At 43.3% G+C, this 262,093-nt stretch overlaps 4 protein-coding genes across 6 annotated transcripts; 3 read left to right on the top strand and 1 right to left on the bottom strand.

Annotated features, from left to right (window-relative positions):
- Positions 1 to 30,627: 30,627 nt before the first annotated feature.
- Positions 30,628 to 199,886, top strand: IGF1R (insulin like growth factor 1 receptor). Of its 3 annotated transcripts, none has more exons than XM_058033172.1 (21): positions 30,628 to 31,013; positions 60,390 to 60,935; positions 157,039 to 157,351; positions 159,800 to 159,945; positions 161,373 to 161,517; positions 164,829 to 165,043; positions 167,019 to 167,145; positions 168,378 to 168,616; positions 169,067 to 169,234; positions 169,402 to 169,606; positions 173,763 to 174,049; positions 175,434 to 175,570; positions 175,870 to 176,029; positions 177,039 to 177,141; positions 178,446 to 178,516; positions 179,786 to 180,015; positions 180,268 to 180,378; positions 181,008 to 181,167; positions 183,279 to 183,408; positions 187,005 to 187,139; positions 192,424 to 199,886. In XM_058033172.1, the coding sequence occupies exons 1-21, from the start codon at positions 30,920 to 30,922 to the stop codon at positions 192,788 to 192,790; spliced, it is 4,089 nt and encodes a 1,362-aa protein (XP_057889155.1). In that variant the 5' UTR covers positions 30,628 to 30,919; the 3' UTR covers positions 192,791 to 199,886. The 3 variants fall into 3 exon arrangements, with proteins under 3 accessions (XP_057889155.1, XP_057889154.1, XP_057889156.1); XM_058033171.1 differs by having other exon boundaries at positions 177,036 to 177,141; XM_058033173.1 differs by lacking the exons at positions 187,005 to 187,139; positions 192,424 to 199,886 and having other exon boundaries at positions 177,036 to 177,141; positions 183,279 to 183,412.
- Positions 199,887 to 201,341: 1,455 nt separating this feature from the next.
- PGPEP1L (pyroglutamyl-peptidase I like) lies at positions 201,342 to 211,377 on the bottom strand. The gene is made up of 5 exons (XM_058033588.1): positions 211,272 to 211,377; positions 208,603 to 208,655; positions 203,180 to 203,296; positions 202,489 to 202,718; positions 201,342 to 201,567 (listed from the first exon to the last, which is right to left on the bottom strand). The coding sequence occupies exons 1-5, from the start codon at positions 211,360 to 211,362 to the stop codon at positions 201,378 to 201,380; spliced, it is 681 nt and encodes a 226-aa protein (XP_057889571.1). The 5' UTR covers positions 211,363 to 211,377; the 3' UTR covers positions 201,342 to 201,377.
- Positions 211,378 to 215,454: 4,077 nt separating this feature from the next.
- On the top strand, positions 215,455 to 254,970 carry LOC131089006 (protein FAM169B-like). The gene is made up of 9 exons (XM_058033501.1): positions 215,455 to 215,501; positions 227,310 to 227,443; positions 230,124 to 230,223; positions 236,241 to 236,326; positions 237,854 to 238,028; positions 244,651 to 244,833; positions 247,174 to 247,302; positions 249,919 to 249,989; positions 254,648 to 254,970. The coding sequence occupies exons 1-9, from the start codon at positions 215,468 to 215,470 to the stop codon at positions 254,867 to 254,869; spliced, it is 1,134 nt and encodes a 377-aa protein (XP_057889484.1). The 5' UTR covers positions 215,455 to 215,467; the 3' UTR covers positions 254,870 to 254,970.
- On the top strand, positions 250,954 to 253,023 carry LOC131089005 (crooked neck-like protein 1). The gene has a single exon (XM_058033500.1). The coding sequence runs from the start codon at positions 250,954 to 250,956 to the stop codon at positions 253,012 to 253,014; it is 2,061 nt and encodes a 686-aa protein (XP_057889483.1). The 3' UTR covers positions 253,015 to 253,023.
- Positions 254,971 to 262,093: the final 7,123 nt, after the last annotated feature.

The raw sequence follows: 262,093 nt of genomic DNA, 5'->3' as shown, positions 1-262,093 counted from the left end.
CTGCAAGACAGCTCTTCCCTGCTAATTAACATTTAAAAATCTTCCTCTCTCACCCTGCCCCCGTGACACAGGGGCTGCTATCGCCCAGGTTGTTCCTTGAAATAATTCATCACTTGGGAAACATCAGAGACTCATTGTAATCCCACAGACCTGGCCTAAAACCAGAGCTGTCCTCCTGCATTCCATACCGTGGTCTCTGCAAGGACTGGCTCGGGATGTCAACCAGATTTGATTCTCAGAAAACATCTTTCCAAACTGTGTGTGTCTGATTTTGCAAGCAGGATTTTGTTTTGCACGTCAGTAAATAGCCTGAGCAATGGAAACACTCTGTGTGACCTGTGAAAAATCACTGAATACATGTGTGTTTCTACCTCTCTGTGGCAATTTCACCCATTTTTGTAGCTGGGGAGAGAAACTGCCCTTTGCTTTGCATATTTGCAGTGCTTAGTACAAGGGTCTAATTCCTCAAAGCTTTTCTCTTGTCCTAAAAACACATCAAATGTAATTTAGCTACATCTCCAGCTCCCATAGGGGAGCAGAAGAACCTGGGGGACAAAGGCATTGCTGAGTCTCCATTTCCATGGGCTGTGCTGGGCTGTCAGGTCATGCTGGGCATTGCAAAAGGGCCCCCAAACCCCCTGGGCATCAACATCAGAGGGATGGTGCTCACCCTGTCCCCATCCTGGCTACAAACCTGCACTACCAGGGAAAACCCAAACTCTCACCTCTCATATCCAGCCTCAAACCACAGTGGCAAATGCTCCTGTTCTCTCTGCTCATGGACTCTTGCAGCAGCAATGAACTTTGGAGGTCTTAACAGTTCTGGTCCTGCCTCCTTTTCCTTCCAGTGATATTCCCAGTGCCAGATGGAGAGCAGATTGGTTTTCAGTGTAACTCAGCCATTACCCACCAACTGCCCCTGCCACAGAGCTGGTTGTGCTCAGGCTTTATGCAAACACCTCTGAGGCTTTTATCAGGGATTTTGTAGTTGAACCTGTGCTTCATTTAGCCAGGGAAGAGAAAACAACAGAGTGGATCCCCACAGCACTGGCTCAGCCTCGGAAGGTGGAGGAAAAGTATGAAATCAATGACTGTCAATGTCTCTGGTTTAAAGCAGCAGTTCCCAAGCTCACTTTGCTCAGGGACTATTGACATGACAGCAGGAGTGCTCTGGGGTTTGCTCCAGTTCCTGCAGCTCTGTTGATTTGCCATGGGATGTGATGGGGGATCCGCAGGACCACGCACAGCTCTGACAGAGCAGAGTGTCTGTGCCACAGCCTGTGCCAAGGGTGGGCAAATGCCACCCCAGGAGCAGGCCTGGCAGGGGAGCTTCCCTTGTTTTTATGTTCTTCAGCCTGGTTTTGGTCTTGTGGTGCTGCCCTGCAGCAAGAGCCCTTGAAGGCTGTTGGAAATAATCTCATAAATAGAGCAGCACCCTCTGGGAACATCTGCCTGGCTCCCCTCAGGCACAGAAGTCCCACAGCTGCTTTTATGGGAGGTGTTGCTCCAACCAACAACCCTCTCCATGAAGAAGGATCTTGCATCTACGTGTGCTGTACAGGAGCCAAAATCTGGACTCTCCCACCAGGAGCTGCCTCTCGCTCTCCGTAGAGCACAGGAGAGCCAAGTTTAATGCAAACCAGCTGCACCTGAGAAGATCCTGCTCCTGATATGTGATGTGAAGGGCCAAGCCTTGATGATTACTTGGAAACGTGAGCCTCGGAGAAAGAGTCACAGTTTTGGGAGCGGGTGATGACAGAACGGTAAATTACATAATGTCCCATAAAGGGAGCCCGCTCCTAGCCCAATTACCCGTCCCAGCAGCCCCATGCAGTTGATTGCAGCGTTATATAAAGGGCTTTTCATTAGTCAGAGAGTCACAAAGGGAGCTCTTTCCACGTCCTCCTTAGGATTACTTAACCATCACTCTGGACAAGACCAGCAGAGCATTATTGGGATGTGTCAGAACAATACCCACCAACCTTTCCTCAAGCACGTCCGCCCCATCCTCCCGCAGAGGGTACAGGGACGCGGTGGTGGCTTCGAGGCAGGGTTACCCACACACCGTGTCCTGGGCTGGAGGGAGGCCTGCTGTGCCTCTGCCAGGCATCTCCAGCTTGGAGCACCTGGGCCTCTGGTGTGGGCTGAGCAGGGCAGTGAAACCCACCCAGCACCCAAAATGAGCCCCCGGAGCATTGGTGGGCTGGTGGAGCTCCTCTGCTGCCACAGCCAAACAAATGCAGCGGCAGCACTGTGCAGACATCCCTCCCTCGCTCCTGCAAGCCAGGGATTGACAGGCTTTTCCAATTTCCCCTGACCTGGAGTCCATAATAAAGATGCAGAGCGCTTGTGACAGCAGCGCTGGGTTGGTGATGTCTCACCTCAGTGGAGGATGTGGCCAGGGAAGCAGGTCCTGGTCACGTCCTCATCGCTGCCTGCTGCTGTGACCTTCCCCAAGCTGCCCAATATAGCTCGGCCGCGTTTCCCTCTCCCCGTGGCAGAGATAATAACAGTTCCTGGGTGTTGCAGAACTCATTCATTCCCATTTGTTTCTGGTATCTCAGATTATCAAAGAGCAGTCAGGAGGAAGACTGGCAAAGAACAAGCTCTTATTCACTTGTCAGTTAGAAACAGTAACCTATTTTAGACTAAAAACGGGGGGGGAAAAATAATCCTGATAGAGGTTGTTCCTTGGCTTTTCCTGCCGCTCAATTTAAAATCTCCCCCAGCCTCCACCCTGCCATGGCTGGGGTGAAATGTTGACCATTTCACAGAGCACCAAATTGGTGTCTTCCCTCCCCTGGCAGGAATGACAATGCAAACAAAAATAGATAATGCATTTAAAAAATCTCCAGTGGATCGTCATGGCGATAAATAATTGTAGCATGTTGCCATAGTAACTCTGGCTGTAATAAAGAGAGGCCTATCTGCAGCTTAGCTAAATTTAGTTGTTCCAAACTATTAAAAATATTTTCAAATACTCTGGTAACTCTTTTTAACATTTTCTGGGGTTGGAAGCAAGACTTAATCTTCATTCATGCCTTTGTGTTGTCTCCATATTCCAAATACACTTCATCACTGAAATAATCAATGCCATCCAATTAAAAAGTTGTTAAACTGAGGAAATTGCTGAGGATCTTTCTGTTTCCCACCTCTTGGAGTCTTTTCACCTGGAAGTGTAAAATCTGTCTATGGAAGATTCTATGGAAGATTCCCATTTTTTCCAGGCCTGGTGGGAGCCCAGGATCCAGCCCCAGCCTGTACTGGTGGGCACTGGGAGATGAGAGGGGAAAGAGCTGTGTGTGGGTTTTTTGGGGGGAATGGATTTGGGGGCCTGAGCCCTCAGCTAACACAGAGCAGTGTGGGGATGCTGTGCAGAACAGATGGGATCTCTCCAGTCCCAGACTGGACTGGGTGTAACTTTCCCAGTTACTTGTCTTGTTTCAAACAAAGCCACATCTAATGACATTTAAACACTGCTCAAAAGTCCCAAATCCCTCCCTGCCTCCCTCAGTTCACTGCCTGTTTGAACTGGCAGTTACATCCTGTCTGGAAACCTCTACCAAATGGGCTTTATTTTCCCAGAAGGAAGCCTTAACACCTGTAATTCCTGATTTTTTTCAGGCTTTGACATAAATTGGTCTCTTCCAGCTATGTCCCTCTGGGAGGAGGAATGGTAGCACACTGGTGGGGGGTATTCAATTAATTCATTTTCTTGGTGGTGCTCCCTTTGGGCTGAAAAACCCCAAGTTTCCCCTCAGCCCCGTGGTTCTGCTCCTCCTCAGCAGGAAGGAGCTTCACACTGTCCCTGGGGACAGGGTTTCCAGGTTGCCATCTCTCAAAGGCACTTTCTGCCGGTCTGATTCCCTCCTTGGCTTCACATTTCTGAGCTTATCTGGCTCCACAAGAGCAAAGCTCCCAGAACCAGAGCCTTTAATGCTCAATAAAGGGGCTGTGGTTCCCCAAACCCCCTGGGAGCCATGGCTGCAGGGATGGGGCCTCCTGCCCACCTCCCCCAGGACCCTCTGCTGCTGCTGCCTGCAGACTCAGCCTGCTGGAGGTGTCTGGGATTTCTCCATTCCCCAAGGAAAGGTTTGCAGCTGCACTAATGTGGGTTTCTCCTGCAGAAGGTGAATTTAAGCCTCGTGTCTGGGATGGCTGCAAGGCAGCAGGGGAGTCTGTGCCATGGGCTGGGCTCTGTCCTGCAAGCCCTGGCAGCAGCAGCAGATCTCCCTCGTTTTGGTGGGACCTGCCCAGGACACCTCTCTGTCCATCCCAGGAAGGTTAAAGTCAGCTCTTGCTGTCTTGCTTGAATTTTATAAGCCACAGAGCAAGAGAATCCCAGAATGGTTTGTGTTAGAAGGGACCTCAAAGCTCATCTCTAACCCCCTGTCACAGGCAGGGACGCCTTCCCCTGCACCAGGGTGTTCAAAGCCTCATCCATCCTTGAAACACGTTAAAGTCCTCTTGCACAAGCAAAGCCACGTTTCTAAAAGGCACTTTGCAGTGCTCTAGAATCCTCTGAAAAGAAACAAAAGCAAGTCACTCCATTGTTTCCTTACTGACAAGAGACTGCAGCCTATGGCTCAAAAGCAACACTGCATAAAAACAGGATGAGCAGCTCCGTAGGCAGAAATACTTAAATTCCAAATAACCGCATGATTTAGGAAAAAAAGAAACTATGCATGCCTGCTTGCCCCGATGCAAAACCAGGGGAAAGCATTTGGAGTGCTCTTAACACATCAGTGCCTGTAATTATGGAAGTTTTCTTCCCTGAGTGCCCTAAAAACCCACTGGAGTCAAGGAGAGGGCAGGAAGGGCAGCCCCAGCTCCAGGCAGGGAGCAGAGCAGGTGATCACAGCCCCAGAGCTTTGCTCAGGTTTATCCTGGACTTTTGGTAGGGCCCTGGGGAAAATCCCGTGCCCTGCACTGCTGCTGAGCTGCAGGAGGAGGGGAATGCGTTTATTTCCCTCTCACCCTGCGGGGTCAGGGCACCAGGGCTGGGCTGGGCTTTGTTCATCACCAGCCCCGGCTCCAGCCAAGCCTGTAAGGGACAGTCAGTGACAGCTCTTGGTCCTGCTGTCCTGGGCTGTGCAGCAGCATCCTCCTCCCCAGCAGGACCTGCTGCCCTCAGGCTCTGTTGCCATGGCTGGGATGTGTCTCTGAGCACTTGGAATTAATAAATGGCCGCATTTGCTGCTGCCCCAGCGCTCCTGGGGCTGGAGCCTGCAGCCCTCGGCAGAGGTTGCTCATTCCCCCGTGCCCACAGCCCTGGGGAGGCTCCCTGGCAGTGCAGGCTCGGCCCTCCCTCCCAGCCTCTGTGCTATCACTGCATCCCCCTGTCCTTCCTCTCCTGCCATCGTGTGCAGTGACACCCAGCAGTGACATCCCAGCAGTGACACCCCAACAGTGACACCCCCAACAATGACACCCAGCAGTGACACCCCAGCAATGACACCCCAGCAATGACATCCTGGGAGTGACACCCCAACAATGACACCCAGCAGTGACACCCCAGCAGTGACACCCCAGCAATGACATCCTGGGGTGACACCCCAACAATGACACCCCAGCAGTGACACCCCAACAGTGACACCCCAGCAGTGACCCCCCAACAATGACACCCAGCAGTGACACCCCAGCAGTGACACCCCAGCAATGACATCCTGGGGTGACACCCCAACAGTGACACCCCCAACAATGACACCCAGCAGTGACACCCCAACAGGGACACCCCAGCAATGACACCCCAGCAGTGACACCCCAACAGTGACACCCCAGCAGTGACACCCCAGCAGTGACACCCCAACAGTGACACCCAGCAGTGACACCCCAACAATGACACCCAGCAGTGACACCCCAACAGTGACACCCAGCAGTGACACCCAGCAGTGACACCCCAACAGTGACACCCCAGCAATGACATCCTGGGGTGACACCCCAACAGTGACACCCCAGCAGTGACACCCCAACAATGACACCCAGCAGTGACACCCCAACAGTGACACCCCAACAGTGACACCCCAGCAGTGACACCCAGCAGTGACACCCCAACAGTGACACCCCAGCAATGACATCCCACCCTCCCCTGGCACTGCCAGGAGCTCCCAGGGAGGACCCCAAACCCCCTGGGAGGGAGCAGGAGGGGATGCTCTGCCTTTTCCGTGGGACAAAGTCAAATTTTGGGGACAAACTGACACACAGGGATGTACAGGCTGTGCCCAGGGCAGGACAGGACAATCTGCTGCTGCAGGACACTGGGGGTGACCATGGAGCCACCAGCACTGGGGACAGGACCAAGGCTGGGGCTGCCCCTGCCCAGTGCCCTTATTTCCATGAAAAACCATGGAGAAGGCAGCATAATCCTGCCTCATTCATGCTCTGTTGTGACTGATATTTTGGATACCAGCTCTAAATTAGGTTTTAAAAATAGAGCAGTGGTCTTTTTTTTGTCTTTTTCTTTTTTTTTTTTTTTTTCTTGTTCTAAACAGAAATTGTTCTCTCATGGAAACATTTAACCTCAGATGGGACCTCATCAAATTTTTGCTGTGTTTATTATAGCCTGTGAAATAGGAATGAGCATCACTGAGAGAACTCCAAGTGATTAGGGAGCTGTGATGGGGCAGCTGGAAAAGTCTTGGCTGTTTGGACAAAGAACTGAAAGTTCTGATATCGTCCTGATCTTTATTTGAGTGATCTCAACCCCTGAGGTGTAGAATATTGGCTCAGAAAGCTCTGGGAATTGTCCCTTCTCATGGAATTTTATTGTTTCTGACCCTGGTCGTGGCTGCAATCAGGAAACACAAGAGTCAATGGGAAAAATGCATAGCAGGTAGAAAAGTTACTAATTTGCTTGCAAAAAAATTTTTAAAAATTAAAAGCTTTAGGTTTACACTTTTTTTTTCAAGTTATTAAAAGATTCGTTTATGAAGTGTGTTGGAATTCATATTTCCCTTTTTGATGCAACCCCAAATAATATATTTATTATTATATAATATAAATATTTATTGATTATAATATATACTGACTATATTAAGTACATATAAAATATATCATGTTAAATTGAATGTGTGTCCCTCCCAGCTCAGGATATTCTGTGACTCTGTGAATATGGACAATATATAAAATACATAAAATAAAACCACAGTGAGAAAAAGTTGCCTGATCCTACAGGATGTATAGTTTTGTTTTCCTTTCATTTGAGCCAGTAGTTTTGATATTAAAAAATAAAATCAAAATAATACTTTAAGCAAATCTTACCAAGCAGTTCCTGAAAACCACCGTGACTTGATCAGGTTGGAGAATTCAGGGATTCTCTTTCGGCTCTGCTCTCCCACTCCTGGGACGCTGCAGCACTTTCAGAGCTGGGCTTTCCAGACTTTATTCTGAGAATCATCGAACCAGGGGCTCCTTTAGCTGGGAAAGACCTCTCAGATCTTGAATGCCAGTGACCATAACCCTAACCAAGGCTGATGGGGCTGTGCAAGGACAGCACTCAGGTTTCAGAGGGGAGGAAAGGAAGTTTTTAGTTTTTTTTTTTAATTTTTAAGACACTTTCAACTTAAAGAAATTTTTCAGACTCCTCACTTACAAATCAATTTATGCCATTGGGGAAAAGAGGGGTGTATTAATAAAACTATATAAAGTTTGCCACTTTTAAATATTCCTTTAATTTTTTTGAAGTGGAACAGGCACAGACCTGCTCTGGGGGTAGGACAGACCCTGCCACCACGAGAGCCACCACAACTCATATTTTGGTTCCTGCTTGTTCCACGTGTCCCAAATCAGAGATTTTGACCCTGGTTACCCACGGAGGGACACAGAGTCTGCCTCCTTTGGAAACAGCCCAGCAGCACCCAGGGGAAGGTCCCAGGAGCTGGATGGAAATTTGGAGGCTGCAAACAGCAGGGAGGGAGGTTTGAAAAATAAAGGGGTGCAAATTCCAGGGAGTAAATCAGAGAAAATAAAGTTTCCAGTTGGATTGCTGTTAGGAAAAGCTGCATTTCAGTGCTCCTCACAGTGATTTTACACAAACACGGCTCCACTGGGCGCAGCACTTACACCTGATTTACTCTCGTAGTAGGAGGTGAAATTGGATCTATCTCAAGGCAAAGCCTGATCCCTGTTTTCAGATAAATCCCTGTTACACTCAGAGGAAAACTAACTTTGTGAACAATCCATGATTTTCACAAAGCCTCTGCAGAAGCCTGTTGGAAAATGTAATAGGTTTAATTTCACTTACTGGATATTCCCTGAAAAATCCTAAATTGGAAACCTCCAGGATTTTTCTAAAGGAAACAAAGAAATAAAAAATATCCTGTTAGTCTGAAAAAGCAAAAAAAGAATGATCAGTACAGTTCTTGGGTCAATTGACTGGGTACATTCTTTGTAAAGTGGTTTCTGTCTAGAAATTGATTGTAGTGTTTGTAGGTTTTACATTAAGTCTGTGCTTAAAACAATAAACTTTTTAAAAGAAAATATTGAAATAAGTTACTATTATTAAAAATGTTAAAATGGTTACAATTAGTGCCTCTTCATGAAATGAACACATAAATATTTCCATTGAAAATGGCAAAAGTGTCCTGAAGCATAAATGAAATATGGCAAATAAAAGACCAATTATATCGGTCTCTTTCCACTGGAATTTTCCTACATTTACATATGGTACTTTTGGGGTAGAAATAATGTAACTTAATTTCAGCAATGCATAAAAAAAAATTAATTTTGCTTGTGGGCAAGGTGTTTTAATATGAAAATAACTAAATAAAATTATGTTGGGGTTTTTTTTCAAGCAAGACAATAAAACGGTTGAATAATCAAAGAGCTACATATGATGAAAACAGAGATAATTCTGTGGGACATCCTTATTATTAGTTATGTTATTTAAGAATTCTATTGCTTTTTAGGTGCCCAGCATTTAATTTTTGAGTGATATGCTCTCTGCTTAGCTAAACAGAGATTAATTTATATTCTGCAATAAAATGTTATCTACTATCTTGGGGTTTTTTTATTGTCTATTTAAAACCACCCAGAGATGTGAAATCGCTCAGTGTCTCCTGTTCATTTTACACAGTATATAATTTAAAATACATTCAGGGGCTGAGCTGTCTTTGTAGGTTCCCAAATACCCAACACCCATGATTACTCTGAAGTAATAATAATAATAATAATAAAAAATTGCCATTAAGCCATCTGGATGCCAGAATCATCCTGTGAAGGAAATAATTCTCCCCACTCGTGGGGGGGGAGCAGCTTTTGGGGTGACAGCACCCCTGGTTCCCTGGGGCAGTCTCCAGTCTCTTTTTCCTCTTGGCATCTTGACTCTCCATCCCAGTAATCCCATTTTTGACTCCCCATCCCAAGAATCCCATTTTTGACTCTCCATCCCAATAATCCCATTTTTCCTGGATCTCCCCTATGGTTCCTCGCAGGCTCAGCAGGACCAAGGAGCTGCTGCTGCCTCTGCAGGGAGTGGGGAAGGACAGCAGAGCTTTCAGTTCAGACAGAAAAGGGTTAATGACGAGACGTGTGTGCTTGATCTTCCTGGCCTCAGAGCCAAAAAAATATTGAAAAGTAAAAAGAAACAGGTTTATGAGCAATTACAGAACCACAGAATTGGTGGAGATCATCAAGTCCAACCATGAAATGCCTCTCAGAGGTACCAGGTCCCCCTGGCCAAACCAGGTGAGCACATTTTGAGAAGGGCATGAAGGCTGCAAGAACAAAATGTAAAGCACCCACACGGTGTGTGGCTGGTCTGTGCTCTGTTAAAATTGTAAGTTTAATTTTCTGAGCATCTCAGGCTGCAGAGCTGAGCGGTGCACTGAGGGGCAGAGCTGGGAGAGCAGCTTGGAGAGCCCGGGGATGGTGCTCAGGAACAGCCGCCTCCAGCCCAGCCTCCTCCCATCCACACCAGAGCGCATCCAGGGTGGCTCCGAACGGGCCCTGCACCTCCGGGCTCCTGGAAACCTGCCAGCATCTGCCCTGATGTCAGAAAGTGTGAGCGCTCCATCACAAAAACAACAGAATCATTGAATCATTAGAGTGATTCAAAGACCTTCAAATCATCAATTCCAGCCTTCAGCCTGGTGCAGGAAGTGATCCAGCCAAAGGAAAATGCAAAAAGAGAGAATGGTGTTTAGATTTTTTTTTTTTTTCTCTCCTCTCAGTCTGGTGCAGAAAACTTTAAGAACCAAACTCGGAGTCACTCCTGGAGAGTTCCAGACGAGAGGAGCTCTGGGTTGTACCGAGCTCCGGCTGATGCCATCGGCAGGGAGGTGAGGAGGAGCACGGGGAGCAGCTGCTCCCTGCAGCCAGTGATAATCAGCGATAAATGCAGTGCTGCCGATCCCCACTCTCATCGGGAGGATCTGCCCAGCCGGGGAGGCTCAGCTGCACACACAGGGGCTGCCAGGCCGGTACTCACCAGGCAGGACTGACGGCCCAGGGCTCAAACATTGCATTGGTGGCGCTTTAATGAAGCAGGAGAGGAGGCTGGAGCTGCCCCGGGCTCTCCCTGGATGTGCCAAGCGCTGGAGCATTTGCTGACTCGGGGCTGGGGAAGGTGGAGGCACCCAAGGAGCTTCATTGACTCATGATATTTTCCAGCCCGGCTTGTTTGTTTTCATTGTGCGCACAGGTCCTGTTTACCTGGATCAAAGATGGCAAAATCAACAACAACACTGTGCAGACAGGGACTTGCAAAATTCCTACTGAAGGCATGACTGTGCCCAGACCTGCAGCTCCTGCTCTTCCCCCCATGCTCTCCTTCTGCCATCACCCATCCTCTGTTCCTGCCTCACCCAGCCTGGGCTGAGCCCTGCCTGCCAGCCCCCAGCCTCCAGTTGTTTTTCCCAAGGGTGGCACAATGAAATCCAAATTTCCCTGGCAGGACCAGCAGCAGGAGATGGGAGGAAGGAGGTGCACAGGCATTGCAAGCTCCTGCTGCCCTGCTCGTGCTGTACCTGCTCCTCTCACCCCTCTGGATTTTCAGCCCTGCAGCAGCTCCTCCTTGTCATGGTTTATGGAATGAGGCCACTGGGGTGTATTCCCCACACAGCTGGCAGCCTGACCTCCCTGCACTGGGGTCTGCTCAGCTTTTGGGGATCAGGGAGAAGCAGAAAATGAGTTAGGACAGTCCTGGAGTTCTGAGCTCACAGTTGGTCCTGAGCAAGTTCCTGCACGGCCCCAGAGCACAAACCTTTCCTTCACCACCCAGATTAGGATCTTCTGTCTGCTCCAGCCTCTGGAAAGCTTCTGCTCATGCACTCCTTGGAGGAGCCATCCCAGACACCCAGGGCATGGGGTAACAGCAGAATTAAAAGTGGAGAGTTATGCAAAATCCTCCTGCAGCTCATGGCTGTGATGCAATGCTGCAGTCTCGAGCAGCTCTTGCACAGATTTGTGCAGTGCTTGCAATCCCAAGGACCCAACCTTGGGCAGCCTGAGCAGCTCCGAGCAGCTCTGCCAGCCCTCAGAGGGGAGACAGAAGGAAAGAAACGTAATTTTTTTTTTTAATTCTTTGCTCCCTAGGCCCATTTTAATTGTTTAAATTTAAAGGCTGACAATAATTTAGTTCAGGTTCCTTCTGTCCAGGTGAAATCCGTGGCAGCTTCTCCATCTGATCACAAGGATGGTTTTGTATGGGAAAGGCACTGGGGAAAGTTTGCTCATGCTGAGAAAGATGTTGTCAAGGGGATGCCCACTGTGCTCCTGTCTCAAGACTTCACAACTCCAAATAATTCACATCACACACCTTTTATTTTGTTTCCCCTCAGCATCCCAGCTTGGAAGATTTTTTTAATAATCAAAGCAAAACAAAGGGACCAAGGCAGAGCCCGCTGGCCTCAGCACCCAGGGCAGAGCACTCGGCTGCAATAAATGGGTATAAGATAAGCAGCATCTCTTTGCAGAGGAGCACAGCTGGGTCCTCGGAGTTTTTCCTTCTCTTCGCTCGGGATGAATGAGTTTCCCTGAGAGGCTCCAGGTTCCCCCGGCAGAGTCCGCCCCGTGTCTTGGCGCAAACCCCCGCCCTATGTCATGGGCAAAGTATGCGGCGCCCCAAAACCCGGAGCGGATCTAGCCCGTGGGATCGGGACCGGCGGGAGCAGCTGGGGCACTCCTGGGGCAGGGACCAGGGGAAGCCACCCAGGAGCATCCCAGAATTCCAGTATTCCAGCATCCCAGTGTCCCAGTGCCCCAGCATCCAGCATCCCAGCACCCCAGCATCCCAGCATCCCAGCACCCCAGCATCCCAGCACCCCAGCATCCCAGTATCCAGCACCCCAGCACCCCAGCATCCCAGCACCCCAGCATCCCAGTATCCAGCATCCCAGCACCCCAGCATCCCAGCATCCCAGCGTCCCAGTATCCAGCATCCCAGACTCCCAACATCCCAGTATCCCAGCGCCCCAGCACCCCAGCGCCCCGCTCCGCACCGCCTCCCGCAGCCCCCGAGCACCGGCTCGGCCCGGGCTGGGGGTGCCCCAGCGCTCGGGGCTGACACTCTCAGACGGACAGAAAGACAGACAGACAGACACACACAGGAGCAAAATGCTTTCCGTGCCTCCCCCATGGGATGTGGGTGGTCCCGGGGCAGGAATGCAGGAATGCGAGCGGCGGGACCCGCGGAGCCCCGCGCTGGGATGGGACTGACCCCGGAGCATCCCGGCTACAGCGCGCCTTCCGCACGCTTCTGACCAAATTCATCTCTCCCAAAGCCAACATCCCCAAAATCACAACAGAGAGGTGTTTTGGGGTGTTTTTTTTGTTTTTTTTTTTTTTGTTTATTTTTTTACTTTTTTTTTTTTTTTTTTTTTTTTTTTTTTTTTTTTTTTACCTCCACACTAACAAAACAAGACGGAAAGAACAAAGCGTGGCGAAGCCCCCCCGGTGCCTCCCCACGACACAGATTTCCATCTCTGAGTCAGATCTCTGCAGCTCCCTGCATATGGTCCGCATGAGATGCAGTTCCTGGCTAGTGACTCACTCAACGCCGATAGAACGGAGCCGTTTGGAGCGAACATCCCCAATTTTGCCATCTGGGGCTCGGCGGGATGCGGGACACACGGACACACGGACACACGGACACACGGACAGAGCCCGGGCCGGTCCAGCCCGAGCCGGCCCCTCCTGGGATGAGCCGGGAGCGGCTCCGCCGGATCCTCTCCCATTCCTTTAAGAGTTTCCCAAAATCGCCTTTCTGCCTGATTTTTGCTGCGGTCAAAACTGATGTCTAGGGTTACAAAAATTGAAAGAGATAAGAAGAACGAGTTTATCTCTGTCTTTGCAGGTTGTTTACTTGGTTCATTCGATATCACTTTGCGGAGAGGGTGTTTGGTTTCAGTGTTTCCACTGTGCGGTCACTCGGGGAGTTTCCTTTTGTTCTTCCTCTGGGTTTTTTTTCATAGTGATGTAAAGAGAGTGAGAGGGAAAAGCCTTTCAAACCCTGTGGTTAAAGCCACAAAAACTGGCAGGTGGACTCACACATGTCAAGTCACAGAAACCAAATCCAATCAGCTACTCATTAATAAAAGAACAATTTATTGTGGAATTGATTAAATTTCCAGTGGACATTATGCTAGATGAGCTCATGGTCAGATCTGTGGTGTCAGGTTTGCATGACATTTAGACTGCATTTTAATTTTTTTGGGGGGTTAGTTTTGAAATTTTTAAGTCACTTTAAATACATGCAATTCAGCTCTCCTTATAAAAGAAAAATAACCATGGTAGGGAAAATTGCTGAAATCATACATCTAGAATTTTTCACAAAGCTGGTCATCAGAAACCTCACAGAAACTCATCTCTTGATTTTGTGGGCTGTGCTGGGTCCCTGCACTTCTTGCCTTTGTACACTCAAGAATTCCAAATTCAAAACCTGGAAATAATGCTCTGTAACTGAGCAAACAGACTGCAAAAAGTCTCAGGAATCCCAGAATTAATTCATGCAGCTATCTTTAACCTCTCTTCTTTTTATTTAAAAGAGTAATATGAGATCCAAAGCCATTTAATTAATTGGAAATTGTTACACTTAAGCATGTACAAAGGAGGGATCAAAAGAGATGCTACAGCCATTAAATAATCAAATAGCAATACCATTAAGTAAGTGATTAGTGTGTGCAATAAATGGCCAGACTGTGCTAATGAGATTTCCCATATATCCTAAATCAGGTCTGATCCTTTGCACAGGAAAGATCACCTCGTGTATTGATTCTCTGTTGAGGGGTGAGAGCATTTCCTTTCCTTTTCCAGGATATCTCCCACATGTACAACATCTCCTGTCCAGCCTCAAGTCCCAGCATTTGTATTCTCAGCAGAAAGACTTCCAGAATGTTCCTGGAAATTCTGACTGAGGAGAAACTCTGGATTCTTTTTTCCTGAGAGCACTGAGGGATGAAGCACCACCATCCTCCCTGATGGAATGAACGGTGGGCAGGTGATTCCTGAAAAACAGAACATCCTCACTCCCCTGATGGCTCTTCCACAGCCAAATGGAGGAAAACCCACAGGAATAACAGGCGCTGACAATAAGCAGGTATGATAGGTTAGGATAAAGGAATATAAAAAGAAAAAAAGATGAGAAGCACAGGATGGTTTTGACCATAAGGTGTGTAGAAGAATTCATGGCAGTGCTGGGAGAGGATGCTTCAAACTGTGCCCAGATGAGATGATCCTGAATCCTCCTCAGAGCTGAATCTCTGTGCTTGTGCCCCCCTGGGCTGCAGCAGCACCTCGGGGTGCCTGGCTCCCCTACAGGAAAGGGCACTGCAGAGCCCAGGACCAGGGAAATAAAGTTTAGAGAGTGTGGGCAAGGACAGGAGAAGTGGCTTGGCTCAGGTTGCCAAACAGGTCAAAAAGGAGCTCAGCAGCAAACCCCAGGACTTGGGAATCCTCCTCTGGAGATGGTTCCTTGTACCACATTGCTTCACATAAGCAGCCCCACATACAGAGGCAATTTTTCATAAAAAGAACCTGGAGTCCACGATAATGCAGGTGCAGCTGTTGGGATTTTGGGCAAAACTACATCTTTTGTGCTAACCAGTAAAAAAGCCCTCAGGAAAAGAGATTCAAAAGTAACCCAACTCCTTTTACAAGAGATTTCCTGATCTTGCCTGCTTACAGTCTGCCACCCTGGCTCTGGAAAAGTTAATCCAGGCTATGCACATTCCTGGGAGTGGATCCCACCAGACAATGTAACACTCTAATTAGTACCAAGGCAACTGTTTACAAGTCTGTTCCAAATGCCTCCCTTGCGTTTGCACCCTCCTACCACACCAGCAATATTTAGTAGAAGTGTCCTAGGTAAAGCTCTCCTGGGGCTTATTCACATGTCAGTCAGCTCAGCACAAGAATGCTGGGAAAATGGATGAAAACAAAAGAGGATGAGTTTCTGCCTTCCTTGGGAAGCAGCAGGTTTGTCAGGAGAAGGTTTTGGATGCACCAGTGAACGTTCTCTAGCAGAGGCTCTCAGAAATAAAGCAGGATCCCATCGTGGGGAGGGCTGCCCTGAAGCCTGGATTCAGTGCCCAGGCTGCATTCCCAGTGAATATTCACTGGTGGGATGGAAGCTTTTGCATCCCCGTGCCACCAGCCCCTTCCTGCCACGGTTGCTGGAGGAGGATGGGAAGGCACAGCCACCCTCACTCATGTTTCCTCCACAGCCATGATGCATCAGCTTTTCTTGCTTTGGAAGTGGGTTCTGCTGAGCTGGGGCTGACACACAGCAGAGGATGGGATGTCTGGGCTGCCTGAGGGACACTGGGAGTGCTCCTGTCACTGCAAGGAGGAGGTGGTGAGGGACGGGGAGACAGGAAAATGCTGCTCTGGGAGGCTCGGGGTGTGATGGATGAGGCTCTGCTGTGGCTGCCTGCAATACTCTCCTTTTCATCCACCTCACACCATATGCTCTTGGCAAAATAGCTGTGATATAAAGGAATCACTTCACTTCCATTGAAATGCAGCTGCGTTAGACTACTCAGCTGTAATCAATGGGAGAAAAATACCCGGTGCCTTTTAAGCTGTAAGGGGAATTTACAGAAGCATAATGAAATTATTCAGTGTGAATTCAGCTGGGCTGCGAGTATGGGTAAAACCTTCCTCTTCCAAATCAAGAAGCAAAACTTTACCCAGAAGTTACTTTGCTTTTTTGTGATCACCAGAAGGAAAATGACACTAAAAGGTCACGGATATTTCTGAGCTGATATGACTAGGTCTGACTCAGACCAGTGGAAATTACAGGATATTGTCTTGGAGGGCTCTTGTGAGTTAATATAAAGTTTCCTGGAATGATTTACAAATCTGAATTGCACAAAGGGATACAATGAAGGGAAATGGGGAAACTCAGGTTACACAAAGCGTTGCAGAACATTTGTGAAAGTCATTTTCTAACAGTCATGAGTAAAGAGTGGATGTCTACGAGTTCCTGGCACTTTGTACACTGCTAAGTACTTATTTACCCTAATATGTAACATTTCATTATTAAAATAAGTAGTTTCACCTCTCAAGTTTGTTTTGTTCAGTTTTTTTTTTTTAAGGAGCTTTCTTGAGTGTGTTTCCTATTGAACCAGCTTGTGCTTCATAGTCAGGCTGGTGCATTCCTTTAGAAAAGAGGCTTGGATTAGAACTGCAGGCTCGCCTTGAAAATAAGTTGACCTTCAAACACTTGTTTGGGTAAGGCATGGAATAGCTGAGGAGGTAATGGAGGGCTGGAAGAAAAGCCTGGTTGGTAGAATCTTCAAGGGACAACTGAATAATGATCCTAACATCTGGCTTGCCACTCTAATGCAAACAGCATGACAATAAAACCTGCCATGAGGTTTTTACAATGGAATATCCAGGAAGATCATCAGACAGGTGACTCCAGTGGGTGTCTGATGGGTTTTGCCAGCTGGGGAGCTCCTCTCCCCTGCAGCACAGAGGGGTTTGTGATTGTGCAGGTGTGGAGGGTGGGCAGCAGTCCCAGCCAGGGGCACCAGCAGTGGGAAATGAGTTTATGTCTCTGTGCATGGGAAAGGAAGGAGCAGGGGGTGCTTCTCTCCAGGACCAGAACATGAGGAGTACAGGGGACATCTAAAGTGACAATTCTTGGCTCAGAGTGAGTGTGAATGGCAGCAGAGGTTGGCAATGATGGGGCAGGATGCCATGGTGGGGCAGGGCTGGCAGGTTACACTAAGCTGCACTTTTCCCCAGCATGTCTGCAATTATTTTATTTTGTTTTCCTTCCCACTTGAGGCCCCTGAGCTCAGCTCAGGCTCTGGCCCCTGAAAGCTGCTGTTGGGCTGTACCAGCGAGGTTTCACTGGGAGGAACTGGGCTCGTGGAGTTTCCTGTGGCTGAAATGGCCTCCAAGTCTCCTGCTACCTCCTGTGGATTTGGGAAGGTGTATCCCAGCTGTTCACTCAATCTCTACAGAGGACTTGTGTGTGTTTTCTTCTCCTTTTCTAATCACTCAAATTCAAATAGCAGTCAGATAATAGCTGTAAAATATTAACCTGTTATACAACACATTGAGTGGCAGACAGTCCTGGTATGAAGGGAATTTCTTCAGTGTTGCACACTGGTGAGAAATGCCAGGCTTACAATTAGGAGGAAAAAAAGACTGAAAGAATGGAGTAACACAGCTGGATATTCCCCTTCTTATTTAGAAGTAGGCAGCTAACATTGGACTATTCAGGATTCTGGCATTACTGCAGAAAAGCCCTAATTAATATGCATGGAAGTTTTTTCATGGGTTTGTGGTGACAAATTTATATAAGTTTATCTAGAAGATTTCTAAAACTAATAGCATTTGTCGTATGAATATTATACAATTAATGTCTAGCTGAAATACCAGCAGTCTACTATTAATTTTAACATAAGAATGGAAACGTTAACATTATCTGAATTCCAATTAGTGTGGGAAGGAGCAAAATACCACTAATGGGGAAAAAACCTGGTCTCTACTATTCCCTTCTGTCCTGTGCTCACTGCTCAGGTGCTGGGACATTTCTGATGCTGGGGAGTTGTTTCAAGGCTCTGGGAACTCAAAATGAAAAAGATTTTCTGAGCAAGATGCTCTCAATTTGAAAATGTGATGACATTTGGTGTATCACAGACTTAATTTGTGTTAGCCCTGCATATGTGACAGTTTATTACCAGCACCCAAATTTTCCAAAGTGGCAAGGCATTGTACAAACACTGTTCCTGTCATTTTCCACTGCTGTTCACATACCTCTTACTGATGGCAAATAAGGGATGCATTGCAGTCACAGTGCTGCTTCTTGCTCAGTCATCCTTCCAAAAAAAAAAAAAAATCTGGGAAAAAGAGTAATTTAACCCCTCCTTTTCCTAAGTGCAGGAGCATCCCATAAAACCACACAGGCAATGCAAGCTGAGCTTGATCCTACCCACCAACAGTGACCTCAGGAACCTTCTCCAGCTGATTTTTGGAGGGATTCCTTAGTTTTGGGTGTTTCTAGATTGGTTTCGGGTTTTGGTTTCTCTTTTTTTTGGTGAGTCCTTCCACAGGAATGTAATGTGGAAAATATTTCAGGCACACCAGCCTGTGATCAGCTGCTAAGGCTTGTGTAGTGCCAGGAGGCTGCTCTAGGCATGATGCTCCTGTGACTCCTGTAGAGAGGCAGAGGAAAGTAAAGCCCAAAGGCAAGGCAGTTTTTAACCTTAATTTCCAGCTATTTTCAGAGAGCAGATGGGAAGATGGAGACAAGTTCTGCTCTCTGGACCCTCACAAGAATCCGGAGGCTGCAGCAGTGCCAAATGCCAGAGCTGAGAAGAGCATCATCCATGTTAAGTTGAGTGAGGAGAGGGTTGTAATGTAGCTCAGATCTTGATTATTCCCTTGCAGGAACAAGGACAAGCTGATTTTGAGGAGTGGTCTCATTGGGGAAGATGGAAAATAAGTTCTCAAAATGTTGATTTGATCAGGGGTGTTGGGTACACACTGTGGGATGTGCCACTATGGAGGTGGCCTTGAGTCCTGGCTTGGGGTTAAAGTGTGGAGGAGAGCTTGTTCTTAGAGAAAAAACCTGGATGGTTGCCATGAGCAAAGAAAACTTATTCTCCCTTTGAAAGTGTCTCTGCTACTGCAATGTAGGTCATCCCTAGCAGCAAATAAGCCAAATCCCCATCTTCGGCTACACCTGCACCACTGCAGAAAGCTCCCCCTCAGCCTCCCTGACAGCACTGCAATCCTGAGCAGCTCTGCCCAGCTCCCCCTGGAGAGGATGACACTGATCCTGGGGACTGGCAGTGATGGAAATCACCCCTGCTGTGCCAGAATCCAGGGGCAGCAGCACTGCTCGATATCTGATATTGACAGTGTGATCTGAAGAGGCCCCTGCCGCGTTTGGGCTCTGAAGTTATACAGCACCTATGGGCTGCTAAACACATAAAAACCCATAAAAACCTCATATTACCCTCTAAGATCTTGATTGTCTTCAGTTTACTGTGCCTGCTCCACAGTGCTGGGCTTTACAAGGGACAATATTCCAGCACGTGGGATAAAACTCCTGTATCATCACTGCAGCCAGAGTGGCTCGTGCTGTGCCCCGTGGGGACATGGAGAAACCAGGAGGTTTCAGTGTTTAAATGCCAGGATGAATACCTGGGGTCCAGGAGGAAAAAGGTGACTATATAGACCTGTTCTTGTTCTGCAGGAGCAATGACACCCCCCAGCCCCAAAAGCTGATATTCTTCAAAGCCTTTTCCTGAGGTGTTTCAGACTTGGAAAAATCAGAAAATGCTTTTCACAGTAATACATGAAATACTTTTCTCCCCATTTCAGACTCTGCACAAATATTTCTAGTGAGGAAAATTTTTGGTTTGAACTGATGCAGGATGATGTTTAGGACCATGAGCAGAAAGTTTGAAAGGCTCCTTTTACAGACCACATCTCCTAGCATTGCCTGCTCGATCTTCTGACTCAGAAATCTCACAATTTTTTTCCCTGGGCATTTTGTTCATGGTTCCTCTGGGTTTGTTGAAGAAGTTGATATTTCTTTAACACATTTTATGAGTTATATGGTGTATTTGAGGCGCATGATGCACCAAGTGGCAATGCTGAGTTACAGTCCTGCCCTCTGGCTCCTGGGAGGAAAGTGCTTTGTAGAAATCCTTTCTCCTGCTCTCCAAACCTTTGCCTTGATTTCCCCTCAACACACTGGACAGGGGGGCAACTTCCACACATTTGCTCATGGCCCTTGAACTACAGAGCTAATGTGCTACACCAGAAATCTGCTCTGAGGGGTCTACCTATAAATGACAATAATCTGGATTAAAAGCAATTTAGAAGATCCCACAATTATAGCATGGTTTTATAGCTGCTACTGGGAGTATTTGGGGTGAAGGAAAAGCCACCACCTAGAAAGAAAATGAAGGGAGAAAACACCTTGAATCTCCCTAGCACCCCTGCCATGCATCTCTCTCTGATGGAACTGCCCTGCTGCCTCCTCAGGAAAATTCCTGCAGGTTTGCTTGTTGGAAAGTGAAAATAACATTTCATAAACGTCCACGGGCAGATTTCTGCCAGCTAGAAGCCTACGAGAGGATTTTTCAAAAGCTTGTTTGACAGTGAGTGTGGTGGCACTAAATGATGGGAGGAACATTTTGACAACTGCGCTCGAGCAGGTGAGGACGTGGCCTCGTCTCGGTTATTTCTATCTGCATTGAGAAGGTGGAGAAAGTAGCCAGGCATCCTCCTATCTCACTCAGCAGTTTATCTCGAATTTACATAAACTAATCTATGCCAAACTCCTGTGAGAACAGCCCTGCCTGATAAGAACCTGCCCCTACGATGATGGACATCCCCCTGAAAAATCTGCTCTCACCAGATTTCGCTGACGAATCGGAATCTCATGCCTTAACCCACACATCATTTTGCCTGGAGATTATAATGCTATTTTAATTTTTCTACACTTGCTGTTGCAAATACTACAAAATGCAAATCCTCTGGTATGAAGATACAGTTATGTAAGACCTCATTCAAAGGGTCTTATTTAAGAATGTACTTAAGCATATGTTCAGTTTCAGCGACACATCCCAAAATGTGAGGGTCTTAAAAATGCACCTGAGAGTTTTCCCTTCCCTCACAGGGATTTAAATAAAATGTTATCTGGTGCTATTTTCGTCTGTAGGATGACTTAGCAGAAAGAACATTTCTTCAGACAAAATCATGCTCCTTTTCAGGAGAGATTCTTTCTGAAATTATTTGCATTAGAAGGTTTTTACAGTGATGTTTAAAATTCATTGCATAAGAAATACTGTGTCATGATGAAAAAAAAAATAGACAAAATGAATTCTGCCTTTTAAGCCTCAGTTAAAAAAGAAAAGGGATTTCTTGGACAGACCATCTTTAGACAAGGGGAAGTGTGAGTACAAGAAGAACGTGTCAGATGCTCACACTGGGGCACAATGGCAAAAGCAGCCCTGAAAGACTGGCAGGTATTTTTTTCTGTATAGTCTGTTGAAAAGACAGACTGATTCCTTTCCTAGGGACAGCACAGAAGTGTATTAAGCTTTGCTTCATTCCCAGCACTCAGTGAAGAGAGTTTTTGGGAAAGGTGCCAGATACTATGGACCAAGTTCAGCTCCAGCCCAAGCAGACAGAATTCCCACTGAAATCAATGGGGGTTGCACCTGCTGACTTTGGAGTTGAATATGGCCCAATATGTGGATACTATAAAGGTCCTGTTTCCAAAGTTTCTTCTGGCTTGTTTTGTGGGAATGCAGACCTGGCGCCAGGAACGTCAGAAGACCAATAAATTCACTATGGGAACTTCCAGACAAATGACGACTCTCCCGCACAAAACAAATCCAGAAGCTCACACGATGCTGAAGGACAAATTGTCAGTGTTCCCCCAGTTCATTTGCATGAACACCAGTTCCAGAAAGGCTGTGAGAGAAGAAAATGGGGAGTGTGTGGCTGGGAGAGATACGAGGGGAAATGCTTTGATTTGTTAGTCCAAATTATTTGGATAAATATTTAAATGATCCCAAATGTTTGTTAACTTGCAGGAAAAGTGGTCCTAAGTCACTAAGGAGGGAATATTATATTTATACAAACTATTTGATGGCTGGTCCCAAGAGCTGCTATTCTACATCTTCCCAGTTTGGATGGGATTTAAGCTGTGACTGTCTCCAGGGGCAGAATAAAAGTCCAGACAGGCTAGAGGAGTCCATCCAGAAAAAAAAAGCAGTAGCTTGAATGTATCCACGTGGCACTGAATACAGAGGAGTTAACAAAGGCATTATGTAAAGGAGCCAGTTTGTCTCTGTTGGGGTTATAATTGGCTGGTAACTGGGATTTAAACAAGTGAGATTCAAAGTCCATTTTTTGAGTAATTGCTGTATAATGGCACCAGTCTCCTCGGAAAGCACACGTGTTCTTGGCAAGTGGTTTGGAGGTAGTGGAAGCACAGGAAGAGAAAGTTAAGAGCTCAACACAAGAAACAATCTTGGAGGCCCTGCATTACAAAACTAGTCAGTTTTAATTCTTTCAAAATTCTAAATAAAACCAGCGTTTGATTCAAAGCCTGTATTCTGATTTAGTCTAAAGTTTGAAAGCATTTAAAGTTCATATTTCTAGTTCATTTCCTTGATACACAAAGCAAGAACTTTCTGTATTTGAGTAATTTATTTAAATGCAGTAGTTTTCTAAACAAGGTGTGGAGAAGGAGACACTTCATTTCATGGGCATTGTGCTCACTCTGAACACTCACACATGGAAAAAGGCAATGAGTGCTCAGGTGCTGATCTGATGGAAACCCATCTTTCAAAGGAATATTGTAACTTCTTGTAGTTGGCATGTCCTGGAAAAAAAAAACTGTTTTAAGATTTCTTTTCCAAGCTGCTTATGATTAACAACTTTCTTTCCACGTCCTCCATCTCCAGCCCAATATTCTTCCTTCTTCTACCACTAAACCCATATGAGTCATCCCTTTTAAAATCCATGGTGGTCACACAGAGCACTCACACACACATACAGAGCAAATTAGGGGAAAATTGATGTCAAGACCTATCAAGTATGAAGGGCCTTTTAAAACCAGCCTTCAGAATGTGCTAATATTTACACATTCCCAAACCACCTGGAAATATGTTCCAACAGCTTTAAAGCATTTGCAATATGATTTAGAAGTATATGCAGCCATTCAGGGTTGCACATTAATTTACCCTAAAATCCAATTTGATCCAATCCATAATTTGATGTCTTTGAAAAAATACCTGCCCAGCCCTGGATTTTATAGGAAGTCAAAAATCTTATTTCAGCCAAGAAGGAGTCAGGGTTTTTTTCTTGAACAATTTTCAGAAACTTTTTTTTTTTTTTTCCTTTTTATGCTGGAGATACAATTTATTAGTCTTAAGGCTGTGCTTTTTCATAATGTTTTTAATAAATGTTTTGTTTCTTCTTGTAAATGTGAGATAGTTTGGAGTTCCTTAGATTTGAAGGAGTTTTGATGATAGCACGTAATTGAAGTGATGGAAATGTGGATAAATAAAACCGTGTATTTTTGTATATACTGTGCTTTTATAATGTTTAGGTCCTTTTATTCTGTATAGAACTCTATCAAATATTTGATATAAATTAATACCTACAGCCTATAATGCCATTATTTAATCCTACTTAATCCCCTGTTTACTTTATTTTGGGTTCCATTTATATGTTCTCCCAAACTAGAACAAATAATCTTAACTTTCATATATTCAGCTCCATCTGGAGTCAGCTGCAAATGTAGAGACAAACAAGAATTTTTTTTTGAAATCTGTCATAAATAAATTATTGTATATGTAAGGTTTAAAAAAAAAATTGCTCCCCCCAAAAAATAGAAGCAGGTTGGGCTCTTTTAATTCTCCTGCAGGTAACAGGAGTGAGCTTAAAGTCACTGGAGTAAATTCTGCACCTGTGTTGCCTTCTTCATAGCAGCAATAATTATTCTCCTTACAAATGAACTGTGACATTTAATTGCCTATAAACACATTATAAGATCTAGTGATGATGTTACTAATCAATTGGAAAATGCAGCAAGTTTCTTGCAGGTATTGATAGGAGCACGTCCCTCTCACTGCTGTGGGTCAGCACCACTTCATCCCTGGGCCTGGTTCACAGAATCCTGGAATGGTTTGGGTTGGAAGGGGCTTTAAACATCATCTCTTTCCAGCCCCTTTGCCATGGGCTGTGATACCTTCTGCTAGACCAGGTTGCTTCATGTTCCATGTATGTCCACATTTAAGATGTGAAAATCCAAAGTGGTCAATGCAAATATCACCTAATACAGTAGGGACAAACCCTTGCTGCACAGGACATGGGGTAAAAATCAGATCCCTCTCCTCGTAAGCTTGGTGAAATCCTTGCTGGTGATGCTAAAGTTCACACACACGTTGCTTTGAAAGAGTTAATAATACAAGATTAATAGCTGTTATAAGCACGTTGCAGACATTGGGAGTTTGTGCTATAAAATGTAATAAGCACACCAACAGATGGCCTGGTGGATGCTCATAAGCCACGGTTACAAGCACGCAATTGACCTGTTGGACTCTGCACCAATCTCCACAACTGACTGGCCACGTCTCCCCACACCTCCCAGGCACTCATTAACTCTTTGTAAACTATTTACACACACACCATTAATATGCAGCGTGATCACCTCAACACTGCCTGCAACAGGAGCAGGATAGAGCCCTAATTACTTGCAACAGTTTATTAATTCAATCCATTAACAGGAGGCAGGTTCTGACAGCCGGAGTGGGGAGCCAGCAGGCGCTGGGAGCAGCTGGTCCCCTGCACCTCTGGCTCACTCTGCTCACCTTTGAGGTGCCTTTTGTCACAGATTTCTCACTCCCAGAAGCACAGGAGGGGACGCAGGCACAGGGTCTGGTAGGGAAGGGGTTTGGCTGCTGCTGTGCTGTGCCACAAAGGCTCAGAGTGGTTGCAGAGTGCACTGACAGCCCTTTAAAACCCTGTCAAAAAGGCACAAACATCAGCATAATTTATCGGTGGCTATTTTAGGCAGGTGCACGGAAACTCTAAATATATGGCATTCACCGCTTGCTGCAGTTGCTATGGATATGATATCTCAGGCCTGTAACTAGGGTTATAAATGCTGTTGTGTGCTTATTATTGTTGTTGTTATTAAAACATGAATTTTATAGTTATTCCTACTCAGCTGCTGCCCTTAAATCATCCATGTAACTGCATATCCCTGGTTTGAAGGAGGGATGTGTATGGAAAGAGGTAATAAACAGTACCCTTTCTTCCTTCTGCTTTTTCTTTGCTCCAGAAGGGAACAATCTTCAGCTCCTGCTTGCAGTAGTTTTAGGGCCAGGAGAAATAGAAATCACTCAGAGCCAAAGAAATATCCTTCATTTGGGTCTATCTGATTAGCTCTTTGGTAGTTAAATCTTTCACACATCAAACGTGTCCAATTGCTGGAGGTTTTTTTCCCCTTCTCTTTGTCCTAAGAGGTTGTTCTGCAGCTGCAGGATTCTGCACAGCCCTCTCAATGTTACAATGAGATGTTCACTTCAACCCATTCCTGCAGGTCTGAAAAGAGAGGGTGGTCAGAAGCCAGAGAGGTTCTACAGACAGAGGAGTTAATAATGCCAACCTGCCCAGCCAGCATCCATCTGAGGTGCGCTGTGCTTCTGTCCCTGTGCAGGGAGGAGACTGAGCATCCTCCTGCAGTCGGGAGCCTGTGAAGGTCATTGGTACAGGGTGTGACTCAAGACAGAGCAAAAACTGGCAAAAAGTGAAAAACGTGGTAGAAAGGGGCAACCCACATTTTGCGTGGCTTGTTATGAGTCCATAAAATGCTGTTTATAAGGGGAGATTTGGAAAGGGGAAAGAGTGAATTCCCAGAAAGAAGGATTTCTGTTTGTCTTTCAGGTGTACAAAACCCACTCAGCCGGGCTGTGTAAAAGATTTATCACTCACCAGGCACATTTCCCACCTGGAGCTCTTACCTGCCCCCACCTCCCCACAGGGAGAATGTTCACCCTGGAGCAGAGGCTGAGCAAGGTGAGCTGGCAGCACCAGCAGCCCCTGGAGCTGCCGTGGGCGCTCTCAGCTGCTGGCCCATGGCAAGGGCCATGCCAGGAACTGCAGAGACCCTCCAAAAAGCAGCCCCTGGAGCAGACACAGGCAGTGCTCTGTGATGGCTGACCTTCATCCCGGGGAGCTGACATGGCTGGAGAAGGCAGGAGAATAAATTTCAGCACTCCCTTCTGCCGGTAATACAAAATGTTCAGATGCATAAAGGTTATGACAAGCGAGCGTCTGGTAAAGAGGTCAGGCTGCCCTGAAAGTGCTGCAGAAGCCAAAATAAAGTCTAGCCAGGCCTATAAGGAGTCCGAGCACTGAGGCAGGGGAGTGAGTGAGGCCTCTTCCTCCCCAGTGGTGGCCCCAGAAAGCAGTGGTGAGGCTGCTGTTAAAACAAAAGTATGGCTGAGCATGAGGATATTTGCCTTGGGCAGATATATGTTTTGAGAGACTGGGGTCAGTGGCTGTTTTAACCACGTTGTTTCATCCCCACTGCCACATTTCCTGAGTTTTCCACTTAAGTGGCATTTTAAACAGGACACAGGTATGCTGGTGGCATTCAGCATCACGCTCTAGACGGTAAAATGTGTGTGTGTAACCAGGTGTTTCTTTCTGCCCATCTATCCCAGGGACCACAAAGCAGCAGTGGACAAAGGGGGAGCACAAAGTGCAAACAGAGAGGAGGAATGATTGTAGAACCAACAGGACAGAGAAGAGGAGCCATCATTTTATGATTTCATCATGAAGCACATTGTTATGAAAACTCACTTAAATTTGTCCAAATTATAACTTTAATTTTGCACATGGTACAGGTACAGTGTGCTTGAGGTTTTCATCACCAAGGATATGACCATGGTGTGGTTGCACAGGTTGAACAATCCTGATTTAAATATCTCCACTGAAAAGACCAGGACCCTCCTGGAGAAAGATGCCAATGTACAGGAGCCAGATCTGATTAACAAGGTTCACTAAAGCTGAGCATGTGCAAATTTATGGCTAGCACTGGAAGCTGCTGAACATGGGAAGCATGAGGAAAGCTGGACATTGCGCACAGCTCTCCTCTAAAGAGGTCGAGAGAACAGAGCTATGGGCAGCTGGGCATTCACAGAAAAAGGGATTCCTCCTTCATACCTCCACAGAATAAAAGGTAAAGACATCCTGGCAGAATACAGCCAGATAATTACAAATTATGAATTTCACCTCAGCAGCTCAGGAGGATGGAGAGCACTGCAAACGCCTCCTGTTCAACAATGTGCAGTTAATTTTTTTTAACTTTTTAAAAGAATCCAACAGATTCCAGAAACAAACTACATTACAACACCTACAGGACTGTGCTTATGTGAGACTGGAAACTCTTTGGGGGCACAGCATTTCTTTCTGCTTTATGCCTGTACATCACCCAGTACAACAGGCTTGTCCATGACGCACCCTATTTGCCAAAGTAAGAAAGAAAGGCTATTTGACAAAAATAAAAGTTCTTTATGACAGCAGAATGATGAAGGACAGACATGCAGTTCCCACTTCAGCTCTGCCTTTACACAACAATACATTAATTGGTAAATAAGACATTACAATTTATGCTGCATCAATGCCATGACACACACAGAAAGGACACTTGTTCTGCTCAGAACCAGCGCCCGTAGCAGCCACAGCTGTACCCAGCAGCAGTAAAAATTTATGGCACATGAAGATCTCTCTGGTTCAATTTGAGGACATGAGAGCCTGTGTGTGGTTGATAAAATCTATGGTAGACACACACATGGCAGTCCAGGATGGTTTCAGGTGAAAATGCCTGATTTTCCCACAGGGAATCTCGGGAGGGTTGCTGCACACAGTTTTGAGTTATTCTTGAATTACTGACAGAATTCTGCATAGGTGTGCTCGTGTGGTGATCCTGGCCCTGTTGTACTCAGTGATGATCTTCCCTTCAATTTCTGTGACACAGAATAGAACCTTTCCATCTTTCCTAAGGGGTACGAGTTGATGAGTAACTCAGACCACAGGACCATTCTCACAAGGCAAACAGTAGAAGAATGGATGGAAAAACTACAAGAAGAAAAACATGTACAGTACAAGGTTGTTGGAAATTATGGGGTAGCGTCACCGAAGGATATTGTAATACAAGACGCTCAAGAAGAATTCAGGTTTAAATGTAAAAACTTAATTTTGACATTTGCATTAATAATGTGACATTTGCAAATTTCTTAATGTACTTCTTAAAGAAAAACAAAAACCAACCAGCCTAGAATATAGCTAATGCTCGCAGATGTCTGCTTTCTTATACTCTAGCATCATTTTGCTATCTCCCCATGCCAAAGTATTGCAACAAATCTGTGATTACTCAGGACACCCATATGCCGCGCAGCATGGCTACTACGAGCTCCGGTGAAACAGCGGGAACACGGCCCACGTCTTCCGATTCCGAAAAGCCAAAACCTCTCCTGCTTCAACTCAGCCCAAGTCCCCTCATTTGGGGCCAGGTGTCCAATGTCATTGAGGGATACGAGCGAACAGCTGAGAAACGGAGTGACAATGTTGGAGCGTTGGGTGGGGACGGTGAGCGCGCAAGGGGAGGATGGTGAGTGTGCATGGGGATGTGTCCCACCATGGCTTGTCCCCTGCACTGGGCCAAGCCTTGGCATCCCTGTCCCTCGCTCCTGACCCACATCCCGGGGAGCAGCACCCCGGGGTCGTCCCTTGGCCCTGCTCTCAGTATGAAACACAGGAGCAGCTTCCATTAAATGCCGTAAACAAATAAACATGCCGTGTAAAAATCACAGCTACGGATTTCTCCTTCCTCCTAACTCTATCCCTGCCTTTTTCATATGTTTTAATTAATTAATTAATTAATTACTTAATTAATTTGTCAGGAACACAGCAGCATTTCCACTGGCAAGGCTCGCTCGTGGGCCGTCCCGCCGCCCTGCAGGGTGCTCGCTGCACATCCACCACCAGCTCTCCTTCTCCCGTTAGGGAAGGCCGGGGCAGAGGCAGGAGCAGCGGCGGCTCCGCAGCATCCCGAGGTGCAGCATCTTCCCGCTTCCGCTCCGCTCCGGGTTTTTCTCGGCGCTCGCTCGCGCCGCCGCCGCCTCCGCGCGCGCCGCCGGCGCCGCCGCCTGGGCGAGGGGAGCCCGCGGGGGGGGGGGGGGGGGGGGGGGGCAGCGGGAGCGCGCGCGGAAGGGAAGGGAAGGGAAGGGAAGGGAAGGGAAGGGAAGGGAAGGGAAGGGAAGGGAAGGGAAGGGAAGGGAAGGGGGGCCCGAGCCCCGTCCCCGCGCGGCCGCAGAGCGGAGAAGCGCCGGCGGAGCGACGCCGAGCTCTTGTTTACCAGCGCTCACTCTTCGTCGTGCCCAGGGAGGCAGCGCGGAGGAGAAGGAGGAGGAGGATTGGGGGGGAGGGGGGGGGGGGCAGACGCGGCAGCAGAGCGCTGCGAACCCTGCTGCAAGCGAGCGGCGAATTAATCGGGAGGAGCAGCAGAGCAGCAGACCCTTCCCCCCGTCTCCCTCCCCGCCCCGTTCACTCCCCGGAGGAATTACAGACCCTTCGCAACAAGCTCCTGGGGTTTGACCTTCAGCAAACCGGATCGCCTTGCTCGCCCCCCGCAGCCCCCCCGCTCACGCTCACACTCACACTCACACTCACACACACACACACACACACACACCTCTCCCGGATCCCCCTCCCCCTGCCTTGGGCTGGGCAGCGCCGGGGGAAGGTTCGCAGCGCGCGCGCACCCAGAGGAGGAGGGAAAAGAGGAGGAAAGGGAGGAAAGGAAAAAAAAAAAAAAAAAAAAGGAAAAGGATTTACAAATTCGCTGGGTGGTTTTTGTTGTTGTTGTTGTTGTCGTCGTCCTCCTCCCCCCCGCCCCCGCCGCGATGGCAAGGCGGCTCGGAGGGATGCGAAGAGGAGAGCTGCGGGGGGAGGAGGCGGGGTGCTGAGCGCTCCGCTCGCCCCGCTGCTGCTGCTGCTGCTGCCGCTGCTGCTGCTTTGTGTGTGTGTCCTGGATTCGGCTTTTTTTTCCTTTTTTTTTCTTTTTTTTTTTTTTTTTTTTTTTTTTTGGAGAAGGAGCTTGTGGCAGCCGCGCCGAGGAGAGGAAGAGGAGGAGTAGGGGGGAAGCCTTTTTAATTCATTTTCGACCCAAATTCTGCATTTCGAGCCTCTGCAGGCAGCCGGACTCGTGGTGGCGGCGGCGGTGTTGTTGTGGGTGGTGGTTGTGCGTGGGGTGTTCCCCCCACCCTCCCTGGCGGAGCGGGGAGCGGAGCCGCGGGGATCCCGCCGGGGCAGCCCCGTCCCCGCGCGGGGGGACGGCGGAGCTGTTGTTGTTTTGTAATAGGATTGTCTGGGTCGCGCCCCCCCCCTTCCCCTCCCTCCGCGGCCCTCCCAGTTTTTGTGTCTCTGTGTGTGTGCGTGTGTGCGGTGTTTGAAAATGGAGGTTGAAGATGCCGACTGCCAGCCCCGATGTGCCTCGTGTTTGCGGCTCCTGTGCACGATGTACCACCGCAGCCAGCGCTGAGGGGAGACGGCGGCGCCCCCCGCCCGCCGCCCCGAGCCCGCCCCGCCGCCCCGGAGACAGCGTCGCCCCGGGGCTTCCATGCCTTGTTGTTGTTGCCGTTAATACATCGTGAATATCTGTGTATTTTTGGTGTGCTTGCTCCGGAAGATCAACACCCAGGGACCTCAACAACCCTCCGGTTTGCCGCTCCGAAGGGTCGTGGTTTTTTTTTTTTTTTCCTTCATTTCTTGAGGCAACGTGGATTTATTTACCCTGCCCCGCTGCTCCTCCGCCGCTCGTTATTTTTAGAGGACGGGGAGAGGAAAGAAAGCGAACAATTTTGGACTTCTTTTTGCTTTGTTTTGTTTTCGGAAAGGGGGATTTTGTCCAATTAAAGAAAGAGGAATGAAGTCTGGCGCTGGAGGAGGGTCCCTCGCCGTCGTCTGGGGGTTCCTGCTCGTCTTCGCCGCACTTTGTCTGTGGCCAACAAATGGGGAAAGTGAGTACAGTGCGTGCCCGGGGATGCGGCAGGGACCCCGCGGTGAGGGAGCCCCCGAGTGAGGGGCTGCTGGGGAGGGGGCGAGGGCGGCGGCTGCCTATGTGTGTGCTTGGGGGGGTGTGAGGGGGTCCCTGTGTTTGTGTGTGTGGGGGGTGTTATTCTGTGAATGTGCGCGTGTGTGTTTATGTGGGTGTTGTGCGTGTATGTGAGGGGGGGTCCCTGTATGAATGTGTGTGAGTGGGCTGGTGATGGGGGGCCTCGCTGCGTGTGTGGATGCGTGAGGGGCTCCCTGTGTTTGGGTGTGTGTGTGAGGGGGCTGCCGAAGGGGTTCCCTGTGTGTGTGAGGGGGTTCCCTGTGCGAGGGGCTCCCTCTCCGTGTGTGTGTGTGCGTGAGGGGCTTCCCTGCGTGTCTGGGCTGTGTGCGAGGGGCTCCCTGTCCTTGGGGGGGTTGTGAGGGCTCCCTGTTCGTACCGGGCTCCGTGTGAGGGGCTCCCTGCCAGTGGCTCTGAGGGGGGCTCCCGCCGTTTCCCGCCGCGGTGCCGAGCGGGTCTCGCCCCTATCCGCGGGGCTCTGCGTGTTTTCCTCCTGTTACGCGTCTGCTCCTCGAGCACGTTTAACAACCCGGGGCTGCGCGTCTCCCTGCCTGCCATGCCCGCCTTCCTTCCTGGGAGGCGGCTGCCTGCTTGTACACTCGGGTCGGCAGCGCCGCAGCCCCGAGCCCGGCGGAGGGGGCCGTGCCCCTCCTTTGTGTCCCCCCCGAGCGCGGGGCAGCGCTCAGACGCCGCAGCCAGGGCTGCGAGCTGCGTAGTAAACACTCGCAGGGCTGGGAAGGACTCCGCTCGCTTTCCCCGCATGGAAAGAGCTTGATCTCTGTCAATATTTAGAGGCTGTATGCAATAACCTGCCGTAGTGAGTGAGGAATTCCTGGAAATGAACGCCTTGCCTTTTATTGCCGCTTTACCGCCGAGGAGGGGTTCCACTCGCTGTGCGCCGGGTGCGGAATTACGGCGGCATCCCGCAATCTAAAGGTCACAGGCTGCCGTTAATTAAAAAAAAAAAAAAAAAAAAAAAAAAAGAATGAATTCGCACATTGACGCTTTACGTTTGCGGTTAAATATAAACGTTTGATGGCCGAACGGGCTGCGGTCTTAGGGGTGATGCATTTTTGTGAGCGGCCGTGTTGCACGCAGCGCCGGGGCTGGAGCAGCGTGCGAGCCGCTTCCCCGGGAACACCGGGAGAACGCGGATCGGGATCGCGGTGCGGGGCCCGGCTCCCTCCTGCCGCGGATCCTCGGCCCATCCCCGCGGCCGCCCGCCTCGCTCGGGAGCTGCCAGAGCCCCGACTTTGTTTTTGTGCGTTTCCAACCTGTGATTGTGTTGCAGTGCCCGCCCCTCTCGGGCGCAGGGGGAATCGAGGGGGCAGGGAGGGCTGCGCTGCCATTGATTACACTGCAATCATCGCCGGATTAATCCCGGGGCTGATCGGTTTTCTCCTGGTATGTCGGGCTCACGCTGGATTGAGGATCCCTTGCATGAAATTAGCCTTCCCTTGTTTCCTGGAGTATCTCTGTAGACGGAGAGATGGTAAATGTGCCTTTGAGCCCAACCATTTTAAACAGTGCTCCCTCTCCTTCAGCGTCTGCAGAAGCAGGGATGTTCCTGTACTGCATCCTGATGCTTTAATTTCTTCTGCCGTGTGTTTTTCAATGCACTTCTGGAGCTGTTGTTGTGTGCCTCTCCCTTTCAGAAAGATACGCGTTGTTGGAGGGAAGGAACGAGGAGATCAAATTTCTCCATTTTAAATGTAAAGGGAAAGAATTCAGGAGGCAGGAGGGCTTTTCTAAAAGTAGTGGTTTCAGATTGAAAAGAAAGGGAAGTTCTTTGGATGCACTGGCAGTGAGGCTAAGCACACAAAAAAAGATAAGTGAGCAAGAAGCACATAGATGGAGCCTGTAATGCATGTTGAGTAATAATTATGTTTCGTTAGGCAGTAAATGCCTGTTAACTCCTTTCAAATTAAGGCCCAGTTTAGGCTTTTGGGCCATCCAGGGCTGGAGAGCTGCAATCTTACCTCCATGAGCTGAACTTTTTGGCTAGAGCTGTTTTCAAGAGGGAAGATTAATCTTTAAGTTTAAAAACAAAACCCCCGTGCCCTTCTTCAGGGAAGGGCTTACAAAGGATCCAGTAGCGTGGAGAAACAGAGCAGGGGGAGGAGGAGATTTGGTGCATTCTTAAACTGCTAGGATACACACTCAGAATTGTTTTCCTTGTCTTACCTGGTACAAAGTACCTTGAAATAAAAATGCTCACCCAGCTCTGGCAATGAGCTAATGCAGGAAGAGTATGTTAGGATTTTAGGTTCTAGTCCTCTGAAGTGTTTGTGGTTACCACTTACCTAAAATGAACATCCTGAATGAAATATCTTCTGAAGAAGATGCAGGCATTTAAATATGGGAAGATATGCTGAAAAACTTGTCTTAGCTGAATACTGCCTCTAATCGATTGTCTTTGTAGTTTACAGTTTAATAGCTTTTGTTTTCACGAGTTATTGCTGAAAGAATTTTGCTGTTAGGGGGAAAAATGATCTCCAGAGCAGATGTATTACATCTCTTCATATTCTTCTCTCTCCCCACAATAGTGGAAGGAAGATTAATCTTAATTTTTATTTGTTTTTCATATATACTGTGTCATAGCTAAAAGGCACTTCCATTTTCGGTCAAACAAGCAAGGCATTCCTAAATAGGAATACAAAGGAGTTACAACTGGAGGGGAGAGACCCATCCCTTTAATGCTAAATTATATAAAATGTGTGTGTAGTTATGTGACAGAAACCTCTTTAAAATGCAGGTAACTTCAGTGGAGAGCTTCTGATTCAGAAAAAGTCATTTAAAAATGCCAGGAATTCCCTGAGATTGTGTTAGAACGGCACAAAAATGGAAATGAGAAGACCTTTCATTAAGCTGGAGTTTGTGGTGCTGTACCCGTGCGTTTGATGTGTAAAGCTACAACTGATGAAGGCTGTTTGATGCTGGGGGTGGGTTTAGGATGAGGCATAAACACGGCGTTTTCTTCCTTTTCTCCCTAGAGCATAGTGGGGGTTTTGATTTTCAGCCTTCCGTGTATTTACAGAGGGAATGTCTAGGAGGGAAAGGGTTAAACACTTAGAAGGGAAATAATAGTTTTAGGTGTGATAATACTTCAGATTGATGGATATCTTGATGGGTCTGCTCATGTTAGCGCTGAGCTTTTGTTTGTCTATGCAGGCTGGATGTTGTGCTCCTGATAATGAGCAGTAGCTCTTGCTGATGCTTAATCTCTCTCCCAGGTTGCTTAGTAAAGCCCTCATGACCTGCTGAGTGCCGGCGTTACACACACCTCGCTTTTGCATCAGCGTTTTCCCCTACACCCAGTGGTTAGGGAGCGTTGGTAGCTGGGAGTTGGGTCATTCCTGCTCTAATTGAGGCTGAATTGAGGGGAAAATGCCAGAGCCAGCGAGGAATTGGCATCAGGGGGTGCAGCAGAAAGGGGAGTGAGGGTGCCTGGAGCCCGGGGCAGGGAGAGCGAGCCAGGCAGAACTTGGACCATTTCTTGATTGTCTTGGGTTGGACTTCTGGTTTGCAAACCAGAACTGGAGCAAAGGCTTGTGTGAGTCAGAAACTGAGAGGGTTAGGAAATGGAAGGGACTTAGCTAATATCAGGCAAAATGTGTTGAACGTGAGGAAGCAGAGGATGGGTGTGGAAAAAGGGTGTGTTGGAAGTTTCAGTGTTGAACCAGCATTCGAGGGAGGAACACTGGGGGGTTTTGTGTGTGTAAAGTGAAGAAAATTTAACTTAGTTTTTATGTTCTGAGAAGTGAGGGAAGAAAAGGACTGCCGAGAGCAAGAAGACAGATCAATTAGATTGACTTCAGCCCCACAGAAGACATGATTTATTTGGTTTAATAGGGAAATTGCTCAGATATGATCAACTACTGTGTTAATTTTCGTGTCAGCTTTTCCCTGATGTGTTTTTCCTCCAAACTAATTCTAGGGTATAGTTAAAGCACACACCAGTGATGCTGAAATTGTTTTCATCTTGAAAGATACACACAAAATCTAATGTTAAAGAGCATCCACGTGATGATTTTTGAATCTGTTTTCATTGGTAAATAATTAATTTCTATCAGTATGTGTTACCATGGGAAAAGTTGTTTCAAATCCTTTTTAATTTTCTGCTAAACTGGCAATTTACTAAGGAGATCTTGGAGGAGAATTTTTTTTTAAGCATCTAACATTTAAAATTAAAATCAATTTCAGGGCTGAAACTATTAGCTTTAAAGGATAATTTCAGTTCATGTTTAACTAATGCCTTTTCTCTTCCCCAGTAATTTTTGTTTTCTTTTTACTCTGAGGTAGATTTTACCAGTGATCACTGGAACGATTATCTCAGTGAGAGCAGAAGCGGCAGTTTTGTTAAATGATTAATTATATTGTGTGTGTATTCCATCTGTGTGAATTGTGAGCTACCGCAAACTTCATTGTAGAGAAGTTTGTTTATGGTCCTGAACTTTGAGAGAGAGAGAGGCAATAACACATGCAGGAAACCTGTTTTTCTCACACTGGATGTTAACTTTGTGATCCCACACAGCAAACAACTTATCTAGCTCATCATCTGTAATGACTCTAAAGTTCATAACTTAAAAAATGTGCTGAATTAAATTATTTTTAAGAAGTTAATGTATTTATCTGAATTATCTGTAGTAAAATTAATGAAATCATGAGCATTATTGTACTTGAAAAGCTGATGGCAACTGAAAAAATTCCTGGAACTTTGGTTTATGAAATTAAATACATTCTTACTTGGATCTCAGGGTAAAGCTTTCACATTTGGAAATGCTTTCGGATGTTATCAAGTAGCAGCTGTTTTTTATTTATGTGTGATTGCGTACATAGGAATGGGTAAACTGCAGTTTATTATTGAAAACCATTGTGGATGCTAAATTTAAAAAAAGCTGCAGTTTAAGTAATTGTCTTGGGAGTCTCATAATTAAAGTTGTTGCAGATTTGTAGTTGCAGTTTAATTTGGATCTTCCTGACAGAGCTGAGCTTTTAAGGTTTCTGGGCTTTGGTGCTAATGGAACGTGCTGCTTTTAAGAGTTTGTGTGCAAAAAGACTTTGGGAATGCAGTGATGTGTTTGAAAGGTAGAAATACTGTTTTAGTATTTTGATCTATTTGACATGTATAATTTTTCTATCACTGTAAATTGTATAGACAGCTTCTTTGTGTAGGTTAGTTGGATTAGTTTTTATGATTTATGAAAGCCACTTTAAAAAGAATAGTTTCATTTTTTTTTTTATTGTACAAAAGCAGAACTCAACAAACAGCAGTTGATGAAGACACATTGGTGGTTGGTAGCCAGCCTGTCTTGTGTGTGGTTTTTTTGGGCTGCTTTTTTTCCCTGTTAGCCAAGTCATGACAGGTACAATCTGGACTGATTTCTGGAGTACTATATTTGTCTTTTTTTGTGTCCAGAACTGTCTGAGAGAAACTTTGAGGACAGGCAAGCGATCAGCAGCACTCAGTGTTCATTCATATGTTTCTGTGCTCGGCCAACAGCTGTACCGAGTCCTCGAGCTCAAAGATAGGTTCTGGTTCCTTTAGACAGGACCTGTTGGTTTTGCTCATTAAATTTGATAACACTTTGACTTATTAATTAATTAAGGAGATGCATTCAGGCGAACACGGGTGTGTTGTGAAGGTTTAACTCGTCCTTATCACTGAAAGTTTTGCTTTCTAACCTTTACAAATGCAAAACACGAGCCATTCCCTTAGGATATCTTGCAAGACACCAATTAACTTCTTCAGTGTTGATATCCTCAGGAAGTTGCTGTTGTGGCACGAGATTGTTTAAAATGTGCTGAAAAGCAAAATTGTTTCTTTATTTACAGATTGATTTACATATGACTCCTAAACTTTAATGTAACAGTTTTATTTATTTATTTATTTTGAAATATCCAGACCTGTACATTTCCAGTTAGTCTGTTGCTTTCTTGGTAAACTTGATGGTATGGGCAGAAACAAACATTTGTATATTTCAGCAGCTTCCCAGAGAATTTTTTCAGTGAGGCTGTTTTCTTTGACCTATCTCAGGAGAATGGATCTTGCATCCCAATAAAGCACTAAGTTTATTCCTTCAGAGGACCAAATCCACCAGTAACTAATTGGGTAGAATATCAAATGCACACTCTTGCAGCAGCACAAAGTCATTTTAATAATAACTTAGAGCAGTAATTCCCACTATCACTGAAGTGCTGACCGGGTTGGGTTTTAAGACTTTGTTTCATTGCTGACTTAAAAAAAGCGTACATGATAGAAATAAATCTTTTAAAGCAGTAAACGGTCACACTGCAGGTGTGTGTGCTTTGCCACTATAGTTGATAAGCTCAGTGAGTGTGTCCTGCCTCGGTGAGCCCTTGTCAGTGAAGGTGTGCTGGCTGGGGCAGGTCCCCTGGCCGAAGGAGTTTGTTTGCCTGTGTTGCCAGCGAGGCACACGTTGCTGCAATAGCTCTGTGACCGGTCAGGGAATGTTATCTCCAAGCCCTTATTGGTGCCATTACATGCTGTAAAGATAGCTTTGTTTACTTGGAAGTGTGAGCATCAACTGATCAAAACACTTTCTCTTAACAGGTGGGCTTTTTTTGGAGTTCTTTGTTGAACATCCCTTCTGCCTGTGCTGGGAGCAGTGTCAGAAAATGACAGCATCAGGCAGATGCAGGAAATATTAGGAGTTTTTAATGACAGAGGCAAACTTTACACAAGTGGTTATCCCCTGCTGTTGAATTGGTGATGGGTCATTTTTACTGACTGTTTCCAGCAGCTTTGTAGTTTTTTTCCTTTAATATGAACAATTTGCAAATTCTTACACTACTCATTTAAGTGAGCTCCTTACACAATACTGTTCAAATAGCAGAGGGTTTGATTGGAGGCTGGAAAGAAGAATTTTTTGAAGTTCAGAATGCATGAAATGAATACATGCTGAAGTAGTCAAAGATCCCTTGTACTTTATCAGAGAGCAGTCTGCTTGAATGAAAGGTACTGTACCTGCTGTTAAGTTTATAAACTTGGTTTATACAGATTACTTTTTAAATTATTCATGATGCTATGTTACAAGTATATCTGACAGGTTTAAAATAAATGGCTTGATGGTAAGAGGGAGCATGCATAAATTAGAGCTGGGATAATGTGCTCTTTGAAGTATCTCTCCCATTTGTTACTACTGGAATACAGTAGGTAACTGCAGCTGAGCGTGTGATTCTCAAGTGAGAGTACATCATTATCTTCAAACTGTGGTGTAGTGGCAGTTCTTGTGTAAGACAGATGAGAGAAGCTGCAGGGAGGACCAAGGTGCTCCCTTTGTTTTTAGTTACAGACACATTTCTGCTGAAACAGGGAGGGCATTTATGGGATGAGAAGTTTAAGCACAGCAGTTGAAAGGGTCTGCTGATTGCTGTGTGTTGCTGAGGTTAGGGTGGCATTGCTTTGTTTTATTTACCCTTGTCTGTTAGCATTGCTGTGGGTTTGTAAGAGCTGTTCTAGCAAGGTGCTTGTACTTAGTGGGACCCGGTGTCTGATTTGCATGTGGATCGTGGTGCTCAGCTTGAGAAGCCTTCCAGGAAAAGTTTGCAAGAGCTGAGCCATTGTGTTTGGAGAGCGTTGTTGGTGGGGAAAGAGAATTCCAGGTCTCTTGGATGCAGAAACAGCTTCCCCAAACATAAATTGACTCAGTGCTCATTTTCCTGATTCTGTAGGCAGGCAGCTCATTATATTTGAGAAGCAAGCTCCCAAATGAATTTATGGGATAGGGGAAAAAGCCCCCATAATGACGTGTGATAGAGCAGCCATAAAAATGATTGCAGGATTTTCTGAAAGTGGAAGGTCTTCTTGTAGACAGGGATAGTTCAAACCTTAAGCCTTAGTCAAAGGAATACAGCATTTTGGAGAAAGATCTGGTGACAGCTGCCCCTGGAAACTGTCTATAACCAACTTTTTACAAGAGAGTTGGCTTGTGCTTGCAGGAAGGGCTTTATCCAGGATCTCACTGAGCTGCTTTCCTTGTTATTTCCATTGGCTTCACTTTGGAGTTGTCTCCACATTTTGACCTTCTACAAGTAGTACTTTTTACTTCCCTGCTGCTCTTCTCACATCCCCTTGGTATGTCAGTGTGAGAGCAGCCTTGAAAGGTTTGAAGAGCGCACTCTGTTCCTGTTGGGCAGGGAGTGAGGAGCCAGCCCTGCACGGTAGGAATGGACATGTGTTCACTCAGCTCAGCTGACCCCGGAGTAACACTTGGCTGAAGTGTGAAGAGTTGAAATGGCAATGGAAATTCCTTGTTTGCCCTGTCCCTGTGCTCTGCCAGGGCAGAAATTAGTTTTGTTGTGTTCTTTTTTTTCTCTTTTTTTTGATTTTTCATGTGTAGTTGGGTTGTTGTCTTCCTTAGTCAATTCAATGTGTCCCACTGGGGATTTGGTTTGTTCTCCAAAATACTGCTGGACTTACATAGCATGGGTTGCTTTTTGAAGCTTTAATGTAGTTCTACCTTTCTTTCAGCTGAGAACCAACTTTAGAGAGACTCAACAGGGTGATGAGGCAAACTTTGATTTCGGAGTTCCACTGGATAGAAGGGGGAGCCCACTGGAATTGTGATAGAGCCCAACTTCCACTACTGGATGAACTGTTACTTCTGTCTGATTGTTCTGAGCCCCAGCAGGATGAAGCAGCTTGTGTTGCAGTTAATATCATTCAGTTCATTGTGGCTGAAGCTTTTGTCGTGTTGTTTGTTTCTGAGATGGATGTCAATTTGTTGGTCCCTTGCAGACACTGTGTCTCCTGTGATGCATGGAACGAGTGAATGTCCACCTGTGCACTTTGCTCCTCTTCCTCAGACCTGAGAGATGGGAGACTGGGAAAGTTGAAGGCCAGTAGGATGTGTGACCACTTGTGTGTGCAGGAGGATGCAAAAAGTCCAAGGGTCTGTTCTTAGTCCTGTTGTTTGTGCACCTTGGATGTGGAGATTTTGTGTTATTAAGTGATGTTGGTGTTCCCTGCAGCTGTGTCCTTGGTGGAGCTGAGGTGTCTGCAGTTGTCCCTGTAGAAAAGAGTAGCAATGGGGTGTAAGAAAAGCAAGTTTGTTATTTCAAACTTGGGACTTGGCTTGGTTGGAGACTGACTTGAGCCTGCCAGGGTCCTGCCTGGGAGTGACTGAAGGTTTGTTTGTTTCTTTTTTTGTGTGACTGCTAATAAAATGTTTATATTTTTGTCACACTGGAGTAGGCTGACTACGTGGACAAATATTTTCATTTATACTGTCTCAACAAGAGACATGACATACATATCCAATGTTCACATTCTGGTGTGAGGGTCTCTTTTAAGATTCCAGCTTAGATATTCTTAGCTGGGTTGTGGTTCTGAAGGAGCAAAGGCCCTTCCAAGGCAATGCAGTTGTTGTCCTGCAGGAATCGGGCAGAGAAGTGCAGTGGAGTGTGTGTGCTGGGGTTCTGGGCTGCAGCAGAGCACACATGAAACACACATCTGTTTGTACACGGGCTGTGCAGCTCTTTGGGCAGTTCATTGTTTAAATAAACATGTTGCATTAGCTGCGAGGCTTCGGTGCCAAATGCCCACTGATGAGTTGTATGAGGGTTTTGTTGTTCCCAAGCCGCACTGAGGAACACAACAGCTTTATAATTCAACACGTTTGAGGAAGATTACAGAAAGAATTTGGGGTGGATCGAAATCAGCACTTCAAAAGCGACAGCTTTAGAGTAACTCAGCTACAGCACAGCGCAGCCCATGGAAAATCACTGTCATCTTAACAGATGCAGTGTTATTTTGGAGATTCCACTGTATAAATACATGGACTGTGGTTAAATTGTGATGGCAACAGATGCAATCTCGGTTCTCCATTCTTTCATCTCCTTAATATTTAAAAATACCCCACAAAGTGAAAAAAAAACCCCAGCCAACATCAAGGCTGAAAATATTCCTTCTGTAAATTGCTGGGGCTGTACCTTTAGGGCCTGATATCATTTTGGGTGCATCACTGTGGATGAGACTTGGAGAGTGTAAATGCTCCTCTCTGTGAGGGAGCTGCAAATGCTGCTACTCACGATTTATTGTACCATTTGCATATGAATGGAATTATTCAGCTCTACTTAAGAAATGTCAGTGAGATTGAAGTCAGAGTTGGTTAACCTGGCAAAAAGATATTTCCAGTATTTTTCATGAAAGAAAGTGGTAGTATATAGACAAGAATTACACATTCCACTGGCTAAGCCAATACTGTCTGAGGATTTTCTTGGTGTCTTTGTAGTTGATATCAGTGACTTTATTTTTAAATTTGTCTGTAATACATTGCAGTGCTGAAGGGAAAGAGAGTTGGAATGTGGGAATCAGATGCTGTATCACAATGCTGCATAGTTGTGTTCACATTTGTTTTTCTTTCCAGATTTGATTTTGTTTAAATACTGATTTGAAAAGTATAAATTCAGAGCAAGGATCTTCCTTTTAACGAAGAGCAAAATAAAGTGTAGCAAGATGTCGTTACTGGTGCATTCACCTTTATCCATCCACTAGCTGGATAGAAAAGCCTCAAGTTAAATACTGTAATTTTAAATACTGGATTTTAAAAGGAACCAGATAATTTGTGTGAGCATTGGTAGTCATGCATGCTAAAATAGGGAGTGATCACATCTCGTGCTTCAGGAGCTGCCAGTATTGAAGAAATTGTATTCCTCCTCCGGGTGTGTGTGTTTCCCTCCCCATTTGCACAGTGCAGAAAGTGCTGTCCTTGGGGGGTGGTTAAAGGCTTGGTTTCTGCAGCAGGGATGTGGCTGGGGATGCTCCTGTGGCTCTGTCATCCAGGTGACAGCACTTTCACTGGGAAGCTGCTCCTTGCCAGGCGTTCCATGACTGTGCTCTGAACACAAGTGTGAGGGTGGGGGTGTTGGCATCAGCTGACTGATAAGAGATAGTATATTGCACTAAAAATACACCAGGTCCTCACAGGCAGCTGTGAGCATTACCTGGTGTCATGTGCAGCAGGAATGAGACAGAAGTTTGAGGTGGGTTGAGCGTGGCTCGGCCTGGCTGCGAGGATGTGCTGGGATGCTCTCTGTTCATTCCAGGGGTTTCTCTTCCTTCAGGAGCAGCTGCTCACAGAAGTGTGCAGCTCTGCAGTGTTTGCTGCGTGTTGCTCCTGTGGCCACAGCCCTTGTTCGCTGCAGGACCCAAACACTGCTCTGAGCTCAGCATGACCATCCCTGCTCCCAGTGTCTCCCAGTGCCTGAGTTTGTGTTCAGTGCCCTTGCAGCTTCTCCCAGAGCTGCTGACATGGGAGGGGGTGAATCCTGTTTGATGGGGAGAAGGGGAGAGTGAAGGGGCTGAGGATGTAATTGCCATGTCACGTTTGCTGATTTTGCAGGGGGAGGGAGGGATGCTCCATTTGGGATGTCTGCACACCCTGGTTGTGTGCATTCCCCTCTGTTCTCATGGGAGTGCACTGCGAGAGGCCAGGGGGATGGGATCATGTGGCTTTGTAACCTTCTAGTGAAAATGTTTTGAATTTTGATCCAATTTGTCCTTCAAAGTCTATTTCTTCCTTAGTGTGAAGGCCTCAGAGCACTACTAGTATGTATTTTTTTTTCTTTTATTGAGATGAAGTAAATGGATTTCATAGTGACTTATAGCAGCAAGCAGGAAGAGCTCACTCTGAATACAGTTTTAATCTCATTTTGCATATTTTTAGTTGGATGTTTTTAGTGACTGACAGCTGTTAGGACTCTGATTCACAAACAGCCATTTTTGAAAGTACAGACCTTTTTGCTAGTGAATAGCAATGTGTTTCTACAAATTCATGTAAATAATTAGATGCCTTGGATGCATTGGCTCAGATCCTTAATTTTCACATTTTTAAGTGACAAAATGGCAAATGATGTATTTTCTGGTAGATTACTTCTCATTTGTGTTATTTTTTTATTTGGATGGAAAATGGAATTTTAATTGAAATGCAGAAGATCTGGGTTTTAAGACTTAATTAAAACTCCAAGTGTGAAGGAGAGGCATGATTAAAACAAAATAAACAGAGAAAATAGTTTGTCATTGTTTCTCAAAAGTTTAGAGTTCATAGATCTTGCCCACTGACTGTTTCACAGGTTTCTATGCAGGGAGTCCTTTTTAATTTGGGATTAAGAGCTTGTTGAACTGAACCACTGGAGTAAACTGAAATGAGGCACTGCAGAAGTAGTGTTGAAAGTAAAAGCTCTCTGAGCATTTCATCAAAGGGTGGCTCCAAGAGAGCGCTGTACAGCAAATTCACCAGTCCCAACTTTTTTTTTGGTGTAAATTATATGCTTACTATTTTTATTTTATTTAAATTACAGTAGGCATTTGCCCTAATATATGCTGTTACAGTTTCATGTTAGATTTGTAATTAAGTTTATTTTCAGAAGAATGCATTTAAGTGGTTTATATAAAATGATTTTCTATTTTTGTAAATGAAATAATTGTTTTTTATTGACTTTCTATTTCATGCAAATTTCGGTTTTTTTTTTTTTTATGGCTCGAAGGTTGTGTAAGCAGAAAGAAATTAATGATTTGAGAGTGTTTTCATAATAGGAAGAATAGAAGATTCGTTGTCAGTAGCTGGGGACGCTGATGGGCAGAGTTAACTCTTATTTAGACGTGTTCACATGGAGCGAGGATGGATGTTAGAGGGTGTGGTACAGTTGCTTTGTATAATAAATGTTGCCATTGATTATTTTTCCTGGTTGGGTTGAGAAAGAGACATTGTGAGTGCGTTTGGGATCTGACGCAAAACCGTCGGAATGTCGCAATCCCCAAAATTTCGCAATCCGGGGCAAATCTGATGGACAAGTGAGTGTTAATTGTGAGTGAGCCAGATTTGCTATTTTTAATTTGGCCTCGCTATCACGTCTCTTCACAGATGAATTCGAAGGCTACAGGGAGTTGAATGATGAGTCACTATTGAGTTAGTAAAATCACAATTGATCTCCATTTCCTGTTGATTCCAAAATTACTGAAGTGTGAAAGCTGAGAGTGACTGATCGCTTCTTGGAGGGGAGTTTGAGGGTGGAATGTGGAAGTGACTCTCTCTGAAGTAACTCAACGCTGCCCTGGGTGCCGGGACAGGGATGTGTGCAGTGAGAACAGGTGTGTGTGTGATGGTCTGGCCGGCTGAGTTACCTCCGAGGAATGATAATCCAAACACGCTCACCCCGCAGCCAGGTGGGGGGAAGAGATGTCTTAAGTGGCTAATGATAGAAGCTGAAGATTAAATTTTGCATTAGTCTCCTCGGTGCTGGGGTTCTTTGTCAGAAACACTGACCTGTGTCTCTGTTGCTTGGCTCAGACCATTCATTCTCCCCCGAGATCCCCGTGCTCATGCTGTGGCAGTGCCCTGCTCCTCTGCAGCGAGGCACAGGATGCAGGGGCAGCAGAGGAGTGGGACACACAACATTTTGTGTGTGTGTTGTTGTTTGCAATTACCTTCTGATGAATAGCAAATCATCTGTCATTCTTCAGCTTTGTTCTTTTCTTGTGATGGAAATGCTCTTTTGACAGATACTAATTAGAAACGCTGTGGTAAGGGCAGGTAAGATTTAAAATTTGTTTTTTTCCTTCCTAGAACTTACTGTTAGCAAAACCTTTTTTTTCCTTTGGTTAGGAACTATTAAGTCACATTACTAGACTCTGCCCACGTTGCATATGTGAGAGTAAATTCTGCTGAAAGGGGATTTGTTGGAAGAAATTAAAGGGAGGATGTACACTGTTCTGAGTTATATTGGAAGCAAGCTATAAAGAAGCCTTGAATTATCACTCCAGGAAGAGAGAACTTAGTTTAGTCCCCTGGAGGACTAAGAGCAGGTGGGAGGATGCTCCTCTGCTGCATCCCTCACAAAATTCTGATTTTAAAGAATTTTTCTGAAGGGATATTCTCAAAGGGGAAGTAATAACCTGTGTTCTACCTAACTTTTCAGATGGTCTTCGAACCATGGAAACTTGTCCTGGCTGTACACTCTGGTATACTATGTTAAAACAGAAATAAAGAACCAAGAGAAGAAGAAATACACCTTTTCCTTGGAAAGCATATACAAATTTTCCTCAATGTTGCCATAATTAGGATTGTAGAAAGCTGGGAATGGGGGGCAAAAGGGATGGCTGACCCTGCTGAGAAGAACTCAGTTTTTGAATTTGTAAACAAAACAGGAAAAAAAATCCTGCCGGCTTCCTGACAGGCAGGGTGTGTGGTTTCCAGCCAGAGGAGCTGATTCAGTTGGTCTGGCTTTTGCAAGGGAACAACGAGAGGAATAAATTGCTCTGAGAGGGTGTAAAGAACTTTCCTTTCCTCTAGAAAAAGTTGAGCAAACATGGAGCACTGAGTTGCATGGTTGAAATTTGGTGAGGCGTGGAAAGGACACTGGTTTTCAGCAGAGTATGATGTTTGTTCAGAGTGTTGTGAATTCGGGAGTAAGAGTTGCCACACTTTAAAGACACCTCTCAGTCGAGCTGAGGTTTAAAGGAGCTGCAAGGAGATCACTTTATGAGCAGTGATCTTGGCAGTTCTCAGTGCTGCTGCTTGCAGAGGATCTTCAAATACCCACAGCCACACCTTGATACCTTATATCTTGCCTTGTAGGATCTCTGTTGATATGCCCACTACAAGAACACTTTGTTAAGACCAATTAAATGTATAATATTTTTATAATACTTGTGTTTTGGAAAAATCAATATGACCAGTTTCCCTTTGAAATGACAAGATGCTTGTTGTGCTGACAGAGTAGAACGCATTAGGAAGTGATGCTTTGTATCCTCTCAAGAGTAATGTGCTCTTGTTTTCTCTTAATCAGCAGGATGTTCTCCTGTATGTCAGATGTCTTAGCTGTTTTTGTGATCTCTATCAGAGGAGAGTGAGGGGGGAAAATGTCAAAGGAACAGAACAGGTTTAAAAGCCTTATAGCAGAGAAAGCCTGCAGCCCTGCATTTCTGTTTAAGTAAAAGTGGTAATCACCACCTTAGGGTTGGACACTTCGTGTTTATGTTTTGCTTTAAACAATAAATAAAAGAACAACTTGCCCTTCAGAAGAACATAATTCATAGCCTGTTGAAATACTCTGGAGCATAGGGGATATAATTAACCCTTTTCCCTTTAGCGGGGTTGTGTTTCAGAAGCAAGATGTCTAACACATTATTTGCCAGTTCACTGAAGTAAGGATTTTTCAAGTTGATTGAAAAATCCTTCCTTCCTCCCTCCATTGCCTTCCCCTCCTTCCCTATTTTCTGAGCTGCAGTTTCCAAATTTGTAATAGGTCTAGTAGTAGTTGCCTTTAAAAAAAAACAAAAAACCACCAAAAACTTAAAAGTAGCCATTGAGAAGGAAAGCTTACTTCCCATCACTCTTGCTCAAGGCTATAGAGAATAGATCTTGGAAATTCAGGCACTTATCCAGGCTTTTCAGAGGAATTTTTAAGAGATGTTTTTGATGCAGTGAAGGAAGAGCAAAGACTTGAAAGGGCTGAAAGCACAACAAGGATTTGGCTCGGTGCATGAACAAAACCTCTTCCAGTGATCCTTGAATATTTTGCTTTACTGATCAGGTCCTGGATAGCACAAATCAATTCTTAACTATTCCCTCAGATAGTTTTGGTATGATTCAGAAAACGAGCTGAAATAAGACAGAACCTGAAATGCTTCCAACTCTTTTTTTCCCATCTTGACTCTCCTTGAAGTATGTGAATTAGTGTGAGAAAGTGTCTGTAGCTCCCACCGGGTCAAATGGAGGTTGAGATAAAAATACTCGTCTCTGTGTGTATCGTAATATTGATCGTGGTGTGGTAAATAATTCCTTGGCAGCAGGATTGCCAAGTCTGATGTTTTACACTTCATTTGTAAGTTCTGGTGCAGTCTTGCTTCTGGCTCTATGCTCAGACCTGCTTTTTGTTCTTTGATGGAGATCTGCTTCATTATTTCCTTTTGACCAGCCTTTCCTTTCTGATAAACCATCATCCTTTGGATTGGTTTAGCTGCCTGGAGCTCCCAGGGTCTGTTAGTCACAGTATTCTCTTTTTGTTGTGACATTTTAATAAATTAACAGCCTCCATGAAGACCCAGTCCTGTTTCTCCCCTCTCTGGCATGGGTGTGCACCAGTTCACACCAAAACAAAGATTGCTTCCTGGGCTCTTTCTTTGAATTTCTTTGTTTTTATCTGCTCCATTGTACACATCTTTACACTGTGTTACCCGACACAGGCAATCCTGTCACTTGGGGACCTCCTTCTTTGGGCACTCATGTTTTCCAAAGCGGACTAGGAAGTTTTCTGTTAAAGGCAGTGTGGCCCTTTCACAGATCTGGGGTGGCTCTGAGTTCAGGACTTTGTCTGTGTCCTAAATTGCTGGTTAACTGTGGAGGCAGTGAGGAGACCGAGTCCTGCTTTCTGACTCTGAGGCTGAATGAAGCTGGCATGTGGTAAAGCAAAGCACTGTCGGCTCAGATGTGTTTTCTTAACGTGGAACCAACTAGCCTTGCACAAATACCGTGGTTTTCTTTCACAACAGCGGCGCGGGGCCGGCCGAGCTGTCAGACGGGTGAGGCGAGGCCGAGGGCTGTCCATCACCTCTGCTCCCACACCAGCTCACCTTCAAGCTGGCGGCTGCAAAGGAGGGCGTTCTTGTCCAAATCCTTTTTACCTGTGCTTTTCCCCCTCCTTTTACTTAGTTTTTCTTTCCCTGGCTGGGTTTTCAGCTTGGTGTTTGGCCGTGGATGTGGCACCGTTGCCCAGTGCGGTTGTGCCACCGAACGCCCGCCCCGGCAGCACAGCTTGTGTTGGCAGGAGCTGCTTGGCTGATGGGACTTCATGTTGTTTGGGCAGGCAAATCATAGCTACAGGCAGAAGAATGCCTTTTTTGGGGCGGCTGTAGTGGCACAGTGGAGATTAGATTCTTCTTCTACCTCCCAGATTGGCAGCTGGTTTTGCTGTTGATGATGGTGGGGAAGGATGTGGGGTGCTATAATTAGTTGTGGGATTTCAGAGCTTGGAGAAACCTTCCTTGTGTCTGAAGAAAACAGTCTCGCCAGAGCTTTTTTGAATGTAATCTAGGTCCAGAGAGAGGTTTGCTTTGGTGCAGTCGTGTAGCCTAATTCTGAAGTCTTGTGAGCAGCTTCTGCCCCTGTGTCAGTTTCCTTCTCATCAGATACTCACAATTATTTTTTGGGGTGGTCCCTCTGTTTGAGGGATGGCAGCCATTGAGAACAGCTAATATTGTTTTGTCTGTCTTGCAGAATGTAAAGTGTCTGAATTGCTATCATGATAAAAAGGTTTCTGAATGCAATGAAACTAAGGAATATGTCACTTAGGTTTATATATTTAGTAGTGTATTGCAGGGTTCATGTGGTTTCTCTTGCTTCCCTTTGTCTAGTTCCTCCTTTCATCTGTTGCAGTGGTTAAAGTTCACTGTTTAATTTTTAATCAAAGTTCTCTAAGGAAAGATTTCTTACCATAGGTTAATTATAAATATATTTTCTATAATAATTTAAATATTAAATAGTGCACATTTGTTAGTACTTTACTGAAGAAACACACCTGCTCACAGGCTGAGGTTCCAGGTGTTCTAGTGCTAAACCACTTTTGACAGCAGTTGCTCACTCCACAGTTCCTCCAGGGAAGATATTTTTATTTTAATTCCATCAACCAGGTCATGGCAGTTAAGTTCTATTGCAGTTAAGAAAATTTGAGTCTGAAAACTTCAAGTGTGTTGTGTCCCCCTGCCTAAGATGAAAATTGCTTTTTGAGAGGATGAGATATTTTGAAGTAGTGATCTTTCCAAAAATGGTGCATTTCAAGAATCAGTTCAGGTTAAACCTAGAAAAGCATGTTTAGATCCACTTTTTCCTGGTGAAAGCAACAAGCTAATTCTAATGATGACTTTAAAGTTGTGTGCCTGAGATAAATCTCCTTTTGTGTACATCCCTCTCTAGATATCCATATAAAAACAAAGCAAGACCTTCACTCAGTTGTTTTTCTCTCCTTGATGTTATCCATCTTTTCTGACTCAAATTTCTTCTAATTTTTTACATTATCTTCTTCATGATCAGAACAAATAGTGAAATAGCACCAGGGAGCGGGGTACAGTCAGATTAAGTGTTTGTTCTTCATCTGTGCCTTCAGGTAGGAGAGGGTGTGTATACAAGGTAAAGGATAAAAACCAGTGATGAGGCCTGAGCTCTCCATCTTGGTCTTGCCTTGATTTGCCTTCTGGAGTAAATCTGTGCTGCTGCACATCCCAGTGAGGGGAGGTTCCTGCAGCTGGGAGTGCCCAGAGCAGCATCCAGGTTTGATACTGCTGCTTGGTTTGTCCTAGTCCCATCTCCTGCAATTTCCTGCGTCCTCTTCCCCCCCCAAAGTCTTGCAACACCCTTCTTGCAACAGTCTTCCCCCCAGTTTTGGCTGAGCAGGGGGGTGGAAGTGGTAACCCCTGATGAGGGGCTGCTGAATGAAAGGTGCCATGGATTTATCTGTGTCACCCTGTTGGACCCACTGCTTTCTCACGGGGGAGTTTGTTAGAAATGCATCAGGGTAACCTGTTGCACCCCAGGCTCTCCAGAAGCACCTACCAGAGGGTGAATAGCAATTCTCCTGCTTGCTGTGCCTTTCCAGATAAAAGTGGTTATGGTGACAGGAATTGCAGTTGCCAAGCAATAGAACTTCACAGAGCCTGGCTGGTTGAATACCCAAACTGTTCTGCTCACCAGCATTGCAGCATTGTGCATCACCCACAGTGCATCTAGGCAGTGTGTAAAACTCTGTATGAGGTTGGAAATCCATTGTCTTGGGCAGTATGTAAATGTAAAACAGACAGTATGGGCTGAAATGTCACCTTAAATGTAAGTGTGGGAAGCAGCTGAAGTAAACCACTGTTGGCTCTTCTCTTTTTAACAAGTGATATATATTTAGATTATTTTATTTTTTATTTTTACTGTTTTAAGGTTCAATCAATTGCTGATGAGAACATTTGCATAGATATGTTGAAAATCCTGTACTCAAGCTTTCCTTGTATTTTCAGAGAAATGAAACTCCTGAAGTTCTAGTGGTTGACTGTGCCTAAAGAGCTCTGGTTTCCCATGCTCAGCCTTGTTTATCTGGCAGCTTCTCACCTGTGTGCATCAAGGATGTTTTGTTTGAGGAGGGACTCACCTTGAGTGGTATCACAGAGGTGTTTGGTTCTCTTTTTCCATGGTTATTGTGCTGTGATGCCTCGGAGACAATAAATACCGTGTGAACGCTGCCCTTGTGGAACAAAGGACACTTCCCTTGCTGGGGCTGGGTTTGTGGCACTAAAAGCGAGTCAGAAGCATCCAATTCACCAGAAAAGTGAGTTCACATAGGAACTCCTCTGGTATAGCTACTTTGGTTTGCATTTGCCTTAAATTGTGTTCTGGTGCAAGTGTTTTTGGTTGATAAGGCCTGAACTATGTTACCTTGTCTCTGGCGCCAGCCCACGTGTTTTACCTTGTATTTGGAGAGGAGCGTTCTTTTTTCAGTCTGGTTAGCTCATGGCTGGAAAGCCCCACAACACCTGCATATATGTAATTTAATACCTTTAAAGCCCTTTTTGGGGATTGCAAGTTGGTCATATTTTAACTGCCTTGAGAAAGCAGGTTACAGCATGACCTATGTGATTTTTAAGCTGTGTAGCTGCCATGTGAAGGGAGGGGTGGGAGAGCTCTCTGTTCTGTTAAATGAAGTTTGATAGCATTAACGTTTTCTTCCATTCAGTTAGATCATTTTTTTTTTAGCACCATATTTTGTTGGAAATAAGGGACTAATGGAAGTCTTAGTTCAGTTTGTTAAAACAGAAACATTGCTGTGGAAGGCCAGAGAATGTGGGATTTCTGTGTTTAATTGCTTAAGAGCTGGTTAGCACAGCATAGTAGGGCCCTGTGTTGCATATTGTTAAGAGTAATTGCATCAGACTTGTAATTTTTCTGTGGATCTATGACTCACTATTAAATCCTTTGCTGACCATTATGGATGCAGTTGTATGTTATGATATTGTTTTGTCAGTTGGCTTCTAATGAAGCTGAATGATCTGGCCTGATTATCCAGCCATTTTTGGAAAATAATAATACTAAACAAATTCCCCAAAAGCTTTTAAAGAGTGACAGCTTTCCTGGATTACTGCAGGGTGGCAACCTGGCAGGCAACTAAGGGCATGGTAAAGTCTTCCTAAATGTGAGTTGCTGAGCCCAGCCACATGATGAATTTTCATTCTGGAAGAATTTGGCTGCTTATCCCAGCTACCTAAGTGTATATCCCATAGGTTTCTGTCAGCCAGTTGCTGAGTCACTTGGATGTGCAGACAAGTGTTTTAAAAACAAATAAATAAAATCATGCACACGACTATTTTTTTTTAAAGGTGGAAAGAACAGTCCCCAGGAGAGACAATTTTTGCTAAGCTCTATTGTCATCACAGATTGTGAAACATAAATTCAGTGTTATAAACAGCTTGTAATTTCAGTCTTCCATTTTTACTTTAGCAGGCATTAGACTGAAGCTGCTGGCATTGGGTTTAAACATTATTAGCACCATTAAAAAAACGTTTTACTCTCATAGTTATTGATCATAATGTGCCACCTACTCACTTGTATGTTACATATTTTGTGTAGAATGGCACGTGCTCATTTTGTGATGCTGCCAGGGAAGTGTAGGTGTGGGATGAGAAAAGGTGCAGGAGTTTGAAGTCTGTCTCCTGTGAGGAGGGGGCTCATCTTTAGTGATTTAGGCATTGCTTGCTTTCTTCTGCAGTTTTCGTTGTTGTTTGTCAATTTTCTCACGAGCTCGACCAGGCTGTGACTCTGCAGCGTTGCAGGGAATGCTCCTGGAATTGCATTCAGGTGTTTCTAGCAGCTTTCCCTTGCCTATAAATGCACAGGAGCAGCTCGCTGGGGGTTGGAGTGCTCGGTTCCAGCCACGGTGAGGTTCAAACAATGCCTTTCAGTGGTTCACACCTACAGGGCGTTAATGGGTGAGGAATTTAATGCTGAGGTTCCTCTTCCAGTTAGCAGAGACTCTTACAGCATTGCCCATAACCTGGGCTTTGCAGTTCAGGGCTGGAAGTTTGCTGCCTCTTTTCCTGGCTTTGATAGCTGGGGGTTCTGGGCTGGATGTTATCCTGCCTCCATTCCTGCGCTGTGCACCCATGGGGATGAGCAGGAATCCGTGCCAGTGAGGCACTGATGTGCTATTTCAGCAGTAGGAGGTAATGGATGTGGCTTCACAGGAGCCCCTGAGGGATGTGGTGTATCAGAGCAGCCTTGGGCAGAGAGGATTAATTTGGGGATGACTTGTCATGAGGATGCTTTCACGTGAGCTGGGCTAATTCTAGACCTCCTTGCTCTGGTGAGCTGTGTAGAGAAGGCATCAATCAGTGTTATTAAAGGGATACAGTTCATTTTGTTGGCTCCACTTTTGCTAAGCTGCTGTTCCTGTTGATACTCAAAGCAAAATGTTGGCGGAGAGAACCCAGGCGAGATGAGGGACAAGAATGTGATTTATTCTGAAATTTTATTTGTGTAAACTTATGGGGAAGTTGGAGGAAGTTCATGGAAAGCAACAATGCCAGAGATATCTTTAGCCAATGAGAGCTGAAAATTGCAAGAGCAAAAAGGCAGAGACAGTTGGAGTTTGTGATGTGGGTTGTCGCCCTTTTGTGTGTTATTTTTGTGAATGTTTTGTTCTGGTCAGCGTGGTAACACAGTGGCCCTTGGATTTGGAATATATAGTTAGTAGAGTGGCAGAAGAGAAGATTAAAGTAGGATGTGTGTATTTTTCTAAGGGCTGTGGGAGACAAGGAAAATGTGTGTGGAGAAGGGGACTCTAGTTGCCTTTTAAAGTATTTGCACCAAATTTGATTGGCCTCTTGTGACACCACTTTTTCCTTCCAAATCTGGGTGAAAATAATTCTGTAAAAGGTTGATAGGAGTGATCAGTAGTATGAGGTAAATTAATGATAATAGATTATGTTTCTCAGAAATTACAAGCTACATTGCAATATAATCTCCAGTCCTGTGAGTGTTTTGGAGATCATAGTGGTCTGGCTTTGTCCTCCAAAGCTTAACTTGTAATTAAATGAAAAAAAACCCCAAGCCCACTTTCTTGGCCTTAGATATATTATGAAGAATGTTCTCAGGACTTATATTCAAATGGAAACAGTGGGGTTTTGTTTGGGTTTGAGTATTCCCTTTCATGTTTTGAAAGCCAAAGATGGCAGCGTTGTGCTAGTGCTGGAAATACAGAAGCTGAAATTCAGTTATGGTCTTGCTTATCAAAATCTAAAATGATTGACATTTTCTGGGTCGTGGGGTGCCTTTTATCTATCCCCTCCCCACCTTGAGAGATGTAGCTTCATAAAATCTTGGTAAATGTAAAGAGGTTTATGTAGCATATTCAGTGAAGAGAAATAGTTCAGTGGGTAGGGAAGCAGCTTGAATCGTGATGTAGATTTAGTTCCCTCCTTGTTACTGGTTCTGACATCCCAAGAGGTAACACAGAAGCTGGCTTCCCTGGGAAGAGATCTAGTGATTGATGTGACACATACAGGATAGGTGAGCTTAGAGAGTACAGAAATTTTGTGGGAGGTTGTGTAAGTACATTAAAGACACTAAAATATATATCTCATTCATAGTGTCACTACGGAGGCAAAACCAAGAGCTCAGTGGGTGGTGGAATCCTGTGTTAATGTAAAGTGTCATAAGCAATCTCTCCAACCACTGATTTCTGTGAACTCCACATTTAATTTCATCTTTGCAGAGTATGCAATTAAAGAATCCTGAGACTTCAGTAGTAATTTTTTTTTTCCCTTACGTCTGCAAATGGTGCAACTGTACTGAAACTTTTCATGGGCTTGAAGGGAAATTGTGGTTGCTAAGCTGTTCCTTCTCAGACTTTCTAGCTTTGCCTTCCGTGTCATTGAAACTGCAGGAACAAAGAGGGCCTAGACCCAGGCCATGGAGTGAAGTGACTCTTTGGTCAGTGATGACTGAGTAACACTTAAAAGGGTTTTTTTAGGGCTGTATCATAGTCCTGATGGCTTCCTTAAAAGATGCATAATTTGTAGGAATAAGAGTGAAGAGATATATTAAGGTCTCAAGTTATACTTTCCCCTGTTTCTAGAGTGTATGGGCATCACATTTTCAGACCATTCCTTCTGTTTTCAGTCATGCCCTTCTGCTTCTCTTCTAAGCAATGACAGTCATACAGGATAGAGGCTTCTTATAAACCTGATGAGTGGCTTTATCTGAAGTTCAGTTCCTTCTTCCTAACATCATTCAATCTTTTAGTGTCTTCAAGGAATTGTTTCAGAGCCCTAAGTTTTTTTCCAGTGTGCCAGACAAGCCCTCCATTGAGTTGATCCAGTAGATAGTAAACATGTCAATATGCAGCCCGTGGTACATTATGCAGATCTAAATCCACTCAGTGCAATAAACATGTTTTGTTGTTGTTAGAGAGGGATGGGAACTCTGGAGATGCTTGCCTGAAAAGGGATGTGCTGCATGCTGGGAATCTGGGATGAGTGAGGGCAGCTGGACCACAGCCACGTTCAGTAGCTGTTTTGGACTCTGTCTTTATAAGGACCTGCCATAGATTAAAACTAAAAAACACATGATGAAAAGGAAGTGGCTCTGTTGGGAATAAATAACAACACTGTTCAGAAGATGTGCTGATCTCCCAGAAAGACCCACAGCTCTGAGCTGACATTACTGAGGGGTGATGTGGTCAGGCCTCTTTCATTAGAGCAGTTTGGGAGAGAGCAATGTTCTGCACTCAGTAACATCAGCTCTCTGCTAACCAGAGAGCAGCAGTAGCTGTCTGGGAAAGCCAACCTCTTCTTGGAGTAGAGTGTGCTCAGAAAAGCCATTATTGGCAAAGTGAGCTGTGGTTGTGTGAGCAAGCTACTCTCTAAAAGTAGAACCAGCCACAATTGTGTTCTTGTATTAAGCCTTGTAGTTCTTTCTTTGTGTGGGAATTCATCCAGCACTGATGGTAACACACTGTGCTTGTTACCAGCTGTGCAGAATTTCAGGGTAGATGAGAAGTTGAGCAACCTCATGCCCTCCCTTAAAAAAGGACCCTTTGGAACCTTGTGGATCACAGACTTGGCCCTCAGAATGGATGTTACAACCCCTGGACAGGAAAGCAATATGGTATTAAAACAACTTCTGCACCTTTAGTGCTTGTTTTCAGCAAGCAGTGTCAAGGGATGCTCTTTGTAAAATGGAAACACTGAAGGTGTCCTTGTTTAAGATTAACTTTGCATCTCTACTGTGAAGTAAAAAAGCCAGTTTTCACAGAAGCGAAGTCAGAAGGGGGAAAACAAAGGGAAATCAGAAATTAGAGTAAAGGTGAGCGAGAGCTGATATCGAGGTTGCTGGTGAGATGCTCATGGCAGGCTGTCCATCCTCATTCTCGTTTCAGAGATGTAAAGGACTGCTCAGGTGAACAAGTCTCTGTTGCTAGGGAAAGCCTGACCCAGCTGGGGTAGACCTGTGTTGAAAAGGCCTTAGGATTGTGAAAGGGATGTGCTGGATTGACTCAGAGCTGCCTTGGTGCTGCTTTGTCTGAGACCTTTTGGTGTTGAGTAGTGGTGGTTGCTCCATCTTTAACTTCTGGCTAGTTGAGAGGATATTGGGACTGTGCAGTGCAGCCTTCTAATATCATCCAAAAAAGTAAAGAGTCAAAGGCAAGGCTTCAGATGTCGTGGAGTGTGGCTTTTTCAAGAGAAACATACGTAGTTGTGTTTCTTTAGAACTTCTGAATGGAGCAGTACAGAACTTGTAACTACACCATGATGGAATTGCTTCTTGTAGGAGATGAATCCTTCTCTTATTGAAGCCAGTGAGCGTGTGAGCTGCCAGTGCTGCCCACGAGTGCCTTGGTATTGATAATGAATTAGCTGTGATGAATTTATGTCCAGCTGGATATAGCAAGCAGAAGTTGCAGTGTCAGGTGAATGTTGGACAGAAAGGCCTCTGCTGCTTTGTCTGTGCTAGCATGAGATTTTGCAGAAGGAAGGGAAGAGTTCCTTCCAAATACTGAAGAGCAACAGCCAAGTCCTTTCAGCAGTCACCAGTGACCTGAAGTAACTGGTGGATCTAGGAAAAGAGTGAAGAGCTGCTGTGTGGAGTAAATGACTGTTTGTAAATAGATGGTGATGAGATAGCAGGTGTTTCTCAAGGTGACAAGGCAGCTCTGCATGTCAAAATGGTTTTAATGATCCAAGGGAGCTTTGGCAAATCATAGTTAAGGTCGGGAGGAATCTGCTGGATCACCACAGTCTGTGGCACAGCTTGTTTGGAGCCTGCCCAGCCTGTCCTCAGCAGTGGTGCTCTGTGTGTGTGTGTGTGTTCACAGCCCCAGCTCTGCTCCCAGCCAGGGCACCACTTACACAGAGCCTTGCCAGGAGGCCCTGCCAGATCAAGGACCATTAATTACTCTTGTCGTATGAACCTGTTACGTGCAATCACTTTTCCTGGTAGTTCATTGACCCCATCTCAGTTACATGAGCAGGCTTGGATCTGTCCTCTGACTAGGAATGGGCTGCAGATCGTCTGGATGACTGGGCTGTGGAGTGGGTATTTCTATTGCCTTTGGAAGTTTGTATGCCCTGCAGTTTGCCCATGGGATACTCCCAGAAAAAAAGAGGACAACAGGGCTTCTTGTTGGACACCAGGCAGAGCTCAGGACTTCTGGACTAAGGAGCTGTTTCCAGGGAGGCATTTGTGTTTGCTTGGGTACAGACTACATTGCTTCTCTTCAGTATGTCACCATATTGGGGAGTTATCTTTTAAACAAATAAATACACTTGTCTTTAAAGAACAAATTTCTGACTCTGAATTAGGTACTTGGTTTAGGCCGAGTCTGATAAATGATAGGCAGTTTAAGGAAAGGCTTGGAAATCTGTAGGCAGCTGAGTGAAAACAGCATGAATCTGACTATTGGTAATTATCCTGGGTGTTTATAATCTACCCAGAACTAGCGGGGCTGGGTCATAAACAGCTGTTGCATTTTTATGTTCTGCTAGGGAGCAAAATAAATACATTATAGTTAATTTCCAGTTCTGAATTGAATGTAAAACAAAGGCAAGTTATCCTAGTCATATTAAAAAAGTTCTCTAAACTGGAATATCCAAAACTGTTAAATGGAGTATAAATGCTCTAAAGAGCATTTTCTGTGCACTTCATTGTGTCTGACAGACCAGTTTATATTGTGAGTCCATATACGCTTTCTCTCAAATGGCATCCAAAGAAAACACAGCACAGCCAGATGGAAATTGGAGTTGACTTTGAGCTCTGATTAATTTGTTTTTCATATAATCCTTTTCAAGGCAGAGAGAAAAACGTGAGAAAAAGATGATGTATTGTGGTATAATTAACTCTGGTGAACAATGTGAACTTAAAAGAAATTTCTTTTAAAAAATATCTAGTTTAATGGGAACTGATTTTTCCAAGTGTCAGGATGGCCCACGATGCTTGTCCTATTTCACATTTGTGTCTCTGCAGTTCTCATTATATGTGTAAAGTTCTGCAAAACATAACTCACTAGATGAACTAATAAGTTCTTAAATCAGCAATGTCAACAGCCACTCATCTGTGATCAATTCCTAATGTGGGACCCCACTGGACTTCATCCTTTTCCATACTTGAGGGGATGATGTTTCACAACTGAGGCAAGTGAGTGCTATGCTTTTGCCATAAAGCTCTAGAAATTTCATTGATTTATAAAAGCATTAAATATCTAAAATTAAGTAACTTTTGAGCTGAAACAAACATAAAGCTAAAAGCAATATGACTTTGAAAGGCCAGCCTCAAACAGAGACATGAACAGATATATAATGCTTTAGTTAACGGTTGCTGCCATTTCTCTTACAAATTGTTCTTTAGGGTATTGTAACTCAGCTGTTTTTAAACCCATCACTCTGGAACCTTGCCTGCAAAATGTCAGCACAAGTGCAAATTTTATTTCTTTAACAAAATAAAGGGCTTGGAGCAGTTAGGCTTTCTAAACTTTTATGGCAGGAAAATAAATTCTGCTACTTCTGCTTTGCCATAGCAGGAGCCATACTGTTCACCTAGGCCTGCCAGCAGGCAGGGAGGGAAGCCAGAAGGGTTTAATGGGGGACACTGTGTGTGTTTTAACTTGCCTTTTCAAACCAAGAGAAGCCCACTGTCAGAGTGTAAATAGCCTTTGGGCAGAGGGCACAGTCCCTAGGGTGGATGGAGGGTTCATGGCTTTAGAAGATGATTTCTGAAGTTGAAAGCAAGACGTGGTTACCAGCTGATTAAAGGAATTTAATAAAGCTTGAAGTTGTTTTTCCTAGAAGTTCAGGGGAGAACCCCTCACTTGTTCTGCACTAAGCAGTGCATCTCTTGTCAGTTTTATACCTTGGAGTTCTTTCACGTTCTCCCTCTTCCATCTGGCTTCTAAAGCTGGGTGGTGCCAACCCATTCAGCCTTTTTAATGTTTTCCTGAAGTTCAAGGCTTGACACAGATTCCAGCAGTAGAGCCCAATTATTTTGAAATCATTGTGTACAAAAATGGAAATTTCCTGTATCGGTGCTCATGGGGACCAAGCGTTCCTGGTGGTGCATTAGTCTTGGTGTTTATAATTTTTTTTGAAAGTGTAAGGAATGAACTTTCTTGCACATAGCTACTTGAGTGCAGCAAGTCACATTTAAAAGCCTTTGCTTTCAGCTTGAATCTTTACAGAAGGAAGATTAGGTAATAGTTTGTGTAGAAACATCTGTTTCCTAACAAAGATCTCGCCCTATTTTATTTTTTTATGCTGTCCCTCTAACCAGAAAGTCCTTTAGTCTTTAAAAGACTTAGAAGTCTTTAAGTCCTTGTTGGGTATTAGAGTTGCTGTGGTTTTAGCATGCTCATGCTCTGGATCATTTGTTAGCTTAAGTTATTAGCCTTAGATAAGTGTTGTGGGATGGAAGGACTGCTTTCTATTGTCAGCGCAATTTCTGAATCTCCGGACGATTTGTCTGGGTTAGAATTTAAGTTTTTTGGCTCCAGTGCTTGTTTAGGCCTTTCCCTTGTCTGAGGAAAAGATGTTTTTAAAATAATTAAGCCTAGCATGCATTAAAAGAGAACCTTTCCACAAAATTGAGTTGCTTGGTGTTTATTTGAGTTTTGGGTTGCTTAAATAAATAGCCATTTTGCTTTGTTTGCTTACAAGCAACTTAGTATCTCTAATGGGGAATCTTTTTTCTGTGTTTTCCAAAGAATACCAGCTCTGAGAGCTTTGAAGAAAAATGGCTCTCTACACTCTGTAGTTCTTTGTTTTACATCCAAGTGGATTGTATGTGTCTAAATATTACATTGTTAACACACATGTCTTCCAGTCCCTTTAATGTTGTTATTGTGATGTGTCTCTAATATGGAAAAACTTAATACATAGATTTATTAGGGAGTAATCCTTTTGGTCATTGTTTTCTTGGGAGTTCATAGAGTTCAATCTGCTGTTTTCAAGGAAAGATTCTTCACTGTGATGCTCCATGTTCTTGTAAATAAATTTATCCTGTGTTTCTTAGAACTCAAGAGACTTTTTTATGTCTTGGTGCCAAAATTAGTGAGACTTGGTTTACTGGAACATGCAAACAGGAATTCAATGCTGTAAGTCCAAGCACTTTGTTTTCTTCCCAGTCACAGAGCAGGAAGTGCTGACCAGCTTTCTGTGGATTTAGTGTTGTTGCTGACCTACTGCGAGATGAGTATTCCAAGAATTAGGGCTTGTTTGGTGTGTGACCCTGGAAAGAAAGAGTGATTTGAGGCCAAAGTTGTAATTTTCTGGGAAATGCCCTCGTTGTGTGCGTGTGTCTTAAGCGGGGTGGGGAGTGAATTAAGTAACATAATCACCAATTGATCACTTTCTGTTTTACCTGACTGGTTTGAAGGGAAGTGGCTCAAACCCTGCTCTGGACACACATTCACGATCTAGTTTGAAGGAAGGTGTGCAAATGCATTTGGTTTATCTTTGTATTCCTCAGTGCAGTGTAGCTCTTGTCATCAGCAGAAATAAACCAGCATTTCTCTGTGTGCTGCAGAGTATAGGGAGAGCTGCCATCCCTGTGCTGCTCCCAGTGCTTGGCGTGATAGGTGAAATGAAATGAAGGTTCCATGTAGGTGTAAATCAAGCACTCATTCTCAACCTAATTAAAAGTTAGAAATCTCATGGCCATCAGAATATCCTTCTTGCATTCCAGTTTCAAAAGGTTTAGGAGTGCCTTATTTACTAACTTTTCTTCCTCCTGTTGCGTTTCAGTTTGCGGGCCAAACGTCGACATTCGCAATGACATCCACGAGCTGAAGCGCCTGGAGAACTGCACGGTGATCGAGGGCTTCCTGCAGATCCTGCTCATCTCCAAAGCCGAGGATTACCGCAACTTCCGCTTCCCCAAGCTCACGGTCATCACTGACTACTTGCTGCTGTTCCGTGTGGCAGGCTTGGAAAGCCTCAGTGATCTCTTCCCCAACCTCACAGTCATTCGTGGCAGGAACCTCTTCTACAACTATGCCTTGGTCATCTTTGAAATGACGAATCTGAAAGAGATCGGGCTCCACAACCTGAGGAACATCACCCGCGGGGCCATCCGCATCGAGAAGAACTCTGACCTGTGTTACCTCTCCACAGTGGACTGGTCTCTCATCCTAGATGCAGTGTCCAATAACTACATCGTTGGGAATAAACCTCCAAAGGAATGTGGGGACTTGTGTCCGGGAACAATGGAAGAGAAGCCATTGTGTGAGAAGACATCCATTAACAATGAGTACAACTACCGCTGCTGGACCACCAACCACTGCCAGAAAAGTAAGATTTAAGGAGATATCCTGTTTTTGTTACCTCTTTTGAAGTAAATGTTTAGTTTTGTGGTTTTATTTTAAGCTCTTCAGCAACTGAAGCTTTTATTCTAGTTGTGTGTAGTTTGCATGAGTTACCCAGTTGCCACACAAATAGATTCTCCCCCTATCAGTAAAGGTTTGTCTCACTTAAATTAAAAATAAAAAGAAAACACAACAAATCTGTAACTGTAAAACAAACCCCAGCAAACTCCCTGAGTTACTTCCTCATGGGGAAGGTGGAAAGTGTAAGTATGGAACCAATGCCATTGTAGCAGAGCTGGAGGCAGCTTTACCTGCCTTGAGGACTTTGGCAGGAGGTGGCCACCGAGTGCCATCTCCTGCTGGAGTGACATTCCGTGTGTGCCAGAGCTGTTGCAGTGCGTGCTGAAGCTGTTAACTGGACTTTGTTTTTTGCTTCTCTTGGCATGCACCTCCAGACATTCCTGTAATGGTAAATCCTGTACCTAAGGACTTGTTTACTGACATTAGTTTTCACAGTACAGTCTGTAGAGTCTAGGAGTCCATGAATATCTTGACTCCCAGTGCAGTTACTCTTGCCTGGTTTGTTCTTATCTGGCAGGTTTATGTCTTTCTGATAGCAAGTATTAGCAAAAACAAAACCTGATCTCTTCTCGCTTTTTAAAAATAGAGTAAACAAACTCATAGTTTACTCAGGTAACATGATTACATGGCAGGCTTTTTGAGTTCATCCTGTAACTTTACGAAAGCTGAGCCCTGCAGTATCAGTAGGGCTTAATTACAAAGTCGTCACTGGGAGGAACAGTTCCTAAATTCCACATGCAGTCTTGACCAAAGCTGCCATAATGATAGGAAACAGCACAGTGTGAGAGGAATCAGGGCTATATTCTGGTTGCCTTCATCTGGGGATGTTGTGTTTTTCTGAAGTGGCTTGTCAGTTGCTTGTGGAGTCCTCCTGTTCAATTAGAACTGCAATTAAAGCAGCTCGTGGGGCAGTTTCAGTCAACACATGCCAAAAATACCTCTACAAAAAGGCATTTGGAGTATGTGCTTTTATCAATACTTACAGGAAATAAAGTTCGTTATTTTAAACAAAGCAAAGAAACCCCCTCAGCCTGTTACTGGGAGACTTTGTGCTTTGCCCAGGGTGAGGGGAGTGTTTCTATGAGTCCTGCAGGTCAAATTTATGTCTTCATTAACAGAGTGTAACTCTGTTGTCTACAGAGGGTGACCAAGGTGACTCCTGTGCAACCTCATTGCCCTGGGTGGTTTGAATGGATGTAACGAGAGTGTATTTAATGAGATATAATGACTTGCTTGCTTTCTGTTGAGTGCTTTGTCTATTTGGAGTAGACAAAAGTAACGTGCAAAACAACTTTTTTTGGCATCTGCGTGACTGTTAAAATAATTTGGATCCCAAATACACATGAGAAGAAACTTGTTTAAATAAAATGAGGTCATAGTTAGACTGTGATAGCAGGACTTTGAAGGCAAGGGTGTAGGTAATGGGGTTTTTTTCCATATATGCTTTCATCTCCTTTCATGGGAGATTGTGAAGAAGAAAGCAAGTATTGGAAAAGAGCCTTGAAAGGCTTGTTAAGAGCATTACAGTGTGGAAAAACAATTTGGTTTAGAGTATCTTAGGATGTACAGCATATAAAGAAATTATCAAGTCCTAATCAATAAGCAGAGTGAGAAATTTGGACCTCTTCTAATCTGTTTGTTATGATAAACCACAGATTTGAAGGAAGATGACTTTAAATTTGTAGGCCATTCATGTAAAAAGAAAACAACCCCTAAGTACTCCCGCTCTGAAGAAAAACAAGGGAGGTATAAAAGTGCAGTTGTTCCAAAGGAAGCTTTTTGTCTTCCCTGCTAGATTGCTCAGGCACTTTGGCAATGAACTCCTGATCAGGAGAGAACTCTTGCAGTGCAAAATCACACAAGACATGAAAAAGCACAGAAAGAAGGACTTTTCAGTTACTGAGTGCTTCAGTTGGCGTTTTCCACTGGTCGAGATAGAACACCTATGTTATTTTCCAGGGAATATTTTTCTAGTGCAGTATCTAATTTAACCCTGACATTCTCCTTGTGCGTCACAGTAATGTCAAGCTGAAAATGCTCTCTATCATTCAGAGTTCCTTTGTGCCTTTTTATTTTTCTTTGCTCTGGCTCTGTGGAGGAGTGTGTATTAAATCTCTCGTGTCCTTGTTTAGGTTTTATGCTGAAAGATCTGAAGTTGGTGGGTAAATGTTGTGTGGGAACACTTGGTACTTTAAGTAGCCTGGCTTCTGTTTAGTTTGCTGTTGAGTGGAAGTTGTTTTTTTCCTTCTTTTTCTTGCCCACAAACAAAGGAAGAAGCTTGTGCTTCCTTCAATATAACTTGTGCAGGAACAATGCTGAGGGAGGAAGGAGGGAAGGATATGCTGTGTCTGATTTAGAATAATCCATGGACACTACTATAAAAGAGCAAGCTACAAAGAAACTGCAACTTCTAAATTTTTCTGGGTATTTTGAAGGTTCAGTGTAAAGCGTCAGCAGCTCTCCTGCCAGTTTGGTTGCCCTGGTTTCTGTGTAGTGTACATTCCTTTACCTTCGAGTGCCCCAAGGCAGCAGCAGTACTAGTTTGCTCTCTTTGGAGCTGCAGCATGTTGTGTTGGGCTTGGCAGGCTCTCTCCTCTCCGACTTGCACCTACTTTTATGTTGGTGTATTAAATGCCAGCTGTGCCTCACTGGGGTTGCAAGGCCACATAGAAGAATCCCTGAAGATAAAAGGAGAGTACTGAAGTTGTTTGTTTGCATCAGTGCTTTGGGGCACAGGTAGAGATGGAAAAGATAAAAACTGAGTGTCCAGACATACAAATGAGACTATGGCCTTTTATGTTTTTCTTTTTTTTTTTCTGGCAGTTGTGACTGCTGGAAAGGTTTATGGAAGCTGCCTGCATCTCACTCAGCAACTGATGTGAGAACCAGAAAAACTGTTCCTGCTGTACCCCTTGCAAGACTTGTGTCTGATGACACACTAGCTCTGCCAGTCCAGTGGTCTGCTGTAAAGAAAACTTTGGTTGTTTTCTGTATTCCTCTTGCTGATGATTAACTTTTGAGGTCTGCTGCCTTAGTCACTAGGCCTTTCCAAGCCTGCAGAAACCAAATGAAAATTACACCCTTGAAAGCCTGCCTGGAAGTTCAGGATCCCTTGTCTGCCATAACCTTTGTGTTCTTTTTTCAAGCAAGTCCAGCTAAAGCTTCCTAAGACACTTCTGCTATTGCTTGAGCTGTAAGAAATGAACTGGGCAAACTATTTGGGAAAGTAAGAGCAAAACTAGCAGTGATGTGTATATAATACTATGGTGCCTTGTTGGGTTTGTCCCCCTATCTTAATTATTTGTCTTCTTTCCCCAGTTAAGCTGGAGGTGCTCAGTGTCAAATACTTGCTGAAACTTTGCCTGTCAGAAAAGACAATTGGTCTGGTTATGGGGGAGACAGGCTGTTACCTCTATGAGGAAAGGGGTGTTGGCTTCAGCTGCTGCTTCTGTGGGTCAGGATGAGAACAAATTCTCCCCCTGTGAGAGCAAATTAGAGCTCCCATATTTCCCAAAGGGGGTGGAAGAGCCATGCTTCCCATAAAAACAGTGACAGGGAGTGTCTGGAGTGTGTGGAGCTTTAAGATTAGAGTTTAGGCATTAAAAAAAGCATGTGTAAGCTGGCATTGTAGAGAGGACATGGATGAGGGCTGTAAGCATTAAGCACTTGGTTCAGGAGATGAATTTGACGTGAAACAATAGCTCATGTAGACCTCACTGCACAATACAACAGGAGAAAACTTTGAGCTTCTGAATGTGTGAAACTGAGGACCATGGAAAAGGCATGTGAGGATTTGGAGGCTGATGAAGCAGATGGCAGCTAAGCACAAAATGTTTTTAATGAAAATGTATCCTTATTCATTTTTGAATTAGTTTGACAATGGCCCGAGAAGATACAGTGTATGAGGAGCAGGAGGGAGAGAATGACAGTGAGTGGGAAGAGTGGTCCATATGTGCCTTCTACTAAAATGTTTAAACATATGGAGACAGTAACATGATGTATTCTCACAAATATTCGGAATCTGCTCCTGTTTGTTTACACGGAGCTCAGAAGATAATGCAGTTGAGTGGTGTCGTTTGACATGGCTCCATTGACTTGTACAGTGCTTACAGTGTGCACCAGCTGGGAATCTGCTCCCTGTTGATTCAGCAGAGTAGTGCTGAAAAACATGTGCTGCACTTTTTTTCCTCCCTCCTTTCTCTCCTTGTCTTCCCCTCTCTGAGGAGTGTTCACTGTATTCCTGTCCTTTAGAAATAGTGAACATACATGAACTGTGTAGGCAGCAAGAGAGGGGAAGAAGTTGGGAGCCAGAGATGATTAATCACATTATTCTTATTTTTCTTAAAATTATGTTTGCATGCTTTTTATTTTCTGTTTGCTGTGGCTTTTTTTTTTCCCCTTAAACACTGAAATATAGCAGATATTGTATATCTCAGCAGAGGACAACATGCTTTTAAGTTTTACTTTTTCAGGAAGCAAATTAGATGTGGTATGGTGCTAAGTGCTGGTCTATGTAACACTAATCCTACCTTTGTTGGTTTAAAAAAAATTAGGTGTCATATAAACCTGACCATATTTTGAATGGACAGGTTGTTTGTTGGTTGTATTTGGTTGGTATGCAAACTCTCCAGCAAATAAACATATTCTGAAAGGAATAAACAGACAAAAAAGATAATAATTGTAAAAGGCACAGTTGGTGTCACAGAGTTAGAAAAATCTGGAGTAAGTTAAAAAAAATTTGTTAGTGTTTTCCTTCTGAATGAAGTTTTTTGCTGACTTTTGCTCCCCTCCTGAGAAGTTTGCTCTCCAGCCAGAGGTTTCCCAGAATTTTTATTATGGCTGTGAGAGCATATTTAATTAGTAAGCTGGAATGGCCACAGAGCAGTTTAGGCCAATCTGCAGTTAATTACTGTAGCAGTGGTTTATATTCTGAGAAAAGGGCTAAAATTAAACAAATGTATACTTGCCATTTTTCTTTGTTCTGTTATAAAATGGCATAACCTGGCAAGAATCTTGCAGCCTGCACTAGCCACCTAAAACTGTGTGATAATGTTAAGTACTCATCGTGGCTTCCTAGTTTCTTTTGGCACAAGGATTTGTAGAAGACTGTTTGTTTTGAGAGGTCTTTAAATTTGGGAGTTTCATTTTCCAGTATGAAAAGATGATGCAGTGAGCTCAGTCCAGCGCTTTGCTACGTGTTCCAAAAAAAAAAAAAGCAAAAAGAGAAAGCAACTAACTTTTAAAAATACTTTGAAGAGATTTAGAACTTTCCCCCACATTTTGGAATAAAGAATGAAAAAAGTTTGAACTTTTTGGAAATACGGTGTGTCTTTTCTACTCACATTTGCACACACACATTGATCTTCTGAAGACATCACATTTCACACGCTTCAACTTGCTTTATTTTTGTCAGTCCAGAGGTGTGTTTATGGTCACCAGGTGATGTGCAGCTGCATTTAAGTGGCCATCCATGCTCTTGGAGAAATTTATTTTTCTTTGTGCTGTTTGAGGTGATGGGAATGGGTAATCCATGTGCTGTAGAATGAGACAGTAAACGAGGCCATATTTCAGTGGCACTACAATTCATTTTGGTGGTGTGGTGATTAAATGGATGTGCACAGTTCCTCTGAGTAGTACAAACTGTTTTACATAGAGACCATTCTAATGGATTTACTTGAATTGTCTTGTGCCAAGAAACTGTTTCACTGTCAGAAAAAGCCCCGTAGAAGTGCAGTTGGGAGGTCACTGATAGGAAATGGTAATTCCTTGGTTTTCTGGGTTGCGTGTGTTCATTCTTCAGTGGAGTTTCTCGGATGCTGCGTGGTAAAGGCTGGGGAAGGAAACAGTGCCAGTTCTTCCTTACAGGAGGATACAAAAGCATCGCCAGGTTGCACACTGTGTGCCTGACAACCTTCTAAGGGGGAGTGCTTGAAAAGAAGTCCTGGTCTAACCTCAGGTTCTGTGGAAGCTCATGGAGAAGGGAATGACTGCAGCCCAAGGGGCCTGAGGCTGTGGAGCAGAGGGGGAGAGGGACATGATGGCTGTGATCACATTCAGTGAGGATTTCTAAGATTGTGTTTATTTATTTTGAACTTAAAATGAGAAGAATAAAAGGAAGTGCTTTAAAACTTCAGTGGCATCCTAAATTTACTTTTAGAGGTACTGTGTGTCTCTTGTGTGACAGTGATGTTTCAGAAATTTAATAATCTGGTGCTAGCTCGGGTTGGAAACAGAATGCTTTTGGTTTTACTTGCAGCACTTTGCAGTTCTTAATGGTTTGTTTTCGTCCTGGAGCAGACTGAGAGTGATGCCCTGTTTAGAGAATTTTTTGGTTTACTTTCCTGTGCAGCAGTGCCACGTTAAATCTATGCAATTAAATACAAATCTAAACTTGAACCAAATCTTTCATTAACGTGCTTAAAGTGGATTTCCAGGCCCCATTGATATATATTAGACAAATATTTGTTAATAGAATAGACAATTGTATTGGATAGCTAATTAGATGTAATGTAAGGCTTTAATTTTATGATGCATTTGCAAAACAACTGGGAGCTTGGAACAGCTAGCAGTGTTATAGGGAAAATGTCAGGGAAATGTCAAGTGTAAAACTAAAAGAAAGCTGTGTTTTTGCTGTGCTCTTGCAGATGTCACAGGGACAAGGCAAACTCAGCCTGGCTTAGCATTTTCTACAGTTCTCTGTGGCTCTTCTCCATGCAGTGAGTCCAGCTTGGAGTGGGTTGTGAGTTTTCCTGGGGATTTCAGTTTTGGCAGGTAATGCTTGTGTAGATGTCAGACTGAACTTGAGCTGCAGTCTTCTTATCTTGGTGGGGGCCCCTCAAGTGATCTGTCCTCCACCTGGCCAGTTGTCCCATTTTCATGGAATGTATGGAAATACATCTTTTGTGATGGCTGATCTGCAATTAAATTTGAAATGGACTGAAGGAAAGGGAAATCCTGGATAGGAATCATGTTCTCTAAAAATTTTGTATAGGAGGAGCCATTTTCCTGTTTTCCTTCCCAAACACACATGAATGTAGGAATTAATTGACAATAAGCATTTTCATAAATTGTTTTTATGTGGCCAACAAGTTTTTTTCAGTATTTAACAGTCCTGAAGAATCCTTTGTTTAGCCTTTTCCCCCACTAATAGTGGGATTTCCTTCTCAAGTCTGTCTATGAGAATTAACTTCTAATAAAAAGATGCTGGGATAATGATATGTTAATAGAGATTGTTGAATTGCCTTTTTCTTCTGAGGTGAACTCAGCCTGGTTCAGTTGTCGGCTGTCTCTTCCTCCCCCTCCTTTGAGCGTTGGGAATGGAATGTGCATGTGCTATCAGGCGAGCGCTAAAAATGATTTAGCAACAAGTTTGCCCACCATCAAATGGGGAGAGTCTGAGGTGCCCCAGAGCCTGGCTTTTTAAAGCTGGAAACCATGTGCCATTCTCTCCGTATTTTTTTGTTTGCTGTTTCTTGCTGGGCAAAGTGAACGTGTAGTTACCTGCCCAAAGCACAGTTCTGTATGCCCGGGCTAATTATTAAGTGTATTTGTGTAGTCCTTGACAGTGTAGGCGAGAATGAGTTCAGCACATGACTCTTGGGAAAGGCTGGTGTTGTTTTTGGAATTTGTTTGCTGAGAAGGATTTGATGGGCAACTCAAAAGTTCTCAGTTGTTGCTAGTTGAAGTTCAACTTATGCTCTGAGGTGGATCAAACTTCTGCTTTGTACACCAAGTGTGACCCTCCTGATGTGCTTTTTCCTCATTGCAATATATTGGGTTTATAGGCACTTGACTGTCCCCCCTTAATGCACACTGCTCCATGGCTCTCTAGGCTCATCTTCCCCCATTAATGGCTTCTCTAACTTTTCAATCAATTATGGGGTCAATTTGTCTTAATTAGTTTTTTTTTTATTATTTTTTCCAGTTGATGTGTGAGGGATATAGATGGATGATTAAAGGTTATGGTTTTGGGAAATGATGCCATTTAGGAAGCATGTTTGAAGTGTTGGGCGCGCAGAGAAAGTCTTTTATATCAACGCAGGCCTTGGGAGGAGGAGATGTTTTTCTATGTATAGAAACTTCCCGTATAGGATAGCAAGGGAAGGTTGCAGGGGGGTTGCCTGTCTCTTTAAGTGGGTTTATAATTGGCTAGGAATTTTTGTCAGCTTAGTCACTGCAGCATTCAGCGGATGAGGGAAAAAAACCACAGGCCCCAACCGTTAGGGCCGTGGATAGGCTCTGTCATCCCAAAGGAATGCATGTGAACAAAACACTTTGTGCGGTGCAACCGTTGGCCTAAACAGTATTGCATTCTTAAAGCAGGCTCTGAGTCACATGGAGCAGATGGATTGTTTCACTAAAATGGAAGTTATGTATCACTGAATGCTCCCATCGAGCTTTCGAGTGTGATTCCAATAGGTCGGGGTGATGAAGGGGTGTAAAGGAAAAAAAAAAATAAAATTCAGCTCCTTCTTGTGTGGTTGAAATAGTTTCTGTGGTGTTGAAAAGGTAAGAAAAGTGTTGCACTTTGTTAATTACTGGGCCGGCACACCGGCCTCAAAAGTTTCTCCTTAGATTTCAAACAAGCATGGTCTTAATTCTGAGGCACTTTATTTTCATGCTGCTTAAACGAATCCAAAGAAACCTCTGTTTTGAAGGGGACAAGGAGAGGAGAAAAGCCCTCCTCTAAGCCCCAAACCTGTTGGCTCTTCTCCCAGTGCAACCAGCTGCTTTGCTCTTCCCCTCCCTGCCAGCCTTTTGCCCCACAGTCTTCTTGAAGCTGTTCTCTCTAGAGCCTGCAGTATATTGATCAGCGAGGGAGTAGCTCTGTCTCTGAGGATGCCCTATCCCTTTATTTGGTGTTATCTCTTCCCTTTGAGGGATTTGAAAGGATCTGATAGGAGCGTTTCCAGTCTCCAGCCTTCAAAGCGTGCAGGGGAGGAGTTGTGACTTCTGGCTAAACAAATTCAGAGCTGTCAAGTGGGGTGTTTTTTCTATTTTTTTTCCCCTTCCCATTTTGTGGGGAATCCTCTTTAAAGGGTGCTCTAGGATTTAGAGGAAAGCCCAGCCTCCAGTTGGTCGATATTGACAACTGCTGTCATTTGGCAGGCTGGCACTGCTAGGAGTGCAGCAAGTTTGGAGGTCTTAATCCAGTTACCACGAAGGCAGGTGTTTCGGAATTAGTGCCTCCCTGTGTTGTATTAATTGAATCTTAAATCATTACAGCACAAAGGGGAAACATTGACTAAATTCCCTTCCATCTCTGGAGCTTTCCTCATGAAGGCAGCACATGAATAGGAACTCAGAGAAGCTGGTTTACTTTGAGTGCCTGTGAAGGCTGTTTGGCGGAATCAGAATTGACTGGTCCACGTGAAGCTCTACATGCAGAACTGAAATTGCAGTGAGTCACTGTCTGCTCTGTCTTTTGTGATCTGAGAGTCTGGGATAAAGTACTGCAGTGGGTGTTACAGATAAAACCAGTATGCAAATCTCTAATTCAGAGATGAAGCCTTCTTCCTCTTCTGCTCACTGCAGTTGCTTGTCTGTGTGCATCCATTTCTCTTCTGTAGAAAAGAAATTAAAATAATCAGTAATACCTTGCACCAGGAGATGAAGAGAGTGGTGGCAGGGAAAACAAATCCCACTTCCAGCAAAGCAGCTGTAGAGAGATCTTAAATTCAAGGGCTGCTTTAGAATCAAGTGGTTTACAGGAGAATATAAGTAATTGGAATTCATCTTGCAGATGAAAAAAATCAGTCTTGCTAGGCAAAAATTTTATTATTTTCTACCTTTAGGGTGCTGCTTTGAGTGGTTAGAGTTCTCTCCACCTGTCAGATGATCTTTTTAGGAGAAAAGGTATGAGCGAGTGAGAGGGCATTTTTGGAGTGGAGAATGCACCGGAAATGTTTCAGCATGACCCTGGTGACAGTGGGAGGCCCCTGAAATCTGTGGGGATCACAGGTCCCAGCTCCAGCTTCTTGCCTGGTCTAAAAGGAACATTTTTCTCTGTGAGCCAGCATTGCTGTTTTAATCACGGCACCGTGTTAATGGTACTCAGATCAGTGTGCTGTGCCTGTCCCCTGGATTCTGGATACAGTGTCCATAGGCTTTCCAGTAGATAAATTCAACATCATGTGTGTAGTACATGAAAACTTCAAGCTGTGAAGCTTCTTGGTTTTCTTGTCTACTTATTAAATATTTATTGAAATGGTAGCTGGCCTGGGATGAGGGAGGAGGAGGAAATGTTGTTCAACAACACAGGGCTCACCTGTTACCATAAATGGTGCAAAGCTCTGTTTACATTAAGTGTGCTGTAATGGGGTTACTTCAAGGAAATTGCATAGCAAGAAGCAAAAACATTTGCTTTTCCATGCATGCTGAGTGGTCTGCATGATCTGACCTGTATGCGAGGGTGCTGCCTGGACAAAGAATGTCATGAGCAAGTGGACAGCTATTTTGCAATGTTATCCTACTCATTCTTCTAGTATCCAGGAGACACTGGAATTGGTGCAAATAAGTGGCATGCCTGGTTAAACACAATGCCCTAAAGAAGGAGTTAAAAAAACCCCAAATCTCACAGCAAAGGGAAAGGAGGTTCCCACAACAGCAGCACGTGTGGCAGTAACTTGCCGGGGTTCTTGCAAGCTGTCTTCCTTCTCAAACCTCTGCTTTTCTCTTCTTCTTCCCAATGTGTGTTTGGGAAACTGGGAGCCTTCCCGTTGCCTGCCTGGCCCTTATCTCTGTTCTCTGCAGCAGCACAGAAATGATGTGCCTGTCCAGTTCATTCTGCTGCTGCTTGGTAAACTAATGAGCAGAGGCACTGCAGCTGCCAGGAGGAATTCCTTTCCAGCAGTTTTGCGAGAAAAGTCAGCAGGATTAGGGCCTGGTTCAAACTTGATTGTTCAGCATATCTGCTATGCAAACCATTTGGGTGAGGGAGAGAGCAACCAGAGTGGCAACCAACTTTGCTTGAGGCAGAAACGAACTGTGGGAACAAGGAGGAGACTGTCTTGTTCTTTATAAACCATAGTCTGCTTAGAGCATTTTGGTGTGCTTGAATACAGACATATATGTATATATATATATATATATATATGTATTTTTTTTCTTCTCTGTAGCAACACCCTGAGTTAGTGTCTGTCCTGGCTTAGAGGAAACAATTATTTCAAAAGCCTGTCTTAATAGCTTTCTTAATCGCCTTTTGAGCTTCTCTCATGTTTTGCTGCTTGGATGTGCCTGCTCGTGCCAGATCGTGCACTGGATCTCACAGTTCTGGAGCACCTACTTAGTTATCTATCTAGGCAGGGAGTATTGAGGCACCTCCCAAGTATTTAAAAATAGAAATAAACATCTCATGCTTACTCTTCCTTCCTTGATTAAATTTATAGGGTTTGTGCTGGCCTTGTTTTGCTTTGTGTGGGTGAGTGGGTGTGTCTCGTGGATGAAAAATTAATTGCGAGAGAGCTGGAATATGTTTGGGAATATGTTTGTCCCTTAGTTTGGAAGCTGTAAGGTCTTTGGTCGTTTTGCTTTCTGGAGTCAATTTACGTGAAGGTTCAGCTTTCTGTGCTTTTGAAGTTTGTTTTGGTGGGTTTTTTTGGTTCTCAGTGGCTATCTAGTGAAATGGTGCTGCTGTGGGAGGCTGCATTCCCAGCAGAGCAGTGAGAGGTGATCTCTTGGGTAGCTTGAGCCACTTCCACGGAGCATTTGAAGTATCTGGGGAGAGACCTTGAGCTGTATTACCTGTAATTGCGGTACAGAAGGTTGATTTTGTCATTGTGCTGTTGGAAAGACAGTCTGGAAACAGGAACTTTCTAGGATATGATAGTTGAAGTGTAGTAAGTGAAATACCAGCAGAGGAAGAGTCTAGAAATGTGATTATAGTAATGTGTTCCCGAGTAGAAGTAGTTAAAGGAGGTATTCAACTCTCTTTTAATTTACTTGTTAAGTGCTTTGTTGCACTAGTAATTTCTTTTTCCATTCTTGTGAAGCAGGTGTGGTTTAACCTGCCCACATGCTGGAGTAATAAACACTTAGTGTTGTATGTAATACATGGAAAATAAGATTAGCAGAAATAATAAAAACACGGTGTTTGTGCTGCTGCAGATGTGAGAGCTGAAGGGACAGCCAGGGGCAAGTGATGAACCAGTTAAACAGGGACCAGGAACTCTGGTTTAGCAAGCCCTTCTCTTCTGAGCACAAACAGGGATACAAGTTACATTCTGATTGCAAACTTGTTTGTTTGCCTTTGCCTCCCTGCTCCCTGAGCCAAGCCGCCTTAATTATACAAGGGAATTGCTTCTCAAAACGACTTCCAGATAAATCATTATCTGTACTTGAATGACTCTTACATCTGTAGCAGTCTTGTCTCCAGGTGAGGAAAGTATTCCTGAGGGTCTGTTCTAAGTGCCTTTCCTTTGGAAAGCTTCTCTTGACGTGCTTTAGTCTGCTTCCTCGCTACCTGTTCTGTAGGACTAGGCAAGAAAGTAGTAATTGTAGAGAAAAATATTCTGGGCCAGATGGTTTGCTTTGTAGCATGGAGTATAGAGGGCTGCTTGATTTCTTACATCTTTTATTTCTGTTATTCTGGGCTGTGCCTTGGGTGGAGAAGCTCTTTGCTAGCTTGAGACACAGTGATTCAGGTATCAGCAGCTTCAGGTAAAGCCTAGACTGGGCTGTGTTTTAGAGGCCTGTCCTCATCAAGTGAACTTTAATTAAGGAAGCATCTCATATTCTCACTCTTTGGACATTCTGCCAAAATGGATTTGCAAACCAGGGCTTCTGAGTGAATGCTGGGTGTTTCTCTGTGAATGCATCACTCTCCATCCTAAGGCAATGTGGATAAAATAAAGCATCCTCCAGTTTATAGGAAGGATTTTTGTATATATCAACTTTCTGTCCCTGGCACAACTGCTGCAGTCTTGCCACTGATTTCTTATCTTGTTCCCTGCTCCTTATGTCATCAGTGTGGTTTTTTCCTATGAAGCAGTGGCGTCATACTCTAACATAATATTTGGATTCACATTTTAACAATTGACATGGGTTATCAACAATTTCTGTGAATGAGAAGGAAAAAAGGTGAGATTTGGTTTGTTAGTGACGTGCCCTGATTGATTAACAGATTTTATTTCCCTTAAGAAGTGTTGTGGTCCACAGCTCTCTCTCTGGTGGGTGGTCTGACAAATCAAATGTAAGGTGCCTGAAACCAGTAGTCCTATTTGGAAATCTAGGCCAGAGGACTTTGCCAAGTGTAAACATTGTCTCATGGTGTGAAAAACAACCAAACAATTTTGGTTCATTAATATAATTTACTTGAAGACAGACAATGTACTTGACATGGCTGTTTATACCCAGGCTTTTATGCCATTCATATATCTGATGGGTTTTTAAATTGGTTGGTTTAGAGCAGGCCAACCAGAAGTGGCTTTTATAATCCATAGTAGTAATTTCTAGATTCTGCAATTACACTGGATTTATTTATTTAAGCAGACACCTTATAATTAATCTTCCAGTTGGCTTTGACAGCAGTTTCGCTGAGTCTTTCCATTGCTTTTTTTTTCTTTTTATAAAACCTGGAAGTCAGAGAGCCTTTGATTATTGCAGCTATTTCTCTAGGTGGCTAGAAAAAAAAATTCCCCAGCTTAGCTGTGGAGTTGGGTTCCATTCCACTGCTTTTGGAGGCAGTGGTGGGCACTCCTTGTGATTTCACTGCTGTTCATGGTAGGGGCTCCAAGCTCAGTATCTGCCTCTGGCTGAGCTGCCCCGGCAGCACAGAGAGGTGGGCAGGGGGCTGCAGGTGTGTCCCAGCATGGGGCAGTGTCCTTTCCTGGACAAAGAGGAGGTGCAGGTGCCAGGCTGTTGCTGTGTCTCTGCCTGTGTGTGGATCCCCTTGGATTTTTGGGGCTTTTTTTGAGATTTTTTGTTTCAGAGCAATTCCACCCCACGTGGCTCTAATTGGGCTGGTGGAATCTCCACAGTCCTGTGTGTTCCCCAGGGTTTGTTGTTGTCAGACCTCATTTTACCCCCCACACCCTTCATCTTCTTTTGTTAATCCATCAGTTTTGGGAATGTCTGAATAGTGTTTATTACTTTTATTGTTTGGGTGGGAAAATGGCCATGGAGCTTTGATTGTTTTATGGTAAGAGAAAGGCCTTGTGGAACCCCAGGCACTTTGTTGTTTCTTTTTTTTTTTCATTTAACCCCAACAAGGAGCGCAGAAAAGTAACCAGTAATTTAATTGTAAGTGAAGAATTTCTTGCTGGTTATAGCCTAGGGACATGTTTTATTTGAATCCAAAAATCAACCAGAAAATAAATTTAATTACTTTCTAATATGTCTTGTAAAAGCATGGATCAGTCTGTGCTGCAAATGAGCTCTGGAGGTTCTGGTGAGGGAGAATGCAGACTCCAGTTTTGCTGGTAGATGAAATGCTGGATGTCAGCATTTCTCTGATAACAATGTTGTTGGGAACTGCTCTGGCACACCAGATTCCCCTGCATGCCTGTAGCTTGCTGTGGAAGTTAACTCAGGACTTCAGCTTTTGTCATGCTCCATTTGGAAAGTTTGGATTTCAGAAGGGGGAAAATAATGCTGCCTGCTTTTAGCATCTAAAACAAAATTGTAGAAAGCTGGAGCAACTGATTTTGAAGCTTGTGAAAGAAATCTTACATATCTTTCTGAAAAGAATAACGTAATTTTATCTTGTATCTTTCAAAAGCTCAATCATTAGATCATTTGTATTATTAAAATATCAACAAACAAATGATGAATGTCTTGCCTTGCTGTATTTTTATTGGGTTGTTTAATTTGGGCTTGTTCTTTTTTTTTACAATACTTTTCTGCAAGACAAAGCCATTTCTCCCAGCACATTTGACGTGTATTAAATATATTAGTTTTAGGAAGATGCTGAGCAGTGCTTCTTATGCCCTGTATTCATTCCCCTTTTCCTGTGGGCAAAAAGGAAAAGCGTTTAATTATTTACTGTGTTCCAAACAGTTTAAAAATAAATGTTTGTCGACACTTTGTGTCTTTGTCAATTTACATGCTAAGCACTGTTGATACTGATGGGAAACATGTCAGCTGAATGTTTCCTGTATACAGAAATTTATGTGGGTATGGGTTTAAAATTGTCCTGGCTAACCCTAGTAAGAGAAGTAAGGTAATATATTACTATTGTTCTCTTTGTAAAACACAGTGAAAAATCCTTAAATGGATTTTTTGTTTTCCAGTATTTTTAAATCTTTATAATCTCTTGACATGTCTGAATTTTGAAGGACTTTACCTGATGCTTTGTGCCTGTGTCTCCCTGTGTTACATCTCTGCGTGGGCAGCTCTTTAAAATGGATTTTGCATTTTAAGGTGTGAGATTAAACTTGGTTTGTGGGACAGTCACTAAAGTTGCAATGTCTCATCTGTCCCATAAGGAGGATAATCTTATTTACCATGAGTGCTGTGGTGTTTGTCAGTGGCTGCAGGTACCTTTTATCTGCAGATAAGAATTAATGAAAATCTTGTTATTAAGGGAATTTTTTGTTACTATGTCACCCCTTCTTGTGTTTCCCTCTACCAGTGATGTATAGGACTATCTATTGCATATTTCAGTTAACTGCTTCTGGGAAAGAAGTTTGTTTGGGTGAGTATGCTGGAGTTGTTCTGGAAGCACATAAAAGCAAAGCAGATTTAAATTCATCACTTGAGCATAAATACCCAACAGGACAGCTTACAGATTTTTCTTTCAGCTTCGTGCCTGGGGAGTTGAGGTGTTGTAGAGGAGGGAAAAGTACCCACGAAGGAATACCCACATCTCTATTAATTTTTAACTCCCTCATTCTTCTCTCTACTCATATATGTAAGGCAACAGCAAAATGCATGAAGTTGTTTCTTAAGTAAGGGAACAAACAGTCGGTCTAGATAATATTCTGATTATCTTGGTGGTTATCATAATAATTGCTCTGTCAGTACTGATGAAGAAGTGGCTAATGAGAATTAACTGTATGGGCTCTGGAAGGCCTGATTTTTAAGTGTTTTAAAATGCATCTCAGTGAGAGAAGCTGGTGTTACCTGTTAGCAGCATGAATGAATCACTCAAACTCTAGCTCTTTTAAGAGACTGAAAAGAAATGAAATACTTTATTTTATAATTTGTTCATGATTCACTTCTATTAGGAGCTTACCTGTTTTACTTAATTGTATCTGCATTAAGAACAAGACAAATTTCAAACCCTTTTCTCATCTCCAAGGCGAGTTTAGTTAGGCATAGAAGGAATGCAAGCACTGTGAATCTGGAATTGTGCAGTCAAGGTGAATGGGAAGGTGAAATGCATTATCTGCTGAAATGCTGGTGCAGGTGTGTCTTTGGGAACATGAACTGCTGTGCTGATATCTGTGAGAAGCCTGCAGTGTGTGTGCATCCTGACACTGCTTTTCCTCCTCGTGAGGGAGAACAGTCATTTCAAAAATAACATCTGCCATGGCAGCCTGAAAACCCATGTAAATGAACCCTCTTTTTTTAAAATTTGTAGTTGAAATGTCTCATGGGGGTTTTTTTTTTGACTTCTGTTTACAGTGGTGTGAAAACTGTTTGTCTCCTTTTAGCATCTTTCTGCAGCCAAGTTCAGTTATGGAAGAATAATGTAAATTTGGCCTAGAAAAATAGGTCAGTTCTGTACTAAGTGTGTGTGTAAGTGGTAGTTAGTGGGTAGCCTGCAGAAAGGAGCAGTGACTTTGTTTTGTTGATTGATAAACATGCCAGCCCTGGCACAGCCCTGCCTGCCTGGCTGATCTGGCCTCTCAAGGCCACTCCAGACAGCACAAAGAAAGCATCACTGCATGTGAAATGACAGCTCTGGTCACATTAGTTAGCCCAGGTATCACTCAGCAGTATATTATGTGTAAGGTTTTGGTGCATATTTATTTTCATTTTAATGGAGCAAACCAACACTGATGTGTCTTATAGTCAGCTCACGTCACCTGGAATGTTCTTTTGAGCCGTCTAGGAGCATGACTGTTCTTTGGGGCATAAAAGAAATTGGAAAGGTTTTCCTGTAATAAAATAAACCTTTAGCAAGCAGAAATTTTTCTAAGAGGGGATTTTGTTTGTTTTAAATGGAACAAGTTCCCTCAGGAATAACTGGTTTGCGGGAACAAATACAGAAATTTAAATATTGTGGTAGGAGAATGTTGGAAAGACAGAAGTTGATGTCAATTTCTGTGAATGAACCAAAAGCTCTTGCTGGAGGATCCTTTCTCAGAAGGTAAGGCATGGTTTGGAAAGGTAAAGGTCAAGTCACCCTGGGGCAGAGAGGCTTAGACCTGCACACGAGGGAGAACATCCCGATCCTCAGCAGCTTTGCCCGTGGGATAATGCTATTGAAGGGACAGATATGCTCATGTGGGGGCAAAATGAGATGCAGGACATGGAGATCTCGATGGGATACATGTGCCTGACAGGGTGGGATTGAAGGAGGATCGCGTGCTGCTTGTCTGGTAATCCATCCAGGAGCTGGTGCCTCGCCAGCTTAGTGGCAATGGCAAGGACACGACGTTCAGTGGGAGTTCCCTCCAGGAACTTGCGATGCCTGGGGGTTTTTAAACTTCAAAATCCTCCTTTGTGCATCTGCTTTATGTGTAACCACAGTCCACTAACATGAGACAGTGACATGAGTTTGTTTTTCTGACTCTTTTATCCACCTGTCACAGCTGGGGATTTACTGGAGTGTGGATGGATAGTGAGAATTTAGTTTGCTGCAGCTAGAAGAAAGATGCAGAAAACTTGAATTCTGAAGAAGCTCAAGCTTTTCAAAAAAATCCTCCAGGGAGTCATCCCTGTGAACTGCCTTGACTGAGAAGCACTGACTTGGTCGGGTTACATTGGTAGAAACAAACAAGCTTCCCCAAGCCCTCGTTACAATTGGGAATGGTTGTTTTTAGAGTCCCTGGGAGCTGGCTGGGGCACTGTCAGTGCTCTCTGTGCTGTGTTTGGATTCCCTGTAGCTGAGGTGTGTGGCTGGAGAGCACATGGCTCTTGTGTGGCTCCTGATCCTCTGTCTGAGCATCCTCCTCCAGCTCAGCGCAGAGAGACGGGAGCTGTGCTGCACAGGAGTTCAGCCAGCAGCACTTTTATCAGTCTGCTTTCATCCAGTGAACCCAAGCAACCAGAACAACAATGGGATTTTTTGTAGCTCGTAGGGGGCAAACAGTTTGCTGTGGGTGAGGAGTTGGGGTCGCTGTTCCTGGGTTGTAGCTTGGTGTTTTTGCTTGGCTCACACACACAGACTGAGCTCTTTGTCCAGGCTGCTCTGCCAAAGTCTGGGGCTGGACAGTGTTGAACTGTGACCTGCACCAGTTTACTTAGTAATCTTCCGTGTCCCTGTTTTACACTGAAGATTCTTCTGGAAATGCCCAAGGGAAAAAAGAGGGCTTGGAGGTGGCTGCTTGTTGAAAGCAGTCAAGTTGTAGTAAAACTGGGCCAATTTGAGTTACTGGCACAGTTATGTGAATTTATTCATTATATTTGGCTTGTTTTGCTTTTTAGATGAGACTTACATGAAAGGAAGGCTTCAGATAGTGAGGAAAAAATTACTATTTCAGTTGTTCCTCCTTGCTCTAAAGCAGGTAGGATGGTGTTACCATTTTCATGCATGAGCAACGTGAAAGTGGCAAATCTCTTTAGGCTACACTTGCAGAATTGTATGTAAGACTATTAAATTCCCCTCATTTCCCTGCCAAAAATAGTAAACCTTGAAAAATATGCAAAGCATTCCAAAACTCCTAAGTACCAAGTTTCTGCATTTTTAGAGCCCCATTTTAGATGCACTGTGGACTTGTTTGTGGTGTTGTCCTGCAGGCCACCCTGGGCTGCTGCCTGGTCAGGTCTACACTCAGGAGGGTCAGGACTGCTCAGTCCTGGAAGGGAGAACTTCAAAGAAAACTTAAGCCTTGGAAGAGCTTGACTGATTGGCATTAGGATTCCACTTTTAATTACTGATGCTGCAGTTTAATACTGGAGGCATTGTTGTGCTCCAAACAGTGGTTTTACAGAGTTCAGTGCAGATCTTCACTGCTTGAATCAGCACTTAGCAAAGGTGCTTTCTCTCCAGAATTACAGGAGCTGGTGTCAGTAGTTCAGAGCACACAAGTATTTGGTGTTTTTCTTGCTTTTCAATTTGATGTTGTCATCGTGGCTTTGTGGACTTAAGTGTGATGCACTATTAATCACTTTCAGAGCAGCTGCTCCCAAGAAGTGAGTGAAAACAGGATACAGATTGCAAAGCATGGTGGGATGTTTTCAAATAAAAAACTCTTAACATTATTTAGATCAGACAATCTTTTTATTAAGTATTTGAGCCCTGTGCTACAGGATGATGCTCTGAGACAAGATGGTTTTACATTTAAAAAAGGTATTATCCACATCACATAACACTCAATGATTTAATGTTAAGGAGTGTGCTTTTATGTTAGGATCTTGTTAAAATTCTGGTAGAGATTACCTTTGCATTTTGCCTGATCTGAAACCCTGAAATGCTTGATGTTAAATCTGTGAAGTTGTTTTTTTTATTTAAAGAAGTCATTGCAAATCAAGCAAGTAAAAGGAATAAAACTAGCCATGCTTACATGCATTTAAGTAGATGTGTGAAGTATTTGGATTTCATATTTGCACAAAACCAATACATTTTTTCAGACAATTAAATATTTTGCAAATTAGTCACACTTAAACTGGCAATTTTTTGAAGTAACCATAAAAGCATTTACTGAGCTAAAAAAAGTCTTTTGTTGTTTCAGCTCTAATCCACATTAATTTTTCTAATTCATCTACCCATCATTGCCTTTAAAATTTCTTGTTCTTTGAAATGCACAAATAAAGTTCATCCTTGTATTTGGGAGCAATTTTATATAAAAAAAAAATTTAAAAACCCTCAACATTGTTTTTTCAATTTTGCCACACCCACCACAAGATAAATTCCTTAATTTTGTGCCTGGTTGCAGGGTAATCACAGGGAATGGTGCTCCAGCAGCTGCGTGTGTTCAGCTGCTGTTTGTGACCACACCTACGTAAGTCAGCACTGAATGTGGATTTTTGGGATTGTGTTGGAAGTAAGAAAACTTCATCTGGGAATTATCTTTAGCTGTAACGTGCTGAATTGCTGAAAGCTGCAAGCCTCTCTTGCACACAAATCTACTCTGTAAGTACCAGTGCAGTGAGGCACAAGATTAGAAATACTAAAAAAGTAAGGCAAAGCACTTGGGGTTTGTAAGAGTGAAGATGTGTAGTGTTATGTCTCTATTTGCAGAACCATGATCTAATCTTATTTATAAGTATCAAATGAAGAAAGAAAATACGCTTTCCTTGTGTGCTCAACATCAGCATCTGCAAAAGATGGCCCTTCTTTCCTTTAAAACAAAATAATCTCCATGAAAAAGGCTGATTGGAGGCGCTCACTGATGATTTACATTCTTGCTGACATATTTCTATGCTAGGTGTAGGTTTGAAACTGAAAATACTTCAGGCCTGTGGCTGATTGCTTTGGTATGAAGTCAAGGCCATGCTTGCATCAGCACCTCCTTGCTGGAGCTGATTTTCCTCTCTGTAGCTGGGCAGGAGGACATGAGCTGGTGGTTCCCAGCGTGGGGCTGGGATGGGTTTCCCATCTGTTGTGCAGAGTGAGGCTGACACACAGAAAATCCCTCAGCTGTTACCACTGTGAAGAAAACCTTCAGGTGGTGGGGAAAGGAAAACCTGTGGAGTCAGAAATAAGTCTTGATGAGTGGGTGGGGTTTTTTACTGTGTGTGTCTGAACTTTTGAGGGGTTTTTTTGGTTGTGTTTTTTTCCTCCTTGGGTCCCAGTTTGAGTTCTAGGAATCTCACCCTAAACAGAGCCACAGGTATTGCTGATGGTGGGAGAGGAGGGGATGTTCAGAGGGCTGTAGGGTAGGGGGAACCCTGGATGGCTCTTTAGAAGGATCAGGGAATCTAAAGATTTTTTGTGGATTGCTGTAGTGGCAATGAAATCGGTGTTTTATAGGTATTAAAGGAAAAATACCTTGAAGATGCCAGTCATCAATCCCAAGCACAGCTGTGCTTTTCTTTTTCTATTTTTTTTTCCTCCCCTCCTGGTAGCATGGCTGGCTGAAATCCTTCCTTGCCCTGTAGCAGCCTCGGTGCTGGTACAATTGTTTATGGACTCGAGCAGTGACTGGGAGCAGAGAACTCCATCTGGGTTAAAAATAACTTGGTCCCAGAAAATAAACTGTATTTTTAACTTGGATCAAGTTTCCTGGTCCAGAACACTGTATAGCCCTGCAAATACTTGCAGTGACACAAGGAAGGTGCTGCCCTGGTCCTTGGGGCAACTGGGGCACTTTAAGCCAGGTTTTATGTTAAATCCCAGTTGTAATGAGCTTTGCAAAGAGACATGGGAACCATTTTCAGCTGTATCCCAAGCTTGCAGTGCAGGAATGTGTTTGGGGCCTTTTTGAGTTCTAAGTATTGTTAACAAAACAGCATTTTCTTTTTTTTTGTCAATAACCAATCAGGCCTAATTTTCAACAATAATAATAGCTGAAAAAAATTCCATCCATTTAATACTGAAGTGTTTTAGTGGAATGGCTTGGGGAGGATCTGCCATGCAACAGGAGGGAGGGATGGTAAATTCTGGAGGCTCCCAAAGTGGAGTTCTGCAGGTTCTGTCCTCCTGGCTGCTTGGTGGGCTCAGCTGCAAAGGTAGGATGGCATGGGAGGCTTGTCACATGGGGACAGAATGTCATCCCGACCTTTTAGAGACATCCAGGGGCTGCCAGGGATCCACGTGGCTCTCAGGGAGTCCTTTGGTACAAGTGTGTGCCATCCACCTGATGGGATGTGCCAGTTCACAAGTGTCTGTCTATTGTCTCCTGTCACCCTCCCTCGGTGGCCTCTTTCTCACATGTCTTCCACTGCCTAGGAAAACACATACTGAGCCATCTCCTAGTCCCAGCAGTGTCATAGAAACGACCCAGGTCTCTGGGACTTGCTTTTAGCAGGTAAAAATTGGGATATTTTGGAAGCAAAACCATTTCTTTTTTCAATTCTAGCAAAAAGCAAAGCCCTGAGTATCTTCCACATGGATAGCAATGAACATGCAGTTGCTAAGGAATGAGCCCATCCTGCTTTTCATGTGTGAAGTTTGCCAGAAGGCTCAGACTCCTTCTGCATGTGGATCTTAATTTCAGGCTTCTCCTCAGGACAGCAGCAGATTGGGTGTGGGGAGAGCAGGGTGGAGTGCACCCCGTGGGTTTGGGGATTTTGGTCTTGACCATGCAGCTGGTTGAGACAGCTGAGAGTGCCTGGGGTCAGTCTTCTGCCTGCCTGGGACTTGTTTCTGCCTGAGTATCACAATGGAGAGCTGTGAGGATCACAGCTGAGCCCTCAGTGGTTTGGGAGCAATGGATCCATGTATGATGTGGGGTTGGGGGCAAGTTGCTGTGTGGGTTGCTATGGTGGTTGTTGTCATTTTTTTTAAGAATGTGATTTAGAATTGTTAGGAAATGGAGCAAAACCACCTTTCTTTTGTTTGCTTTTCCCCCCTTCACTCCTCTAACATGGTCAATCTACTTTAATGAGGGATCCAGCAGTGGGATGCCTTGGTTCCTAATATGGCAGATACTACATCTGCTTCCTGTATGTTATCAGACATGTTTTTGGCTCTGGGCTGTAATCTGCAAAGCTCTTGTGGAACTGGCCCTGGTTATTTTAGAGGCCTTTTCAATCTGTGGTCTGGAATAACACAGTAATCGGGGGCTCCAAGTGGACAGGGTTTAAAGTGATACTATCTGGGGCCATGGGGAGCTTTCCTGGCAGCACTTAGCTGGAACTCTGTTGTGTGTGATACCAGCCTGAGCCTGGAATTCACTGGTTTTAGGGTGAGATGTGAGAAGATGGGTTTTACAGCAGGTTTATCTGTGCTGGTAGCTATGAGAATGCTCCAGGGGACCTTCTGAGAGACCTTCTCTGTGCCAGTGCCTGAAGATTATGCCTGATGTTCATCGGGATTTTATTTTTTTTACATAATTACCATGTTTTTCTATTTCTGCATTTTTTTTTTAATCTGGTAAAGAAATATCTTCTCTTTTGCTATAGTAAAAAATTACCTTTTTTTGCCTATGTCATGAGCATAAATTTAAAGAATTGCTTGTGAGAAATGCTGACTTAATCTTCTAGCTTGGGAGGTGTGTGTGATTTTCAGAGATATCCCTATTTCACACTCCCTTTGGATTTTTCTGGTGAGAAGAAATAAATTCCAATTCCTGAAATTTCTCATGTATAAAAATCCCAACTATTTGTGGATGTCTGCTGCTGAATGAAAACGTGTTGGCTATCGGATGCCGAGATGTTTGACAAAAGACTTCAGCGTGGAGGAGGTGGGGAGAATAATGTTTGTTTGAAGATCAGTGCACCCTGGAGAAGAAATTTATTATGATAGTATCAGAATAAATAAAGTCCTCCTTTGGTGTAGTTTTGTTTGTGTCTTTTTAATTAGCATGATTCCTTGGGGACTGCTGGAGATTGACCTGTGTGGGTTTATGATAAGGATGCGTAAGAAATTTTTTTGTATTTTCTTCTAAGTAGGGTTTTTTTTTCCTCTACAACTGGTGATTGTAACTTTGGTTACCAGTAACAAAGGAGAAAATTTCTTCTTAATCATTCTGTTGCAGTGGGTGGGAATTATCCCAGGTTTAGTGTCTGCTGTGAAAAGAGAAAAGGCAGTAGATGCAAGCTCGAGTTACGAGTTCCATTTCCTTTGTCCTGCATTCTGAGGTCAGCATCAGCATGCCCCGTCAGAGAAATGGGACAAGTCCCAGACCTTCTCAGTTGTGGCAGGTGTTTTATGTTAGGAGCATATTTTATGTCAGGAGTTGAGTAGAATTGGCATTGCAGGTGGAAGGTAGAGCGCTCAGATAAATGCTTATTTTAGCTTACGAGTAAAGCCAGAATCTGTGAACTCTGGGGATGTTCTGAGGGCATAGCATGCTCAGAAATGTGTGACTTTGTTTTGTGCAGCAGCTTCTTCCCCTTCATTGGCTTCAGCTGCTGATCACTGCCTTTCCCTGCTGTGCATGAACCTTATAATCTCCCCTGGAGTCACCCAGGCCTCAGAAGCTCCTTTGAGTGTTGCCAAGGCACACAAGCACAGCCCAAGGTGCCGAGCAGATCTTTGGCACCCAGCTCCCTCCTGCAGGCACAGGGGACGTGGGCAGAGCTCCCTGTGTGCCAGGCAGGAAGGTGGAGGGCACTGGCAAGGCCCTGCCTGTGCTCCTGCAGTGCCCAGTGGCACCTGCCAGCCAGGGAAGGAGCCTTGGTGCCCGTCCTGTGCTCCAGGGCTGCTTGTCCTGCCTGCTCCAGCACTGCCTTTCCTTCCCCAGCCTGCATTTGTAGGGTCAGACTGGGCACCAGTTAATCCACTGGTGTAATTTTATGAAGAATTGAAACAAATTGCTTTCCCACTCATGCGTTTTTACAGAGAGAGGAGTAGTTTGTCTCATAATTCCATGAATTATTGATTACTCTGGGCTTCCTTTCCAACTCAGATAGTGCTGCTGAGGTGGAGATGTCCCTGCTCTGCAGCATCGCTGAGATCTGGTGGCAGGGAGGGGACTTCATCAAGTTCAGTGTAAGAGTGAACCAACAGAGAGATGACAGAAGCTCTGTGAGGCCCAGGGCTACTTTAGCCCTGATAATCAGCACTCACAAGAAATGTCTGTGGTTAGCAGCAGATCTGCAGTAACACAGGTCACTGTGATTATTCTTTTACCTCGAAGAATGCAGCGTGATTGGAGAGCTCTGTAATATGTGTGTGTATTTTCATGTCCCCATCCCTGGGACTTAGACAGCAAATTAGTAAAGTTTTCTAAGGTTTCCGGTAGTTTTCTTTTTTACTTATAATAAAGAGATGGAAAAACTTTGTCATATGGTTATTGGCATCAAGTACTTTGCTTAGAAAATAGGGTGTTGCAGTTTCCCTAGACAGCAGCATTTAGAGCAGAGACACATGGGACTTTCTGTCTTGGAGTGGATGATGAGCTTGTTGTGTGTGCTGCTCTCAGCTGAAACATCATTCTACCTGTGACCTGATCCTGTGGTTTGGTTTTTTTTCCTCATTTATAAGAACTGGGCACTGCTTTCTTGCAGGACTGCCATGCCTGTAGTTGCCATTGCAGTGGCCCTTTTCTCTCCCTTACAGAAGTGCACTCAGTGTGTGCTGGTGTGGGGCTGCAGGTTGGGCACTGTGCAAATGCCTGAGTGTTGATGGAGGGGCTGTAGAAATACCCATCATGTTGCTGCTGCTCTACTCCTGCCCTTGAAAGCAAGAATGTTGGTGGAATCTTGGTTGTATTCTTTAGGTCTTGCATTCCTCAGTAAATAACAGGATTTGACTGTAAAATGCCATTTGGGGTTTGGGTAAGGAAATGCATGAGAGGCCCAAATGCAGTTGGGATGCTCTTGGTCTGTGCCTTCTGAGCAGGGAGAACAGGCTGTGGAGTCAGTTTGTGAGGCTGTACTTCAGCTCTCTGCTAAAGTGCTTGAGATTTATATTGTCTTTCCTCTGGAGAAGAAACACCCCCTGTCCTTACTCTTTTCATGCAGAATTAAAGGAGGTAAATCTGGGATTTTTATCTGCTGAGGTGGAGGCTCAGTGTTCTGCAGTGTAATGCTCTCTGTAAGAAATGCACTGAGGTTGATCCTTTCTCCTATCTGACAGTAATGAGGGGGGCTGACTCGAGGCAGGAAGCATCTTCCCATCCTTCTCTGATAATCCAGGCAGCTTGGAAAAGCTTAATCAATGCAGGCTGGTTTGCACTGTTTACTGTGTGTGGCAGAGAAGAACTGCAGCACTTATCACCCCTCCTGTTTTTCCTGTCTCTAGAAGCTTTAACTGTCACTCCTCAGGAATTCCTCATGCTGCAAATCCCCATTTCTCTGGTGTGCATGTGCTTCCTAAATGACCCTTATCTGTAGTGACAAGGCTTTAGTGACCAGTCGATCTGGATCGGGGTGGCCACTCTGTCTTATCTTGCCACATTGACTTTATTTTGAGAGCAAATTCTGCTGGTCATAAATGGAAATTACTGCAGTTCTTGCCAACTCCCTGGCAGTCTGAATCCTGCTTTAGGAGCTGGATAAGAGTTTTTAGATAAGAACACTTAAACAAAGTAGAAAAGTAAAAAAGATTTGGGCTTTTGAGACTGTGCCTTTCTGATGGTTGGATGTGGGACTGGTAAACAGCTCTGCCATTAAAGCAATGTAAATTCCAGCATATCCAGTATCCTGTGGTGGCTGTGCTGACTTAAATTGTATTAGTCAGTGCAGAGGGCACAGTCAACTGATGCTGGTGTCATTCAGGCAGCTGCCTCTGGTAGTTTTGTTCATCACTTCCTTTTAATCACACAAAATTCCAAAGGCAATGCTTTTTTTTTTTTTTTTTCTCAGTTGATTGATTTAATAGAGCAGGTAGAACCAGTGTGTACAATGTCCATCCTGTAAGGTCAGCCATTGAGGCTGTGGTGTCCTGCAGCTGGGTTGGGTGGCTGTCCCTATCACTTAAAATGAAAGAGATTCAGTGTTGAGTGGTTTTGAAAATCCAGCAGCAAAGAGCTCAGTCTGCCCTCCAGCCTACACCAGAATCTTCTGGAGAGGCAGAGGGAAAATGGAGACCACACCACTGTGGTGTTGGTGGGGTTTTTTTGTTGGAAAATGTCTGTGTTTGAGGGCTCTGGTTGCACAGAGTCAAAAGGGAGAGCGAGGCTTTGTCGGCAGCTCTTTGTCCCTGTGGATCTTTGGAGTTTTGTACAATTAGTCCCCTATCAGTGTCAAACATGTTTGAAATCTCTCCAAGGCTTATAGCTTACGTTGAAGGCACGTCAGTATTTTTCCACGTTAGAAGGATCCCTCTGATTCAAACGAGATGCATGTGTGAGGACAAAAGCTGCCTGTACCTGCCAGGCTGTCAGGTCAAGCAGATAGCAGGCAGCTCTGCCTTTCCATGCCCATGGTTTAATTTTTAACCCATTGGGGTCCAGACCCATTGTCCTCCCTTCCCAGCACAGCGTGGACATCCAGCATGTATTTGGAGGATAGAGACTTCCCTTGCTTCCTGCAATGACCTTAAAAGGCATCTCTCAAGGATTTTTGGTTTTGAAAGACATGTATCTTTCTATGAGCTAAAACCCCTATATCATGGTCATCAGGAGAGTCCTGCATGTGCTGTTACTCCATAAATGCCTTTGCAGGCCATGCATGGTAGCTCAGGACCTTCCTTAACACGTGTTGCTGGGTTGTCCTACCAGAATAAAATCTCCTGGAGCATCCCAGCAAGCAGTTGCAGACAGGAAACCTCCATCTCACTGAGGAGAGTGTTACTGGCTCTTGCAGGGACCTCAGTGATACCATTTTTCTCTATCTTAATGAAGCATTACAGTTAGTTTACATAGTGATAAATATAATAATTATTGTAGAGATGGCTGTGTGCCCAAAATGCCTAGAAAGCTGAACATGAAATCTTTTTAATGGCATCATAATGGTCTTTGTAAGTGTTACAGATTTCCTAGTGTTACATATAATAAATAATGCACATTATTTTCTGATGAACTTGTACAACTCGACAGTGTGTACACACAGAAAAGACTTCATCTTGGGAAGTTTCATTATTTCTGTGGCAACTTTTTCTGGTTAGACAGTGTTGTGCAGTGGAAATGCACAAGTTAGGCAAACTTGTTTCATTAGGCCAAAGCATGTTTGTGAAACTGGGGGAGATGAAATGGAAAAATATACCAGGCTTTGGAGAGTAAGTTCTGTGTCTCCCTCTCTTCACTAATACATTTTTATGTAATAATTTCTGATTAGTAAATAATGCATTTCAGAGAACACCCAGCCCTACCCCAGTGTGCCTTCCTTCCCTTCTCCCTCTTAAATCTCTCAAAGGAAAGAGTCTGTAGCCAGTGTGAGATGCTTGTTTGTGGATTCTGCTTCACTTGGCAAACTGTGACTCTTTTCACTTTGGGTCCTATTCCTGGCAAGGGTCAACTGTTTAACTACAGAAATCAGTAGGAAGCTGTTGGACCAAGATGCATCAGGCCAGAGAAAAGCTGTTTGTACTTTTTTTCTTTGGTTCTTCCGGCAGATTTGAATAAAAAGTATGTGGAAAAGGGTTAGGCCCTTGAATTTTTAATATTGGAGTGTATTCCTTCCTCATATTTAAAATTCTGTGCTAAGAGTGTCTGCACCACAATAATCTGTTGAAGATGAAGCATGAATTTTCAGAATTGGTGCTGAATCCTGTATGGCCCCACCTTCCCTTGTGCCTAAGGACCAGGGTTTCCTGCAGCTCCACGTTTTTAGGGTGCGTGAGTCGAGAGTTAACAGTCAAACTGTTAATGCAGAATAGAACAAAATACTGCATCCATGGCAACTACAAATGAGACAGGACTAAAATCAGTGATTTTTAAGAAATGCCATATTTGTAGTGTTCTGTGAAAAGCAAAATGGGAACAACTAATAAGATGAGAAAATATTTATATCTCTGGTGACTTTCAGAGCCATGGTTTATTACTTTGACCAATCTTGGTAATTTCAGTTTTTGCTTGTAAGGAGCACAGTGTCAAAAGCATCTGGCATTGTGATGTTGTGCAGATACTTGATGAACTCAGTATTAGGCACCTATTTTGCCTGTGATTTTGATGCTTTGGCAGGAAATAGAGTGAAAAAGAGAGGAGAGAAAAAGGGTGGATAGTGAATAAAATATATAGCCTTTTCCTTTAGGAATACAATGTACGTGGTCTGCTCTCAGTGCAAGTTTTTTGAAGTCTTCATTCCAGTGAGTTCAAGCAGAAATAAGAAGGGTCTTTTAAAATTCTAGTTTCATTAGGAATCTTGTCCAGCAGGGCCTTTCTTGCATATCCAAGTGCTTCATTTGCCATGTGGTTGTCATATTCCAGCACTGCCTTTGAACAGGGGCTTCAGGGTATGTCCCCTTACCTGTAGCTGAGGAATGGGGCTCACTTGACTTGTGTTCTAGGGCACAGCTTTTCCTTTTTGTAGGCCCAGTGCAGCCTTCTAAATATGAAGAATTTTGATATATCCTGAAGAGCACTCCACAGACCTATACTTGGATGCCCATGCTCTGTGTAGGGGGCGTTTGTTTGGAGATGATAATGTATGCAGGGTTTTTTGCATACTCAGAAAGAAATAGACATATAATATGCACACAAATATTTTTATACTGTGTGCAAGGTAATTAATCTAGTGAATCTTTTATATTTTAATTACCCTCTCTCACCCTACAGACTACCAATTTAGAGGGCTGAGCAGTTCCAGGCTAGTAGTCATCAGTCTTGCCTGATGTTATTCTGTTTGAATTGTTGCTTATGCTTCATTTCTATCCAAACCAGAGACTTCTCAGGGCAGCTCACAATGCCCAGATGCTGTTCATTTGCAGTGGTCACTATGTTGAAATAGTGTGGTGGATGTGGAGGTCTCTTGTCTTTTCCAAGGTGACTGGAAGTGCTGGTTGTGGATTCAATCCCTTTACACAGAGTGCTGCTCCAGACTGGGAGCTCTTTACTCCTCCGTGCCACTGGAAATAAATGGGTTTGCTTTGCCCTTTTGGACAACAAGCTGATGTGCTGGAAGATGTTGCCAGTACCTGTTTTTCCTAATGGTTTAAAAAGCTCATTAAATCTGCTTGCTTGGTGGAATTGCCAGTGAGCTCCTTCATACCATGTAAAGTGTTCCCTTGTTTCTCTCCTTGGGTCCTGGGCGGCTGCTGGTTGGAACAGGGAGCCTGGCAGCGAGGGTTTGGTGCCTCAGGCTGCTGCATGGCTAAAAGATGTGCTTTGAGAAGGAGACACGAAGTCTCCTTGGCTGTGGAAAGCCAATTACTGTGGGGCTGTGCAGTGTTAGAGCTAACCTTGGCTCTGTGGCGAGGGCTGAGGGCAAGTGTGCAGCTGGGAGATGCTTCCTCAGAGCTCGTGTTGGCCCAAGGAGCAGGAACAGAGGCAGCCACGGCCTCTGAAACTGCCCTGCTGAAATGCAGGAGCAATTGCACAGTGACTGGCAGTGCTGGGAGAGGAAGCAGGGAGGGAGATGTGCTTTGGTGCAGCAGCATGCAGAAAGCCAGAGGGGTCTGTGGCTCAAGCTCAGGGCTGGAGTTACCGTGTCCAGAGCTCACATTCTGGACAGACAATATACTTCCCCTGACCTCGAGTCAATCACTTAATCTGAGTAATCTTACTTTGTGGTTTGTGTTCCTGTTCAAGGTAGGAGTGATAGTGTTAGTGGCTGCTGTCTGTCTCAGGTGTGCTGGGATTAGTAGGTTAAATTTAGTTAAGACATGTCAGGCAGAAGTAGGACATAAGTGTAGCAAAAGTGCTGCTGTTACTGGGATACACCTAGGAGTAATCTTCTTGTAACACTTCCCAAGCACAAGTCTGCCTTGGACAGGGCATTTCAGAGTTTGAACTGTGGAAGGCAGAACAGTACTCCAATATTGGGTGTTTCTAAATCATACTGAGGTGGGATTATTATTGTCATGTTGTCTCTTATAACCACTAAACCCTTTTGTTCACATAAAAAATCAGTTACATGCAGCAAATGAAGCTGTCACTTTAATTCTTCCTGCAGCATGTTAAAATGATGATCGTATTCTGGGGGTCAAGTAGGTGTGTTGGTGAAAAGGATGGCAGGTTGCAGCTGAGCTGGAGGAAATTCAAGTTGTCTCAGCTTGTTCTCACTGAGATGGACTGCGCGGCCAGCTTGGATTACCTCTGCAGCTCCTGCTGTCTGGCACAGATATTGTTTCCCTCCAAAGGCTGTGCAAGTGAGGGTTAACTATCAATGGAAATTTCGGCTGCCTAAATTGGCTACTTCTGACTTGGCTAAGCAAGATAATGAGTTACTGCTCCCTGGTGTAATAATTTATTAGCTTATGGGGTTTTTAAAGGCTTTTAAAAAAGTCCTTCTTAGGAAGTAGTATGGAAGGAATTGCCAACTCTATTTATTTATTTATTTATTTATTTTTTATTTCCCCCTCACCCCCTCAGGAGAAATCCTAAACCTGCCTTGAGTGTGTAAGAGGGGTTTTTGGGGGCTTGGGTGGGAGGAGCTGCAGAAGGGGAGGGTATTGGATGTTTTGCTTCTCCCTTGGCTGAAATGCCTGAGATTGAGTAACCAGGGTATCGTCTGGCATATCTGAGGCCAGGGCTAAAGCTTACAAAAGAGCTTAAGTCATTTCAGTAAATGAATTTAGCTGTTGTCCATCTACATCGTGTGCTTGTTGAGACTTTGCTGATTCCCAGCTGTTTTCTATTGCTCCTGTGCCAGCAGTTGCTCCACCTCCTCTCAAGAGCTGGTGGAATAATTGGAGTGCTAACTTCCTCCAGGCAAAGTCTGTCAGGTTTGCCTAAACCTCCCAAGTGATGGGAAGAGCGGGGCTGGCTCAGGATTAGGAATGCTCCTGCAGCTCCTCCTTCATCTGTGCACTCGGGGTGCCAGTGGCTTCTGCCTCTGCCTTGAACTGCATTTGGAGAAGTGATTTTGATATCCTTGGGAGCATTTCTCTTTGGTGTGCACGCTGAGTTGCGCCGGTTCTAGTGCTGCAGCAGCTTGTTGGAGTAGAGGAGGAGGGAGGCTGTAGGAATGCTTTCTACAAATTGCTCAGATTTCCTGGAGGCAGGAAGGGACAAGAATGCCGTGGTAATGTTTAAATCTATGGGAAGCAGGGCCTTTGCATGTGCTCGTAGGAAGGCTGTCGATAGTAAAAGAGTAGGAGATTAAACATGTGTTTTTTCTAGAGGGTGTGAATTTCCAGAGAAGAGGAAAGATAGTTGGGTTTCTGATCTCCTTTTTTATGCTGCCTGTACCATCCAGGTTAGAGTTATCTGTCCCATCAGATCTGTAGAGGAGCATGATTGGAGCATTGTAGGCATCAGTCCATAATCTCAGCCATGATTTCTGTATTCAACTCACTCCTATAGGGTTGGTGTGATAGAGAATGCATTCAGGCTTCTTTTTCAAAGAACAAGGAAAGAGGTGATCTTTTCCCACAAATTATTTCTCAAGGGCTAAAAAGCCAATTTTTCATTTTCAGTCATTTTCTCCCTCTGATTCAGTAACAATCTTCTAGTGGAGTCTTTAAGACAGAATGTTTTTATTAACTTGGAGGTAGTCAAAGTACACAACAAAATCCCTAGAAAGTTCTTTCAGTGCTCAGATTTTCAACAAGCACAGCCTTGGGAAACTCCTAAGTATTTAGAGGATTGTTATGATTCACTTTGAAACACAGGGAAATGAGAAGCAGGGCTGAAACCTGGTCTGCAGCTCTCAATGTTCGGAGGTCTTAAGCTCTTTGTATGTAACTTTTTTGCCCGGAGTGAAGTCTCTAAGTCTGCATTCAGTTAGTGTTGGCTGGGTAATAAGGGAACATGGAATAGACTTGTCCTGATTGTAACCTGGGAGCCTGGAAGTCGTTTTAAATTGAGAAAGTGATCCAAATTTGTGCTTTTGTTTCTGAAAACAGCCATCCTTGGAGCATCTCTCTCTCCATCCCCCTGTATCAGTCATGAAATATTTCATGTTCTGCTGGGATGAGAGGGGGCATAATGCTAGAAGTATTAGTCAGAAATCTCTTGGAATACTGAACATTTTTCTGAGTACTGGAGGAAAATTTGAGAAAAATTTAACTTTTTAATACTTTTCCCCTCTCCAAACAAATCTTCCTCCCCAATCAGCTGTAATTTTAGTATCACAGGTTAAGACTCGTGGCACTGATTTCAGTGTAGCTTCTGCCACTCTGTGGACAGAGGAGCTTCTTGTGTGTCTTCATGTTTTCTTCTCCTCCTTGTTCTGGAATACTGGGATTCTGCAGTTTCTTCAGTTGTAGTAGTTGCTCAGTGGGAGTGTGAGAACTTGTGATGTAAAGCTCAGTTCTCACTTTCAAATTTCTTAGTAATTGGTACAGGAAAATAGACCACTGAGAACTGCACTCGCTGGCTGGTCAATACATGCAGTTGCAGAACTCCTCAAAATAAGAAAAAAAATCTATACATGGCATCACTCTCTTCATTCTGGCAGTCCCATTCTTGGGGCGCATCTCAGCTCTGTAAATGTTGTTACTAAATTTAAAAAAAAATACTCTTTATTAAACTTTGACTAAGTAGGGCAAAACTTTTAACAAAACTGAACCAGACTTACTGCAAAAAGCCCTTTTAAAATGAAGTGACTGAAATAATTTAAAAAGATTAATAAGCTTGATTAGTTTAATGTGAGGCAAACATCTAAAATTAGAGGCGTTTTGCATTGGTTCATGTTCTTGCATATATTTTGCTCTCACTTATGGAGGTTATGTTTTCTGAGCGGGGATTAGGAGCGTGGAACAAGTTATGGATACTTAACTTGGCAAATAAATCTGTCCACACCTTATTTTCCTTCTGGGAGATTTGCTGGGAGAGAGGTGGTATGAAAGCAAGAAAGGAAGATGTGGAGCTTGTGGGGAAGTCACAGACATGGCCAGATCACCCCCCAAAACAGAGGCTGAGCTGCTGCTGGCGCTTGTTCCTGCAGTGCTGTGTGAAACCTGGAATCCCAAAGGGGCTGCCCAGGGTGCTGGGTGTGCTGGGGGTTTCAGGTGGAGCTGCATTTCAGGCTGGATTTCAGGATGTGTGTCACCACCGGGGATGCATTTACGCAAAGCTGGGGTTCTGGGGCTCAGTGATTCAGCTTTTCCAGCTGCCAACAAAAGGTGTTGCTTTTGGAGGTGAACCCTTGCTCACTGCTACTGCGAGAGCACAAGGAGAGCCTGGCATGGCTGAGATGGTTCATGTTCAGCTGCAGGGAATAATCCAGTGGTTTTTATCCAAAGATGCTGTTTCATCAGCGTTTCTCAGCCAGAGATGCTGTATCTGAAAGCTGTTGGTGTCAGGAAGCGGGAAGAGGATTTGGGATTAAAATTACTTGCTGCCTGCTATGTGCTATAGATAGCTGTGAAATAGTGCAGTTTGTTCAGGGACAGCTTTGCTACCTGGAAATAGAAAATAATCCTGGAGGGAAGCTGTGTCCCGCCACGCAAATTTGGTAAATAAAGAAAGGAGCCTTGTCTGGAATGACAGGTGAAGCCACCCAAGTCTGTGTGCTGTCAGGGGTGTGTGAGCACAGCCCTGCTCTAAAGACAAGTGTTCTCAGTGCTTTTGTGGTTAAAATGAAATTAAAGTTCTGGATTGATTGGGGGGATCAAATAAAATTGCATGTTGGGTAAACGATCTTTAAACTTGTTTCTAATGATTTGACAGCTCCAGTGTACATAGAATAAAGGGGTTGAGACAAACCCCTCTAAGAATTAAGTACCTGTCTGCCAGTGTGCTGCCAGCAGTGACATTCTGTGGTTAACTGGGATGCTGAATAATATTTTTCCATCATTGAAACCTACTGTTTCCTTTTGAATTTATGGATGTTCTTTTTCTGGAAAAAGAGTGTTTGCTTTACCTCGTGTTCCTGATAAAGATGTGGAGTTCAAACCAGAACAGTTTATTGAAATTTATTTATGTAATGAAATATTAATTTATTTCTCCAGCGGTCAGTTGGCCAGAATCTAAACTTTGAACTGGCACTGGACTATAAAGCACTTGAAGTACTGTTGTTATAACAGGGTCACTGTCAATTTAGTTTTAGCTCTAAATTTAAGTCCTGTTTACTTAATTTTAAGAAAAGAAACAAGGCAGTGGAATAGCCTGATATGAATAAGAATGTTTTCTGTTTTAATCAAAAATGGGTGGTTTATCTCCTCATGCCTAGAAGGAGCTGCCCCAGCCCAGAGCACTGCTCTGGGATGCTTTTGGAGCTGAAAGGGGAAACTGAGAAGTGTGATCTTTTGGGGTGGATAAAGTTTCACTCCACTGAAAAGCAGGAGTAAAAAGTAGTCATGAAGCAAAGCCACAAAATGCATTTTGAGTCGATGTCAGTTGAGATGATTGATTAAAATAGGTAAATAATTACACACAAGAGTTTTTAACACTAGTATTTATGAATGCAATATTTTATAGCAGTGAGCCTTGTGAATTTTCATTGTCCTGGGATAAAGCATCCATTTGAGATAAGGAAAAAAGTAACCTAGATAATGATTAATCCAGTACTTGAAAGCATGCAACCCCTTGTTTCTGAAAGGATTAAAGCATCCCAGCTCCTCCTCACACAGTGGAGTCTGTACCTTAACAGCTGCTGAAGTGACTTGCTCAAGGTCGCAGTCCCTGGCATCGCCTGAAATAGAAGTGTGATGCCAGACTTGCTGTCCTCTGACATAACCAGCAGACACTGCTCTCCCCAAGTGCATCCTGGAGCTGGGGCTGCTCCCAGCCTGAGAGCACAGGAGGGCTCTGCAGAAGCAGACACTGAGCCTCCACCAGCCCTGGTTTGCTTTCTGCACACAGAGCGTGATCTGAGTGCAGGGAGGCAGCGTGCAGCCAGGTGAAGGCGCAGGAATTACAGGGTGTCTGCAGAGAACAGAGCTGACACTAACAGTCAGTTGGCTTCGTGCAGTGCAGCAGGGTTTTCCTTAAAAAAAAAGGCTGGAAACAAAGTAAATGTAAACAGTTAAATATTTCTGTTATCATTTTCCTTGATTTTTTGATCTATCAAGCAGGTATTCCTCAAATTCCTTCAGTTCTTGATAAATTACTTGAACAAACATAGACTTTATCAAGGATTTATTCTGGTGTCTGGTTGTCTGGTAGTCTGTCTACTGGTTTTTCTCATTATGGTGTTGCAAACCTTTTTTTCCATCTGTACTTGCCTAAAACTAAAATCTGCAACTTGAGAAATAATTTGCACCATTTGAATAGAAGAAATGGAAAAGCATTTGTTTGCAGTGCATAGATATGTTTTCCACTGGCTGCCAAAGTCAGCCTAGTCTTCAGGCATCAAAGATGCTGCTACCAGAAATTGAAAATGTTGCTAGGAGTTAAGGTTAAAGAGTAAATTCTCGTTGCTATATGGACAGCTTGTAACAGAGCTCATGAAAAGCTAATGCATGAGATGAATATAAACCTTTTTTCTTTATTTTTTCCCCCTCACTGAGTGTACAGAAGATTTGCAGTTCATTTTGGGAAGAGGATGCAGTGAGAGGAATGGAGTAGGAGGGTTTCAGCTCTGATTTTAGAGGTTCATGCTGGTGCTTCAGGCAGCTGTGACCCCTGGAGTTCTGTAAGGTTCAGGCTGTGGTTCAGAGGCTGCCGTGTGTGGATCCTGCAGCTTCCTGGGCAGCTTTTGCATCTGGAGTTTTCCCCAAGAGCTGGAGTTTGTTTTGTGGCTGGAGTAGAGGCAGATCCTTTGTCACATTTATTGAGCTATATAATGATCTCAGTGCTTGCTTCCAGGCTTGTATTGCTGGGTTACACTAATTTTCATAGACTGTCCTTTAAATTTCTTCAAATCCCAACACAGCAAGCACCAGCATAGTGTATTGTGATACTGATTCATTGCCAGGGTAGACCAAAAATGGGTGATTTCTCCAAAAACACACCCAGCTCTCAGCCTGTTTCTGTAGCAGAGCTTCTCCCTCTCTTGAAGCATCTTTGTGGCCTCCCCTGGACTTGTTCCAGCAGCTCCACGTTTTCCTGATGTTTGGGAACCCAAGGCAGCACAGCAGGTGGGAGCTCACCAGAGCAGAGGATGAAAATCCCCTTGCTCAACCTGCTGGGGATCAGCCCAGGACAGGGTTCTATTATGCACCTACACATTTTGGTTTTTCTAATTTTTTTAATCAATCAGTGATGTATGTATACACATCAATAGCAAATAATTCTGAAAATTGGCTTGAATGTTTTAAAAATAAAGGTGTTGATACAATTACTTAGCGTTTTTCAGGTTTAAACAGCAGTGCTGCAGGTCTGTTACCTGCAAAAGGCTGCTGAGGCAGTTCACTGAACTTTGTGCTTTGTTTGCTTTGTTCAGTGGTGTCTTGATTCCACCCAAAAGTCGGGTGTGAAATGCAGTGCTCTGCTTTCAGAGCAGCGAGGTTGGTTTGTTTAATTCCCAGAGCCTGGTCAGTGTCTCTGAACGTGTCAGATGCCATCTCAGCCCTTTGCCAGAGCAGCAGTTGGAGCAACAGTTGGTGCTGCTTGGAAGCATCACCTGATGGCTTTAGTCATCCCAGGGCTGTGTTTTTGTCACTGCTGCTGGAGAGGTGGCTGCAGGGCTTGCGTGGCTCAAAAGCTGTGCAGTACCTGAGCAGGGGTTTGGAGTTTTCCTTAAGGCCACAGCAGACTTGTGAAACCCACACAACAGAAAATATTAATGTTTTGTGCACTCTACTGAAAGCTTTTGCTTGCTGTTGGAATAAACTGCATCTCATGTTACCAAAAGAGATGGAAATAGACTGTAAATGTGGTATTTTCTTTTTTCCCCCTCAAGTTTAATTCCTTTGTATGTTGGCTAAGATCGTTGTTCTAATCAGTGGCAGGTTTTTGCCCTTGGCCAAATCAGCCTGTTGAGAGGGGATGGAGTGCATCCCACATGGTGAAGCCTCTTTATTGCTCCCTAGAGGGAAAGAGGCTTCAGATCTACCACCTGGACCCCTGCCCCTCGCTGCTTAGACCTCCCTTGGCTGCTGCATCTCAGCTGGCAGCCACGGCTGGCCAGGGAAGCCTTTCATTATTTCCTGGAGTACTTCCTGAAAAGTCTGTAGGGGCTCAGTGAGATAAACCTGCTCGTTTCCTCTAGGGTTTCCTGATGACTGCTCTGCAGTACAACTTTTCCTGTTTCTAAGATGGGGGAAGTTTTTCTTCCCCACCCATCTGACTGGCCACTCGCTGTTATGGCATGTTGGTTTGTCCACGCTTTAGTTTTAACTCTGTTTTACCTTTCTGTTTTTTTCCTAATCCAGACAGTTTAGGAAACATTTGAACTTCTACTATCCAGAGAAGGAGTTTTTTTGTTTGAATTTTTTCTGCCCTCAAAGCAGATTTCTGTCTGGGACCCCTCTCAGTGCTAAAAGAGTCAATGGCATTTGCACTGTTCAGCCTTTAACCTCAGTACTTTTCTAATTGTTAAAACTTACACATATTCTGTTGTATATGGTAGGTTTTCTGATAATTTGTGATCAGAGCTTTCCCCTCCGCTGAGTGAAAATAACCTCACTTTTGGTGGTCTCATTGCTGCACTTTGTGTATTGCTGACTTGTTCAAAATACAAGTTACTGCCTTAATTTGCAGATTGATAATATTGTGATCATGTATAAATGTGTATAGTATATTCTCTGTATATGTGCAGTGTTATATACAAATGAATAATGCATTTGTTCTCTAAGTATTTGGTTTCTGGCTCCTTCATTAAGAAGGTAAAAAGAGAAAAGAGGAAGAAAGTGGATAGATGCATGTTGTTCTCTGCTGGGTTTAGTTGCAGTCTGTCATCACTTTCTTATTGTCTAGTTATCATACAGTCAAGGATTTTAACTGCAACTCCCAACTGATTTATGGTAGTTATTTTTAACAATAAAAATAATTTCTGCTACTTTAAAATAGGCAAATGTAGTCAGGGAACTAAGAATGCAAATGTAAACTTTGTTTTGGATGGGAGAAGAGCCAGAACTGACTTGAAGTTAACTTGCAGTGGTAGCTCAGGTTGTAATGACATCTAAGAAACTGGAAGTGCTGTTAACTGCAATGTATTTCAGGCTTCTGAATTTCCAGAGCTTTGAAGTGAAGAATAATAAAGTGTAGCATGTGGAAAAAATTTTCAGGACAGTCAAATCTGTTATTTGCGAATAAATCTTAAAAAGAGCATCGCAGCTTACAACAGTCTAGATGGTAGTTCAAGAATGAACTACCACACCTTGCACTTTAGGAAAAGCAGACCTTTAACTGCATCTTTAGCCTAATTGGCTGCAGGAAATAACCTTACATTTTAGCTGTCTCAGACTTGATTTTCAGTTCTTTTTCCATTCTTACCCTTGCATGAGCCTGTGTTAGGAGTGCCATCCTTGCAGAGCTGGCAGTGGGCTAATTAATCCTTTTAATTTCGCTTAAGGATCATTGATGGTGCAGAGGCAACCTGAGTTTCACTACGTGTGAAGCCACACACAGGCAGTGTGTGATGAGCCAGCAGTGCTGGTACTTTGGATATGGGATCAATGTGTTTCCTACCTGTTAGGCAAGTTACTGATTCCCATCTCTTGTTGTACACAGAAGTGCCTTTGAAAGGCTGAGACCTGAGCTCGGCGTGGTTTTGGCTTTTGAAAAGCCTGAACACGTGGCTGTGCATCTTGGAGCCACTGGCTGCTGTGAACTTGTATGGCTCTGTATTAGTTCCCTTTCCTATGAGTGAGTTCTTTCTGTAGCTGAAAGGAACAGGTAGTCTGATAGTTTATATTATCTGGTGATGACACCATTTTCTCTGACTTTCTGTAGTTCAAACAAGTCCTTACTGGTACTAACTTGTGGCAGAAGAGGAGGGGAAGATGAATGCTGTAATGGCAGCTTGTCAGTTAAATTAGTTTTTTTCCCTGGTAGTATTGTATTAATTTGGGGGGGAACTTTAACTGTTTTTCATAATCTCAGCGTGGTGAGGAGCAGCAAAGCCAACAGCTGGGAGCGTCTGCTCAGTGGGGACCTGCTGCCAGAAACTGAGCTGGTAATGATGAGCAGCTCATAGTGTAATTAAGGTCATATTAACTCAAACATCTCCTCCTACCTTAAGCACAAAAATCCAGAAAGCCTGTCATGCAGGAGAACAGTCAGAAGTGGGTCTTGTTGGGTAGAGACCGCTGTAAACCCATGTGTTGAAAAACAAAGGGAAGTTCAGAGAAACCAAAGTTCATTGTAGAGGAATGTTTGATACAAACATCCTACAGTTTCAGGACAATTTCCACGTCATGTTGTGCAGATCCTTCCTCAGCATTCCATTCCTGGCATGCACCGCTCCATGCTCTGCTGGAGGATTCCTGAGAGAAGTTGGAAAGGTTTTGTTGCTTCCAAAGCTGGAGGAAGATGGTGTATTGGCTGTCCTTTAGCCTGTGCTCTGATGGGGACAGCCATCAGAGTTGGCAGGACTTGGAGATCAGGATGAGCAAGGGATGGTCCCAGAGATGGTTTGTCACAGCCTGGCAGGGTCCCATTGTGTTGCAGGGGCAAATGATGAGTTCCTCTGTGAAAATCCTCCTCGTGTAGCCCCTGAGCAGAGGGCTCTGCTGCTTACCCTTCTCTGTACAGGGAGCTAAGTGTAGCTGTAAGGAGTAGCTGTACATTTTTCAGTGGATATTAAAATCCAAGAATCCTTTAGAAGAGTAGCCAAGTGAGGTTCAAAAAGGATTTGCACCCCATACAGGAATGCTGTGCTTCTGTTGTGTTTGCTGTGTGGCTTTTAAAGCACTGCAAAGGCAAAATGCTAGGAAAACTAAGCTTCCAGTGACTTCACGAAAGTATAGAAGTATTGAATATGTGTAAGTATTGAATGAATGTGTTTGAATAACTCTGATTTGAAAGTGTGTCCTGTCCTGAGAGGCTCAGTTCTGAAGCTTGTGTCCAGCATGCAGCATTGTGGGGAATGACCAGCTGCTCTGAGGAATGAGGCTGGTGTGGCAGGGCATCAAAGCTTTGTAAGGTGCTTTTCCTCAGTCTCATCAGTAATTAAACCAACACCTGGAAATCTGTCTTTCCACTTTCCTCTTTATGAAATGGAATTGGCCATCTCGGGAGTGTTTTGAAATCTTCCACGCAGAGAACACTTAAAAGTTCTCAGAAAAAGCTGTGGACTGTGCTTCATTTGCAGTCTCAATTCCTTAGACAGGAGAGATGATGTTGTTGACTGAAATTTTTAATGCTTTGGACAACAGGTTTCTGTGGACTGTGGGGAGGGGTGTGTGTGTGTATGGTATTTTCTTGCACTTTTGGAAAACATCAGCATTTCTTTTGCATAAAGATTGATGAGTGTTTATCAGTCTTTAATGCTTGTAATGCTTCTCCCGAGTTGCTGCTTCCATGTGTACATGGAGCAGGTTCTTGCTCCTTGTTGCTGGGAATGTGGAAGTGCCTTTTCTGCTCCGGGTGCCTGACTGGGATGTTGTGCTGTCTGTGCAGCAGCTCTCCGGGCAGAGGTGGTGCTTTGCCGTACCAGAGGATTTTTCAGTGCCAGGGATGTGTTTATCCAAGTAATGCATGCATGTAAATCGGCCCGTGTTTATGATTTTTTTATTCCAGGGTGCGGTTGTAGCAGGCTGGCGCTTTCTGCGCTCCGAGTCAGGAAAACAAGCAGCAGCAGCAGGAGGGGTGCAGCAGAGGAAGGGCTGAGCAGCCCGGATGAGGGAGGGCAGCTCGGTGCCTCCTCCTCCAGCCTTTGGAGGCCCCGTGTCTGTTTTAAGCCGCTCCAAGCGTGAGGCGCCTGGAAAGGGGAGAGGAGAGGGTGGCCTGCTTCTGCCCTTTGAGGCTGTGTGTGTGGGAAGAGGAATGATATCGAGTTTGGCTTTCCACACGGCTTTTTAAACCCATAGCCTCCCCAGGCTTCCTCTGAGGATGCTTGTTTGCCTTGGGACCAGAGGTTTTACTGCTGCTTGTATCCCAGAAAGAGGTTTCTCCTGGCTCTGTTTAGAGGCAGTGCTGTTTGAGCTGGCTGTGATTGGGAGGAAGGAGGGAGTGAGTGTTGTGCCCTCTTGTTTTTCTCTTGTGCAGGAAGAAAAAAAGCTGAGGAGCCTGTCCTCCTCCTCTGAGTCAGCTGTGGTTGCCGTTTGCTGAGTAGGCGTGCGTGTTTGGAAGGGAAAAGTAGCTTCAAATTAAGTCAGCTAAATACTGTACCCAAATAAGTTTGGGGAGGTTCCCCCGCCTTGGACAGACTCTTGCTAGAGCTGACAGCTTAGAGTAAAACTGGTTTATGATAATAATTAAAACTATTGTGTGCATTGGGTAATGCTTGAAAACAGGAAAACAGGTTCCATGTCCTGGCGAGGTTTCCATTTTGGTGGCTGTTGTTACCACAGCACACTGAGGTACAAATCCATATTAGGAGTAAATATGACACCAGATTAGGATCCCTCTCCTGTAGGTGCTTCCAGATCTGGGTAGAACATCAGGGGTGAACTCTCTGCACACGTACAGTGTGCATCACACTGGGTGACTGTGGGCAATATGGAAAAAGAGGGTCTGGAAGAGGCCTTGCTAAAATTAGAAGGTAGCTGGGGAGGCAGAACTGAGCATCTTCCATCTGATGGAAGAGCAGATGAAAGGATGTCCAAGGAGGAATCTGACAGCACAAAAAAAGTAATATGGAAGTTGATAGGTAAATGTAATCATGCTGTGAAGCAGCTTTGTGACAGTATTAGAAAACTACACAGAGAGACAAATCCCTGCTGTTGTGTTTGGCCTCTGTGTCATACACAGCAAAACCATTTGTGGAGAACCTCAGTTAAGAAACAAAATAACTGATGAATGTTTGTCTTCAGCAAATGCTTTAAGACTATACTGCCCTTCAAATTTGTGAATAGTCCTGTTGATACTAGTTGAGTCCTCCAGGGAAGTGAGAACTAACTTAAGTCAGCACCAGTTCTTTCCATATGAGAATAAATGTGTGCTCTGTAAGGTGTCCTGCTTCTCCTTCCAGTATCAACTGTGGAAAGTACTGGGACACTCTTGAATTTCTAGCTGAGCCACACAGAGATGCTTTGAGATCAAGTGGTGACACCTGCAGTCCCAGTTACAGGGCTGAAATATGGGCTGGAGGTGATGAGGAGTGGACTGACAGGTGAGTGAAAAAATGGGAAGTACACGAATATCAGTGTCCACGCAGCAATAAAATGGGTGACCTGGTGCTGAGATAAAATGGAGATAAGTGAAGTTCCTGTTCCAGTGGTGACTCAAGAACTGTTCTCTGGGGTTGGGACACAGGGAATAGTTGACACTGGCTTGACTCTTGCATGTGATCTCTCCAGTGTTTTGCAGGACAGCCTGGCTCCAAGCCATACACCTCCTGATGGTGGTTGCTAGTGTAGAGGAAATGTTAATTCCTTACTTTTGTCTCCAATTGCTTTATCTTTGCTAACAGAAATAGCCTCTTCTTGTTTGGTGACAGAGATGGAAACTCATTTGTTCTGCTTGTTTTTGTATATCTTATCTTTTTTTTTTCCTGCTGGTATGAAGATAATATAATTTGTACTGGTTATTTTTTGGACAAACTGATCTGAAATGGGACGTAAATGATACTGTGTGTTTTGCCAGCACAACTGAAGTTCTAAGTATACATCCTGTTTGTCACTTTGTTTTGCTGTTTTGTGAGGACTTTGATCATGGTGAAGTTGCAGGAAAGTACGTAATGCTGTTTAAGTGGAAGAGGAATGTATAAAAGCTGTTTTACTAGTCATAAGCCAGTGTTCAGCCTATGTAAGAGACTTTGAGCTGACACCCCCAGGAAAAAAACCAGAAAAATATGTGGGCTTTCTGGCTGTCTGCAGAAGTAATGGTTTTGATATATATTAAGTACTAAGCTGTCTCCTGGAGTTTCTCATTTAAGGTGAACAAGTTATTTACATCACCTGATGTTGTCTTGGGTCTTGGTAGATTGTTGAGATCTGAGCCCAGGTTTCCTCCTGCAAGGTACTTGCAGCTTGTGGCCTCTGGTTCTGTCCCAGAAGCTCGACTTCAGCCGTGGAGTGTTGGGGTGTGTCTCGTGGCTCATGGTGTTTGGATGCAGGTGGCATGGATATTTGTGGACAAAAAGCATCTCTGCTGCTTGAGCTCATGGAGCATTGAGGTTAAGACAGGGAGCACCTCGTTTAGTTTGCCGTATTTGCTATATGAGAAGATCTGATTCACAAACAGGAGGAAGAGCTGTGGTTTATAGGCTGCAAAAACAACCCAGTGTGTTGTTTATCTGCCAAACTTGATCTGATTTTGATACAAAACAACAGGGTATTGCAGAGCTTTAAAGGATGTCATAATCCAAAGTTCAGATTGGGTTTTGGATTTTTTTTTATTGTTTTTGGATTTTTTATATACCTGAAGGGATTATTTCCCTTCTGAAGTTGTCTAGGACTATCTATCAATACCTCTGCAAAAGATGTACTTTAAGGCCATAGCCACAAAATTTAAGGGAAATTGAAGAACTTCCTTCCCCCTGGGTTGTTTCCTGGGATGCTGTGCTATGAAGCAGGCTAAAATAAATATATTATGTCTGTATATGTATTTTATATGTATATACATAAACATAAGCATGAATGCTCATGGTAGTTGGTACTTTGGAAATGTGGCCAGTGGCTCGGGGCATGTGGCCTTGTGCACTGGGAATGTGGAACTGTCCAGTGTGTGTCTTGGCCAAACAAAAAATTCCTTCTTGGCCAAACAAGCAGCTGGATGGATGCTGTCCTTTGATTTACCTGTCCTGCAGGAGGCCCAGATGATGAACACAAGAGATTGGTGTTACAGATAGTCTTCTGCCCTTGCTAGTGCTGTTTTAGTTAAATGGTTCTGCCATTGTTAATGGAAATGACACCCATAGAAAACTGGTGCTGATGTGTTTGTGCTGTCCTGCAGGGCTTGTGGGTTCAGCTCTTTTTTTGAGAGTAGAAAATCTCCAGTTATCACACCTGTGGGGAGCAACATATTCATCAAATGCCAGTGGGAATTTCTCTCCAGAAGTATGCCTTGGACAACTGGCAAAATATTTCACAAATAGTTCTTCAGGGGAGAGATGCCAGCTGTGGTTTGCTTTTGGCTCTGGTAACAGTACTGGTTCTTCAGAAGCCACACTATGGATTAAAAAACTGACTTACAGGTTTCACAGATGTGTGACAAGAGGAGATGGAACCTGAAGGGTGATGAGGGGTGGGAGCAGGGTGGACACTGCCTGCATTTTTTAAGTGCTTTCTGAGTCTTAGATGATTGATGCATGTGTGGAGTAAACTCCTTTTGGTGACTGCAGACATCCAGGTGAATTAGGTGTGCTAATGGTTACCCGGTTGGGAGTTTGGAAATTCTCTTTTGAAATGCCTGTGAGATGATGGATCAGTGCTGAGGATCTTGCACCATCTCACAGTATTCTGTGGGCACTTTTTGAAACGTTGACAGGGAAATAGTTACATATTTAATCTGTTTGATTCAAGTTTGAGCTTGTGTTAATCCAAGTCCTTTATTTTTTTTTTCTGGTCTAGAGAGAAAACTGTTTTGGTGATAAAAGATGTAGCTGGGATCTTAATTTAGTTCTGCAAGACCTTTATTTTTTCACTAGTGTAAATGTGATCCTTCCTTTCTTCCTACCCAGTGTAAAATGAAAAGCAGGAGGGCAGGCTGCCTTTTCCTGCTGGTGAGCTGGGCAGATGCCTGCTCCCGCTTGCCTGCTGTTTGGGCTGGGGCCCCTCTGGAGGGTTAGCAGAATGGAAGAGAGATATTATTTGTCATCTTTTACATTGTCAAATTATTCTAATTTTGGAATAAGAAACTGCTTTCTTAAGGGAATTACTTATCTTCTTGGAAAGTTGGCTGTAGAAGTAAGTCTGTTATTAAATGGCTTTGTAGGAAGTGGATTAAAGTCTTGATTTATTGTTCAGCAGGAGAATTGCTCATTTTTCAGCAGGAGTTTGTTTGTTTACCAGGAGAACCAGAAATAAGTAACTCAGATGGTGACAATTTCAGTAAGTTAATTTATTTTCTGATTATGAGATGAGGTCCTTGGTCAGGCCTTGGCTTCCTTCACCATCCATCATTAATTATTCAGTTTTTGGGCAATGCCTAGAAACACCTTTCTTAATATTTCTGGATCTGTGCAAGTCCTGAGCATAACAGGTGGTTCTTCACCTTCCTTCATGCATCACTTCTGTGCACATTTTCTTTCATTTTTCTTCCTTTTTTCTTTTTGAAAAAAACATTTTGGAAATTCCCCTTTGTAGCTACGAACAGTAGGATACTGTATAGCCCATGATTTATTAGTACTGATATTGTTATGGCACGTTTGAGCCTTGTTCTTCCTAATTAAAACATTCTGAAGCAATTCTTGACTTCAAATACAGGGAACACCAGAACTACCTACATTCACCTAAGCTGGGCAGGCAAAGCAAAGCGTTTTCATTGCTTTCACCAAGACTGGAGTGATGATTTCTCCTTTAATCTTGCTCGGTTCGTTTGTTTCTCTGTGCACAGTGATCCAGCTGGGCTCGATGGTGCTGATGGCTCAGCCGGGCTTGCTCTGTGGTGACAGAGATGGAAAAGCTGAAAGGAGGAAGCATTGTAACCATCATTCTATAGAATTCCAGCAAAATTTTCTATTTCTGGGTTGATTTTTTTTTTAATAGGCTGGTGCTTTTAAATAAGAGGTTCCTGTTTACTTTTAAACACAATCACAGAAAGCAGTCAGCAGTGAGCATAAATGTATGTATGTCAGCAGCGATGCTTTTCTCTGCAGCCGCCTGCGTAAGGCGAGCCGGGCCGGGCAGGGCTGGCAGGAAGGGTGCGGAGCCTCTGGAGCCTCTGCTGCCGAGCAGAGCTCCCCAGAGCCCTCCTGCTGCCCCGGTTCCCGGTGCTGGGGAGCGGGGAGAGCGGGCGCTGTGTGCGGGGGAGCAGCGCGGCGCTGGAGGCCGGGCTGTGCCCTCACAGCCGAGCCCGGCTGTGCCGCCAGCCCCAGCAGCCATTTATGAATGAGGCACCAGAAGGGGAGGAGGGACTGCCGCTACAATAGCAGCCTGCGCTGCCTTTCATTCACCCGCTGCCTTTCAGCAATACTATGTCCTGGTTTTTTAAAAAACGAGTTACATCCCTTCTTTTTTTCTCGCGGAATCTGCCGTGTGTCTCTCTTCGCCGCCATGCTGTTGCCTTCCTGCCCCCGTTCCCCTTTCCCCCTGGAGCCCACCCATACACTAAAGCTCGTGGCTCCTGGTTTTGCCTTTTTTCTACACCAACCCACCCCGTCCTTTCTGCCCTGTGGGCAGAGCTGTGTCCCCTCCGTGTCCTCGGCTCTGTGCAGCCGTGGGGCAGCTCCCTGTGCTGTGTCCCTGTGCTGTTTCCCAGCCCCTTGGCACTCCCAGCCCGCTTGCAGGGCCAGCACAAGGGGCACCGTGGCTGTGCAGAGCTCCCTCTCCTTCCTCCTCCCGGCCTCTTTAGGTAGCCCATTATTGTCGGCACTTCAGAGCCCTTTGTTGTGACTGCATTGAAGCCGGGTGACAACGGCACCCTTGCTTCCTATTCACCCAAAATGAAGAGACGGCCCATTGTCCTGAGCATAATTGAGCTTCTTTCAAAACAAACCCACAGAGAGACGGGCGGCTCAGTTGAAGCTGCTGGTTTGAGCTCTGACGGTAGAGGCAGTTTAGGGCTAGAAACTTAATTACCAACAGTAACCTTTCTAAAGCCAGGGCAGCATTGCTTTTGAATTTCAGGTGTGCAAGTTAATGTCTCTTTTTAAGATATTGACTGATTTACAAGTCATGATATTGCTGATGATGACAGCTTGCAAAACACCTGCTTCCCAAATTTAGTTTTTGTAACCCAGACCACGTCCACAAGATCTTGCAAGTTCCAGCATCAAGAATATGTCCTCAGCTAAGCCAGAAGTTTCAGAACAATTGTAAACAGCATGTGCTGGGTTGAGTTTATATTCTCTTGCAGTTTTCACTTTCTCCAGTGAAGTTCTGGTGTTGGCACTTGTTCGTTCTGTCTTTGGAAGTCTCAAAAATAATTGCCCAGAGAGGCTGTGGCTGCCCCATCCCTGCAAGTGTTCAAGGCCAGGTTGGATGGAGCAACCTGGGATAGTGGGAAGTGTCCTGCTCATGGCAAGGGGATTTGAATAAGATGAGCTTCAAGGTCCCTTCCAACCCAAACTATTCTGGGATTCCATGATAATTACTCATTTCCCACTTCATTCACATGAGTGCATCATTTTTCTGTAATCAGTCTCATCAGAACTGCCAGAAATACCCGATTTGTAAATTAATTTTCCTAGCCTAGATGGGAAGCATTGCTTCACTGCAGGTCATTACTTGGATGTAGGAGAATTGTCTCAGGGGTGGGGGAGGCAGGTTCATCCTGTTTATTTCCTGTTAATTTTAGGATTCTGAAAGAATTTTTTAACTGGGTGGGCACTTTACCTCTGCATTTACATTCCACTCCCCATGTGTGTGGGCAGGCAGAGTTGAGCAGAGCTTTGCTCACCTCCCCAAAGCAAATTCTAGCCAGACTAGTTTGCATTCTGGTGATATCAAAGTAAGCAGTGATAAACTTCTAATGATATAAAATCTGGTTCCCTCTGATCCATCTCCTTTTTAGTGTTGGCAGGTTAAGGGCCACTTTGTGACTCCTATCCATTAGTGCAGACTCCTCTCTGAAGAAAAGCCTGGAGGGATGAGTAAGCTGAGATGACTTGAGAGGCTTGTGGGCTACAAAAGGCTGGCTCACAGCAACTGGATGAGGCTTCAGGTTACTACAGAAGATGTCTGCAGATTATGTTGGTGTTTTGATCATGAGCAACACGCAGATGTTTATGGATTATAGTGCAGAAATAAGTTTTCATGTGAAGAGTTGGGTACTTGGGGCATTGTTTGGGCATAGGAGTTGCACCTTCAAGACCCAATTGATGGAAAACTTTTGAGCAGCAGAACCAGACAGACTTGGCTGTTCTTCCACCCAGACTGCACAGTCTTATTTCCACTTGTTTTTCCTGAGAGTCAACCAAACCAACATGTTGTTTGTGTGTGAGTGTAGGCTGCAGACATGTTTAGCATGACCCCACCAAAACCATGCAGGGGCATCTGCAAAATCCTACCCCAAATGTGTTGGGAAAAGTGTTTGGGACAGTTTTTCTTAAGTTTTCTATAAACAAGGAAGATACTGGAATACTTCGGGTATCTCTTCTGGAAGGACCTTGTCAGTCTCTCTCTGCAATTTCCTATCAATTATTTTGGTAGGATGCCCAACAAAGTACACACTAAAATATTTTTTGAGATTGTTGGCTTATCATGTTTAGTTCAGGAGATATCCTTGACACTGGAACTTGTGATCTCTTGTGGATCTGGCTCATTAAAAAAAAAATCACATTTTGGGAGATAGATGGTTGTGGGTTGTCGTCAGCAATATCACCACTTGTAAATTCTCACCAAGCTATTTATTTTTAAAATATATTTGGAAAAGTGCAAAGCCTGTCGGTGTGCCAGCTTTTTTAGGAGTGTGGAAGCAAGTGTAGGAAAGCGCTCATCTTGCACCACAGAAGTGAGCTCTTCCTGTGGAGGTTAAGTGAGCGGACTCTGAACCCGGCGGATCAAAGGCGGGCGCGCTTCGCCAACGAGCAACTTCAGAGTTCTGGCTCCAGGCAACGTTCAGTGGTTGCCCTCCAATTCTGAGCCCTCTGCTAATAAAACTCCTTTCTCCTTCCCTGGGCTTTACCTAGTTGCACATTAGGGACTAGGACTTGGGAAGGGAAGTGGGGAGGGATGTGTTTGTGGCTTTGCAGCTTCAGACATGTTCTTTGGGGGTTTTATGTGCTACTTAGTGAAGCTGAGCTGAAACAAAGAAGGAAAATACCTCTTAGTTTCCTCATATTAATATATTATTAAACAAACAAACCCCTAACAATTGTCAGTTATTTTTAGTATGTGGAAAATATATATTGTTTTATTTTGTGGTTATCTTTTCTTGAAATTAAATTCATTTGTTGCCAATGTTAGGCTGAAAGGAGATGGGGAAATCCCGGATTTTTTAATCTTTATACCTAGCATGAGCCAAGCCTCTGTTCTGTGCTTGTTAGGTGATTTCCATTTGAGCAGCTCGAACATAAGAAAATTAAAGATTTGAAGTGAGCCCCTGGGGTAAACTGATGGACTGTTCCCATTCTTCCAAGAGAAGCCACGTGGAGAGAGCCAAGGCTGGCTGCATGCAGAATTCTGTGTAGGTACATGGAGCTGTGACCTTGCTGCAGGTTAAAATCCTGCACAAACTACAGGCTTACAGTTTTCAGTTCACACATTTGAGAAGAAACTCTGTCCTGCTGCATCTGGTTTTAAAACATCTCTGTGATCTGCATGGGAATTCTTTTTCCTGTAGGATACACCCTTAGTGCAGTGCTTCCAGAGCAGTTGGGTGTTTTGAGCCCAAAGAACACGTTATCTCTATCTCTGCCTGTCTCACTGATTTCTTTCCTTGCAGAGCTTTTCTTGCATGACGTAAATTTGCCTTTGCTTATTTATGTCTGGGGCAGAAACTTTTTATCTGTGGTTCATGAGCAATGGGCTGATAAATAAGGTGATACTGTGTGATGTTATTACAGATTGTTCTGGGCTTTAGTTGATTCTAAGCTACTGCAGGAATTTTTTAATTGCCACTGACCTGAGCACTTTTTAAACAAATTAAAAAACAAACCCCAACCCCACCAACAAAGCAAAACATTGTCCTTCTGTGTTTTTGTGTGCTGGAATCTTTGCCTTGGAGGTAATTAAAAATGTAGCTGTTCTCCTTAATGGGATTACTACACAGCTGTATTTTTTACCAAGCGAGTCTGTGTGCAGCTGGTTGAACAGAAACACAACAAACATGAGAAATGGCTGGCGTTGTACTTAAGTTTTTAAATACATATGTGTGTTATATATTTATTTAAGAGCAGATCCTGCAGAGCAGCTTGAGCTGTACAAAGTAGCCTGGAGAGCTTTTTGAAGTGACCTTGGGAAGGGCAGGTGCAGGTTTGGCTGGTACATCTCTGTCCTCTGGCCATGCAGATGCACAGACCATGTTGTACTTGCCAAGGGAGGTGCAGCGGGGCAGGTTATTATTTGCTTGTGTGTTTTGTTTCTTTTTATTTTGTTTGGTTCTTTGTTTTGTTTCTGTTTTTTAGACTACTGTAGCATGACTCCGTGCCCCTGTGTCTCCAACAAATAAAAAAGATGGGCTTGGATGTAGGTCAGAACTGTAATTCCTTACCATTGGGGATGACTTGCTTTGAAACTGGCCCCATCTGTGATAACCTTGCAGTTTGTCCTTCTCAAATCATAACTGTGTACAGGGGACTTGACATCTCATGGCCAGAGATGAAAGTCTTTTATCATAATTTGAGCACCCTGACTTCATTGAAAGACAAAACTCCACAAAGCACACTCGGGGGAAGGGTGGTACAAAGTGCCTTGGCAGCCTTGGGTTGTACAGTTCGTGTGGTTTTTCAGTACTGTTTTAGATGTTTGCTCCTCTAAGGTGGTTTTGAAGGAGTCCTGTTTAGCAATAAATGTTTTTTTTTTCTTTTTTTTTCACCAGCAGTTCATGGCAGTTTTGTGTCCCTTGTCTCCTTCCTCCACAGTGTAAGCACATGCAGCTCCCAGCTGGGCATCTCTGCCTCTCTGTATGTTGCTATCCCTGCCATGGGGATGCAAAATACCTTCACATTTCAGTTCTCCAGGTACAGCTTCAGAGCTGTTCAGTTTCTCTTAGGTAGTAATTCTGATCTCTGGATCAAGACATGCTTTTCTCTCTTGCCTTTGCTCACAGCCATTTTTCAGGTGGCTACTGAGGTACCTCCACCTCTGGAGCTGAAAACCATGGGAGCCCAGGCATGGAAGCTGTGGGTGCCTGACCTCCTCCCTGGGTGGAATGAGACAAACAGGTTAGACAGTGTTTGTCTGCAGTGCTTTTACCAGGGCTGTGAGGCTGGGAATGTAAAGAAAAATGCAGGATCACCAACCTTTACCTTAAAGGCAATGCATTGCCTCTGAAAGGCTTGGCTTGTAGCCTGGGAAATTTAAGCAAAACAAAAAAGCAACGATTGTGGTGATAACAGAGAAGGTTATTGACCAGCAATATTGCGGTTGCTTGGCAGGACTGGGAGGCTGTCTGCTGGTTCTCAGAAAACACAGAGCTCTGAAGTGCAGCCTTGGAAAACAACAAAAAACCCAGCAAAATCCCCCAGCCAAGCAGCCCCACCACAGAAGCAGCCTTTGTTCAGCCTTGGTGTTTGCAGGTGCTGTGTTCCTGCTGCAGGCTTGCTCCCATAGATCCTGTGCGGGGTGAGGAGCCCAGGCTGGTGGCCAGGTCGTGTTCAGAGTCTCCCTTTACTGGGCTGGCCTGCTGAAACAGAGACCAGTAAATACAAAACTAAATACTATGTGTTGAGCCCTTGATGATGCTGCTGTTCATAAATAGGGAACCAAGTAACAGCACGTGGAAGTTGTCTCTGGGTTTCTTCTAACGTACTGGAGTACTGAATGTACCCTATCAAGTTATTACATGCTGCTTTCTTTCCATTGCCATCTGTTATCTCTCTTCTGGTCCTTATCTTTAACTCTGCAAATCCTCTTAGAATTTTCTTGAAAATACTGAGAGGGGAAGCTGGCTCTTAGGTAATGCTTTTATTCATAGGGTATTTGTTTTTGTTTGCACCACCCTCTTTATTTCATCCTGGTATCTTTTTATGTATTTTGATGTGCAAGACTAGTGATCTAACTTGTTGATTCCAGTAATATCATGTCATGTAATTTAAGAAGGAAGCACTAGAAATCCTAAGTTATGTAAGCTTGTCCCTCAAAGTAAAAAAGAAATAGTATTAGATGGCTTTTCAATCTGACGAACACTCAGTGTATAAGCAATTTATTTTCATACTCACAGAAGCTTTTCCTTCCCAATCTCAAATTTTAGAAACCCTGAGAGTGAGCTCCTGCCACATGTAATGCCTTATGTTTAGTGTTGTTGCAGGGATTTAGTTCACATTTGGAAGGTCAGTGTAAGTTCCCAAGGATTCTCTCTCTGTGTGATACTGATGTTCCTCTGTGTTTTAATATTCTCACACTAAAGTCTTCTGATCTAACAAATAAGGGGGAATAAGAGGAAAACAGGCAATAAGATGCTAATGATGTTTATGGCATTTGGGGTGTGAAAGCAAGGAGAGTGTATGCGAAGAGCTCTCGGTTATGTGCTTGCATTTTTTTTTTAGGATAAGAAAACTACTATCTTGAAATCCTGCAAGTCCTTATGGCTGCAGAGCTGCTTTGGAGTATGGAGAAGTTTCAAAACAGGGTAACAGAAGGATTGTTCTGTTTGTGAGGGTGGGAAAGGCCTTTCCCCCTTCTTTCTGTAACTCAGAATCCTTTGGTTTTCTCGCTCTCAAAATGAAGGCAGTCACAAGCGATAGCTGAATATGATACTGTTTGTTCCGTTTGTATAAATTCTGCTTTGAGTTGAGTTCTGGCAGCTTTGCTGAGTGGGAAGCTGATATGTTTGGCCTCTGTAATGGCTGTGTGGGCTGTCATTAGGAGGTGTTTTGCAGAAGTTGCTGTATCTTACCTTCTCACTTCGTTACAAAGCTTCAACATGCGATCTGCCCTCTCCCAGCTGGCACAGAATTTGTGGGTCTGAAGTGGTTTGGAAATCCTTGGGTTGGAAATCCTTGGGTTGCCAGGCTTGCACAGAGCAGAGCTCGTGTTGCAGTTTGGGTGGGAGCTGCTGCTGCCTTTCTGCTTTTGTACCCAGAGTGTTTTCACTAGCAAGGTACCTGCCTTGCTGTGTAATTATGGAATACTACCTTGCATTGCAAAGCAGGGTTTCCACATTCAGATGAGCCTAAGCACATGATCCTAACCTAGGATAATACTCTGTCTTGTTGTTGGAAGCAAAATGGGATGGACTGGGGAGAAAAAAAACAATGAGGGAAAGATGAAGTACCCCAGGTCACTGCATAAGGGGCTGTGCTTGATTTGGCATGTTGAAAAACTCTTTGCTTTGTTAAGTAAATGGCTCATCCTACAAGATGACAGAAATAAATTATGCCAACAAATAAGAAATTTGAAAATCAAACTAAAAAATGAAGTTACAGAGGGAAATAATTTATTTTTCTGGCAATATGTGCATGTGACTTATGGGCAAACGTCATGCAGACCCCAACACTGGTCATGTGGGTATGTAGGAGACTCTTGACAGTGTTGGCAAAGACTGCAGCACATGTAAAGAAGTCAAATGGAGTTTCTACATTCTCCAGAAAAACACAGGAGATTTCCCTCTAAATTATCTTTATGTGTGGAGGAATTTTAACTTGCATAGCCATTAAATTCTCTTCAGAGTTTAGGCAAACATTCATTGTGGAGTCCTACAAAACATCAAGGCAGAAAGGAGAAGAACAGCTAGCAGATAAGCATTGCAAATGCTGAGATACTTATCTGAATCTTTTTGGTTTAGAAATTGGCTTTGGGAATCTTGAGAGAGCCTGTTCTCACGATAAGGTGCCTTGTAAAGCCCAGGCTCCCACTAGTCAAGAATGGCACAGGTTTAGCCTTTCATTGAAAGGACTGAATCCCAGTCCTGAACTGAGGTGCTGTAAGATGTGCCTCACATCTAAATATTCCAGTTTGGCTCTCAGGATAAAAGTTTTTGGGAAGTGTGAAATTTGGTATTGGAAACAAATGTTAACTAAGTAACTGCTTCTCTTAAACTTCTTACATTTTTCATCCATGTTTTTCAAGTGTAAAACATGTGTTTTACAAAGTGTTTACAAAGTGTAGAAAAGCAGTAGGAATAGGTATAAATGTCGTTTTCTGGTGCTTGGCTCTGCTGATCCGCACAAGGTTTGGATCTCCCAAGCCCTCAGTAAACCAAAGTGTGGCTGTACCAGTGATGGACCATTCTCCCAAAATCATCCATGGTCTGAACAGAGGAATTTACTGAGCCCAGGCTGGAGATTGTCATGACAGAGGTTGGTTGTGGAATGAGTTTCTAAAGCAGTTTTGGACTAATTTGATTTATACTCAGGATTTTCACTCTCTAGTGTATACATGATGTTAGTGTGTCTCTCAAATACATTTCCATGTGTTCTAACTTTAGTCAGAACCTTCTGTTGCCTGAGAAGAGGGAAACACAGAACCACTGTAACCCAGACAAAGCTCTTACAGATATTGGAAATGTTAGTTGATGGGTGGTGGCCTAAATCACTCTGCAAATTATCAGCAATAAGTCTGGAGGTAAAAATAGGTACATGTGTGTAGAGAGGTGGGGCAAATACTTCTGACTAAAAAAAATAAAGGTGCTTCATTAATTTTATTCTTTCTTACACGCCTTAGTGAAGTTTGTTGAGTCTGTTATTTTATTTGGGAAGTGCTGGTGCCCTGAGCTGGGCAGGCAGGGGCTGAAGGGGCTCCAGAGCACGGAGGAGCCAGGGCTGCCCTGCCAGGCAGAGGTGAAGTCGCACAGCTCTGATTTGGGGCAGGGAGGGACCCTCCAGGTGTTCGGGTGTGTTCTGTGGCTGTCATGTGACCTAAAGAAATTCTCCTTTTGTAGAAAAGGAGAACATTGTTCAAATGCACTCTCGTGTCTCAAAGCACGTTTGTAAACGTGACCAGGAAAGGTCAATGATAAGGTGATTTTGCTCCATTAGCTTTTCCACATTTTCTGTGGGCCTCTTTATGCCTTAGCCTATGGAAGAACAGGCAATGTCTCCATCTCCAGATGCACCTTGGAAAGTTTTTTGACTATACATTTTCCTTCTGTATTCTGTGTGGTTCTTTTTTTCCTGCCAGTTTTGCAGCAGGTGTTTTGCATAAATTTGTCATAAATTTGGTTTACTTTCTGTGGCCAGCACCTGGCCCTTGTTTTCTGTGCACCTGACATGGTGGGTGTTTTGAAGTGTGGTTCAGATCATTTTACCTGCGCTGATGCATTTATTGACGTCTTTTTGCTGCTCTTCAAAACCCAAACAAAACAACCTGATTTATTGCAAACTTGGCACAACTACCCCTGCTCTTGCAACTGGCTGAGTGTCCTCTGCTTGTTTCTGTTGTAAAGAAGAGTCTGTTTGGTCTCACAGCTGACTTCATGCTATTATAGCTGGTTTATACAGAATAATATACTAGGTTATATATAAACAATATTACAGTAAACATGTGGCTTTGGGGAGATGACAGTGCTGAGGTGCTACAAGTACAGGCTGCTCTACCGAGGAGAATTAATGCATATTTTGGGCAGGCAGGGTTGGACGCTCCTGTTACTCTGGCTTTTCCCAGCCTGAGTACTTCCTCATGCAGGTGATAAAAAAATATATATATAATTTTTTTGAGTGTGCTTATCTCCAAGGTGGGGCAGGCACCTTCAATCATCTGTTTGGAAGAAATGTTTTGCACAGAGCCTGGGACAGGCAGAGCTGTTGCTGGTTTGGGTTCTGGGCTGGCACAGGAAAGGGGAGCAGTGTCTGCCTGGGATTGGGAGCGCTGGGGCTCCTTTGATGTTGCCAGGGCAGGTGTTTTTCCAGCTCTGAACGTGAGGGAGGAAGGTGAATCAGTCTGGGAATTACAGCTCTCACCTTTCCCAGTTGGAATGGGCGACTCTTTCAAAACCCCTTATAGGCAGGACAGGTCTTTGATTGTTTTCTTTTTAATATCCCCAGCTCAGCTCTGCCCTCAGACCTGAGACCCGGTGAGAGGCTGGGCTCCTTTGGTGACACTCGAGGGGCCAGGGGAGCAATGTGAGCCGTGCGTGCTGTCCCTGGCACCCCGAATCACTCCCCAGTGTCCCCTCCTGGGGAAAAAAAAGAGGTGCTGCTCCATCTGAGGTCTGTGGCAGGGCCAGAGGGGCTCCATAAGTTGTGTTTGTTTGCTTTTGCTGCCCGTTGTTGTGTGTGTGCAGCAGCAGGCTCCGGTGGCCGGGCCCAGCGAGGGCCAGCAGGGAAGGGAAGGGGTAGGCAGGGAGCGAGGCAAGGGAAGGAGTAGGAAGGGAGCGAGGCAAGGGAAGGAGTAGGCAGGGAGTAGGAAGGGAGCAAGGCAAGGGAAGGAGTAGGCAGGGAGTAGGCAGGGAGCAAGGCTGCCGGAGCAGGAGCGAGAGGCCCCAAGCCCTGAAAGCCGGCCTTTGTGTCCCCCTCCCCCCGGGCCCTGCCTGGGGCAAAACATTACACAATCCAGCTATTGTCTGCTTGGAAAAGTCTACAGCATCCTATTGCAATTATTTATGAAAGGAAATATTTGATGTTTTTGTGGAAGGTGGGTGGGGGAAGCTGAGTTTACCTCTCTTCTTGTTTGGAGCTTAGTATTTCATGCTTTTGTTCTTCCTGTCCAGTTGTTCCAAATTCTTTCTGAGCAGCAGAGTGTGCCCATGCCTGCAGTCTGTGCTGCAGGGAAAGTCCTGCTGTGAAAACAGCCTCCCCCCACCTCCAATTCTACAGAATTTCATTCAGTGTTATAAATAAAAGATACCCACAAACGCCTTCTGGGGATTTGGTTCATGTCCTTCACGTTTTGTCTAGTATGTTTTTTATATGTGGCAGCATTTGGAGGTGTTAGATTTTCCTTAGTTTTCCCTGGAAGTGTAGGCGTAGCGAGAGAAGGAAGGAGCTAGGGAGGATCCAGAAGCTGATCTTGATGGAGAGACTCAAAATAAATGGCATCACTTGAACCCATTTTTCTCAGCTTGAGCCCTTTCTGCAGGTGACATCGAAGGCATTGCAAGTGTAGTTTCTTGCTAATAGATGCAAACCTTTCCACATTTGCAAAAGAGAACTAAACTAGAAAATACTAAAATAAATGAATAAATGTCCAGCAGGTGTAATACCTTGCACTTTGTGCCAGTACTGTGCAAAATAAATCTCAGGGCCATTTTTTTAAAGGCTGGGTTGTCCCACGTTTGCTTAAATTGAGCTGGAGAAACTCTGTTTTAGGTAACCAGTGGTTGTTATACCATGGTTTTTAAAAGAAATCCACCTGAGACTGCTGCTCATCAGTCTTATTTCATCAGCTGGGAGCTTGCTTTCTTTTTATGTTTGGGGAGATATTTCACTGGATTTGGGACCATGCTGGCTGGCTTTGTTTCATCTATAGAAACTGTCTCATGATGCCTTGTCTTGCATGTTCTTGCCACTGGCTCGTGGTGGAAGGATCCTCTTGCAGTGGTGACCCTTCCAGTCCTCCTCTTGGAATATTTTTTGGGCTGAAACTTCTGCTTGGTTGGTTGAAGGAATGTTAGGAAGGCTCATTGAGGTCTGTGGTGGTTAGGGGGAAGAGTCTGGATACTTTCACAGTATCATAGCCAAAATCAGGGTGAGCAGAACTCAACTTCATAATTTCTTTGAGAAAGCTGGATCAGACCAGCCAGTAAACATTTTCCTTTTACCAAAAGAGCTAAAGTGCCATTTCCCTGGAAACTGGGATGGTTCCACAAAGCCATCCCTGCTCCAAGCTATGCTCAGGTGCAGTGTTGGGTGCTCTTGCTGAGTTGTGTGGAGGAAGAATGAGTGTTCTTGTGAGTGATGAGAATGCCCTTCTCTGTGCAAAAGGGATTGCTTGGGAGTTTTAGAGCATTGTAGAAAGTGTGTGATAAATGAAGAGGTTGTTACATGTCTGCAGCCTGTTTTGCTGAAGTCAGGGAAAGCTTTCTGAGCCAGAGGGCTCAGTGTGTTGCTCCAAGCATGACCTGCTCCCTTGTGATGGTAGCAGAGAGCAGATCTGACTTCCACCAGCTCTCTGTGCCTGCTGCAGAGCAGGCTGTGTTGCAGCTCTACCTGTGTTGTCCCTGATCCATGGGGACTTCACCCTGTTAACCCAGCTCCACACGTGTTGAGGAGACCAAATTCTGCATTTTCAAGTCTTTTCCCACATGGCAGGAAGAAAACTTTGATCACTGACATCATGGTCGGTGGAAAATACCCTTGTGAAATCCCATATTCCAAACCACACATGGTAAACAAAAGAAAATCTCACTCTATATTTCCTTAATTTCACCAGTGGTTTCCCCTCATCTTGTTGCTGTCTGGGAGTTGAAGCCAGAAGAGTTTTATAGCATTTTTATTTCATTTGCACATAAAAGCATTCAGTTTCCTTGGGTCTAAAGAGGGCTGAATTATTGTCCTGGTAAAACATGCCAAGGTGGGAATGTCGTGAATGAGTGTTTTAAGGTTGCTGTGGGGGGGAATGGGGGATGCACCACCACAAGGAAGCAATATATATTAAATTTAAATTAAGATGCAATCTTAAAAGTAGTTCAGGAGTTTGGGGGATTTTTTAAAAATAATACCAAACACATTGATTTAGTGTCCTGAAATACTGATGTTCTCTTAATATAGGAGAAATAGTGGCACCATAAAGTGTGAAATTGATGTAGGGTAGTGATGCTGTACGTGAATTAAGGTAGAACTTGGAGTTACGCTGGCTTGAGTTTTTACAGTGGTTTGTGGTAGTGCCTGTCATGCACAAGGAGCTTTTCTCGGTAGGCTGTGTTGGGAGAGCAGTGCAGCCTGCCTGAGCTCCACTCCTGCATGGCAAGGTGCCTGTCCATCTCCCTGGGAATGGGTCAGAGGCTCAGGCTTTGCAGGATGGCTGTCCTTCAGGGTTGTGTTCTTTCCATGGGGTGGTGTGGTTGTGGGATACACACCTCAAATGCACGCTGCTGGGAGTGAGCAGAAAATGCATTTTGTAGATGAACTCGTTTGGAGAGCATGATTGTGTTTGTTTAATTGATTTTGTGTAAATTGCTCATAACGTGTTTTTCAGATGCAGGCTCTGCAGGTGCTTTTGGATCCATGAGCAGGCGGGTGCGGTACACCGTGCCTGAGAGCAGTCACTCAAGCTTAGCATTAACTTAGGTGTTTTTGTACTTGCTGGAAACTGATCTTTTGCCTGATTGATCTGTGTTTGTGTGCACATGAATAATTCACAGATATATGCGTTTGGATATCCACACACACATCCTGGTGTGTGCTGAACAGAAAACATACTGCCTCGTAGGTACCCAGAGGCAGAGCAGCCCTTCCTTCAGTTTATTTTCCCAAAGCATTGTTGTAGACCAGATATATTTTCCTACTCCTGTATGTGCTATAAAATAATATTTTTCAAGATGGGGAAAATATCGAGTTACTTCCATTCTGTGCTTTGACAAAAATCACTTGAGAAATTAACATTCTTGTGTATCAGGTTACAGACGTCCGAGTTCAGAAGGGGCGAGCGTGTAAGGGGAAGCAGGATGTGAGCTTGGAACAAAGGCAGCCTCGTGTTGTGGAGGGGCAAACAGGGCTGATACTGCTTGGCGGGGGATCCCTTATGGGTGCTAGCAAAAGAATGGATACTGTGGATGAGCAGTCTTTGCTCTGTTTCCATACATTTTGTTAAATCCATGTGCAATTCCGCCTGTGTGATGGGTGTTGTTAACTCTGCCGTTGCGTTGCATGTGGTTCCCATTTGCCAGTCTCCAGGTCTTTTTCTGCAACAAATTTCTTAAGGATTTTGCTTTACCTCTTGCTGTAAGCCCGTGACCCCTGGTTGGCCTCCCAGCGCCATCGCATTTCCCAGCTCCAGAACCACCGGAGGGGCCCGTTCTCCAGCCCTGTTCTCCTCGGGCTGTTCGGGCTCCGAGGCGGGGACGGCGGCTCGGCCGCGCTGCCCTCGGCTCCCAGGAGCTGTGGGAGGTCCGGAGGTCCCTGAAAGGGGGAAGCTGAAATGCAAACATGAGGCTGAATAATAAAATGATGTCACTGGCAGCCAATCCGCAGGGCTGATGTCACACGCCCGGCACCACCAGCAGCCCCCTTGTCCCTTCCTCAGCACCGGGGAGCAAACCTGCTCAAGTTCATTATTTCAGAGTTAAGTGCACATAAAACACAATCCATCACTCCTGCAGTCCATGAGATTCCAGAGTTCCCCAAGACTGTAGGGCTGGGTGGGAGCTCTTCCATGGAGCACACGACAAGCAGGCAAAGCGATTTTCTTTGGAGTTTCTTTTCTTTTCCAGTGTGTGCTGGGCATGGTACATGTGTTTGCTACTTTTGATGTGTATTGTACACCATTCTTATTTCCATATTTATTTTGTGTTACACATTTAAGTCTGATTTTATATAGCAAATCCCACAGATAAGCTCTAAATTGCTCACGTTGTTTCTGTCTCTCCTATTCACTCAGCAGAGGCTGTGTTGAGCATCTTGGTGGTTCAAGCTGTTGGAGGCTGTAAGAGCTGTTTATTATTTCTGAGTGAAATTTAATAGTTTTTCAAACCAGAGAGCTGAGGCACCCTTTCTGATATTTAAAACAATGACTGTATCTACAGTTTGAGATAGATTTAAAAGAAATAAATGATTTTACTCTATGAGGTCATTGTTGATGCCAGGAAAGAAAGATCTGAGCAAACAGATCTAGAACAAAAATCTAGTTTTGCAGGACAGACAAAAGTCCTCTATTATAATTTTGTAGTACTTCCTTCTTTTATTTTTCTTAATGTTTTTCTTCAGAAGCATAATGGTGAGGAGGAGGATGGAAGGAGGAAGAAAGGCTATAAGTTCTGTTACATAGACTTCATCTGCATTTGGGATGAGAAGTAGTGTCAGGGGGCTCTAATGGTTTTAGCTTCTCTAGTCCAGGTGCTGGAATTTCTTTCCTATTGTAGTCTACACTGGATTTCCCATGACAAGAGATGTTTGATCAACTTCAAGCACAGCCATGTGACCCAGTTTGGGATGCCTGAAAGTCCTGCTGGAATGAGAGCCAAGCACAAGGGGAGGGTGGTGTTAAATGTATTTGGGATCCCTTCTGTGGGGCATGAGAAGATAAGAGGAGGTGTGCTGTGTTTATAAACTGAGAAATGGGCGTATTAAAGCAGGTGGTTCCTCCTGAGTTGGAGCTGCTGCAGGCAGGGAGTGAAGCAGAGGAGCAGCCTGAGTGTCCTGTACAAACCATTCAGATCATAACCCAAATTAGAGGTTTTTGTTTTCACAGTGCGTTATAAAAGTGATTTAATGTTTTGTAATTGTTTTCTTGGAGGGAAAAAAAGGGAAATTTATGTGAACTTCAGTTAAAGATGTAGCTACTGTAATTCATCTCTGAAGGAGCTGGAATACTTTTTAAATGCATGCAGCAGTCTAAGATAGCTGTATTATTGAGAAACCACACTGGAGCTATAAATCAAAAGACATCTCTGAATTTATTTTCTTCATTGCCAGGTGTATGGAGCATTCTACTATTAGGCCAACAGGAGAAAAGATTTAAGATTTCAGTCCTTCTCACAGTTTTATTCTTTTCTGGTAAAAAATCCTGTTGTGATGACATAAAAATAAGATGTTTCAGAAAAATAATTAAAATAACATGAGGCATTTAAGTTCATCTTGAGTGGTTTAGCAGCATTGCTGCTGAGCTTAGGAAGATGCTTCCCATATTTTACAGCTATCAATGTGTTCCAAAGCAGCAAAAGAGACTAAAATATTCCAGCTGATGGATGTCTGTTGGTGTTGGACTCTTGTATGTGCACAGAGATACAGAGTGTGGATTCCATGAAAATGGAATGAGCCAAGGGCATTGAAGAGTTTCACACGAGATCAGCAGAGGAAGATGCTCCCAGAGGAACCATCAGCACTGTGCTGTTCACACATTTCCTGTGCTCATGGCAAACTTGGGTTGGTGCTTCAGGGCTCCTGTAACAAGGGAGGTGAAGCCCAAGCAGATCCTTGTCCCCTTTAAACAGGGAAGTTACAGCTTTCTGTACGGGGCAGCCACTTGTTATAGGCCATTGTTGAAAACCAGCAAGTAATTATTTTTTCAATCTCAATTTATAGGACATCTATCATATGTGGTTTCCTAGAGGAGCATTTGTTAGTTGAAAGCAAACCCAGTAAAACTTAAGTGCTTCCATTAATAGCCTGTTTAATTCTGGAAAAGCCTTACATAGCTGAGTTGAAAACTGATGACTAGACATAAGGATCCTTTTCCTACCTGCAGCTGGCGCTCACATTATTTCCTGATGCATTAAAATGGTAAATTTTGCATTGTAACAAAAACTGAAGATGTTTGTGGGGCTGAGTTTGCCAGCAGGATGGCCACAGAATAGGTTATTTGGTAAAGTGTGATACAAAAATGCAGCAGCCTGTGTGGCCCAAGCACAGTCAGTGAGTGTAGGTGTATCCTTGTTCCTTCTCCACTTGCAAACAGGGCACAGTTGGGATTGCTTATGGGAATAGAAATAATAAACTGACATAGGAGATGACTTGTCTCTGAAGTAAACCTGGTGGAATGGTAACATGCTGAACTTGTACCGAACTGCTGAGGTCCTTTAATGCAATTTTGTGCTCCTAGGGGGGATTTGTGAGCTGTGTGAATTGGGGATGCACAGCAGTGCTCTGAGTCTGCATGAAGTTCTGGACTGGCCTTTTGGGTCCCATGTCAGGAATTTCGGAGCTATTGCTGATGTGTTTGACTTGTGCTGACGTACTTGACAGCCTGGTTCTCTTCTAGTAGTTCATTGTGGTGATTTGTGAAGGTTTCCCACTGTGGCACCAGGGCTGGGGGATGTGGTGCTAACTCAGCTGGTGGTGGAGATGACTCCAGTTTTGTCAGATGGCTTGGACATTCTTCCCTCTCCACTTCCCTTTGAGCAGCCCCTTCTTTGCCAGCAGGATACTTTGATAGAAGAACTGAGGTAGTGGTGAGATTTTTCTCCTCTTAAAACCCAGACTGGCATTTTAGAGGCTGAATAAAGGAGCTGGGGGTCGAACCGTAGGCGGTGGGTTAGAAAATGTTGGCTGGCACTGCTGGAGGAGTTGAAATCATACAGCTTCCCTTCCATCAGAGCCTTCTAGTGCATGAACTTTAATTTTATATGTCAGTTATTTGACCAAAGCTGCATTCTGAGGTTGGACTCGCTTTGAGTAAGCTGATACTAAATTTAAATTGATAGACAGAGTTACCCAGAGGGCTTGGATCTGTTTGTGCTCTTTGTTCTCTCCTTCCTCTTTGCCACTTCTGTGTTGGTGGCTGAAGTGACATCCCTGGAGATGTTTCCATGGAGCTGCCCAGCCTAAGCTCTGTGTCTCACCTGAGTGCTGCAGGATGGTTCAGCCTCCTTGGATTCCAGACAGCTGGAAAGAGCAGGATTCTGGTGTTGCACTTTGGGATTCTTGCCTGTAGAGGGATGGTGGCTGCTTTAATTCAATTTGTTTCTCTAGGAAGTAGACTGAAGAAGATTGGAGTGATTTTGTCCCAAGAGAGCATCGTCCTAGTGACTCCAGGCTGTTTTGGAACATTTTGTGGCTTTTAAACTTTATAACATGTACCAATTATAACCCAAAAGAGGGTGGCTGTATTGGCATTAGTCTATTGGAAATTTTTTCCTGGATATGATTGAGCTGGAGACCAAAAGCGTTTCAAATGGACAAGAAATGACATCAGGCCATTTACGGTCTTAGCAAGGCTCAATGAAGCTCAGTGTTGATACTCTGTTTTCACCACCCTTTTTGGTGGAAAAATAGGTGTTTCTTGTTTTAATACAAGCTTTTGGTAATTTTGCACTGTTGAAACTTTTACCATTTCATTTCTGACTGCACCTTCAGGGAAAAAGCGTCATAGCTGATACCCTTCTTCCACATCCAAATGCATTTTCGAGGTACTGAGACTATCAAAATACTGTAGAAAACCATTTAACTAGAATAAAAGTTTAGGGAAGCAGCTTTTTAATAAACTAAAAAAGCAAATGAGTGATCTGTACTCAGGATTTCCTAATTCATTTATACATGGGCCTTCATCAGCGTGATCTGCTCTGGAATGATGGATTCTCACTCTGGGATGTGAATTCTGGGTATTTTTTGGCATTGGAGCCTGTTGAGTGTGGAGTAAAATATGCTTTTATAAACTCAAATGGGAGTGTAGAATCTTGTGGCCAGTTTTGGATAGGAGATGTTCTTGTCTTGCAGAACTGTCCTGTTGCACAGTTTTTAGTAGCAGGACACAGGATGGGGCATGAGGAGAGTTTCTTGAATTAAAGGGATAAATTGTACAATCTGGCTTCCATGCAGAGTACTCACAGTGTACAAGTCCACCTCATTTATGTAAATTTACCACGAACATTTGAAATTCATGAGTGGTCACATGGTGCAGGAGTGGTTTTTTATTTGGAAATAATAATTTCAGATTTCTCTGAAATGTCACACATTACACCTTAATTTAGACAGGATCTTTTAGATCAAGTTGTGAACTGTTGAGGAAAATGAGTTATTAATGGGAACACAAAAAGGTAACACCAGTGGAGTGAGCAGTAGAGGTGAAATGTCTCTCTGGAGAGAAATGCAGCTTCTCAAGGTAGAAAAACATTTTTTTTAAAGAAGGCACTATTTCAAAGGCTGAGGGTTTTTGAAAACAATTTGGTGCCAAAAGCTTAACCTGTTTTTCATAAACACGGTTGCTGGTTGGAGCCAAAACAAACAATTAAGGTCCTTAAATGAACTGAAGTGAGGGATCATAGCTGCCCCAGCAGACTGCTAAAAATTGTTAAGTGTGGCTACATGTGAGCCAGGGAGGAGCAGGGACCTGGGCATGGGCTGGGTTTCCTGGTCACTTCTTCCTTGGTGCTGCTGTTCTTGGAGGTGTACAGGAAAGATGGGAGTGAGGAATGGAGCTGGTCATGCCCTGGCCTGGAAACCAAGGTGGCTGTAACTGATAGAGCAAAGCCAGATTGTGGGGCATGTGAGCCAAAGGTGTTCCTGAGCTGAGTGTTTTTATTCATTGTCTTTGCTCCCTCTCCTTTTTGCCTGCTGCAGCCCCTCCCTGAGGGTTTTGTTTGTGTAGCACAGTGCCTGTGTCCCAGCCTGGGCTGACACCACTGAGCTCTGGTGGAAATTGTCCCCCCTTCCATGGCCTTTGGGGCTGAGCAGCTCTCTGGGTGCTCTGAGGTGCTGGGGGAACTCGTGCCCTACAGGGGCACCAGGACAGGCAGGAGGAGCTGGATGTGTCTTCACTCGGAGCTCACAGTGGCTGCAAGATGCAATCATACAACATGTTATTTTCAGCAGTTTTAGAAGCAACCCTCCCATACCACCTTCCAGATTATTATTGTTGTTGTTATTATTATTATTATTATTATTAATTTTGTGGGATGGGTGTAGAGCATTGGGGAAGCTCTGGCATCTCTGGGGATCTTGGGCAAGGCTGCCTTCTATGATTTTGCTTTGATTTTACTTTTTAAAGTGTATTTATAAGGATCTACAGGAGAAATCCATGTGCTCTGCTTGGCTGTAGAGTTGCAGTTACTGGTTGAGAGATGCACTGCATGGTCTTCAAATGGCATCAGCTATCCAAAAAAATAGAATTTCTGGAGAGGTATCATTGTTAACTATCATAGCAATTTAATTTAATCTGTTTTTTGTACATTTCTGCTCGGGCATTAGCTCCAATCTATTCCAGAAGGCAGAGGGCTGAATTGTAAGTAAGATCACTTTCTTGTGGACAAATATTCTTATTTTGAGAGACACTGTAATGGCAACATTTCACTTCACCTGTGTGTTCCTTCTCTGGCAGGTTGGAGAAGCTGGCAGGGAGGGTTAAGCTCTAGAAATCTGTAAGAATGCAGTTTTCTCATATGTTCCTTTATAATCACAACTGTGGAAAGGACAGGCAGAGGTGAGGATTATTCACAACCATAAAATGAAATGGAGTTTGAAGTTAATTTTAAATTTACCTACATAAACAAACCACGGGTGGTACATTTTTGTTCCTCCTTTTAGCTGTGTCTGTGATGGAAGTGTCAAACGGTGCATTATTTATGAGCTGTTGTAGATGTTGGACTTCTGCGTGACAGCCTCACCTCATAAATGCCTTCATGGAGAAAGAAGAATAGCTGGTGTGTCTCATTTTCCAGTCCAACTCCACAGCCATACCCTGGCTATCCGAGGGACTGTGGGGCAGCCTTTGGCAGTCCAGAGATTTTTGCCAAGTGAACTTGCAGGAAGTACTCAGAGAGATCAGCTGGATGTGTGCTCAGTTCACTATAAACAAAATATTTGTCCTTAAGCATAAACCAAAAAGGAAACGGAGCAAAGAGATGTTAGTAATCCTCCTTACAAACTGTAAGTAATGGTGTCAGTGTTAATTCTATATTAAAAAAAAAAAATAAAATCTCTGTGAAGTGACCTGTACTACCTGTAATTGCTGGTAGTTGCAATAGCACGGCTTTTGCATTTTTAACATTTCCCCAAATTTAGGAGCTAAATCACAGCTTCAGGACCTATGTATTACTGGAGAAGTTGCTTGGAGAGAGTGGGTAAAGGGCTCTGGGATGGTGGAACAGGGACAGTCTTAAAGAGGATTTGAGCAGTGCTGCCCAAGAGCTGCACACTGCCAGTGCAGTGCAGGAATTCTGGCCTGATCCACAGGTGGGTCCTGGAGGTTCCCTTAGCTGGAGGTGGGCATGGTCCTGGTGAGCTGCAAGTTTGTGTTAAAACTCAAACCTTGAATTTATTCAGGTTCTCACCTGTGGCCTTGGACTGGGACTTCAGCTAACGTGGGAACTCTGCTGACACGCCTCTGGTGCTGGGTTCTTCTGGGGGTATATTCTTACCAAACATCAACAAGATTTTTCTTGTTGAAACCAATAGGAACTGTGCTTTTTAAAACAATCCCTATTGCAGTAGCCAAGCGATAGAACCTTTTTTACCAGTTTCAGTGAGGAGAAGTCAGATGTCAGAACTATGGAGAGCAGTGATTTACTAAAGTACTTAAAACTAAAGGAGAATAAACCTTGATTAGTGGAGATAAATCTCAAATACTTAAAGGCACTTGGGCAGAGCTTTTAACTAGCTGTTGCATGAGTAAATACTGTGCAGGCAGAAGCTGAAATTGATATCAATGTGAATGCCATGTTGGGCAGCCTCTGCAGTGCAGAATCACAAAATACCTTGCTTCTTGTCTTGTCACCCCAAACCAACAGATGTTGCCCTGGTTGCAGGGGTAGAGCTCTGTGAGAAACAGAGGAATATTGGCAGAGCACAAACAAATTCTTTAAATACTTGAACTTTTTTAGAAAGCAGCTTTGAATCTTTGTTATTGCTTTGTTGCTGAAATAAATGTTAGGCTCCTTAGCAGGCAGGAACAAATCATGAGCCTAATGCTGGACTTTGTGCAGCCATGGCTGTAGTAGATGGGGATTCTTTTCCCTCTCCAAAGGAAGGGCTTCTCTCTTTGTTTTTGGCTTTTGGCACACGTTACCAAAATATTTGCAGTGCAGTAACGTGTATTTTTTCATCTGGAAAGTGGGAAATAAAACATATTTGTTCCTATGTGTAAATACTCTTTCCCCACAAAAAACAATGTTTGCTTTGTAAATCCAGCCTGCTTCTCCCCTCTGAGTGTGAATTCCTGTGAGCTCTGTTTGGGAGAGCAGGCACATGCACTTTCAGGTTATCTCTGAAATAAAGGGGGCTCACAGCTCTCCCCTTCACGTTTGTAGGAATAGGTGAGACTTCTTAAAGGAGGGACCCTTTAAAGTGGTGGTTAAAGTGACCTTCTTAGGAAATGCCATTCATGCCAGAGCACATAACCTTCCTCCCCATCTCTTCCCCTGCATAGGAGAGTCTGTGGGATACAAAGCAGCCTGGGAAAGGCAATGCACATTCTTCTGTACAAAGGAAGCTCAGAACTTCATGGTATATACATAGGTCTCTCTGTCTTCCCCCTTAAAAATGTTTTTCTTTACCCTGTAATCAGAGAATTTTTTCCTTATTAATTTTCCTTTGGGTGGAGAGCAAAGGGGAAGATCCATTGTTGGGCTGGAAGTTGCTGCCGGGGGCGACAATTGGGCCATTGTTGGGCTGTAATTCTAGTCCGGGGGCTCCAGGGGAGGTGCAGAGGAGGAACAGGAATATGAACAAACCCAATATTAACTCTGTAATGAACTCCTGTTGTTTACCTGAGCCAGGACAGCAGAGGTTTGGTTTTGTTTTTCCTGAAGGCTGATGAAACACAGTGTTATTACCACTGGTGATGTTGTTCTCCTTTGAGCATCTGGGAGAGGGGGAAGAAGGGAACTTTTTTCCCTCCAGCTGAGGACATGCAGTTATTTTTCTAAAGCCCAAATCAAAACTGTTAGTTGAAGGCAGAAACAGGCCTCAGGAAATGCTGTTTCTTCTGGCAGCAAGAGACAAAGATCCTTGTTCTTTAGACCAGCCTTTGTATAGTTCAGAACAATAATAATTTTAAAAAAATGTCTGATAAAGAACAAGTACTTATTATCATAATGTGTTAACAGAGCTATAATTAAGATTGTTCTTGTCACTTTTTTTAATGTTCCATCTTCCTTTGGGAGTTCTTAATTGTTGAAAAAAATTAGTGTGTATTTACATTTGTCAAAAAGAGATTTGGGGACCAAATGGTTTAGAGCAGCACTGTTTGCTTTTCTGGGCTCTTACCATGAATGCAAGAGAGAAACACTGAGAAAGAAATGAAAAGATCCTGGGGATTAACTCAGGTGTTGCTCAGGCTCCATTCTGAGGAGGAAGCAGCCACTTCACCCCTGGCTTCTTAAAGACTTACTGCCTTCCTGATGTTTGTGATCTCCCCAAATATCCTGGGATTGCTTTGGCATCACTCCCCCCACTCCACTCCTCCCAAGGACTGTCAAGGCATATACACCACTTAACTGGAATATGTGCTTCTGCTTTGGTAGAGAGAGACTCCTTTTGAGGTTAGATAACCTCTTTTCTTATTTTGATTGCAGCTAGAAATGTTCATCCTTTTTTTAAATTTTATTACACTGTATTGATCTTGAGTATTGCCTGGTTCTAAATGCTGGTGGTGCTCCCCTGGACTTTGATCCCTTGATAGAGAAGTCTTGTGTGTTCCAATGAAGACTTGAATATTCAGTTTTCACGAGAACTGTGATTTCATCCTCAGTGAAACATGGGATTTTAATGCTGTTTTCACCTGTGGCCCTGCCAGCTGACAGTGCTGGGCACGGAGGGACCTGAGGGTACCTGAGCTTTGCTTTGGCAGCTGGCTGCCTGCCAGGAGCAGGGAGGGTTGTCATTAATGCTCTTAATTTTTATGAGCCTTTGAGATTTAAAATGTTTACTCCGTGTTGTCGGTTGTAGAGCTTTTGTATTTAAAATAAATAATCTTGTTTTAAATGAGTGTTTCCTGAAGGAAGCTATCTGGCTATTGTAAAGTGCTCTGTCAACAGAGCTGCATCCTCAGAGCAGCAGAAGGGGAAGGATCTCATGTCCATACCCAGAGCTTGGGAGAGCTGACACAGAAGGAATTCCTATGGACAGGGCTTTCTGCTTCCTACTTTTTTTGCACAGATGGGTCTCTTTGTTTTTGATTAAACATTAATCAAAAATCAATTTATGACTCCATGTAAGTGGTATTAGATAAGTCTCCGTTTATCCACAGTAAATAAAAACATTGTTCAGGCATGAACAAACAACAGTCCTGGTTTGGTTTGTTTCAGAGTAGATGGGGAGAGAAAATTGTAATTAAAATTGCAGATTTCATAATTGAATGTGTTCTTTTTTAATGAGAACATTTAGTTTAACTGTAGCAGGATAAAAAAACATAATTGAACTAAACATCTGAATGTTTTGCAAAAGAACATGAAAATGGGATTTGAGAGATCCTTCAGTAAAAACAAGGTAATCTTATGGGTGAAGAGGAGATTTCTGAGGAGGTGAGGTGTAACCTTGAGGATATTGGACAGTTTGATCAACCCACAAGATTTTGGAGTCTGAATACTCTGATTTGCTTCAAAAGCAGAATTAATTTCTGTGCATTAACAGTATCTCTGGGTAATAGAAGGAATGTGGAGGAGCAGTCCAGTTATTAGTAGGAATTAAATGTGGGTTTAAGCATTTTACTTGCAATTACTCTGACAGTAACTGGTTTTTAATTCTGTTTTTTTCTTCAGGCTGAAGTGCTGAAGACAAGCCTTTGTTTTCATGCATGTGTGAATAGTTCTGGGTCTTTCTTATGCTGCTTTGTGCCTTTTCCAGTTTTTTCCCATCCTTTTTGAGTTGAAGGGCTCAGAGTTGCAGTCTGTATTTGAGATGTGAGCAACCTGCACTTTTACAGTGTTAGAATTATTTTTAATTTTTTTTTTTTAAGTATTTCAACAAAGTATCTGCATTTCACAGTCCTTCTTGGGGTGGGTTTTGCTGAGGTCACCCCTCTGGGTCCCAGAGAGAGAATGCAACAGTGGGAAGGATGAGGAGAGGTGTTCTGGGGGGCCTCAGCACTGCAGCTTCCTGTAATGTGACAGAAAATGCTGGATGGAGCATTTGTTGTGCATGAATGATGTAGTACTTGGAAAAACTTTTTGGCCAGCTTTGACATGTTCTGTTTGTTAGTTTTGTTTGCACCCAGAGTGCAGGGAAGAGGATTGAATTAAGCTTTAGCATCCTCTCAGTTATTGGGCCAAATGCCACTACTTTCACTGCCAATACAGCCTACAGAAGATGTGTAGGCATGGAGAGTGTGGGAGTTTCAGAATACACAGCATCTTTTAATTGACACGGGATTTGTAAAGTGCAGCTTGTGTAACTGGTGATACCTAATCTCCCCTGTCCCTTCCAAGAGGCACGTTGATGATCCATATGCTTGATGGAGGTGTTGCTTTGTCTACAGGAGATAAGAACTGCAGAGCTGATCAGAGATGTCTTGCCTCTGATTTGCCTGCAGGCATGCAAATCTAAGCCATAAACTCTGAATATTCTCTTGCCTAAATGATGGTTCTATTTTTTAAGTTTTTAAAAGAAGTTTTCCTCTTGCAAAGGGAGACTTTCTCTCCCTTCAAAAGGGGAGAAAGGAGATGTGGGGAGGAGGGAGGGAGCTGCACTGTTTGGTGTAGGGTGCATAATGAAAGCTTACACCTCAAAGCCAGGTGCTGAGTGTTGCTGGCAAGCAGGTGGATGCAGGAAACACTGCTTTGCAGGTATTTTGTTACTTGCTACAGTGTCACTCCTCCCAAGTGACTCTGCATGTCCAACCTTGCCTGGTCCCCAGGAATTGTCATCCTGCTTTTCCAAGGTTCCTTGTGGAGGAACCTGTTGGGACAGCGGCTCCAGCGGCTCTGTCCTGTGGGAATGGAAGGTGATGGCTCGCACAGAGCGTGCTGTGGGGTCTCAGGAGCCTGGCTCTGGGAAACAGGAGATACCTGAGCCATGGAGTCATTTAGGTTGGCAAAGAGCTTTGGGGTCGAATCCAGCCATAAACGGAACACTGCCAAGTGGAGCAAAAGTCAGGCTTAGGCAGCTGAAAGTGAGTTTTCAGAGAATGTATGTCCAGCAGAGCAGAGGAAACTGGGAGAGGGAAGAAAGGAGAAAGATCCATAAATATTTTATTACTAGGTATAGAAACACGGTGTGCTGACATCTGTTTTTCTTTCCCAGTGCAGCTGTTGCTGTGTAGTGTCTGTGGAATAGTTTCAGCCTTCCTGGTGGCTCTGTCCTCCTTAAAAATCAAATCAAGCACACACAAAGCCCCCACAACACAGAGGAAGTGCAAACTCTACTAAGCCTACTGACAGTAAGCTAGCTGCTGTTATGTTATTGAGACTGCTTTTCACTGGAGCTCTGCATTCCAGGCTCACATTCCCTGCTCTGGGGATTTGGGGCATCCACTGTGCTCAGTGCAGCAGCCTGGGCCCTTGGGCTTTGTTGGTCAAGATCCTGAAGTTACTTCCTAAGTGTAAGCACCAGTAAAACCATGAGATTTAATGTAGGTTCTTCATAGTCTTCGAGTCAGTCCGGAGTTTTCTTGTCATCACTACACCAGGAATTTAATGGCAAGACATGAAAGTGGGTACTGGGTGGATTGTAGTTCCTGCTTACTTTGCAGCTGCTTTTACAGCAGGTCTTTTGTCCCTCCTCCTAAGCCCTTCTGTTTTGAATCTCAGCACCCTGACAATCCCCATGTCTCTTTATTTTCTACTGTGTATTTGGACAAAAGATCCAGCAGTGAGGAGCTGGGCACACATCTGAGAGCGTTTTCTCCCTCCCTGCACCACCCCCTCTCTTTTTTTTTTTTTTTTCAATACACAATTTTTGAGTGTTGTCAAAGGGTTCAGTCTGGTTATTCTCTGTAATGAGAAGATGGAAACAAAATGTCAATGATGTTTCATTTGAATTTGTGTTTAATTTAGTGTTTCTTGATGTGTGATATGTAGGCAGTGATGGTAGGGATGTCTGCATACAGCTGTGTAAAAATTAGGGAATGCTGTGTTGCAGAGGAATGAGTTGAGGCTGAATTTATGCTCCTTTATGATGCTCTGTGTCTATAGAACAGTGAGTTTTTTTTGATTACTGTAGCTGTGCAGTGATAGGAAGAAGGACAACTTCTCACTGTGATCTGATGTTTAGATTTACTTCAGTTCTTATTTACTGTTGCTGCACTTTTCCCTTTTTTCGCTTTCAGCATTTCCTGCAATGCAGGTTGCTTTTAGAACACGATGCTGAGACTGTCGTGTCTAAAATACTCCAAATGTTTTCAGAGCTGGCTGGTTCCAGCCCCAACACACACAACTCTGTGCCTCCCAAAAATAGTCACCTGAAGGGAAAGACAGAGGCTGAAATGGAGCTGCTGAGCCTCGGCCTGCCTTGGGCTGTGCTCGCATTCCTCCGGCAGGGCCTGGGCCTCTTCTGAAAGCAACCTTTCAGCTCATGGAGCTGCATTGTGTAAACATCTTCAGCAATAATTTATTCTCTTGAAAGAGGCCAAACTAATCCCCCCATCCTGCTTAGAGCTGCCTTAGATGTGACTCGGAGCGGCACATTTTCTGTCTTGCAACAAGCGTGACATCACTTGAATATAGCAACAGAATGTGGTCAAATGGCATTTTTAACAAATTTTAAAATCCTCCCCTGTGGGGCAGATTTATTGGGAATGTTCTTCCTTCATCTGTATGTTATCAAGTTAAATACCAAGCCTTGCTTTTGCTAGCATGTTTCTATATGTGTAGAAAAACCTGTGGCTGATTTGAGTGCGTTGATATTTCCCTCCCCATCTTGTTTTCTGTCTTGGCAGAAAAAGCAGATGTTTGTAAAAGGAGGAGAAAGATCTTTATAGAATCTACCTGGATAGAAAATGAATAAGATTATTTTCTGGATTTCAGAGCATTCGTGAACATGGTTTGTCGTAAACAAACTCATAAAATCCTCTGGAGAAACATATGACTTTGATTTAATTCTTTTTTTTTTTTTTTTTTCCTCTTATAGGAGCAGCATTCTTAACTTTTGCCTTACATTTTTTTTAGCGCAGCCTGAGAAGCTCCATGTTGTTTTTGTCCTGTAATAGCACTCGCTCCAGCAAGGACACGGCATCTTTGGGGTTTACCTCTGTCTCCAGCCCCTGGGAGGTTGTTTACTACTTTCAGCCTGGAATAACAGGCCAGTCCCAGGGATCCTCCCTGGGGAGCAGGATTATTGGCATCTGCCAAAATGCCGCCTCTGTGCTGTGCTGGGCCGGGCGGCGGCGGGATGCTGCCCGGGGCGATGCCGGGATGGGGCTCGGGTGCCCGGGATGCTCATTCCCGTGGGGATGCTGCGGTGGGATGCAGGATGCTGCTGAGCTGCGGGGCAGGCACAGCCCCCGGCGCTGTCAGCTCAGCCCCTGGCTCCTCTCAGGGCGGGAGGGAAACAGTGAGACCCTTTTCAAGAGCGAGGTGTGCTGGAGCCTATATTTGGATGCTGCGCCTCTTCTAAATTTGGTTTTCTCCTCATTAATACAGGAGCTGTTTCAGCCGCCCTGTAGGGAAAAACATGGGGTTGCTGTAGGGTGGGTTATTCTGGGGGGTTTTTTTCCACCCTTTATGAAAGGCCGAGGTCTGTTCGGAGGGCTGGAGGCGAGGGAAGGTGAAGGAAGGGGCGGAGGGGAGGGTCCGCTCTCTGAGCTCCTTTGTGCGGGAGCTCCGCGCCCACCGGGTGAGGAGGGGGCACCGCACTGGGGGCAGCTCCTGTGCCTGCTGATGAGGGCACTGGGGCCCGCACGGTGCCCAGAGGGCCGGGGAGGCTCTGCCGTGCCCGGGGGACCCGGGGGATGGGGTTTCCATCTCCCTTCCCCAGGCAAAGGCACCCCTCAGGCTTTCTGCAGGGAGGCGCTTGTCCCCGTCTCGGAGAGCGTGGAGAAGGAAGCGTGGCAGCCTCGTGTTAAAATAAGCGGATTTGTACCTTCTGCCGTGACCCCAACCGGGTTTCCCCCATTGCAGCAGCACGAAGAGCTCGCAGTGGGTGTGATGGAGGAGTTGTGGATGGGAATTATTCGTGTCGGGGCTGCCGGCAAGCGAGGAGCGGAGCCGTGCGTGGGAACGGGCGGCGAAGGCAGCCGGGCTGTCCCTGCCAGCGGGGACACGCCTGGTGCTGGCCCTGTCACACGCATGGAGACCCTCCCTGGCTGCTGGAGGTGTCTGTGACCCAGCTCTGCCCGGTGGGTTACAGGAATGTGAGACCCTCCCTGGGCTGCTGGAGGTGTCTGTGACCCAGCTCTGCCCGGTGGGTTACAGGGATGTGAGACCCTCCCTGGCTGCTGGAGGTGTCTGTGACCCAGCTCTGCCCGGTGGGTTACAGGGATGTGAGACCCTCCCTGGGCTGCTGGAGGTGTTGGTGACCCAGCTCTGCCCGGTGGGTTACAGGGATGTGAGACCTTCCCTGGCTGCTGGAGGTGTCTGTGACCCAGCCCTGCCCGGTGGGTTACAGGGATGTGAGACCTTCCCTGGCTGCTGGAGGTGTCTGTGACCCAGCCCTGCCCGGTGGGTTACAGGGATGTGGACAGCTGTGGGTCACATCTGGCTGTGGATGTGCTGCTGGTTTGTTCTGCCGGCCGTGTTCCCTGGGGGCTGCTCAGGTCCAGCAGAGCTTCCACATCCGTGTGCTTGGTGATCCTCACTGATTCCAGGCGTGGCAGCATCCCCAGGTGTGGCTGCATCCTGCCCTGACTCAGGGACAACCTTTACTGGTGGCCTTGCCATCCCTGCATCAATGGTTGCACTCTTAGATATCTTTTCCAACATTAACAACTCTGTTCTTTAGGTATCTCTATGCAGGTCGTGGTGGTAGTCAAGTTTCAGAGCAGGTGTTGGTAAATACAAAGAATATGAAAGAGATTTAGGCCCCCACAAAATGTGTAAAGTACAAGTCCATCAGGTTATTGCAATAAAAGCATAAAGGACTTTGGGTACTGAGCTTAAAAGTCCAGACAACCCAAGGAAATACAACAAAATTGAATTAGTTGCAGGAATTAATTAATTTTTTCTAACTCCTGCTATTAATCATTTAAATGACCTGGGATGGAACTTACAATTATAATAGTTACTTTTTGCTGTATTTCAGGGTACTCTGCACTCCCAACAATTTGACCTAGTTTATTGGTGGTTTAATTGCACTCTCTCATTTTGAGCACTTTATTCTTGTTACCAGCTTCATCAACTCTTCTAAATATTTTACTGTCTGCCCTGTTCCAGGGTCAAATGGGACAAGCATTAACTTCTGACTAGAGAAAAACTGTGTTGAAAACCAGTGCTAGTGAAATCCGTTGATGGAACGGATGCATCTGACCTGAAAAATTACATGTATGCTCCAAAATTTACTTCCCCCCTCCTTCTCCAAGAATCTGTTAAAAGATATTTCTGCTGCAAAAGTCCCTTGCCCATATCCTTAGACCACTCAAGTATCCAAACCCCACAGCTAACCACCTTTCTTATACATATTTGCTCAAGTAAGCGCTTTTTTTTCTCTCTGCTTTACTCTTCCAGTAGTCTTCTGTAGTGAAGATTAACTTCACAACTAGGATTTGCTTTTCAAAAAACAATGTTTGCCTTTTGTGAAACTTGTATGAGTTCCTGCTGGAATTGTTTGTTCGCTCTGAATTTCATCATGTTGCAGAAACGATGCGCGTGCTGCAGGGGAAGCAGCAGATTCCAGAGGCAACGTGTGGATGGAGACATCTTGCTTTGTTGTGATAGCTCTCCTTCCTAGGACAGATGTACTTAACTAATTTTTTAAAATAAAATTTTAAAGTGTGAGTGGGAGCGTGAGGTGGCAGTTTACCAGTGGCTTTTGAAATGTGTTTTTCTGTGAGGAGTGAAACGTGTGGCTTAGAGCAGCAGGCAGGGTATGAAGAGTTCCTTCATGTGTTTATTGAGGAGAAAACCTGACAGGTCCTTAGATTAAAAGAATTATATTAGTGTTTATCCCTTTGACTTGTGCTCTAACATATTTTCTAGCAGATCTCTTCAAATATGTGGGGTATTGTGGATTTGATAAAATCCTTCTAAGGAATTAGGCCCAACTTGTAACAAGTTAAGTGTAGCAATTAATATTTCTACTGAGTGAATTCTGCTAGCAGAATTATTTCACTGAGGTTAATCTCCTGACTTCCCAAGCTCTCTTCTGATTAAATAATACAGGCATGTAATTTCTTCTTTCACCAGAAAAATGGTTTTCTTGTGCTGTATGGTGCCTGTATATGAAGTATCACATTTCTGCAATGATTGTGAAAAGACTCAGTGTTATTCTGTGGTCATATTTTTGGCTTTCAAAATCGACAGCAAAAGTTTTGCAGAAAACAATTTCTGTTCAATTATCTCTTATTCTTGAGCAAAAATAGAGCCTTTCCCCCCCAGGTAACCATCCTAATTGCCGTGGTTTCTAAACCAAAATTTTTAGTTTTCAGAAGTGCTGCTTTAAAAAAAGTTGGAGAAAAACTTAAATATATTTTCTGCTTTGTCTTACTGCGCTGTGTGGGCTGATGGGCTTCCTGTTCCCTTCAGAGCCCAGCAGATTTGGGGTTTTGTGAGCTTGGGATGAGTCCCTTTACCTCTGCAGGCTCCAGGCTGTGACCTGCATCTTTGAGTTTGTTGTTTCTTCACTGTGCCAGAAAGGGGAAAAGCCACATCATTCCCCAGCTGATGTTTGTTCCTGGCTGGTGAGACAACCCAAGTGAAGCAAATGCAAACTTTGAGAGTTCTGGAGTATCTGCTTCCTGGGTCTCTTTGGGTTTTGTGGCCCAGAGCCGGAGGCCACAGTACCTGATGCTCCTGCCTCACTCACAGGGCTGCTCAGGTAATTTCAAAACAAAGCCAGAAACCGAAAGTCCATCACCTCAAGATCAGCTCTGAAAGGCGTTAGGATAAATCATTATTCAGTGCATTTAAAATAAGAGTGCATCTGGAGCCCATGGGATTTGCTACCTGGATCTTCAAATTGATGGGATGTCTGTGCAGTGAAAGAAACAACCACCAAGGGGTGATGGATGGGGGATGGCCTTTGCAGCAAAGCACAACAGGGTGGGAAATGAGGGGTAGATGTGAATGACTGATAAGTAAGACTTATTGTAAGGAGCTTAAAAATAAAGGAGTAATCCGAGAGCAGCTACAATGCGCAGGAATTCGGGATGTGTCACTTGTGGCTGTGCTGAAATCTCTATTGCAGCTCTTCTTTTTATATCCTTTGTCCTTTGAAATACCTCACTGCTAGGGTTGGGCTCTTATTTATTTATTTCTTCCGCTCGGCAGCTGCAGTGCTCAGGCTGGGAGGCTGAGATGCTCACAATGCGCTGCCTGCTGCCAAGAAAGGAGGTATTTGCATTCATTTTCACTTTCTTATTCTGAATACAGAAAACAAATAACCCTCCCATGGTCCTACTGAGTCCTGCCTTCCCTGAACTGTAAATACATGTGCAGATACATGGTTTGGAGGATTTAGAGGGGGTGTGGTACCATCTACCAGGCAGGTAATAGGAGTGTCTGGATTCAGTGAACAAAGAAGTCTTACAGTAATCCAGAATAGCCATTAAAAAAAAAAAGCGTAAAAAATATCAGTAATATGTTTCATAGCAGTTATTTAAGAGATTTGAAGCCTGATACTTTATTCACGTTATTTTTTCTGGATTTTCTTTTTTTCTCAAAATTGTAAGTTCTTCATACTGATCCTGTCAGGAGTAGTCTGTGCTCAAAAGAAGCAAATCATTCCCATTTTTCACTCTTTGAGTAATTCTGACAACGATGCAGGAAGGAGAGATGAGACATTTGTTTGAGGTAGTGAGCAGTGCAGCTTTTGAGGTGCAGAGCTGGGTGTTTGAGTGACTCCCATATGGACTGGGGGCGTTCAGGATACGTGTGGGAGGCCGTGCCGTGCCTCTCGCTCCCTCTCACTGCCAGTCTTACGAGTGGGAAACAAATGGGATCACAACCTTTCTGAATGTGGAGCTTGGGATGTGCTGACTGGATTATGAAGGCAGCAGTTTAACTAAAGGGACATAATTTAGGTGCTGAGGCTCAGAGAAGCCCAGAGATTGAAACTCCAGATTTTTGTATCGTGACATATTGACTAAAACAGATATAAAAAATAATCCTATTGGCATGACATTTGTTTTTGTGTGTCTGCTCAGGTTTTAACAAGCCTCTTGTTATGATTCAGAGCACAGCATGAAAATCCACTGTGCCATCTTTTTTAATGCATTATATGATCCATAATGTGTTTCTTTTGTGGTGAAACCCCACAGCCTCAGCATGAAGAGTGCACATATGTATTTGTTTAATTCAACATGTTTTCATCTCTCAGCACTGGAAATAGGACATTTTAGTTCTCCAGCCACCACTGCAGCAAACCAGCGCATTGTGTGCAGTTTGTGTTTAGTTCTTCTTTTCCACCTGAAGCATCAGTGAGAAAAATCAGAGGGCTAAAGAGGAAAACCCAGTCTGCTGCTGGTACTTGTTTGGAAGTATCAAATAACCTCCATTGTGAGGTTTTTATCTCACTGTCTTTGTGGTGAGAGTGGTAGAGAAAAGGCACGTGAAAGGCTGTGACAGTGTAGCCTGTAGCAGCTTTGCAGATTGATTCAGATGTTCCATTCAGAGCAGAGATTTGATACCCAGTAATGAAATCAAACAGCTTAAAATCATCTTCTATTGATTTTCATGAAGAGAAATCTATACCTGCACAATCCGACTGAGGTTACCATAAGCTCTGCCTTTAAATTTTTCTTTGTTTTGTGCATGTGAGCTTTGAAAAGAGCTTTTATTCTGCCCTTTGAGTGGCTGCTGCTCCTGCTTCCCTTGGTTCTGAAGCCTGAGGAGCTGCGTGCCGGAGCGCTCCGGGTGCTGGGCTGGGAGGGGAGCTTTTACCGGAGCTGTCCCTGGGTGCCGTGGGGCAGCTCCTCGTGGTGCTGCTCCAGACTCACAAACAAACCATCGTGTGGGAGGACAGACAGACAGACGGACAGACAGCCGGGCATCGTCCGCGCTGCGCTTCCCCGCCGAGCTGCGGCTCCTTTCCTCCTTTCGATGGTTTGGAATCGGTGCTCAATGAAACAGCGCAAGAACACAAGATGCTTTTTCCCCCTCTTCCCTTCTTTTCCTGTTTGTTTGGTGGTGTTTTGTTTTTCGTTGTTGTTGTGGGGGTTTTTTTTTTTGGGTTTTTTTTTTGTTTTTGTTTTTGGTTTTTTTTGGTTTTTTTGGGCTTTTTTTGGTCGCTTTTCAGTTGTGGGATTTAAGATACACAAAGACTCATTGAACCTGCAAGAAGCCTCTCTAATGCGGGTGTTTGCAATGCAGGCTGATCTTCTTTGTTGACAAAAATACACTAACACGAGCAAGCACCGTGCACTAAATGTGCGTGAGAAGTGAGAGATGCAGAGAGGTAATGTGAGAAGGTGAACAGATGCAGATAAAATAATTATTATACTTGAGGATTTAAAAACTTTGTTCCATGCATTTTTTCCCCTATTTAACCAATAGAGTTTTTATTAAAAATGGATTTTTCTGGTATGTAATTACTTAGACCCACTGTGTACCCAGTGGAAGCCACAGTGCTCTGGGATGTGACACGGTTCCTTGGACAGGTCTGCTGAGCCTTGATTTGGAACGATTGGCCTTGAAAAGCATTTAGCTCTAAGTGTGACTGTAGCTCAATTATTGAGTCTTTTGATTGGCAGCATGCACATTATACATCAGTAGGATGCTGTCCATGAAACCATATACACTGCAGGACTGCACTAAGAAAATAACTTGGATCATGAGATTAGACTTAAGAGCTGCTGAATACTTCTTAGTTGTGATCTTCATCCTTAGATACGGGGGCTCAGCTGTAATTTGCTGGATGTGTGTCAACATTGTTGTTTCATCAAGGTAACCCTGATTTAAATCAACAAAAACTGCATTCCCATGTGCAGCTTTGTAGCTTCTGGTTCTTGATAGAGTGCCCAGTAGGCTGTATGGACATTTGTGGAGTTCCAGGTTGATGAGGACACTTTTTTAATGCTTTGTGTGTAATAGCTCATGAGGTTGCATTTTTAGTAGTATGGATAGGAGCGAGGCTTGAGGAGTGATTTAAGAGCTTAAGGAGGAGGCTGCAGAGTGTGCAAGCTCTGGAAGGATAATTTAGGCTAACAGGGGAGCAGGGGAAAAGCCAGTGTAGAGCAGGAGATGGCAGAGGGAGCAGGATCCTGTGTTCATCTGTCCAGGGGTGAGAAAGATGTGAGCAATGCCATGCACTGCTGTGCAGGTGAGGTGAAATCTGAGGTAATGAGAAGCTGGCCAAAGGGGCTTGTGGCCTTGTACAGCTTCTTTTAAGTGTAACTTGGCAGATTCCAAACTGCATTTAAAAAGATTTTGGTTTCCACAGACATTGCTATTAAGTTATTTGTTCTGAGCCTATTTGGGTTTTGTTACCCAATGCACCAACAGCCACAAAATGCTTTTTAAATTGTCTTTTCTCAAAGACAGCGCTCAGGAACACATTGACCTGGTAACGTCATTTTCTAAATGATAATTTTTAAGGCAGACGCATTTGTTAATTTTAAAAAAGGCAGTTTGGAGCAATGTCCCAGGTTCAGATGCAGATGGTTTGGACCATGTCCCAAGCAGTGCAGCTGTGGGCAGCTCATGGAGACTCCAGGTTCCATCTTTGTGCCGTGGGTGAAATCCTGTCACAGCCCCACTGGTGTGTTGTTAAATCCAGCTGTGGCTGCAGGCTACTGGTGCTGTTGGTGGCTGAGAAAATCCAGTTGTGGTTGACATTGGTTGTGCAGTGGAGGTTCCCTCAAACATTGGACAGTCAAGGAGGGGACCAGAGATGAGAAGATGGGAATTTTGTGTGGCTGGAAGTGGCTGAGCTCTATCCATGTGTGTCTGTCCCTCAATGGAAGAAGTCACCATCTCTCTCCAGTGAGCAGGAAAATAATTAGATTAACTTTTCTCGAGTGACAAATTTGGCAGTGTTATATCTTAAAAACAATTATTGGCATGAAGTTAATTCAAAGACACTTAATGATGTAAGCGTGTAAATTTTCCCAGGTGGCACCATCTGCATATGTGATTAAAAAGCCCAGAATGACAAAACAAAGAAAAAAAATGTATTTTAAAATGTGAAATTAATTTGTAAAGCCATTTGGCTTATTAATTAGAAAACCTTCAAAAAATCACAAAGTCCTTGAGTTCAGATATCTAAGAAACCTTTGGAGAAGACACTTGGTGCACGTTTTCTTATAAGAATGCCAAGATTCTGCTTTACATTCTTTACCCTGCTGTAGTTTATAATGAGCCTTTCAGCTGAATTTCACTGTGAAGTGATGTGGTGCTGGCTTGTCTGGATCAAATAAGTCCTGTGAGGAGCAGCTGAGAGAGCTGGGGCTGTTCAGCCTGGATAAGAGGAGGCTCAGGGTGGCCTTGTCGCTCTCTGCACCTCCCTGGCACGAGGGAGTCGGGCTCTTGTCCCAGGCAAGCAGCAGCAGGAGCGGAGAAATGGCATCAGGCTGTGCCAGGAGAGGTTCAGGTTGCACATCAGGAAGAATTTCTTCGCTGAGACGCTGGCCAGGCATTGGAAGGGGCTGCCAAGGAGGTGGTGGAGTCCCTATCCCTGAAGTGACTGGGCATGGCACTCAGTGCTCTGGTTTAGTGGACAAAGGTGGTGATGGGCCACAGATTGGATTTGATGTTCTTGGAGATCCTTTTCAACCTTTATTTTTTGTGATACTGTGATCTGTTATGTGCCACTGTAAAGCCTTTGGCTCAATACTCTTTGGTCAGACAAGCCTCACTGCTGTCCATCCTGAAGATATTGCCATTTGTTGTCATCCCTTAAAGCCTTCAGAATCTTCACCAGAGTGTCTTTGTGTTTGTCTCAAAAGTTGGATATTGAAAGGTATTTAACATTTTAAACTAGGCTGGTGTCCACTATTAGAGTGAAGTATGTGAGCTTTTGTGGCTACTGACATATTCACTAGTAGAATTTCTTACAAGTAGTCCCAAAGCAAGCTGATTTCAAAAATAATTTTTAAAAGATCACTTGGTCTTTTCTCTATTATGTGCTAACGGCCTGACAAGAAAATACTTGAGCCCCAGGTCCTCTGAATAGTGTTCAGTAGGTGTGTGCTGAAGTCTGTAATTCAGGACTGGTTGCATTTTAAAAGAAAGTTATTATGGTCATGTAGTGTCAGAGGCTTTTGCATATCAAGGCGAACAGCTTCTTCTGTTCCTAAATCTTCTGCCTTTTGCTGTAACATGGAGTAACTCATCTTTTTTTTTTTTTTTTTAATTGCATTTATCCCCCCAAACTCTGCATCAAAACCAGCCACTTGATTAGATTTCATACTTTGTAAAGCATTTTGAGAACTGCTGATTAAAAAGCACTGTATGAATGTGAAGTATGTATTTTTCTGTTACTAAGCATTCATTGAGTTTAATTTGTGGGAACCAAGGCCAAGAAGCTGATGCTGATAGGAACAAGCTCTTTAAAACCTGGGAGAGGGAGGCAGAAGCTTTGTCAGATGAGCTGTTGGTCCAGAAGCACTGCCCAGGAGAGGTGTAAATGGATGAAAAGTTTGCCATGTGGTGAGGAGGGAGTTATGAGGAGTTTGGCGATGTTCTGTAGCAGTTAATCCTGCAGCAGCAGCACGGCCACCAGTGGATGCTGCATCCTTGGGGATGATCTCTGGGAAGCTGCTTTGCTGTCTGCCATCACTTTAACGAGCCATGGTGCCTGCATGAAGTGCATCAAATGAATCTGAGAAATATCTCAGCTGAAATATGCATTAAGCTGGCCCAACCCCTTAATTTTTCCCCACGTCATTCCTAATTCATAAAAACAAACCATAGAACAGCCTTGAACTTTGTGCAAAAATCTGTTGCTCTGTAATTTGCAATTTAAATGCTACTTCTGTATTTGACTGCAGGCAAGATCAGCTATTCTATTCCCATCCAATTTAATGCTTTTAGTTTTGGGTGTGTGCGTGGGACATCCTGGAATACTAATTATTTTTTCCCCTCCCTGTTTCTTGTTGCAGAGCCATCAACAAGCAGGATCTACTGTTTTTGGTAGTTCCCTTTCATTGTTTTTCAGTGAAGGTTCTGTCTGCAAATTTGGATTTGTCTGGGATTTGTTTGTTTTTTAACCAGTGTGATTTTTAAACAGTGTGTTCTGGCTAGTGTTTGTTTTAAGAAAATTTAATGGGTATGGAAGTTGAGGTTCATATAACTGCAGAAAAAGCAGGGCCTGCCCTTCTTGAAATAGAGACAGATCCATTTGTCGTTTTATGTTGCAGTTGTAAACATTGGAAGAGAAATACCATTTCTAATGATGGAATAGGAAAGGGGTTCTCAAATTCAGTGATGGCAACACAGCCCTGTCCCCCTCCAGCTGGCCAAAACCAGCCACTGGTGCCTTTTATAGTGAGCACCAGCTGGAGCAGAGGTGGTACATAACTGTCACAGCATTTCTCAGCATCAGCATTAAATGTTTGTGGGGGTGATAGGGTATTGATATCTGCAGCATGGCCAGAAATATTTTGTTCTTGGTCTGCTTTGTGTTCTGTAAATATACAGCTGGAGAATGTGGGGAATGGCATGGCTGGTGTGTTCAGAATAGAGCAGTGCAAGGAGGAGGATGTACCTCTGAATAGTAAAAACCCTGTGTGGCATCATGAGGAGGTGGAAAATGGGAAGTGTGGAGGTGCTTTCACCCCTTTGACCTCTGTAACCAAAGATATCTGCAGTTATTGGCTCAGGGAGACCTGTAACTGGAAGAAAAGGTAATTGCAGTCTTGTTACTATAGTATTATTGAGAAATAAAGCTTAGAATTCAATAAATTTTCCATTTGTAGGTGTTTGTGGGTGTCCTATAAATCCAGTCATTTGTGGGTAAACGAGGTTGTGGAAAGTTTCATGGTCTGTCTGAAGTCTGCACGTTCTGCATGAAGAACCTGTAAATACTGATATTACTGAATTGCAGACTTTGTTTGTTTTGGGAACCTGGGTTTTTCTCCTGTAACTAGCCCTCTGTAGAATTAATAAAATCCTTAGTGGAATTTTAACATTAAAAGAGAGTTTCTAAAACCTGTAGAAAAGGGTCTGTCAAATTATCACGTGTTGTAGCAAAACATCATTGCTGTACTTCAGCGTAAATATTTTTTAAGTATGTAAATAATATGAAACTTTAAAAAATTAAATGGTAATACTAAATTTTGCTCTATTTAGTTCTTCAAAAATCTTTTTATGATTTTACTCAGTGGTTTAGATGGATGAAAACATAATCCACATTTAAATCCTTTCCTCAAAGTGTAGTGAACTTTAGCTCCTTTGATAAATTTAGATAATTTTTCTTCTTGCTAAGCTGGAGGAGTGTTTAATAGCTCTTAAAAGTTTGTCTTGTGTGGCAAGTGATGGAAAACAATTCCACCAGTGGAATTGCTGTAGAGCTGGGGAGAGGTACAGCTCATGTTTTCTCTTTGAACGTCTGACTCACCAGAGCTGCCTGTTAATCCTGACAGCTTTATTGCAAAGCAAAGAGAGCGCCTGAATAAATTCAGGGGGGAAAAGCTGCAGCACCACTGCCTACCCACAGCACAGACAGTGACCCTGGCATGACAGGGAGGGAGGGCCAGGTGTTCTTGGGTTGCCTTCTAGGAGGATTTGGGAGCTGTCACTCTCTCTCAGCTACAGTGTTCTAAGGGAACATTTATTTTCCTAGGGGAAAACATTCTCAGTTCAGTTACACGAAGTTGTCCGTGTTCACCACTTGCTTTCCTGGTAATGTTTTATTTGAGCTTTAAACTTTCTAAGTGTAGTCCAGATCTTGCCTTGCTTCTGTATGTGAAGCATTTAGACCCCCTGATAAATTCTTCTGAACTTGGCTTTCAGCAAAACCTCTTAGGAAGACTTGTGGGTTTCTTGCTTTTTGTGGGTTTTTTTATAGCTCTGGTGCTCCAATGAATCAGTGAAGCCTAGAATGTCAGGGGTTGGAAGGGACCTTAAGCTCATCTAATCCCAAACCCACTGCCATGGGCAGGGACAGTTTCCACTAGACCAGTTTACTCAAGGCTTTATCCATCCTGGCCTTGTAGTGAATCCACCTCCATGAGTGTTAGACCCTAATCCTAACCACCACCAACATATTTTGAATTTTAAAAAATATCTGTAGCTTTTTCCTCTGATTTTTCCCTCTGATTTTTGGATAAATATTTGTTTATATGGAGCATATACAGGAGCTGTGAATTAAAAAATGCTTTGTGCCCCTCAGGTGCCTGGCATGAGTTAAAAATGCATCGTGAGACACCTCTGCAATGACAAAATCTCAGATTTCCTGCTGGAATTTTTGAACTGCAAAGTGTTTCTGTCCAAAAGATGGGATATGATGGCATGAGTCTAGGGTGGATAGGGGATTCATATGTCACCCAGCCCTCATTTATATGTAATCCAGTTTTTCCCTTATTTTGCTGCATTTAGATACCTGATAGAGTCTCTTTCTCTGCCAGCCACTGAAGGTCTGTAGTGGGCCAGCATCACTGAACACACCATACTTTCAGGGGCATTCTGGATAAAATTTGAGGGTTTTGCCTCCTTTGGGTTTTGAGGGGCCGGTGATTCTGTCAGGCTTGGATTTGCCTGGTGCCCATGGTGTGTCTGTGCTGTGGGTGACCCAGGAGCTGCTCAGTGCAGTCACTGGGGTGAGTGTGAGGAATCCCAGAGGGGCTGTGCTGCAGACAGAGCATCGATCCCAGCACGGTGCCAGCCCGGCGTGTCACTGCCCAGACGTGGCCTCTAATACCAGCTTCAAGATGAGCTGCCAAAACCACAGTGCTCAAGGCCTCTCCCTCTGAGTTGGGCCAATGCTCGAACGAAACAGCCCCCAGCTTGTTCCTCCGGGACACAGGCCTGCCTTGTTAGGAAATCGGTGAAGTTTGGGAACCCACAATACCTCACATAGCTCTGTGTACAGTAATGGAGGGTGGAAATAGGGCCATAGGCATGAGCAACCAGACGAGTTATAAATATAGAATACTCTCTCAATTCCAGTTTCGTTAGTCATGGGAGGACAGTGAGAGTTTTATAAACTTATAAGGAATATACAAACAGTTCTGAATTTAAAATAACTCTGTATAATTTTTTTAGTGTGTGAAAAGAATATTCTTTTTTGAGAGCATCCTTGTAAGTATCTGCTATACACAGAGCGTAAGGATCTGCGTATTTATATGTTCATGTGAATGTGACTTGAGATGACAAAAAAAGGTACCGGAGAAGAAAAGCGTAGCTCAAACGTGCCAAACTCGAGCAAAAACAGAGTGGGAAGCAGCGTGCTTCCCACTTTGTGCCAATATCAAAAACATGAATCCCCTCTTTTTCTTTAATAAGTGCTGTGTGATGCCGTCTCCAGCTTCAGAGCAGCCCAGCACTGTCTGTGAGCTGGCTTTGCTGCAGCCTGGAGCCCCTGTCAGATCCAGGGATCCAGCTCACCTTGGCTGTCCTTCCTACACATAAATAAATAAATAAACCTCCGGTACTCCCTAATCTGATCACAAATCCTTACTGCAGGGAAGGATTTAGCAAGTCCCAAGCAATGTCATGGTTATTTTTCCCCAGTCATGCTAGCAGGAATTCCTCAAAAGCGTGTGGAAGTGTCTCGGCAGAGGCAGCTCGGGCGCGGCAGTGCGAGCTGTGAGCGCGGCTGTGCGCGCCGCTTGTCCCGTGAGTGCATCCTGTGTGCCTGCACTTTCTGGGGGATGTCACAGGCAAACAGTTTATTTGTCAAGCTGTTGGGAGAACCAAAATAGTTCAGTCTCACAACGGAGGAGGTTTTTAAAGATAGTGAGGCAGGATGACACTGTCATCCCTCGCTTGGGTTAGCAGGAAGCACTGAGCACTCCCAGCTGCTGCTGTTCCATCCGTGCTCCTTGCTGACCCAAGGCACTTTTTCCTTTTTTCCCTTTTTGTCGTGTCCAGTGCCACAATGGACTGGGAGCATCCTTGCACTTCCCAAAGCAGGTTCTGCAGCCCAGCTCTGACTTTTCTGTGCACACACAGAGCTGTCAGGAACCCGTCAGCAAACAGGCAACTGTTGCAGCAGTTCTGTTTGCAGATCAAACCATGGAGGGTGGACTTGAAAGTTTAGATCCAGATAGTTCAGGGTGATTTAGAGATTATTAAAGCAATTTGCATCAAGTCTGAAAAGATAACATTTTCCCATTTTCCTCTAAAACGCTTTATCCATGGTTGTGGTGTGAGAGGGAAGTAGTTCTAATCCAGCATTAAAGTCAGCTGTATCCTTCCCACTGTCAGTGTTGCCTGAAAATTTGTTAAAATACATTAAGAAATGGATTCATGCACAATCTTCCTATCTGCTTTTAGGTCTTAGAAATTCTGGAGCTTTCTGTATTCCCTCTGCATTTATAATAGAGGAAGTTTTAGAATGAAAAATATATTCCATGGTTATTAAAGCCAAGGAAAGAGCTCACCCTTTAGTTGTTGTGGATCTCTAGAGCACAATCTTCAGCTACTGTCAGATTTGCTTACACTCTTGTATGTCTGGAAATCCTGAAGGAAATACTTTATTTGATCGTTTTAGCATAATTGCCTTAATATTGTTTGGAGCTTTGTTGGCTGTTGTTAGCAGGGTGCCTTTCACTTGCAATGTACAAATATCATAAGGGATGTCATACTCGCAGATTTAGTAGTTTTTTATTTAAAACAAATGCACCAGGTGTCTCTGATAACTTTGCAAACCATCAGCATTGTTGCAGCTTGTTTTGCCCTTCCAGTATCATCCTGCTCTTTTCTCAGGCTCCTGAACATCTGGATCTTAATCCTGGTTTTAGTGGCTTATCTCACTGACAGGTGAACAGCTTGAAAAATCTTGCTCTGTAGTAAAGCAGTTTGAATGTTTTTGGTTTTTCTGACTTTTTCCTTGAATTTGCATCTTTCTAATGTTTAGAACTTGACAGGTATTGTTATTTGGAATTGTCGTCTGAGTTGGAGATGAACAAAAACTTTCTAGGTTTACCCCACTGTGTGTGTTATGAACCGTTTTCCTGAAGAAGCTTTTTTTTCCCTTCAATTTTAGTGTAATTAGCCTTTGGCTGGAGCAGTGTTGATTCAGCCTCCAAGACGAACATTCTGTTTCGTTGCTGGTGCCAGAATGGTTAAGCTCTTGATGGGTGTAAGGCATGAAAGCAAAAGGGCATTCCTGAAATGGAGCAGGAGCTGAATCCCTCCAAACCAGTGACTCTTGTTTGCCCTGGATTAAACTGCTGTGATCCTTCGGCATTAAGAGAACTACATAATTTAGGCCAGTGTGATAATGTTATCAGCCTGTCTTCCTCCTTCAGAATAAATCTGGAATGTGAATAGTAGTCCTCCTCCAGCTGGGCTTTTGCCAGGAGATGGCTGACCAGCCCTCCTTGCTTGCAGTATATTAATTAAATCCTGTAAAGCTTATTGCCTTACACTTGCAGCATTTGGAAGACAGGCAGATTAAATCTAGCTTTAAGCAAGAACAAGTAAAACCCCAATATATCACTCGTAATCTGCAGCAAAAAGAAAAATAATTTGCCTCAGAGCTGTTCCTCATCAGCACTTTGCTTTCCTTATCTGTTACTGCAGAGTTCAGGAACTTGAGTTGTCCCTTTAGGAATGTGGACAAATCTGTGACAGTGAGTGGTGGGGGATGGCAGTGGATGGGGAGCAGCTTTCACCACCATGGGTGGACCCTCGTGTTCCTGCCTTCATCCCCACTCTGGTCAACGTTACTGTTGTGATTTGCGTCTTCCAGTGGGAAATTTCCTTGTGCGTAGGGGAAATGTTTCTGGAACAGTGCAGTACTGATGGTAAAACAGTCCCAGCCACTTTGTTTACCCAGTGTTGAAGATAGAGTACAACTGGCCCCAGGTCCCCAGAGATGGTTGTGTATCTGCCTCCGTGGGGTTTGTTTATGTGCTGAATTCATACTGGCATGGAAGGGACTAAATGGACTTGTTTTTTTCCTCATTCTCCTGAGTGCCAGCTGCAATGATGCCAGTCTGGGCTGTGCTGGGCAACATAAACTGTTTTGAAAGAGAATGCAATTTGTGCTGCCTGCGTTTGTCAATAACTCGTGTTTGTTTGCACCTTCCTTACGCATTTGGGAGCAGACACACGCTACCTGTGCTGTCCATGGGTTCCTGTTGACTGTGGGATAAGGTGGTTGTTTTCTTCACTCAGGTTTCCATTTGCTCTCATTTTGGTGTGTTGGGAGTTCCTGTAAGGCTGCTGGAGCATTTAGCAGGGTTGATTGCTTCATTTGCAGAAAGCTGAAGGGATGTGGGAGCTTTGTGGTGCCAAAGAGTGTCCCCAAGTCCTCAGCTCTGAGCAAAACGGATCTGGCACACATGTTGTTTTGTATCACAGCTGGGAAGCCTGGAAGCTGTTTTGGTATAACTTCTAGGGTAAGGAATGAGTGAGAGGTGGCCAAAAGAGAGATGTGTGGGGTCATCAAACTCTAGTGTATCCAACTGGAATATGCTCTTTGAATGATGAATGTTTCCTTTCTGCTTTATAAACCTCATTGCATCTGGTGGAATCTTAAGAGTTTCCAGGTGCTGGGTGATTCTGGACCTTCCTCTCCTAACCTGTCTCCCACTCCTTTCGTCCACTTCCTTTGCTCCAGAATCATCTACATGTTCCATCTACTGCTTCCATCCGAGCAGTTGGCTCCAACTGCTGCACAACTGGCTGTGTATTGTTTTTCACCTGTGAAATCCTGAGGAGAGGAATGCAAGAGCAGATTCCTTGATCAATCTTTCATATTATTAAAAAATTGTGCCTGATATCAGGCTGGGCAAATCCACTGAGGTTATTTTGAGGTTCTGGATGCTTCATCGCACCCACTCCTTCATGCAGGGGTAAAGGCATATACAGCATCTGTGACAAACAAAAATACCAAGAACCAAGAGACCAAAAAGCCTTGTGTGGAGGCTGACCAGGTGTAATGGGAAGAAAATAATTCCCTGAACAACTTCAGAATAATTTCAGGATCCTTGGAAAGGTCCCAGGGATAAAAATGGGTTGGTAGTGACTAGGATTTAAACATGGAAACACATGACTGATCTCTAGTCAGATATAGCTTGTGGACCATACACTTCATGCCCTCTTGGTGTAAGTTTGTGTATAGCCAAAAATTTTTCTGGTGGACATGACTCTACATACTGGAGGTTTAAAAGGAGGAGATGATCTCTTTCAGGTCCTAGATCAGTGCTGGGTTGAACTGAGCTTTTGAGATCTGGCAGTTAATGTCAAAAACCGCCAGACTTTGTGCCTTAACTGTTAGAAAGTGGTTCAGCATGGCAGCATTTTTTGCCTGCAGGATTTTCACTGAATATGAGATAATGAGTTTTAGAGATTGGGGAACAGAAAAGAGAAAAACTACACCATTGTTGATAAGCTGCTAATGGTTGTTTCTGTGGTAATACAAAGATTTACACAGCTGCTCTGAGTGGCCTCTTCAGTGCCTTGGAGATGACTTTTACCCATATTTCTGTGATCAGAACATGCTACTGCATGTGTTTAATATGTGTATTTCCTTTTATTCTGTACTTTTTGATTCCAGCCCTGACCATGAATCACTGGAACTGGATTTTCTGAGTAATGTCTCTCCAGTCTCTCTATTCTCACAGAATATTGGGCAAAAGAAATCAGGTCTTGTATAGGCTGTTGGAGCATTTGAAGTCAGCTGTTTGAAAGGCCGTACCAAAGTTTAGTCCATTAAAATGCAATATTTTTAAAATCCTGTCATGTAGAAGGATTAACATTCCAAAAGTGACTGTATTTTTCTGTCTTTGTGGATAAATTTAGACAGCTGATTTTTTTCAGTAGTTGGCTAGGAGAAAACACTCCCTTCCTCCTCTGGTTTCTGCTGAAAACGAGGTGCCTTTTCCCCCCTATTTTTTTTTTTCTGAGACATTATTTTATCTGAAGGATGCTCTAAAAAAACCAAAAAGAGTATACCAAAAAAAAAGAAAAAAACAAACCCAAAGAAAGATCAAATATCTTTTTACAAGGAGAGAAAGAATCTTTAAAAAATATTTATCCCACACTTGGCAACCTTTTGCTCGCCCGCATGTGACTGGCGCGGTGCCATCCTTGGCCGAGGCCGGCGCCTCTGCTTGCCAGGAGTCTTCCTCCTCTGGCTGCATTTTCACTCCCTGTGACTGATTGTTTATTCACCTGATTTTTCTGCTCCAGCATCGCTGAAGTCATGGCGTCGTGGAGATGATAAGAACACTTTGTCTGCCCGAACCCAGCGATAGCCGTGATGTCAACGCGGCGCGTTCGCGGCGAGCCCTGGCGCGGCTCGCGCTCCGCATAGCGGGCAGGGATTAGATGTCAGACAAACTTACTGCCACCTCCTCAGCCTCAGCCTCAGCCTGGCCAAGAGGGAACTCTTGTAAATGCAGGCGGATGATTTGTTGCTTGGTTTTTAAATTTATTTTTTTCTCCCCGCCAGAGCTGTGTTTGAGGATTTCCAAACGTTGCTTTGTGTTTGCAGTTCTGGTTTAGCGTCTTGGGGGTTTTAATTGAGGATAATGAGTCTCTGAGTCAGATTCTCTTGGGGCTCCTTGTGTTTCTAAGATGTTTCTTGCATTTAGTTTTAAGGTGTCCCCTTGATGTATGGCAGGTCTGAATCTGGTTTGCTCAGTAAACAGGCATCTTGGGATGAGAAATTTTGCCTTTTTTTCTTTTTTATCAGTGATCATAGTATCTTAATAGTATTTGGAAAATATTTGTTGGCAAGGAAAACTCATTTGAAGAAATCAGAAGGTGGAATATGGATGGACAGTGACAGTTCTGTTGGTTTTGCTCTGGGAAATTGGATTTGTGGCTATTGATAGTCTTGTACTGTCTTCCTCTGAAGATCTGACGCCTCTTTCACTCCCTAAACGTAAATGGATGCTGGTCTAGTCAGGCCTCCATAATCTCTTTATTAAAGTACTTAAGGGTCTGCCCTTCTCCACATCTTGCTTTGACTTCCTCCTCCCATGGCTGCCCTCCAAGGTCTCTGAAATTTTCCATTATTTTGGTATCTCCATGTGATGACAATTAAGCATTTTTTGCCCTTGGGCTTGTCAGCAAGGATTTGTTCAGGGGATTGTTTTTTTTTTGTATTCGTCATCAGCCTTCATGTTCTGAGACACTGTTGTACCTGGCTGATAAGTTCTGTCCCCAAATGTCAGCCCGCTGTTTGCTCCTGTTTGTGTCTCTAATGTTCCTGCAGAATAAAGTCAACAAGTTGCTGAGTGTATTGCAGGGCACTTTTTTGGCCAGAGTATTTGGAAGCTGCGTTTTACGCGTTTTGGTGCAAATCTGGGAGCCCAAGGAGCACAGTTTGGGAGGATGGGGGGAGGATAGATGGATCTGGACTGTGAGGTCAGCCAGTGTTGTTTAGTAAGGTTTTTAGAACAGGGATATCTGAGGGAGCTGCGTGTAAGGCAGATAAGGCTTTTTTGTTGTTGATAATGTGTCCTACACACACACACAGAAGTTCTTGTTCTGCCTCTTCAAAGAAACAGGATACCCGTATTGTCTCCAGGCTGAAAACTCTGCCAACGCTAGCAAGAACAAGCGGAAAATAGGACTGAGGAAAAAGAGAGGCTGCTGAGCTTTTAAAAAATTATCTTCATAAAGTTTTCAAGAGTTCACTTAAAATGATCAAAATATTACTATAGTTTGAAAACCTGTTTCACTGATTGCCTTTTTCATGTGAACTTGTGTATCCTTCTGTGTTCCAATTTATATTTCTATAGACTAGAGTCAGCAGATTTAGCAGGAGATGCAGGGAATCCTGTTTTTATAGCAGACTGCTCATGAATGGCAGAGGCATTAAGGGAATACAGGAGTCTTTCCCAGGAATGAAATAAACTTAATCTATGTTTATCCCAATACTTAGTACAGCAGTGTTTGTTTTCCAGCAAATTGTTCAGATGAAAACAAAGAAATCATGTATTTAATCAATACATCCAGTAATGAACTTTGTGGAGGCATGGGGTGGGGTATGTGTGTTTTTTTAGTAGGGCTTTGAACTGGAAATGTAGCTACCACATGAAATCTGAGTTCTGGCACCCACTCAGCACAGCAGTCCATCTGCTAGCAAGACACACTGATTTATTTTTTTTATTTAATCCCTTAGTTGTGCCAGATGCAAGTCCTGAGTACCTTAAGGTGAAAGGCAATTTTTGATGCCTTACAAAGGTGGCATCTGGGCAGATTTCTTTTGCACTGGTGCAGATTACAGTCAAAAAGAGAATACACACCTGCACACGTGTTTTATTTTGGTATATGGGTTTGGTGTATATGGTTTGTTTCCTTTTCAAGAGAAAAAAATCATCCAGCATCTTCAGACAGTGAATTACTTAGCAGTGATTGCCTCTACATTCCTGCTCTGTGTAGTTTTACAGGCTCTGCAGAATTTTTCTTAATTTGGTTTTCATGTGATAGCTGTGGTACCTGAGCAGGTACCAACAGTGCTCATGGTCTCACCTTGTTCTCACAGTCTCCCCCCTCCATCTATTTCAAAATAGGGTGATTAAAATTAATCAGAGTCAATACAGAATCATTCTGACAAGAAATGCAATATTCTTCAATGGCATTTTGACAAGTCCTTTTCAAGTTGGGCACTACTTAAAGCTGTCAGAAAATGGCTCTTTATTATCAAAAGTCAGTGTAAGATGTCAACATCCTGGATGCAGAGCTCTGAGCAATGGGGGTTTTCATGGGTTTTGGTTTGTTTTTGTGGGGGAATTGTTGTTATTACTGTTATTATTATTGCTTAATAGCAATCTTGAGCATTTTGTCCTGTGTCAGGATGGTGGAGTTCTGCTGAATGGGACTGTAAAAACTGGAGAGCCTGGACTTTATGGGAAGAGGAGGGCATTAAAATTTTAGGGTGTTTAGTCCTGCATTAAAACAACACCGTAGCTGCAAACTGAGAGATAAATCACAATGAAGAACTTGTGTGGAGTTTCATCAGCTGGTTCAGTGGTCATTTTGGGATTCTCTGCTTGAGAATCATTCCTGATTCTCTGCTTTCTGCTGAAATCATTCAGTTTAAATGTCTGTGTTGCTTCACTTGGTTCTCTCTGTAGTGGCACCACTGAAATCCAGTTTTGTTAGTGATACAGTGTTTTAGCTAAGTTAGAAAGTGGCAAACAGCTATTTAATGCAAACCAGATTTGCAATCTGTGTGTTTCCAGAGCCTCTGGCACACGGCTCGTGTGGCTAAAAGGCCATAGAGTGCTGTAATCAAAATGCTGTTGTTACATAAATATAATGCTGCCACTTCTTTTGATCTAGCAGTGGTGAGCTCGGCTGCTGAGGATTCTGCTCTTTGTTCGTGTCTTGCAAGCTGAAATGCTTTCACATAAAACAAATGTCTCCATAAATTTGCACCCCTTTTTTTTCCCCCCTCCCTTTCATATTTTGTTCTGTGAACCCAGAATTTGAGGATAAGGCAGAATTCTGTTATGCTCTTCAGGGGAAAATAGTAGCTCCATAATTCCTTGGTATTTGATGTGGATGATGATTTGATACTTTATTAAACCGCATTTTGCACACATAAGCAACATTGGGATGCTGCACTGGGGTCAGCCCAACCATGTGTGCTGCACAGAGCAGTGCTTCCTTCTACAAGTGTAATTAAGTTGTTTTGAAGGAAGCTTGTTTTCTTGCCAATAAAAGACCAATTTGAAGTACAGATAGGAAAGGCAAGAAATGCTTAGAAAGACAATAAGTCAGCATGCCAAAAAAAAAAAATTGTCCATAATACTAGGGCTATGGAAAAGGTTCCAGTACTGCTTGTTTCCATTATCCTTATGTTGATCTTGCTTTCAGCAGTTTTCTTTATTACTTACTTGGTTCATGTCATAAATTTGATCTGAGAAAAAGATATTTTCAGGCAACTAAAGCCGAGAAAACCAGAATTTTTTTACAGTAGTGGATTTGATTTCTTTTCAGAGATGCTCCAGAGTGCAGGGAATGAATCTCCATAGAGTTGCACAGAGCAGAGTTCCTTCTCTAGTGCCACCCACCCCGACAGGTGATGCTCACGCTGCCTTGCTTTGTGTCCTGCAGTGTGCCCCAGCTCGTGCGGGAAGCGAGCCTGCACGGACCAAAACGAGTGTTGCCACCCCGAGTGCCTGGGGAGCTGCACGGCGCCCGACAACAACACGGCGTGCGTGGCCTGCCGCAACTACTACTACGAGGGCGTGTGCCTGCCCACCTGCCCCCCCAACACCTACAAGTTCGAGGGCTGGCGCTGCGTCACCAGGGAGTTCTGCTCCAAGGTCCCCGCCACGGACGCCAGCGAGTACGAGAGGTTTGTGATTCACAACGACGAGTGCATGGCCGAGTGTCCCTCGGGCTTCATCCGCAACGGGAGCCAAAGGTAACGCAGCTTCTGCCTGCTCGTCCTCTCTGGGTTTGCCACTCCCTCTTCAGGGCAGATTACTTGGGGTAGGGGCGAGGAATTTCAGTGGGGGGTTACGCAGCTCCCTGGTAAAAGCTGACTTACACCTTTCCATGAGGAATCCACCTGATGGGGGTGTGTGGTCCTGTGCAGCCTCAGTGGGCTCAGGTTCTTCAGAGGGCTGGAGGAGGTCATGCCATGCAGAGCCAGGTCTCCAAGTAGAGAGTAACAAGGCAAAAGTGAAGCCCAAGGTTGGAGATGGCTGATGACCATTATCACACAGAGCAAACCACAGGAGTTACCTTGCCTTGCATATTATTTGCTTTATGTGTGCCTGCATTTTAGACATGAGTATTCTTCAGTGTATTTAATTTAATTTCCCTTTTTTCACTATTTCCAGGAGATAACAATGGTGTTTTAGAAGGAAGTGATCATGTAGATGGTGACAAAAATAATGCAGCAGCCAACAGTATCATATAGAATAATTTCTTGTACGACTGTCACTCTCCTCCTGTTTCTTAATTGGAGCAATGTTTGCTTGTGATTTTTGTAGTTTCCAGTGGCTTAAGCAAGCAACCTTCATTGCCTACTGTCCCTTGGAAATCACAGACTTTCAGTAAAGGATAGTCAGTGTTCTAGAATTTGTAGTACTTCAGTATTATGCTAAAAGATAATAGGCTGCTGTGTTTTCTGGAGAGGTGATTGTGGTGATGCAGCAGTTGTGTGTCTCCGTGTGCGTGTCATCCATCTGTTCCAGGCAGTCTTCACTTGGCATTTGGATACAAGCAACTTAACACAGCCTTTGCCCAAATCCAGATATTCACCTGAGAAATGCAGCTTTTGTTATCTGCTGGAGCTTGTAGTAGCAGCTGTTTGAGCCGCTTACGCCGGAGTGCGCGGCCATCCTGTCTTATCTCGGTGTTGTGCTCTCTGCAGAGATTGAGAGGAGCTGTAACTCAAGGCTAGTAGATGTTCTGTTCCCCAGAGGTGCTGTTAACAAATAGTTGCAAATGGAAAGCATTTCCAGCATTCTTTGTATATTTAGTTGAATCCTCTTTCTTGTGTCTGCCGCTTTTAGTGGTTTGTGGCATGTTAAAGAGCAGGATTTTAAAATAGGAGCTTACTACTTAGAAAAGGAGCTTCTTTCTGTTATGGTTTATGCATGGAAAACTGTTATCAATTTACATGTTTCTTTAAGCCTCAGAGGAAAGTGGGTTCACTTTCTTTTAAAAAAAATAAATAGTAAGCCTCTGTCCATCAGTGTTGTGAGCAGAAGTTTTTGTCTTAGGAGCTGGATTTGGATTTTTTCATTTTTATTTTCCCTCTCTAAAGTGATACTAGGTGGAGTAAGTAATTGTGAAATACTAAGTAAAATGCTAGAATAAATTGGAAAATGAAAATTACCTTCAGTGAGGAAAGACATTTACTAGGAAGAGTGATCAGAGGGCCTGTGTTGTGCACACATGAAGTGTCCAACTTTGAGATGAATACGTAGGAAAAAAAACATGGAGCATTTAAAAAGCTCCTGCAGCCAAAGGCTGGTCTGCCCTGAGTTCTTGTTGGTTGAGTTTGGCTGCTAAAAATGCTTCTGAGTGCCTGTGAGTATAAGGAGAAATGAGGCTGTGTTTCAGTGTTGCCTCCCAGCTTCTGGCAGTCCGGTTTCTCTGTGTTTGGGGATGTGTGTTTCTTGATGTTCCCGTCTGTATCACCCATTTTGAACCTGCTTAGACTTCTGGCCTTCCTCTTCCAATGTCTGTTGCCAATTAGTTGTCCTTGCATCAAGACACAATCTTCTGTTTCCTTTAACTTGCTGCTTTAATGCCTCTTAAAAGTGACTAATTGACTGCTCACTTTCTCCACATTCCTCCTGACTGTGTGTCCCCACAGTTGTCTTTCTGAGTTAAATGGCCAGGAGCATGGAATTCCCTAGTGCAGAGCTTTAAATATTGGTTTATGGACATGGACATAGACAACTTTATAAGAATGTGAGCAGTATTTTCCCATCTCCAGTTCTTGGCTGGCCTATTTTGTGAGGTCGGCCTGGATTAGCATGAAACCTCCCTGCGCTCTGAGGCTGCCTTTGTAAAGGGAGGGGAGGGGTTCCTGGAAATAATTCAGTTGTAGTAAATGCACAGTTGTAAGGGCACTGGGTTTTACCTGAAGTGCCTTTGACTTTGGAAGGACCACAGAACCTTCCAGAAGCTGTCACACTGTGGGTATGGGTCACTGTATGAGGTACAGTGCTCCAGCTTCTCTGGAGTGCAGCAGGCAAGAGTATCCTGAACAAGCATGACAGCTTTCATTCTGGCCAGGAGGACTTGCCAAAGCTTTAGAGGGAAAAAACTTCCAAAATCCAACTCGGAGCAGTCTGTAGACTCACAGTTGTATATCACTTTTAATTTTCTGTGTCCTTCTCTTTCCTCACAGCATGTTCTGCAGCCCTTGTGAGGGGCCTTGCCCCAAAATTTGTGAGGATGGGAAAACAAAGACCATTGACTCAGTCACATCAGCACAAATGTTGCAGGGATGCACAATTCTCAAGGGAAATCTGCTGATCAACATCCGCCGTGGCAGTAAGTGATCGCCCTTCTCTCGGAACCCTGATAAGGCTGCTTTTCACATTTTTCCTTCTGTCGTCAGCGTGATGATAAGAACATTAAAAACTCAGCAAGCTGTTTGCTTTCCAGGCCCAGAGCAGTGCTCCTGTTTGATTTGGCCCTCTGCAGCTCCGTCCTGCCCCATGTGGGTGGAATGGGTATGCAGCTCCCAGGGAAAGCTAGTATTTTTGTTAGGGTTTTTTGGCAGGACAAGGAACCAAGATTAGGCAGTTAGATGAGCAGTGGTTCCAAAGGGGTAATAAAGGCCCAAGAAGGTGGAAAAGTTGAAAATCCTTGCATCTGGATAGGTAAATAACTTGTCACATGGCATTGTAAGACTGCAGAGCCTCACTTTTTAAGGCAAGGTGTGGTGTTTTGCTAGAACAGGGAATCCAGAGTGCTGAGAGCTCTTATGAAGCCTAACACTGTGCTGCTGGATGGTCAGCGTTAGTGAGCTGGCCACTTCTGTCACATGTCTTGAGCAAGCAATGGATTAAATTTGTCAGAGCAGTGATTCATCAGCCAGGGAGGTGTTGACAGTTGATGAGCTCTTAAAAGCAGAGTAAAAATTGCTGTTAGTTTTTATTGGACTTGTATGTCCCTATGGAAGGTCCCTTTTAGTTTCATGAATAGGATTGAAAGATTGGGATCTGTTTGATTCCCTGCCTCATGCTGAATGAAAGTTCCAGGGTTTAGTTACAGCAGCAGGTGGATTTTTTTAATTTGTGGTCCCACTGCTCCAGGTACAATCTTCCCTTAGGGGAAATGTTCCTGTTAGCTGGGGCAAGCATGTGGGAGTTTTTTTTAAATTTTATTTAAACATTATTTTAGAGTGCCAAAGAGCATCTGATTATTTGGTATGGAAAAGTGAGTTATCTGGAACACGCTCCATGGCAGGAGGACTTCCTGATGGTTTTATCTTTGCTGTTTCATCACCTGGTTCAGTTTTGTAGCTGAGGAGGAACATACCCTCTCCTCTTCATCTTCAGTCTCATTCTCTGTTTTCCTGTGGAGCTTTCTGCCTGACCTTTGCTCCATACCCAAAGAGCAATTCCATCTCATGGTGTGTGCATTTACACGAGAGTCTTTTCATCCCTGCCAGAACGCTGGCTCACCATTTGGTGCTGGCTTCAGAGGGCAATGCCCATGGAAAAATCAGGTGTTCCAGTATGGAAAAGCAAGACTGGTTTCCCACTGTTACTCTGTGGCTTTATTTTGCCCTTCAACCATCTGGCTGCACAGGCAGCTGTTCTGGGGGAGGAAAACCAGTGTCTCTCATTTTCAAAAGCAGCAAGTATAGAGACATCATCTTTTACTGAGCTACTGCTGGACGAAGCAGAATATTCAGAATAGTCAAAGCTGTGAATTCTGTTACAATAATGGTTATCTTTTTCTCACTGTAGATAACATTGCCTCAGAACTGGAGAATTTTATGGGTCTGATAGAGACAGTGACGGGGTATGTGAAGATTCGGCATTCCCATGCCTTGGTCTCCCTGTCTTTCCTGAAGAACCTACGGTACATCCTGGGAGAGGAGCAGGTGGATGGGTAAGTGTTCAGATATTTGTGACTGCAATTTCTCTTTCACAGAAAGCTGTGGAGAATAAGTCTCCTTAAACCCATTTACTTTCATTTATGGACTCTCCTCTTCCACTAATATGCAGGGTTTTTCTCCTCATGAACACCTCTGCACAGCATTGCTCATTTGCATTACTGTCCTAATCAGCACGTTCAATTGAGTATATGACAAGTATTTTATGGTACCTTTGCTGTTGCTTTTCACTTTAGATTTTTCTGGGTAGATTCTTTACATCAGTAAAGCAGCTTTGTTTGTTCTTTTTGAGGAAAGAGTGTCTTCAGAAACAATTGGATTTCTTTGTAGCTCTTTACTGTTGGGTTTTAGAAGAGTTCTATGAAGAAGTGAGCTGAAAGGAAATATGAACGTTACTGGCCAAGGGGTGCAGCTGGAAGTGAAATACAGTGCAAGTTGCAATTGTTTGCAACTCCCTGAAATGTTAGCATTACATGGATTATCTACTGAGCATGCAAAAGACTGGTCAGGAAAAGTTGATCCCTTGAAATGTTTGCTGTGGATTATATTGCTTCTATAATTACTCACCATGTGATACTTATTGCTGCACATAACTCCTGTTTTCCTATGATGGTAAAAGTTTGTCAAGGCAAAAGTTTTTATCCCTGCAGAGTGTGTGATGCTGAGGTGTGGTGAGGGTCCAAACAGAGAAGTAAATAGGTGCAGCTTTGAAGAAGAAAATGGAGCTGAGTGGGGAGGTAAACCAGATCTATAGTAAAGAGTTGCTTGTGCTAAAATTCCTGTGTTAGGAAATGACTGCAGTTGCATACTAAGGGGCAGGGGCAGTCTCTTTGCTTGGAAGATGCCTGGCATAATTTAGGCATTACCACAGTCTAAATAACATGTCCAAAAATACTTAGGTGGAAGTAGGCACCTGACAAGGAAGGACTGAGCCTGAACAATTACTTGGGCAGAACTATGAGCAGCAGAGAGTGGGATCTTAACCTGGAAAGCAGTGGGCTGCTGGAACAAGAGCTGTTTGTGCCAGCAGTGCCTTGAGGGGGGAGGGAGAGGGTAATTTAAGGCCCATTATGATTGTTGCTCATTTCATGATTGACCCCACAGCCACTGTCCTTTTATTTATTGAACTGGACTGACAAAACAGCACTGCAGATGTTTTGTTCCTTATTCAGTTGCTGTTGGCTTGCCTTGGTTATCATGGAAAGTTTAGAGGGAATCTGCTTTGTTTGTCTTTAGAGTTTTCGTTGCCTCTTTTGAAAACCATGTCTGTAGAGAACATGCTTTCACAGCAAGAAAGTTTCTCCTTGCAGGTGGGGAAGCTGAGATGGAGATGTGCTGCCAGAGGGGTCTCAGTGTCTGTTGCAGGGTTTTGTTCCCTCATCTGGTGCTGACTGTGCCAGGCCCCTCCATCCTCTGCTGGGGTCTGTGTGTTCCCTGCTGTGTGCAGGGATGGCACATCCCAGAGCATCCCAGGTTGGGTACTGGAAAATGAGCAGTGTGTGGCCTTCAGGAGCAAATGGGGAGATGATGACTGAGGAGGAGTTTCAGTTGGGGCACTGACCTGCTCTGATGTTGTGTTTCAACCTCTGCAGCAAACTGGGGGACAGCCTATAAAATCCAAACAACCTCCCCCCTGTTTTGTACACCATTGAGTTGGGTAGTTTGTACACTGAGGTGTGAGGCTGGATTTGTATGGAGGTTTCAGAAACTCATATATTTAGCTTTTTAACCAAGGCAAGAAAACACTTAACTTTAGTAAAGTGCAGTACTTTGAAATCAACACAAGGTTTGATGGTGTCTGTCAAATCCCACAGGCACTTCAACATCCTTGTTCTTTGCTGGCAGAAAGCATTGAAAGCACAAACATGTCTCTGCTCTCTTGTTAACTGAGCACATTCTTCTCAGCATCTGTGTGAAGTGGTACCAGGTATAGCAACTTCATTAGAAATCAAGTCCTGGGTAATTAGGTGACAGATGGAAATAAGAAAAACAACTTGTCTTTCACATTATTCTGAAAATATGCTCTGCATTACAAGAAATGGCAAATCTGTGCAGATTGGAGCCAAATACAAAGTTTTTGTTTCCGATTGGGTGAGGGAGGAAGTAATGCTAAATTTTAAATGGAATAATTGATGGAAAACCAAAATGAATAATATGAGAGCTTTTTATGAGCCCTGTGGTTTGTTTGCCACATTTCCCTGCAGAAACTCTGTAGTTAGAAGGGTTTGTAGAAAGCCCAGTGTAGCTCTGTTCACAAGATCTTAGCAGTGTAAGATGGGCTTCATTGTGTTTATAGTGGATTTTGTGTTGCTGTAGTTAATGATGAAGGAACTTCCCAGCAGAGTGAAATAAATGCTGCCATGGTGGGTTATCTTGATTTAGGTTCATCAGCTACACAGACCTTTATCTCATTTCCCAGTGGTGCATTCCTGTCCCTGCTGTCCCAAATATCAGTGTCCTTGCAGGTGTTGTCTTGCAGCTGATGTAGAGCCTACAATCTTGCTTCTGTTGCATGTATGCTTTTTTTCCCAATTCAGCCCAATTGAGTAGTACCAGGAATTTCTTCATAATATTTAATAGGGCTTTCATAATATTTAATAGGCCTTTTGCATACAGCTTTGTATACAGTATCTGTGGAAATAAAGGATGTGCATGTTATTCCAGGGCTGTGCTTAGGGAGTGGGCTCAGCACAGCTGCCTGTGTTTAGTTCTGTGCTCTCAAGTGTGGATCCTGTGCAGTCAGTGCAACTGTTTGCTGTTGGGTTTTGATGTACAGGTGCAGCTGTACTTGGCACAATGTAGGAAATCTTTATTGGGCCAAGAGATAGAACAGAAAGGCAAGGAAACCTCACAATGCAAACTCTGAGTTGCTTTTGTAAACATAAGCAAGAGCTGTGTTAATGACTGTGTTTTATTGTCAGAACTCCAGAAGACTTTTCCTTCCATAAAGTACCTAAGGTTACTGCTTCCCATTTGCTACCAAATGGAAAATCCAGTGTAGAGACCTGCTGTTCAGAGGACATGAATTTATATATTCCTCATAGCAGCTCCTATACAACTCTTAAAACACGTTGGAGTGGGGTGGAGATGGTGTGGTGTCACCTTTGAGTCCTGTGTCACCCTCATGTCCTTGCCCCCTAAACAGTCATGGTTAACTTGCTCCAGGGGAGAGAAGAAAGCCCTTTGCTGAACACCAGTTTAAAGTAAGAGGGAGCAAACCCAGTATTTCAAAGTTTTCTTGTAGTAAAGTACTTTGTTGGACTGAGCTGTGAATTAAACTATTTTTTCTTCAAAAACTCCCTTCTAGGAATTATTCCTTCTATGTGCTTGACAACCACAATCTTCAGCAGCTGTGGGACTGGAACCATCATAACTTGACAATCAGTGAGGGGAAAATGTACTTTGCATTTAATCCTAAACTGTGTGTTTCTGAGATTTACCGTATGGAGGAGGTTTCAGGAACCAAGGGACGACAGAGCAAAGGAGATATAAATCCAAGGAACAATGGGGAGAGAGCCTCTTGTAAGTAAACAGACAAAAAAATCTCAGTGCCAACTGCATAGGGGGGTGTCACAAGAACAAACCCAACGTGATGATGTATTGCTGACCATTGCCATATTTACAGTTTAGGATTTGACAGAGGCTTTCAGCCCTTCTGTTTGTTCATGCTTTAAATTGGAGCTGTGAAAGTACCTTCACATGAGTGGAAAATGATGTTGTTACACAGTCCCTATCTCATCTGTAAAACCCACTTGTCTGAGATGACTTCTTCCCAAATTCTTTTGTGACAACAGCAGCAGATAACAATAGGAGCGTACCTGGGAAATGAAAAATGAAATCCAGTAGTTTGGTGTATCCAACAAGGAGCAATTTCTCAGTCTCCTTTGTAACTGTGCATCATTATAGGGATTTTCCTTTCTCTGATACTTATTATTTCTTGATGCTAAGGAAGCAGCTGAATAACAATTCCAGAGACACCAAAACAAACTATTTCTGTTACATTCAGCTGCATTTAAGCTCCTGCCTTACACTGTACCTGGTTGCTAGAAATGCTTGTTTCAAACTTATTTTGCTCTGCTTTGTTTCAAATTGCTTGCTTTTGAATTCAGAAGACTTTTTACTGTTCTGCAATATTAAGCTTGAGCATATCTGCATTTAATTCTGGATTCTGCAATGGTCAGAGTTATTGGAAAGTCCTCTCTTGGCTTTGGTGGCTTGCACATCAGGTCTCCAGGTGCAACAGCACGTTTGAAAGCAATCTCTCTTCTAGGAATTAAGAATGCCTACAAGTTTCACCTCAAACCCTTCAAACTGGCAGTGCTTTTTTCCCTTGGTCTATTCGTGGTGTTTTTGGAGCTGAGTAAACTAAAATGGACATTGTGTATAAGTCAAGTCCCCTTGTTGTGGATGGTGCTTACAGAACTCAGACACGTAGTCTGCTGAATGTCTCTTTGGGCGCGCTGCAGACACGCAGATGGCCCAGATCCTGCTTGTAAGCACCCTCCATTCTTTGCACGTTCAATAGAGCAAAGCCTTGCAGTCCTGGAGGAGTTACAGACACACAGCCAGGCCTTACTACCACTGAGGCCAGTGCCAGCCGCTGCCTGCTTTTATAAGAAACCAGCACAGAAAGCTTTCTGACTCTGAGAGGGGCAAAAGAATCAACAAAAGCTCAACTGCCTTTGCAAAGATAGCACCAACAGTGCCAGTGTACACGAGGGTGAAAACCTCTTTATTTTCAGAGCTTCTATGGAACATTAGAAACCAGCTCACAGTTGACAGAACACAATTTCTTCATCCAAGAATTAAGTTTTTAAAATGCTATTTTGTTTTGGGTTGGAAAGCTCAGTGAGTTGGTAGTGGGAAGCCATTCATTTCAAAGCTGTGGGCTTCCATCCAGGTCTGTTCAGAAGAGTAGCTGGAAGCTGCTGCCATCAAATGGTTGTGCCGTATATGAACTGAGTTTTGGAGTTCTTGGTCCAGCCTCTGATGAATGGGAATGTAAACTCCTTTGTCTTTTCCATGTTGTTCAGTCTCCAGAAAAACAAATGGTACTTGTCAAAAGTTGTCCTGGAGAGTGAGCACACAGAGGCCGGTGACTGCTCCGCGCGTGCTTTGGAGCCAGATGATGAATTCAGCGCTTCCAAAACCAGTCCTGTGGATAAACAGGGCTTCCATTCCTCCCTCAGGGAGACTCTGAAGTAGTTTTCAAGAGCTTTCTGATGATGCATTAAAAGAAAATCCGCTTCAAAAAAAATTAATAACAAGTGGCTCAAGCATTTTTTAAACTGCTTGCCAAGGTCACTGCTTACCCTTAAGCACTCAAATGTAGTAGGAGGAAAGAGGAAGCTCTACAGAGACAAAGGCTGTTGGTATCCGGTGGTGTCATAGGTGCTACTGGAAAGGCTCCTTAGCTAAAACTGATATCTAAGAAACAAGAAACACTGACAGGTGATGTAATGCCAACTCTGGCATATCCTGTCCCTTTGCATTGCAGGTGAAAGCAAAATTCTGCATTTTGTTTCCAACACGACGCTCAAGAATCGGATTAAGCTGACGTGGGAGCGGTATCGCCCTCCGGATTACAGAGACCTCATCAGCTTCACTGTTTACTACAAAGAGGCGTAAGTAGATGTCATCAGGGATGAACCAGGGCAGTCCAAGGGAGGGCGGAAGATTCTGTTCCTACTGCAGGATGGCTCGTCCAGTTTGTGTATTTCATCCTCAAGTCCTGCTTTTGTTCTGATTCTTTTCTTGGTGGAGCACAAGCCGTCTTTAAAAAGAGGATTGGTTTGAATGAGTCCTACAAATGGATTGCAGATCCATCAAAAGGTTTCAGATTTGAAAAAAGAGAAAGGTGGATGGCTTGGCTCTCCTCAGGGGTCTAATTTGGAGCTCCTCCTAAGTCACCATGTTTACTGAGATATTTGCTTTCTCTACGCAAAGAATTGACTAGAGAGCATGCCAGGTCAGGAGTTTGCCCTGCCACCTGGATGAATTGTCTGCTCAGGGTTTGGGGTTATTTAGACTATCCAGCTTTGGTCATTTCCTGCCTTAGTATCTCTTGAAAATGAAGGTGTGGGGCAGTTACTGGAGAAATCCAAACTACTTGGGAGATGCCTCTGCCTTTGCATACCCTTGTAATGGCTCAGATTTAAAATAACTAGAAAAACCAAATGAGCACAGAAATAACTCTCCAAGCAGTCTGGAGGTGTGAAAGGGAGGTTTGGGATGCTGTGTAATGATACATGGAGTAAAGATGTGGGACATGGAAGCACAAATGGTTCATGTCCAGCATCACTTGGAAAAGATCGTTGTGGTGTTCTACAATGAAGCCAGTGCTTGCAAGTGTACAGATATTAATAACAAAAATTTGTATGCGCTTTCACTAGTGTTACAACTTCTGAAAAGTAGAACTGTATAAATGTGTTTGTATTGTGTGGAAATAAAAGGGTAAAAAGCCCACTGGCCTGGTCAAGGCAGTCTTGAAACTCTGGGTTCTTTATGGTAAAAAGCTTGGCCACTGTCAACTACTGTTTTGAGTTGCTTCTGTTCGATATATGTTTATTTAAAGTCTAAATATGTCTGAAGCATTTCACTGCCTGTTTTGAGTAAAAAAACAAGATAAATTTAGAGTTTATTTGGAGAATGTTGCTTTACTGCTCATGACTAAAACTGAACTCTGAATTTTGTACTGCTTGGAAATACTGTTTTTCCCTAGTATATTCTGCTGTGGAAAGCAAGTAAGCTTTATTTGTTTCATTGAGCAGCTTTGAAGCAAGGTACTCTTATACATATATGACAGTCTTTGAGAGAAAATAACTATTTGTGCTACTTCTTTCTTTGAATATTTCAGACCATTCAAAAATGTGACAGAGTATGATGGGCAAGATGCGTGTGGCTCCAATAGCTGGAACATGGTTGATGTTGACCTGCCACCAAACAAAGAGAACAATCCTGGAATTCTGCTGCAAGGGTTGAAACCTTGGACTCAGTATGCTATTTATGTCAAGGCTGTTACCCTCACAATGATGGAAAATCATCATATTCATGGAGCAAAAAGTGAAATCATATATATTCGAACCAATGCTGCAGGTGAGATGCTGGGCTCTGGGGTGAGAGGTTGATAATGCTGCAGGTGTGATCAGTGCATTATTGTGCAAGTTCTGTTGTTGATACAGAAATAAAATTTATATGCAGATGATGTGCATAGTGCTAGCAGTTTCACTAATTATGAAAGTAGTATTAAAATTTGAATTAAAACTGGTTTTTTAGATACTATTTTCATTAGGACCTATGGGAGCTTCTTGGAGTTAGAATTTCAGGCTTTGTAAAGATTAAGTACAACTTTGGATTGGGACTTGGTTGCAGTTGAATCCTTAACTGTTGGCATAAGTAGAAAATCCTTTCTTTGAAATAAGTTGGTGTTTTTCCTTGCAGTATAGAAATGCATTGGGATTCACTCAAAAGCTTGCATGGAAATACATTGTAGAGTGCTCTAGATTTAAATACCTTTCTTTTTTCTTTCTTTTTTTCTTTCTCTAGTGCCATCCATTCCCCTGGATGTTATTTCAGCATCCAACTCCTCATCCCAGCTGATTGTGAAGTGGAATCCTCCCTCTCTTCCCAATGGGAACCTCTCCTACTACATCGTGCGCTGGCAGCAGCAGCCTCAGGACAGTTACCTGTACAGACACAACTACTGCTCCAAAGGTAGGAGAACCAAAGGCTCTTGTGTGGAAATGCCTGGGACTCTGCCTGCCAGGGCTCTTCACTGGCAAGAGCTAAATAACAGCCAGTAGAGGGAATGGGTAAATAGGGATTGTTGCTGTATCCATGATCTGGAGAGAAAGAAATCAGCTCTCTTCTTTTCTTTCAAGATAAAGTCCCAATTCGGAGATATGCTGATGGGACCATTGATACAGAAGAAGCCACTGAGCCCACCAAGCCAGAGGGCTGTGGGGGAGAAAAAGGACCTTGTTGTGCTTGTCCCAAGACAGAGGCAGAAAAGCAGGCGGAGAAGGAGGAAGCAGAGTACCGGAAAGTCTTTGAGAACTTCCTTCATAACTCCATCTTTGTCCCCAGGTAATGGTTTTGGACACTTCTTTGGAGGTAGGGCTGATAATTTCATATTTTTACATTTCCTAGAGGTTTCCTGGACATGGCAGCACACAGAAACACCTGGAACACTCAATATTACCTTTCCTTTCATGTGAGACATTCCACTGCTTTATTTTGCAGTTTCTCTTATTTGCCGATTTTCTTTTTTTTCTTTCAATTCTAGCCCATAGTAAGGGTTCTTACCTGTATTGATCAAGGATTTCAGTGATGGTTTCTTTTCAGACTCAAGAGTCACTTAAGGAGCTCGTTGTCTCTAAGGGTTTTAGAGACAAGCAACATGAGGCAGACAGAGGGTTTCAGATGTGATTTATCTCTAAATAACCATTTAAGTGCTTGTGCTCCTAATGTGAATTTATCTTTGCAATTAAGGGCACAGTTGCCTCACAGAATTGAAACTGGTTTCCTTTTCTCACTGCACTAATTGCAAAGGTCTTGTGTGTTTCCTGGGTCAGCACTGCAGAGAAGTATTAAATATTTCCACTCTCCCACCATAAACACCTGCTTACATGTTAAGTGGAATTGTAATGATTCTGTGCTGCAACACAGAGTAGATTCTACTGAATTAATTGGTGATTTTGATCCTTGGGTTTCCAATTTATCTTTCAGGTAAGGTGTTGTTACTTAGGGTGATTGGATGCTGGGGCAGGGCACACAGTGTGCAGCTGTTGTGTTACAGTCTTTAATGCACTGTTAGATCTCAGTGGTGCACCTTGTCTCATTCTCCCTCCTGGGAGGAGAAGTCCATGGTTAAATCCTGTGTTTGACAAGTCTGGTGTGGCATTGCTGCTTCATTGATGCTGGTTCAGATCGTTCTCCATTGTGATTTTTTGGACTTTTATTCATGGATGAGTTGGATTGACTTGTTGGGGTTGAGACTTTGATATTTACAATGCTTCTTAGCTTTATCCAAAGAATGATGAGCTAAATACTGCCTCTCTTGGGAGGTGTAAAGTATCTTATCTGAGCTGTGTTGGGGTCACACTGAGCATTTGTGCAGTGATGATGAGGAGCAGCAGCAGCCAAGATCAGGTACAGGGAAGTTCCAGCCTCCATGTGTGATCATGATGGAAATGCTGAGCCGTGGGAAATCACAAGATCTGATTTTGGACTTCATGAAATAACACAGTGAGGAGTTTTGAAAGCCACATGTCAAGTCTAAACTACTTGAAAGTCTGTTGAAAAGGAAGTTTTTCTATTTTCCCAAACACTTGTAATTCAGAATATGTTGCCTTATCACAAATTTTCTTGCAGTCCTGCCCCCCCTACAAGAAAACTCAGAGAACCTTGAACTCAGTAACAAATAAACTGATCAGTTCACAGAGAATTTCCTGAAAGCTTGTATTTTTCTCTTAAATTACTGCCATTAGAGTGTTTTGTAACAGCAGGAGCAGATAAGGGACAATGCTCAGCAATAGCTGCATAGCCAAGCAACTTTTAAGAGACTGTATGTCAGGGAAATTAAAGTTTATGAGCTGGTGAGACATCTCCATGGGACAAATCTAAGCAGCTTGTTACTTGATGTAATTTTTTTTCTCTCTTTCCCAAGGGAGAAGTTAATTAATGTGTTAGTGTAAGCCTCAATAGTAGTATTTGTTTCCAGAGTTCTACCTGTGTCCAGGTTATTATGAAAGAGTTGCAGTATGTAATACAGCATGAAAGTATTGGACTGAAGATTGTTTAAGAAGTCTGTTGATCTAATCTCCTGTGTAACTTCTGGATGACCCCATGTGTGTTAGTGCCATGGTGGATTTCAAACAGGACTTTGCTTAGTCTTGAAGAGACACTCACTACCAGAGGAGAATGAGTTTCTTCAAGGTTTTTGTTTCTCTCATGAGCAGGATGGGACAGGCTCTGTGTGTAGTCTGAGCAGTAACATTAAAATTGCCATGAACTACAGAAAGAGTGAGCTTTGCTATTAAATATCCCAAGTGTTTTTTATTTGATTGAATTTTTAGTGTTATTTTTAATTTTTGTCTTGCATTTCTTTTCCTTCTTCTCCCTTACTAGAATAAATGATTTTTCAAGGTTTTTATATCTAGACTTTCCCTTCCTTCCTTGGATTCTAGCTTTTTGCCTTTATCTCTGCGTTTCATGAATGCAGGAAGCTGCTTGACCAAAAAGCACTGAGGTCAAAATCTCATGATGTTTTAATGACTTTTGCCTTGTGGTTATCCTTCAGCTCTTTTCTCTTCCTGACACCAGTGTAGTTTTCACCAACAAGTTTTGTGTTCCTTTTCTCCAAAGACAAGGTAGGGCTGTACTCCCCTCCACCCCCAGATACCACCTGAGATTTGAAGCTCCATGCATCCCATAAAAGCAGTGAAAAGTCAGGCCTTTTGGGTTCTTGCATTGGCACATGCTTTTGTGGTTGATTAAAAATGAACTTTTTGTTTTCACTGCTTTAACTACAGAATCTGTGCAAATGTTCATCAGTTCAGGGTTAGGCATCCAACTTCTTACTGATGAGAAGTTTGTTCTTTCCACTGAGCTAAAGCAGTAAATCAATACATTGTAAGCAGGGTGAATAGGTTTAGTAACTTCCATAGATACCAGTGTAGACAAGGCACAAATGCTTCTGTCCTATGAAATTGCCTTAACTGACAAGATATTCACTTGTGTATTGCTTAAACAATTTGTTGCTAACTTAGGAAATTCTTTCTTGTCTGTGTTTATTTCTGTGACGTGGTTTACATGGTGGTTAGAGTGTCAAAACGACTACTCACTATGTAGTAAAAGGATTTTGGAAATTTTTGTAGTGAGCTTCTAAAGAAAAAAATTCATCCAGCCTCTGCCAGAAGGTTTCAAAACTGAGTGAGCCTGTTCTTGGCTCTCTCTGCAGCATGCTGCTCTGTGGCTGCATGTACTCAGATGATATATTTGACAGTGAATTAAGTTCTCCTGTTGAGTCATCTTTCCTCCTGTTGTGTGTTTGAGGGAGGCCTCATTTGCCTGGTTTGTAATTTGCTCTCTGGTGGAACTGTTGGACCTCATGCCCTTGGCACCTGTTGCACTGGCCAGGTGTTCCATGGGCACTGGTGAAGTGATTTCAGGGATAGGATTCAAGCCCAAATTGGTTTCGTAGTGTGACTGTTCTACCTTTCTCCTTTCCCTCCCCTGGGGTGTTGCTTTCTGGGTTTGAGCATTCCTGCAGCCCTTGGAGACAAAGGGACAGGAGCAGTAAAGCCAGATGGCCCCGAGTAGTTGGTGCTCCTGTACAGAACAGCCTCAGATCTGGAGCAAGGAGCAGGAGCAAGGGCCAGGTCCAGTGTGGCCACAGGGTGTTGGTTACCTGATCCATGTGGTTCTCAGAATATGTTAATCCTTGTCCTGTCCCTTGGGGCTGTCCACTACAGCAGTTCCCTGGGCTTGAGAAAGCAATGGTGTGGCTGTAAATCCTCAACTTCTTAACTCTGCTTAAATTTCACCCAGATGCCTGTAAGGCAAAGCTGCTCATTGAACTTTTGCCTCCACACAATATAAGTGCTGAGTTTTCTTACATAGGAGGATTGTTCCTTTACAGAGCTTTTGTTTGGGTGAGAGATACACAGATGACCACCCGAGTGGTGGTGAACCTTCCTGGCCTTCAGCTGCCTTCCAAGGTTCCTCCTCTCAGTGCAATACATTCTAATTTCATCACAACTGCAAAGCTAACTCTCAGTAGGCTCAGCTTCCTTTGCTAATCGAGCAAACTTCAAAACAGTTTTTCCTCCCTTAACCTTTTCAACCTTTACCATCTGATTTTTATTTCAAGCATCAGCATCGCTGTCATTGAACCACTAATCCAGGATGCTTGTTGAGTAACAGTGAAACTGTTCTTTGCTGGTTGGTTTATTGTGTGAGGTCAGAAGTTTGCACATTCATCTCGGGGTGCAGTGTGAGCTTCAGAGATTTGGTTGATTCCTGACCAAAAGAGAGAGAAATGAGATGTGCTGACACGTGACCGGTTCAGATATAGAGAAAGTTTTCCTCTTGTTTTGCAGTTTCCTTTATGTAGCTTTTTTATTAGCTGTTGCCTGTTTCGCTGGGGTGTTTGGCACGGTTTTCTGGAGAGGAAAGTGTATTTTCTGGAGAAATAGATTTTCTATAAAGAGCCCTTTCTGTACCTGTGTGTGTCCCTCAGGCCCGACCGGAAGCGGAGGGACGTGTTCCGCATCGCCAACGCCACCTTGGCCACGCGGAGCAGGAACGCGACCGGGAGCGAGCACTTCACCAACGCCTCCGACACGGAGGAGAGCGAGGTGGAGTATCCCTTCTTTGAGACCAAGGTGGATGGCAAGGAGAGAACTGTCATCTCCCACCTGCAGCCTTTCACTCTTTACCGCATCGACATCCACAGCTGCAACCACGAGGCCGACACGCTCGGCTGCAGCGCGTCCAATTTCGTGTTTGCCAGAACGATGCCCTCAGGTAAGCTCACAGAGATCAAGCTCAGGGGGACAAGCTCTACCAGTGAGAATTACATTGGGGTATAGTGAAAAAAAATCCAGGCAATAGGATAAATTGGAGCTGCAAAGATTTTTTTATTTTGTGTCCTTGACTGGCGTATTGTGTGCACTAAATGATGTGTTTGAGTCTGCGCTGGGGAGCTGGAGAAAGGGAGAAGTTGACTGCCAGGATAATTAGGAGAGATTCTGTTTCCCAGCAATAGAAGTGAGACCCCCAGACATGGTGGGCTGAAAGGTTTTGTTCCTCAGCTCCCTGTGTGCTGAATAGAGCCACAGAAACGTTTCTCTGCTAATGTTTGGTTTTGCTATGCTCACTCAGAACTGTTTGCAGATGTTGGAGTTTTGCTGGTGGGAATGTTTGCCAAATGTTTCTTCTGTCACAGTACGACCATGCATTTGTCCAGCCTGGGAACAGGAGGAATACTGTGTTTCTTTGTGCCCAATCCCTGGCCTCTAGACTACTTCAAATAGGAAGCATTGAATGCTGTACTCGTTGTTGGGACTTTTGCAGATTGTACTTCTGAGAAGAATAGAGATGATTTTAGTGTAAGCTCATATGCATCCAGCAATGAGTTTCTGACTCCAGCAGATGTCTGGGGATATTGGATGCAGAATGGTAGCAATTTTGTTTTGTTTCTGGAAGGAAAGGCTATCATAATCCAGATCCAGCTGTGTCAGTAAAAAAAGCAAAAAGTATTGCTTATTTCAAGGAAACAAGCAAATCTGTGAGATCAGGGAAAAGGAAAGAAGTGTTCTCAGATTTTCAACGCATACTCTGAAAATTAAAGGCTAAACAATCCTGTTTTCTTTTGTTATCTTTGAGAAGGTGGTATTTTTTCAGTCCAGACTGACACTCATTTCACATTCCTGTTAAGTTTTTAATAAGTTGTGTAAAATTATTAGGAACCAAATAGGGATAAAACAGTTCCTGAATTACTGCTGAGACTGTTTTAAAAGGGGATGGATTTCCTGTGACTGTTTTAGGAAAAGGCTGTCAGTGGGGCAGATGTTGTGTTTTACAGCTTTTTGCAGCCATTTGGTGGGAATGGCTCCCTGCAATGTTTTGGTGTTGGGAAGGAAGAATCAGGTGCTAATAACCAGGAGTTTTTGGCACACAGAGCCCATGCCTGGTGGAGCTGAATGCTCTGCACTGATTTTCTGGGAACCAGTAGTTCAGACTGAGTTAATCTCCAGCAGGCCCTTGACCAATGGAGTTTGTTCCCTGGATTTGAATGGCTCTTCTGCACCTGAAGAATATTCTGAACTTTCCATTTTCCTCCACTCTTGCTGAAGTTCCCGTTTCAGGCATAGGTATTGTTCTCACATCACCTGTAAATATTTTACAGAGGGAGCAGATAACATTCCAGGAACAGTATCATGGGAAGCAAAAGAGGAAAACACTGTCTACCTGAAGTGGTTGGAGCCTGCAAATCCTAATGGGCTGATCCTGATGTATGAAATCAAATATGGGCAGCATGGCGAGGTGAGCATTTGACATTACTGCTCATAACTCCTAATTTATACACAAAAAAGGATCTTTATTAACATGCTTTGGTGTAATACTGCACAAACAGAAATTGTGATTTCAGACACCCAGCACCTGCCACCATGTCTTTCCTTCATTTCCTTTGAATTCTTAAATTCCACGTATCTCCTTATGGTGTTTGAAGTAAGACTGATCAGGTGGGGCTTTTAGTTATAAAAATGAACTTATCCTGCAGCTGTATTGCCTTCTCCAGAATGTGAAGATAATAACATGTGTAAATTGCTTTTTCTTTCTAGGAGAAGCGTGAATGTGTTTCCAGACAGGAATACAAGAAGCTTGGAGGAGCTAAACTGACTCACTTGAACCCTGGAAACTATTCTGCCAGAGTTCAGGCCACTTCCTTAGCTGGGAATGGCTCCTGGACTGAGCCCATCTCTTTCTATGTGCAGCCCAAATGTAAGAAAAGTGTTTATAGTCTGTGTCAAATTGGGGGTTTATTGTCTTTTTAATAATTCCTGATGTTGATATGGCTGAGTATCTGAGCCTCTTGCCTCTGAACACTCCTCTCACTTGCTGATGGTTCTTTGGGAACTCTGGTCCATTTTTTGGCAAGTGTTGACAGCCAGGAAGGGGGTGTGAGGTGTGGTCCTTTCCCTGCAGCTTTGGGGTGTCTGTGAGGGGTGCACCCAGGTGTGGGGTGGAGAACACCCTGCTGTGGCTTCCTGGGCTGAGCAGCTGTGGTGGGAATGTTAGCTATAACAACAGGGAGCTGCCGTGTACAAAACCTGTGGCAACAAGGCAAACCTGCTTAAAACTGCAAAATAATTGGAGAAACAAATCATTTGTGTAGATTTTTGGCTGGCAGGTTGACCTGTTCTGAGTGACATTTGATAAAAAACGTGTCCTGACGAAAGGGTGATGCTGGTCCTGGCAATGGGAGTAATTTATATTTTGGAAGAGCATGACCACAGAGACCCTCTTTAAGACATTCTGTGTTTAGTTGTAGAGCAGATATATCCCCAGAAAACTGCAACTCCACCTTTTACCCCTTTTTGATTTTCTGGTTGCTGAACTTTGAACAATTTGAAGTAAAGAGCAGTGCGTGTATATTCTGAACATGAGCAGCTGCAAGGTGAACAAAAGGTGGAAAAAAAGGTGAATGTGCAAGTGAACAATTGGATATTGTTCACTGAGGAATGCAAGTCCTTTAAGCATAACTTGTGAAAACAAAGCTCAGACAGACACTGTTCTGTACAAAATTAATGCCTCTCAGTGTCTGCTTTCTTGTTTCACTCATCTGCAGGCAGGGAGGGTTTCTGAGTGCATTTTTCCACATCAGACAAGAAAATGAGAACTTTGATTTCTTCCCTGTATGGAAATACACTGAGTGGGTATTGAATGTTTCTTTGTTAACAGAGGTTTTATAGAAAGCCTGATACAATTGTTTTCTTGTTGGTTGCAGCAGCAAACTATGGAAACTTCCTGCACTTGGTAATTGTGCTCCCTATTGCTCTGCTGCTCATCCTTGGGGGATTGCTGATAATGCTCTATGTCTTTAACAAAAAGAGGTGAGTTCCATGTGCTTAAACCTGCAGGAGGGGAATTGTTTATTTTCAAATCTGTGCCTGTGGAGTGAGTTAGAGATTAAAGAGAAATGCCATTCAGAGGAGTTGAGAGGTAGATTCTGCCCTGTTGGAATGGAAAAGGAGGTGGTTTAGAGTTAGCAGCATCTGTCTGCTGCTGCTGCTGGAGATATGAAAAGGGTTTTTATTGCAGTGTCATGTTTGACTGGGAAGAGGAAGGCTGTGAGGAACATTTCTGTGGGGCAGTGGTGGCACACACTGGACCTGTATAAGATTTGACTGAAATATGGGTCAATATAAATCATGAAAAGTTAGTTCCATTTAGGATAATCTGATTTTTTCAAATTCTAGAGGGTTTTTTTAAGTCTTACATCCACTTAAAAAATTATATTCTGGCCAAGGGCTGTCACTGGGACTGTTCTGGTAATTTGTTCTCCTCAGTTTGTTTTTTGTAACTAGTGATTTATATTTTTTTTTATCTCATTGAAATACATAATGAGAACTTAATAGCACTATAAATGTTCAGACTTGCAATTTTCTAGCTGTGGATGTTTTTTATTACTTCCACATTAATTATGCTCATTGAGTGTCCCATGATTTCCAGCTCTAATTCACTGCTAGCACTGCAGTGGTACCAGTTCTGCTCAAGTTCTCCAGACAGGGCTTTGTCTCTGGTGATTACAATATCTGCTTTGCCTTCCTTAGGCTCTCCTAGGTTAAATTCCTGATAATTTTGCCTTGTTTAAACTGAATATTTTCTCTCTGAGCCTGTCTCCTGCAAAAGCTCTCAAAGTGCATTTATTACATGCCTTATTCTGAAAATCACCTCTTAAAATTGGGAGGTGTGGCATTGTGGGGTTTTAAAATGAAATATTAGAAACACTTTGGAAATAGCTTAATGGAATGCCCCACTTTTGTCTTTTGCTAAAAAACTTCACTCCCACAGCAGATCTGAAGATGTTAAAGTGCATTCTCCACCATGGCTCTCCTGGTTGTATAAAAATATAGCTTTTCTTAAAAGAAAGCTAGAAGTACCTTACGTTTACATTTTCCTGGGGCTGATTTGGTATAGAGAAGACTCCTGTCAGAACTCCTGACAAGCTATTCTGGACTGTGTTCCCATTGATTATGTGAGGTAGATAAGATCTGTTTGTCCCTTTGTCTGAAAAACTCCATGTTCAGTAAAGAATATTCTGTGGTTGAGCAAGCAGTGGAAAAACTGTACAAGAGATGGTCTGAAATATACTCAGATTTAAAGATAAAAGAAATAAACCCCAGTATTTCTACAGGAACAGTGACAGACTGGGCAATGGAGTTCTTTATGCTTCTGTGAACCCTGAGTACTTCAGTGCCTCAGATGGTGAGTGTGACCTTAGCTTGTGATGCTTTTACTGTCCTGTGTTCTGTTGGTGTCTGACTTTGAAAGGTATGAAACCCTAAAAGATGTGCTGTAAAGCCACTTTTCCTATTTTATTAGGACAACTCTGGAATCCACAATTGCTAATGCATAAATGCCACTTGTCTGTTGAAACTGAGGAGTTTTTGAATTGTTTTCCTGGAGTTTTATCCACCTGAGGCAAATGCAGATTCAGTATTTTCACTTTCAGATTAACATCTACTCATCCAGTGATGTGTTCACTGGAATGAAGGAAGAATGAATGAATTTGTGGTCTTTCATTCATGTTTGCCTTTTTAAGCTCTGTTTTGCCCTAGTGAAACAAACCCACTACTTGAAGAAATCACAGCATCAGACAAATGTCCTTGAGGCCTCAGTTTTCCTGTTTATGGTTTAGTTTGGTGCTGCTGTTGTAGAATTCTTGCTGGAATAGTATTTCCCAAAGCCCCCAGGAGAGTAATGGGTTTACCCAGAGTGGCAGCAGACTATTTTATTGTTCTTTTTTGTAGCAACACCATTAGGGTTAAAGGTCTGTCACTGTTCATGCTATAATCCTCTGGTTTCATCCTGTCATTTCACCCATGCAGGGCATGTGACACAACTGTCCCCTCCTTTGGTGACTGATAGGCAGCAGCATCAGTGAGTGCTTGGATGTCTTCTTGCCTGAGGCAGTCCTGCCTCCTGGCAGTCACCTTCTGAGAGCTCTTTTCTGCCTCAGATCAAAGACCTGCAGCAGCAGCAGCAAGTTCTGCCTTTGCTGGTGCAATGGTGTGTGCAAGGGATCAGAATAGTGCCATGCAAAGAGCTGCTGGATCAGAGTCTGCTTCCCTCTAGCCATAAACTCAGTGTTAATAGGGAATACAGCAGACACTAAACTGATACAGATGATCAAGTCTGTTTGATGCTGTCTGGGAGAATTAGGAGAGCAAGGATTCCAAGAAAAGATTTAACCTGAAGCATTGATTTGAGCCTCTTCCCACTCTGGTTTTGCCTTTGAGGTTCCTTATTTCTATCTTAGTATGTCAGTACCATAGTGAGGCCGCTTCAGGCCCACCTTTCTTTCGGATTTATTTGTGTGCCACCATCCCCCTGCCTCTGTATGGGACACATGTGGCCTGTTTGCACACATGGTGCAAGGTCTCAAACCTCTCTGGGGTTTGGGCCCCAGGGCTGTCATGGAGCAGGGAGGGATCCCAGCACTGTGGAACACCAGGGTCTGTTCTCTCTCCCCAGTTTATGTTCCTGACGAGTGGGAGGTGCCCCGGGAGAAGATCACCATGTGTCGGGAGCTGGGGCAAGGCTCCTTTGGGATGGTGTACGAGGGAATAGCCAAGGGAGTGGTGAAGGATGAGCCAGAGACCAGGGTGGCCATCAAGACGGTCAACGAGTCCGCGAGCATGCGCGAGAGGATCGAGTTCCTGAACGAGGCCTCGGTGATGAAGGAGTTCAACTGTCACCATGTGGTGAGTCCTGGAGGTGGGACCAGCCTGTGACTCACCAGCCCTGTGCTCATGGACACAAGGCTGTTCTGGGAGTGAATTTGGGATTTTAGCTTCAACTCTGTGCAGCTTTGTGATATTATCATGAAACCCCAGTCAAAAATTGGAACTAAATCTACATTCAGACCTTTCTCACAGGGCTACACATCAACATGAATAAATGATAATTAGTTGTACCTGTATACTTGTACTGAACATTTATTTTTCTTCTGCCAGGTTCGGCTGCTTGGTGTTGTTTCTCAGGGCCAGCCTACATTGGTTATCATGGAGCTGATGACACGTGGGGACCTCAAAAGTTACCTGAGATCATTGAGGCCAGACACAGAGGTGAGTCATGAGTGGCTGGATGTTTATTTCTTCAGTTTGAATCATCTTGAACAAGACAGCCTCACGTTGGAAGCAGCAGGCAATTAGCCTTTCCTGCCCTTCTCCTTCAGTCTAAGGACAAAACATGAGCTGTTGTGTGATCTCCAGCAGCTCTTTCATGAGGCAGCCCAGGGTGCCACATGGAATAGGTCCCTTCTTGTGCCACCGAGCCCTCTTTTCCTGATTTGCATTAGGTCTCTTGTCTGATCTACTTTCCCATCAAGATGTTACAGAAATTGGCTGGTTTAAGAACATGTGTTAGGATAGTTGTTTCACGTTGCGTGTCCTGCCTGTTGCCCCTGCTGGAAAGTAAATATCTGTTACCTTAGCTCCTGTGCAAACTCTCATGCATAGGCCATCAGTCTAACAGCTAAAATTGCCTCATATGATGCAGAGTCTGAAGGATAAAGATGACACACAGGTCACTCACCACTGAAATCACAGCAGCCTATGTAGAAAATGAGCTCAGCAGCTTTTGCCCTTGATCTAGAAATTCCAGCATGGATAAATTAAGGGAGCAGAACACGAAGCCAGTGTGTGCACAGGAGAGGGGCTGTGGTGTGTTAACTGTTTGACGCTGTGTTGCTCAGAACAACCCCGGGCAGGCGCCGCCGACGCTGAAGAAGATGATCCAGATGGCGGGCGAGATCGCCGACGGCATGGCCTACCTCAACGCCAACAAGTTCGTGCACAGGGACCTGGCTGCCAGGAACTGCATGGTGGCCGAGGACTTCACTGTCAAAATTGGAGGTGGGCTCTCCCAACCCTGACCCAGCTCGTAGAATCATCCTGGAAAATCAGTCTTAGAAAGCTTTTTATGATATTTTTTTGGGTTTTTTTTCTAGTTGAAATACCTGCAGAATGAAATATGTTCCTTGTGAAGATTACTGTGATTTAAGACCTGTGAGCAGTTAACACTGAGTTGAAACCTCTGGAATACCTCTGTTTGCTGTTGTTGCAGTGAGCCAGCAGTACAGCATGTGGGTTTAAAAAGAGGCAGTGATTTAGGTTCAGGTACTGCAGACATCTGGGTGGATGGTGCAGTTAGCACTGGTCTGTCATTCATGTCTCTGACAACGCACAAGAATAATTCTACCTCCTGTTTATTGATTCAAGAATGAGAATTTTAGGATTATTTTAAATCGTATCTTGAGTTGGAAGTGGAATGACTTCAGCTGGGTGCTTTCCAGTCTAAACTGGAGTTCTGCTTCCCAGACAGCTGAATGGCTTTTCTTCTGCTCTGCTGTTAGATCACCATTTTTTTTTTTTCCTTTCACCATCCCTCCAAAATAGTGTCAGATGAGTTTTTTCAGTCTTCTCTCCAGAGAGTGATTTTAAGCTGTTGGCTGTTTTTGAGTTGTGCATATTAAAATAACATGTATAGCAGCAGCCTTCTGCTGTAGGAAACTAATTCTTTTTCTCAGAGCTTAACTCAGCTATTTTGATAATTTGTGTAAGTAATCCTGTCATTTGGGAGAAAGAAAAAATGATTTCATTTTGAGTCAGTTAATTAGGAAATAAGATCTTTTGGGGATTTTGTGTATTTTCTGCAGGTTCGTGGGAAGTCAGCCTAAATCCTTCCCATTGCAGTTTTCTCCTCCTGCCCCCATCAGCTTGTTTTACAATTCTGTAAACTGAAGATATGGTGCACTTCTTCCCTTTAGTATGTTCATGGTTACCCCAAAAGTACTTTGTAAATGTGCTGCACTGCTCTTGTTTATGTAGCAGCATTGAAAATCCCCTCATGCTGAAACAGTTTAGGAGCATCTTGGCTGGAACACACCAACTAAGACTGTTCAGATCTCAGAGGAAGAGCTTTATGCCACACTACCCTGTGCTCACTGTGTGTCTGTTTCTTATTTGCATTACATTTTGCAAAAATCTTCCATTCAGCTGGGATAAGGTCACCCTGGTGTGTGGGAGTGATGGAAGAGCTGCACAGATGGGCTTTTTAGTCATAATCACCCTGGGTATGGTGTCCCTGGTACCCCTGCTTGGTCACTCACCACAGACTGGTGATCACTGAGAGACCTGGGGGAGTTCTGTGCACGTTTCCTGGGGGAAAAAAAGGGGCAATTACAGGTCTGTGTTGCTAAAATGGATTTTGACCTGTGTGTCATCAGACAGCATTTAATATCAGACTGATGACCTCTAATTTATGAACTTTTTGAGAACACAGTAACTGAGGTCAATAGGCAAGTGTGAGACCCAGCAATTCTGTCTCAGACTGATTGTAGGGAAAAACCACTGGAATAAATCTGAGTTACAGTCAGGGGGTTGAACATCCTTAGATCCAAGTCTTGCAAATGCTTATGAAGTTACAGCTAAGCATGGATATAAACTGGAAGTATGTCTTCAATATTTGGGTGTGTTAATCACAAATGAACAGCATAATCCTCTGTAGCACTTGAAATGGAATATTGTACAGAAACTGGGAATTACCTTTGGAAATAGGAAAAAGAAAACCAAAAGAAGTATTTCCTTCAGCATGTGAGATTGTTCAATGACACACAATGGTTATAAGTACTAAAGGAGCTCCTTAAAAAACCCAAAAATCACTGAATTGGGCGAACAATTAGTGAATTATGTGACCTTAAGAAGACTCATCTTACTGCATAGCTTGAGCATAAGTGCTGTAACTTTTCACATTGCTATATTTAAACCATTCAGACTTGTCACCCCCGAAGCAGTGGCACAGTCTGTTGGTGTTGGGAGGGAAGGTCACCAGCCCCGAGGCAGCAGCTGAAGTGTCGTGGGAGCACAGCGCAGATTCCTCACAGCCAAGTGTGATTCTCTGCCTTGTAGGAAGGGGAGACGTTCCTCATTTTCTCCCACAAACCCAGAGTGTTTCTACCTTGTAGATTTTGGCATGACGAGAGACATCTACGAGACAGATTATTACCGGAAGGGAGGGAAGGGTTTGCTGCCTGTGCGCTGGATGTCCCCGGAGTCGCTCAAGGACGGAGTCTTCACAACGCACTCCGACGTCTGGTAACAAAACAGGGCTCTGAAAAACTGCTTTAACCTCCTCCTTTCTAGGCTCTCTCCTTGTTTTAGTAGACTTAACTAAGGGTACTGCTTCTCCTGTCCATTCAGAGGTAACTCTCTTGTTCCATGAGTTCGTGGTTCAGCAAGAGCTCGTGAGGTTGAATTTTGCTCTCAGAGAGAGCAGAATTAAATGATTTCCAGAACTGGAGGTGGCAGGATGTTTCCTGCTGTTAGTTTTAAAATCATTTGTGCAGTGAAAAACATTATCTTCACCTGGAAGAGCAAGTTGTCATTTTTAAAATTGTCCTCCTTCAAGAAAAGCATTAAAAGTTGCCAAGAATATAGAAGGGTTCCTAGTGCTGACCTGCTTTTCCATCAAAACCTTCTGTGTAAATAACATCACTTTCCCCCAGATGGGTTGTGTACACTCACAGGCTTTTTTGGGGAGTTCTCCCTTGTGCATATCCCTCTCCATTTGGAGCTTTGTTTGCTTGGTTTATATACTGCAAGATGCAGAAATTTCAAAGCCCACTGCATGCTTGCTGTATCTGTGCAGTTATTAATAGAGGCGTGTGCTTGGGAGAAGTAATCCCCTGGAACAATTCCCCACACACCCCCCAGCTTTTGGAGATAGGTAGAGAGAACTTGGCAGAAGATGGTTGTGTACTGGCAAAACCTCTCCTCTGTCTTTTATGGTTTCTCTGCCTTCCTAACAAGATGTTTTTACTGCTGATCTGTTACAGAATTGGCAGCTGATTGCCTCCAAATGTCTAGAAGTCAGTAGGAATGGTGTTTTAGGAGTAAACTGCATTTTCTGTGAGCAGCTTGAGGAGTTTGGAGTCAGTGGTCTGTAGTTCACAGCACCAGCTCTGAACAAAAAGTTCCTAAGAGGAATTAAAGTGAAAAAGCAAAGCACCAGAATGATGCTTAAATTTGATTTTACATATGGCTAGTAACTTACTTTTGAATCCACTAACCCTCAGACTTGGAAGCAGATGAAAACAGCCACATTGAGTTGAAGGGAAGCCCTGTATCAGCCATTTATCTGATTGAACAGTGCAGGCATGCTTTTGGCAGTCCCCCCAGTGAAAGAATTTTGGGACTTGTAATGGCTTCACAAAGCAGACAGAAATTTGGATTATATCACTAGAAAATCCCCAGATGCAGAACTGACCCAGCCTGGAGTGAGGAGCTGGCAGAGCTGCCTGTTCCAGCCACACAACAGGAATTTCCAGGTCCAGCCATTGCCTCCAAAGGGTTCAGCAGCAGCTCAGGGTGAGCACTGGGGGTGTCCCATGTGTGTTCCACACATGCCTTCTTTTAGCCTGGGACTCCTAATTGATGTTATTCTTTATTAAATATAACTCAAATTCCAAACAAAAAAAGCCCAGGTGACGCCAAATAAGGTGTCAGATGTAAATTAGTGCTGTAGTTGTTGCAGGAAGTATATGAGTGCTTCTCTACAAGGAAGAGAGGAGGTTTAGATTGAATTTTGAGAAGAATTTATTCCCTGTGAGAGTGGTGAGGCCCTGGCACAGGGTGTCCAGAGGAGCTGTGGCTGCTCCATCTCTGGAAGTGCCCAAGGCCAGGTTGGATGGGGCTTGGAGCAGCCTGGGGGGGTGGAAGTTGTCCCTGACCATGGCAGGGGTGGAACAAGATGGGATTTAAGTTCCCTTCCAGCCCAAGCCATCCTGGGATTCCAGGATTTGGCATTTGTTGGTTGCTCAGTCCAAAGCAGGGTTGTGCAAATGGTGTTGCACTTCATCAGTGGGACAATCTGAGTGAATATCCTGGCCTGGAAAGGACTTTACTGATTACAGGATTGGAAAGCTGAAGAGGAGGAGCAGTAAAATCTTGACAGATTTTTACTTGTAAGCATAAAGAGGGAAAAAATGGTTTTATGGAGAGGAGGCTCACAGTACTCGTGGGTATTTCAGAGAGTTTCTCCTTGGAATGGTTTGGCATCTTAATTGTTGGAAGTGATTTACTCTGAAATTTGTTTCACAGGGGTCTACTTGTCTGGAGGCACAAAAAACCAGGCTCAACATGAGAAATTTGCTGTTTGTTTAGAACATGTATCCACAGCTACAGAGAAATTTCAATCTAAATTCCAAATGTAGTGGAACTTGACTTAACACTGTCATGAAATGCTGTCTGTTTACTTGATCTGCTTATGGCTAAACGGATCATTCCTTCTCAGTGACTTTTAAAGCAGGCACTGTACATTGGAAGTCTCTTCATGCCAGGAAAAATTCCCTGAATCCTTTTATTTGTTCAGATTTGAAGTTGCTCAGTGTAAACTGTGGAGCTTGGCTGTTTTAGGGGCCATTTATTTGCATCAAGCAGTAAACAAAAGGTTGAGATTGTTTTTCCTGCCTTTCTGGGCAGATATTGTGACATGTAGTTCCATGTTCTTCGAGATCAGTTCTAGAAGCCAAGATGTCAAAAAGACAAAACCCTGTTGAGTGGTTGGAGTCCAGGATTTATAAGCTGTAAGGTGAAATGGCAACTGCAGGAAGGAAGAGTGTCTGGAGGTTTGAAGGGTGGAGCTTTATTTTAGCAACTCATTCTTCTAATGCTTTTCAGGCTGAAGAATGAGGTAATTAAACAGGGCTGGTTTTGTTGTAGTTAGGGAAGGAGGACATTTTAAAATTAATGTAATACTGTTCAGGGTGAGGGTGGATTTCTATAAATAAATCCCCAGCATCTTGCATTCTCTCAAGGCTGGTAGTTGCCTGGAAGGAGCAATCTGAGTTTATTTGTTAGGATAATCTGACGAGTAGGTGTGCAAGACTTGTCCTTGTTATCCCTGCAGTGATCAAAGAAGCTTCAAAGGCACCCAAATGTTGAGTTGACCCCCTGTCCCTCCCTCCCCTGAAAGGAAAACAATTGCAGGGCAGTTTGTGGCTTCTGGCTCCAGATGCAAACCAGTTTAGATCCCAGGGATATCTGAAAGATAAAACCACAGGGCCATAACCAGCTAATGGCACTGGACTCCTGTTTTCATAACTCCCCCCCAGTGGAACCGTGTGTTTTTCACTCAGCTTGACTCAGCATTTTACCACACAGACAGCATTGAGATTTTCCTTCTTTGCCCAGCAGCTCTAAAAGCAGATGACTCTTCAGTGCAGCGCAGACAATTTGAGCTGTGTCTGCTCAATAATCTAATTTTAAATGGAGATATTTTTAGAAAGTGTCAATACTTACGTCCAAACTACCCAATTACATAACTATGCTTATCTTCCTTTGCCAGTAATCAATTCCTATTATTAGACAAACTGCTTTTTTTTTTCACTTCTGCTGTCCTTTGTAGTTATCTGGAAGGAGCTGGAAGCTGTGTTTCAAGAACACAGTTACACGCATGTCACAAGGGGTAGCTGAGTTTTTCCCACCTGAGCCCTTTTCTCACTGGAGTGGAGGTGTTTGAAGTCAGCAGTCTCTGGAGGGAGGGGTTGTGGCTGTCACCACAGGCTCGTGTTTTTTGAGCAACTGGAATTCTTTGGTAAAAGAAAACACCCATGGACACCCAGCACTCGGCATCTTGTAAGAATTACACCTTGTGAACTGTCTGGGAGGCTGAAGCTGTGCTGTTCCTGCAGGTCCTTCGGAGTGGTGCTGTGGGAGATCGCGACGCTGGCGGAGCAGCCGTACCAGGGCATGACCAACGAGCAGGTGCTGCGCTTCGTCATGGAAGGGGGGCTGCTGGAAAAGCCAGACAATTGTCCTGACATGCTGTAAGTGCCACACTGCCCTGCAGGCACAGCCTGTGCCTCCTGCAGGGTCTGCCCTTGCCAGCTACCACAGGAGGGGCTGCTCAGTCTCTGTCAATCCAGTGTTGTATGGTGGTGAGACATTCCAGAAAACAACTTTGCTTGTGGCCAGAATCTCACCTTGGGCTACCTCCTCTAATAGGCAAACAAAATCCAGGCTTTGTGTTACTGTATAAAATGAGGCTTAATAAAAATGTCACTACATAAGTGACATTTGCTACATCAGGAGGATCTGTGCCTAAATCATCTCTCTTCTGCTTAAAATTGAGCATAAAGAGAGAAGAGAGCAAGGAACAAGCTGAAATGTGTGTAAACACTGGAATTCAACTTTTCAGTTCAGCATACAGACAAATCAGTGTATCTGAGGCTGGATTGAATCTGCTGTTTCAGGCCCAGCACTTGTCCCATTGAGATAAACCAATCCCCCCTGCTAACAGTTTCCTTCCCTGCAAGCACAGGGTGAGGTTTTCCACAGAAAAACCTCTCCCTGCCCCAGGATCAACCCACAGCCTCACAGCAGCAGAGGGTGTGCAGTGCAGCAGCTTCAGTTTTTAGCTTTACATTGCTGAAATACTTCTGCTGGCCTTTGTGTACAGCAGTTTCAGTTGTTCAGACTTTATTGCTTTGATATACTTCCCAAACTGACTTTTGGGAAGGAAATACTGCGTCTTGCACTTATTGAAATTTGTTGGAGGCCCCCAGAAGGGATACAATCACTTAAGGGCCTCAGCTGCTTGGGATTCTTAGGAAAATAGCTTTTTTGGCTGGAGCCTGGCTGTGGTTTCAGATGACAGGCAGTGTCGTTTTGTTGTTTGAGGGGGGTGGGTGGTATATGCAGGGGGAGGTGTAGCTGCCATGTGATTCCTTGGTTTCACATTCCTTCCCTTTCGAGATGCTGAGGAGAATTCCTGGCAGTTGGATGGACTGGACATTGTTTAACACACAGAGCTGTGTAATGGGGTGGGCACAGCTGGGAAGGGCAGGGATGTGGTGGGTTCAGCTCTCTGGGTTCACAGGAGAAAGCACCTCTGCAGTGAGAGCAGCCTCAGTGGGGAGAGATGCAGCATCAGGAATTCCCTGTTAAGCTGGGTGTGTGTGCTGTGAGCAGGGTGGGAGGGAGTCAGCCCAGAAGTTCTCTCTGCTGCAGCCCACCCAGCTCTCCTTCCTCCCCCTCCTCAGGGAATCTCCTCTGCTCCGGGGCTGTTGCTGCTGCATGAATCCCCTTTCAAGGTCCTGCTTTTGAGCTGGGAGAGCTTGGTTAAAGTCTGGCAGAGCAAATCTTTGCACTGGTGTGCAAAGGCCTTTCTTGTGCTGCTCCTCATGGAGAAGCTGCTCACAGGCTGGTTCAGCCTGACAAGAGGTGCTGAATAAAAAAAATCTGCCTTTGAATTGTGCTGCTTTGCTCTGTCAGAAAAAGGAATGAGCTGAACTCAGACCTAAGGCACAGCCACTTTGGTGGTGAAATTTTTTGTTCGCCTTTTTTTAGTGATAAAGTTGAGTATAAAACATCTTGGCTTTATCCCAAATGTAAAAAGGGGAGGAAAAAAAAGTATGACCTTATTGTGACTTGCTTTTGCTCCCTTTCAGCTTGTTTTGTCTTTGTTTCAGTACAGACACCCAAATCTGCTGAAATTCAAGTAGGCATTTGTAGGAATAACAGTAGAGAGCTCCAGGAGTAACCTTCACCTTTGTTCCCTGCACATGCGCTTGGCAATCAAAAAATGTCTTATGTTCCTGTGGTGCTTTATTCTTTGCCTGTTTTCAGTTCTTTCCCTGCCCAGGAAGCTGTGCCAATGCTGTGCCACCCTCAGTGACCTCCCCACTGCCCCACACACTGCTGGCAGGACCAGACCTGCTCTGGTTCCTCTCCAGGGCCCATAACCTCCTCCTCAGCTGGGAACCTGCAGGAAGATGAGGACATGGGCAGGAGAGTGTTTTTATCAGTGTCTAAGAGCCCTGAAATTGCATATGGATCCTTGTCAGTGCCTGTGCTCTCCTGAGCCTGGCACAGTGGGTCAGTGGCTTTTAGGTGGAGCTGGGTGGGTTCTGTTCTACAGCATGGCTGAGCAGGGCAAAGGATGCTTGGGCAAAGGGGGATTTTACAGGGGGTTGTCCTGTGGCTGGAGGTGGTGAATCCCTGTGAAAAGGGCAAAGCACAAAGGGGAGGGTATTTCTGGAGGCTCTTTACTGTTGCACAGGGTGAAACAAGCCTCAGTTGTGTTTATGCTACACCCTCTTGGCATAGCTGGCGTGGCTCTGCAGACAGAACCATGCAATAAGACAGATGGTTCAGTAAGACAGTGCCAGGAGAAGCTTTGCTGTTTTTCTCCTCTTCCTGTGCACTCAGTGATGTTTTTATGTCCTCCCATTGTTATGGCACTGCTCATCAGGTGACGGCTGCGTGGCACCGAGCTGTGGTACAGCTGAAGCTCTCAGACAGTGTGTTCCCATGGGGCTTTTAAAAGTTGTGGAGGCTGGAATTCCACTCTGTTTTTGAAGCAGGATTGCTTCCCCCACATGCATTGTAGACTATTTACGCAGTGCTGATTTCCCTTTGTTCCTGCTCAGAACCCGGGGTCTGCTCTGCAGAGGCACTGGCAGCACAGGCACCAGCAGGGGAGGAGAGGTCCTTTTGCTGTTCCCCACCAAATCAAGTGTATTGCAAAGCACAAATGGAATGCAGTTTCTATAGGAACTTTCCATTTTCTGTTTTTGGTTTTTTTCTGTTATTGTCTCTGTGTAAAACAGAGCTCAGTTTCTGCTCATTTCCTTGAGCAAAAGATGCACAGAGGGATGCTGGCTATTCCCCTATCCCATGGTGGTGCCTCCAGCTCCCTGGAGCTCACTTGCCACCAGTCAGGAACGTACTTTATAAATCTGCTCAGGTTGTATTAACAGCCTGTAAATTCCTCCATTGTCTATTGGAAAGGTTTTTATTTTGTTTGAGATAATGTAAACAAGGCCTGCGAACACACAGAGTTAAAAAGGAAAAAAAAAATCCTTTTATGGGAACTCTGTAGGGTTTTTAAATCTGGAATGGCTTAAAAGAAACATCACATGTCCTTGTTTGTGCTGATGTCACATGCATTACTCCGCTGCTTGTGGTATCTCCTTAGCATTGCCCTTAGGCCTCGGGGCGCAGCGCCAGCGAATATCCAGAGTTCCTGGCTCCAGCCAAGCTTCTATTCAGGGACACAGCAGTCAGCTGGAAGGGAAACAGCAATGAAGTAACAGAAATGGATTTTATATATTTATGTCTCAAGCTTTCCTCACCCTTGTGGGTGAGGGTACGGTGCAGTTTTATAGTCTGGCTCGGCTTTTGCTCTGAAAGGCTTTTCAGACTCAAAAGCAAGCAGGAGCTGGGCAGTGTTTGCGTGTCTACGTGCGGTTACAATGCAGCATTGAGTACCCGGGGAGCTCTCCCAGCACGGGCTGGTTTTGCCAGCTCCAGTTGGGTGTCACAAGGCCATTCTCAGGTGGCTGACGTTTGCTCACGCGGAGCGCTGCCAGTGGAGTCTGGCAGGGATGTTGGGCACTTTAGATGCACTTCAGTGAAGATTGCTTTGGGTTTGGTTGGAGCACTCAGCAGTGTTTGCAGCCCAAACACAGCCACTTGCCCTCTCTGCTGGTTCACTTCAGCTGAGAGCGCAGTGGAGGTGCAACAGTATTTCCCAATTTCTCGAGTTTCTGGGCTGGGGTTTTGTTTCAGGCCGGGGCTCCTGAACTCTCTCCAGAGCCACCATGGGCTGCAGAGCCCAGGCTTCTCCAGCTCAGTGTCAGTCCTGTTGGAAGGGTTGTTCTAGAGCAGGAACATTACTCCGGGATGAACTTACTTCCTATACAAAAAGAGAGTGAATTTGTTTGTTTGTTTTGGTCTATTTAGTTTTAAAATAAAATTTTTCCACACTGATGCACAGATCTGGTCAACTGAGGGCACAAGGCAGTGAGAGCTAATGAAAAGATCAAATAGAATTGCTTGTTTGCACTCTGAAAATCTGTGCAAGTTGGAAATATGGTGTTGTTGTTCTCTAGAATTGAAGCTAAAAGTTCAGGTGACCTGGCTTAAGGGAAGGCTGGCAGAGGTGGGAAATAAACCCCAGCAAGCCAAGGGGGTCTGACTGGGGCTGCAGGTCCCAGTGCTGGCAGGTGAGTCAGAGATGTGCATTACCTTAACTGAGATATCTTTCTTGGCTTTATTTTATTTTTAGATCCATTCTTACTCTAGCACAGAGTAGTAGTTTTGGCCAGCAGTGACTTCCTCCACACAGCGTGTTCCTCTGAGCACTGTGTACACAGAGGGTTGGCTGGAAGAATTAATGCTAATCTTCCTTTTCTTATTTAAATTTGTCCTATTACTCTGCTGTGTTAACAGAAGACATCCCTATTCCACCTTCACAGACGGTGAAATCCTTTCTTGTGTTATGTTTAAAGCTCAGGGCGATCTCCTGGGAATATCCAATTTTGCTGTGTCATGAAAATGCTGTTTTCATTATGTCTGTATTACAGTTTCATTTTGTGGTTTTGTTTTGCCAGCATGGGACATTGTACAGATCTAATCATGGATGTGCTTAAACAGATGATCTCACACTCTGTAAAATATTAATGCATCCCTGGCCGTAAATGAAAACAACCTAATTTTAAAAAGATTAGAGAATGTCTTTGAGATTGGCAAATGTCCACTGGGGATTACAGTTAATTTTAATGTAATTTTCTTCTTTCAGGGGAAAAAGGCGGTGCTTTACCTTGTGTGTATTTCCTATTTTAATTTCTTTCCAAGTCAGTATTGACGGGGTGGGATGAGTTGTTTGAAAAAGATACTCTGAGAGGTGGAATCATGTAGCTTATGGCTGAGTAAGCACAGAGTAATTTAGAGGAAAAAGAGAAATACCAAGTCAGAATAAAAGTATGCAGTGGTGTTGGATATCAGGTACCCATGAGACACAAGGTGTGGGAAAGAGCAGGAGAGGTGAGGTAGGAGGTGTGGGAGTAAATGGGTGATGAGAGGAAGGTGGAAATGTGACACAGATTGACAGCATGTTGTGAGCTGCAGGGGACCCACCAGGATCATCAATTCCAACTCTTAAGCAAATGACCAGTTATGGGTGTTGAACCCACAACCCTGGGGATCTCAGCCTGTGGAAGTTCTGTCACTTTGCCTTCCCTGGGGGTGGAATGATTCTCTAAAACTTGACCCAGTCATGGCTCTGAAGCCCTCAGTAAATGTCTCTCCTGTGTGTTCCCTGCCCAGGTTCGAACTGATGCGCATGTGCTGGCAGTACAACCCCAAGATGAGACCCTCCTTCCTGGAAATCATCGGTAGCATCAAAGACGAGCTGGACCCAGCCTTCAAAGAGGTCTCCTTCTTCTACAGTGAAGAGAACAAGCCTCCGGACACAGAGGAGCTTGACCTGGAGACTGAGAACATGGAGAGCATTCCTTTAGACCCCTCCTCCACCCTGCAGCCCAGTGACAAGCACTCAGGACACAAGGCCGAGAACGGCCCCGGCGTGGTGGTGCTGCGCGCCAGCTTCGAGGAGCGGCAGCCGTACGCGCACATGAACGGCGGCCGCAAGAACGAGCGCGCCCTGCCGCTGCCCCAGTCCTCGGCCTGCTGATCCTCGCAGGAGCGAAACACGCGCAAACACAGGCATTGGGGGAAGACAGAAAGAAAATCACAATATATTCAAAAGCCTACTGTACCTCAGTGGATCTTCAGAACTGCCATAGCTGCACTTGGGAGAACCCTTTTTTCAGTAAACAAGTTACCGTCTTTTTCTTTTTTTTTTTTCAATATGCAAGCAGATGTTTGTTTCAGTCAAGGACTCCAGTCGTGGGGCACACAGTTGGCCTTTTAAAACTCATAAATGTTAACACTTAATAGCAACAGAAAACTTGAGATCTGATGTCTCTCTCCTCTCTTCTCTCTCTTCTTTCTCTTTCTTTCTGTCTCTTTGCTTCATAATGGGAAACATATCTGCGTGCAAGTTCAACCGTACAGCACTTTTATCAGATCAAAGATATTGCAGGCCAGGTGGTTCCCAGTACCCCTGCAAGCACCTGCCTAACACTGTAGGTCTTTATAAAAAAAAAACACAAACAAAAAACCACAAACAAACAAAAAAAAAAAAAAAACCACACACAAAAAAACCCTAAACTAAAAAAGACTGGATTTTTAATGTTGCTCTTTAATCTTTTTAGGAACATGTAAAAGAATAAAAAAGGGCCATCATTCGTCCAAGGCTGTTACCATTTTCAACGCTGCCAAATTTTGCCAAAAAAATGAACTCTTTGTTTTTTGTTTTCGTTTGTTTTTTTGCTTTCTTTTGTGTTTTTTTGTAGTCATGGAAGGAGCACAGTAATCAACTGCTCTGTTCAAAACAGATCCTGACCAATATGTTCTATTCAGTCATGCACTGGTATTTAAAAAAAAAATAATTTAAAAAAAGTCAAATTGTCTAGATCTTCTTTCAAAACTGGACAAAATGTGATTGTTTTTTTCTTTTCTTGTGATGGAGAAGATAAAAGGGATGGGGTAAAGAACCAGCCCTCCCTCCACCCCTGTCCCCATCCCAGTGAATTCTGGACAAAACTGGCAGTGGTGAGCTAAACAAACACGTGTGCATTTCGTACAAAAAAGTCAACCGCCCGCCAAAAATGAGTTACGAAAAAGCTGAGAATGAGCGGCCGAGATCTCCATCGTTGCAGCCTGCCTTCCTTCCCAGGCTTGCAAGGAAAAAACACCTAGGAACATAAATTGGAGAAGACAAAAAAAGCAGTAACCGGATTCAAGTATACGATGCTTTGTTGACCTTTACTCTTTATTATTAAGACTTCTCGAAGGGTCTTGCAGTTCTATGTTAGACCATGGATCATTTGCATACACATTGTCTTTTGTGTCACTTTTATAACTTTCTTACGGTTCAGATACTCATCTATATGTCTGTACAGAAAAAAGCTGCTATTTTTTTTGTTCTTTATCTTTGTGGATTTAATCTATGAAAACCTTCAGGTCTGCCCTCCTTCCCTTCCCTTCCACTTCAACAAATTTTCTTATGCTTTGTACTATAGTGTGTAACTTTTACTTCCTCCTTCCCAGTAACTGATAACCTTTCATATGATTTGCCATGAACTGTTTAATGCCTTTTTATAAATACATTTCCTCCTTTTTTTTTTTTTTTATTTTTTTTTAAATTTTATTTTCCTTCCCATTAGTTGTTTTACAACATCTTGGCTGTGTGGGCTACGGGGCTTTGGAGGGGGACGAGGAGAAAGAAGGGACACCCCGCACAGGAACACTCTGGCAGTGCTGTGGTGTGGTGTTTTTAAGCCCCAGTTTTCCTTCCTTCCCACTAACCTCTGCCCAGACAGCACACGAGTCTCTTACAGTGCAAGGCGTGATACAAACTCAGGTCAGAAACAAAAGGTTAACTATTTAGTACATCCTTGTTCAGTGTTTATATTCATTGTTGTACAAGGGTCCTACCCCTCCTGCCCTCCCTGCTTGTTCACACATCCACCCGCCCGTCCCCACACAGACACACACACACACACACACACACATGTATTCTTTCTGAATTATTAGTTGGGTACAACAGCAGACACCAGGCTTTTGGGACACTGATCCTTAAAAAGATTCTTTTAACCCTTCCACCCTGTGAACGAGAGCTGTGCCAGGTGCAGCTGGCGATGCCAGGCATTCCTAAGGTGGCCATTCGATCACCTGGCTCCAGCCAACCCCAGCTCTTCGCCTTCCTGATGGGGAAGCCCTCCTGGAGGGAAGCCCTCCTGGAGGGCACCTGGGCTGCTTTTCCCAGCCCTGGTGAAGAAAACCACCCCCAGGCAAAGGGCAGCCCCTGTGCCCTTCCCGTGGGGCTGGTGGGAAGCTCAGAGCTGGGGCCGGCGGCTGGGCTGGCAAACAGTGAAGTGTTGGCAGCTATGGAAACCTGTACAAGTCCAAGCTTGTGGCTTAAATCACAGACCAAACCTCAGAACAAAAGAAGACGAGTGAGCTTGTTTGTTCAGTTGCAGAAGCCTTGGTGAGAGGGGAAGGAGGGGCCGTCAGGAAGTCGACACCCGAGGAGTCGCAGCAGTTGCTCATCTTACCTTAGTTCCAGTCTAGGCCTTTGTTTAGCACTGATCCAACCAAACGATGGCAGGAAGAGGTGGTTCTGGGATGGAAATGTTCAAATGTTTTGAGTAAGAACAATGAGAAAAATTATACTGATTGCTAGTTTTGACTGGAGATTTTTAAAAGTTTGTAGTGCTTTTTGCTTGTGTAGTTTAGGTCCCATTATCTTCTCTTGCCTCTGTCCCATAGTTATTTTTTCCTTTTTGAAAATGAAAAAGACAAAAAATTTAATTAAGAAGGTATTCTATGTAGGATTTTTTATTTATTTTTGTGATATCAGTTTAAATCACTGTAGAGATGCCCCATAATGAATTTAAATACTGAGATAAGGGTTTTAGAGTATGACAGGGGGACAGTTTTTTGATTTTTTTTTTTCAAACATTTATCTACCTCACTCTTATTTTTTTATATGTGTGTATATAAAAAAAATACATCTCACATTTCTCAGCAGCCAATAAATGCCGTTGATACTGGTAACCTCTCACTCCATATACCACATGCTCTAGGTTCTGGAGGGGAACAGTCACTGCCTGTCACAGAGGGTCACCTCAGAATATTTGCCTCAATTCCAAGGGGTTTCTCCAATTTCTTAAAATCTGTTGTTGTGAGGAGAAATCCAAGAGTTGTGTGATTAGGGTGACCATTCTTTAAGGAAACACAGAGGCTTTTTAATGTGCTGTCACAGCAGCCCTTGGGTCAGCAGCAAAACGCTGCGTGTTTGGAGGAGTGGAAATGCAGCTGACCTGATATGGGAGCTTCAAATTGTGAGTATTTCCTGAAATCTGTTACAGAAATCAAATGTTTACAATGTTTCAAGGTCCAGAAGAAATACTAAAGGGAATGTTCTTTCTGTTTGTCCTGTAGAATGGACTAAGTCATTCCTGCCAGTTCTTGCTCAGATGTCACAAGCATCAAAAAGATATTTGGCTGAATCAGAACCCAAAAATAAATTGGCTCCTATGGGATGGCATTGCTTTCTTGACCAAAACCTGTCACTGGCTGCTACATCAAATTTACAGCTTTGGTCTTTGCTGCTTCTGTTTGATGAGAGCACTGATTTTTTTTTTTTTTTAACTAACATTGAATTGATTTCTTTTAATGTGCCAGTAAAAAGTCAGCTCCCTTTTCTTCCCCTGTTTATACGCATTATAACTGTGGATTCTGATGGACCAGCCATCAAATTTTAACTGCCCTCTGACAGCGTGTAACTGGTTTACAAGCACACAGGACTAACATGAGCTTGCCATCAGCTTGCTGTATAATGTTTCCTTTTTTCCAGCTCTGGCAGCTGTTCATGCAGGTGTTGGTTGTGGTATCTGAGTAATGTGGTGCTTGGCTACTTGGAGTTGTACCCAACCTCTTGGATACACAGTGCTGTGGTTAACTACTACAGTTTGTCTTTGGAGGGAGCGTTTCTCCCTAGTCCTGAGAAACCAGCAAAATTGGAAGTTTTCACTATTACTCGTTTGGTTTTCCATGTTTGATGTTCAAGTGACCTTTGGGTGCAGTGGCTGTTCCCCTCCCTTGCACATATTGATTACCACAACTGGAGATCCTCAGATCTTTCAGCTGGCTAGGAGGGTTTTGTTAAAACTGTCCGAGTTTCTGGTTTGTAGAATTGTACGTAGGTGGTTTTACAATGCATTAGGAAGAAACACTAATGACGTAGCATCACAAGAAGCATTTCAAAAAGCACTTCAGTAGAAGACAGCCACGAGGCCTCGTGTCTGTGTGTGATGGCAGTCAGCTCTCCTGGACCAAACCACCTTCATGATACCATTGCATTGTGTTTGCAATTCAAGCTTAATTCCTTTTTTGTTCTGTTTGTTTCCATAGCTTTTTTTGTTGTGTTTTGTGCATTTTGAATAGCTTTATTCACATGGGTTTTTCATGCAGACTTCCCTTGGACAGTAAATCGAGTTGTTTATGCATGTGAACAACTGAGAATTAATGTTGGCTTGATAGAGTCATAATATGGTTTATAATGTTGTTCTTCCCTGAGACCACTGGCTTGTCTGGTATGGAAAATTTATTTAGAACTTCAGCTATGTTTGAATAAAGTTAAAGTAATCCAGTTTGTTTATAAATTAAACACAAAAGCCCACCCAGCCCTGAAAAGCAGCATTTGAGGAATGGCACCAGGATGTCCCGATGCGGTGGGACAGGAGCTGGCGGCGCCGAGGGGAGCAGGGACTGCAGGGCTCAGCCTGGGTCCCTCCTGAGTGGCACTGCAGAGTGCCCTGGCAGAGGAGCTGGTGTCCTTGCAGGGAGCACAATTGCTGTGCAGACACAGCCGTGGCACTAAATCAGGTGCTCCTTGGAGGGACGATAAACCAGAGGCAGGAGCCGAGCATGGCGCAAGGTGTGGAGCCGCCCTGGGTGATGCCCCTGCTCCTCCCAGGTGGTGCCAAGTGCTGTGTGGTTCCAGGTGCACTGATGCTCCTCTTGGTCTCCTAAAACAAAGGAAAGGAAGCCCAGTTTGCCCAGGATGACTGGTGACCAGAGGGGGCTGCTGTCAGGCCCTCTGGGAACTGCTGAGGGCTGTTGGGTTCAATCCAAGTCTAACTGAACAACACTCCTATTGTTGGTGTAACTCCATACATATATATCTATATATACATATATATATATCTGCATATGTATATCTATAATATAGATATATATATATATATATATTTAAACCCTTTTCATTCCATTAGTACAAGTAACACTTGTTTCCTGTTATTCTTATTTTGTTTGTCAACCGTGTATTCAATCACTGGGCTGAACAACAGTGGAGGAAGGTGCAAGGGATCCACTCCCTACTAACCAGTGATAAAGCCAGATATTGCAACTTAACCCATGAGTAGATGTGCAGACAAGGATTGAAGAATGTTGTGTAGAAACAACACAAGTGGCCAGGGGTGCTGAAGATACAGAACTCAAGTAGACAGGAGGGCTTTGAAGGACACCTCATTCAGAGGTGCTGAACAGCCTCTGACATGGAGCAGCTGGGTCAGTCAGCACAGAGGAGTTTGTGGGGAGACACCTGACAACAAAGGATGCAGCAGTGGGGATTTACAGAGACACAGGGCTTGGCAGAAGTTTGAGGTAATATCCCTGAGCTTAATCTGTGGGACAGCAGCAGCGCTCAGGTGTCCCAATTGAGGTTGTTGGTACTTGTAAATGAACCTCTGGGCTTTGCAGCTGGAGCAGTAAATGCCTTACCAGGAGTGTGGCAGTGGTTGGTCATCGGCCTGTACGGATCGGTCTCGCCTGCAGCCGGCCTGTTCTGCAAGTACCTTAGGACTTCACTAGTTTGTGTGTGTGCATATGCGTGTGTGCTCATATATATTTTTTTGGGTATGCGTTCTGTTGATTAGTAACCATTAATTAGCATTTTCAATAGGGCTTCAAGTCCAGTAGATTACGGGTAGTCAGTTGACGAAGATCTGGTTTACAAGAACTAACTAAATGTTTCATTGCGTTTTGTAAGTACATAGAATAATTTTATAAAATGTTTGTAGTTTATAAATGCCTAAAATATAATTTAAGGGCACTTTTCTGTGTCCGTGTGTGGGTGTGTCTGTCTGTGATCAGTTTTTCCATGGTACAGTTACTAGTTAGCTTTACAATATGCCAAAAAGGAATCGCTGACTTGTCCAGTTCATGGCTTGTCCCTCTCCCCCGTCCCTCCCAAGCTTTGTGACTCAGTATACAACGAGTGAGTAAAGGAGGTGGGAAAATGTTCTGTATCTTCAGTATCCTGGTTTTCCAGAGCCCTTTGGTTGGGGTGGGATCCTCTTATGTGGTCATTTCACTTTGCTGTCTAGGGCAGTTACCTTCATGGATGACAGGAACCTCACTGGTCAGGGAAGCAGAGCGGGGTTTGCTGCTCCCCAGGCTCCCGGGGCTGCTCAGCACCTGCTGTGAAGGACGCCACTGCATCAGGGAAAGAGGGAAGGTGGCTTTGGTAATTACTATTGAAGAGTTCTTTGCAAATTTCTTATCACTTTTAAATGCTTGTGTAAAGCTGTAGAGCACCATTGGAAGCTTTGTTGAAATGAGCAAGGGAGGGTCCCTATTTATTGTTATTTAAAAATCTTGAAGATCCAACCTCTCTGCTGTGGACAGGGACACCTTTCTCTTCTTCTGTTTTCTGAACCAGTGAGGTTTGAGATGAAAGGATTGGCCAGAGTTTGTCTACCTCTGGGACAAAAAACTAGAAAGTGCTAAGGAATGGATGCAGTTGCAAATACATTTTCCAATTATTCTTGTTTAAATTTTTTTAAGAGAAAATTAATAACATGGCCAATTTATTACATTAAAAGACTTGCTGTGTATAAATTATTCCTAAAGAAATTCCTGTGTTTATATTAAAATGAATCAGTAGATAAAAAATTTCAAAATGTTTTTGTATATTCTGTTGTAAGAATTTATTCCTGTTATTGCGATATACTCGGGATTCTTTACATTATGAAAAGAAGAAACTTTGTCTATTTTGAATGGCTGAAGCTAAGGCTCCTTTAGTTTCTCTTACTCTGCTTTTTTCTAGTAGTTTCAGTACTACATGATTTAAGTTAAATAAAAGAATTCTGTATGCATTTGTTTGTTTCTGATTTTGTTGCTCCTTATGCAAAGCGAATACAGGTCAGAAAAGTCACAGCAAAGCTGCTCTGGTCTTCCACTGCCCTTTTGGCTGCATCTAATTGAGCTACTCTTAATAGGAGTCAGTACTGCCATTGTTTGATTGAAATCAAAAGCATTTTCATCCAGAGACACTGAGCTTTTGGATCCTTCATGGCTGAGATTGGAGCAGTTTGCACGAGGCGGTTCCTGTGAATAAGGTGAGCATTGTTAGTTATTTATTTACCTGCAGAGCAATCCCCATGTGAGGCATTCAGCCAGCCAGCACCTGGTTTTCAGCTTTCTGTAACACTGGAAAGGACCGGCCAGAAAACCAGCATTGTCTTGGCATTTCCAGTTCCTCAGACTCTTGGCATCGAGGTGTTGACTAAAACAGGGCTCAGTGGTGGCCTGAAGCCCCAGCCTGTGCTGGTGTGTTTGTGTCTTGTCCTCTTTACTGATGGTGCTTGAGGAACAGGCTTTTGTTTCCCTCAGGAAATCCCAGGTGTCCAGATGAAGCTGCTGCTGCGCTGTTCCTGACTGATTTCATCTTGTCCTTGTGTCCTGGCAGCAGGATTTCAGAGGAGAGCGTGGACATTCCCTGTGTGCTGAAGGCAGTGCTGTGACCCTCTGTGGTACCCAGCACTTCTGTGCTCCCATGTTTTACAATTTGGGACCTCCTTTGGTGCCCGTTCTGTAGGGAATCTCACGTTCCCTAACCCTCCCCACAGCACAGTGCTTCAGGATTGCCTCTCTTGGGACAGGTTAGCTCTTGGATTTGCCTTTGGGCTGTGCTCTGTGGAAGGACTGTGGGGTTTTCTCCTTGGGAGAGGCACTGAGAATTTGGGGAAAGTGGCTGTTTTGGGCTGAAACTCAAGTTACCAACAGCATTATAGGTATTATAGATCCTGCTGGTTTCTAGTTTTCTATGTTCTCTGAAGTCACTCTAAGTCAGAAGCCATTGCTGATGTGGAAAGCAGCATCCACAGCAGGTCAGTAAGAGAGAACTATAAAACTTCCCACACCAGAATCACCAAGTGTGTTTTGATTTACCCCATACCCAAATTTTTTGTGGGCTGAACTCTGGGCTCAAACAGGGGCTGAAGAGGATCTCTGTTATGTCCATCCCATGCTGAGTCCTTACAGCTGTGAGCATCCATCTGGGGTCAGCAAGTCTTTATTGATGTTTTTTTCTAACCAACAGAACCAGGATTAAGCATCCTAAAATGTTTTCAATCCAGTTTCACAATTTCTGAAATCTGAACAACTTTATTGTTAGCAATATGAACCACCAATCACTTGGGTTTTTTCCCCTCAAGCCCTTTCTAAGAGATGCAAATTGTTGGTTGGGTTTTGCAAGGAAATTTCACTGAAAGTAATGTGGGCTATAAAATCCTTTGTGTGTGAGTTTTAAATAATCTTTAAATCTGCTTCATTTCACAGGTAAGGAATTGCATTCTAAGAAATCCTCATTTTTTCCCTCTGTGATCCATCTCTCTTTGTTCCCCACACTGTTCTAACATTGCTAAGATAATGGTTTGTAATGCTTTTCCGAGAAATTCTGCTGTTACCAACTCAGATAATGGAGGGACGTGGATGAAAGCAGCTCTTCCATTGCCATAATACAGAGAAGTGTAGTAGGTGTAATCACAGATGTACCTGCAATATTAGAACAAAACAAAACCAGGAATCTGAATTAAGGCTCAGTAAAACTTGATTAAATTTAAATATTTTAAGTAGCCAAACCAGATCTGGTTTATGAAATTATTAAGAACATATTTGCTTAGTGAATAAAGGAAATGCTGAAATAAACCAAGTTTGAGAAACAAATGTTGCTTATCTGATGGTTTGGTTTCTCAGACACCCACCCACAAAGAACTTTAAATAAAAAAAAAAATAAAATCACAAGACATTCTTGTGGGGTGGGAAAGGTAACACACCCTACTGGAAATTACAACCATGTAACACAGTTTTTGTCTAAGTTATAAAATCTCTGTCTGAAGAGATTTTTCTGATCATTCCACCTTTTAAAATTCAGGTGCAAATCTTGAATTTAAGGGCCAATATTAGCTGATTTTTATTTAAAATAAAATTACTGGTTTGTTTTCCTTTCCAGTGAAGACTACCATAGTAGAAAATTGCTTCGGTGCTACTGGAACACATAATGAGATCACAGGCCTGGTTCTAACAGTACCTGTAATTGCTGTTCTCCAGTGTATCTATTTACATTTTGTATCCCTCCCAGTTGAGAAAAATAGATTAAAATCTGCTACTAGTCTGTATTGCTTTCAGGCTCTCTAAATAGCTGAGGTTTACTGGAGTTGCTCATCACAGGGTGTGCTATGTTGGAACTTGTTTCTTTTGGAATTTACAAATCTATGGAAAAATATCTACTGGCTGTAGCTTTTCATGAAGGCTGCTTTACATAAAATTTAAAATCATCCCAGTTTCATACTTGTGCCCCTCTAAAGAATTTGCTTTGGAGTGATTATGATCGGAGGAGAGCTCATGGCAAAGATTCTCCAGGGTTAGATGAGCAGATTGAGTTGTTTTTGTGAGCCCCTGATACGCGATGTTTACCTTCCTGCATCTCTGGAAAGGATGATATCAATCCCTTCCACTGAGACGTTTTTCCGGAGAGTCTTCATATTAATTGTAGATTCAATCTTTTCTGGGCCACCTAGCACGCAGCAGGCACCTTCTGGGTGAAAGCCACGAGCATCCCTCTCCTGGTAGCCTTTGTTCTTCCCACACTGCTCCAGGATGATGAGTGCTGTGGTGGACGGAGCCAGCCCAACGTGAACTGTAAGCTGGTTTTTCCCACCAGAGTGAATAATAGGAAATTAAAAATGAGACCTGCTTTTAAAAACATGTGGTGCAAAAGGTCCAAGCAGTATGTGAATTACTGGCTTCAAGGTGGGGAGCCTTGCTCATGTCTAAAGAAAACTTTGATAAGGTATTATAAATGAGAACCAAATTAGGCTGTAGTTTTTGTTGAGTCTAGTCAGGACTGCAGAGCAGCAGTGCCTTTTTTGTAGTTTGTGGTAGATATTTTCCTTTCCTTTGTTCAGCATCAGTTATGCTGTTTAACTGGCATGGGGTTAAACCAGCATGCTAATTAGTGTGTGCTCCGAATTTCAGCTTGGAACCTTGATCACAGTTTCAACAGTCACTTTCCAGAGTTGTTTGATGTTTTGCAATACTCCCTTGGAGATTTTTTTCATTGTATTCAGGGGAGGGGAGGAGATTGTTTAACTTCATCATTACCCACCAGTGGCTGAAGAGTTGTCCATATCTTGCAGACTTGCTCCTTTGCTTTTTGGTAAACCACTGGCAGCTGCATGATCCGGAGATCAATGTTTTCACCAAGGCCTCTCTTGGACAGCTCCTGTGCTTACAAAAAAGCCACCAAAGACATGAAGGAGCACTGGATTTCTGACTGATAAACAAACTGGGCTGATTCAACTGAGGAAACACCTGAAAGAGCCACACCTTAGCCCATGGTTCCTGTCGTTGGTCTGCAATGAGATTGGTTTTGTTGTTGCTCCCTCTCTTTTAACTGGAAGAGACTAAAATGTGCTAAACAGTTTCCTAATGTCACATCTATCTGTGTGGAGCCATTGTTGTGTTTTCCAAGGAGATGCTCCGCCTCCAGTGGGTGGGAGGGGTTATTGCTTTGGGACTGGTCCCTGGGGAACCATGAGGCAGCATCTCTCAGAAAAGCTCCACCATTGAAAGCATCTAAATAGGCTTTGCTGTAGGTAGGAGCTGTTTCTCTGAAAGATCTGGTAGAAAAACTGCACTGCCAAGAGACAAAACCAAGGAGAATTCACCTTAATCATAACTTTTTCACTCCAGAGATCTGCTGGCTTGACCAGGTTCAGGTAAGCTGTGCTGAAGGTCACTGTCAACACGAGGAAGTCACATTTAGAATGAGTTTAATTTATTTTTTGGTCTAGAATGTTTCTCTAGTAAAAGGATATGTCACTGAGATGTTACTTCTCTGTCAATTATGTACAGTTGAGTTTCCACGCAATTTTCCCGAAGAAAAAATTATGCCCAGAATTGAGGTGAATGGAGCAAGGGCACCCTTCAAAGCAGCAGCTTGGCCAGGTGTGGAAGATGGTCTGGAGAATAAATGTCACATGGAAGTGACTTGCAATGATTTTGTCAGTGGAACAGGGCTAACAAGCCAGGCCTAGGCCTCAGCAGAAGGTAAGCAGCTGCAGCGGCAGGGTGCAGAAGGAATTCATCTGAAGTGGGAAGCTCTGTCCCAGAAAAGCAGAATGGTGGCTGAAAATCCCTGTTCCATTTGGGTAAACCACTCCCAAAGGATGGTACAGGCTAAGTTTTTAAGGGGGCACAGGCAAAAGTGGAGGTGTCTGATTGGCCCAGGAGACCTGTAACTATTCAGTGTCATCATCATCTCAGGTTTTTGTTTCTCACTCAGGATACCCCTGCGGATGAGGCCCACAGTTCTGGGAAATCTGCCCTTCACCACTCGCTTCCTATATAAACTGTTCCAATTTTCTTGTCAGCGGAAGCATTGATTAGCTGTGCTCAATAAACTATTTGACACAAGCAAGGAAACAATGCCTGCAGGGAAGTAAACACATTTGGAGAACAGTGCCAGCCTTTTTTCCTGTGGGCGCTGACAGTCTTTGAGAGCCCATTGCATCATCCTGCTGAAGAATGCTGTACTGTGCCTGAGCCTCCACACAAGAAAACCCCAGCTGGTTCACAATTAGCATTTGCTTTTCCAAAGCATTTTTAATTTTTACTTTTAGTGAGAGTCTTTCTTTTAAACTATAAGGCTTAGAGGACTCGACTACCCCTAATTTTGGTGCAGAATGTGGAGACCCAAAGGCAGCTGTAATGCTGCTCTCCTCTCGTGCTCTCTGGGTCGAGACATTCTGTTGTCACCAGTTGTCATGGCAGAATCACACAGAAATACTTCTGTGCAGGACCAAACTGAAACTGGCCATAGCAAATGCCTGAGAATTTGTGTCAAGGGAAGATGGTTCTCTATGTCCTAAGCAATTTCAGTGTGTTGTCAATAATGTGTGTTACTGTGTTGTCTAACAATCCCAGCCACGGGCTTACACCCTGTTAGACCAGATGTGTAAACATGGAGCAAAATAAAAAAAGGCTGTTCCTTGTCTCAGCCTTAACCAGAACCAATTTTGCATTAAAGGTGGGAGACTGAAGATGGTTAGAGGAGGGTAACAGCACATGGAAACTCACACTGGTGAGTGAATTCAGTAAACAAGTGCCTGTCTTGTGTAGTTGAAACAGGAAAGGAAATTTCGAAGGAGGAGAGGAGTTTTGGAGGACTGTTTTGTGGGAAAAGTGGTTAGAAAGAAAACATGAAGATTCTTTCTTGGGAAGTTCTTCTAGAAGGGAGAAGAAATCCAGCATTATCAGCTGCTGACCTTGAGCTATTGTGAGTTGTGGTCATAGTCCTGGTCCACTGGTGTTCTGATCCAACGAGAAGTGATTTGCAGAGCACGGTGCTCAGGTTGGTGCTGGAAGCTGTGTGTGTTGGAAATAGCTAGAACTTCTAGAAAACTCTGGAAAACATCACTGATTTTGCCTGAGTTCTCACTGATTTGGGTTGCTGGGAAGGTTGTTGTGTGTGCTAATTTTGTGAACTGCTCATGCTGGTGCAGAAAGGAAACCAGGAGGTTTCAGTTGGCCCAGCCAGACTGCAAGTACATTGCAAACAAAGGTGTTTTGTGTGGCTGGTTAGTGGGGTTTTGTTTATGTGTTTGGTTTGGGGTTTTGGTTGTTTTAAGTTGTTGGGTTTTTTTTCTAATCCTGTAGATAACCTTCTTAAAACTTCAGGGATGTCAGAGAGTTCCAACACAGAAATGAAGGCACTAAATAGCAATGTCTTGGTTTCACAGATGATGAAACTAAAGCAGAAGGGGAGAGAGACAGATTAAATGACAGATTTCCAAAGACCACATGGTCAGTGGCAGGATGAAAAACTGTGCTGGGAGATCTGATCCTCATCTCCTGATAGCAGACATAGTTCCCAGAAGCAGTTGGAAATGTGACCTGTTCTTTGCACTAACAGTTTAATTACTATGAATGTTGTCACTCAACTTACATTTGTGCCCTATTAACTGGGGACTCTGACCTTGATGGTGGAGTGCCCTGAAAGGTCATTTTGCAGCCAAGATGCAGACAGGACATTCTGCAGGAGGAGACACAGCAAAAAGGTTGGACTGGCACAGCTGATCCCACCAGCAGCCCCTTGTGGAGGAGCTTAAGGAAACAGTAAGATCAAGTATTGCTCAGAGAAGGACAGCCATGGTTCTTTGGCCAAGGATCCATTTCAAGAGCATGGAGAATGAGGTTTTGCTTTGGAATTAGGACACTGGAACTGTTAACTGTATTTTTACAGGATTTCAGAGGCTTTTGGTATGAGGACCCTTCTGGGATGTGAACTTCTAAGGCTGTGTGTATCAGCATTACATCATCACTCAGGGTGCTATCCAGGCTTTTGATAAGCACCTACTTCATTTTGGGGTAATAATTAGGATAGTTCTGGGTAATGCTACAAAGGCATTCAGCCATATGTCCAGTTATATTCAGTAGGTCTGTTCTGGCTGCTCAGCACGTTGCTGAGGATGAATCTGAGTGCACACTTGCGTGGTTCACAGCAAAGAGACTTGGCCGGAGGGTTTTATGTCTCTCCAGTGATCTATGCAGGTACCCCAAGCCAAGGCAGGATTATTTCCAGATGTAAATACTAAATTTTGCTATCTTTAATATATGTGCATAAGCTTCCTGAAGATCATAGGGCTACTCCCCTGAATGAGGCCAATGGAACAATACTACAAGATTGCTATTTAGTGTGGAGAAGCCTATCGAAATTCAAAGTGCTTCCAGATTTGCAGTAAATTTCTCTGAATTGCCTGAATTAACCACCTTTGCTGGGGAGTAGGAAACCAAAGCAGCATCCCCAGTCTGAATACAAATTAATTCCACATAGAGGGTGCCACATCAGAGGGAAATGGATTTGTTCTCCTCCCTGTACAAGGACTGACATCTGTTTTGCTCGGGAATGCTGTGGCCCTTGTTATGAGTCCCTGGCATGGGCAGCTCATGGCATTGTTACAGAAAACTCATCCCATTGGTGTGTCCTCACGAGGCTGTTTAGATTGCAGATAAAGAATATGCTCTATTTTCAGCCAGAAGAGGATGACCTTGCACCCAAAATTAGAACCAATAGGAATCAGGAAATAATGAGCAAGAACACTGTCAACTGACAAATATTTGTGGTTTAGGGCACATGTCAAGTTGGAGTTAAGATAATTTATGGGTCTCCTGTCATGACTGGGATGTGGAAAGGTATCACAGAAGGATTTTTGTTTCTTGTTAGCCTACAGGGATAACACCCCTCAAGACCCGGAAGGGGCAATAGATTTATTCTACCAAACACCAAGCTGCACTCAGCATTCTTGACTCAACAAAGCTAGAATAGAAAATATGTATGTTTTGGTGAAATTACTATTGCTTTGGTCTTTGGGAAAACATACTGGCTCTTTGTTTTTCAATCATCTTGGCTTGAGTGCACTTCAGTTTCAAAACAGATATTCAGTAGCTGTCACCAAAATTTCTACTATGGTTATAGTCCTATAGAGCCATCACCTTTCTGTCATTACTAATACTTTCCTATAGTTGACTTTCTCACTTCATTGTCCAAAAGCATTAAAAATTGTATGGACTAGTTTCAGTCTTCATAATAGAACACAGCCCCCTTGGTTTGTTTTACATGTCCTACTTTCCATTTTACCAATATTATCTGTCATTTCTTGTATATTTTGGACCAATGCTCCAATTTAATTTTACTACTTTGACTGTTCCCCCACTAGTTTCAGATTTCATTGTGTAACCTCCTTTCTACCTTGGGATTGCTAAAAACTTATGTGGAAGATCCTCTCACAATGACTCTGTTCATAGGTACCTGATGAGAGTAACTGAACTCCAGGAAAAGCTGCTGTCTGTCACAGGGAGAATGAATCAGCTGATGCTGAAAGCCAGGTATCCAAACCATGTCTTTGTATCCCCCAGCTAAATTTGTTCTGCTACACGGATTTAGGAAACAAGCAGGAATTTCCAGGACTGCATTTGAGATTTATTACTGTTGGTCAAGGTGTATGGAGGAAAAAACCCCTCTGACTGACCTTGTTTTCAATTTAACTGTAGAATTCACTGTCATTTGAAAGTGGAAGCCAAAGCTGAAATGTGAACTCCCACTCCGAGCTGGCAGTATTTAGGTTCTGTGTTCCTGAAGCAGGCAGTAAGAACTCAATAGGCTACACTTGTGTGAGAAGCAAATCACCTCACACAGGATAAAATGAACTGTGGTAGGAGAGATGATGGTTTACTACAGACAGACATAACCTGTGGCACATGCAATAGTTGTAGAAAAGGCACCATAAGAAAAAATACATTTTTAAAATGAAGAATAATATTTTAAAGTGCCTAAATGGCACCAAAAATAAAGCAAGTAAAATAATATTTCAAGGCATTATCCTCTTTGTTCCATGTTGTGTGTCTGCTCCATGAGGCACAATTCTGTTTAATGAGTCATGAGAAGGGAATGGAAAGCCTAAGACCAGTTTGTGTTGGGATGGCTAAAAAATAAAATGCCTCCCTCATTTTTTTCCTTTTTATGCCTACCTTCACTGCTTCCCAGCTAGAATTAACCAGGTATTGTCTGAAGGGACCAAAACCTGAAAAGAAAGAAAGGTGGTTTTAACCTGTGCTTACTCTACAATTGCAGATTAGGTGTTGATGTGTGCACACACATATTGGATTTTTATCTTCCTATTTTTGGTTATGGAGGTTGAGTTTTTTAGATAGGATTTAGCTTTAGTAACACTTAAGGGAACAGTATTTTCAATTTGTGTATTCACTGATAAAAGAACTAATCCTGCAATCTTCATTCATGTCAAGCCTTTCTTATGAGAGAGCCTTAACTGGAGCTGGATAAATGTACCTCCAATAGGACAGATCATGTAAATGATAATTTTGGGGAAGGCTCATCATCCATAGAAATACCACTACTAAAAGTTATGGTATTAAATACTCCTGGGTCACAGTTAATGTATCATTCTTATTGTTAAAGCTCATGAAGATTAAGACATGCATACTTAATGAAAATGTTTGAAAGAGTAAAATTTATTTTAATAGCAAGTAATGAAAACTTAGTTTTCTGTCTGGGAAAATGTGCTTTTTTGTGATGCTGGGAAAAATGTCTTCACTTTTTCCCCCAGGAAAAGAGAGGAGAAAAGGGGAAAGAACACTTTGACTCCCAAGTATCGCATTCAATTTTATGCATATTTTTTTGTGAAAGGATTTTTTTTAATAAAAAGGGAAAAGACCTAATTTTGAGCAGATGGGCATTTTGTCATTAAAAAGTTTGAAGGAAAACTCCCACTATCTTTATTAATCTCAATTAATGTTCTCAATCCAGAGTGTTGCTAAGTCCTAGATACTGGGTGTCAGGAAAATGATTTTGTGAAATGGTTTTAATGCTATAACTCTTAAATATTTAAAATCCTTAAATGGAAAAGTAAATACTTGACAGCATATGATTGCTATTTTGCACAGTGAAAGCTACTTGTATGTAGAGACAATTAAGCCTAAATGTAGGCTTGTGACAGCTTAATTAGTGCTGGACTTTAAGCATTTCTTAATTTGTTAATATTTATTTCATAACTGCTCCATCTTTTCTCTTTTATGTTATGAAAAGCTTATATTTTTGACAAGGTTTGAGTTTCTCCTGTGGTGAGGGAACAAAGAAAATGGTGTTCATTTCACATTTCCAGGAAACATAAAACCCCATTATTCCCACTCTGCTTTGAGAGCAAAATTCAGGTGGCACCTGCTCCATTTTGGAGCTGTAGTTGTACAAGTTTCTGTACCTGTGTGTGCAGAATTGCAGAATTATAATAAAGTTATTAAGTAGCTCACAATGAAACACTTGTGTCAGGGGTGGCCCCAAGAAAATACTGCTTAGGATAAAATTGTTATGAAAAATAACTAATTGTATGAGAATTTTACTGCAATTCCTGCAGCAATGTGGAGAGGTAACTGCATGAATGTGACTGGGCTCCATATAATAACCTGGGCTCCCTGCCAGCAGGTTTATATTCTGAGCAGGTGAAAATGTGACAGAGACATGCTGTGATAATCTCTGTAGTAGATTAAAGATGCACATGTGTCTTAACTAGTCTCAAGCTTTTTGACCAAGGAGATTTCTGGACATAAATGGTGATCTAAAGGGAGGAAAAAACTAACAGGGTGCTAAGAAGTGTTCCCAACAAGGGTATGTGCCATAAATATCATAGGAGAGAACCAGACTGTCAGCCTTTTAGGAGGTTAGCAAATACCTCTTGCCCTTTCCTGCACTCCCATCCAGCTCATCTGCAGTTAGGGCTGGAGCAAGCCAGACTAGTTCTGCCCATCTTGCAGCTATTAAACAAAAAAAAAAAAAACAAAAAAACAAAAAAAAAACAAAAAAACAAAAAAAAAAAGACAAGTGTTTAATTGAAAACAGCAAGATGCAAATCTCTTTGATGTAGCTTCACCCTCGTTCCTATATCCTCAGATGACCTGCAGTGGAAAATTATCCAGCAACTCACATGTCAAGATATGTGTAATGATTGCCCTTAGATGAGCCAGTGGCAACAAGAGGAACAGCAAGCAGCAGCATTCCTTAGGAGCTTTAACCTTTTAAAGCTCAGCACTCTCTGAGCTGCTGGTTCTGACTCTGTGATGCTGCACTAGTTGGGGCCAGCAAGAGAAATTCCAAATTTGGGCCCTTGTGCTGCATGTTCAGGCATGTTCCTTTGGTATATTTAAATGGGATGGTTTCGTTTAGCAGTGATGAGGCAGCATCTCCTGTTTAAAACTCCCTTACCTTGCCATGAAACTGAGCCCCTGAAAGTTGCCATGTGCTGCTCTAATTCTGGACACTGACTGTATGACATTGTGATGCAACTTGGTTTTCTTGCTTCAGAGCTTCTTTTGGGTAAGCTTTATCTAATAGTAGCCTGCACTGCCTTGAGCTATGTGCTTTGGATCAGAGAGAATGTCAACAAAGATTAAAACATGGAGAGAATGAACAACAAACCCAACTGGATGGCAGGAAAGAGGGCAGAATGCAGTCTGTTTCCGCTGACATGCATCTGATTTTTCTTAGGAAGGCACGGCAAGTTATTTTCCATTTGGAAATGTTAGTATGACCATTTGCTACTCTTTTTCCCTCCAGGAAACTGTTTATGACAAAGATCAAGCATGCGTGCATACCATCTCTGGCTCAAAGAATGAAATAAAAATCTTACCAGTCACCACCACAGTGTTGGAATTTGAATCCATAATATCTGTGCTCCAGAAGGTGGAATCTTCCTGTCTTTCAGTTCCAAGCAGTATCATAATTCAGGTATCTGTGGCAAACTTCATTTGGGGCACCTTTTTTCTTCCAACTCTGATGACTCTGGCTTCACATGACAGGGATGATTTGTGACTCATGTAACTTCTAAAGCAAAAATGATTACGTCTCTATTAAAGATAGAAGTCTGACTGACTGGGACTGCCCCAAACTCTTTTCTCTCCCAGGCATGGAGTATTTAGGAAGAAGAGGAAAAGCTTAAGAAATTTCTTGCAAAATATACAGCAATATTTTTCATCACTAGTTTATGTGCAAGTAAACAGAAAATTAATTGAATCAGTTTGATTATATCTCTGTGGGTATTCTGTTTTTAGCAGTTGTAACTCACTTTAACAGCAAGGAATTACAACTACAAAAAATTAACTGTCCATTTCCACTGTTCTTGGACTTCTCCTTACTAACTAAAGCTCAGAGGTAACTTTGCTGTCCTTCTTCACAGCACTTATCTGACTTACTCCTCTTGATCTTTATGTCAGGCTTGTTATGAAAGAGTCCAAGCACTGTAGACTTTTCAAACCAAACACCAACAGGAAAATGTGTGTATTTGCTAACCCAAAACATTTACTCCGTAGTACCCTTTAACAGGCAACATGTTAGAAAATCTCACTCCAACTTGCAAGGTCAGAGGAACTCTGGAAGCTGGGTTGTAGCTTGCTGAAACTGGTGAGTTTAATAGCTGGTCTGTCTTCACTAAAGTGGAGCCCGAGAGCCAATGGGGGGGGGGGGGGGGGCCTGAAATCAAAACATATGCACATTGTCACTGCCCAAAACAAAAGCATATGCAAGTTCTCTTGGGAATTATAACTATGTGGGCAGAGGGTTTCACTGGGTCCTGTTTTGAGTAGGAAGTGTGTGTGTGTGTATGTGTGTGTGTGTGTGAGAAAGAGAGAGGAGAAATAAGCTAAGAATAGAAAGCCACTATATTATCTCAAGAGAGCTGGTAATTGTGAGACCTTAGGGAAAAAAAAAGAAAAATCCCTGCAGAAATCCCTTGGGTTGGGTGGTGGCTGAATGAGGTTTGGAGCTATGACCTGTGTCTGTCATTTAAATTGTCCTGTGCTGAGACTCAAAATGATGTGTGGAGTCTCTTTATTTAAAAGACTCTGATTCCACCATCCACTTCTTCCCCTGACTAACACAACTTGCAGAATTAACTTTTGCTGGCTGCTGGGGCTGAAGGAGCTTCCAATACAGGAAACTTTCAGAGCTTTCTGCAGCTTTAAATAAGGCAGAATCTGCCACTGGCAGCACTGAATTACTTTTAAAATCCTTCACACTCCTATGTCAAAGACTCTTATCCATTAATTTTTATGCTTGACCAGTCATTAAAACAGTTCCTATAATTCTGAACAGGGCAATGACATACCAGTCTTCTCATAGTTGTTTTTGATTTGCGCTGTTTTTTTTAAGAAAAAATCAAAGTACAGGGAGGCCTAATGAACAAAGAATTTGTAAAGAATAAGGCAAGATTTAAAATCTTAATTAATTTCCAGAGTGAGAATTTATATTTTCTTTGGGACCTGAGAGCTGCTTTATACATACATACATATATATATATATATATATGAAGGGTATTGCTTGAATGCTGTAAAATATTAGGTATTTCATGAGATATTCTTCCAGAGGGGAGATGTAAGTCTATTAGTTCCATGCACTCTGTAACAACTGATATGATCTTTTTGGAATGTAGCACTAGTTTTTAAAGTTTTTACAGCTGGCAAAAGGGAGTAGAAAAGAAATACAGGGTAGCAAAGATTAATTCACTAAGCCTTTATGAAGAAGCTGATAGAAATTTGTAGTGGGGGAAGAAGTATTGTCTTGAATAACTTAGTGTCTTTTCTTAAGCAGATGTTTGCTGAATTGGAAGTAAAGATTCTGAGACCTGATTCTGATTCAGTGTTGGTAAATGCTTGTGCAAGTGTGGGAGGAATGCTAGTGGTTTAAGTAAACCAGAATTTGACAGAGACCACTGAAATTAATTTTTGCACTGATTTAACTGGTTGCTCATATTCCCAAGCTTTCTGTGCATGGTAGTATACTTGGAGGAATAATGCATTTATTGCAGCTGTGCCACACAGTTAAAAAAGAATTGAGAAATTTGAATTAGGCCTTACTCAGAAATTATTCAGAGATGAAATGAAACCTTTTCTTTCCCCTAACATTTCTTCAGTTGAAGTCGAAGCCACTCTTGAAGTTTTTGTTAAAGTATGATTGGAGCTTTAATATTAGCACTCCCATGGGTATCTGTGCCCAAAACAATGGATTTGAGGGTCACTGGATATTTGAGGTCTGTGCAAATTAATCTCCCCATTCATAATTAAGAACCCAAGCCCTTGCTATTTGAAGGCAAGTCACAGACACAGCTGACTCAGCTAAACTCTGGTTGTTTTTCTTCTTGCTACACATGGATGTGATTGGCACGGCACTCATCTTGAGGTGGAGATAAAATGGAAGCAACTCAGCTATGAAAATCCTGGTTATCACCTTGAATATTTTTCTGCACATTTGTCTGATACTTTCAAAAATTGTTTGAACTGCTGCTGAGTAAGAGAAAAATATATTTTCTGCAAATGCATTCTGACCACACCGCAGAGCTGGCAGCACACTCCTTGGGTAGCTTTTTAGTAGATGGCAAGAAGACCAGAATATGGCTCTTCATTTAGAAACAGCTCTTTAATTTTTATCTCTTTTATTATTACTTATATATATTTCTTTTATTTCTTGTTATTGGCAGGCACTGACCAGTGTTTTAAACTGTGAAGTGGAAGTGTTTAATATATTTCAGTTTTTATCTCAGCTGTTCAACACTTAATGAGAGGAGGGAGAAATCAAGCTGTTATGCTATTTAACACTAAACTATAATGGAACTTTAAATAGAAATTTCAGTATCTAAAACTCCATATTTCTTTTCCATTCTAATAAAAATAAATGGTCCTCAGGAAAGACTGAAGCTGGTCTTTATGTAGATAGAAAGTGGTGTCACAGAAAGAGAGGACACAAACATTTCAGTGTAAAGCTCATTTTTCCTTGAGGAAAGAGGCCTCTTCTACAATAAAATCCATAGAAATGGTAAATAAAAAAAAATAGTGGCAGTTTCACTCACTTTTTTTATTTTTTGGCAGAGACATCTTAGACTATTCCCAGGTGCTCCAAACCCCATCCAACCTGGCTTCCCAGGATGGGGCAGCCACAGATTCTCTGGGCAAGCTGTGCCAGGGTCTGGTTTTGGATAGAAATTGTCATGTGTTTTATGTTGTTTGATTATTTATTTTAGTTCTTCAGCAATTTAATCGATTTGGTATATACCTATATTTATGGAGAAAATCGCAACTGAATATGAGTTGAATATAGCCAACTGCTGAGTGGCTATTATTAATATCAGTTCTGGTCTTCATGCAGTATTAGCAAAACTAATGGCTGTGCATGGACAGGTTTTTAAATTTAGGTTTTTTTTTTATAATAGGGAGAAAGGACTTAGCAGGGCACATGCAACCCAGTTTTTTTCCCCTCCTATGCCTTCTGCCTTATGCCACCTGCGCTAACACAAACCGGCGCTGGGTTTACGGTTTGTCATTCTGTGCAAGATAAAAGAAATTTATGCATTTAAAAGAAATAATTCTGCATTTAAAAGAAATAATTTGAGATTTTTGTCGGAGTTTCTTAAGTTCAGACGCAGAGTGGGCCGGCCCTCTCCCAAGGCCGTGCTTCGATGGCGGGGGCAGAGGGCATTGCCCGAGCCTGAGGGCATTCCCTGAGCCTGAGGCACTCTCTGAGCCTGTGGGCATTGCCCGAGCCTGGATGGCATTGCCTGAGCTTGTGGGCATCGCCCAAGCCTGAGGGCATTCCCTGAGCCTGAGGGCATTCCTGTGGGCATCGCCCGAGCCTGCATGGCATTGCCTGAGCCTGAGGCACTCTCTGAGGCTGTGGGCATTGCCTGAGCCTGAGGGCACTGCCCGAGCCCGCAGCCAGCTCCCCTCGCCTGTCCGGGCACGGCCCCGCTGCTCCCCGCCTTCCGCCCTCCCTGCCCCTTCAGCCCCATCCCGGGCCCGGCCCGCCCTCAGGGCTGCCCGCGCCGCCCCGCAGGAAGTGATGGCGGCCGAGGGAGGAGGAAGAGCCGCCGCGGGTAAGAGGGAGGAGGCGGCTCGGGGAGGCCACGGGCGGCCGAGACGCCGCGAAACGCTCGGGGCTGTCCAGGGAAGCTCTGCCCGGTCGCCTGCGGCCGTGCCCCGGTGGGGCCGGGCCCCTCACGGCCGCGCTCCCGGCAGCGCCCGGGGGAGGCGGACAGCCCGAGCCCTGCGCGCAGGGTCGCCCTCAGCAGGTGCTGCAGGGTTTATTTTCCCATTTCCCAGCGTCCAGGTGACTTTTCCAGGTGTTCGGCTGGTCCAAGCCTGCCCAGAGAGAGCCGGCCTGGTGGGTCCTGCTCGCTGTGATTCGGTGATGCTGGGGAGAGGATGATCCCCGAGCTCCTGTTCGGGGTCTCAGCACAGGTGGATCAGATCCACCTGTAGGTCAGTAGATCTCAAGTACTCAGCCATTAAGGAACATGGGAAACATTGCATAAAAATACCCATTTTCAAAAGTACATCAGCAGTTGTTTACCCAAACTGAGCAAAAATCAGGGTTTAACAAAAGCAGCAGGATTCAACAGGGACAAAGGAGCAGTAAGTTGGTTCTTGACCACACAAAAATAGTTGGACTGGTCTGGTGTTGAGATGTAAAAGGCTTTGTATACTGCAAAGTAGTGTACAAAGTCTAGTATATAAATATATTACTCAATACATATGCTATATAGTACCCTTCCTTTTAAAAGTATTCATTTGCTGTTGACGAGGTGACTAGAACAAGAAGCACATGGACATAGAGGATGAACTTCTTTGTGAAAAAGCCACTCTCCCCTCATCTCCTTTCAGCAGGGGTTGATTTTCTGATGTTTCTGGTAGTGGGTGAAGAGCTGCTCTGCCCAGCAGAACTCAGCCCTTCAGTACCTGGTGGATTTGCAGTGCTTTGAAATGAACAGACATTGTGTCAGTTCCCAAATGGCCAAGCTCCCGGTGCTTGGTAAGGAACGTGATTTTAGCATAGGTGGATCTTCTGTACACCTACCACCGTGGATTTGCAGAGGAGTCTGGCATGTGCAATGTTCTGGGTTTGTGTTTGGCTAGGAGGACTTCCAACAATCTCTGTTCATGCACTTGTTTGGATAAGGGCCCATTGCATCACCTCAGTTAGCTTTTGCACTGCTTTCCCTCCTGCTCTGTTTTTATACTCTTCTTTCTTAATTTGTCACGCTAGCAGGTAAATGGAGAGAAAGTGAATTTATCTTCTGAAACACATTTTAAGTTGCTGCCATTTATCTAAAGCACCTACTTCATCCCCTTCAGTAAAATAATGATGTTGTTCATTAGTTCCTCTAGCTGCTCATGGCTAAATGCACTGCAGTCAGATTGCTCTATTTTTCCCCTCCTATCAACCACTTATGGAAGTCAAACAATTGTAATAATGCTGTTTTTTGGGGGGAGTGATGAAAGATTCTCAGTTCTACTGATTTTCTTAAATAAAATATCTCTAGATTAATAGAATTTGGGTTTTCATGTCCAAGGAAGCATTGTAGTGTTGGGCAGTTCGATTAATGTCTACATTTTTCCCTTTTTCATCACCCTCAGACTGAATGTTTAGAATAGTTGTTCTTCCATCCCCTTCCTTTTTGGGACAGCTGATGTTGTTTTTAGGTGTTGTCTGAGTTTTGGTGAGGTTATGTAATTGCATAGATTATGTTTAAAATAATTATGGAGCAGTTGTCAATAAGCAGGTTGAATATGCAATACACTTAAAGAGTGTGTAGAGTCAGCCATTAGCTCTTGTGCAAAAATTGCTTTTCAGTTCATGTTGTGCTGTGATTCAGATGCTACAACTCGGTCTTGATTGCTGTTCCTGTAACTGTTTTTCACAGGGAAAGAATGTTTACACTTCCAGGTTTCTAAAGCCCTTTACAGGTCCCAGGCAAACCTCGCTGTTGAGAAGCAGGCCAGCTGTTGACCTAGAACTTGAGGTACTTGTTTTAAATTCAGCCTTCTTGCAAATTCATTTTGATTATAGAACACCTTGAAAGGCAGATTTGTATGTGAACCACCTAACAGAAACAGTGAGCAACCACGTCTGTGCAGCTCTGGAGCCTGAGAAATAGTGGGTGAGAAACCTGTATGTCTAGTTTGGCAGTTGCATTAATGAAGCCTTAAATTTCCATCTGTCTCTCTAGGAAGATGGAAATCTCCCTGCCCTCCATGAAATCCGTGTTAATCAGTTTATAGGAAGGAGGTCAACAGCCTGGAAGGTGGAAACACAAAATTCAGGTAGCACATAGGCACTGTCAGGAATGTGGCCTCTGCAACTGAAAAAGCTCAGAGCTCTAAGGTGAGACTGATAAACAGCCAGACTAAAATCTCATGTATGGAACAGGTAGAATTTTACTCAGACTGTGTGTACATAAGAGGTAAGGGCTGCCATAACATTGCCACAGCTAAGGCAAGTTGTTGAAACCTTGCTGTCTTTAACATAAATATGTAGTTACGGTCTAGAAAGAAAAGAAATCAGGAAACAAAATCCAAAATACTTCCCTCAAAGGAAAATTACAGCCCAAACCCAGCAAACAAACCAGAGTCCCTTTCCATAGCAGCATTTCAGTGCACACACTCCTTCCCTTGAGGGGAAGTTTGGGAAAACAAACAGCAGAGGAGAAAGTCTGGCCGGTTTCAGTTTGCAAGTGGGAGGTGTGCAGGCATTATGGCTGCGAGCGCGTTATGGGATCCTACGTGATGGGGCTGGTATGCATTTGCCACATTGTGTAAAGGTTGCATACTGAGAGACTTCCAAACGCCTCGCCTGGCAATTCCCAGCTCTGGCATGTTGTCTTTGCTGAATGATTGGCAGACCCTCAGGTTGCACATATCTCTGAAGGAAACTGTGTCCTGCTCAGTTACCCAGAGGTCTGTGGATGCTTGAAAACGTTGTGTTTGTAACCTTTGAAACTGCTGTCTGGTGGCTGGGCTTTATGGTATTACTGACAACAGATGGCAAATGGCTCCGCTGATGTAATTCTTGCTGGTGTTTCATTCCTGTGAAGTTGCACAGTTTCAAAATCTCAGAAAGTGCCTCCATATTTTTCCTGCATAATGATTTCAAGCCAAACGAAATAAAAACATTTTCTATTTTTCAGATTCCAGTGGTGTCATGTGACTCCGTGGTAACGATTGCCTTGCAGCAGTTTCAGATAAATGCACGTTTGGTAGCAATTTTAAGGCCTGTGTCCTTTAAGTAATGCTTATTAGGACGTAACAGATGCCGTTTAGAAACATTATGCCTTTTAATAGGCTCTGCTTTTAGCCTACATGTTCCCATTGCAGGCAGACTGTGGATAAGGCAGGCTTGGAGGTATGCTGTCGTTTATGCAAAGCCTAAGTCAATTTTCTGCTCTGAAGTCGAGCCATGTGTTTTTCCTTGTTTCTTCCATTCTGGTCATAGCTGCCTTGCTGTGTTTTTCCCCCTAGTCATATCTTTGGCTGATTGTCAAGCAATTGCAATCAAAACCTTTTGCATTTTTAACCACCAGCAGTGGTTTCTTTTGTCCTTACAGAAGAGCCTGTGTAAACTGAAGTTGAGCACACTGAGCCTCACTATCAAGAGCACAGCAAGCACAGAGTTAGCCCTCTGTTGCCAGCCTGTCTTTCCTTCTCTGCTTTTTCCTCCTCCCAAAAGGAGAAAAAGGGAAAAGCAGAGCCATGCTGATTTTGGAGCACCTTCAAAGACGTGTAGAATAGCTGACACAATGGCACAGAGAAACGAGAGCGATGTTTACATATTTCCTCCACTACTGGCAGCTGTTTATTAAAGCAAGTTCTGAGACAGCCTTGTGATAGCTGGTGCAGGTGATGTATTAATTTGCAGCCATGTAATAAATTTAGCAAAGTGGAAATTAGTGGGGGAAGGGATTTTGGTTTTTGTTTCTTTCCTTCTTCCCCCCAACCCAAATTAATTGTTTTATTTTGAAATTATTCTGGCTGTGCAAATTGGTCCTTGCAAGTAATTTGGAGAAAGGCTGCTAGGCTTTCTCAGGCAGACTTATGCTCTCTGCTGGTGGGAGCAGTAGGCCTGTCAGATGTAAAGCATTTGCAGCTCAAATTATGTGGTATTTGAAGCTGGTATCTCTGAAAATCCAGACAGTTGTCTCAGATTTTCATCGCTGCTTTGCTTGGGGAATATCGTCCTTTCTGATTGCAAAGCAGGGCTTTCAGGTCCTCCTGGTGTGCCACATTCTGCTGTGGTTTGTATGAGCTGATGTTAAGGGCTGTGTGTGGCATGGCTTTAGGTTTCTCACACTTCCTTTGGATGATGGTAGTAAAGGGGAAATGTATTTGATGTGGTACTTAAATCCTAGCCTTGGTGCCAGGTTGTAACCGTGTGTGTTCCAGTAATAACTTTTAATTATTCAAACACAGCCATTTTCTGAGTGTCCTGTCGGTCTGCCCGGCTTCTCCCTGTGGGATGAATTCATCTCCCTGCTGGACCATTTGTCAAACTCAGTTGTCATTTCCTGCCATTTCACCATTCTGTGCTCATCACAATGGGAGTCATTGTTTTCCTCCTTTCCCTCAAGTTACAGGAGGACTTTGGAGTGAGCATCCTCCTTTCTACCTTCCATCTTTGTAGAGGATTGAATTGCCACTACCTGCATTTGCACTTGTGCTTCATAAAAGATCTGCTGCTGTTCACAGAACCTTTCCTGCCATTTTCCTTCAAATCTGTCTCTTTCCAGTTGTTCTGGAGAGCTTGTGTATTTTACTTTGTTTAGGGGATAGGCAAATAATTAAGTTGACAAATTCTTGCCATTTGAGTATTTGCTTCCATATGCAAGAAAAGACAAGTTTGACACCATAGAAACTTTGGCTGCCCCATCCCTGGAAATCTCCAAGGCCAGTTTGGACCAGGCTTGGAGCAACCTGGGATAGTGAAAGGTTCCCATGGCAGGGAATTGATGATCTTTAAGGTCCCTTCCCACCTGAATCATTTTATAATTCCAAAATCCATACCTCTGCCTTCAGTAGTCAAAGTGAGACTTTTCCAGGAGCACTTTTGCCCATTTCTTGATTGTATGAAAACCAGTATTTATTAAGAACTTGATGCTGATGTTCACAAAGTCAGAGGTATTAGCAGCAATCACCCTAAATCATTAGAAGTTTCTTTGAGAAACCTGATGTGAACATGAACTTCATGTTCAGCCTGAATTAATGGCAGTCCTGAATCTCCCTTTTCTCCAGCACTGCATTTTCCCCTGAATTATTCTGTAAGCTGCCTCTTTCTTTTTTACATCTAAGCTCTGTGAAAAACAAAGTTAAATGTGCAGAAGTATGAATTCTGATATGTCATAGCTATAGCTGGTAGCACTTCCATGGTTTAACAGTATGCTGCAGTTTTTATTTGTGAAGTCTGTTTCTGGGCTGTAATACCTCAGCTTTTTTCAATTACATTGGGTTAAAGCTTTGTGCTAAACATGCCAGTCCAGATGTGCATTGTGTGTGTAATAGGACAGGGGTAGCCTGTTTACACAGATGTATTTTAGTTTATTTGTACTATGAGTTGGATGTGGATTTATATTTGTGAGTGTAACACTGCTAAAGAGCCATCTGAGAAGAAACAGATATAGTTGGAACCTATTTGCTGGAACTTTCATTATGGGACTAGTGCAGGTTAGAGTGGAGGAAATATCTCTTCAGTATGCAGTCACCATTACATGATTCCCCTTAATATGCACTTGCTTCTCTAGCCTTCAAAACATTTTAATTAATGTGGTTTTAGCTAAGTATTTTTTCTTTAAAAAGCTAAATAATTAAATCAATTATTTAATTTCCACGTCTATTTATTTTCCATTTCAGAAATTGTGGATTACCTTAAGTTTTTGGGAAATGAAAAACATGTGTTTTATAGACCTGGTAATAAAAGGTTTGGAAGGCCTTCAGAGCTTATGGAAGAGTGTGAAAATTGAAGGTGTTTTCCTTTGTCTCATCTATGTTCAGCTAAAAACATGTATATACCTAAAGCTTTTTCCTTCTCTTTTCTGAAGTCAGTAGTGAAAATGTGTTTGTGGGAATAGCATGGCTGGTGGGATAGCAGCCTGTGTTTGCAATGCCTGGGATTTGGTCTGCCCTCCACTTGAGTGACAAAATTTGTAGTAATATATAGCTAAACTCATCTATTTAATCAAACAGGTTTCTTGACTGAGAGTGGGATTGGGATTATTTTTTCCCCTCTGCCTTAAGTTATTAATTCCACAGTTGAAGATTGTTTACAGACAGACTTTTATTAGTTTGTGTCCTGAAGCCCTTCTGGCCGTTTGAGTTGTGATAGAATAGTAAGTGATACATGAATGGAAGTTTGGGATTGAAACCTACAACCCTGAATCCTACATCCTGAATGTTCCAGGAGTTCTTGTTCTGTTGGAAATGGGGGGCAGCAGAGCAGTGGGAAGGACACTGTTTTCATGGATGATGAGCAGCACGTGGTGCAGAGCTGCCTTGCTGTGCTGGGCAGATACCACAGCACGGCTTTCACCCGCTGGCTCAGCTGCCACCACACGCTGTTGTGATCCTGCAGTTTCACTCCCACCAGAATTTGGGTTTTTGGCTTGTATTTGCTCAGTTAAATTCAGGATGTGGGAGTCAGGTTCTGCGTGTACTCCCGGGAGCGTGCCAGAGACCTCTTCCTTCCTTTGAAAGGTTAAACAAATATGGTTGTCTAACGATAACCACATGCCTGGAGCTGTTCAGGCTCATGGGCAGGGAAGGAGAGGAGTTGATGTGAAGCCCCTGCTGTTCATCACAGAGATCCTGCTCCTATGAGAGGGTGAGAGACAGCACTTCAGTCACGTGTGTATGGTTCAGAAGGGCAAAAAAAAGTAGTTATTCAATCCTGGACACTGTCCTGGGTGTGCTTCTGTTGCATGGCAGTGGCAGCCCGTGGAGAACTGAGAACAATTTATGTTATGTGACTTCTTGGTCTTTTTACATAGTGGCTTCAGAGGCACTGATAAGGAAAACATCACACCCTTTGAAGTGGTAGATAAGACACACTTAACTGATAAAGAACCAGTCAGAAGATGCAGTGATTTGTTAGGAGCCACAAAAACACACCTGTGTTAGGAATAAATCTTAGGACTTCTAGTCTCAGTTGCATGGTTTAATTACAACACTCCCTCCTAAATATTGATCTGATATACTGTCATTTTGTTTTGCTGCATGTTTGTCTCATATTGCAGATTGGTTTTTGAAATAAAAAGGAAAAAAAGGAAAATATTTCTTGGACAGAACCCCTCAGAACATCATTAGAAACACTTAAAACCTGCTGAAGTTGTTTTTTTGTTTTTTTCTTTCTTTTTTTCCCCTCCTTTGTTATTGTGAAATGTATTGGCATGAAAATAAAGCCAATAAACAAAGCCAGTGCTGCAATTGCAAGCATTAGAAATGGCAAAACTGAATTAAAAAATAATGAAACTTGAAAATTAGAAATGTTAAGTTCTTTTTATCTCTCTTGTTCCTACACCACTAGAAATCTGACTGAGGTATTTTTCATATTTTTACATGTAAAATTATTCACAAATTTGCCCAAATGTACAAAATCCAGATACAAGTCCTTTGGTGACTGATGGCTCTTCTGTAAACATACAGCTCTTAATGGATGCATGTAGTATCCTTCTCTGTGTTTGTAGAACATGAAAAAGTAGTTGTAGGATAAATGATTAATTCACTTCAGACATAACACTTTTCATGCTTCATCTACGGTGAGGTTGATGTATTTTGCTTTACAATCTGGCTGCATCCTAAATGCCCTTACTCTGAAATGGGCATTTCAACAAGTCTGACTTTCCTGGAAGGACCAGCAATACCTCAGTGCATCTTAATCAAGCCAGTGGTGTGTCTAGTCTGGGAGAAAACTGCATCACCAACTTGGCTGGCTTGAGGGAACAGTATTAATTACCTACAAGTGAATGCAGGAGGAGAAGATTCTTAACAACTAAAGCAAATACCCCCAATCCCTGGAAGTGTCCAAAGCCAGGTTGGACAGGGTTTAGTGGAAGGTGTCCCTGCCCATGGCAGGGGGTTGGAATGAGATGATCTTTACAGTCACTTTCCACCCAAACCATTCCCTGGTTCTAGGAAATATCTCTTGTTTAGTAAATTGTGTATTGGCTTCATGCTCAAGAATAAATCAGATACTTCAGAGTATGTGATTAGATGGAAGGATGTCCTTTACCTTTGGACATTACAACAGTCTGTAGTTTCACTTCTGGAATTTCACATGTGACTGCATGCTCCATGTGTTTTCTGTTGTGTTGAGAATAAATTCTTTTTGCCCGTGGAAAAATATTTCCTGCTTACTTTAACTGATAGAATGAAATCTTCCTGAATCTGTAGTGATGGGGGTCTGTCTCTAATCCATAAAAATGAATTCTACGTTAGGGTAGAATATTGTCTCCCATTTTGTGATTGCATTTATGTACCTGGTGCAGAACATGTGTGTGCTGGTGAGATATATCTGGATTCCCACATATTGATCTTTTTGGGTACTAGGTGAAGTAAAATTTTTCTGACTTTTACCTTTCAAGGAGGATATTTGCCCACTTGGTGAAACCCCCATGAAATTAGGTTCTCTCTTCTGGAGGAGACAAGGGGTAGAATAGCAGTGGGAGTAGAAAAAGCTGAGTTTAGGGGTCTAGATTGAAGCAGGGGCTTTGGTTTATTTCTTTTTGGCAGAGTTGGACAACGTTTTAGGCTGAGGTTTTAGAGGGTATAATCTCCTAAAGATGACTGAGTTGTATGGGCAGTGCCTGCTGATATTTATAGCTGGTTTTAGCTGTAGCTTTTCACTTCAAAAAATCAGATTCTTTGTGCAAATTGATGACAGATCACCAGAGTGAGAGGAGATGTACTTGCACATCCTCGCTTGAGAATGTGGCCCAGACTGCTCCATGGAAACAAAAGAGAGAAGCAGATGCGCTGCTAGTTTTTGCTTTAAAATCTCTTCTGCACGCCTGAAATGGAAATGTGCTCGTTGGGTTTCTCATTTATTTGCCTCTAGATAATTTTTCCCTGTGCAATTGCAAAGCTTCCACATCCTTTGCCCTGAAAGCAGGTGCCATGCAGACAAAGGCTGGTACCTGTCTGTCACCCCCTCCCTGTCATTGCTGCTGCACCATCCACCTCGAGGATGCCTTGCCCTTGTTGAGCAGCTCTGGCTGTTTAAGAGGTCAGTCCCAATGCCAGGAGTCTCTCTGGTGCAGGAGGCCTCTCATTCTAAATTTCCTTTGTGGTCTCTCCTCTGGGGCTGCAGCAGGAGCCCCTCGGGTCCCCCTTTGTGCACAGAGCCCCTCGCAGGAGCTGCTGGCAAGGTCCTGGCAGGCTGGCTGCCTCCATGTGCTCTTTTGTTGCTGCTAGGTAAGCCCAAATTCAAATAAAATCCTGAAATTCCAATTAGGTCAACAGGCTGTCCTTGGAACGTTGCAATTTTGGTATCCCAAGATGCTGATTGGGCCTCAGACTGAAGTACTCCTGAGAGAACAGCACTACTTTTATTCTAAAGCAAAGTTACTTTGCATTTGTTTTAGCAACCTTTATAACACCCTGTTAGCCAGCAATAATTATGGCTTTAGTTAAATGCTTAGTAACAATAGTTATGGATAGACTTTGAGGGTTTTTTCTTGTGCCTGTGTACAAAAGAAGTGTAAAAGGGACATATACAGCAGGGTAAATGTTATTTTGTCACTTTATACTGGGAAAAACTGGGAAAAACATTAGTTGACATAAAAAGAAATTCAGGTGACACTTCTGTTCCATATTGTTCCTAAACAGCCTCAGTCTTTCTCCCCTGCTGACAGTTTTCTTCTTCACAAGAAATTTTTGGGTTCTGTTTGTGTAGGAACACGTGCTCCTAACTCACTTGGGCCTTTTCAGTGTATTGCACAGGAAAGCCAGGTTCACTGGAAATCTAAAAGCATTTTTTAAAGGAAAAGATTACTTCTGTGCAAAGCTGTATTGATGGAAAGTTGATCAGAAGTTTCTTCTAATGCCTCATTATTTAATCTGTGACCTTATTTTGTCCTTGGAGTGGTCCTTGTTACCTTAGAGTACAAGCATATTGTGTAGCAGAAAGTCAATTGCTTTGTTCAGTGAGGAGAGAACCTGGCTGTGCTGTTAAGCTGCATTGGCTGCACCGTGCCAGGAGGGAGCCTTGTAAGCAGCACCTCATGAACAGTATTTATTATCATGGCAAATATTTTTCTTTGTGCTAAACTCAAGTCTTACATGCTGCTCTTTTGTAAAGGATTAATTTACTAGTAAATTTGCTTTTGTGAATTACCAAAGTTTTGAATAACAATCTTTAATTTCTCTCCTGACATAAGTTCTTTGCTCAATGGTGTTTAAGCTCTGCCTGGGATTTTATAATATGACTTGCCTTGCTAGTGCTGCAATGCTCTTTTTTCTCCCATTTTGTCACGTACAAGCATGCTAGAAACCCATCTACAGAGCAGCTTCTCTTCAGCATTCTGAGTACACAGCTCTGCTGGCAAGCCTCAGGATGGAAGCTGGTTGCCTGCAAAGGGCAGGAAAATAGTGTTTCAAGCATTTTAAGCATTTTAAATTTCTTATCCTTTTGCTGAGCAATCAGATGGTGATCACTGCTGGAGAGACAGTGGAGGCACCATGGGTGAATAGTCAGAGCTGGTACTACAAATCCCATACTCCTGCTTTTATGTGGAAAGGTATCACTTTCAATGTGGTACCTATATGATTCATGGTTTGTTAATCTTAGTATAGACAGATCTTGCATTGGTCCTTTTAAGACTTCTTGTCTCAGCCATTTACTATCAGTGCAGTTATTTCACATTTAATTTACCAAGGGAGGTGCCATGTGAGACCAAACTATCATTAAAAAGGGATGGAATTCAGAGCTAAGATACCAACAACAGCTGTGGGTAGAAGATTTGGTCCTCACTTGGGCTTACAAGAGTTGCAGGTGTAGCTTGTTGATTGAAAGCCCCTTAAATTGAAGCTATTTTATTCCTGTGATAGAACAGTGGCTGGAGACCATTTGGTTTGCTAACAAATTCCCTGTCATGTTCTTTTTCTTGGTGATGAGCCACCAGAAAGTCTGGTTTGTTAGATCAGAAGGAGATTATTGCTCCTTCAGGAACACCAAGTTGGACTTTGCATTTAGGTTACAGGCATAAGATATATATAATTTTTGTTTGCATGCAATTAACAAATACCCTCCAGCACTGTGTCACATGGATTCAGAATTATGTTGCATAAAAGATGATGTTTCTATTTTGGAAAGACTTGTGCAGGTAAATTTTTTACATTATTTCATTGTTGTGAAAGTGCCCAACTGATGTTAGTCAAAAAAGAGAAGGAAAAAGTTAATGACAAACAACAGATCCTAGACTGACCCAAAAAGGGGCAGTCTTCCAAGAAAGCATGGAAGCTTTGGAATTCTTTCCCTGTTATATTTTTGGACAGTGCTAAACTCAGGCTGTGTTTTGAAAATTTTTTTTTTAATGTTCTTCCAGCTTTAAAGCAATTTTCTTACACCTAGAGAAATTTGAGACTGTGCTTGCTGAATTCAAAGGAGACAAATGTGAATTGATGCTGTCATGGTTCTGCTTTGTAAAGTTGCATGTCAAGAGGTAAATAACATACAGAAAATAACATACAGGCAGGTTTTTACCAGCCTTACTCTTTTAGACTAGGCTTATACAAAAGGCTCTAATGAGACCATTAAGGGCCCAGCCACACCAAGCAGCTGCTGGGGAAATGGAGGTTTTAAGACTTAAGTTTCTTATTTAATATAAAAAGTAAAAATATCTTGTGTTTTATTTTAATCACAGGTCGACTTTACTTGGTTGATACAATAACAGGAGATCCAGGGGTTCTGCAAGCAGATGCTGAAACATACTATGAAAAACTCTTGAAGAAGTCACTGTCCACTCCTGATGTTTTTTCCATCCCTGGAAGAGGAGAGGTAGGAGGCTGATGTTTCTCATGCTGCAAGTTAGATACTTGCAGATTAGTTTGTTGGTTGTGCTCATGTATGCTAATAGGGGTAAACTGGTATGGCTGGATTGCAGAAAAAATCAGTAAATCCTGCATTATTTCAAACAATTTGCATGCTGTAAATGAGAGATAAGCTTGAACTCCAAGTCTGAGTGTTGAAGAGGGTTTGAAGTACTCTGGTGAACTTTGCATCTTGAATCAAAAGTGAATTTTTATAGAGAGATTTACACCATGGTGCTGCTCAGCATTCTGCCTCTGCTGTGCAGTTTACACAGGCATTGTGATACAGTCTCTCTTTTGTTTCCATCCTTTCCAGTACTTATATTGGTAATTTTGAGTGTGGATTTTCCCAAAGGAATTCTGTTCCTAAGACACCTGGGTGGAATAGAGATTACTGAACAGGCCTATTAAACATTTTTACTGCAGTCAACCTATGAAACCTTTGAATCTGGCATTTTGTAGATCATAAATAGTGTGCTGAGGTACCTGTTATTGTGCTATCAAAGCAGAAATTGGATTAGTTAAAATGAATGTTTGGAATAGAGTAGCTTTTCTGCAATTTAGGAAAATAATATGCAGTAGTTTCCAGAAAAATGCTGTTCCAGGTGGGATCAGCTTCGGCTTTGAGCTGGGAATGTAACGGGGTTTAAATACTCTTTTAATGCCCTCTAGTGGAGCCTGTGGGGCTAAATACAGAGTGAACATGCAAAATTCCCCCAGTTTAGGGCTTCTGTGTCCTTACCTTCCGTGCCTGCTTGTACTTTCAGAGGTTCATTTGCTGTTCCAGTAGGAGGAGGAGGAGGTTAAAATCCCAGGCAGTGCTCTGTGTATTCCTGCAAAAGCCACACACACTGAGATCAGTTAAAGATGAACTTCTGGCTTTTGATTCACAACTGTCTTGATTTTGTGGCTTGTCACCAGCCCTTAAATATATCACATGACTGATTTGAGTCTCATAGCAACACATTTCTCTTTGCATTCATTTAATTCAGGTCTAATCTAATCTGCAGTCAGCCAGTCAAGTGCATAAGTAATGGTAGTGTTCTTGCTGTATTGTCTTTTTCCTTATAGTCTATAATAAATAGCTCAAAGAATGTTGATATTTTGTAATATAAAATAATTCAAATGTAATAAGGCAAAACTCCCATTCCCAGTGAACATCCCAGCTAACAGTCTCTATTATAGACCCAGAACCTGAGGGATGATGGGTTTGGTGTTTCAATAATGGCTGCATTGCCAAACATTTTTTTTCCCCTTCTGCATGTGAATTAAAGCAGGTTTGAAGTGGCAGGACTGGCAACAGTGAGTAATTATTTAGCAGGAGTTAAGTGGCTGTCAGCCCCTTTGCTGGGGTCACAGAACTTCTTTTTGGTATGGCTTGGTCAAGCATTCAGGCCACAAATAGCAAGGATTACTGCAAGTCAGGATGAGAGCCCCACAGGCTGGCAGCAGCCACACACAAAGCTGTGCTTGGCTCATGCTGCTCTTGTTAACACCTGTGAAAGAGCACATTACCTTATCAAACAAAATAACAATCATGGCAGTATTGGAAATAGTCCTGGCCTCTTCATTATGGCAATGCTCCCACGTGCTGTAATGACATTGATGCTGTTATGTTTGAAGCATGCAAAGAACAACTGAATCCCCAGATTTAGGCAAGCTCATGAATACAGATTTCAAGCAGTTTTCAAGTTGTTGGGTTTTTTTTTCCTGGAGTCCAGTGTTTGCATAGATGCTTCCAGGATTCTGGCACTCATCAACTACTGAACACTGGTTTCAGCTTAGAGTTGTTATCCAGAATAATCCATATTCATATTTCTTCCATGTACCAAGAAATATTAAATGTAACACGTGACTGATTTGAGTTTCATAGCAAACTGACAAATGGGTGCAATTAGAGAGAGAGGCACACCCACACATACACAATGGACCAGATTTTGGAAAGTACAGTACATACTGTGCTAAGTCATGCACGCTCTTCGCCTGTACCTAAACTTACATGACAGCATTTGCAATATTCATATGGAAATCGTCATTTCTATGCATATAGAGCTGTTTGAGCACAGTAATTTTGTGTTTGTGTCACATCATTTAAAAGTTTAGTCTAAGAGCAGAAGCTTGAGAGCTGCATTTTGATTTTAGCTTTGCCTTCAGCTTAACCACCTTGTGCCAATTATCTACCCTCGCTGTGCCTGGAAGATAAACTGCCCAGGCACTGCCCTAATGCTTTGATACTCCCTGTACCCTGAGGCTTAATTCATTGTTTGCAAAACACCACAAATACTCAGCTGGAGGATGCTGTAAGAAGTGCAAGTTGTATTTGTTTTCATTTGATGTGTCTGGTCTTTCATAACACCATTTGTCTGCGTGTGACAGTGCTCAAAGCCAGGTTATGTGGTAACCAGGACAAGTCAGCATTAAGGTCTTCACTAACTTCAGTAGCTTGATTTTTTAAAAATTAACTTTCCTTATGGATAATATTAGAATATTATATGTACTTCAGTGCCTTGAAGTTGAGGATTGAGAGGGTGTTGTGCTAAGCTTGTACCATGCATGTCAGCAAAACATGTCATAAGTGCATCTGATATGTGAAGTACTTGTTGTGAGCTTTGCAGTACAAAGAGCTACAGGGCTTGTTTGTTTTTTAGGTTAAACTTGAAGATTCCTGTGTGTCTTTTGTCCCTCTCTACCGAAATAATCCTACTTGCAAACTGTTGCTGTTAACTGATCCAAAGGATAAAAAGACAGGTTAGAATTGGTCACAATATTTTGAAATTTGAGTAGTTGTAATTTCTTTACCTTTAAGATGGTCTGTTTGTTTATGTATTTAAATATTCTGGGTTTTGTTTTGAATATGAAGTGGTTTCAGTTTATCTGTCAAGGATTTTTGTCAGTGGGCTGCTGATTAGATGGAAGAATTGATAATCAGGGCTTTTAAATTCTATGCATAAATTCTCTGCTGATAGCTGAAAAATCTCCTTGGGTAAATCTGTTATTCTTTCTGAATTTATTCAACAGGATAATATTTTTCTAATTCAGAATGATGTGAAATTTAAACACAATATGGTTTGGATAGAGTCCTGAAATCCTTAAACAATAAAATACAGGTATGAAATTGTATTGCTTCTTACTGATTCTTATTAATATTATTTTTTTGTTTTGTTTTATAATATTTTTTTCAGTCCTAGGTTTAATTGACTTTTATTTCCAGTACTGGTGTGTGAGGACTATCAACTGGTGTGTAGATTAGGTGAGGAGTGTTGGTGTTGCTGTGAAGCAATGGGCTGTAGAGTTTTTGGAATATCTGCAACGAGGACATGAACTTTTATATTGACTCACTGTGTCACTTAGGAAATACAGAACACATGAAACCTGCTAAACTTCCAGCTTCCAAATGTGGCAGCCAGCTAACGACATCTGTCATTAAGAGTGTCCTTTTTTTAAAAGGATAAGCTATAAATTATACCTGAAAGGCTTTAATAGCCAGTATTCTTAATAATACAGCAAAGGCAGAGCAAAATCCTCTGTTCAGTTCCAAATGTGGCAGGTAATGATCTTGCACTCCTAGAACAGGTTCTGTTAGTGTAAGTGTTCATTGTTCAGTCCTACCCTGTGACCAGGAAATTTCTTCAGAAGAACAAAAAGCAGATTAAGATCACCTGTGGTTAGAGGTGAACTCTGCAGTTTCCCAGCTCCTTCTGCACAGGATTTCAGCTGGGCCTTTGCTAATGGGCTGTGGTTCACAGGACAAGGTGGGAGACCTTTCCAAGTTCCAGCTGTAGTCAAAAGACTTCCTGGTCCCTCTAAAACTATTGATGTAGAATTACTCTTCTGACACTAATTTATGTATTCCATTAATGTTTTTCTGAAGAGAGAAACACACTGGTGTGATAAAGGGGAGAAGCATCTACGCCAGAGGCCAGACTGGCTCTTGGTGCAGTTGTGCTCATCTCCTGACTCATGTTCAGAGGAACATGGCTGAAAACAGCACTGAGTTAGTTTAGGCTTCACAGGAGGAATTGGGTTCTGTAACTACAGTGCAGAAACAAAGGATTACTAAATAGATGCAGGTGAAAGTGCATTTAGCACAGCTCTTCAGTTAAATGATCTCATTTAATATTAGGAACAAGAAGTATTAATGAGATACAAGCACACAAGGAAAAATGATTTCTCACAGGAACAAGTCAAACAAGTCCAATTGGAGCCTAAATTACCTGATAGCTATCTTCATTAAAAGCTTAAACCTACCAGAATAAACACCTTATTATATTATAAACAACAGCCTGACTGAGTGTTGTGACCTCTCCTTGCAAAATTTCAGCTCAAGTTACCAGTCCAGAGTCAGAGGAACAGAGATCTCTAAGCCTGCTACATCACCTGGCTTTTGATATTTCCTTCCAAAAGTGTGATTTAAAGGATTTTCTGGAAGTTCTTTGTTTCTAGATTTTATATACTATAAACATATGATCAGTCTTCATGCTCACATCAGGTTTGACTGATGTGATTTTTTTTTTCAGATGAGTGTTAAAAAATTTTCATTAGTTCTTTAAAGCCTGTTAGGATGTGTGTGCAAACCTATACAGATGGGTATATACATTTGAAGTATTTTGTCCTAATTTTTTTCCAACAGCTCAGCAGATTTGGAATTGACTCTTAGGGTGGCAGACTGTGCTAATGGGGAAACTCCACCTGGATTTGCTCACCTACATGACCTTTTGTTCTGACCAGTGAACAGCTCAAATTAATTCAGAACCAATTCCTTCAGAGAAAGGCAATATATTTTAACTCAGTCTTTGTTACTTTAAGGACATTTGACTTTAAGGGCAGAAAATGAAACCATTTAACAAGTTACATAATTTTCTTTTCCTGACTTGAGCTTTACACATTTCTTGTGAAACAAGTTTCATCCAGATGGAAGAGGGAAACAATCTTGCTGTGGTTAATATCTTCTCTTCCTCTGCTTGTCCTCTACCTCTGCATTTTAGTTTTCATCCACAGCAGGAGCACTCTTACAAGCAAATTTCCTGGTTGTCCCCAGATACTGTGTTTCTGTTTGATGGTCTTTAATTCTTGAGAATTGGTTTAAAGAGGGGTGGATTCCACCACTGAGATTTATTTCTGATCATCTTTATAAGATGGGTTGTCCAGAAGTGATGAATAGCTTGTGGTTTGAAATGATCTGCATATTTCAAAGAGAAAATTAGTATGGCAGCTTTTCTGTAGGACTTGTTCTTGGTTGGAAGCATTTTAAATTTATTTGTGATGGGCTGAGTGTTGTGTTCTGTTAGTATATCTGTACAGATATTTTTATGAGAATGTAAATTGCATTGTAAGGGCTTACAGAGCATAACATGGGTGATTAACATCTTTATAACACTAAATAAACATAGCTTATTGTGGCATTTTCTGTATGCTGCATGTAATAATTCACAATAACTGTGAGATGCCTTGGAACATTTATCACAAGACATTTGCAACAAATCGCTGAGTGAAGCCTGAATAGTAGAAGAAAATGTAACTGGTTGCAGGAAAAATCTATCTGAGAAACTTGAATGGCTGCCATTCCAGCAGGAATCTGCCTGCCTCCCAAACTTTAATATATTTATTTTGATAAAATTCCTAGAAAAGAGTGAGAAATGCTCTTATTTCATTTTAAAGACAGGGAACTGTGGAACCCAGCTAGTTCAGGGTATGTCAGTGCTGCAGAATGCAGTTCAGAGTAGGATTTCTGACCTTGCTCCAGTATCAGAGTATTTCCACAGTGGAAGTCTTACAGAAGTGACCTCTTTAAGTGTGTCAGCAATCTGAAAGAGTGACAGGATTAAGGTAAAGATGGCTTTAAAGATGACAGAAAGTGCCACTACTTTATCTTAGATATTTATTAACTCTAATTACATCTCTCATATGTAACATCACCTTTATTTAGTTTGTAACCGAGGGATGTCTTTCAGCAATTCAGATAAGGCAGGGGAAAAAGAAGAGCCAAGCTGGATGTTGCTTTATTTTTTCTTCTTCTTTGCTCTGTGTGTAGAATCCTGATGTGCACATTTCATTTAAATAGTCATTTAAACACCAGTGTGGGAACATTTGGCCAGCATAGCCTAGGAAGTAAAAATATAATCCAGGCCTGAGTTGGGAAGGGATCCATGTTTGCCCAGCAAAAGTAGACATTTCATAATCACAATTGCATTATGCTTGGTGCCTAATTCAGTTCAGTCCTGGATTTCAAACACACTGTGCTGTGGAATCCTGTGCTCCACTGCCTGTCAGCTTCTTGCAACACTCTGTGTTTGTCTGAGTGCAGGTGATGAAAGTACTGAGGTTTAGCAAGCTGGTGCTTACAGGGCAAGCCACCCACCTGAGCATGTGTAAACCCCATTAATTGTGACCTGAAATGCATTTCACCTGGGCTTGCAACTGCACAGTCAAGCACATCAGGTTTTGCAGCTGCAAGGTCACTGCAGTCACATCCTGATTCACAGGGTGCAGGTGATGTGTGCTGGCAGTAACTCCAACTCCTGTGATCAGGTGAACTTGACTGAATGTTTTGGAAAGGATAACAAGGCTGGGAAGGGAGAGAGAGGGAACATGTGGTCTCACAAATCATGTTTGCATTTGAAGTAGTGTTCCTCAAAGTTGATTATAAAATGAAAATGAGAGTATGGGGAAGCATGGATGGATTTAACTGTGGACCAGATGTTGACTTGAAAAATGATAACAAAAAGCAAAGTACATATGTTTGTGTGAAATCTGGAGAAATGTTTTTTCCTTCAAGGAAGGCATCCATATAGATAAGGTTGCTCAAGTAATGTGATGTGACAGTTGCTATGTCAACTAGTGTTCCCTTCCACACATTTAAATTATTGAACAGCACAGTAAATGTTCTATAAAAGCAACTCCTTCCAACGTGGTTATGCATCTTCCTGTTTTCCTCAAAGCTTTTAAAAACTTTTTTGACCTTTACTATGTGTCTTGTATGTCTGAACTGTGTGCCAAACCTCTTTGCAGCTCTTATTAAAGTCAGCATTTGGCCCATGATGTCCCCTTTGTGTGACTCAGCTCCCTTTGTAGCTGCATGTTTCATGGATGTGTAATGGAGCAGTGGCTGCTGCATTTGAAAGCAGAGGGAAGGGTTTGAGGGAACAGATTGAATCCATCACAGAAAGAGTATGAAAATCCCATGCAAGTAAGTGCATAATATTTAATGAATTGAGTCTGCTGCTATAAACAGGCATCTGCCCTTGCGTGCAATACTTCTTCCTTGTTAACCCAGCACACAAAGTGTAATGCTTTTTGGCACATGCTTTAATAATTTATTGGAAATATAAGTTAGCTAAGCTGAATCTCCAGCCTTAAACCAGCAGAAGTGATAGAGGCTGAAGCAAAAAGGGAAATTAACCTGTGTGCATCAGTGACAATCATATAACCTGAGGCTAAAACAGGTAAATGATGAATCCTGTCCTTAAAGTCATTTCATTTCCTTGTGTGTGAATTTGTTTCTAACTCACAGATGGTTTTGAACTTTGTTATATTTGTCCCTAGCTGGGTAGGTTAGAGCCAGTTGTTGGAGCACTGTTTTAGGACTCAAACATGTGAACTCTGTGCTGTTCTTTGCAACATTCTTCCTCTATTATATTCTATCTTTCTATATAAAAATGGACATGGTAGGTGCCCTATTTGGTGTTCTTGAGCAATCCTGAAATCATGGCCATGTACTTTAGGTGAATGTCACCAGTACATGGATACTAAGAATTCTTTTGGCTGAAATATTTGCTGTTTGATGTGTTTGTGGTCATAAAGGATCAGATTTTTGTGTTTATTCCAAAACCTCATCTAAATCCTTGAAATTTATTCTCTATCCTTTGAAATGACCCCATGTCAAAACTTTTCTTTCTGAACAAGGCTTGGAAGTAATTTCAGTGTCATTGTTGCTGCTTCAAGTCTTTTCCTTGTAAATCTATTGGCAGGCAATGAATTCTGTAGATGAACATGTAGGAGTAGGGTTTAAATACTTGTTCCTGCAAATGTGAAAAATTGAGGAAGGATGGGAAGAAGTGGGGTGCAAGTTTTACATCACACCTACATGAGGACTTGACTTACGTGGGTTGCTGATACACTTTGCCCTGAAGCAAAAGTGTATCTTATTATGCATGTCTATGTCTGTCTTTTGTTGATAGGAACCTCTCAGTGTGCATTTGAACCTCAGAAAATATCTGTCCATGCAGAGATTTAGGAGTCTGTACTCTAAAGCTACCCATAGATAGAAATTCAATCACAGAGAGAGCTGAAAAGCTGTTTGATAAGCAGATACGAGAATTTTCATGTTTGACTTGCATGAGTGCAAATATGTGCACTCAAATATATGCAAATATATATGTGTAGGTAGGGGAAAGTTTGAAAGAAACTTGAAAACTGTAACCTTTATCCAGGTAGCTCCACTGTCCCAAATGCCACTCAAACCTACTCTGCTACTGAACTTAGTATTAAGCAGGAAGTGCTTTATTCACATGGAACACAGGCTGTCACACCAAAGTCACATCAATTCCTGAGAAAAATTACCTTCACTTGATGCCTCGTGCAGTACTGGAAATTGGATATCAAGGGACGTGGAGGTGAAATTGAAATACAGTTGTTGTTCTTCTGTCTCACAGCAGAACAGGCTGGAGTCAGCTGGAGGGAGAAGTAGGTCTGAGGCTGCCTGTGGAAAAATAGAGAACCTGCTTTGTATTTGTGGGTAACGTGCTCCCCTGTTTTTGTTTCTGTAGTTTTGGCGGTTTATTTGAGCCAGCGCTGGTGGCCTGTGGAAGATGTTGTGAAGACAGCTGATCCTGCTCGAGATGGGCTTATTTTGGTGAGGATGCTATTTTGAACAGTTCCCTTTACCCTGGAGCTTCCCAGCCAGAGCAATTATATGGAATTGTCTTTGGTCTCCAGCAGCTCCTGCTCTGAACCTGTGGGATCTGGGCTCTGTGGCTCACCAAGTGCTTCACGTCTCCAGGACACAGTGACAAGCACATTAGCCCTCTCTAAACAATTCTGTGCATGCAGCTTATGATTCATCTGTGGGATTTGTTTTCTTTTGGTTTTTAGTTTACCTTCACTGCCTCCTAAAGGAGTAATCATAAATTGAATTACTACATTAGCAATAATTTCTCACATTAACTGTCTGGTGGGAGGTGTTACTACCCTTTGGAACAATGTCTTATCTAGCTAGTTATGATTTTTTCCCCTTGGATAATGTTTATATTGTATTCATTTTATGAAATGGTTTCTATTTAGTCATTTATATGTCCGTAAGTCTTTTTCAAAATAAATTATCTTGGTAAGATAGAACAACTTTTTCATAATTGGAAAGATTTGGGTAGGCTGGAGTCTGTTTGCAACCAAAAAGTCAGATGCCTGCTGCGTATGAGCTGTGTTGTCATGAGGTTATTAAGTCAGGTTTTTTTCCTACATAACTCTCAGTATTTTTGGTCCTTAATGATTCCATTCCTTTATAATTTTTTCCTGTCATACATAGTGTTTAATTATTTGCAGAATTAAGTAGGCTTTTTATGGGTAACTGAACTGGAGGGATTTTGAGATACCAATTCTTGCAAGATAGAACCTGGAGCAGGGACACAGGCCTTCAGGCTTTCAAGCATCTCTGTATCAACAGAGAATGAAAATAATGTCTGAAAATAGAAATCTTACCCCCTCTAGCTCATTGCTGAAAGGTAAATTGCCATTATATGTGGAAACTAATTTCTTTCTCAGCATTCATATGAAGCTTCGCAGCAGTTTTTACCTTGATGATCAATATAATCTTGTTCCTTCAGATTCCTTCATCTCCCTGTCCTGTCAGTTGTCTCCTAAGAATTCAGCACAGAATAATTGTTCATGTTGCACCTAGATTACAGCTGGTTGGGACAGACCATTCTCTGTTTTGTACAGTGTCTAACTCAGTAAGGTGCTGGCCCATGAAATTCTTCGATGCTGTGGCAACACAGGTAATAGGGGAGAGGTGACCAGGCCCACAGTGTGAATCCAGTCTTCATTTCACTTTTGATTGCCTTGATCCTGGTTCCAAATCTGTGACTGCAATCAAGATACTTCTGCTGCTTTAGAATTCCTCTCTGTGACAACAAGAGATATGTCAAGCTTTATAAATAGGTACTAAATTATTCTATGCCCACTATGGATAGAGGGTGAAACACTAGGAAAAACTGTTTTTGTTGTTGTAGCTGAACCAACTCAGGAGGTATTTTCCCCAAATTAAGTGTATGTGTTTCCTGACCTCCTCCTTCCCAGCCTCTTTTGATTTTGAAACCTTTTATGAGATGCAAAATACTATTCTCTGCCTCATTTTTCTTTGGTCTGTTTTTGTTTGTTCTCTTAGGTCCAGACATTTGGAGAAAGGATTGTCCTCTTTGTTCTGAACTGCATTATTTTTGGAATGCTGGAAGGGAGTTCAGCTAATGATGCATTCTTTCTACCTCACTCTGCCACGGAGCGTGCCAAGATACTCTGGAGGAACGGCGAGGCTGCTGCCTTTTACTCGGTCAAGATGAAAGGTAAGGTCATTTTAGAGACACATTTCCACTGGTTCCTAATAGCTAGAAATGTAATCCTTTTGTTTATCTTTCAGTATAAATAATCCTGGCTCTCATTTACATTTTTATATGAAATCTCCCTCAGAATTAATCTGGGGAACAAACCTTCCCAGAATTTGGACGCCATCCATGTTATTTTCATTTAAACATGATAGTTCCAAGCCCCATTCTGATCTGAGGTACTGGCTTACTCCAATAAAAGGTGCTCAATGCAGCCAAGTAGGAGGTTGTACATCTAGGAACAAAGAATGTAGGGCCTATCCACAGGATGGAGAACTGCATCCTGGAAAGAATGATACCTGAAAAAGGAGTGCAGTTCCCAGTGGATAAACATATTGGGAGTTGGTGGTGGCAAGAAGAGGAAGGATCTTTGGATGCGTGAGGAGCCATGGCTGGGTTGTGTAGAGGAAAGTGTGTGCACTAGATTACTCCTGGAATGCTTTATCCAGTTGTGGTACTCCCAGTTTAAAGGATGATGATTAATTGATTTCATAATTAATTGATTAAGTAGCATAGAAAAGAAAATGTGTTTTAATTCTTTAGGGATACTTTATTAACTTTAGTAAAGGTCTTATTAAACACAGAGTCTGTATTAATGCAAATAATTGCTGTCAACCAGTCTGGAGTGGAAGAGGCTTAATTGGAATAATTCGACTTTTGCAGTTGAGCCTGTGCCCCCATGTGGGAGCTGGTTACCAGCCTGTGCTTAAGATTCATGGGAATCACCTTGATACCAGAAGTTTAAACACAGAGAAGGTGGGATCTTTGGAAGTAAGATATTGCCCAAGTCAGGACTCGATAGCCCTCCATCCAAAATGGGAGAAAAAAACCCAGCTTGAGAGATGGGTTGTTTTGGATTCCAGAGGGCACTCTGAAGGTGCCTCTCTGCTGCAGTCCCAAAGGCCAGCAACAAGAGATGTTCTGCTCCTTGGGATGGAAAAATCCTGATGCGCACAGAGGTGTAGCGTGTACAGCGCCGTGCTGGTGCTGCCGCACCGTCAGTGAGGAGTCAGATCTCAGCCTCTGATCAAGGAGCCTTGTCTGTGTCTCTGATTATGCTCATGAACTGGTTTGTAATGCCAAACACAAGTGCATTTTCCTTCAAGTCCATAAATATTCCTGAGCAAAGCTTTTGGAAAGAAACACTTGTAGGGGCTGTAATGATTCATGCTCCAGTGAAATGAATGTGCACAGTAGTCTGTTATGGGTGGAGTATTAGCCAAGTTGAAACTGTTTCTGAGTAAGTTGAGAGTCACAGTTTGGTTTTAAACCAGGTCCACATAAAATACAAATCCTTCAAGTCCAGCTTTGTCAGCATCTGCCTTTTCTTGCCAGTGTTTTTTTTTCTCTGGGCAGCTATTTTTGTTAGTTTTTGGCCTGTGTCACAAATTGCTGCAGTCTTTTGCCAAAGCCTTTTCGGGAAGCTTGAAGCTGATTGTTTTTGCTGCTTTTTGCTATTTGATGTATGCATTTAGAAAATAATTCCTCTTTCTGAAGTTCTGTGATTTTGATTTCATACCAGCCATGCTGTGGCTGATTCTATTCTCCTTTTTAGAAGAGCCCTGGATTTATTAGGCCCAAAACAGACTAAGATAAATATCTTCACTCAGAAGCTGTATTTCACAAGGTTGTTTTGCATATTTTCATAATTAATTTTTAGAAATTATAAGTTCTTTTTCCTTTTGCTGTCCTGGTCAGAACATTTAGTAGAGGCAGCTTTAACTACAGGAATTTTTATTGTGCTGGTCCTAGGAAAAAATTATTTTCCTTTGTGCCCACCATGTGATTCTGATTCCCTTTATTTCCATGCCCTGCAATTACCTGACCATTCTTTCCAGTATGATTTTTTCACTGGATAATTGAGATTCTCATATTGATGTTGTATTCAACTGTATTTCTCATTGGTGAATTTTTCATTATCTACAGCATGACAAAAAACATGCTTCAGTGGAGGCAAATAAGCCAGAAAAGGTCTGTGGAGCATGGCCCTTTCAAACATAAGTCTTCTGGGTGAATCACAGAAGTGGTGACCAAGGAGCAGTGAGTCTGTTCTATCTTTGCTGCAGATTTAATGTGTCGTTATGCAAACTAAATTTTCAATGGACTTCAGTGATTCCAATTAACTATCTTGGCAATACTGTAATGTCATTTCCATTTGCCAATTCCTAGGTGGCCTGTACAAAGTGAACTCGGTAATTTTGGTTCAGTTCCATGCTTCCATCCATCTTATGACCACCCTTAGCTGGATCTCTTTTAATAGTCCAGCTAAAGAGGCACAGATGGTCTCGAGCACCCTCCTTGCTCAGAGATGCAGTAACTACTGCAAGTCAAGGTTTTGAGACAATTTTGACCACTTCTGGCACTGGCCACCCTGCACCTGTTGTATAGATAAACAGAAGTCTCATTCTTCAAGGCTATCACTTTTTGTGAGCATTAGACACCTTTATTAAAGCAAAATTTATTCATGACTGCACAGATCATCAACTTGGCCTCTCTGGAATGTGCCTATTCCTGTCCAATGACAGGCATGCAGCATTTACCACTGGGTATACTAAAGATTGATGAGATGTACTAAGCCACTAATGAGGCTGATAAGACACTTTGTCACGTGCCAAGATAAATGTCTCCAATTTTATCTATGTCAGCGGCTTCCATATCAGACAGCAGAGCAGTTAGACCTCACTAAATGGAGCTACTTAAAGGTACAATAGGAAACACAGTTCCCTCTTCCTGTACCTTCCTCTACAGGCAGCAACCTGAAAATGAAATATTTTGCAGAAAGCCTTCATATTGATACTTGGGTTTGGGATCTGTTTTATGCTGTTTAAAGTATTTATTTCATGCTCTGTGTGAAAACCTCAGAAAGAATGTGTTCTGTGTGGTGATGTAGGATTAATTACCACGGTTACTGACACTTGTTTCTTGTGCAGTGAGACCATGTAATTCCCTGAAAGTTTTTCCTTTCTTATTTACTGAGGACTAATAATTACTGAAAATGGACTTTACCACCTTCACATAAATGCCAGGAGAATGTAGAAGATTCATGATGCAAATAAATCAACAAGAAAGTTGGAGGATGCAGTGAGCCAGGAGTGTCTTAGTGCTTTTAAGAACAAACCAGAACAAAATCCCTTTTTTATAGACCTTTTTTTCCCCCCTACTGTTATGTATTACTGTCTCTGTAACACACATGAGCTGCCCAGCTGCAGACCAAGCTGTCTGCGGTATGAAAAACAAAAGAGTCAGATTGTCAAAGCTTGTCCCTTCCCTCCTGACAAATCTTAGTAGCAAAATCTGGAGTGATGTGACTCAAACCAGCCTTAACCAAACGGAGTCCTCTGAGAAGGCTGTAAAACATACAGGTGTATCAGGAGTAGGTGCGTTGTTGGCTTCTCATTCATTCTTTAGAAATGCTCCACAAGTCACAGTTTGGGAACACCTGACTGCAAAAACTCTTAAGCAGATGTGGATTAGGCAAAAAAGCATCCCTGTCTCTATCTCTGCTTTTTTCCTACACTAGAGCCTTAGAGATGGTCCTTGGAAGTGGCTTCCTGAGCTCAAATTCATTTCATACCTTTCTTCATACAAGCCTTTGGAAACGTCTTTTGATATTGGTGGCCCAGGTACTATCCTGTAGAAAGAGATCCTGAAAAACATAACAGGATTTGATTTTTTCATCAATTACATCAATTTCTTTTAGAAAAAAAAAAAAATCGGTGTCGAATTTAACCTGACAGACAGTTAGCTGAATCTTGTTGAATAATTGCTTTTGTCTCCTTCTGTTTGCTAGAAATAATATTTTTAATGTGCATTTCTGAGGCGGATTGAAGGTTCTGGCTGTAATGAAAATGAAATGACTACATACCAGTCCAGACATGAATTCATTTAATTTTATTGAAGCCAGAACCTTTGTTCGCCTTCTCACATACAAACTCACACAATGGGTTGACCTTGGGTTCTGCTCTGCAGAAATATTCCCCACCCTTTACACAAGTGCTCAGGCCTGTCCAAACATGTGTGTGCCAAGCCAAGTTGTTCAGCAGGGAAACAGTCAGTGTGCACAACCTTGTTTTATTTGGGTCTGTTGGATGTGGGGACTGGATTGTTGTTTTTTTTCTGGTTTGTGGCTCTTTGGGAATGCTAATGGCTGTCTGCTTTCCTGCCCTTGTAATATCTGTTTGCCATTTTGCTGGCTCCTAAGTTGGTCATTTGGCACTCGTGACCTAACCAAGCAGATCAAAGGCTTTCAGAGGGCAGGCTGCATGAATGTTTCCCTCTCCATCACCAATGCCCTTATTTTCCCTGTCTCCTCCCTCACCTCAAAACTTTGTCTGTGTGTTCCAACCAAATGTGTGAGAGCCCAGTGGCCACCTCCGGGCCACCATTAGCTAACAGTAACCTTGTGCTCTTTGATGGGAAACAGGGACAAAGTGGCCTTTGTTCCAAAGGTTGGTTTGTTTGTTTATTTTATTTCAAATGCCTGTGGGCTGTGACTCTCCTAATGTGTTTCCCAGGGACAAGGTGAAGAATGGCTTCATGGTTTCTTTATTTACAGTGCCTTTAGACATGACAAGTTTTTGTCATCTTCTCAACACAAAATTAGGAGCTCAGACATAAATCACTCAGCTCCTGGGATTGCTGCACAGCACTCTCCTCAGGATTTATAGGAGACAGACTATATGAGATAATAATATACTTAAAAGAACACTTGCAACATGCAGGGATTCTTAAAGACCTCATGAGAAAAATTTTATCCCTTAGAACGTATGGTGCAATTCTGCTGGAATTTGACATCTCTGTTGGGTTGGCAGCTAACAATGGGACCGGGGGTATACTCAATTTTTTGGCTCATGACAAAAAGAGTAACTACCCATCATGTGTTACAAATATTGAAAGGTTATAAACACCACCACAACCCACCCTCTTCCAACAATGTGCTGGAACATGTGTTTGAAGTTAAGCATGCACTTTGGTTAAGCAGGAGTGAACCAAGCTTAATCAAGATGTGAATGGGTGGTTATGTAGCTACACACTTTTGTTGTATGGCTCAGTCTGTGAGACGTGGATTCTTGCTAAATGGTGAGCTTGACAAAGCACGGTCTAGAATTAAAAATAGTCATGTATGCTGTGCTGGATTGGCATCCTAGAAAAGAGAGTAGTAAAAGTCAGGCCTGTCCAGTGTCAGTGAAAGGTGCTGGGCACCAACTGGAGGAGCAGAAATAGACCCCAGTTTAAGACAGTTGTGGGAATGTGAAAAAAAAAATAAATCAAAGGATCTGTTAAGTAGAAGTCTTTTATTGGAATTTAGGAACAATAGAGAACATTGATAAAACTGTGAAATCAAGAGAACATTGATAAAACTGTGAAATAGGTCTTAGTGAAGTGATGAAAGCTTCACATCTCAAAACACTGAAAACTTGACTGAGTCAGGTCCACTAGGAAGTAGTAAGAAAGATAAACTGAGAAGTCTTGATGAGACTTAAGCAACAAAGTATGAAAATCTAACCATTTTCTGTTATAAAGGTCTGGATACCCATTTTTATTTAACCTGCCATGTGCTCAAAAGCAGCATAAAATCTTAATAAATATTTTCTAGAAATTAAAATAAATCCATGAGGTTTTTCTATGGAGACCCTCTCCTATATGTAGGTGGTTGGGGAACCGATGTTGGTTATTAATTTCAGAACAGAGTGTTCATGCTGTAAAGTAGTTTGAAGTTTGGGCATTTGAAGTTCTATTTTTAGGGTATTCTGCATGCAGCAATAGGACCCTAGGTTGATTAGGGTGAACATCAAAATTTTGGATGCTGAATGTCTGTTCTTAATCAATTCTCTCTTGACTCCAGTTTGAGTTTGTGATTTGTGATTGCAAAATAAATCCCTTCATTCTGTGTTTTGGGGTTATTTTGGACAATTTTCACTGAGAACTAGTTTTAATAGTTTGGAGGCTTATGCTTGAGTCTGTATTTTGTCCACATGTAGAGCATTATGTCATGACCCCATGATTTCAGTTAACTGACTTAATGTGCTTGTTAGCAAGGACTGTCCTTGAGTGAAACCCCTGGTTTAACACTGATAGTGGCAGTTCAAGTGATGGAATAGAAGCACCTACATGTGTGATAAATTATCACTCAGTAGAAATGGAGTGACTTACAAAGGAGCCCTAACAGTGCTTTTTTAAAATGCACAACTCAGTTGTTTTTTTAAGGGAGTATACTGACATTACATTCAGAATATTTATATCTGTTTGGTTTTAGACCAAAGAGATATAAATCTTAAATCTTTGCAGTGAGCTTTCCTATATACATTGCCTGTGTACCAAGATAGTATGATGAAGAATCAGACTCTGGAAAAGACTCTGGTGAGACCTGTCAGCCACATTAGGCAGGTCCTCTCCATTTCATGGAAAAATCATCCTCCTGGAAAGTGTTTTACTGTCTGTGCAAATACACTTCAGCTGGGATCATCCTCACAGCCTGTGGAAAGGTACCAGGGCGGTGTATGTGGCTGAAATCACACAGCAGTTAGTGCAGCAACACCAATTTTGTTTGTAAATGGATGTGTTTTTCCCTGTCTGTTTTCAGGGAGCCTGTGTGGTGGTACAACCAGTCAGTGTTACCTGCTGCCAGTTTTGGATACTATATTTGTCCAGAGAAAGTACAGAAGAGGTGGCCTAGGGATGAAAATGTTGCATGATTTCTGTCAGTCTTTCCTGGCTGAGGATGCCTTGGGGATCAGCTGCCCTATTTCTGCTGCCATGTATCAAGGTAAATCCTTTGATGTGGACACGTTAGGTAAGGGTCATGTATAATGTATAATTTTCAATATGGTCTTGGGAAGATTGTCCTCACTGTGTAAGAGTTCAGTGCCCTTGTCTGAACTGAACTGTTGTTTGCCTGCAAATGGTTCTTTTCTGGAGCCATCTGGAATTTCCTGTGGAAAGGTAGGCCAATATTTATGTAAGACAACAAGAAGCACAAAACTCATGGTGCCTGTTTGACAGTTTGTGTTCCTAGAACTGCTCTCTCTCAGAACTATGTCATTGCCCTGGACAGGGACTTACATATTTTATTTGACACCACAGGGAAAAGACTCATAAGTTCTTGACAAGCCCACACTGTGCACATAATGCTCTGGTAGATCTTGCATGTTTAAGAAATTACATTTAATAATCCAAATACCCAGGCTCTACTCAGTCATACAGTTACATCAGTACTTGTTTTGTATCAACTGTCTTTGAACATTTGTCACTTTTAAAAGATCACAAAGTAGTCATATATCTTCTCTGTCTTCAGGTCAAAACTCTAATTTTGGTAGTAAAATTCTGAAAAAAATCCGTGCTCATGTTATTTATAAAAGTGTCTTCTTTAGAAAAGTACTTTTTTCTGAGGTTGCTCTCTGTGTGGTGCAGTCTTCATCATTTTTGGGGAGATGTTTTGATTGACTTACAGCTTTCCAGTTATTTTCTAGTAAGTGTCAACAAAGTTTTGGCCCCATTTGCTCTCTCTCTTGGTTATTATGTGCCCTTGAATGTATTCAAAAGCACCCGAGCAGGTACTGCTACTTCTGATTTCAGGAGGGAATAGTATTGACAGCATTACTTCTCTTTTCCCAATAATATCCATTTTTCCTTTGGCAGACCTCAGGGCTTTAGAAAGCATGGAGGAGAAAGCTGCATTTCTTATGTGTTAACACTAGCAATATGTTGGAAGACTCTGCTTTTGTCTCAATTAAGTTTAGAGCTAGTAGTGAATAAATTTGACTTGCATCATGTTTTAATTAGGTTTACTTTTATAAAAATACCAATACTCTTAGTTAAATTTTGAGCGTATTGAAGTCACTGTCTGTTTTTAATTTCATTGGAACCACATTTTCATGCTTTGACAAATGAATGCAACCTTTAAATCTCTGTACTGAAATCTCTGAAGCTGTGGACAGTTTATTTAACATGGACATGATATTTAAGCTGCTGTAGAGGCGTAGAAGGAAGGAAAAAGCTGTGTGGCAGATACCTGGATTCTAGTATATATGTTAGTTTTAGTAGCTTTTATTGGAATGAATAATTTGGTCTGTATATCCTTGGATAAAATTAATGTCTGTGATCTGGTCATTAGTGTAAGGCAAATGTTTACATACCAGAATTAGGGTTTTTGTTTCGACATCCCATTGTTAAACTCAACTGAATGTTGAAGATAAATGACCCATTCTGTAGTATGATGAACTACAATGGACAGAGAATGACAGCAATTTCGTTGTTTACAGATCCCTATCTTAGAGCAGTTGATGCAACTGATAAGATAGTGGTTCAGGGAAGTTGAAAAATGCCCTGTAAATGTTTTGAACTGTTTGTTCTACAGCGTGGGGCTCCTCTTGACACTGCACACATCCTAAGGATACCATTAAATAGAACATACTTCAGTTTGACAACATAAGCAGACCTAAATTTTTGGATGGTCAGTGTGTACTGACAGTCGTAGGAATCTGTGGCAATATGGTTTTTAAAGGTGATTGTACACCTGGCACATGTATCCTGTAATTTTTCCCTTGGTTCTTCCCATTTCTTCTTTTCCACATCCAAAGAAATAAATGAAGATAACAATGGGGCCTAGGGTAGCAGTAGTGAAAAGGAGGGTGACTTTGGCCCAAAACCAAACTGAAGCAGAGCTTTTCTATATAAACAGAAATTGAAGTAGCATTCTGAATGGCCAAAGCTGGAAGATAGAGGAGTCCCTCTCCTTTCAGAGTAGTGAGGGTAAAAAACCCCACACTGCTGTGAAACCCACTGATTGTCTGGGCATTGTTCTGTGCTGCAGTGTCAGTAGAAGGTGCTCAGCAAATCATTTCAAGTCTTATTTCTGCACTCACAAGGAAATAATCTAGATTGAAGCAGATGGTAGGATGCACTCATGAGTATTTATGCCATTTCATATAGACTTTTCCTAAAAGTCCCAGCTAAAACAAAGAGGAGGAAGACGAGAAGGGAGAAGAAAGATTTCTAAAAGAACTAATGAAAGTAGGTCTGAGAGAATTTCTGAGATAGAACATGCTCCCTCTTCCAATATACTTTTCACTCATTCATACTTTTACCCCTTGGTTTCTTCTTTCAGTATGCCAGAAATTCCTGCAGGCTCATCCTGAGGAGCAGAAGCGACTGTGGGAAGTGGAAGCACCAGGAGATTGGAGCCAGCGACTGAATATCTGGTTAAAAATTCAGATGGAGTCATCCCCTTCAGGAAGTGAGTTAAAACAAGCAGTGTGAACTTGTCTGTGTTATAGTTCTATAAAGATAAGAAATGTAACCAAGGGTTAGGTAGTGATCATGGAGAGGTGATGTCTCTGTTGTTTGCACATGGAGGCACTACTGAGTGTGCAGGCCAGTTTCCTCATCTTTTCACAGTAAACAGGACAATTCTTAGAAATTATGAGGTAATGAAATGGAACCGCAGAGCATCTGAGAGATCCTGAACAAAGCACAGCCTTGGCATAAAAAGGCTGGAACTCCTGTTGCAGTGTGCTTAGAGCAGGGTAGAAGTTAGCCCAAAAAACCCCTGTTGCACAACACATTGTCTGGGTTATAGACAGGGGTTTGTTTCTCTGAAATTGTTATAAAGAAAAAATTTGTATGGCCAGTGGGCAGTGTGTTTAATTACCTTCAGTTGCTGCCAATACCATTCTTGGATGGAAACACAAAGGTTTTCATTATGGGTTTTGGAAGATTCCAAGTACTCTCCTACAGGGTAAATCCTTTTTGCTTGGGAGCATTTTCTGCCTGCTTCACAAAAGATAGCAACAGAATGGGGAAACCTTTTCATGGTTCATATGGGAATCTTGATGTAATCTGTTCAGGTGGCTGGAGGACCCAGGCAGGCCCCTCTGCTGCATGCCCACAAGCTGTGATAAGCACTGGGTTCCAAAAAAAGGGCACACATTGTCTCTTTCTGGAAGTGCAGCAAATTTCTCCCATGCCTTCCCACATCCATCCTGCTCTGTTTTGGCTCGGGAACCTTCTGTTGAGACACCACGTTTCATCTTGTCTGCAGCACCCACAGGAGAGTTCAGTCAGACTTTAGCCCTAGGCTGGGTTCCTCTGAAGCCATTATATCTGTGTTCCTTGTGCTTTAAACCAGCTAAACCTTTAATCTTGCTAAGTGAAGTTTATTAATGGCAACTGAACACAACTACGATCAGATCAAAACTCAGCAGATCCTGGGGGAGAAGATGCTTTCTTTTTTCTTTCTTCTTTTTGCCATCTTCTAGAAAAACAAATAGATGAATGACCCAAAGAATGGGGAAATATCATTCCACCAGAATTGCTGTCAGTAAAAAATACACATGAGGCTGGGGAACTGCAGCTTTCCACTACCTTAAGAGGGACAGTAAGAAAGGTGGGGATAAAGATTTTAGCTGGACCTGTTGCAACAAGACATGGGATAATGATTTTAAACTAGAAGAGGATAGATTTAGGGTAGAAATAAGGAAATAAATTTTTGCTATGAGAGTGTTGAGGCCCTGGTACAAGGTGCCCAGAGAAGCTGTGACAGCCCCATCACTGGAAGTGTCCAAGGTCAGGTTGGATGGGGCTTGGAGCAACGTGGTCTTGTAGAAGATGTCCCTGCTTGTTGCTGGATTGGATTAGATGACCTTTAAAAGTCTCTTCCAATCCAAACTATTCTATGATGCTATGATTCTATCTTTAGGGATGTCTCTTGGGAATAAGGTCTTCATTCCTACTTTCTCTGTTATGCAGAAAGCAAAACACAATGTAATTCAATATTGTCAGCTCCAATCAGGATCTATGGCAACAACTGTGAAAAGAGACAAGTCTTATTCTGCTCTGATTTCTTAGATTCCTGTTGACATTTGCAATGCTGTGCAATGCTGTGTTTTGGAACAAAATTACTGAGAAGAGAAATTGAATATTTTGCTCATATTATGGATTTTTTTTCCCCACACCAGTACTCAGGATTGAATACCATTTATGTTCTTGTAGGAATTCTGCAGTCATGCATATTCCAAAACAGGTTTCTGTAATCTTGAGGTCAGAATATTCAATTTTGCAAGGTGGTGTGGCTGCATCTAGTGGCAGTTCATATAAACTGCAGCCCTCTGTTGAGTCTGATACTTCAATTTGGATGTGCACAGATACATAGGCATGTACATACACACACACACACACATTCCTGTCTGCATATATATCTATACAAATCAAGCTTTTTAGCGTGTTGTCACACACAGCTGCAGTCATTCATTCTGAATTAATTCTTATTGTTTGAAAAATGTAGGAGATTTAGTTTCATCAAATAGTCTCAGCAACAGGAACATAATGACATTTCTCTTCTGGGGCTGATTGGAGGAACAGAAATCATTTCACATGGTTTGGTCATGGTTGCTAAATCTACCAGGCAGTGAACAGAGCTGTTTGGAAGTAGTTTAGTAATATGCATAAAGCATGTAAATGTGGAGCTAATGCAGAACCAAGCAGGCTGAGAAGAATTAAAATAAATTTCAAGTGATTGCATATAATTCTTTATCAGAATTGGTCAGAGTACCCGTATTTTCTGGAGAAAGGGATATGGGTTTTCTAGGTGTAGGAGGAGAACAGATTATCTATTTAGCAGCACTTTCTAGATCCACAGACAGTTTGTTTCTAGTATAGTTGTTCACCTTAGGTTTTTGTGGTAGTGTCATGGGGCCATCTGATTTGGTTAATTAACAAAAACAAGGCAAGAGGGATTGTTGGTGAGAGGTGGCTTTTCCTGGTGGTTTTTTAAATGGAAATAGCTGTGCAAATATGATAATATTTTTCCTTTTTAATCTCTTTCTGTGGCAAAATATTCTCCCAACTTCTCCAGAAGCTGAAGTGGGCTCTTGTATGGAGAAGATTCCAACTACTAAACCCAGACAATTAGACCAGATGAATAAGGTACAGTAACTAATATGCCATCTTGTGACCTTGTTTTCCCTTGGTGCCTTTCTCCCTTTCTAAACAGTAATGTACCTGTGACAGTAAAATGAAACAAAGGAAAACACCTTACAATCAACAACAGCAATAATGTAAAATCATCACTGACTCTTCTGTCTTATCTATGGAAGATAAAACAGCAGAGATTGTAACAAGCAATACAATCTTTCACAAAATCAAGGATGAACACACTGTATCTTCTTTATTCACAAACAGGTGTTTGTCATTGTTTCATCACAGCTCCAACACACATTGGAGTTGTTTTATCTCTTAAAAGAAAACAACTATATATCTTACAACGTAGAAAAGTAGTATTTAACTGTCTTAGGTTGCACTGCAAGATGTAACCAGGTGTATTCTATCAACATCTGTTAAAACCAGGTGGGGCAGTTTTTCTTTATCTCTTCCATGACCCATCCTCCCTCCAGGAGATATCTTCTGTTAATGGCCCATTTAGCCTCCCCGCATGACTGATAAGATTACAGCATCCCATTGGGAGATGCTCTGCCCAGGGGGAGGAGCCAAGCATTCCCACCTGGATATAATCTGAGCCCTGGAGTACCACAGGCAGCCTTTTTCCACTGGATTCCCAGAGGAAGACTGGACACTTCTACGCCACCACTGGATCTTCAGAGGGAAACTCCACCCTTCTACAGGATCAGTGCTACCACAGAACCACACCTGTCACTCCTGGAGAGCTGCAACCACCATTTATTTGGACTGCTGCCAGCACCCTGACCCACAGGGTGTCAGGTTGTATTCTGCCTTTGTCTGCTTGAGCAGTAATATTTTTTTTTGTGAGCAAATTATTTCCAAACTTTAAAGAACTGCTGCAGTTAAGGTTATAGGATCTAGTTAAGAACTTAAAATTAATTGCTGCAAATAATCTTGGGAGAAGAGGAGAGCTATGGGCCAGGGCAGCAAGATGGCCTCTATGGAGCCTGGGAAGCAGCACATCCCCAAAGTGGCAAAGGTGAAAAACAAGGCACCTGCTGAAGTTCAGATCACAGCAGAGCAGCTTCTGAGAGAGGCAAAGGAGAGGGAACTTGAGCTTCTCCCACCACCTCCGCAGCAGATGATCACAGATGTTGAAGAGCTAAATGATTATAAACTCTGGAAGAGGAAGGCTTTTGAAGATAACATAAGAAAGAACAGGACTGTTATCAGTAACTGGATAAAGTATGCACAATGGGAGGAAAGCCTGAAGGAAATCCAGAGAGCCCGTTCCATTTACGAGCATGCCCTGGATGTGGACTACAGGAGTGTCACCCTCTGGCTGAAATATGCTGAGATGGAGATGAAGAACCGCCAGGTCAACCATGCCAGGAACATCTGGGACCGGGCCATCACCACCCTGCCCAGAGTGGACCAGTTTTGGTGCAAGTACACGTACATGGAGGAGATGCTGGGGAACATTGCTGGGTCACGCCAGGTGTTTGAACGGTGGATGGAGTGGCAGTCAGAGGAGCAAGCCTGGCATTCCTACATCAACTTTGAGCTCAGATACAAAGAGGTGGACAGAGCACGAAGCATTTATGAGAGATTTGTCCTTGTTCACCCCAGTGTGAAGAACTGGATCAAGTATGCCCGCTTTGAGGAGAAGCACAGCTACTTAGCCCATGCCAGGAAAGTGTATGAGAGGGCGGTGGAGTTCTTTGGGGAGGAGCACATGGATGAGCATTTGTATGTGGCATTTGCCAGGTTTGAGGAGAACCAGAAAGAATTTGGAAGAGTGAGGGTTATCTACAAGTATGCCTTGGATAGAATTCCAAAGCAGGATGCCCAGGATCTCCTCAAGAATTACACCATCTTTGAGAAGAAATTTGGAGACAGGAGGGGAATTGAGGATGTCATTGTCAGCAAGAGGAGATTCCAGTATGAGGAGGAGGTGAAGGCAAACCCCCACAACTACGACGCGTGGTTCGACTACCTGTGGCTGGTGGAGAGCGACATGGACGCCGAGACCGTGCGGGAGGTGTACGAGAGAGCCATTGCCAACGTGCCCCCCATCCAGGAGAAACGCCACTGGAAGAGGTACATCTACCTCTGGATAAACTATGCGCTCTATGAGGAGCTGGAGGCAAAGGATGCAGAGAGAACCAGACAGGTGTACCAGGCATGCCTTCAGCTCCTGCCCCACGAGAAGTTTACACTTGCCAAGATGTGGCTGCTGTATGCACAGTTTGAAATTCGCCAGAAAAACCTCCTGCTTGCCAGAAGGGCTTTGGGGACATCCATAGGTAAATGTCCAAAAAACAAACTGTTTAAAGGTTACATTGAGCTGGAGTTACAGCTGCGTGAATTTGACCGTTGCCGAAAGTTGTATGAAAAATTCCTGGCGTTTGCACCAGAAAACTGCACGTCCTGGATTAAGTTTGCTGAGCTAGAAACCATCCTTGGGGACACTGACCGTGCCCGGGCCATCTACGAGCTGGCTATTGGCCAACCCCGGCTGGACATGCCGGAGGTGCTTTGGAAATCCTACATTGACTTTGAGATGGAGCAAGAGGAGTATGAGAGGACCAGGAGGCTTTACCGGCGGCTGCTGCAGCGCACACAGCAGAGCAAGGTGTGGATCAGCCTGGCCCAGTTTGAGCTGTTGGTGGGGCAGGAGGAGCGGCTGCAGCGCTGCCGGCGCATCTATGAGGAGGCCAACGAGGCCACGCGCAGCTGCAAGGACAAGGAGGAGAGGGTCGTGCTGCTCGAGTCCTGGAGGAGCTTTGAGGAGGAGCATGGCACCCCTGCCACTAAGGACAGGATAGACAAACTGATGCCTGAGAGAATAAAGAAGAGGAGAAAGCTGCAGGCTGAAGATGGGTCTGATGCTGGATGGGAGGAGCACTATGATTATATTTTCCCAGATGACGCTTCCAGTCAGCCCAGCCTCAAACTCCTGGCTATGGCAAAGCTCTGGAAGAAGCAGCAGCTGGAGAGCGAAGTGGCAACCATGGATCCTGACAAGGACGTTGATGAAACCCAGACTTAGTACCTTGCCTTTTCCCACCCCTTTCCTGGGCCATTGTATAGTATTTTCATTGGTTATAAATAAATGTATTTGGAGAGGTTTTTTTGTTTGGTTGGTTGCTTTTTTGTTTGTTTGTTGCTTTTTTCGTTTACTTTTTTTTGTTTGTTTTGTTTTACTAAAAACCAAACCCCCCCAAAAAAATAAATCAGAACGACAGTGGCCAAGCTGTGCCAGGGCTTGAGTCCTGCATTTTGGCCCCAATAACCCTGCAGTGCTATAGGCTGGGGATGGTGTGGATGGGCAGTGCCCAGGCAGAAAGGGACCTGGGGGTACTGGTCAACAGCTGACTGAATACGAGCCAGCAGAGTGCCCTGGTGGCCAAGAAGGCCAATGGCTCCTGGCCTGTACCAGGAATGGTGTGGCCAGCAGGAGCAGGGAGGTCATTCTGCCCCTGTGCTTGGCACTGGTGAGGGCACACCTTGAGTGCTGTGTCCAGTTCTGGGCCCCTCAGTTTGGGAAGGACGTTGAGGCACTCAACCACGTCCAGAGGGGGCAACAAGGCTGGAGAGAGGCTGGGAACACAAACCCTGTGAGGAACCCCTGAGGGAGCTGGGGGTGTTCAGCCTGGAGAAAAGGAGACTCAGGGGTGACCTTATCACTCTCTACAACTTCCTGAAAGGTGGTTGTAGTCAGGTGGGGTTGGTCTCTTGATCTAAGCATCAACTGAAAGAACCAGAGGACACAGGCTTGAGCTGCATCAAGGGAAATACAGGTTGGATATTAGGAAAAAGTTTTTCACAGAAAGAGTGATAAAGTTCTGGAATGGCCTGCCTGGGGAGGTGGTGGAGTCACCATCCCTGGATTGTGTTATAAAAAGACTGGATGTGGCACTCAGTGCCATGGTTTAGTTGAGGTGTTGGGGCTGGGTTGGACTTGATGATCTTGAAGGTCTCTTCCAACCTAGTGAGTCTGTGAATTCTATGTTTGCACATGGAATAACTTTCTGAACTCCACTTGTGATCTTTTCTGTGCAGGAGCTTGAGTGTGGCTTCAGAATGAATAGGCCTAACTCTTTATTGTCCTAATTATTTTATCTCACTGCTGAGCTGCAGATCTGGCCATGTTTAGGTACTTTTAGCACCTAGGCCTAAAACAGGCAGTGAGGTTTAGATGAAGCCTAAGCCATGTATCTGAGAAAACAAATCACAGGAATGAAGCTTTTTGAAGTAATAAAGAAAACGGCGAGATGAGTGGAAGCAAAGCAGAGAGCTGCAGGGCTTGTTTCCCCAGCACATTTTGGTTGCCACGCAATTAAATCACTTTGTTTCCCTCAGCCCTGGGTGTCCCAGGGGAGCTGTGATGGCTCCAGCCCCTGTGGTGCACGCTCTTGTTGTGTGCTGTGGCCATGGCTCCAGAGCCCACCCAGCCAGATCAAGGCTCCCTGTGCTCCCAGTTTTCCTTATGCTGACACTTTGGGAAGGCAGGCAGAGCAGCAGGAATAAAGCTGATCTACACAAAAAATGCAGCTGAGTTTCGTGCCTTGCACATTTATGGCAGCCATGGCCAACAGAAAATGTTTGATGTCAGGATCAAGTCACTGTTTATTTTGTTTGTGTATAATTTGCTGATCATTCTGTCTTGGCTCTCATTTCAGGGTGTTGACTGCTTTCCTGGAGTTGGGCAAGTGGCAGGAGATGCCATGGAGAAAGAAGATGACAAAACAGCAGCAGGGACTCTCAACTCACAAGGCCCTGAAGAGGAGAACTTGGAACAAAGTGCAGGTGATGCTCAGCAACGTAAAGGACTCAGGAAAAGAGAAGGTCCTGGTGACTTAGATGGAGAAAAGGCCACCAAACAATTTAAAATGACACCATAATTGCAAATTCAGAAACCAGCAAAATTCAGTATGATCTTAAAAGTTGTAATTGACTGTTCTTAATTTGTAACAATGGAGAAATTTCTCCAGGTATGATGATATTTTTTTGCAGTATGTGTTCTTAATTTTATGTTTTGTTTTAAATAAAGCTTTTGTTTACTAAGTGTGCTTTTCTTTTTCTTCTCACCAAGTAATTAAGTAGTAGCTGAGCCTAGTTATTTCCCTGCTCTGAAAAGATTTTATTGGATTGCATGAGGTGTCCAAAGGGGAATAATTGGAGGGCTTGTAGGTACTGATGGAAGAAGATATTTCTATGGAAACCACATCCTGCATTATGGAAGGGAGGTACCACAACACACGTTGGTATCAGAATGACAGTTGTAACCTTCCTTTCAGAGTGAACAATTGATCTTGAATTGCTTTCATTTGAGCTTTTCTAGCAGAAAAATCTGCCTTAAACCCTGTGGTGGACAGGATGGCACACAAAGGCCATTCATGCAGAAAAAGTTTGGTGCAGAGAAGAAGAGTGAACAAGCTACAGGCATTAAACTGCCTTTCAGTTCAGGCACTGTGGTAATTCTGTGTGCAAGCTCAGGATGTAGAACTGCATGTAGAGTCTATATTGCATGTTTCATTTCCTGTAGGCTCTTTCCTTATGTTTTGCAATCAATTAACTTGGAAATATACTTCACTAGATTACCATGTTGTGGCTTGGTAAAGAAATTTTGCTCTTTTACCACAGGCTGGTTCTGTGTTAGAATTTTTTTTTTCTAGTGGGGTATTTCAGAAGCCTGAGTGTTGTGTTAATGAATTTCAGGTGAAACTCGTAAGGATCAGATCTTTATTCCAGTGGCAGAGAAGGCTTTGCAAAGAGATTAACAGCAGGAGGGTCCTGATAATCCTGAACAGATCCAGAAACCTGTAATTCTTAAGTGGCTGCCTTGGAACAAGGAGAGGTAGTTGTTTCTTTCCAGAAACTAATCCAGCATTTCCAGGGAGACAGATCTGTGGGCAGGCATTGTAGGTACACTGCAGAGATGTATATTTTTTCCCTGTACAGCATAATTGCTTACACATAGCCCCATCACCCTGTTTTTGTTTAAGGTTGTGATTTAATGTAGCATTTATTCATGTATCCAAGTAACTCCTTCCCTGTTGAGCTGCTCTGTAAACCATATGCCTGAGACACAGTGAAATCAGACCTTCCTAAGCATCTCTTGAAAAAAAAAAAAAAAGAAAAAGAAATGCTATAATTGGAACTTACAAGTTTTTGCCAAGAGAATTAAAACACTGGATCGTGTGCCAGCCTTAATCATGTTGCTATGGTTCTCTTGTTGCAGAGAAAGTGCATTTAGGACTAACTTTAAAGTCAGTTGATCTTAAGGTTGTTAAAAAGTCACCACGACTGTGCTGTGAAGACTTCCAGAAACTCCATGTCCTCCTGTGGAACACCCTATATTCTTGTTAAAGGTATGGTCAAATACATGCTTAAAAAAAATTGTGAAGAGTTGCAATACCAGTTGCTTTGAAATATGATAAAAAATTATTATATCTCTGCTCATGAAAGCTGATCTGGGCTTGCAGTGCCCTGGCAAACTGAACTCATGTCCAGTTTGCTCATTATATTATGATGGCAGAGTGAGGAAAACTGGGGTTGTTCCAGCAAGTGAGGAACATTAGGAATTTTAATCTGAATTAAGTCTTTCAATAAAATTTTATTTAAGAAGGCCCCAGAAACTAAATGAATTTGTATGAGGATAAAGGAGAAATATAAGGTACTGTTTGGAATGGGCAGATGACTAATTAGATTAAATCCATTCTATATCTGGAGACACTTTTATTTAGAGGGTAAAACCATCAATTTTTCAAAATTCCCCATGTGAATTTCTGTTTCACCTATTGGCCAGTGATCCACAGCTACATTAGCAACCACTTCTGGCTGTTCTCACAGAAAAGTTGCTTCTTTCCTCTGTGTATGAACCTCCTTCCTTGATTTTATTAGGTTTTTGTTTTCTAAGTATCTCTTTGTGTTCCAAGTATGAAGAATTCTCAAGCTGACAGCTGAGGTAAGTGAAGGTGCATTTGCTGAGGTTGTAGTGGCAGGTGCTTGGTTCTCTCTAATCACATAGAGATCATCCTTCTCATCAAAACTTGTGACAATTAGAGCCAGGAATTCTGAGCTCCTACTTAACTGTACTAAATTCCATGGCTACAGGTTCCAGGAGGGCAGAGGCTTGTTCCATGTTGTTTCTGAAATGCTGATTTACAGAACAATTAGTCTGAATATTGATTTTTTTTTTTTGTTATATTAGTGCCTTAAGGTATCTGATAAATGCAGAAGCTTGGACCTTCAACTCATTCTTAGCAGTCTGAAGCACTGCTTGATGAGATCAGAGGAATCCTAAAAGGGTCAGAATCAGAAAGAAATCCAGTATTTTCACTGTCTCAATAGAACAGAGTAGAAAACCCACACCTAATAGCACATTTTTTTCTTTCAGTGGAAGATTTTTATTTAAAACAAATCTGCATTTACACAGGGATAGGATTGTTTCAGTGTGCTGAAAAAGTTGGCAAGGGCTTGAAGGAGCATTCCAGCTTTTGGAGGAAAGTTTTCAAAAGCTCAGATTTATTGTCTTTCTGAATCTACACTTTGGTCATGATGAGACATGGTGCTGATTCTGCTCTGGAGACAAGGAGGTGAGTGAGAGAGGGGAGGCAGATCTGTAGGGAGGGAGTTTTGTGTCTGTGGTTCTTATAAGCAGAGACACTGAAGTCTGGCCTGCAAATAAGATGTTAAACATCAAAATTAATGTTAGCAGTCATCTGGTGGGTGTGTGCCAACTGAAAAAAGGATTTGATTTACTCTCAAGACAAGTAAACATATGGATTTTAAGGCTAGAAATTTCATTAGGTTAATCTGTCATGTTTCACATAATGTAAGCCAGACAATTTCGTGCATGGTTTCTCTGTCAAAAATCATTGGTTTTGGTTGAAACAATCCATTTTTTTGGAGGAATTGTTTTGATTTGGCAGTTTTGATTTTCAGATGTGGCAGATTTCCCACTGCCCAACGTTTGTTGGCAAGTTGTTCTAAAGTTTTGTCTTTACAAGTGCATCCAGTTTCTTTAGTCTGAATTAATTTTGTTTCAGCCTCCTGTGATAGATTTTGGGTTTCTGTTTAACTCTGAGCTGTGCCTCTGGTACTGTCAAGATGCTTTCAAGTGCAGGGATGGAGACCTTGTGGTCTGTCATGACATCAGTGAACAGCCCTGGATTTTGGATCTGCCTCTGTGAGGCAGCTTTTGCTGACCTTGCAGCATTCTTTTGTCCTTTCAGATAGATTTCCAATTTTTCAAATTCCTTTTAGAAGCAGAAACATCAGCAGAGCCCCTGTCCTGGTCCCGGTCACGCTGAGCAATGTGGGGCTGCCGTGACCTGTGGTTGTAAATCATCACTGAATTCTCCTTTGGATGGCCAAGCCCTTGGTAAGGTCATAACTGGTAAAACTTAACCAGTGTGTTTTGATGCCTGGTTTGTGATATCTGCACTGAAAATGCAGCCTTTCAGTGTCCCCTGTCTCAGTACCACGAGATGGCACCATTACACAGCGCAACTTTGGCGTCATCTCTCGGGGCTGGAGACCCTGCCCGGGGTTTAAATGCATCCCGGGCTGGCTTGGCTTCCTCGGAGAGGAGGATGGGGGTGTGGTAAAGCTTGTCTGGTGTTTGGCATTAGGCTCATTTGTCTTCAGTGGGCTCCAGGATGATTTTTTTCAAATATTTATGAAGTCAAGTTGAGGTCAGAGTAGCACAAAATGGAAATTGCACCCAGGTTTTGCCCCTTTATATGCTTATCTCATCAGGAACCCTGGTTGTGATTTTCTGTGTTGTATCTCATTGCTTCCCAGCAGAAGATTCTGGCTCATTTGTGCAAAATTTTTAGATGTTTGGGAATAGAAATGAGCACTCAGTAACTGCTTTGACTTGTGTGACTTGATTCTGAGAAGTGAGCCATCCAGAAGTCTGCCAAACAAGTGGGTGCCAAAGTAGAAAAGAATCAGGGATGTTCAGATTCACATTTTAGTGCCCTTTCCTATGGGTGAAGGGAGGGAACAATGTAAACTTCATCTACCTGGATACTTCTTAACATTTGCATATTAAGGATATTGCAGAAAAAAGGGAAAGTAACATGTCCAAATTAAATTTTTGCTTTGTCAACATTGTTGCTCAACTGCATAAACAAAGAATGCATCCCTCTGTAGTTCATTGTTTGTTACTGCCTATGTCCTTTATATATTTCTTGTTATAGATGAGCATGCAATAAAATTAAAGTACAGGGGAAACCAAATTAGGAGTTTGTAATTAGCCTGCTTTGCTATTTGTTTCCTCTTTCAGTCCAGCTTGATGGTAAAGTCACAGTTTAATTTCCTCTATTTGCATTAGGCTTTATTGACTTTATCTCTTTTGAAGGTTGTTGGTTTTTTTTTTTTTTTTTTTTTTTTTTTTTTTTTTTTTTTTTTGTGGTGTTTTTTTAAGAAGTCTTTTTGGTTTTAATTTAAACTGAAGGCTCCATTTTTGGAAGATCAATAAACTCCATCTGGAAGAATTCTTTTCTCCCAGCCACCTGACACTTAGATGAAGTTGAACTTTTTCTTTTTTGTTTTTTTGCATTCTCAGGGAGGAGATCAGAGGTTGCATTCACCATGATGAGAGCATTTGGGGATGTCGGCATTCATTCACCAACACTGGATTTGTAAATTAATAGCTCAGCCTCTCTGGGCTGTGGTATGTTAAAGGTCAGTGACCATGAGAGGAGAAACACTTCAGAGCTGTGTGTGCCCTCTGGTCAGCACAGTGCCCTTGGCTTAATGGCTTTAATTTCATGCTGCTTTTAAAAGATACAGATGTGCAGCATACCTTCAATCCTCCTACCTGGAACCAGTAATCCTGTCCCAGCTTTCTGCAAGGAGTGGGGAGGAAGAACACAGAAACCCTTCCTAAAAGGATTAGTTGAACTGACTAATTTTCTGAGTTTCTCCTTGCTTGGCATGTCCCTTCTCATCCAAGGATTTGATGAGTATCTTAACCAAGATGCCTTTTGGTAAATGCTGTCTTCAAGCCTCGTGATATAAAAGAGCCTTCTGATTCCCCCGCCCTCTCCAGATCTTGGGGCTGGTTCAATCTTTTTTAAAGCTATTTCTCTTGTGCTGCATGCAGAGCCCATCTGCTGTAATACAGACTGAAATGCTGCTTTTATCCTTGTTTGCGTAGAAGGTTGATGGGTAAATCAATTGGAGTGAAAGACGCATTGTCCCTCTTTGCTCTATGTCACAAGCACAAATATCTTCCTTTTAAAGTGTCTCTTGGCAGAAGCCAAAGCCTTTGGCACAAGCCACCTCTGCTAGCTTGACCCCTTTTGTGCATCTGGGATGGAGGAGCAGCTCTGAGAAGCACAGAACAAAACCAGCAAAATAGCAAGAGAAAAGGTCAAGAAGGGGTCTTGCTCCCTGTAGACATCAGAAGTTTCTGCAAGATGATATTTAGCATGTCCTGCCTGAACAGTTAAGGCATCAAAGACACGAGCACTTGGATAGGTAATATCCTCATGAGTTGTCAAATAGATTGCAAAGCACGTTGCTCTGCCATGCTGGGCATGGGAGGGAGGGACCTTATGTCTTTCTAGTCATTGAGGTAACTGAGACTGAGAGCTTCAGAGAGCCTTTGCTGCCACAGATGGATATTCCATGCTGTGCTCTGTCCTTGCCTGGCTTTTGACTTACAGGCCTAAGCTCACGGAGTGGTGCTGTGGGCCTACAGAGGAAGGGGAAGGCAGGTTTCTACCAAAGTCAGAGCTGGCACCAGTTCCCAGCGATAGAAGTGCTTGATTTTTGCCTCTGTATTTTTGTCTGCTTGCAGCCTTGCAGTGACTTACTCTCAGACCAGTCAGTCTCTTTGATGCAGTGTAATTACAGTGGCAGAGATGATTCCAGCAATGGGATCTGAAGGGGAGGTAACACATATGTGGATAGTTCACCTCTCAACATAGCAGGGTCAGGACAACCAATATTGCCTGTCCTAGTCAAGGGAAAAGGTCATTGGTATTAGAAATCTAGGAGGCAGACAGAATCCTATTGCTCAGGACTGGAAATGCAGGGAAATACAAGCCTGGCAGCTTTGATACTGGATTATTTCCTGTATTTATGGCAGTGGATTGATGTAACTGATCAGAAAGAATCCTCTCTGCCAAATCCCAAGGTTGAACCCTTGCCCAGGACAAAGAGCTCATATGGTGGTGGCATGGGCTGAGCTGTGTTCTTCACTGTTGTTACAGATTTTTCACAGCCCCCTGGTTTTGTCTGCAGTTTTTTCTGCTCTCCCCTCCTGTATCCTGCTCAGGAGTTACACAGATCCTTAGAGCAGGCTGCTTTCCCTCACAGAATCATCTGCAGCCGATTGAAAATGACTTACCCGGGATTCACTTGTCCTAAAACATAAGCAAGGACTGACAGCTTTTATATATAAAGCCTGAAAAAAAAGAAAGAAAACAAGGAAGCACAGAAGAGAGCCCTGTTGGTACAGGGACACACGACATAGTGCCAGTTTGGCTAAAGTGTTTTCCTGAATGCTGGAACTCATCCACGGTGAAAGTCACAGTGTTGCTGTGACTGTTGCTGACCTTGCTTGTTCAGCTGCCTCACCAGGACACGTCAGTCCTGGCTGCTTGATCACAGCCTCTGGGTGGTTTGAGCCTCACCATGTCCTGGCAGTGGATATTCCTGGGAGCCAGCATCCCACACCTTGCACTGCTGCCAAGGGAGCAGTTTGAACCCAGGGATGCTCAGGCTACCCTCAGTGGCCACCCAATAGCACCACTTGTTGAGAAATACCAGTTGAATCTGTGGCTTCTGGTGCTGAGGAGTGAACTGACTGGGAGGGAAAATAGCCAGGGTGTATTTTAATTGCATTTATTAAATTCCTTTAAAGCTTCCAAGTGATTTGCAGAGGCATGGGTGAGAACTTCAGTGAGATGGTAGGTTAAGGAAGACAATGAGAATGTTGGCTTGGAGAAAAGGGGGTGAGGAATTACAGTGCCTTTGTGTAAGTAGGTCTCTTTCTGCATCAAACTGTAGTTTTTGACCTTCCTAATTAATGTTGTTGTTTTTCTTCTTACTGCAGTGCAAGCGGTCCCAGGCTGACCTGTTGGATCACAAGATAAAAGGGGTTA

Source organism: Melospiza georgiana, chromosome 13 (genome assembly GCF_028018845.1).
Source record: "Melospiza georgiana isolate bMelGeo1 chromosome 13, bMelGeo1.pri, whole genome shotgun sequence".
Taxonomy (NCBI): domain Eukaryota; kingdom Metazoa; phylum Chordata; class Aves; order Passeriformes; family Passerellidae; genus Melospiza; species Melospiza georgiana.
Note: the sequence above shows the minus strand (reverse complement) of the source record. Positions and strands in the feature narration are given on the sequence as shown.

Bases quoted from the DNA above. Each gene is read 5' to 3' on its own strand.
- LOC131089006 (XM_058033501.1), top strand. From the start codon at position 215,468: ATGGCGGCCGAGGGAGGAGGAAGAGCCGCCGCGG. The intron at 230,224-236,240 runs GTTAGAATTGGT...TTGTTTCTGTAG, and splicing joins TCCAAAGGATAAAAAGACAG to TTTTGGCGGTTTATTTGAGC. The intron at 244,834-247,173 runs GTAAATCCTTTG...TTCTTCTTTCAG, and splicing joins TTCTGCTGCCATGTATCAAG to TATGCCAGAAATTCCTGCAG.
- LOC131089005 (XM_058033500.1), top strand. From the start codon at position 250,954: ATGGCCTCTATGGAGCCTGGGAAGCAGCACATCCCCAAAGTGGCAAAG.
- IGF1R (XM_058033171.1), top strand. From the start codon at position 30,920: ATGAAGTCTGGCGCTGGAGGAGGGTCCCTCGCCGTCGTCTGGGGGTTC. The intron at 168,617-169,066 runs GTGAGATGCTGG...TTCTTTCTCTAG, and splicing joins TATTCGAACCAATGCTGCAG to TGCCATCCATTCCCCTGGAT. The intron at 174,050-175,433 runs GTAAGCTCACAG...AATATTTTACAG, and splicing joins TGCCAGAACGATGCCCTCAG to AGGGAGCAGATAACATTCCA.
- PGPEP1L (XM_058033588.1), bottom strand. From the start codon at position 211,362: ATGATACTGCTTGGAACTGAAAGACAGGAAGATTCCACCTTCTGGAGC. The intron at 203,297-208,602 runs GTAGGCATAAAA...TTGTAAGCACAG, and splicing joins CTAGCTGGGAAGCAGTGAAG to GAGCTGTCCAAGAGAGGCCT. The intron at 201,568-202,488 runs GTAAACATCGCG...CTAATATTGCAG, and splicing joins CTTTCCAGAGATGCAGGAAG to GTACATCTGTGATTACACCT.